Source organism: Oncorhynchus mykiss, chromosome 18, assembly GCF_057628025.1.
Source record: "Oncorhynchus mykiss isolate SJ-2025 chromosome 18, ASM5762802v1, whole genome shotgun sequence".
Taxonomy (NCBI): Eukaryota; Metazoa; Chordata; class Actinopteri; order Salmoniformes; family Salmonidae; genus Oncorhynchus; species Oncorhynchus mykiss.
In genome coordinates this window covers 41,637,758-41,926,115 of record NC_143039.1, presented here as the reverse complement: position 1 = coordinate 41,926,115, position 288,358 = coordinate 41,637,758, and the positions used below count along the sequence as shown (strand labels likewise).

General features: G+C 42.7%; 3 protein-coding genes across 3 annotated transcripts; all 3 read right to left on the bottom strand.

Moving 5' to 3' along the window:
* Positions 1 to 59,196: 59,196 nt before the first annotated feature.
* Positions 59,197 to 83,272, bottom strand: ints8 (integrator complex subunit 8). The gene is made up of 27 exons (XM_021571707.3): positions 83,106 to 83,272; positions 81,477 to 81,612; positions 81,142 to 81,316; positions 80,851 to 80,991; positions 80,657 to 80,728; positions 80,496 to 80,547; positions 80,216 to 80,398; positions 75,578 to 75,685; positions 75,241 to 75,393; positions 70,699 to 70,799; positions 70,335 to 70,476; positions 70,103 to 70,173; positions 69,731 to 69,906; positions 65,497 to 65,627; positions 65,263 to 65,373; positions 64,772 to 64,976; positions 63,354 to 63,475; positions 62,923 to 63,107; positions 62,644 to 62,737; positions 62,496 to 62,557; positions 62,240 to 62,358; positions 60,220 to 60,323; positions 60,022 to 60,072; positions 59,846 to 59,919; positions 59,684 to 59,748; positions 59,553 to 59,596; positions 59,197 to 59,387 (listed from the first exon to the last, which is right to left on the bottom strand). The coding sequence occupies exons 2-27, from the start codon at positions 81,604 to 81,606 to the stop codon at positions 59,271 to 59,273; spliced, it is 2,988 nt and encodes a 995-aa protein (XP_021427382.1). The 5' UTR covers positions 81,607 to 81,612; positions 83,106 to 83,272; the 3' UTR covers positions 59,197 to 59,270.
* A 4,506-nt stretch (positions 83,273 to 87,778) lies between these two features.
* On the bottom strand, positions 87,779 to 95,580 carry LOC110496056 (dpy-19 like 4). The gene is made up of 20 exons (XM_021571705.3): positions 95,087 to 95,580; positions 94,698 to 94,797; positions 94,420 to 94,587; positions 94,068 to 94,192; positions 93,651 to 93,741; positions 93,330 to 93,451; positions 92,990 to 93,135; positions 92,523 to 92,646; positions 92,167 to 92,301; positions 91,838 to 91,969; positions 91,476 to 91,577; positions 91,204 to 91,277; positions 90,853 to 91,011; positions 90,624 to 90,743; positions 90,410 to 90,530; positions 89,678 to 89,734; positions 89,504 to 89,586; positions 89,212 to 89,344; positions 88,846 to 89,004; positions 87,779 to 88,669 (listed from the first exon to the last, which is right to left on the bottom strand). Exons 1-20 carry the CDS (start codon positions 95,111 to 95,113, stop codon positions 88,505 to 88,507), a joined length of 2,343 nt encoding a protein of 780 aa, XP_021427380.1. The 5' UTR covers positions 95,114 to 95,580; the 3' UTR covers positions 87,779 to 88,504.
* A 20,466-nt stretch (positions 95,581 to 116,046) lies between these two features.
* LOC110496055 (zinc finger protein ZFPM2-like) lies at positions 116,047 to 227,786 on the bottom strand. The gene is made up of 8 exons (XM_036952532.2): positions 227,393 to 227,786; positions 206,316 to 206,453; positions 203,832 to 203,930; positions 184,807 to 184,931; positions 149,826 to 149,946; positions 127,448 to 127,654; positions 126,587 to 126,829; positions 116,047 to 119,257 (listed from the first exon to the last, which is right to left on the bottom strand). The coding sequence occupies exons 1-8, from the start codon at positions 227,430 to 227,432 to the stop codon at positions 116,838 to 116,840; spliced, it is 3,393 nt and encodes a 1,130-aa protein (XP_036808427.1). The 5' UTR covers positions 227,433 to 227,786; the 3' UTR covers positions 116,047 to 116,837.
* Between the last annotated feature and the right edge of the window lie 60,572 nt (positions 227,787 to 288,358).

Genomic DNA, 288,358 nt, shown 5'->3' with positions numbered 1-288,358 from the left:
ACCCTCTGTGGAAAGGGTCCTACATGGAACCTAAAAGGGTTCTCCTATGGGGACAGCCAAAGAACCCTTTTAGATTCTAGATAGCACCCATTTTCCTAAGAGTGTATCATACATTACATCATTACTAGTGTATAATTTCCTACACTTCCACTCTCCATTAACACATTTGACTGTGGCTTAAACTTACCTTGCTTCACTTGCTTCTCTTCACTTCATACAAATATTTGTATATAGCTCCTACAGAATTACGTAAGCGAATTGTCATTATCTACCAGTTTTGAACCCTTTCTCCACTCTTCTTAATACCAGTGAGAACTGTCCCAGGCGGCTGACCTTTGACCTTCAGGCTTGTCACTTTTACTTCACATAGGTACTGTATCGCCCATTGATGGATGCTTTAACACGCTGAGTCGCATTGACATGCAAAAGGAAGTCATTTTTACAACCCCCAAGCACCACTGACCAAGTTTAAAAGATAGCTTAATTCTTCTGTTGACCTTATTATGGCTAAATGAATGTGTCCTGTAAAGGCTGATCCTGTTAGCTCCAGCAAGGTGCAAGGGGTTAATGAGCTCAACGCTGCACTGGGAGACTAACTTTCAAGTTGGGCTTTATTTCTTCATACAGACTAATAAATGTGTCTTGTAAAAAAAGCAGCATGGCTAATTCTCTTGATCCTCTCTTTGACCACATCATCATCACATCAATTCATTTGTCACAAGAATCAGTTATTACAACCATCACACTCAATATTTCCTTCCAAGGCGAAGCATAAGAAACATTCTAAACTGTATACTTGCGCTTTATGTAGGAATCCATCTTAAAAATTCTCCTTAGTGTTTGGTACAGTAGTCAGAGGACATGAGGTAATGAGGTCTTCACTGTGAGTGCATAGTGTGTCTATAGATGCACTGACCCATGTCAACCCAGATAGGCCCAGTGAAGTTAAAAGGTGAATTGGATCATGGCCCTCAGTCGGCCACTTAACGAAGAACCTCCTGATGAGGGCTTGACAGCAGCAGTGAAAGCAACCTAATGAGTAATAAGTCATCAACACTATTCCCCCCAGCCTCGCTAATGCCGTCAAACAGCCACCACAGACAGAGAGCATGTGCTGCCGCCATTTACAATGTGCAGAGAAACTACAGTTGTATTTTGACTGTTGCTTTGTGCACAGAACAATACATGGAAAGCCACACAAAGTTAGACTATACTGTAATGCACCTAATTAGAGATAATGAAAGTAAATACATTTTGGTGAATTGACTTATAGCCTTAGTGTGTTAGGCTTTGATTTATAGGCCTTAGGCAGTATGTAATCCTTGCCATTGCCAGGCCACGAGAAAGCTTTGATTAATAACATGAAGTGGAAGTTGGTGCCTTACCATCTGGAGTTTTACCTAAACTAATGACTTCATAAGCACTCATTGGCTACGCTCCATTCCCACTTCATATTCCTGGAAAGGGATTCTGGGTGCCAATATTGAGGGCATCTGGGTAAGCGCCAGTCAGAGGACCATTGAAAACAACACGAATAATCTGGTTGTAGTATTACAGTTCACTAGTATTTTGGCCCTGTGTGGCTCAGTGAATAGAGCAAGGTGCTTATAATGCCAGGATCGTGACTTTGATTCCCGCTGTGGCCACCCATATGAAAAATGTGTGCATGCAAGACTGGAGTCACTTTGGATAAAGAACATTTGCTAAATGACATGGTATGTTATTACCTTTCCATTACATTGTAGCATTGAAACACAGAAAGCATACTGTTTTTCAAACTTCTACCATATCTGGTGTGCGATATGTATGACTTCTTTGCACTCTTGAAAATAGTCATTTGTTTTTATTGTGGTGTAGGCATGTTTTGTCTGAGAAACAGGGATCAAGGCAATGGATTATGGGAAAGGGAAAATAATAATCTTCATTGTTTTTGCCTTTGGGAAAAAAGTGTTGAGGTCAAAAAGATACTACTTTTAAGCAGACACTCTTAATTGCTTTGGTCAAGGGTACATCAACTGATTTTTCACCTAGTCGGCTCAGGGATTCAAACCAGCGACTTTTCAGTTACTGGCATAAAACTCTTAACCGATAGGCTAACCACAGGGGGTCTCCTTGGAGATGTTAAGCCCGGACCTGACACTGACCAGAAACGGCATTGCCACCATGGATCCAGAGGTTCTGGCGACTTCTTCCTTATAGGCTTCTCATTCGAGATCGGATCCGGAGGTACCTTTCTAGGGAGTTTTTCCTTTCTAGGGAGTTTTTCCTAGCCACTGTGCTTCTACACCTGCATTGCTTGCTGTTTGGGGTGTTAGGCTGGGTTTCTGTTCAGCACTTTGAGATATCAGCTGATGTACTATTTAAATACATTTGATTTGATTTGATTTTATTTGACCTGCGTCTTTGTCCTCTGTTCTGTCTACCTCAGGATCAGATCCTTAGCACTCCCACCTCATCAGACCATGTGGCTGCCTGAGAGACAGGCCCATTCAACATCACCAGGTGTCATCATAGGCAGCTCTATGGTGAGAAACGTCTCAGTCCCCAAATCAAAAACCTTATGCTACCCAGGAGCACGAGTACAGGACATAACAAGGCTGCTTCTGACTGTTCTAACACAGGAGCACGAGTACAGGACATAACAAGGCTGCTTCAGACTGTTCTACCACAGGAGCACGAGTACAGTACATAACAAGGCTGCTTCAGACTGTTCTACCACAGGAGCACGAGTACAGGACATAACAAGGCTGCTTCTGACTGTTCTACCACAGGAGCATGAGTACAGGACATAACAAGGCTGCTTCTGACTGTTGTACCACAGGAGCACAAGTACAGGACATAACAAGGCTGCTTCAGACTGTTCTACACAAGAACATGAGTACAGGACATAACAAGGCTGCTTCTGACTGTTCTACCACAGGAGCACGAGTACAGGACATGACAAGGCTGCTTCAGACTGTTCTACACAGGAACATGAGTACAGGACATAACAAGGCTGCTTCTGACTGTTCTACCACAGGAGCATGAGTACAGGACATAACAAGGCTGCTTCAGACTGTTCAACCACAGGAGCACGAGTACAGGACATAACAAGGCTGCTTCTGGCTGTTCTACCACCGGAGCACAAGTACAGGACATAACAAGGCTGCTTCAGCATGTTCTACCACAGGAGCACAAGTACAGGACATAACAAGGCTGCTTCAGACTGTTCTACCACAGGAGCACGAGTACAGGACATAACAAGGCTGCTTCAGACTGTTCTACCACAGGAGCACGAGTACAGGACATAACAAGGATGCTTCAGACTGTTCTACCCAGGAACACGAGTACAGGACATAACAAGGCTGCTTCAGACTGTTCTACCACAGGAGCACGAGTACAGGACATAACAAGGCTGCTTCTGACTGTTCTACCACAGGAGCATGAGTACAGGACATAACAAGGCTGCTTCTGACTGTTCTACACAGGAACATGAGTACAGGACATAACAAGGCTGCTTCAGACTGTTCTACCACAGGAGCACAAGTACAGGACATAACAAGGCTGCTTCAGACTGTTCTACCACAGGAGCACGAGTACAGGACATAACAAGGCTGCTTCAGACTGTTCTACCACAGGAGCACGAGTACAGGACATAACAAGGCTGCTTCTGACTGTTCTACCACAGGAGCATGAGTACAGGACATGACAAGGCTGCTTCTGACTGTTCTACCACAGGAGCACAAGTACAGGACATAACAAGGCTGCTTCAGACTGTTCTACCACAGGAGCACAAGTACAGGACATAACAAGGCTGCTTCAGACTGTTATACCACAGGAGCACGAGTACAGGACATAACAAGGCTGCTTCTGACTGTTCTACCACAGGAGCACAAGTACAGGACATGACAAGGCTGCTTCAGACTGTTCTACACAGGAACATGAGTACAGGACATAACAAGGCTGCTTCTGACTGTTCTACCACAGGAGCACGAGTACAGGACATAACAAGGCTGCTTCTGTTTGTTCTACCACAGGAGCACAAGTACAGGACATAACAAGGCTGCTTCAGACTGTTCTACACAGGAACACGAGTATAGGACATAACAAGGCTGCTTCAGACTGTTCTACACAGGAACACGAGTACAGGACATAACAAGGCTGCTTCAGCATGTTCTACCCAGGAGCACAAGTACAGGACATAACAAGGCTGCTTCTGACTGTTCTACACAGGAACACGAGTACAGGTCATAACAAGGCTGCTTCAGCATGTTCTACCCAGGAGCACAAGTACAGGACATAACAAGGCTGCGTCTGACTGTTCTACACAGGAACACGAGTACAGGACATAACAAGGCTGCTTCAGCATGTTCTACCCAGGAACACGAGTACAGGACATAACAAGGCTGCTTCTGACTGTTCTACACAGGAGCACGAGTACAGGACATAACAAGGCTGCTTCTGACTGTGTTACCCAGGAGCACAAGTACAGGACATAACAAGGCTGCTTCTGACTGTTCTACCCAGGAGCACGAGTATAGGACATAACAAGGCTGCTTCACACTGTTCTACACAGGAGCACGAGAACAGGACATAACAAGGCTGCTTCAGCATGTTCTACCCAGGAGCACAAGTACAGGACATAACAAGGCTGCTTCTGACTGTTCTACACAGGAACACGAGTACAGGACATAACAAGGCTGCTTCAGCATGTTCTACCCAGGAGCACAAGTACAGGACATAACAAGGCTGCTTCTGACTGTTCTACACAGGAACACGAGTACAGGACATAACAAGGCTGCTTCAGCATGTTCTACCCAGGAACACGAGTACAGGACATAACAAGGCTGCTTCTGACTGTTCTACACAGGAGCACGAGTACAGGACATAACAAGGCTGCTTCTGACTGTTCTACCACAGGAGCATGAGTACAGGACATAACAAGGCTGCTTCTGACTGTTCTACACAGGAACATGAGTACAGGACATAACAAGGCTGCTTCAGACTGTTCTACCACAGGAGCACAAGTACAGGACATAACAAGGCTGCTTCAGACTGTTCTACCACAGGAGCACGAGTACAGGACATAACAAGGCTGCTTCAGACTGTTCTACCACAGGAGCACGAGTACAGGACATAACAAGGCTGCTTCTGACTGTTCTACCACAGGAGCATGAGTACAGGACATGACAAGGCTGCTTCTGACTGTTCTACCACAGGAGCACAAGTACAGGACATAACAAGGCTGCTTCAGACTGTTCTACCACAGGAGCACAAGTACAGGACATAACAAGGCTGCTTCAGACTGTTATACCACAGGAGCACGAGTACAGGACATAACAAGGCTGCTTCTGACTGTTCTACCACAGGAGCACAAGTACAGGACATGACAAGGCTGCTTCAGACTGTTCTACACAGGAACATGAGTACAGGACATAACAAGGCTGCTTCTGACTGTTCTACCACAGGAGCACGAGTACAGGACATAACAAGGCTGCTTCTGTTTGTTCTACCACAGGAGCACAAGTACAGGACATAACAAGGCTGCTTCAGACTGTTCTACACAGGAACACGAGTATAGGACATAACAAGGCTGCTTCAGACTGTTCTACACAGGAACACGAGTACAGGACATAACAAGGCTGCTTCAGCATGTTCTACCCAGGAGCACAAGTACAGGACATAACAAGGCTGCTTCTGACTGTTCTACACAGGAACACGAGTACAGGTCATAACAAGGCTGCTTCAGCATGTTCTACCCAGGAGCACAAGTACAGGACATAACAAGGCTGCGTCTGACTGTTCTACACAGGAACACGAGTACAGGACATAACAAGGCTGCTTCAGCATGTTCTACCCAGGAACACGAGTACAGGACATAACAAGGCTGCTTCTGACTGTTCTACACAGGAGCACGAGTACAGGACATAACAAGGCTGCTTCTGACTGTGTTACCCAGGAGCACAAGTACAGGACATAACAAGGCTGCTTCTGACTGTTCTACCCAGGAGCACGAGTATAGGACATAACAAGGCTGCTTCACACTGTTCTACACAGGAGCACGAGAACAGGACATAACAAGGCTGCTTCAGCATGTTCTACCCAGGAGCACAAGTACAGGACATAACAAGGCTGCTTCTGACTGTTCTACACAGGAACACGAGTACAGGACATAACAAGGCTGCTTCAGCATGTTCTACCCAGGAGCACAAGTACAGGACATAACAAGGCTGCTTCTGACTGTTCTACACAGGAACACGAGTACAGGACATAACAAGGCTGCTTCAGCATGTTCTACCCAGGAACACGAGTACAGGACATAACAAGGCTGCTTCTGACTGTTCTACACAGGAGCACGAGTACAGGACATAACAAGGCTGCTTCTGACTGTTCTACACAGGAGCACGAGTACAGGACATAACAAGGTTGCTTCAGACTGTTCTACACAGGATTACGAGAACAGGACATAACAAGGCTGCTTCTGACTGTTCTACACAGGAGCACGAGTATAGGACATTACAAGGCTGCTTCAGACTGTTCTACACAGGAGCACGAGAACAGGACATAACAAGGCTGCTTCTGACTGTTCTACACAGGAGCACGAGTATAGGACATAACAAGGCTGCTTCTGACTGTGTTACCCAGGAGCACAAGTACAGGACATAACAAGGCTGCCCCTGACTGTTCTACCACAGGAGCACGAGTATAGGACATAACAACGCTGCTTCTGACTGTGTTACCCAGGAGCATGAGTACAGGACATAAGAAGGCTGCTTCTGACTGTTCTACCACAGGAGCACAAGTACAGGACATAACAAGGCTGCTTCAGACTGTTCTACACAGGAACACGAGTACAGGACATAACAAGGCTGCTTCTGACTGTTCTACCACAGGAGCACAAGTACAGGACATGACAAGGCTGCTTCAGACTGTTCTACACAGGAACATGAGTACAGGACATAACAAGGCTGCTTCTGACTGTTCTACCACAGGAGCATGAGTACAGGACATAACAAGGCTGCTTCTGGCTGTTCTACCACAGGAGCACAAGTACAGGACATAACAAGGCTGCTTCAGACTGTTCTACCACAGGAGCACGAGTACAGGACATAACAAGGCTGCTTCTGGCTGTTCTACCACAGGAGCACAAGTACAGGACATAACAAGGCTGCTTCAGCATGTTCTACCACAGGAGCACAAGTACAGGACATAACAAGGCTGCTTCAGACTGTTCTACCACAGGAGCACGAGTACAGGACATAACAAGGCTGCTTCAGACTGTTCAACCACAGGAGCACGAGTACAGGACATAACAAGGCTGCTTCTGGCTGTTCTACCACAGGAGCACAAGTACAGGACATAACAAGGCTGCTTCAGCATGTTCTACCACAGGAGCACAAGTACAGGACATAACAAGGCTGCTTCTGACTGTTCTACACAGGAACACGAGTACAGGACATAACAAGGCTGCTTCAGCATGTTCTACCCAGGAGCACAAGTACAGGACATAACAAGGCTGCTTCTGACTGTTCTACACAGGAACACGAGTACAGGACATAACAAGGCTGCTTCAGCATGTTCTACCCAGGAACACGAGTACAGGACATAACAAGGCTGCTTCTGACTGTTCTACACAGGAGCACGAGTACAGGACATAACAAGGCTGCTTCTGACTGTTCTACACAGGAGCACGAGTATAGGACATAACAAGGCTGCTTCAGACTGTTCTACACAGGAACACGAGTACAGGACATAACAAGGCTGCTTCAGCATGTTCTACCCAGGAGCACAAGTACAGGACATAACAAGGCTGCTTCTGACTGTTCTACACAGGAACACGAGTACAGGTCATAACAAGGCTGCTTCAGCATGTTCTACCCAGGAGCACAAGTACAGGACATAACAAGGCTGCTTCTGACTGTTCTACACAGGAACACGAGTACAGGACATAACAAGGCTGCTTCAGCATGTTCTACCCAGGAACACGAGTACAGGACATAACAAGGCTGCTTCTGACTGTTCTACACAGGAGCACGAGTACAGGACATAACAAGGCTGCTTCTGACTGTGTTACCCAGGAGCACAAGTACAGGACATAACAAGGCTGCTTCAGCATGTTCTACCCAGGAGCACAAGTACAGGACATAACAAGGCTGCTTCTGACTGTTCTACACAGGAACACGAGTACAGGACATAACAAGGCTGCTTCAGCATGTTCTACCCAGGAGCACAAGTACAGGACATAACAAGGCTGCTTCTGACTGTTCTACACAGGAACACGAGTACAGGACATAACAAGGCTGCTTCAGCATGTTCTACCCAGGAACACGAGTACAGGACATAACAAGGCTGCTTCTGACTGTTCTACACAGGAGCACGAGTACAGGACATAACAAGGCTGCTTCTGACTGTTCTACACAGGAGCACGAGTACAGGACATAACAAGGTTGCTTCAGACTGTTCTACACAGGATTACGAGAACAGGACATAACAAGGCTGCTTCTGACTGTTCTACACAGGAGCACGAGTATAGGACACAACAAGGCTGCTTCAGACTGTTCTACACAGGAGCACGAGAACAGGACATAACAAGGCTGCTTCTGACTGTTCTACACAGGAGCACGAGTATAGGACACAACAAGGCTGCTTCAGACTGTTCTACCACAGGAGCACAAGTATAGGACATAACAAGGCTGCTTCTGACTGTGTTACCCAGGAGCACAAGTACAGGACATAACAAGGCTGCCCCTGACTGTTCTACCACAGGAGCACGAGTATAGGACATAACAACGCTGCTTCTGACTGTGTTACCCAGGAGCATGAGTACAGGACATAAGAAGGCTGCTTCTGACTGTTCTACCACAGGAGCACGAGTACAGGACATAACAAGGCTGCTTCTGTTTGTTCTACCACAGGAGCACAAGTACAGGACATAACAAGGCTGCTTCAGACTGTTCTACACAGGAACACGAGTATAGGACATAACAAGGCTGCTTCAGACTGTTCTACACAGGAACACGAGTACAGGACATAACAAGGCTGCTTCAGCATGTTCTACCCAGGAGCACAAGTACAGGACATAACAAGGCTGCTTCTGACTGTTCTACACAGGAACACGAGTACAGGTCATAACAAGGCTGCTTCAGCATGTTCTACCCAGGAGCACAAGTACAGGACATAACAAGGCTGCGTCTGACTGTTCTACACAGGAACACGAGTACAGGACATAACAAGGCTGCTTCAGCATGTTCTACCCAGGAACACGAGTACAGGACATAACAAGGCTGCTTCTGACTGTTCTACACAGGAGCACGAGTACAGGACATAACAAGGCTGCTTCTGACTGTGTTACCCAGGAGCACAAGTACAGGACATAACAAGGCTGCTTCTGACTGTTCTACCCAGGAGCACGAGTATAGGACATAACAAGGCTGCTTCAGACTGTTCTACACAGGAGCACGAGAACAGGACATAACAAGGCTGCTTCAGCATGTTCTACCCAGGAGCACAAGTACAGGACATAACAAGGCTGCTTCTGACTGTTCTACACAGGAACACGAGTACAGGACATAACAAGGCTTCTTCAGCATGTTCTACCCAGGAGCACAAGTACAGGACATAACAAGGCTGCTTCTGACTGTTCTACACAGGAACACGAGTACAGGACATAACAAGGCTGCTTCAGCATGTTCTACCCAGGAACACGAGTACAGGACATAACAAGGCTGCTTCTGACTGTTCTACACAGGAGCACGAGTACAGGACATAACAAGGCTGCTTCTGACTGTTCTACACAGGAGCACGAATACAGGACATAACAAGGTTGCTTCAGACTGTTCTACACAGGATTACGAGAACAGGACATAACAAGGCTGCTTCTGACTGTTCTACACAGGAGCACGAGTATAGGACACAACAAGGCTGCTTCAGACTGTTCGACACAGGAGCACGAGAACAGGACATAACAAGGCTGCTTCTGACTGTTCTACACAGGAGCACGAGTATAGGACATAACAAGGCTGCTTCTGACTGTGTTACCCAGGAGCACAAGTACAGGACATAACAAGGCTGCCCCTGACTGTTCTACCACAGGAGCACGAGTATAGGACATAACAACGCTGCTTCTGACTGTGTTACCCAGGAGCATGAGTACAGGACATAAGAAGGCTGCTTCTGACTGTTCTACCACAGGAGCACAAGTACAGGACATAACAAGGCTGCTTCAGACTGTTCTACACAGGAACACGAGTACAGGACATAACAAGGCTGCTTCTGACTGTTCTACCACAGGAGCACAAGTACAGGACATGACAAGGCTGCTTCAGACTGTTCTACACAGGAACATGAGTACAGGACATAACAAGGCTGCTTCTGACTGTTCTACCACAGGAGCATGAGTACAGGACATAACAAGGCTGCTTCTGGCTGTTCTACCACAGGAGCACAAGTACAGGACATAACAAGGCTGCTTCAGACTGTTCTACCACAGGAGCACGAGTACAGGACATAACAAGGCTGCTTCTGGCTGTTCTACCACAGGAGCACAAGTACAGGACATAACAAGGCTGCTTCAGCATGTTCTACCACAGGAGCACAAGTACAGGACATAACAAGGCTGCTTCAGACTGTTCTACCACAGGAGCAGGAGTACAGGACATAACAAGGCTGCTTCAGACTGTTCAACCACAGGAGCACGAGTACAGGACATAACAAGGCTGCTTCTGGCTGTTCTACCACAGGAGCACAAGTACAGGACATAACAAGGCTGCTTCAGCATGTTCTACCACAGGAGCACAAGTACAGGACATAACAAGGCTGCTTCAGACTGTTCTACCACAGGAGCACGAGTACAGGACATAACAAGGCTGCTTCAGACTGTTCTACCACAGGAGCACGAGTACAGGACATAACAAGGATGCTTCAGACTGTTCTACACAGGAACACGAGTACAGGACATAACAAGGCTGCTTCAGACTGTTCTACCACAGGAGCACGAGTACAGGACATAACAAGGCTGCTTCTGACTGTTCTACCACAGGAGCATGAGTACAGGACATAACAAGGCTGCTTCTGACTGTTCTACACAGGAACATGAGTACAGGACATAACAAGGCTGCTTCAGACTGTTCTACCACAGGAGCACAAGTACAGGACATAACAAGGCTGCTTCAGACTGTTCTACCACAGGAGCACGAGTACAGGACATAACAAGGCTGCTTCAGACTGTTCTACCACAGGAGCACGAGTACAGGACATAACAAGGCTGCTTCTGACTGTTCTACCACAGGAGCAGGAGTACAGGACATGACAAGGCTGCTTCTGACTGTTCTACCACAGGAGCACAAGTACAGGACATAACAAGGCTGCTTCAGACTGTTCTACCACAGGAGCACAAGTACAGGACATAACAAGGCTGCTTCAGACTGTTATACCACAGGAGCACGAGTACAGGACATAACAAGGCTGCTTCTGACTGTTCTACCACAGGAGCACAAGTACAGGACATGACAAGGCTGCTTCAGACTGTTCTACACAGGAACATGAGTACAGGACATAACAAGGCTGCTTCTGGCTGTTCTACCACAGGAGCACGAGTACAGGACATAACAAGGCTGCTTCTGTTTGTTCTACCACAGGAGCACAAGTACAGGACATAACAAGGCTGCTTCAGACTGTTCTACACAGGAACACGAGTACAGGACATAACAAGGCTGCTTCAGACTGTTCTACACATGAGCACGAGTATAGTACATAACAAGGCTGCTTCAGACTGTTCTACACAGGAACACGAGTACAGGACATAACAAGGCTGCTTCAGCATGTTCTACCCAGGAGCACAAGTACAGGACATAACAAGGCTGCTTCTGACTGTTCTACACAGGAACACGAGTACAGGTCATAACAAGGCTGCTTCAGCATGTTCTACCCAGGAGCACAAGTACAGGACATAACAAGGCTGCTTCTGACTGTTCTACACAGGAACACGAGTACAGGACATAACAAGGCTGCTTCAGCATGTTCTACCCAGGAACACGAGTACAGGACATAACAAGGCTGCTTCTGACTGTTCTACACAGGAGCACGAGTACAGGACATAACAAGGCTGCTTCTGACTGTGTTACCCAGGAGCACAAGTACAGGACATAACAAGGCTGCTTCTGACTGTTCTACCCAGGAGCACGAGTATAGGACATAACAAGGCTGCTTCAGACTGTTCTACACAGGAGCACGAGAACAGGACATAACAAGGCTGCTTCAGCATGTTCTACCCAGGAGCACAAGTACAGGACATAACAAGGCTGCTTCTGACTGTTCTACACAGGAACACGAGTACAGGACATAACAAGGCTGCTTCAGCATGTTCTACCCAGGAGCACAAGTACAGGACATAACAAGGCTGCTTCTGACTGTTCTACACAGGAACACGAGTACAGGACATAACAAGGCTGCTTCAGCATGTTCTACCCAGGAACACGAGTACAGGACATAACAAGGCTGCTTCTGACTGTTCTACACAGGAGCACGAGTACAGGACATAACAAGGCTGCTTCTGACTGTTCTACACAGGAGCACGAGTACAGGACATAACAAGGTTGCTTCAGACTGTTCTACACAGGATTACGAGAACAGGACATAACAAGGCTGCTTCTGACTGTTCTACACAGGAGCACGAGTATAGGACACAACAAGGCTGCTTCAGACTGTTCTACCACAGGAGCACGAGTACAGGACATAACAAGGCTGCTTCTGGCTGTTCTACCACAGGAGCACAAGTACAGGACATAACAAGGCTGCTTCAGCATGTTCTACCACAGGAGCACAAGTACAGGACATAACAAGGCTGCTTCAGACTGTTCTACCACAGGAGCAGGAGTACAGGACATAACAAGGCTGCTTCAGACTGTTCAACCACAGGAGCACGAGTACAGGACATAACAAGGCTGCTTCTGGCTGTTCTACCACAGGAGCACAAGTACAGGACATAACAAGGCTGCTTCAGCATGTTCTACCACAGGAGCACAAGTACAGGACATAACAAGGCTGCTTCAGACTGTTCTACCACAGGAGCACGAGTACAGGACATAACAAGGCTGCTTCAGACTGTTCTACCACAGGAGCACGAGTACAGGACATAACAAGGATGCTTCAGACTGTTCTACACAGGAACACGAGTACAGGACATAACAAGGCTGCTTCAGACTGTTCTACCACAGGAGCACGAGTACAGGACATAACAAGGCTGCTTCTGACTGTTCTACCACAGGAGCATGAGTACAGGACATAACAAGGCTGCTTCTGACTGTTCTACACAGGAACATGAGTACAGGACATAACAAGGCTGCTTCAGACTGTTCTACCACAGGAGCACAAGTACAGGACATAACAAGGCTGCTTCAGACTGTTCTACCACAGGAGCACGAGTACAGGACATAACAAGGCTGCTTCAGACTGTTCTACCACAGGAGCACGAGTACAGGACATAACAAGGCTGCTTCTGACTGTTCTACCACAGGAGCATGAGTACAGGACATGACAAGGCTGCTTCTGACTGTTCTACCACAGGAGCACAAGTACAGGACATAACAAGGCTGCTTCAGACTGTTCTACCACAGGAGCACAAGTACAGGACATAACAAGGCTGCTTCAGACTGTTATACCACAGGAGCACGAGTACAGGACATAACAAGGCTGCTTCTGACTGTTCTACCACAGGAGCACAAGTACAGGACATGACAAGGCTGCTTCAGACTGTTCTACACAGGAACATGAGTACAGGACATAACAAGGCTGCTTCTGGCTGTTCTACCACAGGAGCACGAGTACAGGACATAACAAGGCTGCTTCTGTTTGTTCTACCACAGGAGCACAAGTACAGGACATAACAAGGCTGCTTCAGACTGTTCTACACAGGAACACGAGTACAGGACATAACAAGGCTGCTTCAGACTGTTCTACACATGAGCACGAGTATAGTACATAACAAGGCTGCTTCAGACTGTTCTACACAGGAACACGAGTACAGGACATAACAAGGCTGCTTCAGCATGTTCTACCCAGGAGCACAAGTACAGGACATAACAAGGCTGCTTCTGACTGTTCTACACAGGAACACGAGTACAGGTCATAACAAGGCTGCTTCAGCATGTTCTACCCAGGAGCACAAGTACAGGACATAACAAGGCTGCTTCTGACTGTTCTACACAGGAACACGAGTACAGGACATAACAAGGCTGCTTCAGCATGTTCTACCCAGGAACACGAGTACAGGACATAACAAGGCTGCTTCTGACTGTTCTACACAGGAGCACGAGTACAGGACATAACAAGGCTGCTTCTGACTGTGTTACCCAGGAGCACAAGTACAGGACATAACAAGGCTGCTTCTGACTGTTCTACCCAGGAGCACGAGTATAGGACATAACAAGGCTGCTTCAGACTGTTCTACACAGGAGCACGAGAACAGGACATAACAAGGCTGCTTCAGCATGTTCTACCCAGGAGCACAAGTACAGGACATAACAAGGCTGCTTCTGACTGTTCTACACAGGAACACGAGTACAGGACATAACAAGGCTGCTTCAGCATGTTCTACCCAGGAGCACAAGTACAGGACATAACAAGGCTGCTTCTGACTGTTCTACACAGGAACACGAGTACAGGACATAACAAGGCTGCTTCAGCATGTTCTACCCAGGAACACGAGTACAGGACATAACAAGGCTGCTTCTGACTGTTCTACACAGGAGCACGAGTACAGGACATAACAAGGCTGCTTCTGACTGTTCTACACAGGAGCACGAGTACAGGACATAACAAGGTTGCTTCAGACTGTTCTACACAGGATTACGAGAACAGGACATAACAAGGCTGCTTCTGACTGTTCTACACAGGAGCACGAGTATAGGACACAACAAGGCTGCTTCAGACTGTTCTACACAGGAGCACGAGAACAGGACATAACAAGGCTGCTTCTGACTGTTCTACACAGGAGCACGAGTATAGGACACAACAAGGCTGCTTCAGACTGTTCTACCACAGGAGCACAAGTATAGGACATAACAAGGCTGCTTCTGACTGTGTTACCCAGGAGCACAAGTACAGGACATAACAAGGCTGCCCCTGACTGTTCTACCACAGGAGCACGAGTATAGGACATAACAACGCTGCTTCTGACTGTGTTACCCAGGAGCATGAGTACAGGACATAAGAAGGCTGCTTCTGACTGTTCTACCACAGGAGCACAAGTACAGGACATAACAAGGCTGCTTCAGACTGTTCTACACAGGAACACGAGTACAGGACATAACAAGGCTGCTTCTGACTGTTCTACCACAGGAGCACAAGTACAGGACATGACAAGGCTGCTTCAGACTGTTCTACACAGGAACATGAGTACAGGACATAACAAGGCTGCTTCTGACTGTTCTACCACAGGAGCATGAGTACAGGACATAACAAGGCTGCTTCTGGCTGTTCTACCACAGGAGCACAAGTACAGGACATAACAAGGCTGCTTCAGACTGTTCTACCACAGAAGCACGAGTACAGGACATAACAAGGCTGCTTCTGGCTGTTCTACCACAGGAGCACAAGTACAGGACATAACAAGGCTGCTTCAGCATGTTCTACCACAGGAGCACAAGTACAGGACATAACAAGGCTGCTTCAGACTGTTCTACCACAGGAGCACGAGTACAGGACATAACAAGGCTGCTTCAGACTGTTCTACCACAGGAGCACGAGTACAGGACATAACAAGGCTGCTTCTGACTGTTCTACACAGGAACACGAGTACAGGACATAACAAGGCTGCTTCAGCATGTTCTACCCAGGAACACGAGTACAGGACATAACAAGGCTGCTTCTGACTGTTCTACACAGGAGCACGAGTACAGGACATAACAAGGCGGCTTCTGACTGTTCTACACAGGAGCACGAGTACAGGACATAACAAGGTTGCTTCAGACTGTTCTACACAGGAGCACGAGAACAGGACATAACAAGGCTGCTTCTGACTGTTCTACACAGGAGCACGAGTATAGGACACAACAAGGCTGCTTCAGACTGTTCTACACAGGAGCACGAGAACAGGACATAACAAGGCTGCTTCTGACTGTTCTACACAGGAGCACGAGTATAGGACACAACAAGGATGCTTCAGACTGTTCTACCACAGGAGCACAAGTATAGGACATAACAAGGCTGCTTCTGACTGTGTTACCCAGGAGCACAAGTACAGGACATAACAAGGCTGCTTCAGACTGTTCTACCCAGGAGCACGAGTATAGGACATAACAAGGCTGCTTCAGACTGTTCTACACAGGAGCACGAGAACAGGACATAACAAGGCTGCTTCTGACTGTTCTACACAGGAGCACGAGTATAGGACACAACAAGGCTGCTTCAGACTGTTCTACCACAGGAGCACAAGTATAGGACATAACAAGGCTGCTTCTGACTGTGTTACCCAGGAGCACAAGTACAGGACATAACAAGGCTGCCCCTGACTGTTCTACCACAGGAGCACGAGTATAGGACATAACAAGGCTGCTTCAGACTGTTCTACACAGGAACACGAGTACAGGACATAACAAGGCTGCTTCTGACTGTTCTACCACAGGAGCACAAGTACAGGACATGACAAGGCTGCTTCAGACTGTTCTACACAGGAACATGAGTACAGGACATAACAAGGCTGCTTCTGACTGTTCTACCACAGGAGCATGAGTACAGGACATAACAAGGCTGCTTCTGGCTGTTCTACCACAGGAGCACAAGTACAGGACATAACAAGGCTGCTTCAGACTGTTCTACCACAGGAGCACGAGTACAGGACATAACAAGGCTGCTTCTGGCTGTTCTACCACAGGAGCACAAGTACAGGACATAACAAGGCTGCTTCAGCATGTTCTACCACAGGAGCACAAGTACAGGACATAACAAGGCTGCTTCAGACTGTTCTACCACAGGAGCACGAGTACAGGACATAACAAGGCTGCTTCAGACTGTTCTACCACAGGAGCACGAGTACAGGACATAACAAGGATGCTTCAGACTGTTCTACACAGGAGCACGAGTCCAGGACATAACAAGGCTGCTTCTGACTGTTCTACCACAGGAGCATGAGTACAGGACATAACAAGGCTGCTTCTGACTGTTCTACACAGGAACATGAGTACAGGACATAACAAGGCTGCTTCAGACTGTTCTACCACAGGAGCACAAGTACAGGACATAACAAGGCTGCTTCAGACTGTTCTACCACAGGAGCACGAGTACAGGACATAACAAGGCTGCTTCAGACTGTTCTACCACAGGAGCACGAGTACAGGACATAACAAGGCTGCTTCTGACTGTTCTACCACAGGAGCATGAGTACAGGACATGACAAGGCTGCTTCTGACTGTTCTACCACAGGAGCACAAGTACAGGACATAACAAGGCTGCTTCAGACTGTTCTACCACAGGAGCACAAGTACAGGACATAACAAGGCTGCTTCAGACTGTTATACCACAGGAGCACGAGTACAGGACATAACAAGGCTGCTTCTGACTGTTCTACCACAGGAGCACAAGTACAGGACATGAAAAGGCTGCTTCAGACTGTTCTACACAGGAACATGAGTACAGGACATAACAAGGCTGCTTCTGACTGTTCTACCACAGGAGCACGAGTACAGGACATAACAAGGCTGCTTCTGTTTGTTCTACCACAGGAGCACAAGTACAGGACATAACAAGGCTGCTTCAGACTGTTCTACACAGGAACACAAGTACAGGACATAACAAGGCTGCTTCAGACTGTTCTACACATGAGCACGAGTATAGGACATAACAAGGCTGCTTCAGACTGTTCTACACAGGAACACGAGTACAGGACATAACAAGGCTGCTTCAGCATGTTCTACCCAGGAGCACAAGTACAGGACATAACAAGGCTGCTTCTGACTGTTCTACACAGGAACACGAGTACAGGTCATAACAAGGCTGCTTCAGCATGTTCTACCCAGGAGCACAAGTACAGGACATAACAAGGCTGCTTCTGACTGTTCTACACAGGAACACGAGTACAGGACATAACAAGGCTGCTTCAGCATGTTCTACCCAGGAACACGAGTACAGGACATAACAAGGCTGCTTCTGACTGTTCTACACAGGAGCACGAGTACAGGACATAACAAGGCTGCTTCTGACTGTGTTACCCAGGAGCACAAGTACAGGACATAACAAGGCTGCTTCTGACTGTTCTACCCAGGAGCACGAGTATAGGACATAACAAGGCTGCTTCAGACTGTTCTACACAGGAGCACGAGAACAGGACATAACAAGGCTGCTTCAGCATGTTCTACCCAGGAGCACAAGTACAGGACATAACAAGGCTGCTTCTGACTGTTCTACACAGGAACACGAGTACAGGACATAACAAGGCTGCTTCAGCATGTTCTACCCAGGAGCACAAGTACAGGACATAACAAGGCTGCTTCTGACTGTTCTACACAGGAACACGAGTACAGGACATAACAAGGCTGCTTCAGCATGTTCTACCCAGGAACACGAGTACAGGACATAACAAGGCTGCTTCTGACTGTTCTACACAGGAGCACGAGTACAGGACATAACAAGGCTGCTTCTGACTGTTCTACCACAGGAGCACGAGTACAGGACACAACAAGGTTGCTTCAGACTGTTCTACACAGGAGCACGAGAACAGGACATAAGAAGGCTGCTTCTGACTGTTCTACCACAGGAGCACAAGTACAGGACATAACAAGGCTGCTTCAGACTGTTCTACACAGGAACACGAGAACAGGACATAACAAGGCTGCTTCAGCATGTTCTACCCAGGAGCACAAAGTACAGGACACAACAAGGCTGCTTCTGACTGTTCTACTCAGGAGCACGAGTATAGGACATAACAAGGCTGCTTCAGACTGTTCTACACAGGAGCACGAGAACAGGACATAACAAGGCTGCTTCTGACTGTTCTACCACAGGAGCACGAGTATAGGACATAACAAGGCTGCTTCTGACTGTTCTACCACAGGAGCACGAGTATAGGACATAACAAGGCTGCTTCTGACTGTTCTACCACAGGAGCATGAGTACAGGACATAACAAGGCTGCTTCTGGCTGTTCTACCACAGGAGCACAAGTACAGGACATAACAAGGCTGCTTCAGACTGTTCTACCACAGGAGCACGAGTACAGGACATAACAAGGCTGCTTCTGGCTGTTCTACCACAGGAGCACAAGTACAGGACATAACAAGGCTGCTTCAGCATGTTCTACCACAGGAGCACAAGTACAGGACATAACAAGGCTGCTTCAGACTGTTCTACCACAGGAGCACGAGTACAGGACATAACAAGGCTGCTTCAGACTGTTCTACCACAGGAGCACGAGTACAGGACATAACAAGGATGCTTCAGACTGTTCTACACAGGAACACGAGTACAGGACATAACAAGGCTGCTTCTGACTGTTCTACCACAGGAGCATGAGTACAGGACATAACAAGGCTGCTTCTGACTGTTCTACACAGGAACATGAGTACAGGACATAACAAGGCTGCTTCAGACTGTTCTACCACAGGAGCACAAGTACAGGACATAACAAGGCTGCTTCAGACTGTTCTACCACAGGAGCACGAGTACAGGACATAACAAGGCTGCTTCAGACTGTTCTACCACAGGAGCACGAGTACAGGACATAACAAGGCTGCTTCTGACTGTTCTACCACAGGAGCATGAGTACAGGACATGACAAGGCTGCTTCTGACTGTTCTACCACAGGAGCACAAGTACAGGACATAACAAGGCTGCTTCAGACTGTTCTACCACAGGAGCACAAGTACAGGACATAAAAAGGCTGCTTCAGACTGTTATACCACAGGAGCACGAGTACAGGACATAACAAGGCTGCTTCTGACTGTTCTACCACAGGAGCACAAGTACAGGACATGACAAGGCTGCTTCAGACTGTTCTACACAGGAACATGAGTACAGGACATAACAAGGCTGCTTCTGACTGTTCTACCACAGGAGCACGAGTACAGGACATAACAAGGCTGCTTCTGTTTGTTCTACCACAGGAGCACAAGTACAGGACATAACAAGGCTGCTTCAGACTGTTCTACACAGGAACACAAGTACAGGACATAACAAGGCTGCTTCAGACTGTTCTACACATGAGCACGAGTATAGGACATAACAAGGCTGCTTCAGACTGTTCTACACAGGAACACGAGTACAGGACATAACAAGGCTGCTTCAGCATGTTCTAACCAGGAGCACAAGTACAGGACATAACAAGGCTGCTTCTGACTGTTCTACACAGGAACACGAGTACAGGTCATAACAAGGCTGCTTCAGCATGTTCTACCCAGGAGCACAAGTACAGGACATAACAAGGCTGCTTCTGACTGTTCTACACAGGAACACGAGTACAGGACATAACAAGGCTGCTTCAGCATGTTCTACCCAGGAACACGAGTACAGGACATAACAAGGCTGCTTCTGACTGTTCTACACAGGAGCACAAGTACAGGACATAACAAGGCTGCTTCAGACTGTTCTACACAGGAACACGAGTACAGGACATAACAAGGCTGCTTCAGCATGTTCTACCCAGGAGCACAAAGTACAGGACACAACAAGGCTGCTTCTGACTGTTCTACCACAGGAGCACGAGTATAGGACATAACAAGGCTGCTTCAGACTGTTCTACACAGGAGCACGAGAACAGGACATAACAAGGCTGCTTCTGACTGTTCTACCACAGGAGCACGAGTATAGGACATAACAAGGCTGCTTCTGACTGTTCTACCACAGGAGCACGAGTATAGGACATAACAAGGCTGCTTCTGACTGTTCTACCACAGGAGCATGAGTACAGGACATAACAAGGCTGATTCTGGCTGTTCTACCACAGGAGCACAAGTACAGGACATAACAAGGCTGCTTCAGACTGTTCTACCACAGGAGCACGAGTACAGGACATAACAAGGCTGCTTCTGGCTGTTCTACCACAGGAGCACAAGTACAGGACATAACAAGGCTGCTTCAGCATGTTCTACCACAGGAGCACAAGTACAGGACATAACAAGGCTGCTTCAGACTGTTCTACCACAGGAGCACGAGTACAGGACATAACAAGGCTGCTTCAGACTGTTCTAACACAGGAGCACGAGTACAGGACATAACAAGGATGCTTCAGACTGTTCTACACAGGAACACGAGTACAGGACATAACAAGGCTGCTTCTGACTGTTCTACCACAGGAGCATGAGTACAGGACATAACAAGGCTGCTTCTGACTGTTCTACACAGGAACATGAGTACAGGACATAACAAGGCTGCTTCAGACTGTTCTACCACAGGAGCACAAGTACAGGACATAACAAGGCTGCTTCAGACTGTTCTACCACAGGAGCACGAGTACAGGACATAACAAGGCTGCTTCAGACTGTTCTACCACAGGAGCACGAGTACAGGACATAACAAGGCTGCTTCTGACTGTTCTACCACAGGAGCATGAGTACAGGACATGACAAGGCTGCTTCTGACTGTTCTACCACAGGAGCACAAGTACAGGACATAACAAGGCTGCTTCAGACTGTTCTACCACAGGAGCACAAGTACAGGACATAAAAAGGCTGCTTCAGACTGTTATACCACAGGAGCACGAGTACAGGACATAACAAGGCTGCTTCTGACTGTTCTACCACAGGAGCACAAGTACAGGACATGACAAGGCTGCTTCAGACTGTTCTACACAGGAACATGAGTACAGGACATAACAAGGCTGCTTCTGACTGTTCTACCACAGGAGCACGAGTACAGGACATAACAAGGCTGCTTCTGTTTGTTCTACCACAGGAGCACAAGTACAGGACATAACAAGGCTGCTTCAGACTGTTCTACACAGGAACACAAGTACAGGACATAACAAGGCTGCTTCAGACTGTTCTACACATGAGCACGAGTATAGGACATAACAAGGCTGCTTCAGACTGTTCTACACAGGAACACGAGTACAGGACATAACAAGGCTGCTTCAGCATGTTCTACCCAGGAGCACAAGTACAGGACATAACAAGGCTGCTTCTGACTGTTCTACACAGGAACACGAGTACAGGTCATAACAAGGCTGCTTCAGCATGTTCTACCCAGGAGCACAAGTACAGGACATAACAAGGCTGCTTCTGACTGTTCTACACAGGAACACGAGTACAGGACATAACAAGGCTGCTTCAGCATGTTCTACCCAGGAACACGAGTACAGGACATAACAAGGCTGCTTCTGACTGTTCTACACAGGAGCACGAGTACAGGACATAACAAGGCTGCTTCTGACTGTGTTACCCAGGAGCACAAGTACAGGACATAACAAGGCTGCTTCTGACTGTTCTACCCAGGAGCACGAGTATAGGACATAACAAGGCTGCTTCAGACTGTTCTACACAGGAGCACGAGAACAGGACATAACAAGGCTGCTTCAGCATGTTCTACCCAGGAGCACAAGTACAGGACATAACAAGGCTGCTTCTGACTGTTCTACACAGGAACACGAGTACAGGACATAACAAGGCTGCTTCAGCATGTTCTACCCAGGAGCACAAGTACAGGACATAACAAGGCTGCTTCTGACTGTTCTACACAGGAACACGAGTACAGGACATAACAAGGCTGCTTCAGCATGTTCTACCCAGGAACACGAGTACAGGACATAACAAGGCTGCTTCTGACTGTTCTACACAGGAGCACGAGTACAGGACATAACAAGGCTGCTTCTGACTGTTCTACCACAGGAGCACGAGTACAGGACACAACAAGGTTGCTTCAGACTGTTCTACACAGGAGCACGAGAACAGGACATAAGAAGGCTGCTTCTGACTGTTCTACCACAGGAGCACAAGTACAGGACATAACAAGGCTGCTTCAGACTGTTCTACACAGGAACACGAGTACAGGACATAACAAGGCTGCTTCAGCATGTTCTACCCAGGAGCACAAAGTACAGGACACAACAAGGCTGCTTCTGACTGTTCTACTCAGGAGCACGAGTATAGGACATAACAAGGCTGCTTCAGACTGTTCTACACAGGAGCACGAGAACAGGACATAACAAGGCTGCTTCTGACTGTTCTACCACAGGAGCACGAGTATAGGACATAACAAGGCTGCTTCTGACTGTTCTACCACAGGAGCACGAGTATAGGACATAACAAGGCTGCTTCAGACTGTTCTACCACAGATGGCGGGAGCTGACGCTGTCACAGTCCATGTTGGCTCAAACGACATCAGGAGGGCTAGCTCGGAACATCTGAAAATTGATTTTAAAGAATTTATTTTGGCATTAAAGACTCAAAAAAAATGGAAATTATTTCAGGTCCAGTACCATCGCTGGGCTGTGGGTGTGGAAGATTCAGCAGGCTAATGGCTAAAAGATTACTGTTGCTCTGCTGTAATCCCTTTTATTGATAACTTTGACATCTTCTGGAAACAGAAGGTGCTCTACAGGAGTCCATCCAAATCATTGTGGATCCTGGACTCTGTCCACGCATTTCAAGGCTGCGTTGAAACAATGACTTGTCAATGATCCAAGACCAGCTCAGTTAATCCCTACCATTGTGACAATGAGTCGTGATAATGCTGCATCAAATGTACATTATCCTAGGGGTGTTGTAGTAGTTAAAGAAAGCAACAAAAAAAATGTCACCAGCTCCAATATAAATCAAATGAGCAAGCTTCCTGTAAAGCATTAAAAACAATCAAGCAACCCAGAAAAGTGCTAAATATAGCCCAGCCTGAGAAACAAGGTCCATGAAGTCAGTAACTTGCTTGTAAAAGATGACAATCATATTCTATCTCTGAAACTCACTTAAATAATACATTTGATCATACAGTGGGAGCAATACATGGTTATAACATCTACCGAAAATACAGAAATGCCAACGGGGGCGGTGTTGCGGTTTATATTCAGAACCACATTCCTGTAAAGCTTCAGGTTCAGGTTCATCTGCATCACCTTAAGCCCATTCTTGTGTGAAGCTGCTATAGACCACCAAGTGCTAACAGTCAGTATCTGGATAATATGTGTGAAATGCTTTATAAAGTATGTGATATCAACAGAGAAGTATATTTTCTGGGTGATTTAAATATTGACTGGATCTCATCAAGCTGCCCACTCAAGAAAAAACTTGTAAGCTGTGCCTGCATCCTGGTTCAGGCTGTCAGTCAATCTACCAGGGTAGTTACAAACAGCACAGGAATAAAACCATCCACATGTATTGATCACATCTTTACTAATGCTGCAGAAATGTGCTTGAAAGCAGTATCCAAATCCATAGGATGTAGTGATCACAATATAGTAGCCATATCTATGAAAACCACAGTTCCAAAGGCTGGGCCTAATATAGTGTAAGAGGCCATACAATAAATATTGTAGTGATTCATATGTTCTGCCTCAGCTTTAAGGCGTGCAGAGGACACTGAGGAAGCAGTCTTAGAATACTTTGTTTTACCGGTACTTGATGTTTTTGACACATTGGAAATGCTGTCGTGTGGGTCAATATGCTGAAATGGAGGACTGTGTTTTAAAGCATTAAAAGTCTAAAGGGGCATTATTGTGGGGGCTGTCTTGTTAGACTTAAGTGCAGCTTTTGACATTATTGATCATAGTTTGCTTTAGGAAAAACATATGTGTTATGGCTTTACACCCCCTGCTATACTGTGGATAAAGAGTTACTTGTCTAACAGAACACAGAGGGTGTTCTTTAATGGAAGCCTCTCAAACATAATTCAGGTAGAATCAGGAATTCCCCAGGGCAGCTGTTTAGGCCCCTTACTTTTTCAATCTTTACTAACGACATGCTTGTGTCTATGTATGCAGATGACTCAACACTTTACACGTCAGCTACTACAGCAACTGAAATGACTGCAACACTTAACAAAGAGCTGCAGTTAGTTTTGAAATGGGTAGCAAGGAAGAAGTTAGTCCTAAATATTTCCAGAACTAAAAGCATTGTATTTGGGACAAATCATTCATTAAACCCTAAACCTTAACTACATATCGTAATGAATCATGTGTAAATTGAGCAAGTTGAGATGGTCAAAACATATTGATACAACAGTAGCTAAGATGGGGAGAAGTCTGTCCATAATAATACGCTACTCTGCTTTCTTAACAACACTATCAACAAGGCAAGCCCTACAGGCCCTAGTTTTGTCACACCTACTGTAAACTACTGGTCAGTAGTGTGGTCAGGTGCCACAAAGAGGGACTTTTGCAGTTGGGTCAGAGCAGAGCAGCACGGCTGGCCATTAAAAGTACACGGAGAGCTAACAATAATGACATGTCAATGTCAATCTCTCATGGCTCAAAGAGGAAGAGAGATTGACTTCATCACTACTTGTTTTTTAAGAGGTGTTGACATGCTGAATGTACCGAGTTGTCTGTTTAAAATATTTGCACAAAGCTCAGACACCCATGCATACCCCACAAAACATACCACCAGAGTTCTCTTCACAGTCCCCAAGTCCAGAACAGACTATGGGAGGTGCACAGTACTACATAGCGCAACTGACTACACGGATCTCTATTCCACATCAGGTAACTGATGAAAGCAGTAGAATCAGATTTTTAAAAACAGGTAAAAGTAGACCTTATGTAATGAAGAGAAGAGACACACACAAAGGTACAGACACATGCATACGCGTTCATTGTGATTTTGTTGTGTGGTGGTATTAAACATTTTGTATTGCAGATATGTAGTGGTGTAATAATGTTAAAGTTACAGTATATGATGTACTGTCTTATCTTTTGTTTTATATAAAATGTAAGTGCTTTAATATGTTTGGACCCCAGGAAGAGTAGCTGCTGCCTAATGGGGATCCGTAATAAATACAAAATACTGCCTACTTTGACACACTTTTCCATTGGTTTAACTGAGAAAAATTAGACCCCATGAAAGATAATTTTGAAGTCGCCTTTTAGGATTTACTTTGACTCACTCTGCCACCCAGGTCAACTAATAACAGGTAACGAGTGTCGTCGGAAGGATGAGACCAAGGTGCAGCGTTCTTTGAGTTCCATATAATTTATTAATGAAGTGAAACTTTAGAAAAGACAGAACAATAAAGAATACAACGACCGAACAGCTTCGTTGTGCAAACTACCTGCACACAAACAAAGAACAAGATCACACACAGAAGGAGAGAAAGGGCTGCCTAAGTATGATCCCCAATCAGAGTCAACGATAGACAGCTGCCTCTGATTGGGAACCACACTCGGCCAGAAACAAAGAAATAAAGAACACCCAAATCACACCCTGACCAAACCAAATAGAGACATAAAAAGGCTCTCTAAGGTCAGGGTGTGACATAACACTCACAGGAATTCCACAAGGATCTGAACAGTGGGCCTGCCACTGGGGCAATACTGTATATGCCCACCATTGTTGGTATAGCCCTGTACATTAATGATAGTATATAAAATGGATAGACATTGGAGTGTAACTCTATATCTAATGCTATTCCTTTCATAAATCATATCATAACCTTTATTTCATTTTGTTTTATGACCACCAGTACCCTTTATTTATTTGTTTATGTTTTATTTGACCAAGTTATACATTATTTTACCTAATTTGATCAGGCATTCATATACTTATACTTAAACATATACTTTCCTTGTGGTCTGTAACACTTGCACAGAACTGAGTTCAAAAGTTCAAATTAGTGCTGGTGAATTCCTTCCCATAAACACAGACTAGGCTAGAGTGGAGATCAAATGTATGACAATGCCATGAGACAGACACTTTTTTACATCAGCACGGGCTGATTCTCCGATCAAATAGCTTAAGATTAACCTAAAATAAAAAAATGCGATACAACTACTTCTGTATTTCCCACTGTGTAAACACATTAATTCTCATTGCAAATAGGCTCAGGGTAACTCCTGATAGCTGATATTCAGAGCTTAAATAGCCAAAATGATTAGTCACAAGAATCAGGACTTAATAAAGCCTGTTTTACAAATGGTGGGCCTACCAACTAAATTGCAGCTGACACTGTAGGCTACACCCCAGTGAGCACGGGCCGACATCTTTTGGACATCTTTTTTTGGTCCTGTTCGGACATCTTTTTTGGTATGGTCAGGACCGGCCTTGATTTCAACATCCACGGACCGGAACAAATCTGAACCAATCACAGACATCTATGTTTGGTTCAGATTTGGGCCGGTCCGGGCTGGCCTTGACTTGGCCCAAACATTTGAGTGAACCAATTATAGACATGTTTCAGAAGTTTGGACAGCACAACACAGCAGAGTACAGTACATTACAGTGCAGTAAAGAAAAGTAGATTACAGTACAATACAATACAGTAGAGCACAGAAAGTAAAGTATAGTTCAGGACAGTACAATAATACAGTACAGTAGAGTATAGTACAGTATAATGTACTGTATTGTATCCTACTTTACTCTAATCTCGCTACCCAGCAGTAAAATTATTGCGAAAGTTGGGGGGAATGACATTAACAATTGTGATTTCCGTTGTGTGAAGGAAGGAAGCGAAGTCTCCTCCCTCGCAAAAGGAGACTCTCAGCCAAATCCCTGCCTTCCACTCATTTCACCCTTGTTTATGATCCGTGTGGACACGCACAAAGCAGTAAACACGGAAGATTTCAGTGAGGATGTTTTTAACAGTTATTTAGAATCTTAGCAGTGTCCATTCCATCCCGTCATTTAAGCCAATGCAACAGTTGGGCTTAAAAATGTTGACTGACGAAGGGGATATTTTAGCATGCTTGCCAACAGGCTATGGCAAAGTTTAATATATCAAGCGATGTATGGAGAAAAGTTACTCAAGCAACTGTGTTCAGTAAGCAGTTGAAAGAACTGGCAGTGGACTAAGTGCACACTGTTGTGTGAGTCTACATTTCAGGCAAACTCCTGGCTAGACATTGACATTCCAATTGCAGCTAGCTAGCTGTATCATTCATCCTACTTTACTACTTGTATTTATTTTATTTTATTTAACCTTTATTTAACTAGGCAAGTCAGTTAAGAACAAATTATTTTTTACAATGACAGCCTACCAAAAGACAGAAAGCCTCCTGCGGAGATGGTGGCTGGCATTAAAAATATATATATATATATATATAGGACACTACTACTATTATATATATAGGACAAAACACACATCACGACAAGAGAGACATCACAACACTACATAAAGAGAGACCTAACACAACAACAACACAGCATGGTAGCAACACAACATGACAACAACATGGTAGCAACACAAAATGGCAGCAGCACAACATGATAGCAGCACAAAGCATGGTACAAACATTATTGGGCACAGACAACAGCACAACGGACAAGAAGATAGAGATAACAATACGTCACGCAAAGCAGCCACAACCGTCAGTAAGAGTGTCCATGATTGAGTTGTTGAATGAAGAGATTGAGATATAACTGTCCAGTTTGAGTGTTTGTTGCAGCTTGTTCCAGTCTCTACCTGAAGCGAACTGAAAAGATGAGCGACCCAGGGATGTGTCCTATAAGGAGCATTGGGCAAATCTGATGGCCGATCTATAAAGAACATATAGCCGCCCGATCTATAAATTACGTCTCCGTAATCTAGCACAGATAGAATGTTCATCTGAATCAGGATTAATTTGGCAGCTGGGATGAAAGAGGAGCGATTACAATAGAGGAAACCAAGTCTAGATTTAACTTTAGCCTGCAGCTATCAACTGGCCAGCTGTATCAGTCCGCTTTAGATACGGGGGAAAACAAAGAGTATGCAATTGTATCTTACCCGTGGTCTGAAATCAGAGTAGATAGCCGGAGTGAATTTACCAGCTAGTACGTCTATCAACAGTTGCAGTGGCATTCTATGGAAATGGATACAGAGTGGAGCCTTTTGTTAAGATATGTAGCTAGCTAGCTAGCTAAACAATGGACCATAATCACAACTCATGACGTTATTACCCAGCATAAATCTGCAGGTAGCTAACCAACCTTGGTCTATGGCTATAACTAGTCAAGCAAATGTGTCTGAGATACAAAGAATAAGATCTTACACAACGTTAGCTAGCGACCCAGCCAGCTAACGTTAGCTGGCTAACAGTACACTTGAAATGAAACCACTTTCTGTCAAAATTAGAAATGTGTAATATCTGAAAATGTAGCTAGCAGGACTATCTTACCAGTATACATCATGGGTGGACACTGTCTGATGCCATTCATGGTTGCCCTTAGTAGTTTGAAGATGTAATCCAGACTGGTGTTTTCTCCATCTCCATAGCTATTATACTCGAATTCCACTGAACGTTAGCTATTGAGCCAGCCAGCTAACGTTAACTGCTAACAGTACACTTTAATTTTACATTAGGTTTATGCAATTTTACTACGCAATACATTATAAAAAAGCCACGTTTAACGCGATTAACTGGACCTACTGACCAGCTCCAATAGACAGACGCGTGCTATGTGGCAGACCAATACAAACTCGTCTCTCGGCATGTCCAGCCCACTCATTATCTCAGTCAATCATCACTAGCGGGAAGATTGCTCCCCTTTTCTTTGGCTAAACCAACTAGGCTCATCATTTAACTGTTGTATTCCTATTTACAGACGGCTTACAAGTTTGTTATTAAGGCACATGAAAGTTCACATGTTCGAGAAGGCATTTCTGCCAAAATAAACTGCATTTAGATTTTTTTTAAATAAGTTTACTTTCAAATGGCTGTCCTGTGAAGTAGTGACCTGCGACATACGCCTAGTTTCCTGAAACGGGTCACATTTGAGGAAAACAGCTATAACCCTTAAAGGACGTTTCTGTTTCTGTCTAGGTCCTGAAATCGAAATCGATATTCTATCAAGTTAGCCAGCTAATAAGGTAGCATCACTGATGAAAGGGGGGAAACTGAGCCTGTTGTTATTTAGCTTATGTTAGCTAAAGGTTTGCTTGCTACCTAGACAACCTTGCAAGTGTGTGTTTATAGGGTAAACAACTAGCTATTTTCAGGTTGTTTTGTGCTTCGCTATTGTTATATCATATTGTAGCTGGGGATTTTAGCAAAGTCAGTTTGAGGAAAACAAAGTTATATCAACACATTGACTGTACGACTCGCGCTGAAAAAACTCTCGACCACTGTTACTCCCCCTTCTGGGATGCCTACAACGACCTCCTCAGCCCTCCCTTCAGCAAATCAGATCACAACTCCATTTTGTTCCTTCCTTCATATACGCAGAAACTCAAACAGGAAGTACCCGTGCTAAGGTCTATTCAATGCTGGTCTGACCAATCGGAATCCATGCTTCAAGATTGTTTTGAGCACTGGTATATGTTCCGGGTAGCCTCTGAGAATAACATTAACGTATACACTGTAACTGAGTTCATCAGGAAGTGTATAGGGGATATTGTTCCCACTGTGACAATTAAAACCTACCCAAACCAGAAACTGTGGATAGATGTCAGCATTCGAGCACCATATTTAACCAAATAGTGTAGTTAATCCCTCTGTAAGGCAATCAAACAGGCAAAATGTCAATACAGAGACAAAGTGGAGTCATAATTCAACGGCTCAGATACGAGACGTATGTGGCAGGGTTGACAGGCAATCATGGGTTACAAAGGGAAAACCAGCCACGTCGCGGACACCAACGTCTTGCTCCCGGACAGCTAAACACCTTCGCCCACTTTGAGGATAACACAGTGCAACCGACACGGCCCGCTCCCAAGGACTGTGGGCTCTTGTTCTCTGTGGCTGAAGTGAGTAAGACATTTAAGCCTAGCAAGGCTGCCGGCCCAGACGGCAACCATAGACGCATCCGCAGAGCATGCGCTGACCAGCTGGCTGGAGTGTTTACAGACATATTCAATCTCTCCCTATCCCAATCTGCTGTCCCCACTTGCTTCAAGCTGCCCACCATTGTTCCTGTACCCAAAAAAGCTAAGGTAACTGAACTAAATTACTATCGCCCCGTAGCACTAATTTCTGTCATTATGAAGTATTTTGAGAGGCTCATATCACCTCTACCATACCTGACACCCTAGACCCACTTCAATTTGCATACCGCCCCAATAGATCCACAGACGATGCATTGCACACAGCCCTATCCCATCTGGACAAGAGGAATACCTATGTAAGAATGCTGTTCATTGATGATCAACTGTTCAGATGAAACTGCGTGAATCAGGCCTTCATGTTCGAATTGCTGCAAAGAAACGACTACTAAAGGACACCAATAAGAAGAAGAGACTTGCTTGGGCCAATGTGTCCTGTGGGGGTGCTTTGCTGGTGACACTGTCAGTGATTTATTTAGAATTCAAGGCGCACTTAACCAGCATGGCTAACACAGCATTCTGCATTGATACGCCATCCCATCTGGTTTTCGCTGAGTGGGACTACCATTTGTTTTTCAACAGGACAATGACCCAACACACCTACAGGCTGTGTAAGGACTATTTGACCAAGATGGAGAGTACTGGAGTGCTGCATCAGATGACCTGGCCTCCACAATCACCTGATCTCAAACCAATTGAGATGGTTTGGGATGAGTTGGACTGCAGAGTGAAGGAAAAGCAGCCAGCAAGTGCTCAGCACATGTGGGAACTCCTTCAAGAATGTTGGAAAAGCATTCCAGGTGAAGCTTAGGGCACCTGAGTGGAGCAACGGTCCAAGGCAATGCATCGCTGTGCTTGAAGCGTCACTACAGACACCCTGGTTCGATTCCAGGCTGTATCACAGCCGGCCGTGATTGGGAGTCCCATAGGGCGGCGCACAATTGGCCAGGCGTTGTCCAGGTTTGGCCGGTGTAAATAAGAATTTGTTCTTAACTCACTTGCCTAGTTAAATACAAAAAAAAAAAAAATGTAAAAACATAAATTAAATTGATAATATGATTTTTTTTTTAAATAAAAAGACGGTTGGTTGAGAGAATGCCAACAGTGTGCAAAGCTGTCATGAAGGCAAAACATGGCTATTTTGAAGAATCTCAAGTATTGTCACTTCTACTCCTGCTCCTCCCCTCCGACGTTCGACGTCGCCGGTATACTAACCACCGGTCCTGGCATCCATCATTACACACACCAGGCAACTACCATTACGCGCACCTCTACTTCATCATGAGGCACCTGGACTCCATTACCTCACTCATTATCTGGCACTCTCTTAGGTTCTTTCCCCAGTTTTCCCAGTCAGTATTATGTTATTATGTTGTCTCGTTCCATGTCTGTGTTGTTTTATTAAACGTACCACCTGCACCTGCATCTCGCCTCTCAGTGTCTTCATTATAGAATACTGACTCAAACAACGGAATCAGCAGGAAAATAGAATATATCCCAACGTCTCAAACATTCCCAGGAGGCGTTACCGTCAACTAGCAAAGGATACTCTACAACCAGTCGAGCCAGCACAACAGCCCATTCAGCAACCCGCTCAGGTCAGCGATGCCCGTTTGTCCCTCCCGGATAAATATGACGGCACCTCATTTAAATGCCGTGGCTTCCTACTTCAGTGTTCCCTCTACTTTTTGCACCAGAAGAGAGCCCCCACCACCAAGGTTGCAACGGTTATTTCTCTGCTGACTGGGCGGGTGTTGTAATGGGCCACGGCCATCTGGGAGAGAGGAGAGGAGGAGCCAGATTCATATGAGGGGTTCATGGTTCTGTTCAAATGTATCTTCGGTCATCCACCGGAGGGCAGAGAGGGGGGTGAGCGCCTACTCCAATTACGGCAGGGGGACCAGACGGCTGCCGGGTACGCGCTCACCTTCCGGACAGTAGCAGCATCCAGCGGATGGAATGAGTCGGCCCGGTTCTTTACCAAACTGGACCCGAGGAGTGCAAACAATCTCATCCGCATCCGGGAGGGGGATGAATTGAAGACGGCTTTTAGCACGATGTCTGGTCACTGCTAGTTCATGGTGATGCAATTTGGCATAGTTGCCTCTGCCCATAAAAATGACATCCTATCTGGGCAGCTTTAAAAACAATGTATGTCTTCTGTGCCAATATGAATAACCCCTACGATGTAACTGCAATGATGAGATAGATGTTCTTCTTCTTTGTTTTAGGTTTTATTATCTCAATGCCTTACTGTGTTTAACTTAATTCATTCTTGCCTAGCCATCTTGTCTCAAGAGGACCACAATGGAAATAAGTCCCACACTTTATTGTGTGTTATCCTCAATGATTTTACTCATGAGCATGTATGGCTTTTTCAAGATTTATGTGTGCTTGTTTTTTCAAATGGTCTAATTAATAAACTAAACTAAAAACTACAGAACTCATCCATTGTGTTTTGTATCAAAAGTGGGTTGGGCATCTCTTTGTATCTAAGGAGTGAGTTCATGCAGAAACTTCCTATGTATCTATCATTATTAACTCAACTTAGACATATAAATGACCAAACTCGGTCTCAGGCTTGGATAACTCTGGAGGCCCCTTCGGTCTCCACAGAGTTGGGTGAAGATGTTTTTAGTTTAATTGCGCCATTTATGTGTTACAACAGTTCTCTGAAATTAGATGTTCTGGTCCCCCTTTGTCAGTTCAGAATCCTGATCAGTGGCCTCTATGTTGATAAATGCATCTTATTTTCTTAATATGTTTTGTGATGTTGTACATGGTATATGTTTGACATATTTATTCAGGGCTCATCTGTAAAATATACCCTAGTTTCAATATGACTTCCATGTCAAATAGAAGGTTAAATAAAATACATGTAAGAGAATATAATAACCACATAGGAGTTAAATTGGTACTGCATTCTCACTCAGGGGTGCAACAAATATAGTTTCTTACAAGGCACAATATGTTAATGAGCAAGAAACAAGAATAACATGCACCCACTGGTGGTCAAAAGGTTTTTGGCACTCCAAGAATACAGTACAGTACTGTATTCTGTGGGGTGGAATCACAGTATCATTTGAAACACAGCAATTTTCCTACAATGCACCATCATTTACAGTATGCTGCAGTAGCATGTTTCAGAGTTTTTTTTACTGTTGATAATACCTAAAATTGCTGTATGAATTACAGATTCCCGTTTTCCACACGGTAGTGTGTTTCTGTTTCTACTGTGTGCATAAGGGCCCTAAGTGTTTGTATTCATACTGTGGATTAATTGTCATTTGTACACACACATTTTTTAGCGATGGCAGAGATTCTCTAAATATTTATTTGTATGGCTATGGACAGGTTGAAGTTATCGGGACAGTAGCCTATTATGCCAAGTCCTAATCGTTGGATAACAAAAGTGTTTTGTTTTCTGTCAATTTATACAACTTGTGTCATAAGGGGAGGTTAAAGCCAGCTTGGATAAGGGAGGGACCATTTAGGGAGAGACCAGGGAGTCTGGTCACAATACGGACACATTGGGCAGCTAGAGACATTTTATTACCATGTGTAGACGCAACAAATCTCGATCAGATAGTGACCGGATCATCATGTTGATCAGATGACGATAACCACATCTTAGTAATGCAAGGTGTAACCGCGGCTTCAGTGTAATGGCGGTTGGGCTGTTATACGTACCAGATTCTCTGACACGTGAAAGAGATTGGATTTCATATGGAGAAAGGGACAATAATGAATGTGTTTTCTGGATACAGAATGATTAAAGATGAGTGAAATTAATCAGGGGGGATAGATTTGATTTTAGACACATTCATACTGTAAATCTCAGGAAAGAATTATCTGACCTTCCCGCTTATTTTGACTCATGCACGCTAAAGTATTGGTAATCTACCATGGCACATATTCTCCTTGTAAGGAGATCTCTTTATCCTAATGCTACTTTTTTATACAGTACTTTATACTGTCATTGCATCATACCATTTGGTAGCCAACCAGACTATTGCTTGATACTTTGCAGCTGCTAGAGATGTAATGGACCAAACAAGAAAATGCCAGGTTCTGTTTCAAGCAACAGTGATTGTTTTTGTTGGCCTGGGACCAGATCTGAGCCACTGAACCACTGTTGATTTCCTGCTTGAAAGGTTTTCACAATGTTTCATTTGATTTCCCCCCTCGCAAACCAGCTATAAATAGATAGTTGTCACATGTCATTAGAGTTAGTGAAATGTGGTCCCATCCACTCTCTTTCTTTAACTCATGCCCTACATTTCAAGGACCAGGAAATTATGAGCTTGCAGTGGCACCATGTGGTTAAAATATATATTGATATTCAAATGTGTCTTCTTTGTTTTTCTCCCCTGTAAGTTATTCCTCTGTGGATCATTGCATGTTACAAACTGAACAAATATCATAACTGCATATTATGAAGTGCTGGGTCTTGAAAATATCAAACAAATATATAAAGAAATATGATTACAATCAAAAACACAAAATACATAACAACATACATAAAAAACGTACATGTGGATGATATATCACAACACATAATTTCAAACATTGACAGAAGACTGGACATCCAGCTCATTTAGTAGCCATGCTCTGGGTTTGAGTCCAGTTATTTAGCGATGTCATCATAGTCACTCTCTGAGGACTGTTTGGGGTCAGGAGTGAACAGGTGGTCCTCCTCCTCATAATCACCACTGTTCCCTTCAGCCACCCCTGGTGACAAACCATGATAAACAGAATATAGTGTGTCGGAAAATATAGTGACCATCCCAAATCCCTTATTGCCAAAAGAGGATAAGAGAGGAGAAGCTTGCTTATTCCGGTCATGTACCTGAGTTTGATCAGGGTTCCCTGAAGAAATCAGGTGGATATTTGCATTGTGGGTAACTGGCGATTGCCATGGATCTATTCCCTTTGGCAGAGAAAAATAAATGCACAGGTGAATAGAAATTGAACTTAGAGCTATTGCAACATTACAGCTACTATGAAAATCTTATGATTGTTGCCTGCATGTGATAATTTTCACAGTCCCGGTAGTCATGATGTTCAATGGGCGTCTGCAGGTTAGTATGTCTCTGCTGGACTATAAGCTAAATTATCAGGTTCTATCCAATCCAACAGTACCTATATTGGACCATACGGTGGGGCTGCAGGTTAAATGCAGAAGACACATTTTAGTTGAACGCATTCAGTTGTACAACTGACTAGGTATCCCTCTTTCCCATATGGCTGATTCTACAGAAGTGGTGCAAATTGCATTCTCCCCCAAAAATCTATTAAAAACACAGTTAAGCCAGCTGTGCCATCAGAGTCTCTGGGTTCGCGCCCAGGCTCTGTCGTAACCGGCCGCGACCGGGAGGTCCGTGGGGCGACGCACAATTGGCCTAGCGTCGCCCGGGTTAGGGAGGGCTTGGTCGGTAGGGGTGTCCTTGTCTCATCGCGCACCAGCGACTCCTGTGGCGGGCTGGGCGCAGTGTACGCTAACCAAGGTGGCCAGGTGCACGGTGTTTCCTCCGGCGCATTGGTGCGGCTGGCTTCCGGGTTGGATGTGCGCTGTGTTAAAGAAGCAGCGGCTTGGTTGGTTGTGTATCGGAGGACGCATGACTTTCAACCTTCGTCTCTCCCGAGCCCGTACGGGAGTTGTAGCGATGAGACAAGATAGTAGCTACTACAACAATTGGATACTACGAAATTGGGGAGAAAAAGGGGTAAAATTCAAAAAAAATAAAAAAATAAAATAAAAATAAAAAAAACACAGTTAAGTCTCCAAACTTAGGACATTTATTTACATCATGAAATTAATTCAATCCAAGGCAATAACAAACATATTGTTAAATTAATATAGTACAGTCATTGTTATACTCCGATTTCTATAGAGTTATGGCTGTCCTAAAGCCTGAATCCTAATCTTCATGTTTGAAAATAAAGCAATGAATGATTTAATTAACACTATTATTTCAACAGAACACCTTGAGTTGTTATATTATTACATTGAAAGATGTTGATCTAATTAGTAGTTTTATTTATTTTTAAACATATTTCTCTAAAAAATATGTCAAATGTTTGGACACACCTACTCATTCAAGGGTTTTTCTTAATTTTTACTATAATCTACATTGTAAAATAATAGTGAATCAAATCAAATCAAATTTTATTTGAAGACATCAAAGCTATGAAATAACACATATGGAATCATGTAGTAACCAAAAAAGTGTTAAACAAATTTGAGATTCTTTAAAGAAGCCACTATTTGCCTTGATGACAGCTATGCACACTCTTGGCATTCTCTCAACCTGCTTCATGAGGAATGCATTTCAATTAAAAGTTAATTTGTGAAATTAACTGCACCTCCGATTGCATCCCAAATGTATGCTTCACAGAAGTCAGGTAACAGACACAACACAAAATCAACTATACAGAGGAGACTGTGTGAATCAGGCCTTAAATGGTAGAATTTCTGCAAAGAAATGAAAGGACACTACTAAAGAACACCAATAATAAGAAGAGAATTGCTTGGGCCAAGAAACACGAGCAACGCACATTAGACCAGTGGAAATCTGTCCTTTGGTCTGACGAGTCCAAATTTTAGATTTTTGGTTCCAACTGGCAGAGTAGGTGAACGGATGACCTCTGCATGTGTGGTTCCCACCGTGAGCATGGAATAGGAGGAGGTGTGATGGTGTGGGGGTGCATTACCCATGATTTATTTATAATTCAAGGCACACTTAACCAGCATGTCTACCACATCATTCTGCAGCGATACGCCATCCCATCTGGTTTGCACTTAGTGGGACTGTCATTTGTTTTTCAACAGGACAATGAACCAAAACACACCTCCAGGCTGTGTAAGAGCTATTTAACCAAGAAGGAGAGTGATGGAGTGCTGCATCAGATGACCTGGCTTCTACAATCACCCGACCTCAACCCAATTGAGATGGTTTGGGATGAGTTGGACCGCAGAGTGAAGTAAAATCAGCCAACAAGTGCTCAGCACATGTGGGGATTTATTCAAGAACATTGGAAAAGTATTCCTCATGAAGCTGGTTTAGAGAATGCCAAGTGGCTACTTTGAAGAATCTCAAATATAAACTTTTCTGGTTACTACATGATTTCTTAGTTTTTCTACAATGTAGAACATTTTTAAAAAAGAAAGATAAACCCTTGAATGAGTAGGCGTGTCCAAACTTTTGACTGGTACTATATATACAGTGGGGCAAAAAAGTATTTAGTCATCCACCAATTGTGCAAGTTCTCCCACTTAAAAAGATGAGAGAGGCCTGTAATTTTCATCATAGGTACACTAATAATAATAATCACATCCGGGCTTGGGGAATCAGAGCCTTTTTTGCAGACGGAAAATAAATACGACCGTGGCGATTTGTTCTGTCGGTAGGTTTACAAGATAGCTCCTTCCTCACTGCAAACTGAGCGTTCTAGTTTTGAATTATGGTGTTACTGTTTACAAGTTAAGACTTCTGTTAATACATATATGAAGCAACTTTTTATAGAGAGGGTAGAGTTGAGATTGCATAGGATTTTTCTATTCTATAGATACAGACTTGAAGTTTATCTCAATCAATGCCAGGGGGATACGAAACCTGTTGTGGAGAAAAGCTTTTGTTTTTGTTTTGTGAGGACTGCAACGCAGCTCTTGTATTCGTTCAAGGAACACATTCATGCAAAGAGGACTATATTATTTGAAAAATCAGTGGGGTAAGGTCATTTTTTTGAAAATATCCATCCAGTCAGATTATAGTTGGTGGAGATTTTAATATGGTTTATTCTAATAAAACTGATATATTCCCCCATAGGCCTAAAATTGGTGTGAACAAGTTGGTGAATTTCTGCCAAAGCCTGGACTCAATTGACAAATGGAGAGTTAAAAACCTTGGAGAGAAACAATACACGTGGAGTAATAGAGATCATTCTTTACAATGAAGAATTGATTTGTGGGTGATAACCTCTATTCTTGAGTAGTATAAATACTGCCTGCAGTTCTGACAGATCAAAGTCATATGGTTGACTGTAAGATTGTGCAGTAATGATGGTAGCTACATCTAATGCAGAATATGGGAAATATTGGGAAGTGCTGAAATTTAAAATCCGCTCAGCCTGTATTAGTTATGGAAAACGGCTTGCTTTAAGGAGATGTCAGGTAGCTGAAATCTCTAAGACAATTGCGGATATCACAGAGATTGAGCATCTTGAGAAAGCTAAATTGAATGATTTACAGAATCAACTAGAAACATTGCGTGAGGAAAAGGCTAGAGGAGCTGTCATAAGATCCAGAAAACAATGGCCTGAAAATGCGAAAAGAACAGTAGATACTTTTTTAAATTTGGAAAATAGGAGAGGGGAACTCAACACACTTCGGAAATGTAAGATTCATTAATCATTAACCTCAGTTACCACTGAGGATAGAAAATTGTTATCAGACTTTACCACTAAGTTTTATGAGAATGTTTACTTCTTAGATAACAATTTGAGTGACTCTAAGGATCTCCTTGATTCTATAGAGAATGTTAATTCGGTTCATGAAGAATTCAATCGGTCTTGTTGTCAAGATTGATCCATTATGGACATCCAGTACGGGGTTGCTCAGTTAAAAAAAAAAAAAAATCTCCAGGTTGTGATGGATTAACCTCGGAATTTTACAAAACCTTCTCTGAAGAAATAGCACAATTTTTACTTGAAATGTTTAAGGAGGCTATAAAGAAGGGAGAACTACCTGCCTCTCTGAAGCAAGGGGTTATTACTCTTATACCTAAACCACGCAAGTATCTCTTAAATATGGATAATTGGCTTCCAATCACACTCCTAAATAACGACTACAAAATTATAGACTTAATCTTTGCAAAAAGGTTCAAGTCTTGCTTGAATGATCTCATTGACATTCATCAATCAGGGTTTATGAAAGGGCGCCATATATCTAATAATCTGAGGCTGGTGTTAGACTTGGTTGAGTATTGTGATCTATTGGATGACTTCCCTGTTATCCTATTTTTGGAAATTTCAGAAAGCATTTGATACAGTAAGTCACAATTTAATCTTTGATTGTCTTAAGCATTTGAAATTTGGTCGTTTTTTTGTTGATGCTATTAGAACTCTGTATAATGGTGGCAATTTCTGTATCAAACTCTGTCATGGAACATCCTCAAGGTTTAATTTACAAAGGAATACGACAAGGTTGTCCAATTTCACCTTTTTTAAAAAAAATGTTGTTAGTATGTCAAATTTTATGCTCATTAGTTCATAAAAGTCCATTTGAAGGCATTATACATTCCAGGCCAGAGAGATCAAGATATCCCAACTGGCGGATGACACCTCACCTTTTTTGAAAAATGTTTCACAAGCTAGATTAGCATTGGATATCATGAAGCAGTTCTCCAAAATCTCAGGTTCGGCAATACATCTTTCCAAATGTGAGATGTTTGTTTTGAAAGGAGCTGTCAATCCAGCAGATTGTAACATCTCTGAAAAAGATAGTGTAACCTACCTCGGTGTAAAGATCACCAAAAATCTTAAGGCTGTGAATGATTTTAATTTGAACCCTGTAACTGAATCTGTCAATAAAAAATATCCTCATGGTTAGGGTTGGATTTAAGTCTTCAACGAAGGGTGCTTTTATCCAAAGCTGAGGGGCTATATTATGCATCCTATATTTTTTCATCTATTGACATTCCCAAATCCACTTGCTGTACCTTAGATAGGCTTTTGAACAACTTCATATGGAAAAACAAGCTTGAGACCCTGGGTCTCGACCCGGCCCTGTGCAACTGGGTTCTGGTGGTGAGAGTAGGAAGCAACATATCCACCCTGCTAATCCTCACCACTGCCACAACGGTGCGTTCTCAGCCCTCTCCTGTACTCCCTGTTCACCCATGACTGGGTGGCCATGCACGCCTCCAACTTAATCATCAAGTTTGCAGACGACACTACAGTGGTAGGCTTGATTACCAACAACGTCGAGACGGCCTACAGGGAGGGAAACTAGTGGAGATGGTGGAAAGTTTTGTTCCTCGGCGTACACATCACGGACAAACTGAAATGGTCCACACAGACAGTGTGGTGAAGAAGGCACAACAGCGCCTCTTCAACCTCAGGAGGCTGAAAAAATTTGGCATGTCACCAAAAACACTCACAAACTTTTACAGATGCACAATCGAGAGCATCCTGTTGGGCTGTATCACCGCCTGGTACGGCAACTGCTCCGCACACAACTGTAATGCTCACCAGAGGGTAGTGAGGTCTGCTCAATGCATCACCAGGGGGCAAAATACCTGCCCTCCAGGACACCTACACCACCCGATGTCACAGGAAGGCCAAAAAGATCATCCAGAAGGTGAGGTCAGTACAGGTGCATCAAAGCTGGGACTGAGAGACAGAAGCTGTTTTTCAATCTCAAGGCCATCAGACTGTTAAGCAGCCATCACTAACATTGAGTGGCCGCTACCAACATATTGACTCAAATATCTAGCCACTTAAATAATAAAAAATTGGATGTAATAAATGTATTACTGGTCACTTTAAACAATGCCACTTTATATAATGTTTACATACCCTACATTACTCATCTCATATGTATATACTGTACTATACCATCTACTGCATCTTGCCAATGCCGCACGGCCATCGCTCATCCATATATTTACATGTACATATTCTTATTCATTCCTTTACACTTGTGTGTGTATAAGGTAGGTGTTTTGAAATTGTTAGATTACTTTTAAAATATTACTGCACGGTCGGAACAAGAAGCACAAGCATTTTGCTACACTCGCATTAACATCTGCTAACCATGTGTTTGTGACCCATAAAATGTGCTTTGATTTGATTTGACATGATGTAAAAAATGTGTTTGAGATTGACAGATAATGTTTAAATGCAAAATACTTTATTTTGTGTTTGGGATCCTCAGCTCAGTTTGGGACCCTTAATCCAGGCTGGACAGGAGAAAGTCAACCGGCATTTCTAGATTCTCCATCACCTGCCAAGAGAGCCTCTGTGGGCTTTCATAGATGGACTCATCGAGGTTGAAGATGGAGTCCAACCACGCCTTCATCTGATCCTGACGACAACAGACACATCATCAACAAATAGTTAATGACCAGCTACAAAGATAAGGATGACAAACCATCACACACAGTTCGAGAGAGAGAGAGAGGGAGGGAGAATAAATAAATAAATATGCACCTTAATGAGGAGGTAGAAGTTCCCAGCAGACTCTGTCCAGGCTCCTCCAGGAGGGCGAATCCTCATCATCACTTCCATGAGCAGATAAAAGAAGGTACCAGGCCTCTGGAGTAGGAACAGGGGACATGAGTGAGTGTCTACAGACCTGGTATGGCTACAGTGTGGATAGGGTAGATAAACAACAGGATGTTTACATTATTAGGGTCACTTACAGATGTTGGAAGAGATGTTTTTCCTTCAAGAAGGCTCAGTAGAATGAATTCATAAAATACATCTGTGAAATTGATGTGGTTGATCTGAAGTCAAACAAATAAGATAATTACATATTTTTCATTGACAAGCACTTTAGAAAGTCTCATTGAGGAGATGTTGGATGAGCAGACGGTGCCTGCAGCTAACGCTCAAGCTTGCATGTCAACCTACTCCTACAAGAGCCATCTCCAGCTCTAGTTGCTCCCTGTTTGCTGGCTCATTAATGAAGTTCACCAGGATGTCGTAGGCCTGCTGAAACTGCCTCACATCCTCGAAACAAAACAATCATAAAATTCCTTAGAACTTGGATCATAAACTCAAAGATTCAGGTCTGTAATTCAGAGGGCCTCTGATTGATTGTTTGGCTTGTAAGACATTGGAACTTTTCAACTAAACCTTATGAATCACTATTGCCTAAATGTAAGCCACTGGGCAAAGACTGGTTGAGTCAACGTTGTTTCCTTGTCATTTCAACAACAAAAATGTAATGTGATGACGTTGAATCAACATGGAAAACTGATTGGAATTGAAAAAAGTCATCAACGTATTTTTTTCACCAAACTTTTAACCTAAGTCCAATGACATGGTACATTTTTTTGATTGAATTCACATTAGTTGACAACTCAACCAAATGTAACTAAAAAGACACGCTGAAATGACGTCTGTGCCCAATGGGAACTATATATCTGGTCTGAGGAATGTTGTACAATTATTTGAATGGTTACCTGCTGGTTGAGCTCGGACAGTCCACTCAACACCATCCTCCCAGCGTGGGTGAGGTAATTAAGGGAGGTACTGTCTGAGGATGTCAGAGCCTGTGAGAACAAGACAGTACATTTAGAAATGGTACAGAAATGTACATCAAATGAAATTCAAAAGGTGGTAAATTCACATTTTCTCACCTCCATAGCACGTCGGATACCGGCCAGCCTCAGAGAGAAGTTGCTTGTCCCTTGGTTTCTAAAGTAACTCCTGTAAATAGAAATGTTTGGTAGCAAATGTGCAACATAAGAAGCTAAAGCATGCATTAATGCCATGAGATTACGATATCCTTTTATGTTAGCCTATGTTACAACTGCAGGATTTATAAAAACCATACCAATGTAGGATCTTAATTTGATCACTCGTTTGTTGCTGAGACACTTGTAGTGTATTTTAGTTTTAAAAAGGCTTTTAAAGTTTGTAATTACAGACTTGTTTTGCCCTAACGAAAAATCTATCAACCCCTACAAAAATGTAAATTATAATCCACATAATAACAAACATTTCCTATGCCAAGAGTATGCCAAAAGTGTGCAAAGCTGTTGTCAAGGCAAAGGGTGACTATTTGAAGAATCTCAAACCTAAAATATATTTTGATTCCATGTGTTCTATCATAGTGTTGATGTCTTCGCTATTATTCTACAACGTAGAAAAGAGTAAAAATAAAGAAAACCCTTGAATCAGTAGGTGTTTGAAAACTTTTGAACGGTAGTGTATATAAAGTGTTTCAACTCTATATCTGAAATGCTAATGGTGTCTTCTTTTTTAAGACTATATCCATGTGTGTGAGATGTACACTTTTGTTTCAAGGTAGATTTGTTTAAGACTACTAAGAAACACTGTGTGTGACTGTCACACCCTGACCATAGAGAGCCTTTTTATTCTCTTTTTTGGTTAGGTTGGGGTGTGACTAGGGTGGGTAATCTAGTTTTTTTTTTTTCTATTTTGGCCTGGTATGGTTCCCTATCAGAGGCAGCTGTTTATCATTGTCTCTGATTGGGAATCATATTTAGGCAGCCATTTCACCTCTGTGTTTTGTGGGATCTTGTTTTTGTGTTGTTGCCTTTGAGCACTCTAGATCGTCACGTTTCGTTTATTCTTTATTGTTTTTGTGCGGTTCACTTCAAATAAAAGATGTCGAACCGATTTCACGCTGCGCTTTGGTCCGAGTGTTCTTATGACGATCCTGATAGTGACCCTGATTTAGCCCACTGCAGTAAAAGGTTATTAAGGTCCTACATCTGTATAACTACAATATAGGGGCAGATTATTTAAAAGCAAATGTTTTTACTATAGATGAACACATGAAAGCAAACTCACCACAGCTGGGGCACATCTGCAACATTATGTTGCTCCTCCACAAACTCCTAAAACAGACATCACATTAACATCAACTCTGGGCTCCCAAGGTAAGTCAGTTAAGAATTTGTTCCTAGATAAGTAAATAAAATAAATACTAAACTGCATTTCACCTGCAACTGAAGAGGACAAAACATTAAGTGACATCATAACAATACTTTCATCCTGACCTAAAAACTTGACAAACCTGTTGAAACCAAAACACTGTGCTTGGAACACAATGACACTGAGACACACACCAGTACACACAAGTACAAATGTCAGGAAAACAAATAAAAAGGGTTATTGACTGTAGAAAGAGTTTTACCTGAGGAGTGCTGTCAGGGGTCTGGTCCTGGGTGAAGTGGTAAGGTGGAGGGGAAGGGAACGGGGGTGGCGGAGGGGGAGGTGGAGAATCCTGGGGGAACTGCTGAGAGGAGCCAGAGGACGGCTCGTGAGGGGTGGTGATAATGTCAGAGGTAGAGAACTGATACGTCATCATGTCATCCCCCCTCTCCTGGAACCCCTCCACTGTGGTGGAGATATCCACCTGCTGTTTAAAAAACAACACCGTCAGCCCAACCACAATGTTGAAAACCCCTCAACCAAACACTGAAATAAATCCTACCACAGAGAAACAACGAGGCATACCTGGGCGTCCTCATAATAGGTGAACTCTGACCTCCTCTTGACGAGGCAAGACCTGAGTCCATGGATCCTTCTACCAAGGTACTAAAAATGAGGATAGAAATTTAAATGTATCATTTGATTTTGTCAACATTTATTTAAAAAGGTAAATGGACATTTGCCACTTTCCATTTTCTTTTATGAGTGTTTGACTGTACCTTAATACCAGTCACCTCCTCGTTGGTGAGGACCACCTGGACATTACCCTTTCAAAGAGACACAGGGAAAAATTACATTTCATTCAGGAAATATAAGTAGCCCTATATTTGGTGCATCATTTGACACAAATCAGGTGCATTTGAGATGAAAGATCAGTTGAGAATCTCTCACCCATGGGTCCAGGATTTTTTCCTGAATGACTCTGCTCCACCACAGCTGTTTCTCCACTCCCCTCACAATGCACAGGTGATGCATGTCCTCTTCGTTTTGCTATAAGGAAAAACGGCTTCAGTCTGCACACCTCTCTGTATATTTTAGATGTAGATTTCTATATAATTTGGCAGGCGATTTCAGTTTGGACTATCATCACTGGCAGTGATATAGAGCCCACATGATGTTCGTACAACAACTTTCCTCTAGGTTTCAATTAGGACCAGACATACAAAAGAAACCCCAGAGACAAATGGGAGTTAAAACACACAGGTGTGTTCATAAATGTTAAGAATATGTCTGAAGTACCTGCACTCGTCCATAACGGATTATCCAGGTATGGAAATGAAACGAACCCCAGTTCCCAACCAGCTGCATCTTCTCAAAGGGAAAACCAGAGTCTTCACTATTTGGCTGCAAAACAAAGACATCCCCTAATTGTATTGCTTTCTCTGTGATTAATAATAAACAGGCCAAGGGATTAAATCCAGACAGGGCCGCTGCCCAACCTCCTCATCCACATACTAAGGAACAAGACAGGATCAATTTAAGAGTCAGTTTGAATGATAGACTGGTAGCCTATAGGAGTGACAGACTGGTATATGGAGGATCTCAAAAGGAGGCCACTGCATTATAGATACTAAAAGGGTTGGCAGTTGAACTACACTGGTCTGTGTTCAAATGTTAAGGAAACATCTGAAGTATCTGCATATGAATGGCTACCTGTTCAGTTTGAGAAGTCAGTTCCTCCCACACCAACCTCCCTACAGGAGTGAAACAGATGGAAATCGGCTGCCCCATCATGAAAATCTGTGAGAAAATAAAAAACAGCTTTAAAGACGTCAAAGTATGAATCTACCATAGTGGATACTGAAGGTAATTATCCCTATTAGATCACATGAGCATTGGTTAATTTTCCGCATGGTTACCTGTGTATTTAACACTGACAGCTCTCTCACCAGCGTGTTCCCAGCATGGGTAAGGTAATACGTTGGCTGCAGTTTGACAGGCTATAACAAAAGGGAATATGTTGACAGAAATGCATTTCCATACGTTTTTTTCTTCTTCAGAGAACGTTATGTTTATGTTAAAGCCCCCCCCAAAGACCAGAGAGTATCAGCATGGATGGACTCACGGCACTTGAAACCCACTGAGGTCCAGACCAAGAGATTAAAGTCAGATCGGGCTGCTGCTGAACCTCCTCATCCACATACTAAGGAACAAGACATGATCAATTTAAGAGTCCGTTTGAATGATAGACTGGTAGCCTAAAGGAGTGACAGACATATAGGGAGGATCGCAACTGGTGGCCACTGATTATAGATTCTAAAAGATTTGTCAGTTGAACTACACAGGTCTATGTTCTAAGGTTGAGGAAACATCTGAGGTACCTGCATATGAATGGCTACCTGTTCAGTTTGAGAAGACAGTTCCTCCCACACCAACCTCCCTACAGGAGTGAAACAGATGGAAATAGGCTGCTCCATCATGAAAATCTGTGAGAAAATGAGGGAACGGAAAACAAAGTATTTCACCACCATAGTGGATACTGAAGGTAATCATGAATATTAGAAAAGATGATCTTTGTCCAATAATCTGCATGGTTACCTGTGTGTTTAACACTGCCAGCTCTCTCACTATCATCCTCCCAGCAAGGGTAAGGTAATAAGTCAGCTGTAGTTGTAAACAATATGGAATATGTTTACAGAAATGTATTCCCATATTGTTCTTCAGAAAACGTCATGTTTGTGTTTAAGTTACATAAACCAGTCTATAGACCAGAGTGAAGACAAGACAGCATCAGTACTGTTGGACTTACAGAGCTGGGAACCCACAGAGGTCCAGACCAAGGGACTAAAGCCAGACAGGGACGCTGCCCAACCTCCCCATCCACAAACTAAGGAATAAATCAGGATCCATTTTCAAGTCAGTAAAATTACAGTTTGAATGTCAGATTGTTATTGAACCAGTCCTGATAATGAAGCAGTATTGTTATAGCCTGGGTGCCAGGCGGTTTCAGCTCTCTGACAACTCCTTATGGGATTGTCATGCAAATATCATTTTGCCACGATGGAATTGGCAAGAGAGCAGAAACCGACCGGTGCCCAGACTATTGATAGGCCTACAGTATTCTTACCTGAACAAGAACTGGGTCCTCCTGGTCCAGGGTGGGATCATGATCTTTATGAATAAACAATAAATAATTATTTTCTCTAAGTTGAAGAAATACTACAAGACACCAAGGTAGCCTAGTGGTTAGAGCGTTGGACTAGTAACCAAGTTCAAACCCCCGAGCTGACAAGGTACAAATATGTCGTTCTGCCCCTGAACAGGCAGTTAACCCACTGTTCCTAGGCCGTCATTGAAAATAAGAATCAGTTCTTAACTGACTTGCCTGGTTAAATAAAGGTAAAATATATATATTTTTTTTTACCAAAGAGCACCTTCTGTCTACCAAAAGCTACTATTGTGTACCTTAGCAGCGCTTCCCTTCCTCCTTTTTTCCTACACGTTTATACAGTCAGTATTGCTATTTAGACATTGTAAAATATGTAAATGTACCCTCTTCAACCGTGACAACACGGTCCACGTTCTCCACGGTGGCGTGTTCATCCTCACCGACGCCGTAATATCTGTTATAAAAGTAGACTGCCGAACCCGTCGCGATCACCAGGCCAGCTGCACACAGAAGCGGCCGCTCGCGGAGCAATCTCAGCGTGGTCGCTTTCAGAAAGCTCCTGAATGTAGGCCTACTCATTATCGCACATCATACTGCAGGGTTTTTGACCGAGTTCAAGACCATATGGCACTTTCTTAGAATTAAAGGGTTTTATAGGGAACCATTAATACGTCACATTATTCCATTCGTCGTGGTTGGCAATGTCACAATCGGAGGAACATGTTTACCAAACTGATTAAAAAACACTCAACAGTGACATCAATTAAATTGCATTTTGGGGATGATTTGGGAGTTTATAAAATTGTGAACCATGGTTTAGAGAGCGGTGGGAGTAGAGCAGTTTAGCAAATACATATGTCTCTAACACGGAGTAGAAAAAGGGGCTGCGCCACAATGCATAATGCGCTCTCCATGGTTCTGAAAATGAATGTTCTTTCCTGCATTCATCATCTCCCTGTTCTTGGTCGAGCCCACTCACTGAACCACTCTAACTTTCACATTCAATGTGTCAAAGCATTCTAAAACATAATTCAAATTCAAATTAAGATCCCAAATCTGTATCAAAACATCCTGTGGGTGGGGGATTGTGGCAGATTTCACAGGTAATCAGCCTTTGTAGGTCTGAATATGAAGAAGAGATAGTTCAAAGGGGATGAGCTGAAAATATGGACTTGTGGAATTGTCCATGAAAAAATGAGGTGCAAAAAAACTACGTTTAGAGGCTGAGTCATTGTGTAAAAGCCAAGTTTACTCATTTGAAGTTTATCCAAACATTGACAATGCAACTGGGTGTCCATAGGCATGATCTCACCCAATGTAATAGATACAGTATGCATAGTGAAAGAATAAGTTAGCATTGCTACTGCCTTCTTGAGACTTGAAGTGCGGTCTACCCATGTGCTATTGGCTAACCCTATGCCTAAACCTGTCACTTGATGTTGAAAATCATTAAGCTTCAGCCAATCCAAGCAGCCAAACATCTCCCATGTCCATGTCTAGCACAGTCCACGAATAATTGACTGCTTGTTGTTTTTAGCATTACTTCACATTTAATTGTCCAATATATTTTGTGTAAGATTTGATTTCTACTTTGAACACTTGGAAACACGTTTCTCCGGAAGGATGCCAACACACAAGGTTATGTTGCAAATTGAAATTGTCAGCCTTCGTGTTTGAGCTTCTCAGACAGCTAACTATTAGCTCTGTCAGCTTTAGCTTACATTGACCCACCAGGAAATTTGACCTTCACTGTTTGAAGGAATGTGTCATCTGAATGTTTGAGGCCAAGCCATTTTGAGCCATGGAAAGACAGTTACAGCATACAGGGCGCTGGTAGCCAACTTCTTCTATTTCATTTTAATGTCTCCTACTTATGGCTGTTTCACACAGGAAGTAAGACTCTTCCATAAAAAGGTGCCACACATTTTGAAGCAAAACAGCCAGACTTGTGATGCAGGTCAGGTTTCATGTCTTTCAAGGAATAACACACGAGAGAGCTGTGCAAATGCACTTCAACATTTTAACTGTGCAAATTCATAGCCATAATGTTACGATTGGCAAATGAGTGATCAAAATGTTAATCATGAGGTAAAAGACTCGTCTTACAGAGCTGCTTTTATACTGTGTGGTGTTTATTTGTATTTTTTATTTCACCTTTATTTAACCAGGTAGGCCAGTTGAGAACAAGTTCTCATTTACACCTGCGACTTGGCCAAGATAAAGCAAAGCAGTGTGAAAGCAGTGTGACACAGACAACAACACATAGTTACAGATGGAATAAATAATAAACAAGCCAATAACACAATAAACAAGTCAATGACACAGTAAAAAAAAAAAAGTCTATATACAGTGTGTGCAAAAGGCATGAGGAGGTAGGCAATAAATAGGCCATAGTAGTGAAGAATTACAATTTAGTAGATTACCACTGGAGTGATAAATGAGCAGATGATGATGTGCAAGTAGAGATACTGGTGTGCAAAAGAGCAGAAAAGTAAATAAAAACAGTATGGGGATGAGGTAGGTTGATTGGGTGGGCTATTTACAGATGGACTATGTACAGCTGCAGCGATCGGTTAGCTGCTCAGATAGCTTATGTTTAAAGTTGGTGAGGGAAATAAAAGTCTCCAGCTTCAGCAATTTTTGCAATTCGTTCCAGTCACTGGCAGCAGAGAACTGGAAGGAAAGGCAGCCAAATGAGGTGTTGGCTTTGGGGATGTGTCTGAACTAGATGAAGCCTTACACCTGAGATCCACATGACTTAATTTATCAGGGTCTATTCAAATCAAAATCAAATCAAATCAATTTTTTTGGTCACATACACATGGTTAGCAGATGTTAATGCGAGTGTAGCGAAATGCTTGTGCTTCTAGTTCCGACAACGCAGTAATAACCAATGAGTAATCTAACCTAACAATTCCAAAACTACTATCTTATACACACACGTGTAAAGGGATAACGAATATGTACATAAATATATATGAATGAGTGATGGTACAGAACGGCATAGGCAAGATGCAGTAGATGGCATCGAGTACCGTATGTATATACAGTGCCTTGCGAAAGTATTCGGCCCCCTTGAACTTTGCGACCTTTTCCCACATTTCAGGCTTCAAACATAAAGATATAAAACTGTATTTTTTTGTGCAGAATCAACAACAAGTGGGACACAATCATGAAGTGGAACGACATTTATTGGATATTTCAAACTTTTTTAACAAATCAAAAACTGAAAAATTGGGCGTGCAAAATTATTCAGCCCCTTTACTTTCAGTGCAGCAAACTCTCTCCAGAAGTTCAGTGAGGATCTCTGAATGATCCAATGTTGACCTAAATGACTAATGATGATAAATACAATCCACCTGTGTGTAATCAAGTCTCCGTATAAATGCACCTGCACTGTGATAGTCTCAGAGGTCTGTTAAAAGTGCAGAGAGCATCATGAAGAACAAGGAACACACCAGGCAGGTCCGAGATACTGTTGTGAAGAAGTTTAAAGCCGGATTTGGATACAAAAAGATTTCCCAAGCTTTAAACATCCCAAGGAGCACTGTGCAAGCGATAATATTGAAATGGAAGGAGTATCAGACCACTGCAAATCTACCAAGACCTGGCCGCCCCTCTAAACTTTCAGCTCATACAAGGAGAAGACTGATCAGAGATGCAGCCAAGAGGCCCATGATCACTCTGGATGAACTGCAGAGATCTACAGCTGAGGTGGGAGACTCTGTCCATAGGACAACAATCAGTCGTATATTGCACAAATCTGGCCTTTATGGAAGAGTGGCAAGAAGAAAGCCATTTCTTAAAGATATCCATAAAAAGTGTCGTTTAAAGTTTGCCACAAGCCACCTGGGAGACACACCAAACATGTGGAAGAAGGTGCTCTGGTCAGATGAAACCAAAATTGAACTTTTTGGCAACAATGCAAAACGTTATGTTTGGCGTAAAAGCAACACAGCTGAACACACCATCCCCACTGTCAAACATGGTGGTGGCAGCATCATGGTTTGGGCCTGCTTTTCTTCAGCAGGGACAGGGAAGATGGTTAAAATTGATGGGAAGATGGATGGAACCAAATACAGGACCATTCTGGAAGAAAACCTGATGGAGTCTGCAAAAGACCTGAGACTGGGACGGAGATTTGTCATACAAAACAAGACAATGATCCAAAACATAAAGCAAAATCTACAATGGAATGGTTCAAAAATAAACATATCCAGGTGTTAGAATGGCCAAGTCAAAGTCCAGACCTGAATCCAATCGAGAATCTGTGGATAGAACTGAAAACTGCTGTTCACAAATGCTCTCCATTCAACCTCACTGAGTTTGAGCTGTTTTGCAAGGAGGAATGGGAAAAAATTTCAGTCTCTCGATGTGCAAAACTGATAGAGACATACCCCAAGCGACTTACAGCTGTAATTGCAGCAAAAGGTGGCGCTACAAAGTATTAACTTAAGGGGGCTGAATAATTTTGCACGCCCAATTTTTCAGTTTTTGATTTGTTAAAAAAGTTTGAAATATCCAATAAATGTCGTTCCACTTCATGATTGTGTCCCACTTGTTGTTGATTCTTCACAAAAAAATACAGTTTTATTTCTTTATTTTTAAAGCCTGAAATGTGGCAAAAGGTCGCAAAGTTCAAGGGGGCCGAATACTTTCGCAAGGCACTGTACATATGAGATGAGTAATGTAGGGTATGTAAACAAAGTGGCATAGTTTAAAGTGGCTACTGATACATGTATTACATAAAGATGCAGTTGATGATATAGAGTACAGCATATACATATACATATGAGATGTGTAATGTAGGGTATGTAAACATTATATTAAGTAGCATTGTTTAATGTGGCTAGTGATATATTTTTACATCAATTTACATTATTAAAGTGGCTGGAGTTGAGTCAGTGTTTTGGCAGCAGCCACTCAATGTTAGTGGTGGCTGTTTAACAGTCTGATGGCCTTGAGATAGAAGCTGTTTTTCAGTCTCTCGGTCCCTGCTTTGACGCACCTGTACTGACCTCGCCTTCTGGATGATAACGGGGTGAACAGGCAGTGGCTCGGTGGTTGTTGTCCTTGATGATCTTTATGGCCTTCCTGTGACATCGGGTGGTGTAGGTGTCCTGGAGGGCAGGTAGTTTGCCCCCGGTGATGCGTTGTGCAGACCTCACTACCCTCTGGAGGTTGTGTGTGGAGCAGTTGCCGTACCAGCCGGTGATACAGCCCAACAGGATGCTCTCGATTGTGCATCTGTGAAAGTATGTGAGTGTTTTTGGTGACATGCCAAATTCCTTCAGGCTCCTGAGGTTGAAAAGGCGCTGTTGCGCCTTCTTCACCACACTGTCTGTGTGGACCATTTCAGTTTGTCCGTGATGTGTACGCCGAGGAACATAAAACTTTCCACCATCTCCACTAGTGTCCCATCGATGTGGATAGGGGGGTGCTCTCTCTGCTGTTTCCTGAAGTCCACGATCATCGCCGTTGTTTTGTTGATGTTGAGTGTGAGGTAATTTTCCTGACACCACTCTCCGAAGGCCCTCACCTCCTCCCTGTAGGCCGTCTCGACGTTGTTGGTACTCAAGCCTACCACTGTAGTGTCGTCTACAAACTTGATGATTGAGTTGGAGGCGTGCATGGCCACGCAGTCATGGGTGAACAGGGAGTACAGGAGAGGGCTGAGAATGCACCCTTGTGGCAGTGGTGAGGATTAGTGGGGTGAATATGTTGCTTCCTACCCTCAACACCTGGGGGTGGCCTGTCAGAAAGTCCAGGACCCAGTTGCACAAGGCGGGGTCGAGACCCAGGGTCTTAAGCTTAGTGACGAGTTTGGAGGGTACTATGGTGTAAATGCTGAGCTGTAATCGATGAACTGCGTTCTTGCATAGGTATTCCTCTTGTCCAGATGGGTTAGGGCAGTGTGATTGCGATTGCATCTTCTGTGGACCTATTGGGGCGGTAAGCAAATTGGAGTGGGTCTAAGGCGTCAGGTAGGGTGGAGGTGATATGATCCTTGACTAGTCTCTCCAAGCACTTCATGATGATGGAAGTGATGGTCATTTAGCTCAGTTACCTTAGCTTTCTTGGGAACAGGGACAGTGGTGGCCCTCTTGAAGCATGTGGGAACAGCAGACTGGGATAAGGATTGATTGAATATGTCCGTAAACACACCAGCCAGCTGGTCTGCACATGCTCTGAGGATGCGGCTGGGGATGCCGTCTGGGCCTGCAGCCTTTCGAGGGTTAGCACGTTTAAATATTTTACTCACGTTGGCTGCAGTGAAGGAGAGTCCGCAATCAGAAGAGGAGCAAATAAATTGATGCGGTATCTGTAACCTTTGCCATGCAAAACAGGCAGTTACTGATGGGTGCGGAAAATGACAATGATTTGCAAACCCAGAAGCGTAACCATTAGACATGCAAACTTGAAGGAATACGAAAGCGAGTTTCCAGAGTAATTTCCCACATACAGTCTTTGACCTAGTTAACAGTCTGATGGCCTTGAGATAGACTGAAAAACAGCTTCTATCTGTCCCAGCTTTGATGCACCTCTACTGACCTCGCCTTCTGGATGACAGCGGGGTGAACAGGCAGTGGCTCAGATGGTTGTTGTCCTTGATGATCTTTTTGGCCTTCCTGTGAAATCGGGTGATGTAGGTGTCTTGGAGGGCAGGTTTGCCCCCGGTGATGCGTTGTGCAGACCTCACGGTTGTATGCGGAGCAGTTACCGTACCAGGCGGTGATACATTAATAATGTATATTAATGATCTGCCTTCTGTCTGTACTGGGTCTGAAGTTCAAATGTATGCAGATGATACAGTGATATATGTGCATGCAAAGAGCAAACAACAAGCTGCACAAGAACTCACTACTGTAATGGTCCAGGTTACAAAGTGGCTCAGTGACTTGTGTTTGCATCTCAATGTGAAAAAAACTGTTTGCATGTTCTTCACAAAGAGGGCAACAGATGCTACTGAGCCAGATGTCTATGTGTCAGGGGAGAAGCTCCAGGTGGTATCCGATTTTAAGTACCTTGGCATCATACTTGATTCCAACCTCTCTTTTAAAAAGCATGTGAAAAAGGTAATTCAAATAACCAAATTCAACCTAGCTAATTTCCGATTTATACGAAATTGTTTGACTACAGAGGTAGCAAAACTGTACTTCAAATCTATGATACTCCCCCACTTAACATACTGCTTGACCAGCTGGGCCCAAGCTTGCTGTACAACATTAAAACCTATTCAGTCTGTCTACAAACAGGCTCTCAAAGTGCTTGATAGGAAGCCCAATAGCCATCATCATTGTCACATCCTTAGAAAGCATGAGCTCTTGAGTTGGGAAAATCTTGTGCAATACACCGACGCATGTCTTGTATTCAAGATCCTTAATGGCCTGGCTCCCCCTCCACTCAATATTTTTGTTAAACAGAAAACCCAGACATATGGCAGCAGATCCACAAGGTCTGCCATGAGAGGTGACTGTATAGTTCCCCTAAGGAAAAGCACCTTTAGTAAATCTGCATTCTCTGTGAGAGCTTCCCATGTCTGGAATACACTGCCATCAGACACACATAACTGCACCACATATCACACTTTCACAAAATGCTTGAAGACATGGCTAAAGGTCAATCAGATTTGTGAACATGGTCCCTAGCTGTGTGTTGCCGCTTTCCATGTTGTCTGTTGTCTGTAGCTTGTGAGGTGTGGAAACACTGTTGCTTTTATGAATTTTGTCTTGCTGCTTTTTGTTTTATGTTGCTCTGTCTGTATGCTACGTCTTGCTTGTCCTATGTTGCTCTGTCTGTATGCTATGTCTTGCTTGTCCTATGTTGCTATGTCTTGCTTGTTCTATGCTGCTATTGTCTATATTGTAATTGTTTTTAATAACCTGCCCAGGGACTGCGGTTGAAAATTAGCCGGCTGGCTAAAACCGTCACTTTTACTGAAACGTTGATTAATGTGCACTGTCCCTGTAAAAATAAAAAATAAACTAAACTAAACAACCGTGTAGGGGAGACGGGTGGAGATCTTAGAACTTAACAATGTCACTGACGGAGAGAGGGTAATGTATAACGTTTACATTATGTCAGGATATGTTACTGTTAGCCATCAGGGATCTTATGGGAGGGATCCTCTGGGAGGAGAAGACACACAGTCTGGTATCAATCACCATGACACCCATGAGTTGGGGAGGAGTAAGAACTATCGGGTAGAGGTCAGGTCAGATGAAGTGAGGAAGAACAGATATCACTAAGGTTCTGTCAAGCAACAGAGATGCATTGTCTGTTTAGGAGACTCCTCCTAGGAGTAAGGGTTAAGTATCAGTGCTTGTTTGAAATGTCGTTGTCTGAATGCAGCTGTATTGACCCTTTGGGAAGAATTAAACTTGGTTAAGCTTTTCTAGTGTCCGTTTAGTTATTTACTCTGAGAATGAGAACCTAACAAACCAGTCACAATCACTTTTTTGTGTATTTTAATAATTTTATGCATTTTCTAACACAGGTTTAACACCTTATTTTTTTTACCCCTTTTACTCCCCAATTTCATGATATCCAATATCCAGTCTTGTCCCATCGCTGCTACTCCCCTAAGGACTTGGGAGAGGTGAAGGTCGAGAGCCATGCATCCTCTGAAACACGAACCCGCCTAGCTTCTTGACACACTGCTCGCATAACCGGAAGCCAGCAGCACCTATGTTTTGGAGGAAACACCGTACAGCTGGCAACTGAAGCCTGCGTGCATGCGCCCGGCCTCCACTAGGAGTCGCTAGAGCGCGATGGGACAAGGACATGACAGCCGGCCAAACTCTCCCCTAACCCAGACGACGCTGGGCCAATTCTGCGCCACCTCATGGACCTCCCGGTCAACGCCGTCTGTGACACAGCCCGGGATCGAGCCCAGATCTGAAATTATTCATTTTGTGTATGGTTTCCTCAAAATACAGGTGGCTCAACTTACCCCTTTGGCTCAAATTACCCCACTCTCCCTGATGCAGATTTTGAATAAATATGGGGTTCAAATCATCATTGGTCATCTGAGTTTTGATACAAGCCTCTGCTCTGATTCAAACAAGAGGAATTAAGTTATCATTATATCTAATGGGTGTTGGAAGAACAATTCTGTCCTACCTGGTACAAGATGAGTAGGGGTCCCACCACACAAGAAGTAGATTATTTTAGGACTTTTATTGTAGCCTTCTATAATATTAATACAGTTGTCTATGTAATAATACTGATTGTATATTCATCAGATTTGAAAGAAGCAACATGAATTTCTGGTCAACTACAAGAGCCAGTAAGTAACCCTCCTCCAGGTGCAATAAGCCCTCTAGCCCATTAGAGGACAACATTGATTTATTTTTCACAGTTATTTCTACTAATAGGATAACCTGTTACATTAATGGCATATACTGTAACTGGATTGACAAGTTCATCAATGTCAAGAACAATGTCTGCATATCTAGTCTCACAATGCAAGCAGGTGATGCATGCTCGCATCCTTTCCTGCCTGAGAGAGCTGTCTTTCTGTCTTTATGATTCTATTTCTCATGTGGAAAGTGTTATTGTTCATGGCCAATTATTGCCTAATTCTTCTCCCATTGCACAACATCCACTAAGTGCTACTGCTGAAATACTATAATTTATTTTATAACATGTTGTTTACACATACTTGTTACGGATACAGGTATCCTGTGTGTGTGTGTGTGTATGTATCCTCTGTTTTTTTTCTCTCCTTCTCCCCTTACAGGTGAAAATCATCACTCCCCAATCAGTCACCAATCAGAAGACACACCTCCTCCTGTTTCCTACCCAATCACAGTTCCTTTCCCTTGGTTTAAAAACCCTGTCAGTTGTTTGCTCTAGAGCTCAATCGCTCTGTAAAATGCCATTTGTCTGTAGATCGCTCTGTTTCACCTTCTCCTACTATGTCTCTATCGCGCTTTAAGTATTGAGGTATCTTTTGTTTGAGCACCTCCATATCACTTTGTCCTAACCTGTTGTTTTTGGTTATGGTGTTTGTTTGCTGGTGGGAAAAGGGGGAAACAAGACAAGTCGCCCATGGGCATACACTACCCGTAGGTAAACTTTGTTAAAAACACTAGTTAGAACTGGGCAGACTTGTATTTTTGGTTAGTTAGCTGTTGTTACAATAGCTAGCTAGCTTAGGGGTGTTTTGGATGCTTATTGTTTATTTCCTTGGGTCCTTTTCCTGCCCCCCCCCCCCCCCATTACCGTGTGTTTATTAATGAACCCTGAGTTTGACGGTAGATTTCAGTTGTCGTGGTTATTTCGTTCTCACTTTTACTTTGTCACTATTATAAATTGCATGAGTTATGTTACGGGTCTCGTTACCATCTCTCCTAGACTGTCGGGCCAAAAGGGATTCGTAACAGCACTGATGAGACAAGGAGATCCCTACCGACCAATCCCTCCCTAACCCGGACGACGCTAACCCGGGAGGCCAAGGAAGGATTCTCAATGGGTGAATTGGGATTAAGTTTTGGCCAACCACTTCGTATCTTTTTCTTTTCAGGAGGATGCCAGAAGGAGGGAGTTGGAGCACCAATTCCTGACTCCCCCCAACAGCACAGAGAAGCCTGGAGAGACAATGGTCTGAAACTCTAAACTAACGCTTGGAAGATAACAGCAAAGAGCTGGCTCTGTCATTCTAATAGGCAAATACAGGACATGGTTCGTGGTTGATTATTAGGGACCAAAGGAATGACCAGTCTGCTTTGCACCAAGGGGTCCAGACCTGGCTGTTTTTGTCTGAGCTGGATGTCCAGCTCGTTTAATGAACATTTTTGCATAGGAGTCAGTATTTCATATGGTCAATTTGTATTTATTTTAATGTTATGGTTTGAATGAGGACCGTCATACGATTCAGTAATGGGGACAAGTTACCTCAACATATTATGGGTTTATTGGCCGGTGGTACTTGTGCTTAAATTGATCTTTAACTTTTTTGATTTTTAAATACACTGATTAATATACCAGAACATTAAAATGTGAAGTTATGAGTTTTCTGAATTGTATTTCTGGAAGATTCTATTCCTTTAAATCAATTGCAGAGTATGGCACTAACTACATGTACTCATTGGCCAGTTTATTAGGTACACCCATCTAGTGCCAAATCGACCTGACCTGTCATCGAGCACAGGACTGGCGCAAACTGGATTTTTTCGTTTGTCACACCGTTCTCTGTAAACCCTAGCCACTGTCGTGCGTGAAAAGCACATGAGGGTGGCTGTTTCTGAGATACTGGAACCAACGATCATACCATGCCCAGGTCACTTATTTTGCCCACTAATATTAAATTGAACAATAACTGAATGCCTGTGCCTGCCTGCCTTATAAAAAGCCACAGAGTGAACCATTTGTGTGAACGGGGTGGTGTACTTAACTGGCCCACTGAGTATTTTCTTGTATATGGGAGCAGAGGTAAAATCTGTGAACTTGGAATACTTCTGAAAGGCTAATGTAACTTATTAAAGTGGTGCTGTTTGTTAAGCCATGGGATTACCATCTCTGAACACAGGGAATAAAACTGCTTACAGGTAATTGAGTACAAATGAAGAACTGATACCTATTTATTTGAAAAAAAGTCTCCCACATGTTTGGTGGCCCGGTTTTATCTAAAAGTACAGTTTGGCCATAGCTTGCAGGAATTTCTTCTTTCTCTTCTGTGCAGCCAGCTGCAGAACTTCCTCGGGGTTACTGGCATTCAGCTCAGTCTGTCCAATCGCCTTGATCTGAGGAGAGAGCCTGTTTTAGTCCAGGAGTAAGCTTAATCTGTACGGGAAACCACCCCTAAGGTTTTGTCGATTGGGCTTCCAGGCTCTCCAAAAGACACATGGCTGTTGACGGAGACGAGCCATAGCGAATTAAGGTATTCAATGGAAATAGATTCTACTTACAGCAATTTGTCTCTTCTCGCTCTCACCCCTTTTATGGTGGATGTCTACACGCATGCACAGTCAAGGGGTAAACATTGTTTTAACTTGCCTGCTAATAATGCCTAAGTAAATAATTAAAGATTAAAGGATACGTGTGAGATATTCAAGGATGGTGACGTCCCAGATGTAGTCATAGAAGGAATCCATGGCATCGTGACTAAGATGGAACAAATAGGCCTATATTAGTCACAGGGCCATCCCTCCATCTCATCGCCTGGGTGTACATGGCCCTCCCTCCCAATAAATTGTCATACCTGTTCTGTTCTTGAAGAGCTTTGAATGCTGTCATGTAGTCCACCTCCCTTAGAAACTGGCACAGAACTGCAACCTAATCAGCAAGACAACATGATCATAGCCTTCAAACATGTAACATTTACAAAGTTCAAATCTCAATAAGAACCATTATACACTTTCTGGAAAGAAGTCGGACCTGTGTGTGACAGTTCAGCATCGAACAACACTTGATCATTCTCTTTAGGACCTGCAAAGAAAAACGATCAGCGTCACAAATAATCCAGTGCTCTTGGGTGTTTAAACAAGAAAACACCAAGTCTGCGTGCCAAATGGTGCACTACTTTTGACCAGAGCCCTATGAGTTCCACTTGAAAACACCAGATGGTTTCTCTACCTGGTCAGTGTAGACATCAGGAGCCACAGCCTTGGTAAAGAAGTCAGAGCACACTGCCCCAGCCTGGAGGTAGAAATGCAATGCTGCAGAATACTGGTTGGTCACTGGGGAGACAAAATAGAGGACATTACTTGACTGTGACAACTAGCTACCCACTAAACTTGTTCTAGGGTCTATACAGTGCATTCGGAAAGTATTTCAGACCCCTTGACTTTTTCCACATTTTGTTACGTTACAGCCTTATTCTAAAATTCCCCATAATGGCACAATAAAAAATGGTTTTAAGGTTTTGCTAATTTATAACACAGCTACTGAAATATTTCATAAGTATTCAGACCCTTTACTCAGTACTTTGTAGAAGCACCTTTGTCAGCGATTACAACCTTGAGTCCTCTTGGGTATGGCGCTACAATCTTGGCACAGCTGTATTTGGGGAGTTGATCCCATCTTTCTCTGCAGATCCTCTCAAGCACTGTCAGGTTGGATGGGGAGCATTGCTGCACAGCTATTTTCAGGTGTCTCTAGAGATGTTTGATTGGGTTAAAGTCTGGGCTCTGGCTGGGCCAATCAAGGACATTCAGAGACTTGTCCTGAAGCCACTCCTGCGTTGTCTTGGCTGTGTGCTTAGGGTCATTGTCCTGTCGGAAGGTGAACCTTCGCCCCAGTCTGAGGTCCTGAGTGCTCTGGAGCAGGTTTTCATCAAGGATCGCTCTGTACTTTACTCCGTTTATTTTTCCACTCGATCCTGACTTGTCTCCCTTCCGCTGAAAAACATCCCCACAGCATGATGCTGCCACCACAATGCTTCACCGTAGGGATGGTCCCAGGTTTTCTCCAGATGTAACACTTAGCATTCAGGCCCATCTTGGTTTCATCAGACCAGAGAATCTTGTTTCTCATCATCTGAGAGTCCTTTAGGTGCCTTTTGGCAAACTCCAAGGGAGCTGTCATGTGCCTTTCACTGAGGAGTTGCTTCCATCTGGCCACTCTACCATAAAAGGCCTGATTGGTGGAATGCTGCAGAGATGGTTGTCCTTCTGGAAGGTTCTCCCATCGCCACAGAGGAGCTCTGTCTGAGTGACCATCGGGTTCTTGGTCACCTCCCTGACCGAGGCCCTTCTCCCCAGATTACTCAGTTTGGCTGGGCGGCCAGCTCTAGGAAGAGTCTTGATGGCCACTGTGTTCTTGGGGACCTTCAATGCTGCAGAAATGCTTTGGTACCCTTCCCCAGATCTGTGACTCAACACAATCCTCCGGTCTTTTGCTCTGACTTGCACTGTCAACTGTGGGACCTTATATAGACAGGTGTGTGCCTTTCCAAACCATGTCTAATCAATTGAATTTACCACAGGTGGACTCCAATCAAGTTATAGACATTTCTCAAGTATGATCAATGGATGCACCTGAGCTCAATTTCGAGTCTCATAGCAGAGGGTCTCAATACTTATGTAAATAAAGTATTTATATTTGTCTAAATACCTGTTTTCGCTTTGTCATTATGGGGTATTGTGTGCAGATTGATTCGATTATTTTTCTCTCAATTTTAGATTATGGCTGTAACGTAGCAAAATGTGAAAAGTCAAGGTGTCTGAATATTTTCCAAATGCATTGTATATATATAGTGTACAAAACATTTACGTTTTCCTACTATTGAGTTGCACCCCGCTCCAACCTTTTTGCCCTCAGAACAGCCTCAATTCGTCTGGGCATTGACTCTACAAGGTGTCGAAAGCGTTCCACAGGGATGCTGGCCCATGACTCCAATGCTTCCCACAGGGTGGTGGACATTTGTGGATACACATGGGAAACTGTTGAGCGTGAAACCCAGCAGCGTTGCAGTTCTGGAACCTACTACCATACCCTGTTCAAAGGCAAATCTTTTGTCTGCCCATTCCCCCTCTGAATAGCACATACACAATCCATGAACAAAAGGGGATCCGATTCCAGATCAGCACTACTCAGACACTTGATACATACACCCCCTGGTAAGGTTCTCTACCACCATTTGAGTGCTGCTTACCAAAGTAGATGTCGGCCTGCGTGATGAGCCAGGACTGGTTGTTGGGGTTCAGTGTAAGGGCGTAGGTCACAAGCTCTTTAACCGTCACAGCCACCGCCTCCACATCCACAGCCTGCATGCTAGAAGACAAACATTATCCACCACAGTAAATATAAACTCATACAGTGACAAGACTATCTTTTAGAAACTCAAATGGAACTCAATGGAAAATAGGACCATATTCTGTAGCCATATAGAACCAAACAGGTGTTCATACTTTGCCAGGGTTGATGGCCAAATGGCAAGGTATTCTGCTGTCACTTCATTGACAATATCATCCTGTAGAGAGATGCAAATTTGTTCAACCATGAGAGAACATGTTTCGTTATAGCCTGCACCAGTGTGCGGAATGTGGCCAAACCTACCCGCACTATGCTATGAAACCTCACGAAAAGTGAGATAAGGGTGGTCAGCACCAGTGGTTCCCGAAGCTTCTTGATGAATGTGATGAATCGGCTCCTAAAAATAATATGGGAAACGTCAGCAAGAAGGTGACTTAGCACATTGATATCTGCCTCAATTTTTAGTATAAACTGATGAGGACTAAGCCAGGTGAAGAAACCTGTAGTTCTAAAACAGTAGTTAACCTGAGTGTAATCATGTTTATTTGGTCATTGACTAACTATCACTACCAGCCTGTTTACCTTTGCAGGATGCCCATACTGGACTCTCTCTGTTTGATGAGGCTAACACGTCCGTCGCTGTTTCTCTTGTGCTGGTTCGACACACTGCAGATCTGGACTACCACCTCCCACAACTCTTTGGCTGTACGCCGGCTCTCTTTAGGACCCGGGAGCTCCTTACAGGTGGAGGCCAGGAGCTGACCCAGCTATTGGGGTCAAAAGGTGTGCCACAGGTGTAGAGCAAAGGATTTGAGTCTATCAACAGACCACAATTGGCACACAAGTAACATTGAATACTTCTCAATATCACAAAGCAATAACCAGTGTGGTAGTTTTGTGTGTCACAAATGTATTTATGATACGGTTCAGTCACAGAACACTGATGATAAACACATCTTATATCCTCTTCAGATAGATAGTGAGGTGTCGTGCAGTCTTTGAGAGGACTGTACCTTGATGTAGGGGTTGTTCATGACCAGCTGCTGGGGAACCTGCAGTGTCAGGTATTCATTCTCCCTCCAGTTCAACATGAAGGCCACACACTCCTCCCCTACTATCTGGCGCAGAGGGAGATCTGAATGGCAAGAAACACACAGGACCATAGGACCATAGGCATACATAGAGTTGTGGCCAAATATATTGGCACCCTTTTCTTAATTACTTGAGAAAAATACAAATGTGTCAAATTTTCAACATTGCAGAAGCAATTTTGTTTCTGTAAACTTTAGTTTAGAATGGGCATGGGCAAAATCATTGGCACCCCAGAGATTGGTCACACAGCCTTTGGCCAAGGTAACTGCAGACAAACGCTTCTTGTAACCATCAATGAGATTGCTGCTCCTTTCTACTGGCAACTTGGCCCTCTTTTAGAAGCAAACTACTCTAATTCTTCAATGTTTGAGGGGTGCCCTACATCGACTGCTGTTTTGAGATAGCCATTTTATATTTAATTTCTTTAAATGTCCCTTTTCTCCCCAATTTCGTGATTACGATCTTGTCTCATCGCTGCAACTCCAATGGGCTCGGGAGAGGCGAAGGTCGAGTCATGCGTCCTCCGAAACATGACCCGCCAAACCGCGCTTCTTAAAACCCGCTCGCTTAACCCGGAAGCCAGCTGCACAGATGTGTTGGAGGAAACACCGTTCAACTGACGACCGAAGTCAGCCTGCAGGCGTGTGTTTGGGGGTCGTTGTCCTGCTTGAAGACTAGAATGTGTGCAAGACAACATGAAATCAGCAGATTATAACAAATGTTTTGGAGTGCAATGGTCAACCCAGGATCCCAAACCTGTGTCTCTGTTGAAGGTATTCCAGCAGGACAACAACCCAACACACATCAAATGCACCCTGGAATGGTTCAAGAACAAACATTGGACTGTCCTGGAGTGGCCAGCTAAGGATGAATCACATCCATAACCCATGGTGAGAGCTGAAAACAGCAATTGGTGGAGGGCACCTCCTCAAACATTGAAGAATTAGAGCAGTTTTCTGGAAAGAGCTCATTGATGGCTACAGGAAGCATTTGTGAACAGTCAAAAACTGTGTGCCCAAGAACTCTCTCTTTGGTGCCAAATATTCTACCAATGCCATTTGTCTTTATTTTTTAATTAAAATTCTAAACTGAAGTTTATTTTAAAAAATTGGTTCTACAATGTTGAAATTATTTCAATTTATTTCAGAAGAAATAGGGAATTATTTTTAAAAAGTGCAAGGGTGCCAATATATGTTGCCACAACTGTACATTATAGGACACTGATATGGCAAAATGCTGAGGGACCCGAGGCCTGAAATCAAACTTTCAATTCCATGTGCTTCCTTATTTATGCCTTGAACATTTCATGAGTAAAGTGATTGTTTCTCCATTCACCTACCATGTATCCTCATCTCCAGGTAGCCTCGCACCCTGCTGACCAGGTCGGGTGGGGGTCTGACATTGCTACCCTCAGCCACCCCAGTCTCATGGGCCCGCACCTCCAGAAGCAGCATCTCGTTTAGCATCACCTGCCTTAGCTTAGGAGAGAACTCAGTCACCAGCTCCAGACAGGCTGAGAAGAGCTGCCGCGTGTGGGCAAAGTCCTGGGATACCAACAACATTACAAATATGAGATCAACCCAAGTTCTTTATGGGCTGGCTTCCCCAGACAGATTAAGCCTATTCCTGGACTAAAAAGGAGAAAGCATTTCTTAGTCCAGGGTTAGGCCTAATCTTTGTCTGGGAAATGGGACCTACAAGTATTACAAAATCAAGGTTTGTTGACAAGGAATACATCCCATCTATCAACCAACAGTAACATTGTGTTGACCCATGAACTTCATATTCCATAATTCTCATGATTTTATGGAGAATTTGAAAGGGACAGACCTTTACAGTGATGCAGTGAAGCCCTTTGGCCATGAGGATGTACACCAGATCCTTGGTCAGGTTGTCTTTGATGTTGAGTATCACATTGATGTAATCTGGAGGAACTTCCCACTGTAGGGACAAGGAATAAAGTTTCAGGTAAGTATTATTCTAACAAAATCCCTGCTAACATTCAAAATAATAGGTGCTGTAGAAGCAGTCTGTGTCCAACTGTGGTGACCTTTGAACCCTGACCTTGTTGTTAACCCGCCAGAAGGGTCGTTCGGCCATGCTGTGCAGCTCAATTAGGATCTGCCGGATGCGGCGGGCGTCCAGGCAGAGGATGAGCTGCTGCTCCAGCTGTCCAATGTTGACACTGGCCGCAGCTGGGGAGTAACAGGGACAGAAGGACAGGCACAGGATCAGAGGGAAATGCACATCCATAACATAATACATGGGAAAGAAGACTGCATCACTCCTTGATGGGAGCTTTAGATTAACAAGAGGGCAAACTTTCAATGCAAGACAGACAAGAAGTATGATAAATATAATCTACTAAATCACTGAATAACCCACATACTGGCCCCTACTCCTCCAGAGCTCTGAATACTTGAAGAACCCACATACTGGCCCCTACTCCTCCACCCCTGCCATACAGAGCTCTGAATACTTGCCGAAGTGATGTGTGGAGCCTGTGTTTAGCCAAACAGCAGTGCTAATGTAAACGCCACAAAAAAAGAAACGTCCCTTCATCAGTACCCTGTCTTTCAAAGATACAGATGGAAGTTCAAACACTTAGGTTGGAGTCATTAAAACTGATTTTTCAACCACTCCACACATTTCTTGTTAAGAAACTATAGTTTGGCAAGTCGGTTAGAACATCTACTTTGTGCATTCACTTAAATCATAATTCCAGTGGGTCAGAAGTTATACACCAAGTTGACTGTGCCTTTAAACAGCTTTGAAAATTCCAGAACATTATGTCATGGCTTTAGAAGCTTCTGCTAGGCTAATTGACACCATGAGTCAATCAAGGCCTACCTTGCTTGATATCATGGGAAGATCAAAAGAAATCAGCCAAGACCTCAGATTTGTTTTTGTTTTTGTTTTAGATCTCCACAACTCTGGTTCATCTGTACAAACAATAGTACGCAAGTATAAACACCATGGGACCAAGCATCCGTCATACGGCATGTTGTCCGGTCCTCTGGCAGTCTTTATGGGGGTGCCACAGGGTTCAATTCTCGGGCCGACTCTTTTCTCTGTATATATATCAATGATGTTGCTCTTGCTGCGGGCGATTCCCTGATCCACCTCTACGCAGACGACACCATTCTGTATACTTCTGGCCCTTCCTTGGACACTGTGCTATCTAACCTCCAAACGAGCTTCAATGCCATACAACACTCCTTCCGTGGCCTCCAACTGCTCTTAAACGCCAGTAAAACCAAATGCATGCTTTTCAACCGTTCGATGCCTGCACCCGCACACCCGACTAGCATCACCACCCTGGATGGTTCCAACCTAGAATATGTGGACATCTATAAGTACCTAGATGTCTGGCTAGACTAAACTCTCCTTCCAGACTAATATCAAACATCTCCAATCCAAAATCAAATCTAGAATCAGCTTTCTATTTCGCAAGAAAGCCTCCTTCACTCACGCCGCCAAACTTATCCTAGTTAAAACTGACTATCCTACCGATCCTCGACTTCGGCGATGTCATCTACAAAATGGCTTCCAATACTCTACTCAGCAAACTGGATGCAGTTTATCACAGTGCCATCCGCTTTGTTACTAAAGCACCTTATACCACCCACCACTGCGACCTGTATGCTCTGACCTGGCTCCAGGTCATCTACAAGTCCATGCTAGGTAAAGCTCCGCCTTATCTCAGTTCACTGGTCACGTTGGCAACATCCACCCGTAGCACTCGCTCCAGCAGGTGTATCTCACTGATCATCCCTAAAGCCAACACCTCATTTGGCCGCCTTTCCTTCCAGTTCTCTGCTGCCTGTGACTGGAACGAATTGCAAAAATCGTTGAAGTTGTAGACTTATCTCCCTCACCAACTTTAAACATCTGCTATCTGAGCAGCTAACCGATCGCTGCAGCTGTACATAGTCCCATCGGTAAATAGCCCTCCCAATATACCTACCTCATCCCCATACTGTTTTTATTGATTTACTTTTCTGCTCTTTTGCACCAGTATACGCTACCTGCACATGACCATCTGATCATTTATCACTCGTGTTAATCTGCTAAATTGTAATTATTCGCCTACCTCCTCATGCCTTTCGCACACAATGTATATAGACTTAACTTTTTTTCTTCTTTTCTCTTCTGTGTTATTGACTTGTTTATTGTTTACTCCATGTGTAACTGTGTTGCTGTCGGTTCACACTGCTATGCTTAATCTTGGCCAGGTCGCAGTTGTAAATTAGAACTTGTTCTCAACTAGCCTACCTGGTTAAATAAAAGGTGAAATAAAAACCTCTCAGGAAGGAGATGCATTTTGTCTCCTAGAGATGAACGTACTTGTGTGAAAAGTGCAGATCAATCCCAGAACAACAGTAAAGGACCTTGTGAAGATGCTGGAGGAAACAGGTACAAAAGTATCTATATCCACAGTAAAACGAGTCCTATATCGACATAACCTGAAAGGCCGCTCAGCAAGGAAGAAGCCACCACTCCAAAACCACCATATAAAAAGCCTGACTACGTTTTGCAACTGCACAAGATGGTACTTTTGGGGGAAATGTCCTCTGGTCTGATGAAACAAAAATAGAACTGTTTGGCCATAATGACCATTGTTATGTTTGGAGGAATAAGGGGGAGGCTTGCAAGCCGAAGAACACCATCCCAACAATGAAGCACGGGGGTGGCAGCATCATGTGGTGGGGGTGCTTTGCTGTAGGAGGGACTGGTGCACTTCACAAAATAAATGGCATCATGAGGCAGGAAAATTACGTGGATATATTGAAGCAACATCTCAAGACATCAGTCAGGAAGTTAAAGCTTGGTCACAAATGGACAATGACCCCAAGCATACTTCCAAAGTTGTGGCAAAATGGCTTAAGAACAACAAAGTCAAGGTATTGGAGTGACCATCAATCCTGTAGACAATTTGTGGGCAGAACTGAAAAAGCATGTGCGAGCAAGGAGGCTTACAAACCTGACTCAGTTACACCAGCTCTGTCAGGAGGAATGGACCAAAATTCACCCAACCTTTTGCCGGAAGCTTGTGGAAGGCTACCCGAAACATTTGACCCAAGTTAAACCATTTAAAGGCAATGCTACCAAATATTAATTGTGTCTGTAAACTTCTGACCCACTGGGAATGTGATGAAAGAAATAAAAGCTGAAATAAAATCACTCTACTCTTATTCTGACATTTCACATTCTTAAATGCCTTTCTACTGACTGAAAAACACCAAAAGAAAGATGCCCAGGGTGCCTGCTCATCTGGTGACCGTGCCATAGGTATGCTGTAAGGAGGCATGAAGACTGCAAGATGTGGCCAGGGCAATAAATTGCAATGTCCGTAATGTGAGACGCTTAAGACAGGGCTACAGGAAGACAGGACGGACAGCTGATCCAGGGCTTGTAGGCCTGTTGTAAGGCAGGTCCTCACCAGATATCACCGGCAACAACGTCGCCTATGGGCACAAACCCACCGTCGCTGGACCAGACAGAACTGGCAAAAAGTGCTCTTCAGTGAAAAGTTGCGGTTTTGTCTCACCAGGGGTGACGGTCGGATTCGAGTTTATCGTCGAAGGAATGAGCACTACACCAAGGCCTGCACTTGGGAGCGGAATCGATTTGGAGGTGGAGGGTCTGTGAAGGGTCTGTGTCTGGGGCGGTGTGTCACAGCATCATCGGACTGAGCTTGTTGTCATTGCAGGCAATCTCAACGCTGTGCATTACAGGGAAGACATCCTCATGTGGTACCCTTCCTGCAGGCTCATCCTGACATGACCCTCCAGCATGACAATGCCACCAGCCATACTACTCATTCTGTGCGTGATTTCCTACAAGACAGGAATGTCAGTGTTCTGCCATGGCCAGCGAAGAGCCCGGATCTCAATCCCACTGAACATGTCTGGGACCTGTTGGATCGGAAGGTGAGGGCTAGGCCATTCCCCACAGAAATGTCTGGGAACTTGCAGGTGCCTTGGTGGAAGAGTGGGGTAACATCTCACAGCAAGAACTGGCAAATCTGGTGCAGTCCATGAGGAGATGCACTGCAGTAAATAATGCAGCTGGTGGCCACACCAGATACTGACTGTTACTTCTGATTTTGAACCCCCCCTTTTATTCAGGGACACATTCAATTTCATTTAGTCACGTCTGTGGAACTTGTTCAGTTTATGTCTCAGTTGTTGAATCCTGTTATTTTCATACAAATATTTACACATGTTAAGTTTGCTGAAAATAAACACAGTTGACAGTGAGAGGACATTTTTTTTTGCTGAGTTTAGCAGCATACCTGGGATATCATAGAAGGAGGGCAGAGGCTTGGCACAGAGGTTGACCGTGGCTGACCTCTTCCTCATCTGCTCCACCAGGATCTTCCTATCCTCCTCCTTCAGCAGCTCCGTGAACAGCTTGTGGGCGGTCACCACGAACACCAGGTGGGGCTCTGCCAAGCTCTCACACAGGGTTCTGTATGGGAGTGGCGGCAATGATGTATAAAGATATTAATACATGTCTATGATGTGGAAGCATCAAATGTCCGGACAGGTATCAGCATTCGGCATACTGCTCACCATCAACAAGCTACACCAACACATTAGATCTGCAGTTATTACAAGCTTACAAAATGCCTCAAATCTAAGTTAATCAACTCAATTCTACGCACTTTAGAAAAATAACCATCTTCCTCTTGGATGTCTCTGATGAACGGTCCTTGTCTAATGACCTTGTGCATACCTGTAAGAGGAAACACAGTTTGAATGTAGATTAGTGTTTATAGATAGGAATTAAGTTTTCATTGAGAAGAGTGAGTTTGTTAGCATGGTTAAACCAGACTGAAACAATGGTGAGCACAGCATTTATTGTGGTTTAATCCGGCTATGAGTTTATAGTTCTACCTCTAGCATAAAGTCCACCACATGTTTCCTTGGCTTGTGGAGCAGCTGGTGAAAACGCACACTGAGGACCTCCCCTTGCAGGGCGTCTCGAACAGCGTTGCACACGCAAAGCTTGTGACACACTTCGTCCAGGCCCCTCTCCCTGTGTACATCATGTAAACAGAGCATTAACATAACACCGGCAAGCATTTAAACGTCTTAAAGCTGGGATTGCTTGCATGCTAACAAGACTGATGTGCCTCATTTTAATACATTTGGTTCTCCGAAAAATATTTACGCCTAAGACAGTGAAGTTGTGTATAGTACATGTCAAAGATACCATTTTTATTCTGGGTTGAATGCTTTAGCCACCAAGTGTTCTCACCCTTGCTGGACTTTGTGCAAAAACTCCCTCAGGACAGACTGTCTGAGGTGGTTGGGCAAGCTGAGGGACACGTTGTCTTTGATGAAAGCCTCTACAAGAGCCTGAGGAAAAGAGCCTTCAATTACTTCCGGTTACTGAGCAAAATGGTGTCATAGGAGTTTTGCTCATGCTGGTGCAAACGTTTAAAATGCAATTTCTATCGTACTTTTGACCATCTCTTAACTAATCACGAACAAGGATGAACACTGAAACAAGAGAAAACACTATATGTTGGACCTGACTACCAAGTCTTCAAATCAAGAAGAGGATGTCGCTTGCAGAAGACGTTCCCCACTAAACACTTTCTGTATTTGGGGTTACAGACACACACCTTCCCGGCATGGATGAGCCAGTTTAACTCTTCCTTATTTCGGGACAGCGTGGTGATCTAAAATACGCACTGATATATTTACTAGTGTCACAGTCAATGCCATCTTCACAGACATGGAATTATTCCAGATGAAATTCATCCAACTTCAGACTGAAAAACACAAAGGTAAACTAGGCTGTCACAACAAAATCACCCCACACAGACAATACAATGTAAACACAACACTGATGAAATCAGAACCTACGCAGATAACGCCTATGGGATTACGAATCATTTAGCCGAGATGGAAGATTATTCATGCAGCTCATCCTTACGCCTGTGGCTCCCCAGACTGTCATCCCGTGGGGTGATTGCCCTGGAGCGTGCACATCGCATCGACGCTGAACTAAAACCAGGCAGTGACAACCAACCGAGAACATTGATCTTCAGGATGCTCCCCTATACCTACAAAAAGGCCTTCATGGATGCATACAAAGCAGCTGGGTCACTCATGCAAAGCCTGAGAAAGAGCTAAACCACACTGTCTACTGTATCCTGCTAAGCTTAAAGTGTCCCACAACAAATCGACAGCTCCTATTCGACACTCCTGATGAGGCTCAGAAAGTCCTGCATATAGCCTTCAGAAAGCATTGACTGTCCTCATTGCACATGAACGAGCAATAGAAAACAGGAAACTGTAATAATCACGAGTCCTGCTTATCACTCCCATGGTTCCCTTCTATAGATTAGATAGATATATACTACCGGTCAAAAGATTTAGAACACCTGCTCGTTCAAGGGTTTCTTTATTTTTACTATTTTCTACAATGTAGAATAATAGTGAAAACATCAAAACTATGAAATAACACATTGAATCATGTAGTAACCAAAAGTGCTAAAACAAATGACAATATATTTTATATTTGAGATTCTTCAAAATAGCCACCTTTTGCCTTGACAGCTTTGCATTCTCTCCCCTATTTGACCTAGATACTTTGTGTGTATGCATTGATATACTTGTGCCTTTATTTTTTTTTTATATAGTTCTGTCCATGAGCTGTTCTTGTGTATTGATGTTCTGTATTATGTTTCATGTTTTGTGTGGACCCCAGGAAGAGTAGCTGCTGCTTTTTCAACAGCTAATGGGGATCCTAATAAAATACTAAAACCAGCTGCACCTGGAATGCTTTCCCACAGTCTTGAAGGAATTCCCACATATGCTGAGCACTTGTTAGCTGCTTTTTATTCACTCTGCGGTCCGACTCATCCCAAACCATCTCAATTTGGTTGAGGTTGGAGGCCAGGTCATCTGATGTAGCACTCCGTCACGCTCCTTCTTGGTCTAATGTCCATTGCTCGTGTTTCTTGGCCCAACCAAGTCTCTTCTTCTTATTGGTGTTTTTTAGTGGTTTCTTTGCAGCAATTCGACCATGAAGTCCTAATTCACACAGTCTCCTCTGAACAGTTGATGTTTAGATGTGTCTGTTACTTGAACTCAGTGAAACATTTATTCGGGCTGCAATTTCTGAGACTGGTAACTCCTAATTAACTTATCCTCTGCAGCAGAGGTAACTCTGGGTCTTCCTTTCTTGTGGCGGCCCTCATGAGAGCCAGTTTCATCATAGCGCTTGATGGTTTTTGCAACTGCACTTGTAGAAACTTTCAAAGTTCTTCAAAATGTTCCATATTGACTGACCTTCATGTCTTAAAGTAATGGATTGTCGTTTCTCTTTTATTCTTTGAGCTGTTCTTGCCATAATATGGACTTGGTCTTTTAACAAATAGGGCTATCTTCTGTATACCACCCCCACCTTGTCACAACACAACTGATAGGCTCAAACGCATTAACCTGTTGCGACGAGCAATCCCGTATCCGGGAGCGTAACTATAGCCTCAAGCTCATTACCATAACGCAACGTTAACTATTCATGAAAATCGCAAACGCATTAAGGAAATAAATTCCACAAATTAACAAGGAACACCTGTTAATTTAAATGCCTTCCAGTTGACTACCTCATGAAGCTGGTTGAGAGAATGCCAAGATTGTGCAAAGCGGTCATCAAAAATATACATTTGATTTGTTTAACACTTTTTGGGTTACTACATGATTCCATGTATTATTTCATAGTTTTGATGTCTTCAATACTACTCTACAATGTAGAAAATAGTAAAAATAAAGAAAAACCCTTGAATGAGTAGGTGTTGTAAAACTTTTCACCGGTAGTGTATGAAAAACATTTTAAATTGTGACATACTTTAACTCCTAGTGTCTGAATAATTTCCAAATGCACTGTGTGTTTCTCTTGATACAGAAGAACACAATAAGCTTTTTATTTTAAATATAAGGCTTGCTTGGCGTCCCCATATTGTGTCAGTATCAAAGGGACTCCCAACTCAGGTCTACCAGCTGGCGATCTTTTCTATTTAGTTTTTTCTGTTGGTTATGTTTATTTTAAACACTATAGAGTATGTACACTACCGTTCAAAAGTTTGGGGTCACTTAGAAATGTCCTGTTTTTGAAAGAAAAGCACATTACACTGTATTTATGATCAATTTGATGTTGACATTGTTAATGTTGTAAATTACTATTGTATGTGGAAACAGATTATTTTTTATGGAATATCTACATAGGCGTACAGAGACCCATTATCAGCAACCATCACTCCTGTGTTCCAATGGCACGTTGTGTTAGCTAATCCAAGTTTATCATTTTAAAAGGCTAATTGATCATTAGAAAACCCTTTTGCAATTATGTTAGCACAGCTGAAAACTGTAGTCCTGATTAAAGAAGCAATAAAACTGGCCTTCTTTAGACTAGTTGAGTATCTGGAGCATCAGCATTTGTGGGTTCGATTAGAGGCTCAAATGGCCACAAACAAAGACCTTTCTTCTGAAACTCGTCAGTCTATTCTTGTTCTGAGAAATGAAGGCTATTCCATACGAGAAATTGCCAAGAAACTGAAGATCTCGTACAACGCTGTGTACAACTCCCTTCACAGAACAGCGCAAACTGGCCCTAACCAGAATAGAAAGAGGAGTGGGAGGCCCCAGTGCACAACTGAGCAAGAGGACAAGTACATTAGAGTGTCTAGTTTGAAAAACAGACACCTCACAAGTCCTCAACTGGCAGCTTCATTAAATAGTACCCGCAAAACACCAATCTCAACATCAACAGTGGAGAGTTGAGGAGTTGTGAGGCGTCTGTTTCTCAAACTAGACATTAGAATGTACTTGTCCTCTTGCTCAGTTGTGCACCAGGACCTCCTACTCTTTCTATTCTGGTTAGAGCCAGTTTGCTCTGTTCTGTGAAGGGTCTAAACAATATTCTGTGTAACGTTTTTTCAAACACCCCTATCAAGAGAATTAAGTGTTGAGTACTTACGACGTAAAAAAAAAAAAAAACTGATTTTTGCCTTCCTACTTCCCGCTGATATCAATAGATTTCAGAACAAATTTTGTGAGAACTTTAAAAAAATGTGTTCTTATTTGCGCCGAATACAACAGGTGTAGACATTACCGTGAAATGCTTACTTACAAGCCCTTAACCATCAATGCAGTTAAGAAAATATTTACTAAATAAACTAAAAGTAAATAAAATAACAATAACGAGGTTATGTACAGGGGACACAGTTACCGAGTCAATGTGCTGTGGTACAGGTTAGTCAATAATAGCCTACTCTTGTGCCCCATGGGAAAACAAAGTATGTTATAGTTAAGAGGAAACTTAATATGAAGGTGGGGGTATCTGGGGGAGACACTTAAGGTCCGTATTGTTATACCTCTTACTATTAATGACAATGCTATGCTATGTGGCTCTGGGTTGGTAGGCTTTGAGAATGACATTTTAACAGACCGTTTTAATTTGGAAATACTGAAAACTATTAGTCTTTAATCTATTTTGTTTTGTCTTTTTTAATTTGTATGGTGTTTAGTTTGTGACTGTTTCCCCCCAATGAACTGTACATATTAATATTGTGAAACTGAAATTGTTTCGGACATGCAAGAAAAACAAATAAGTAATTGTTCACAAAATTACTGATTGTGTTTGTGTGGCTTTCAGTTCCTTAAATAATGCCTAAACCGCAGGAGAACATTTTTATACCATCATCAGCTGGGCATAGTCTACATTGGTGCTAACTTGTTTTTTTTCCTGTTGCTTTTTTGTTGTTGTTATGTTCTCAGGCTGACTGACCTGGTAGTTGTGAGTTCTGATGAGGCTGTTGATCTGTCCGTAGGGGTTTAGCTGGGTGTCACTGGGGTCCAAGGCTCCAGTCAGGGCCCTGCAGGCGTTCCAGTACCCAGCAAGACGCTTCTCATCCAGGTGAACGTGAAGCGTCAAGTCGAACTGCAATACAAGAACAGCAGAGCTACAATGGTGAACATCATTAACACAAAAACTCATATCAAATTGAATCAAAGTCAGACCAAATGTATGATATGTTTGAATATATTTTAGTGCTAGAGACCATGAAACTACCAAAGCAAAATATATCAACGTCTGTGGCTACTTAATACTGGTAATACTGTACCTTCAACAGCAACTCTCGTGTTTGTTGAAAATGCTCTCTAGCCTTCTCATATGCCAGTTGGTCTGAGCAGCCTTGTTGAAAGAAAATACCTCCCAAATCATAATGCACCTGTAGAACACAATACGTTTTTTTACCAAGAGCTTGAGCTCTGTGAGCCGTTCTCTCTGGCCATACTGCATCCAATAGGATAATCTTCTATTTTTATTTTACTAGGCAAGTTAGTTAAGAACAAATTCTTATTTTCAATGACGGCCTAGGAACAGTGGGTTAACTGCCAGTTCAGGGGCAGGACAGATTTGTACCTTGTCAGCTCGGGGATTTGAACTTGCAACCTTCCGGTTACTAGTCCAACGGTCTAACCACTCGGCTACCCTGCCGCCCCATAAGTAGTCTACCCATATAGAACTTCAATAGGACATATATTAAACAATAATTATATACAGTACCAGTCAAAAGTTTGGACACCTACTCATTCCAGGGTTTTTCTTTATTTTTACTATTTTCTACATTGTAGAATAACAGTGAAGACATCGAAACTATGAAATAACATATGGAATCATGTAGTAACCAAAAAAGTATTAAAAATCAAAATATATTATACTTGAGATTCTTTAAAGTAGCCACACTTTGCCTTGATGACAGCTCTGCACACTCTTGGCATTCTCTCAACCAGCTTCATGAGGTAGTCACCTGGAATGCAATGGAGCTGGAGAAGGCTGACGTTGTACGTGTCCCCAACCAATTGTGTTTGTTTTGTTCGTTTGCATTGTTCGTAACTTATTTTGAACATAATGTTGCCGCTATCGTCTCTTATGACCGAAAATAACTTATAGAAATCATGACCGCGATTACTCATCACAGACTGGCAGAATCCTTTTTTTCCTTTAACGAGTCTGACATATCGCTTTCTTGGGAAACAGCACAGATTCGATTGATTTGGTTGAAGAGGAGGTGGAGAAAAAGGGGCCAGAGGGCGGACTGCCTTCTGAGAATTCGTAGGCGATCTAATAAACCTTCACTTACTTCCATTCTGCTAGCAAACGTGCAATCTTTGGAGAATAAAATCGATGACCTACGCGGAAGATTAAACTACCAACGGGACATTTAAAACTAATATCTTATGCTTCATGGAGTTGTGGCTGAACGACGACACTCAAAATACAGCTGGTTGGTTATACCCTGTACTGGCAGGATAGAACAGCGGCGTCTGGTAAGGGGCGGCAGACTACATATTCTTGTAAATAACAGCTGGTGCATGATATCTAAGGAAGTCTCGAGTTATTGCTCGCCTGAGGTTGAGTATATCATGATAAGCTGTATACCACACTATCTACCTAGAGAGTTTTCATCTGTATTTTTCAGAGCTGTTTACATACCACCACAGACTGAGGTTGGCACTAAGACAGCATTGAATGAGCTGTATTCTGCCATAAGCAAACAGGAAAACGCTCACCCAGAGGTGACGCTCCTACTGGACCACCTTTACTCCGCACACAGAGATGTGTCCGTATGTGAACTACAGTGACCGCATGTACATAACCCAACCAGAAGCCATGGATTACAGGCAACATCCGCACTGAGCTAAAGCTGCCGCTTTCAAGGAGCAGGACCCTAACCCGGAAGCTTAAAAGAAATCCCAATATGCCCTCCAACGAACCACCAAACAGGCAAAGCATCAACACAGGACTAAGATCGAATCGTAGCATACTGTCTCTGACGCTAGTCTGATGTGGCAGGGCTTGCAAACCATTAGACTACAAAAGGGAAGCACAGCTGACAGCTGCCCAGTAACACAAGCCTACCAGACGAGCTAAACAACTTCTATGCTCGCTTCGAGACAAATAACACTGAAACATGCATAAGAGCACAAGTTGTTCAGGTAGATTGTGATCACGCTCTCCGCAGCTGATGCGAGTAAGACCTTTAAACAGGTCAACATTCACAAGGCCGTTGGGCCAGACGGATTACCAGGACGTGAACTGCGAGCATGCGCTGACCAACTGGCAAATGTGTTCACTGACATTTTTAACTTGTCCGAGTCTGTAATACAAATATGTTTTAAGCAGACCACCATAGTGCCTGTGCCCAAGAACACTAAGGTAACCTGCCTACATGACTACCAACCTGTAGCACTCACGTCTGTAGCCATGAAGTGCTTAGAAAGGCTAGCCATGGCTCAAATCAACACCATTATCCCGGAAACCCTAGACCCACTCCAATTTGCATACCGCACCAACAGATCTGCAGATGATGCAATCTATATTGCACTCCACACTGCCCTTTCCCACCTGGACAAAAGGAACACCTATGTGAGAATGCTATTCATGAACTACAGCTCAGCGTTCAACACCATAGTGCCCTCAAAGCTAAGGACCTTGGGACTAAACATCTCCCTCTGCAACTGGATCCTGGACTTCCGGACCAGCCACCCCCAGGGTGGTAAGGTAACAACACATCCGCCATGCTGATCCTCAAAACAGGGGCACCTCAGGGGTGCATGCTCAGTCCCCTCCTGTACTCCCTGTTCACGCATGACTGCACGGCCAGGCACGACTCCAACACCATCATTAAGACAGCCTATAGGGAGGAGGTCAAAGACCTGGCCATGTGGTGCCAGAACAATAACCACCCCCTCAACGTGATCAAGACAAAGGAGATGACTGTGGAGAACAGAAAAAGAGGACCGAGCACACTCCCATTCTCATCGACGGGGCTGCAGTGGAGCAGGTTGAGAGCTTCAAGTTCCTTGGCGTCCACATCACAAAACTAACATGGTCCAAGCACATCAAGACAGTTGTGAAGAGGTCACAACAAAACCTATTCCAGGAGACTGAAAAGATTTGGCATGGGTCCTAAAAAGGTTCTACAGCTGCACCATTGAGAGAAACCTGGTTGCATCACTGCCTAGTATGGCAACTGCTCGGCCTCTGATCGCAAGGCACTACAGAGGGTAGTGCGAACAGCCCAGTACATCACTGGGGCCAAGCTTCCTGCCATCCAGGACCTCTATTCCAAGCGGTGTCAGAGGAAGGCCCTAAAAATGGTCAAACACTCCAGCCACCCTTGTCATGGACCTAGTATTTGAGGCTTCTAAACAACTTCTACCCCTTCTAAGCCATAAGACTCCTGAACATCTAATCAAATCGCTACCCAGACAATTTGCACCCCCCCTCCCCTAATTTTACAATGCTGCTACTCTGTTTTTACCATCTATGCATAGTCACTTTAATAACTCTACCTACATATACATAATACCTCAACTAACTGGTGCCTCTACACCGGTACCCCCCTGTAAATAGTCTCGCTATAGTTATTTTTACTGCTGGTCTTTAATTACTTGTTAATTTTATTTCTTATCCGTATTTTTTGTAACTGCATTGTTGGATAGGGGCTCGTAAATAAGAATCGCTCTGTTGTATTCGGCGCATGTGACTAATACAATTGCATTTCAATTAACAGGTGTGCCTTGTTAAAAGTTAATGTGTGGAATTTATTTCCTTCTTCATGCGTTTGAGCCAATTAGTTGTGTTGTGACAAGGTATACAGAAGATCCATTTTATGTACAGCTCAAATAAGCAAAGAGAAATGACAGTGAAAGACATGAAGGTCAGTCAATCAGGAAAATGTCAAGAAGTGTCCTCAAGTGCATTCGCAAAAACCATCAAGGGCTTTGATCAAACGGTCTCTCAATCAGGACCGCCACAGGAAAGGAAGACCCAGAGTTACCTCTGCTGCAGAGTTCATTAGAGTTACCAACCTCAGAGATTACAGCCCAAAAAAACAGACACATGTCAAGATCAACTGTTCAGAGGAGACTGCGTGAATCAGGCCTTCATGGTCAAATTGCTGCAAAGAAACCACTACTAAAGGACACCAATAACAAGAAGAGACTTGTTTGGGCCAAAAAAACAGGATAAATGGACATCAGACTGGTGGAAATCTGTCCATTGGTCTGATAAGTCCAAAGTTGAGATTTTGGTTCCAACTGCTGTGTATTTGTGCGACGCAGAGTAGGTGAATGGATGATCTCTGCATGTGTGGTTCCCACCGTGAAGCATGGAGGAGGAAGTGTGATGGTGCATTGCTGGTGACACTGTCTGTGATTTATTTAGAATTAAAAGGCACACTTAACCAGCATGGCTACCACAGCATTCTGTAGCGATACACTATCCCATCTAGTTTGCGACTATCATTTGTTTTTCAACAGGAAAATTACCCAACGCCTCCAGGCTATGTAAGGGCTATTCAACCAAAAGGGAGAGTGATGGAGAACTGACCCAAATGAGATGGTTTGGGATGAGTTGGACCGCAGGGTGGAGGAAAAGCAGCCAACAAGTGCTCAGCATATGTAGGAACTCCTTCAAGACTGTTGGAAAAGCATTCCAGGTGAAGCTGGTTGAGAGAATGCCAAGAGTGTGCAAAGCTGTCATCAAGGCCTTGAAGAATCTCAAATATAAAATCTATTTTGATTTGTTTAACACTTTTTTGGTTACTACATGATTCCATGTGTGTTTTTTCATAGTTCTGATGTCTTCACTATTATGCTACAATGTAGAAAATAGTAAAAATAAAGAAAAACCCTTTAGGCTGGTACTGTATATAATATGGTAATTTAATAGTCTCTGTGAGTCTACCTACCTGACAGTGCAGCTCATCAGCACTGATCCTAAGGCCTGCTGTGGAGGACTCCGTTTCTCCGTTAGCAGTACTGGGGTCGGCAGCCAGCAGGTCCAGAGTCCTCAGGGTGTGGATGTAGAAGTCCTTCTTCAGACCAAGAGATCCCTCCAACACCATGATAGAGTCCGCTGCCTGCTCTTTCAGCTGCAATAGGAGACAGTGACACAGCACCATGTAATCCCTCATGTTTTAAAATGGTGTTCCGTTGTCTAATATGTCCTGAGGAAAATACCAGACTCACCACGCTCAGGATATTTTCAGTCAACTCTTTCTCCTGCTGCACAACATTCAACCTATAGACAACATGGAAAAGGAATGTAATGCTGTACTGATAAAAATCCTGTCATACCTACAGCAATACCAATTTAGTTCTGAAAGCAGAAGGAGAACCAAATAACCTACATGTTCATCTGATGAGGCCCGGGTTTTGTCTGTTTTTCTGGAAAACTACTTAACACAATGGTTCGTATGGCCCTTTGAGAGACAAAATACGGATACAATTATTAGAACTGACAGAATTATGTCAACCTGGTGGTCTATTATACAGTACAATCAATCCTCCTCTGCAGAAAGTTCTCCCCAGTGCCCATTCTCACCAGCGGTTGTAGATGATGACAGCCATGGCAGTGGTGGGAGGCAAGGTGGACAGATCCAGGTCAACATGTTTCACTCCAGGTGGAACCTTACTCACACACAGTAGCTCATTCAGCAGCATGTTCAACACAGGAATAGTCAAGCTGGAGAGAAAAAGGATGTATCAATTCAATGAAACACGTACATAAAAACAAACAAAAACCACACTACTATTCTAGCTTTTCAGGGTAATGGAATAACAACAAATTCTCAAACAAAAAGAGTCACTGCAAACGTTTCTACATCACACTCACCCTTTCTCCAATACATCTAGATCCCACTTCAAGTGTGCTGCTACTTTAAGAGCCAACAGCTTCAGAGTGCGGTTCCTGCGGTTGTCTGCAGGAGGCTGGACTTGGTTCTGCTCATTCACAGAGGGCTTGGCCGCTTGTTCAAGGAACTGGATGACAAGCTGCACTGGAACAGGATCTGAAGGAAGGAAACATATATATACACGTTTTCAATCAAACAAACCAGTCGAGTTTGAGTTGAACTCATGTCTAAGTTCAATCACTGCTACCAATATGGTTATGCCAATCAGATCAGGACCAATATTCAGAGAGGATTCTCTGTCTTTCGCTCAGCAGACCTGGATGGGACTTCTGGAGGTGGTTCTCCAGCAGCATCTCATCCAGGAGAAACTCGAACCAGGAGGTCTGAGGAGGAGTGCTCGGCCGGCTGCCGCTCACAGCCACACGGTCTGCCGCCTCTGCACTCATCTCCACCTGTCAGTGTTACACAGTCTTGGTTACACTTAGGCTATTCATAGATGGCAATAATATTCACGAAGGCATCTTCCATCAAGGGGGGAGGATCTTTATTTTATTTTACCTTTATTTAACCAGGCAAGTCGGTTAAGAACAAATTCTTATTTTCAATGACGGCCTGGGAACAGTGGGTTAACTGCCTGTTCAGGGGCAGAACGACAGATTTGTACCTTGTCAGCTCGGGGGTTTGAACTCGCAACCTTCCGGTTACTAGTCCAGCGCTCTAACCACTAGGCTACCCTGCCGATTAGGTTAGGGTTCCCACACGGCCATATTTCCACGTTACAATGCTTGTTCACGGAAGACAGAGGCGATCGACCACCTGTACTCATTATCTAGCGGGCTCCGAAAACCTGTGTAATGGAAGGATGCCAGAAAAGTGTTGTAACTAAAAAAATATATACTGTCAGCTGCAACTGTTAAACCGGTTCCAACAGTGTACAGTAACTGCATGTTTCGCATTTGTGAAATTATTTTTACGTGATGTGAAAGTAGGGGATTTATGTTTTCAAAACCATATCGCAAGAGAGTCTAACATTTCTAAATGTTAAAACAGAGAGTGTCTGGATTGTAGTCCCCGTGGTCCCAGCGGTGGGCAATACTTACATCTGAGAACCCTAGGGATAAGATAGAATGCTTCCTTGGTTTCTGGAGAGCAAGGTTACATGATGCTAACATTTACATTTTTAAGAAGCTAACAATGCTTGTTAGAAATTTCACCACAAAGCACTGAAATAAATCTTCAATAAGCAACAAAAAAAATGCAATTTCATATTGAATTGAAATGACCTAATCTCCTAAATTATAATGGAATTCATCCCAATTTAAAATAAATTCACTGGTTTGCCAGAAATAGTAGTTCCCTTTTGATCCCAACCGGGACTTCGGAAGTGCAGGGAATTCGAAAGTTTTGCAACCTGAATCCTGTAGCTCTGACACGTTCGTTCATTACACCCTGGACCAGATACTTAACACAGCCACAGAGTCATAAACCCCGCCTATATCTACAATTTATCTTCTTAAAATCAGATTTTAAACCCAACGACAATATAACCTTACACCCAACCTCAAATTAAAAACAAATGTTTGTTTTCTGAAATATTTACGATATAGCCAAATTGATTGTGGCTGTGCTATCTAGTGGAAACACTGGACCCAGAGCTACCAACTCTGCAAGCTCACTTCTCCAAAACGCGAACTAGCAGCTAAGTAACCACATTTCCAATGGATATGAAACAGTACATCCAAAACCAGTCTAACTTAAGTAATACAAATATCAAAATCCTAAAGAAACTAAGCTAAAGAGAAAAACATCTGATGAGGTTCACAATCAAGCAAACAAAAGTTAGCTGGCTAGCTATCTAAACTAATGTTAGCAGCTAGCGGTTGATACTAGCTAGGTGGGTCTCCCTAATATTATCAAGCTGGCAAATGTAAATGCATGAGTTTACCTTTTTTGAGTTTGCAATTCTAAAAATATTCAGAAAGGTTTAATGTTTTGACAACTAACGTTAGCTAGCTTACTCCAAGATGTTTCTAATGATTTGATTTGCTCAATAAACATTTCTGACGTCATATCCGGATCCGCTCCAATCATGAACGTGGTTATCCTGCACCCTTTTTGCGCATCGTGCACTTGCATTTGTACTTTATCTGGCAGTCTTCACAAATTGTAGATGTTTGCCTAATCTTCCTGTTCATCTACCTATTTGTTAGTTTAAAAAAAGATGGAAATATATAACAAGCTATTACATAACTCCATGGACAGTTTGGATTAACTTTATTATGCCAGTAACATATTTTCTTCAATTCAAATTACTACAACCAAAAACAATTTCCAGGCAGACTGATGAATAGTCTGACATTTGTTTGACAAGTCTAGTCCAATACCTCCAGTGGTGGACCACTGATACAGATTTACATAATGCTGTGGTCCATATGACTGAAAATGTAATTCCTCCATCTGTGGGTTCATCATACACTACATTACCAAAAGTATGTGGACACCTACTCGTCAAACATCTCATTCCAAAATCATGAGCATTAATATGGAGTTGGTCCCCCCTTTCTGCTATAACAGCCTCCACTCTTCTTGGAGAGCTTCCCACTAGATGTTGGAACATTGTTGAGGGGATTTGTTTCTATTCAGCCACAAGCGCAATAGTGAGGTCGGGCACTTATGTTGGGCAATTATGTTCCAATTCATCCCAAAGATTTTCGATGAGGTTGCAGTCAGGGCTCTGTGCAGGCCAGTCAAGATCTTCCACACAGCTCTCTACAAACCATTTTTGTATGAACCTCGCTTAGTGCACGGGGGCATTGTCATGCTAAAATAGGAAAGGGCCTTCCCCAAACTGTTGCAACAAAGTTGGAAGCACAGAATTGTCCAGAATATCATTCTATGCGTTAAGATTTCTCTTCACTAGAACTAAGGGGCCTAGCCCTAACCATGAAATACAGCCCCAGACCATTATTCCTCTACACCAAACTTTACAGTTGGCACTATGCATTGGAGCAGGTAGAGTTGTCCTGGCATCCGCCAAACCCAGATTTGTCCGTCGAACTGTCAGATGGGGAAGCGAGATTCATCATTCCAGAGTTCAATGGCGGCGAGCTTTACGCCACTTCAGCCTACGCTTGGCATTGCGCATGGTAATCTTAAGCGTGTCGCTGCTCGGCCATGGAAACCCATTTCATGAAGCTCCAGATGACCAGTTATTGTGCTGACGTTGCTTCCAGAGGCAGTTTAGAACTTGGTAGTGAGTGTTGCTGGCTGAGCCGTTTAGACGCTTAGAACTTGGTTTAGAACTTGGTAGTGGCCTACCACTTTGCTGGCTGAGCCGTTGTTGCTCCAAGACTAATCCACTTCACAATAACAGCACTAACAGTTGACAGGGCAGCTCAGCAGGGCAGACATTTGACACGCTGACTTGTTGGAAAGGTGGCATCGAAATTGGGGTAAAATTGACTTTCAAAGTCACTGAGCTAAGGCCATTCTACTGCCAACGTTTCTCTATGGAGAATGCATGGCCGTGTGCTCGATTTTACACACCTGTCAACAATGGATGTGGCTGAAATAGCCACATTTACCCCAATTTCATGGTCTCCAATTGTTGTGGATATATATAGCTACTATCTTGTCTCATCGCTACAACTCCCGTACGGGCTCGGGAGAGACGTCCTCCGATACACACCCAACCAAGCCGCACTGCTTCTCAACACAGCGCCATCCAACCCGGAAGCCAGCCCCACCAATGTGTCGGAGGAAACACCGTGCAACCCAGGGTCTCCGGTGGCACAGCTGGCACTGCAGTACAGCGCCCTTAACCACTGCGCCACCTGGGAGGCCCCCAAATCCACTAATTTGAAGAGGTGTCCACATCCTTTTGTATATACAGTTTAAGTCGAAAGTTTACATACACCTTCGTCAAATACATTTAAACTCAGTTTTTCACACTTCCTGACATTTAATCCTATTAAAAATTCCCTGTCTTAGGTCAGTTAGGATCACAACTTTATTTTACGAATGTGAAATGTCAGAATAATAGAAGAGAGAATTTTTATTTCTTTCATTACACTCATTTAGTATTTGGTAGGATTGCCTTTAAATTGTTTAACTTGGGTCAAACGTTTACGGTAGCCTTCCCCAAGCTTCCAACAATAAGTTTGGTGAATTTTGGCCCATTCCTCCTGACACAGCTGGTGTAACTGAGTCAGGTTTGTAGGCCTCCTTGCTCGCAAACACTTTTTCAGTTCTGCCCATATACAGTATTTTCTATAGGATTGAGGTCAGGGCTTTGTGATGGCCACTCCAATACCTTGTCTTTGTTGTCCTTAAGCCATTTTGCCACAACTTTGGAAGTATGCTTGGGGTCATTGTCCATTTGGAAGACCCATTTTAGACTAAGCTTTAACTTCCTGACTGATGTCTTGAGATGTTGCTTCAATATATCCACATAATTTTCCTGCCTCATGATGCCATCTATTTTGTGAAGTGCACCAGTCCCTCCTGCAGCAAATCACCCCCACAACATGATGCTGCCACCCCTGTGCTTCACGGTTGGGATGGTGTTCTTTGGCTTGCAAGCCTCCCCCTATTTCCGCCAAACATAACGATGGTCATTATGGCCAAACAGTCCAATTTTTGTTTCATCAGACCAGAGGACATTTCTACAACAACGATCTCTGTCCCCATGTGCAGTTGCAAACCATATTCTGGCTTTTTTATGGCGGTTTAGGAGCAGTGGCTTCTTCCTTGCTGAGCGGCCTTTCAGGTTATGTCTATATAGCACTCGTTTTACTGTGGATATTGATACTTTTGTACCTGTTTCCTCCAGAATCTTCACAAGGTCCTTTGCTGCTGTTCTGGGAGTGATTTGCACTTTTCACAGTACTTTCATCTCTAGGAGATAGACCACATCTCCTTCCTGAGCGGAATGACGGCTGCGTGGTCCTATGGTGTTTATACTTGCGTACTATTGTTTGTACAGATGAATGTGGTACCTTCAGGCGTTTGGAAATTGCTCCCAAGGATGAACCAGACTACAATTTTTTTTCTGAGGTCTTGGCTGATTTCTTTAGATTTTCCCATGATGTGAAGCAAAGAGGCACTGAGTTTGAAGGTCGGCCTTGAAATACATCCACAGGTACACCTCCAATTGACTCAAATGATTAGTCTATCAGAAGCTTCTAAAGCCATGACATAATTTTCTGGAAATTTCCAAGCTGTTTAAAGGCACAGTCAACTTAGTGTATGTAAACTTCAGACCCACTGGAATTGTGATACAGTGAATGATAAGTGAAATAATCTGTCTGTAAACAATTGTTGGAAAAATTACTTGTGTCATGCATGAAGTAGACGTCCTCATTGTATCTACTAACAATGAGGACAAAAAGTAACTTCACCTCAATAATTGTACATGTTGAAACTAGTGGAAACTGGCAATTGGAGGACTAGGTACCAGCTGGTTACGAGCCAGTTGACTGTTTTTACATCATGAACATTAATTAGGATACATCACCTTCCAAAAAAACGCACAAAACATATATGACGCACAACATAAAATAGTATGTTTGCTAACTTCCTATTGAGTTATGTTCTGAATTTACCATGGTTAAAAAGGACCAGGTCAACCATCTGCCACCATAAAATGTGGCCTATCGGCTCCTGAAGGATCCAACAGTTTAGAATAGCAAGAACAATCTATACAAAGATGCATAGGCATAATTGTCTCTAAGGTAAAACATACAGGGAAGGGACACTGAGTGCACAGATTCTGGTAAACGAGACCGCTCCAAGAGCATATATTCTTTGCATTGACATTTCAGGAGAAAAACAGCAGATAGCAGCTACGCAAAAGTCATTGCAGTTCAGCACTAGCAAAACATTTGAGACAAATACAATTAAAACACATCGTAGATCGACTTCAGTTTCTTTGCATTTACAAATTCATCCACTTTCTTTACAATTTCCAGACAGAGCAAGTTAGACCGGCATACTGTGACAACCAGTAAAAGATCCAAGTTGACGGTAGCTCAATATAGCATGTGAAATGCCACTGCTTTAGCTATGTGGCCTATAATTGTTCATTTGAGTGAACATTTTATGTCAAGATTCAGGCTTCTGAGTGGCGCAGCGGTTTAAGGCACTACAGACCCTGGTTCGATCCTGGGCTGTATCACAACCGGCAGTGATTGGGAGTCCCATAGGGCAGCGCACAATTGGCCCAGCGCCGTCCGGGGTATGCCGTCATTGTAAATAATCATTTGTTCTTAAACTGACTTGCCTAGTTAAATAAAGGTTAAATAAATAAAAAAAGACTAAGGCATCCAGAAGAATAGGTTTTTAAAATGAAATGCAACCTAAATGGATAGCCTCAGAGCCTGCCTTCACTCCCCATAAGGCAGGGATCATCATCTAGATTAATCCGCTGGCCGATTATTTATTGAGCGGATGGTCAGTGGGCCAGAACATAATTACAAATAATTTCTACTTTCTAGTCTGCAAATTGACCGCAAGAAGCCCAGATATGTTTGACTAAAACAAAATCATTTCAAACCCTGCATCTACGATCACGTGGCTCTCTCTTTCATAAGTTAAAATCACTTGGAGCTGATTTCCTGGTGTTTTGACAGTCTTTTATGTCCAACAACAAACAAACAAACAAACACACACACACACACACACTCTCTCTCTCAGAAAACTTGGGGGGCCAAATACAACCACCCCCGGGCCAAATTGGAGAACCTTGCCAAAAGGCTTAAGAGTGAGCTCTGGTCAACCTTATCCGCCCCTTCCCTTTTACATCATACAGAAGAAACAGGGGTGTGCAGGCAAATACATCCTAAGACGCAAAGCAGCAAACTTCAACTGTTAAAACACATATGCACTGCATGTGCGTCAATATTAAGAGGTAAATAATGACAAGAGAATAGTGGACCTGTCTCCCTTACATGCACGTGTGCTTTACTTTCACTCAAGACATCACAGTAATTAGTGTTTTGGAAAACAAAATACAGTACTATGACTCACATGGCATTGTGAACTTCGCCCCTAACTATTCATTAAGAGTTTGACCACTTATCTGACATGCAATAATTGGGGGACCAACTGAATGTTCTCATCATGGATCTCACTCTGTTACATGTGTGATTTGTTACTGTGCAGAATATCAAGACAATTTACACTCCCAGTAGAATGTCAAGGGGACTGAATATTCAATCAACACGCTTCCACGGATTTTACGGGTACCAACTGCGAAGGGGTTGTATTGCATCCAACTATGGTAACAGACACTGCAGAGACAGAAGAAAGTCTTGTCTCAGTAGTTAGGCTGAAGCTGAGCTGTCTTCAGTACTGGAAGGAGATGACAGAGTTGACTTTGTAGACGTGATAGGACCTGTTCCAGAAAACCCTTGAGAAGTAGTTTGTGTAGGGCGAGTAGTTCATCTTTATCTCATGACAGAATCGCCCGTGTTTGGAGAAAGAGTACATCTCGCCTTTGTCATACACCACCTGGTGGAGAAAGGAGGGCAACAGTCAACGCAAGAAAGAACAGTCATGTGCAAGAACGCAATCATGTATATAGTCTATATTTCGCGTCATTATGTACTGTAACAATTGACTGCTTATCATCAAAGTGTGTGTGTGCCTGGTATAATGTTGCAGGGAGTGGTGTTCATAATACTCACATGGCTGTTGGCGATATCCAGCAGGTCCTTGATCCTGCAGCCCTTGGTATGACTCAATTCGTTGCACAGCGACTCTTCGATAATCACGTAGCTCGTCTTGTGCAAAGACAGAATCTTGTAGACATCTTCCGCAGACCTCATTGCATACACCTGGTATGTCTATTTGACGCAAAACACAAGATTTCAAATGGGGGGATTGACAGAAGGAAAAAACAAATGACTAGGGAAAACAGCTATCCCATGTTTCAGGGGGAGATATGTTTTAACCTGTAGGATTAATAATATTTGTCCTATCTCATAATGTTTTCTCCTGTTTGCGTCTACTCTACTAAGTGCACACCATATGATTCAGGTAGCCCTACTCACATCCTCACTCCTCCTCAGCAGGTCAATGTCTGAGTAGAGAGGCAGACTGGTCACAGTCCAACCTGAGCACAGCTTCACCGAACCCAACAGCTGTGGGCTGCCCGCAAACACTGCTGCCATCGGGGCATGGGTCCTGGAGAGGAAAGAGAGGAACAGAGGCGGGACGGAAAGAAAAAGAGGGAGGGAGGCAGAAATGGGTTGGTGGGTCAGAACCCTCAGCAAGAATGTACTGTGTAACCCTTAAATCCGTATTAAATTATCTGTGTGAGAGGCAATGAGGCAGATTACACACTTTATCCAGTTCATCAGCTCGACTGTGTCTGGGTCATAGAATTCCTGCAGCTCTGATAGTTCTGCTATGACACGGGGGAAGTACTGAAAGAAGGGCAGAGGGTTATGCCAATTTAACATGTTACAAATGTCACCTTAATTGTTAAAGTTCCAAAGCATATATTGCAAACCTCACCTCTCTCCATAAACTGAATCCAATGATGGTTGGAACTGCTGTGCTCAATATCAAGGCCTGTTTGGGTAAAACACGCAGCAAAAGATTAATGCTATACTTTTACATTATGAACAGATATGGTGCTTGTAGCCTAAAACAGACTGTGATAGCAAGGTATCACAGTCTGAAACAAAGCAATACAATTACTTGGAAAGCTTCCTCTTACAACCAGAATAAAATTACATATGAACTTACTCTACTGGTTGTCTCTGCAGTTGGCCCTTAAACCTCTGGAAATTTGAGAATAAATATCTATTATTAACCTGACTTTTCAAGACGCTGGTACTGCACAGAGATTTCCATCACCTGACACATGCACATAACCATGTAAACACCTGCACGCGATCGGCTAGTGTGCACGCAGCATGTATTTACATCGTGTGAGCGTGCCTCAGGTGATGAACAAACCGTGACAGCCACGCACAGCGGCACACATGCGTTTTCAAGTCGGTGAAGTAATACTTTCCTGGGAATATTTTGTCTCACATTTCCAACTGCATAAGGACGAAATCAGCTGACAACCAGTAGAGTAAGTTCAAATAAAATGTATACAACATTCTGACTTGTAAAGGGACTGTTTGGTGTTCTGGAATCGATTTGTTAGCTATGAATATGGAGACGGAGGCATGTCCACACTCAAAGCGTAGAGGTTATGGTGATTGGAGACAATTGAATGGAAAATGCCTCTCTCACCAGTACCACAGGGTGGATGGACTTCAGCCTCAGCCACCTGAACAAAGTCACCCAGAGCTCTGGAGAACACACGCCAAACGCTGTGAACATGCAGACGTATGGGGTCCACAAATACTTCATCCTGCGGGAGAACACCACATGTGAACAATGACAGCCATTTGTTTTCATGTCTGAAAGGTTATAGCAAGTAAACCTGAAACGTTTAGGAACATACCCCTCAAAGACCATAGCCAGAGCCCCGAACAGCATTGTGTGGAAAACGTGGTAGATGACCTCGGGTTGCTCTCCTATTCGTCCATCTTCGAGTCTGAGGTTCGTTTTCATTGGCTCACCACTATCACCATGGAGACACAAAAATGACTGAATGGCCATATGAAGGTTCTTGTATTTCAAATCGACCACATTATGAGAACACAAAACAACAGCTATGTGTAGTTTCTAACCTGAGCCTCCTGTAGATGGTCTGCAGTGTTGATATGAGACAGATAAGGAGGACCAGTAGGTAAAAAGGCAGGACTGATGCTTGGGTCAGCCGCAGGAAAAAGTCCTGACTGGGGGTCTGGAAGCATTCTTGACACAGGAGCCGGTTAGTCACAAAGTCTCTGAGGAAGAGAAACCATTCAATATTTTCATCAACATTTTAATATTTACTGTTGTTCATTGCTAGTTAACATCATGATTGAGCACTTAATATTACTACAATAAGACTTCACACTAGAATTATCTTATCGTTGTCTTATCGCTGAATGCCAAATATTTGGGTCAGTTGTATGTTAGAAAGTGTTACAACTCACGTTGTAGTGTTGAGTCCGAATTTCACTTCAAGAAATTTCAAAATGAAATCACTCTCTCTGACTGGCATTAGTCGCTGGAAATCAAATTAGATGCATATTACATGAAAATGTTGATTTTCCAACTCAAATCCCATCTACTACAACATGTTGTGTGATTGTTAAATCAGACATTGCAATTTCCTTTCCAATACACATCCAGAGGGGGAACACTCCCATATTTCCAACAATGTTACAATATTGATGAAACTGAACCAAAACTCAGAGACTCTCACCTTGGCCACATAGCTGAAGGTGATCCCGGTGGTGAAGCAAAGGTAGAAATGCAGAAAGAGCTTCATCAGTCTGGCCACTAGGGGGCCCATCTTCATGTTTTGCTGAAAACAAGACCACAGACAACATTTGAAAGCGATTGTGGCAACTGCCAAAGAAACCTCTGATTATCTAACATTAGCAGCTTCCATCATCTTATTAAGCCTAATTTACACCGTATGCTTCAATCAAACGTTCCCCCCATGTGCGAACGGTAGCGGATGTTCAATATTTCATCATTTTGTGTGCAAGGTGGAAGCTAACTTACAGCTCCAAAGCCTCACTGCCATTTGGTTTCACAGAGTAAGTCAGAAACTCTCTCTACCTGGAAGTACCTCGCTAGCACTGAGCTGATGAGGAGGCTGAGCAAAGGAGAGCTGAGCAGGGCTGGGTTCTGGAATTGGAGGACGTAGGCCAGGAAGAGAGAGCTCAGGTACACCTTGTGAATGTCAGCCATCTTGTCAATCACACAGAGAGACAGAAAAGAGAGGCACTGAGTCTATATCCAATTGACTGAATACTATGACATTTTATCCTACCAAAATTTCCTTCAGCAAATGTATCATCTATAACAACCATGAAGACGGAAGTCAGCATGTAGGTCTTCAAAATGAGATAATATCCCAATAACTTTGGAGGGCAGTAAGTAAGTACCTTGCGGGACGGCACCAGGTCAAAGGAGTCGAGCAGGAACAGGGCCAGGCCCTGGATGAAGAGCACGTAGTGGCTGTGCTCCCACACCAGGATGAAGGTGAAGGTGGTGGCACTCATCAGGAGGTAACAGAACATCTACAACACAGAGAGGAGAGCCATTGTGGGAAAAACCCACAGGTGGTATGATGAAACACAAACTTAAAATATCCATATTCCCTATATCCCACACATAACAATGAGCTCACAGCTTTTAAATCAATTTCATTGAAAGCAATACACATAATGTCTCACTCTATCCCTCTCCCTCACTCCAATGACCTAGGTGTTTTTTGAGGTAACATGCAAAGGTAGCTCACCTCTGAGGCTGAGTTAATGTTATTACTCAGGAATCCTGTTAAGGCTGCAACTTGGCAAGAGAAGTAAGGCAAGGCCCAGTTGTCCCGCAGTGGAATGGCATAGTCCACTTTGGTTGTGTCTGGTCTGGGGAGACAATGAATGAACAATGACAGAATTAAAACAAGTTACGTTGTAATGTCTGAAAGCCTAGGAAGACCATGATAATGGCTATGTCCTGATTCATCACACTTAAATACTTTCTCTCATGGATTTAACAACGGTGGAAACTACCCTCCAGCCAACACCCCTATGCTTTTAAATCCATGATAGGGAGGGTACAAGTGCACACCTCTGGAAAAAGCAGGACAATGTCCCCATTGCCTGTATCGAAAAGGCCCTGGTCAAAAGTAGTGCACACTATAAAGGGAATAGGGTGCCACTTGGGACACACACATTGTGTCTGATAGTGTGTCCATCTCCCACTCACCGGTTGATAACATACCAGGCCACAGCCAGTATGCCAGCCACGCACGTGCCACTCATCACCCAGCTGGACACGAAGAGGGCAGTGACGTAGACAGCCTGGAGGCCAAACACCACACCGATGTAGAAGTATACTGGCTCTATTACATCCTGCAGGGTGGAGGAAACCCTACCAGTCAGACACACACAGAGTACATCACTAGCATCTTTATGGCTGATAAGACTGCAGGATGTGGGTAGGCAGCACGTCAACTAACGCAAGTTTCCATGCAGCCAAAAACCACAAGTTCATGTCAGATCTTTTTGATCAAGGGAAAGAGATGATCTCTAGGTGGTGCACTGACCTGGCTTCCTGTGATTCTATAGAGCAGGCTAGTAATAAGCTCTGGGTACAGAGACAGGCGTTCCACTGCGTTGATGGTCTGACCAGACACAGTCCTGTTGTCTCTCATCAGCTCGTATATCCCTAAAGCAGAAAATCAACAAATACATAACACAGAGATAATAAGATGACTGAAAACCTTAGATGTAGTAACAGTATGGCAACATATGAAGGTGTTACAGTATAACCGTGACTGGGTGAGACAGGTTGTCTCAGGTTTGGATATCAAAACCACTGATTTGTATTGGATACTGGTTTGTTTGGGGAAAGATTAGGCTATTACCTCTTTCAAAGGAGGGTGCTGTCAACATGTGTTTGTAGTAGTAATAGTAGAGTCCACTGCCACCCTGGAAGGTGATTTCACGTTCCAGCTCCTGAAACAAAATAAACACAAAGGCAGGGTAAGCACTGTTCATATGTCTGTTAACACCTGGCCATTATCTAACGATGTATCACAGAGAGAGAGAGAAGAGAGAGAAGAGAGAAAGAGAGAAAGAGAGAAAGAGAGAAAGAGAGAGAGAGAGAGAGAGAGAGAGAGAGAAATGGATTGGGGAAGACCAAGCGCTACCCTAGCCTGGTTACTAGTCTGTAGGCTATCATTCCACTCCTTGCTACTCCTTGTCATGCAAGTGTGGCATGACAAGGAATGGTAAGGAGTGGAATGGTAACACAGACTAGTACCCAGGCAAGCGCTACCCACCTGTCTGCTAGAAAACCAGAACTTCCTCTCGTGGTAGGTGTAGAGATACACTGCATACATCATGCCACATGTAACTGCTGCCAGGCATCCGAAGAACAGCTTCACTAGACTCTGAAGCATAACCGCTGCGGAGTGGGGGTAGAGTACGTTTGAGCATCACGTTACTGTCAGACAAAAGTCACACACTACCCAACGCACGTCTTTTACTGTGTGATTGTGTCAGTCAGTGAGTAACCTTGTCCCCAGGCTATCTGCACATAAGCATTGGAGGAAGAATCTGGTGAAAGAGATTCATCAGTAAGAGGCTCCATCCCTACCCTTACTGCGAGAAAATAACAAGATATCCACTCACATCTGCAGGCGCTCCGGTTTCTTTTGACAGGAGAGGGCTTCTGACTGTCTGCCTCCTCCTTTTTATCTTCATCCTTCTCCTCTTCATCTTCCTTCTCTTTCTCCTGAACCCCACAGGTAGCTCCATCTGTGTCCTCTGAACACTTCTCCTTCAGACTAACCTTGTCCACTGGTAAAAGAAAAGGAATACATTACAACTTCACCCACATACATTTATTTCCTGGCTGTCACCAAACCATGCAGGCCTACAGTTGACACCTATTGAGTGTGGTTGGTTACTTGTAAAATTCTCTGAGCAAGGTTCAGATTCACATTGCTGGTGTTCCTCCTCTTCTCCCTCCTTTACCACTGTTTTCCGGCATCTCAACTCTGCCATATCCTGTTAAACCACAAGAGGCATATTCACATTATGGGTCAGACACCCTGGCCTAACATAATCCACACAGCTAACGTAACTGCAGCTAGTTCCTGGCTAACTAGCTACCATTCTAGCACCTAACGTTACTTCTGGCCTGCTAGGTAACGTTAATTAACAATGTTAAGGTTAGCTAGTCAGCTAGCTAGCTAACCAAAATTAGCATACCGACAAAGTCTTAGCAAATTATGACATATCTGTACAAACAGGTAGCTATCTAGCTGGCTAAGCTAACAAATACCTAGCTACCTACCAGAGATTCACAGCAATTCCATGACATTAACAGAGCTACTACTACTACTACTAGCCTGCTAATACTTAGCTAGCTAACGAGTTTGTCTTCGAACTTGACTCCACGAATGACTAACGAGCTAGCTAGCTGCTCCGAGTCCTCAAGCGATTTCTTTACCCAACCATTTCTTCCCTACTGTCATCAACCCTTCTCCTACACACTAGATGGCAGTGTGGAAACTAGCTACATGTTTCTGTTAGAACTCCCGGGGAAGAAGTCTTCAGCATAGCTAGGTCTAAACCAGGACAATAAACATCAGGAGATGAACCTAGAACTGTTCGGGACTCCGGGATCAATGTGAAGGGGAGCTAGAGGTCTATGGAGGCACAGAGGAGGCTGAAAATGACGTTTGAGGAGAACAACATCGTTTCATTGAAGTTGTCAATGCTAAATTGTTAAGAGATGGAGCTTGTTGTTGTGTAAGGACATTGTGCAGAGGGAAAAATCTCACAGAGTGAAACAAATAGGGAAGTGTGAAGTGGTGTCGAGCAGCTGGACTGATCAAGCAGGGAAGCAGTGAATTAAATGGGTGATAACAGGAGTGAGTGCCTGTGAGTGTTAGCACTAAAAGAGGAAAGCGACAACATTCTAGTGAATATTCAAAGATTTGCAAGCAACAAGGGGTGGAGTTAGGGTTAGATAGCCTGTCTATTCTGTTACACTTCAAGGATAGGGTACTGCCAAATAAAGTAACCATATGATATACGAGTTATTATGTGAGGGTTTCTGTACCCATATGGTGAGTGTCAGGCAATGTTGCAGTGTAGGTGCACCAAGTGAGAGTGGTGAGAAGGGTGTCATATGCTGAGGCAGTGAGGGTGGATGCAGGTCTAGGGAGATACAGGTTGAAGGGAGAGATGGGTAGGAGCATCTGGACCGGGGGTTACGTGGCTGGTGGGCGGCGATATGGTATGCATAGATAAGAGAAAGCTGGTGATGTTCATAGCAGGAGCTATCAATCACTGCTAAAGTAGAGCTAATAGTGAAAGTGGCTTATTTCCCTCATTAAAATTGAAATCAATTTATAACATTTTTGACATGTGTTTTTCTGGATTGTTTTGTTGTTACTCTCTCTCTCACTGTTCAAATAAACCTACCATTAAAATTACAGACTGATAATTTCTTTGTCAGTGGGCAAACGTACAAAATCAGCAGGAAATCAAATACCTTTTTCCCTCACTGTACATGTAAGGGGGGGGGGGGGGGGGCAATGCAAATAGTCTGGGTAGCCATTTGATTAGATGTTCAGGAGTCTTATGGCTTGGGGGTTGAATCTGTTTAGAAGCCTCTTGGACCTAGACTTGGCACTCCGGTACTGCTTGCAATGCGGTAGCAGAGAGAACAGTCAATGACTAGGGTGGCTGGAGTCTTTGAACATTTTTAGGGCCTTCCTCTGACACCGTCTGGTCCTGGATGGCAGGAAGCTTGGCCTCGGTGATGTACTGGGCCGTATGCATGACCCTCTGTAGTGCCTTGCTGTCGGAGGCCGAGCAGTTGCCATACCAGGCAGTGATGCAACCCGTCAGGATGCTCTCGATGGTGCAGCTGTAAAACCTTTTGAAGATCTGAGGACCCATGCCAAATCTTTTCAGTCTCTTGAGGGGGAATAGGTTTTGTCGTGCCCTCTTCACGACTGTCTTGGTGTGCTTGGACCATGTTAGTTTGTTGGTGATGTGGACACTAAGGAACTTGAAGCTCTCAACCTGCTCCACTGCAGCACCGTCGATGAGAATGGGGACGTGCTCAGTCCTCCTTTTCCTGTAGTCCACAATCATCTCCTTTGTCTTGATCACGTTGAGGGACAGGTTGTTGTCCTTTCATCACACGATCAGGTCTCTGACCTCCCTATAGTCTCAACGTTGTCGGTGATCATGCCTACCACTGTTGCGTCATCGGCAAACTTAACGATGGTGTTGGAGTCGTGCCTGGCCATGCAGTCATGAGTGAACAGGGAGTACAGGAGGGGACGGAACATGCACCCCTGAGGGGCCCCCGTGTTAAGGATCATTGTGGCGGATGTGTTGTTACCTACCCTTACCACCTGGGGTGACTCGTCGGGAAGTCCAGGATCCAGTTGCAGAGGGAAGTGTTTAGTCTTAAACTTAGGGATGAGCTTAGGGATGAGCTTTGAGGGCATTATGGTGTTGAACGCTGAGCTGTAGTCAATGAATAGCATTCTCACACAGGTGTTCCTTTTGTCCAGGTGTGAAAGGGCAATTTTTTTTACCTTTATTTAACTAGGCAAGTCAGTTAAGAACAAATTCTTATTTTCAATGACGGCCTAGGAACAGTGGGTTAACTGCCTGCTCAGGGGCAGAACGACATATTTGTACCTTGTCAGCTCGGGGATTTGAACTTGCAACCTTTCGGTTACTAGTCCAAATCTCTAACCACTAGGCAAAAAAGTATTTAGTCAGCCACCAATTGTGAAAGTTCTCCCATATAAAAATGTGAGAGAGGCCTGTAATTTTCATCAATGGTTACACTTCAACTATGACAGACAAAATGAGAAAATAAAATCCAGAAAATCACATTGTAGGATTTGTTATGAATTTATTTGCAAATTATGGTGGAAAATAAGTATTTGGTCACCTATAAACAAGCAAGATTTCTTTGGTGGCTGACTAAATACTTTTTTGCCCACTGTAGTTATTCTCAGATTTGCTAAATGGAGGGCGAGGGAGAGCTTTGTACGTGTCTCTGTGTGTGGACTGAAGGTGGTCTAGTTTTTCCGTCTAGTTGCACATTTAACATGTAGATAGAAATGAGGTAAAACTGATTTAAGTGTCCCTGCATTAAAGTCACCGGCCACTTGGCGCTACACCTCTGGATGAGCGTTTTCCTGTTTGCTTATGGCGGAATACAGCTCATTGAGTGCGGTTTTAGTGCCAGCCTCTGTCTGTGGTGGTATGTAAACAGCTACGAAAAATACAGATGAATACTCTAGGTATATAGTGTGGTCTACAGCTTATCATGAGATACTCTACCTCAGGTGAGCAAAACCTTGAGACTTCATTAAATATCACGCACCCTACTGTTGTTTACATAAATACATAGGCCCCCGCTCCGTGTCTTTACCAGAGGCTGCTGTTCTGTCCTGCTGATAGAGTATATAACCCGCCAGCTGTTTGTTATTAATGTCGTCGTTCAGCCACTACTTGGTGAAACATAAGATATTAGCATTTTTAATGTCCGGTTGGTAGGATATACGTGCTTTCATTTAGTCCCATTTATTTTGATCCTCGCAAGGCATCTTGATCTCTTTCCGTGAAGCCTACATTTCCTTATCCAGCGAATTACTGGGATCTGGGCCTGGTCAGGTGTCGGTAGTATATCCCTCGCGTCCGACTCATTGAAGAAGACCTCCTCGTCCAGTTTGAGGTGAGTAATCCCAGTTCTGGTATCGAGAAGCTCTTTTCGGTCATTAGAGACGGTAGCAGCAACATTATGTACAAAACAAGTTACGAACAACGCAAAAAGACAAACTAAATTGTTTAAGAGACGATAAAACGTCAGCCCTAACCTTCGGCACCATCTTTTCATCACCCCTTTTGAATTTCTTTGCCCATGGGAGAAATATATTTCGCCCACCCAGGCCTTTTTCCACACAACTTAATCTAAAATTGTTGAATAAGTTTCCTTTAAACAATAGTTAATATATTCCTTCTCTTTTAGCCAGGTAAATACTGATCGTCTTTTCTTATTTTCTGCTAAGCCATTACAATTATGGCTGGCTATACTTATTTCACCATTTACCATAATGAGATACAAGTTTCAAATCTATCATAATATATGTTTGTAAACTCACCATTAAAAAGTAACATAGGGATTGAGTGTCCATACCATGACAATTGTATCGCTACTAAGTAAACTTCCAAATTGTTCCCCACTATTCCACCCGCTAAAACCCCTTCCCATCCCAAATTGAGTTGTCATCCGAGTGACCGGCAGACCACCCCCGTACCCCCAGATCCCAGCACCCCCGAGAGACCGGGACCCATCCTTTGAAAAGAGCACACAGTGTCACCCACAGAACAGAAGCAGATCAACCGCCAAGGCAGCTGATCAAAAGCAGGTTCTTTGAAAATGAATGGCATTCTACATACAAGTAAGAGCTACAACAACACACACTACATGTTTGAAATGTGATTTATTGGTGTGGCTTATTCCTATGCATGAATAGCACAGCCTGCAGTTGAAACACTTGACCTACACAGTACAGCCGGAATGGAACAGTTCACAACCAGGGGGGAGCAGGTAGCCTAGTGGTTAGAGCGTTGGGCCAGTAACCCAAAGGTTGCTGGATATAATCCCTGAGCTGATAAGGTAAATATCTGTCGTTCTGCCCCTGAACAAGGCACTGTTCCTAGGCCGTCATTGTAAATAAGAATTTGTTCCTTAACTGACTTGTCTAGTTAAACAAAAAAAGAAACATCTGGAGCAAGTAGATTCTCTTGAGTTGTCAATCCCATCTGCATTTATTGTAGTGTCCCCTGCTGGTGAAAGTTTACGGTTTTCTGTTTGTGCATAATAGTGTACTTTTAGTTACGACAAGGCTGTGGTCTAAAAGATACATTATAAGAAAAAATATATGAAGACTGAAAAATCTAGCAAAGTACATAGACCTACTTAGGCCTGATGACAAAATAGGGTACACAAAGTATATTTTGACTGATGCCAATGATATTTTCAACTATGCTCCCATGTGGCTCAGTCTCAACATAGAGCATGGTACTTGCAACACCAGGGTTGTGGGTTTGATTCCCATGGGGGACCAATACGAATGAAAATGTATGCACTTAAGTCACTATGTCTGCTAAATTACTCAAATGTAACTATGGCTAGAGGTTTACTTCCAAATGTTAATAAGACCTCTGTGGTGATGTATCAAATAAAACAAGTGAGGTGGGCGATATGGACATTTATACAATGGGTGGGTCTAATCCTGAAATCTATTCCACAAGTTACCACCGGCTAAATCTATGACGTTAAAATGCCTATTTACTCTGTTCCATCTGACTGTGCAATCCACTGTCTCATCAGCCCAGCCAGGCAAGTTATAAACTTGATCTCCACTGTAAAAAGCATCTAGACATTATTAGAGGTCGACCGATTATGATTTTTTTCAATGCCGATACTGATACCGATTATTGGAGGACCAAAAAAGGCGATACCGATTAATCGACCGATTTTTATGTATATATTTGTAATTGTCACGCCCTGATCGTAGAGAGCGTTTTATGTCTCGATTTTGGTTTGGTCAGGGTGTGATTTGGGTGGGCAGTCTATGTTCTGTGTTCTATGATTTTCTATTTCTATGTGTTTGGCCGGGTGTGGTTCTCAATCAGAGGCAGCTGTCTATCGTTGTCTCTGATTGAGAACCATACTTAGGTACCCTTTTCCCCCACCTGTTTTGTGGGAAGTTAACTTTGTCTTTATTCAGGGCACATAGCCCAAAGCTTCACGGTGTGGTTTTGTTCTTCGTTTTGTCTGCGTCGTTTTGAATAAAATAAAAAATGTACGCTTACCATGCTGCACCTTGGTCCAGTCCTTCAGCCAACCATGACAGAACTTTCCACCACCAACGGACCAAGCAGCATGGTAAGGTGGATTCCTGGACATGGGAGGACGTTCTGGACGGCAAGGGAGTTTACACATGGGAGGAGATCCTGGCGGGAAGGGATCGCCTTTCCTGGGAACAGGTGGAGGTAGCTAGGAGAGCAGAGGCAGCCGGAGAAAGGAACCAGCGGTATGTGGGAACACGGCTGGCAAGGAAGCCTGAGTGGTAGCCCCAAAAAATGTTTTGGGGGGGGGGGGGCACATGGGGAGTGTGGCAGAGTCAGGAAGCAGACCTGAGCCAACTCCCCATGCTTACCGTGGCGAGCATGGGACTGGTCAGGTCCCGTGCTATGGGGTGATGCGCACAGTACCGAGGCGGAGTATTCACAGCCGGTAGGCTCAGTGCCAGCGTCCCGCATTTGCCGGGGGGAGGCTGGCATCCAGCCAGAACTGGTGGGGCCAGCTCTGCGCTCGAGACCACCAGTGCGCCTTCACGGCCCAGTGTATCCAGTGCCTCGGCCAAGGAAGAGGCCTCCTGGATGTCTCCCCAGCCCGGTGAGTCCTGTCCGGAGCTGCCAAGGTCTCCCTCCTGTCCGGAGCTGCCAAGGTCTCCCTCCTGTCCGGAGCTGCCAGGGTCTCCCTCCTGTCCGGAGCTGCCAGGGTCTCCCTCCTGTCCGGAGCTGCCAGGGTCTCCATCCTGTCCGGAGCTGCCAGGGTCTCCCTCCTGTCCGGAGCTGCCAGGGTCTCCCTCCTGTCCGGAGCTGCCAGAGTCTCCCTCCTGTCCGGAGCTGCCAGAGTCTCCCTCCTGTCCGGAGCTGCCAGAGTCTCCCTCCTGCCCGGGCCCGCTACGAGGGTCCCCAGTCTGGGGTCGGTGGCGAGGGTCCCCGCTCTAGAGGCGCCACCCTAAGTGGGCCGAGCCAGAGGTGGAGAGGGGTCTACGTCCCTCGCTAGAGCCGCCACTGCGGAGAAATGCCCACCCAGACCCTCCCCTATAGGTTCAGGATTTGCGGCCAGAGTCCGCACCTTTGGGGGGGGTACTGTCACGACCTGACCGTAGAGAGTGTTTTATGTCTCGATTTTGGTTTGGTCAGGGTGTGATTTGGGTGGGCAGTTTATGTTCTATGATTTTCTATTTGTATGTGTTTGGCCGGGTGTGGTTCTCAATCAGAGGCAACTGTCTATCGTTGTCTCTGATTGAGAACCATACTTAGGTACCCTTTTCCCCCACCTGTTTTGTGGGAAGTTAACTTTGTCTTTGTTCAGGGCACATAGCCCAAAGCTTCACGGTGTGGTTTTGTTCTTCGTTTTGTCGGCGTCGTTTTGAATAAAAAAAAAAAAATTATGCTTACCATGCTGCACCTTGGTCCAGTCCTTCAGCCAGCCGTGACAGTAATAATGACAATTACAACAATACTGAATGAACACTTTTATTTTAACTTAATATAATACGTAAATAAAAATCCATTTAGTGTCAAATAAATAATGAAACATGTTCAATTTGGTTTAAATAATGCAAAACAAAGTGTTGGAGAAGAAAGTAAAAGTGCAATATGTGCCATGTAAAAAAAGCTAACGTTTAAGTTCCTTGCTCAGAACATGAGGACATATGAAAGCTGGTGGTTCCTTTTAACATGAGTCTTCAATATTCCCAGGTAAGAAGTTTTAGGTTTTAGTTATTATAGGAATTTTAGGACTATTTCTCTCTGTACCATTTGTATTTTATATACCTTTGACTATTGTATGTTCTTATAGGCACTATAGTATTGCCAACCTAATCTCGGGAGTTGATAGGCTTGAAGTCATAAACAGCGCTGTGCTTCAAGCATTGCGAAGAGCTGCTGGCAAGCGCAGGAAAGTGCTGTTTGAATGAATGCTTATGAGCCTTCTGCTGCCTACCACCGCTCAGTCAGACTGCTCTATCAAATATCAAATCATAGACTTAATTATAATAAAATAAACACACAAAAATACGAGCCTTAGGTCATTAATATGGTCCAATCCGGAAACTATCATTTCGAAAACAAAACGTTTATTCTTTCAGTGAAATTTGGAACCGTTCCGTATTTTATCTACCGGGTGGCATCCATAAGTCTAAATATTGCTGTTACATTTTACAACCTTCAATGTTATGTCACAATTCTGGTAAATTAATTAGGGTCTTTGTTAGGAAGAAATGGTCTTCACACAGTTTGCAATGAGCCAGGCGGCCCAAACTGCTGTATATACCTTGACTCTGCTTGCACAGGATGCAAGAGAAGTGACAACATTTCTTGAGTTAATGTTGCCTGCTAACATTAATTTATTTTAAAACCTCTTGGAACACTAGGGGCAGTATTGTCATTTAAAAAAAAAAAAAGTTCCCGTTTTAAACGGGATATTTTGTCAGGAAAAGATGCTAGAATATGCATATAATTGACAGCTTTCGATGGAAAACACTAACGTTTCCAAAACTGTAAAGATATTGTCTGTGAGTATAACAGAACTGATGTTGCAGGCGAAAGCCTGAGAAAAATCCAATCCGGAAGTGCCCCAGGTTTTGAAAGCGCTGCGTTCCAATGAGTCCCTATATGGATGTGAATGTACCATCAACGAGCTTACGCTTTCTACGTATTCCCCAAGGTGTGTACAGCATTGTGACGTAGTTTATATTTCTGTTAAAGAATAGCCGTATGGGGGCACATTGCGTAAGTGGTCACATGGTGGCTCTGAGAGAGATTCTCGCGTAAAGTACAGAGGTAGCCATTACTCCAATCGGTCCTAGAGAAAAAGGAATTGTCCCGACGGATATATTATCGAATAGATATTAGAAAAACACCTTGAGGATGGATTCTAAACAACGTTTGCCATGTTTCTGTCGATATTATGGAGCTAAAAATTGGCTTGTGGTGACAGCAATTTCCGGGCTAATATTTTGGGAAAAAATTAACTTCGGCTATCTACCTGGGAGTCTCGTGAATGAAAACATCCAAAGTTCATCAAAGGTATACAATTTAATTTGATTGCTTTTCTGATTTCCGTGACAAGGTTGCTTGCTGCTAGCAAGGCATAATGCTATGCTAGGCTATTATAAACTTACACAAATGCTTGTCTAGCGTTGGCTGTAAAGCATATTTTGAAAATCTGAGATGACAGGGTGATTAACAAAAGGCTAAGCTCTGTCTCAATATATTTCATTTGTGATTTTCATGAATATTTTCCAGGGATATTTATGTCCGCTGCGTTATGCTAATTAGTTTCAGGCGATGATTACACTCCCGCATGCGGGATGGGTAGTATCAAGAGGTTTTAACTAAATATGCAGGTTTAAAAATATATACTTGTGTGCAACGACAGTGCTTTTTTTGCGAATGCACTTGTTAAATCATCACCCGTTTGGCGAAGTAGGCTGTGATTCGATGATAAATTAACAGGCTGATTATTTGCAACGCAAGACAAGGTAGTTAACCTAGTAATATCATCAACCATGTGTAGTTAACTAGTGACTATGTTAAGATTGATTGTTTTTAAAAGATAAGTTTAATGCTGGCTAGCAACTTACCTTGGCTCCTTGCTGCACTCACGTAACAGGTGGTCAGCCTGCCACGCAGTCTCCTCCTGGAGTGCAATGTAATTGGCCATGATCGGTGTCCAAAAATGCTGATTACCGATTGTTATGAAAACTTAAATCAGCTCTAATCAGCCCTAAATCAGTACATCGGTCAACCTCTAGACATTCTTACATTTCTTTTAGACTAACATTTAGTTTTCAACTGTTGAGATTTGTGTAAACCTTGTTTCTCGGACATTTGCAACATTGTTTCAATATTCAAATTCGATCTCCAGCTGTCCCATAGTAATGAACGAGTCGGGACGAGACAGACAGGCAGGCAGCGTTTCTCAGCCAGTCAAATCATGAATCAGCTGGCATTATTTTTATGGAAATACACATAGAAATGTCATTTGAAAAAAGGTACAACGAAACGAATTACAGCTACTGTAGTTTGCATTCTTCCCAGCTTCAATTTGAAGTGATTGTGCTAGCTGAACAAGTGTCCTGATGAGTGAGCAAATGTTCTATGCCAGACGAAATTGCGCCTCATTAGCTCATTGTTATGGATGTATCCAAATAAATGTCACTAGAAAACAGGTTACAGTTTTTGACAATTGCTTACACATGATTTCTGAAACTATGGCTCCTTTTCTCTAGACTTTACACACAAAACCCCAGAACACACACACAACATGCAAAACGTCACACCTCTTGCAAAACCAAACACTTAATTCAAAACTATTTGAACTCTTCTCAAAATGGTGAAGAGGCGACTCGGGGATGCTAGTCTTCTAGGCAGAGTTCCTCTGTCCAGTGTCTGTGTTCTTTTGCCCATCTTAATCTTTTATTTTTATTGGCCAGTCTGAGATATACAGTGGGGCAAAAAAAGTATTTAGTCAGCAACCAATTGTGCAAGTTCTCCCACTTAAAAAGATGAGAGAGGCCTGTAATTTTTATTGTAGTTACACTTCAACTATGACAGACAAAATGTGGAAAATCACATTGTAGGATTTTTAATGAATTTATTTGCAAATTATGGTGGAAAATAACTATTTGGTCACCTACAAACAAGCAAGATTTCTGGCTCTCACAGACCTGTAACTTCTTCTTTAAGAGGCTCCTCTGTCCTCCACTCGTTACCTGTATTAATGGCATCTGTTTGAACTTGTTATCAGTATAAAAGACACCTGTCCACAACTTCAAACAGTCACACTCCAAACTCTACTATGGCCAAGACCAAAGAGCTGTCAAAGGACACCAGAAACAAAATTGTAGACCTGCACCAGGCTGGGAAGACTGTAATAATCTGTAATAGGTAAGCAGCTTGGTTTGAAGAAATCAACTGTGGGAGCAATTATTAGGAAATGGAAGACATACAAGACCACTGATAATCTCCCTCGATCTGGGGCTCCACGCAAGATCTCACCCTGTGGGGTCAAAATTATCACAAGAATGGTGGGCAAAAATCCCAGAAAGACACGGGGGGACCTAGTGAATGACCTGCAGAGATCTGTGAAGCATGGGGGTGGAAACATCATGCTTTGGGGCTGATCCGTGTAAAGGAAAGAATGAATGGGGCCATGTATCGTGAAATTTTGAGTGAAAACCTCCTTCCATCAGCAAGGGCATTGAAGATGAAACGTGGCTGGGTCTTTCAGCATGACAATGATCCCAAACACACCGCCCGGGCAACGAAGGAGTGGCTTCGTAAGAAGCATTTCAAGGTCCTGGAGTGTCCTTGCCAGTCTCCAGATCTCAACCCCATAGAAAATCTTTGGAGGGAGTTGAAAGTCCGTGTTGCCCAGCAACAGCCCCAAAACATCACTGCTCTAGAGGAGATCTGCATGGAGGAATGGGCCAAAATACTAGCAACAGTGTGTGAAAACCTTGTGAAGACTTACAGAAAACGTTTGACCTCTGTCATTGCCCACAAATGGTATATAACAAAGTATTGAGATAAACTTTTGTTATTGACCAAATACTTATTGTCCACCATAATTTGCAAATAAATTCATTAAAAATCCTACAATGTGATTTTCTGGATTTTTTTCTCATTTTGTGTGTCATAGTTGAAGTGTACCTATGATGAAAATTACAGGCCTCTCTCATTTTTTTAAGTGTGAGAACTTTCACAATTGGTGGCTGACAAAATACTTTTTTGCCCCACTGTATATGGCTTTTTCTTTGCAATTCTCCTTAGTAGGCCAGCATCCCGGAGTCGCCCCTTCACTGTTGACATTGAGACTGGTGTTTTGCGGATACTATTTAATGAAGCTGCCAGTTGAGGACTTGTGAGGTGTCTGTTTCTCAACTTAAACACTAATGTACTTGTCCTCTTGCTCAGTTGTGCACCGGGGCCGCCCACTCCTCTTTCTATTCTGGTTAGAGCCAGTTTGCGCTGTTCTGTGAACGGAGTAGTACACAGCGTTGTACGAGATCTTCAGTTTCTTGGCAATTTCTCACATGGAATAGCCTTCATTTCTTAGAACAAGAAGAGACTGACTAGTTTCCGTCTTTGTTTGTGGCCATTTTGAGCCTGTAATCTAACCCACAAATGCTGATGCTCCAGATACTCAACTAGTCTAAAGAAGGCCAGTTTTATTGCTTCTTTAATCTGGACAACAGTTTTCAGCTGTGATAACATACTTGCAAAAGGGTTTTTTCTAATGATCAATTAGCCTTTTAAAATTATAAACTTGGATTAGCGAACACAGCGTGCCATTGGAACACAGGAGTGATGGTTGCTGATAATGGGCCTCTGTACGCTTATGGAGATAATCCATTAAAAATCAGCCATTTCCAGCTACAATAGTCATTTACAACATTAACAATGTCTACACTGTATTTCTGATCAATTTGATGTTATTTTAATGGACAATTCTTTTTTATTTTCTTTCAAAAACAAGGGCATTTTTAAGTGACAGCAAAGTTTTGATCGGTAGTATAAATGCATATTCAGTATACAGTTGAAGTTGGAAGTTTACATACACTTAGGTTAGAGTCATTAAAACTAGTTTTTCAACCACTCCAAAATATGTCTTGTTAACAAACTATAGTTTTTTGCAAGTCAGTTAGGACATCTACTTTGTGCATGACACAAGTAATTTTTCCAACAATTGTTTGCAGACAGATTATTTCACTTATAATTCACTGTATCACAATTTCAGTGGGTCAGAAGTTGACTGTGCCTTCAAACAGCTTGGAAAATTCCAGAAAATGATGTCATGACTTGAGAAGCTTCTGATTGACAACAGGCTAATTGACACCAGGAAGGAGATGCGTTCTGTCTCCTAGAGATGAACGTACTTTGGTGCAAAAAGTTCAAATCAATCCCAGAACAACAGCAAAGGACCTTGGGAAGATGCTGGAGGAAACAAAAAGTATCTGGAGGTATCCACAGTAAAACGAGTCCTAAATTGACAATCTGAAAGGCAGCTCAGCAAGGAAGAAGCCACTGCTCCAAAACCACCATAAAAAAGGCAGACTACGGTTTGCAACTGCACATGAGGACAAAGATCATAATTGTTGGAGAAATGTCCTCTGGTCTGATGAAACAAAAATAGAACTGTTTGGCCATAATGACCATTGTTATGTTTGGATGAAAAAGTGGGAGGCTTGCAAGCCGAAGAACACCATCCCAACCGTGAAGCATGGGGGTGGCAGCATCATGTTTTGGGGGTGCTTTGCTGCAGGAGAGACTGGTGCACTTCACAAAACAGATGGCGTCATGAGGTAGGACAATTATGTGGCTATATTGAAGCAACATCTCAGGACATCAGTCAGGAAGTTAAAGCTTGGTCGCAAATGGGTCTTCCAAATGGACAATGACCCCAAGCATACTTCCAAAGTTGTAGCAAAATGGCTTAAGGACAACAAAGTCAAGGTATCAAGCCCTGACCTCAATCCCATAGAAAATTTGTGGGCAGAACTGAAAAAGCGTGTGCGAGCAAGGAGGCCTACAAACCTGACTCAGTTACACCAGCTCTGTCAGGAGGAATGGGCCAAAATTCACCCAACTTATTGTGGGATGCTGGTGGGAGGCTACCCAAAATATGTGACCCAAGTTAACCAATTTAAAGGCAATGCTACCAAATACTAATTGAGTGTATGTAAACTTCTGACCTACTGGGAATGTGTTGAAAGAAATAAAAGCTGAAATAAATCATTTTCTCTGCTATTATTCTGACATTTCACATTCTTAAAATAAAGTGGTGATCCTAACTGACCTAAAACATGGACTTTTTGCTAGAATTAAATGTCAGGAATTGTGAAAAACTGAGTTTAAATGTAGTTGGCTAAGGTGTATGTAAACTTCCGACTTAAACTGTACGTCCTCAATTGGATCTGGGCAGAGGTCCCAATTTGTCCTTGTCTCGATTATTGGTTAAGGGATTTTGATAGGTTACCTTTGGGTCTGTTTTCTGGCACTCTTCATTCCGGGCCAGTAAAACCGAGCCAGGATCCGATAATAGTTTTTCTTCACTCCTAGGTGTGCTCCAAGCAAATGTGAGTATGCTAGGTATAGGAATTTGGAGATGTAACATTTGGGCACTAAGAACCACTCTAGCATTTCATCTCATCTCAATAGATTGTTTTTGACCGCAAAATGTGGAATGGAACGATCACTCACCCCCTCTACTGATTTTCGACTGACAACTCCCACACTCACCCCCTCTACTGGTTTTCGACTGACAACTCCCACACTCAGCCCCTCTACTGGTTTTCGACCGACAACTCCCACACTCACCCCCTCTACTGGTTTTCGACCGACAACTCCCACACTCACCCCCTCTACTGGTTTCGACCGACAACTCCCACACTCACCCCCTCTACTGGTTTTCGACCGACAACTCCCACACTCACCCCCTCTACTGGTTTTCGACTGACAATTCCCACACTCACCCCCTCTACTGGTTTTCGACCGACAACTCCCACACTCACCCCCTCCACTGGTTTTCGACCGACAACTCCCACACTCACCCCCTCTACTGGTTTTCGACCGACAACTCCCACACTCACCCCCTCTACTGGTTTTCGACTGACAACTCCCACACTCATCCATTCGCCAGCTCCAGGTTAAGATTGGTGATTTGGACAGTGCCGAACTGTCCCAGGGAGGTTCCCTTTCCCTCCTCCGCAAAGGAAAACTCTGAAAACTCTTCATCTCGGTCGGTGCTGGGGATAGCCAAGGGGGGGATTAGCTGTGGCCTGCACAGAGCCTGAGGAGGAGGGCAGGAAAGCGGCGGCACAGGCTGGTATGATGCTTCTTTGTCGGGGAACCATTTTCCTTTTCCATGAAGCTGTTCTCCTAGAGGCTGTGACCCCCCTGCTCCAGAATCTCTGGAAAACCAGGCAGTCCCGGCCCACTAAGACATCAACTGGCAATTTGTCTACTACCCCAGCTACAATCACAAAGCTAACTTGAGGAGTTTGCACTTTCACACGGCAGGTACGGTAACTTTTTGTATCTCCATGTATACAAGCCACTGTTATGGGCGGCCCTAAGGGGTCAGCGGAAAATTGAGGCTTGATGAGAGTCACCAAACTACCTGTGTCCAACGAGGAAGCCACATCCTGACTGCCTATTTTGACTGGGATCTGAGGGGCTGCAGTTGCTTCCTGGACCCAGCAGGTTGTGATGTAGCCGCACGTTCTGGTGGTCTTCTCTGCGGGACTGGCCATTTGCATGGACTCATTGTTTCAAAGGGCAGCTTCAGGCCGGGTGTCCCTCCTGGTCCCCGCTTCTGGGGTGATCTGGGTTCAGTAATAGGAAGCCATCTTGAAGTGGGGTTGAAATAGGTGTCTCCCTTTCTACCATGCGTCGGTTCGGCCTTGACTTCAGGCCTACTTGGCTCTGGCATACTGCTTCCCAACATCTCTACAGTAACCTGGTAATTTTCTAATATAGCGACCAGGGTGTCAACTGGGGGGTTGCACTGAGCAGCATGGCTCTTTGCATCGGTGGTGAGGCCCCGGATACATTTGTCCATTACTAGTCGATCTATTGCTAATAGCCGTCCCCCGTAGTAAGCCAACTTCTAGTTAGTCTAACCGGCTCGGCTATTTTTGACATTTTTACCTTTATTTAACTAGGCAAGTCAGTTAAGAACAAATTCTTATTTTCAATGACGGCCTAGGAACAGTGGGTTAACGGCCTTGTTCAAGGGCAGAACGACAGATTTTTACCTTGTCAGCTCGGGGATTTGATCTTGCAATCTTTCGGTTACTAGTCCAATGGTGTAACCACATTAGAGGTCTTACCGGGGGTGGCCATCATAGGCCCAGGAGTGGAACCATTGGGCCCGGGTTGGTATGTTGTGCCCATAATTGGCCAGATGACAGTTTTCAGAGCAACATAGTTGTCGACGTCCGCCAGTGCCAAGTCCCTACAGGCCCTTTTGACTTCTCCAGTCAGAAAGGGGGCCACCTTGCCTTGTTCCGCCATTTGGTCCAGCCGGAGCATGGCTTGGGTAAGCTTTGGGACTGCCTCCTGAAGCACAAGGAAGATGCTGTTACAGCATCTCCCATAATGACCACTGGCTTCTTATTTTATTGTGAGTTCAGAGCATGGGAGGGTTCTGCCAGCATTCTCCACCAAGTGTGGCAGCCCAGGGGAGTCAGAGGTGAAACTCACAATAAAATAAGACAGCGGGAGACAGTTTTACGGTGCTCAGACAAAAGTAGTTCTTTAATAAAGGATGGGGGGAACGGGAAGGGGAGAAATGCAACTGAAAGGCCTCTCCGATAACGAGTTGGTCGCTCTGTGTCTGGCGTTGCGGCTCCACGGACCGCCTATGTTAATGCACAAACAAAAGAGAGAGACAGAGATGAGTCTGGGGTTTTAACGTTTTCTCTAAACATGCGCTGGGTGGCCGGGAATGAGTCCTCTTCCTTTGGGGGCAAAGAAAAGGAAGAGAGAGAGACAGGTGAGTCAAACATTGCCTGGTATCTTCTTTGAGTGTCTAATCGCTATGCTTATCATACTCACTCTGGTTCTTCTGAGGTTTAGGCGTACCCTCTGCCTGTCTGCCCGAGTGACTGCACCACTACCTATACCCGTTGGGTTATCTAGGAACAGGTGGGACCAATTCCAGGTCCAATTGGTTGCAGCACCTGGACTGGGTAGTATTGGTGTTGAATCACCAGCCCCTGTTGGTGCCTGTAGAGCTGTCCATGGTGTTGAATCACCAGCCCCTGTTGGTGCCTGTAGAGCTGTCCATGGTGTTGAATCACCAGCCCCTGTTGGTGCCTGTAGAGCTGTCCATTGTGTTAAATCACCTTGGCCTGTCTATCCCTGTAGAGCTGTCCATGTTGTTGACTCACCTTGGCATCTCTATCCCTGTAGAGCTGTCCATGGTGTTGACTCACCTTGGCCTCTCTATCCCTGTAGAGCTGACCATGGTCCTGCTCCTTCCTTTGTAGCTCCGTGCTGGCCCCCGGGTTGCCACAACATGCATACGCACACAGACACTAGCACACGCACTCTACACACACATACATTGTAATATTGTTGTATGTTGGTATTAAACATTTTGTATTGTAGATATGTAGAGGTGTAATAATGTTATATGATGTACTGTTTTATATAATAAGTGCCTTATTGTGTTTGGACCCCAGGAAGAGTCAGCAGCTAACGTTAATGGGGATCCCTAACAAATAAGAATCATGTGGTTATTCTGTAAGGGTAGAATAAAACCATTTTTATTACCATTATTGTTCTTTATTTATTTATTCAGGGAAAACCCATTGAGACCATGTTGTCACTCCCAAGGATGCCCTGATTACAACAACCAATAAATACAATGTAAAACAAAAATGTATTATGTTAAATGATGGAGAATGAACAGCCTGGTGTCTCCAGGAGCGTTATGACAAGATGGACATGTGTTTCCTTAGCAGCCTGTGCTGCCACAGTTTTTCTTTGACATGGACCTAGTCGACTAGTCTGTGTGATGAGAAATATATTACAGAGAACAGTTTTGTATAAAGTCTCTCTGCTTAGCTTTGTGATGGGCAAGTCTAGTCCAACAGAGATCTGTGTGGCAGACCAGAGCCATGTTAATCTGATACAAGACAACATTAAGAAAAATCTATCAGGGAGAGTAAATATGTTCAGCATTACAAAAAGTCCATGTACATCAAATTCACCCCTCTGAAAGACCAAGCGCTATATATATGATAAACTGGATATGGTCAAAAACAAACTCTCTCGTAACACACAGAGCAGAACCAAGACCACCTATAGACCACCAAAACCAGAATTAGAGCTTGGCAAAATAGCTTTTAGTTTCAGGGCAGTGAAGTACTGGAACTCCTTGCCAGAAAGTTTCAAAAAGTTTTTTTAAAGAGATTAAATTGCAAAATGTCTTCAATGAATATAATGGGTCTAAGAGGTTATTGTAATATGTTGTATTATTTATTAATATGTGCACATGAGGTATGTGGGTGGGAGTAGGCTGGGGGGGGTGTACCTCATATGTATAAGTAATAGGAATGTGGATCTTGTTTTCTGTTTTTGTGATGTTTTTTTAATTACATTTCTTAAGGACTATTGAAAGACTAGCCCTTGGGCTAGAAACAATCCTAATAAAATCTAAATCAAAGTACTGTTGACAAATAACTCCATCTGTGATATTAGTGCTTCAGTGACACTTAGTGGTCAAAGTGGGCACTGCCCCTGTGATCATCAGCAACAGGAGCCTACATTTTACATTTTAGTCATTTGGCAGATGCTCTAATCCAGAGCGATTTACAGTTAGTGTATTCACCCATGCGTCAAACTGAGTAACATAATAAAAAAAAGTCCCCATCAATCTAACGCATTCACCTATGTTGGCCTTTTGCATCTGGAAGATGGCCGAGCTACAGCGGTGTTTGTCAGACCATTAGACATCCCCAAAATCGGTTTTCTCACAAAAACGACTGTAGCGCCTGAACTATTATGACCACTCTATGGAAAGGGGAGACTCTCACAAACACGACGGTGTTCACCGTTTTGCTCTAGGTCCCCCACAAGTGTCACGGGACTCGTCTGAAGATAACCTATACAAGCAAATGAAAGTACGGAGGTAATTTTGTGTAAAATATGTGTAAAAATATATATTTTTTCTGAGCTTTCTTATATTTTATATTTCCTAGTACTGTAGGACAGACACTTCTAAACCTTATTCCTTATGATATATTTTTCGACTGTCTTTTTTTCAATGTATTCAATGCGTTTCTATGGGCTATAGTTGTAAAGGCCAAAATTCTATATTTTATCAAATAAAGGGGTCCTAAAATTCTAAATCAAATAGCTAAATGATCCATGGCATGACCATCTTAAAACAATTACATATGTTAGATTAGTAGGTGCTTTCGGAAGATGGGCAGGGACTCGGGGACAGAGAAGAGTTTGGACTGGGCTGAGTGGGAGCTGCCCTCCCGTTGGGGTGGGTGGGCCAAGAGACCAGAGGTGGCAGAACAGAATGCTCGGGTTGGGGTGAAGTGTTTGAATATAGCCTGAAGATAGGGAGGGAAGTTCCTCTTGCTGCTCCGTAGGCAAGAACCATGGTCTTGGAGTAGATGGTCTGGGAGGGTGACAATGTGGAGTTGTCAACCATGATGGAGAGGTCTTTGAGCGGGCAGGCCTTCCCAGGGAGGAAGTGCAGCTCCGTCGAATTTGAGCTTTAGGTGGTGGGCCAACATGCAAGATGAGATATCTGCCAGGAACTCAGAGATGCGTGTCGCCACCTGGGTGTCAGAAGGGGGGAAGGAGAAAAGTAGTTGACTGTCATTCGCATAGCAATGATATGAGGATATGTGAGGATATGATGGAGCAGAGTGTCTTGGTTTATAGAGAGAAGAGGAGAGGGCCAAGAACCGAGCCCTGGAGGACACCAGTAGTGAGAGTACGTGGTGCAGACACAGATCCTCTCCACGTCACCTGGTAGGAGCGGCCTGCCAGGTAGGATGCAATCCAAGAGTGTGCAGAGCCTGAGACGCCCAGGCCTGAGAGGGTGGAGTGGAGGATCTGATGGTTCAAGCTGTTGAAGGCAGCAGAGAGATCTAGGAGGAGGAGAACAGAGGAGAGAGAGTCAGCTTTGGCAGAGAGGAGAGTCTGAAACCCCCAGCCCTGAGACAGTGGAGAGGAGAATCTGATGGTTCACAGTGTTGAAGGCAGCAGATAGATCTAGGAGGATGAGGACAGAGAAGAGAGAGAGTCAGCGTTGACAGTGCAGAGAGCCTCCGTGACACAGAGGAGAGCAGTCTGGGTTGAGTGACCCGTCTTGAAGCCTGACTGGTTAGGGGTCCAGAAGATCCTCCGTGACACAGAGAAGAGCAGTCTAGGTTGAATGACCCGTCTTGAAGCCTGACTGGTTAGGGGTCCAGAAGATCCTCCGTGACACAGAGAAGAGCAGTCTAGGTTGAATGACCCGTCTTGAAGCCTGACTGGTTAGGGGTCCAGAAGATCCTCCGTGACACAGAGAAGAGCAGTTTGGGTTGAGTGACCCGTCTTGAAGCCTGATTGGTTAGGGTCAAGAAGATTGTTCTGGGAGAGTTAAGTCCTCAGGTGATCAGAGAAAGTACTCTGAATTGTTTTGGAAAGAAAAGAAAGAAGGGATAAAGGTCTATAGTTGTTGACGTCCAGATACAGTAAGTTGTGTTGGTTTCTTGAGGGGGGAGCGACTCGAGCCATTTTAAAGTCAGAGAGGATGATGAGGGAAGTGAGGAATGGGAGAAGGCCTCCAGAGATGGTCTGGAGTAGGGAGGAGGAGATGGTGTTGAGTGGACAGGTTGTCGGGTCGCCAGACCTCACTAGTTGCAGGATTTCATCTGGAGAGAGGGGAGAAAGAGTTCCAGGCATAGGTTAGTTCTGTGAGAGTGGGACCAGTGGACCTAATAGGCTGAGTGAATGAGGAGCGGATGTCGTCAACCTGGGACCAATCGTCGAGAGAGAGAAGATTGTGACAGCGCATGACCGTCTGGGAAGAGGCTGAGTGGCTAGGGTTGGAGGAAAGGTAGACAGAAAAGGAAACAAAGTAGTGATCAGAGGGGGGTTGAAGTTAAATTAGTAGGCAAACAACCTCAAGTAAAGATCAAGCATATTGCCTGCCTTGTGAATTGGAGGGGATTGGGAAAGGGTGAGGCCAAAAAAGGCAAGGAGGGGAAAGAAATTAATTGAAGGCAAACGTTGGGCGGTTAAAGTCGCCTAGTAAGAAGAGCAGTGAGCCATCGTCAGGAAATTAGCTTATCAAGATGTCAGGTTCATTGAGGGATTCTCCAAGGGCACCTGGTGGGTGATAGATTACAATGTTAAGCTTGAGTGGACAAGTGACAGTGACAGCAAATGAGGAGATGGACAGGTGAAAGAAAGACAGTAATACATTTTGTACGACACCTTATAATGCTTCTGTAAATTACATGTTTGTAAAACTAAATTAGTGTTCTTGCTAGATATTTCAGGTCATATATATTGAATTCTGCACTGTAATGTAGGCTGAGGCTGTGAAATGCATCAAAGTATCAAATACCATGAGGACATTCAACCCTTACTAAGCCAAATGGAATGGTCAGACTGCAGAACATTGTTGAATTTATTTTTTATTTTCCTTCAACATAAATTACTCAGCATTTTGAAAAAGCCAAAAGCCCCCTGTAGATATTAGCATGCATAGAAGTGATGTCCAAGTCAGTCATGAGTATCCTTGGTATGCAGATAGAACTAGCATTATTTAAATAAAAAAAAATCTATTCAATATACACCCACTAGGTGGTGCTGTAATATCATGTGCGTATTGTGAGGATGCATATTTGAGGTAGGAGATACTATAGACAGACATCACAAAGCAAATTGCGCCTGAGATTTTTATTAATATTTCCACAACACATAAAGTAAAAATATCAAACATTGAGGAATTTCATTCCAAACACAGGCATGCATAGCAACACATTTGAACAATGTACTGTATTTTTTGACATTGGAAAGATCACATCACCCAGCCTTCATGGTCAATACTCAAACATGTTATCAACAATTCATCAAAGCAGACAAAATAAAAATATGAATTCTCTTTTTAATAGAGATATAAAAAGGAGAACAAAATCAGAGGTACATTTAAAAACAAGTTTTGCATCAGAGTAAAATCAGACATTTAAAATGAATATACAAGCTACAATTTACAGATTAAGTACGTGACAAAGTTCTACACTGAAATATAAGATTAACAAACATGTCCTATAATTTATCATTTCAAAAACAGTATTTTTGTATCACTTAATGACGGTAAACATACTAAAATAATCTGTACAGATAGACTAGGGTTTGAGGCTTTTCAGCCCCAAATAGTTTTTGTTGTACCTCTCTTCATAATCAATATATAAATAGGCATTCAAAAGTCAAATTCTCTATGCGTATGACACAAGGCTTTAAATATAACTTTTTTCAAATAAAATCTTAACAGTGGAAGTATTTTTCAAATTAAATAAATAAATCACATAGGAGGGAAAGGATGACATTTATTTTGTCCCACAAACATGTTTGCATTATTAAACTGAGCTGCTACTCTTGATTGTCCCCCAGCAGTGCTGCATTTACCCTGTGTGAGGCAGGTTTAGGAGGAGAGACTGGGCACCGAACCAAACTCATTTGACATGCTCGGCGGTGTGTGACGAGCAGTAGAACTTCTTGTGCGTTATGAAGTTGGACAGGTTGTTAAACTGGATGTCACAGGGGTGGCAGTATTTGACGTTACCCTGTGTTGCCTGGATGGAGCCATTTAGGCTTCTCACACAGGAGGGTAGGACCTCCTCTGTCTTAGATACTGCTGGGGAGGACGAGGATGAGGAAGGGCTGTTCTTGGGGTTGACACTGACAGGACTGTCTGAATCTGACAAGGATGATACTTGGCTGTCTGGGAGATAGGAATTAACAAGCTTGTTGTCCTGGAGTGTGTTCTCTGTGCTCTCAGGCTCCTGGCAGCCATTTTGGGGCAAAACACCTGGTGTTTCCTGGTAGCCATCAGGCATAGGCTGTTCTTTTTCCACCTCACTCCCTTCATTGGGACTCTGTCTCTGCTCGCTGAGCTCTCTCTGCATCACCACTGTACCTGTGGTGTAGTCGGCAGGCTTGATTCCATAAAAGGGTGAAATCTGTTCATCACGTCTAATTTTCTTAAATAATGGAGGGCTAAATTCTTGGGACAGACACTGGTCCCTGTTTTCCTCTTTGATGACAGCGAGCTGATCCCCCTTAGTGCTACCTGTTTGAAAAGACACCTTATTGGCTCCATTGGTGACACATTTCTCCAGGTTTGTATCGTTGTCATCTACTGGGTTGTTAAACCCTTCTCTTTTTACAACCGCAGATATTTTGTGATCTGGAGCAGTGATGGGGCAAGAGCTCAGTTTGTGCGCAAGGTAGTCTTCCACTTTGTTGAAGCTGATCTTGCACTCTGTGCACTCGTGATAGTCCGTGAGTCTTTTAGGAGCGGTAGATAATTTACCAGGGCTTGATGATGAACACTTTTTACTGAGATCAATAGGGCTGTCCTGATCATCTTGAGCTATGGTGTTGCACTTAGATATCAGAGCTGATTTAGTGACAGGGAGATTAGCCTCTGGATGCTTAGGAACCATGCCAAGAAACAAGTTGTAACTGGGGTGAAACTGGTTACCATATATCTTCCCTGGGTCTTGGTACATGCCTCGTCCTTCAATGGATGCTATCCCAAAGTAATGTGGGGGATGACTCATGGGAGGCCTCTGTTGTTCATGGTTGGGAACACTAATTTCTAAGTTCTTCCTCCGTTTCCGCGTACGAACCATTCTCTGGGTGGCGGGCAGTTTGTTTCCATGCACTCGTTTCATGGGCGGGTCATGACGCGTGGCGCAGTAATACTGCTTGTGAACCATGTAGGTCTCGGTACGACTAAAGGTAATCTTACAGGGCTCACACGTTGTCTTGTTAGGGTCTGTCTCGGGCGTTTGGGATGTTTTGGGACTTGTCAAATCTCCCTGTATAGAGGGGTTCTCATCTGACCTGGTGGGGGTGGAGGGGTTCTTCACGCTACCAGTGAGCTCAGCATGTACTTGTGCCTTCCCTTCCCCAACATCCAGTCCTGACAAGTTCAGGCGGGGGGACATGAGATGACTGTTGTGGTCAGATTGATGACCCTGACCCATGTTCATGCTGCCCAACCCACCCAAATCCCCACTTTTAGGGCTCCCTGTATCAGCCACTTTGTCCAGGACACCGGCGTAATCATGTGGCTTGGTCACATGCTGCCAACGGCTATTACAGTAGTCCTTTTTATGAACTAAGTAGTTGTCCAAGTTACCGAAAGTGATATTGCATTTGAAACAAGTGGCCCCTTTGGGGACAAGGGTGCTGTACATGACATGAGGGGGGTAGTTGTTAGTACCTCCATGCCTCAGTCTACGGTGGACCAGCTCGGACATCTTAGCCAGGATCTCCGAGGCCTGGGGGGCAGCTGTTATGTCCTGTGAGAAGGGGAAATGGGGTAAGAATGGCCCCATTGGGAAAGCAGCGGGGCCCATGTAGTTCTGGATGGGTGAGGATGCCTGGCGAGGGCTGGAGGGTTCCGATTTGACACTGGTGTAGGAGAAACTAGCCCTGCTTCCTGAGTTAGGGTCAGCTTTCACTGGGAAAGTCTCCATCTTCTCCAGCTCCACATTGGGACTAGTCCTGGTGTCAAGGATGCTACCCAGTACTGGGCTCTGAAGGAGCTCCTTTCCCTGTTTCACCATGGCCCGCTGGGGGCTCCTCTCCACGCTGCTGCCCTCCCTGGGAGAGTACTCTGTCTCAACCTGCCTGGGACCGTGCTGTCTGAGTGGGCTGTGGCTGTGTCCGTGATTCTCCCGGTGCTTGTCCAGTTCCCTGAGGGAGGTGAAGCTGAAGTGGCAGTGGGAGCACCGGTAGCTTGTCTGAGACAGGTGGGAGAGAATGTGCTGTTGGAGGCTGGTGAGGGAGTCCGCTGTGTGGTCACAGACTGTGCATGTCATACTACTGCTGCCAGTGGACACCACCTCCTCCATCTTAACACCTGAGGAGAAGAAGACATTTTAGATTGTTAGTGCCTTCAGAAAGTTCCACTCATGTACTTTTTTCACATTTTGTTGTGCTACAAGGTGGAATTAAAATGTATTTCATTTTTGTCAATAATATTCACAAAATTATTTTTTTATTTTTTCATATTCATTGTTGATCATTGCTAGACAGCGATTTTCAAATCTTGCCATAGATATTCAAGTCGGTTTGAGTCAAAACTGTATCTAGGCCACTCAGGAACATTCAATGTGGTCTTGGTAAGCAACTCCAGGGTATATTTGGCCTTGAGTTATAGGTTACTGTACTGCTGAAAGGTGAATTTGTCTCCCAGTGTCTGTTGGAAAGTAGACTGAAATCAGGTTTTCCTTTAGGATTTTGCCTGTGCTTAGCTCTATTCTGTTTCTTTTTATCCTAAAACAAAAAAAACCTAGTCCTTGCCGATGGCAAGCATACCCATAACATGATGCAGCCACAACCATGCTTGAAAATATGAAGAGTGGTGATCAGTGATGTATTGTCTTGGATTTACCCCTAACATAACACTTTGTATTCGGGCTCCCGAGTGGCGCACCGGTCTAAGGCACTGCATCTCAGTCCCCCAGGCTGTATCACATCTGGCCGTGATTGAGAGTCCCATAGGGCGGCGCACAATTTGCCCAGCGTCGTCCGGGTTTGGCTGGTGTAGGCCGTCATTGTAAATAATAATTTGTTCTCAACTGACTTGGCTAGATAAAAAAAAGGTTAAATATTTTAAACTAGAAGCGTGTCTATTACCAAGTAAATGCAATACGGACACAGGAGTATACCCAACAGCACATATTTGTTTGAGAGTGAATTGTTTGTTGAAGAAAGTTACGGTTAAACAGGCTAGAGGCTATTTTGTTGAATTACGTTTTTGATTTTGGGTGTATTTACCGACGGCTGGTATACAGTTGAAGTCAAAAGTTTACATACACTTAGGTTGGAGTCATTAAAACTTGTTTTTCAACCACTCCACAAATTTCTTGTTAACAAACTATAGGTTTGGCAAGTCGGTTAGGACATCTAATTTGTGCATGACACAAGTAATTTTTCCAACAATTGTTTACATACAGATTATTTCACTGTATCACAATTCCAGTGGGTCAGAAGTTTACATACACTAAGTTGACTGGGCCTTTAAACAGCTTGGAAAATTCCAGAAAATGATGTCATGGCTTTAGAAGCTTCTGATAGGCTAATTGACATCATTTGAGGTCATTTGGAGGTGTACCTGTGGATGTATTTCAAGACCTACCTTTCAAACTCAGTGCCTCTTTGCTTAACATCATGGGAAAATCTAAAGAAATCAGCCAAGACCATCAGAAAAAAATTGAAGACCTCCACAAGTCTGGTTCATCCTTGGGAGCAATTTCCAAACGCCTGAAGGTACCACGTTCATCTGTACAAACAAAAGTACTCAAGTATAAACACCATGAGACCACGCAGCCGTCATACCGCTCAGGAAGGAGACGCATTCTGTCTCCTAGAGATGAACGTACTTTGGTGCGAAAAGCAAATCAATCCCAGAACAACAGCAAAGGACCTTGTGAAGATGCTGGAGGAAACAGGTACAAAAGTATCTATATCCACAGTAAAACGAGTCCTATATCGACATAGCTTGAAAGGCCAATCAGCAAGGAAGGAGCCACTGCTCCATAAAAAAAGCCAGACTACGGTTTGCAAGTGCACATGGGGACAAAGATCGTACTTTTTGGAGAAATGTCCTCTGGTCTGATGAAACAAAAATAGAACTGTTTGGCCATAATGACCATCGATATATTTGGAGGAAAAAGAGGGAGGCTTGCAAGCAGAAGAATACCATTCCAACTGTGAAGCACGAGGGTGACAGCATCATGTTGCGGGGATGCTTTGCTGCAGGAGGGACTGGTGCACTTCACAAAATAGATGGCATCATGAGGCAGGAAAATTATGTGGATATATTGAAGCATCATCTCAAGACATCACTTAGTTAAAGCTTGGTCGTCCAAATGGACAATAACCCCAAGCATAATTCCAAAGTTGTGGCAAACTGGCTTAAGGACAACAAAGTCAAGTTATTGGAGTGGCCATCACAAAGCCCTGACCTCAATCCTGTAGAAAATATGTGGGCAGAACTGAAAAAGCGTTTGCGAGCAAGGAAGCCTACAAACCTGACTCAGTTCCACCAGCTCTGTCTGGAGGAATTGGCCACAATTCATCCAACTTATTGTGGGAAGCTTGTGGAAGGCTACCCAAAACGTTTGACCCAAGATAAACAATTTAAAGGCTATGCTACCAAATACTAATTGAGTGCATGTAAACTTCTGACCCACTGGGTATGTGATGAAAGAAATAAAAGCTGAAATAAATAATTCTTTCTACTATTATTCTGACATTTCACATTCTTAAAATTAAGTGATGATCCTAACTGACCTAAGACAGGGAATTTTATTAGGAATAAATGTCAGGAATTGTGAAAAACTGAGTTTAAATGGATTTGGCTAAGGTGTGTGTAAACTTTCAACTTCAATTTTATTTTACAAATGAGCCCTGCACAATACAAAAACAAGCATATTTCACCTTTATTTAACCAGGTAGGCTAGTTGAGAACAAGTTCTCATTTGCAACTGTGACCTGGCCAAGATAAAGCATAGCAATTCAACACATACAACAACACAGAGTTAAACATTGAATAAACAAAACAGTCAATAATACAATAGAACAAAATAAAACAAAAAGTATATATATAGTGAGTGCAAATGAGGTAAGTTAAGGCAATAAATAGGCCATGGTGGCGAAGTAATTACAATATAGCAATTAAACACTGGAATGGTAGATGTGCAGAAGATAAATGTGCAAGTACAGATGCTGGGGTGCAAAGGAGCAAGATAAATAAATATATACTGTATGGGGATGAGGTAGGTAGATGGAAGGGCTATGTACAGGTGCAGTGATCTGTGAGCTGCTCTGACAGCTGGTGCTAAAAGCTAGTGAGGGAGATATGACTCTCCAGCTTCAGAGATTTTTGCAGTTCGTTCCAGTCATTGGCAGCAGAGAACTGGAAGGAAAGACGACCAACGGGGGAATTGGCTTTGGGGATGACCAGTGAAATATACCTGCTAGAGAACGTGCTATGGGCGGGTGCTGCTATGGTGACCAATGAGCTGAGATAAGGCGGGGCTTTACCTAGCAGAGACTTATAGATGACCTGGAGCCAGTGGGTTTGGCGACGAGTATGAAGCGAGGGCCAACCAACGAGAGCGTACAGGTCACAATGGTGGGTGGTGTATGGGGCTTTGGTGACAAAACGGATGGCACTGTGATAGACTGCATCCAGTTTGTTGAGTAGAGTGTTGGAGGCTATCATGGCAGCATGATGATGCTTTGTAGGAAGCCAATTCTAGATTTAATTTTGGATTGGAGATGTGAGTCTGGAAGGAGATTACAGTCTAACCAGACACATAGGTATTTGTAGTTGTCCACGTATTCTAAGTCAGAGCCGTCCAGAGTAGTGATGCTGGACGGGCGAGCTTTTGCGGGCAGTGATCGGTTGAATAGCATGCATTTAGTTTTACTTCTGTTTAAGAGCAGTTGGAGGCCACGAAAGGAGAGTTGTATGGCATTGAAGCTCGTCTGGAGGTTAGTTAACACAGTGTCCAAAGAAGGGCCAGAAGTATACAGAATGGTGTTATCTGCGTAGAGGTGGATTAGAGAATCACCAGCAGCAAGAGCAACATCATTGATGTATACAGAGAAGAGAGTCGGTCCGAGCATTGAACCCTGTGGCACCCCCATAGAGACTGCCAGAGGTCCGGACAACAGGCCCTCCAATTTGACACACTGAACTCAGAGAAGTAGTTGGTAAACCAGGCGAGGCAATAATTTGAGAAACCCAGGCTATCGAGTCTGCCAATAAGAATGTGGTGTTTGACAGAGTCGAAGCCTTGGCCAGGTTGATGAATACGGCTGCACAGTAATGTCTCATATCAATGTCGTTTAGGACCTTGAGCGTGGCTGAGATGCACCCATGACCAGCTCTGAAGCCAGATTGCATAGCGGAGAAGGTACGGTGGGATTCGAAATAGTCGGTAATCTGTTTGTTAACTTGGCTTTCGAAGACCTTAGAAAGACAGGGTAGGATAGATATAGGTCTGTAGCAGTTTGGGTCTAGAGTGTCACCCCCTTTGAAGAGGGGGATGACCGCGGCAGCTTTCCAATCTTTGGGAATCTCAGACGATACGAAAGAAGAGGTTGAACAGGCTAGTAATAGGGGTTGCAACAATTTCGGCAGATAATTTTAGAAATAGAGGGTCTAGCCCGGCTGATTTGTAGGGGTTCAGATTTTGCAGCTCTTTCAGAACATCAGCTATCTGGATTTGGGTAAAGGAGAAATGGTGGGGGCTTTGGCGGGTTGATGTGGAGGGTGCCGGGCAGTTGAACGGGGAAGGGGCAGAAAGGTGGAAAGCATGGCCAGCCATAGAGAAATGCTTATTAAAATTCTCAATTATAGTGGATTTATCGGTGGTGACAGTGTTTCCTAGCCTCAGAGCAGTGGGCAGCTGGGAGGAGGTGCTCTTATTCTCCATGGACTTTGCAGTGTCCCAGAACTTTTTTAGTACTACAGGATGCAAATGTCTGTTTAAAAAAGCTAGCCTTAGCTTACCTAACTGCCTGTGTATATTTGTTCCTAACTTCCCTGAAAAGTTGCATATCACGGGGGCTATTCGATGCTAATGCAGAACGCCACAGGATGTTTTTGTGCTGGTCAAGGGCAAACAGGTCTGGAGTGAACCACGGACTTTATCTATTCCTAGTTGTACATTTTTTGAATGGGGCATGCTTATTTAAGATGGTGAGGAAGGCACTTTTAAAGAATAGCCAGGCATCATCTACTGACGGGATGAGGTCAATATCATTCCAGGATACCCCGGCCAGGTCAATTAGAAAGGCCTGCTCGCAGAAGTGTTTTAGGGAGCGTTTGACAGTGATGAGGGGTGGTCGTTTGGTAGCAGACCCATTATGGATGCAGGCAATGAGGCAGTGATGAAAACAGCAGAGGTGTATTTGGAGGGCGAGTTAGTTAGGATGACATCTATGAGGGTGCCCGTGTTTACGGATTTGGAGTTGTACCTGGTAGGTTCATTGATAATTTGTGTGAGATTGAGGGCATCAAGCTTGAATTGTAGGACGGTCAGGGTGTCAAGCATGTCCCAGTTTAGTTCACCTAGTAGCACAAGCTCAGAAGATAGATGGGGGGCAATCAATTCACATATAGTATCGAGGGCACAGCTGGGGGCAGAGGGAGGTCTATAGCAAGCGGCAACAGCGAGAGACTTGTTTCTGGAAAGGTGACTTTTTAGAAGTAGAAGCTCGAATTGTTTGGGTACAGACTTGGACAATATGACAGAACTCTGCAGGCTTTGCAGTAGATTACAACACCGCCCCCTTTGGCAGTTCTATTTTGGCGAAAATGTTGTAGTTAGTGATGGAGATTAAGGTTTTTGGTGGTTTTCCTAAACCAGGATTCAGACACGACTAAGACATCCGGGTTGGCAGAGTGTGCTAAAGCAGTGAGTAAAACAAACTTAGGGAGGCTTCTAATGTTAACATGCATGAAACCAAGGCTTTTACGTTCTTGCCTCTTCGTGCGGTGACGTCGATAGACCAGTTGTGGAGTTAGTAGGGTTCCAAGAAGCTCTAGGTAGCTAGCAGGCCTAGTAGGTTAGCAGAATGGGCATTCAGTGGGCGTTGCACCTGAGGGGCCTTTTGGAATCCTCGGGCAGATTATGTCGGTATTCCAGTCGTAGAGGATCGGTGGGGTTCCGTGCCCCGTACCGGCAGTAGAAGGGGTCCAGATATTGTCGCGCAGGAGTGGACTTCGGTAGTAGCACAGGAGCCCTGGCCGGGCTAGCTTCAGGCTAATTGGTGCTTGCTCCGGGATGGAAACGCTAGCCAGGAGTGGTCACCCGGGATTGCGGTTAGCTAGTTGCGAAGATCCATATGAAAATGTTCAGAGTTTGTGGTAGGAATTTGGGGATATGGAGAGAATAATAGGTCCGGTATGCTCTGATTTGAAACGCGTACGAGCTGGCGAGAGCTTTCGGAGCTAAAGGTTAGCTGATGACCGCTAGCAATGGTTTGCTAACTGATAGCTGGCTAGCTTCAGTTGAGGTATTCCAGTTCGGAGTTAAATAGAAATACTTTAGAAAAAAGCAGATCCACGCCACATTGGGTGAGGCGGGTTGCAGGAGAGTATTTAGAAGTTGAGGTTTAGGAAAATATTTAAAAAATATATGCGAAGAAAAAAAATGTAGAAAATATATACAAGGGACACGACAGGACAAAAGAGAAAGACGTCTGACTGCTACGCCATCTTGGAAGAACAACATATGCAACAGGCAAGTATAGATAAACAAAGATAGTTGGACTAGCAACCGAAAGGTTGCAAGTTCAAATCCCTGAGCTGACAAGGTACAAATCTGTCGTTCTGCCCCTGAACAGGCAGTTAACCCACTGTTCCTAGGCCGTCATTGAAAATAAGAACTTGTTCTTAACTGACTTGCCTAGTTAAATAAAGGTTAAAACATAAAAAAAAAAAAAAAATCCCCTGTCAGCTGTCTGAATTGCCCTAGGGACTTCCAATCAAAAAGTATTTGAGATTATTCCAAACATTGGGTGCAAAAGACATTAAAAGCCGATTTACCTAGCTCTGTAGACACAAAAGGAGTCTCCAAAGTTAACCAACTTGTAGTTTTAATCTTAACAGTGATGTTAGGTAAGTCGGAAGCTTTTGGAGCAAGACTTTGTTTAAAGGCCCAGTCAATTTAGTGTACGTAAACTTCTGACCCACTGGAATTGTGATACAGTGAATTCTAATTGAAATAATCTGTCAACAATTGTTGGAAAAATTACTTGTCATGCACATAGTAGATGTCCTAACCGACTTTCCAAAATCTATAGTTTGTTAACAAGATATTTGTGGAGTGGTTGAAAAGCAAGTTTCATGACTCCAATCTAAGTGTATGTAAACTTCCCACTTCACCTGTATGTGATCTCTGTTGAAATAAAGGTCAATAATAATAAATAGGAGGAACAGACACAGTTCTTGCACTGCAACAGAGATTGATTGTTGATCCTAGAAATACAAGGATGTGTCTCCACCTAATCGGAAGGTATAAATATATGATTCTGTGAATTGTATGAGTGCTTTTGCAGCTGCAACGCCCAGTGTGTTGAATAAATCTATTTTGACTTTTGGTATCCGACTAGATTTGTACCAGAACTTAGAATCTAACAATGTCAACATATTCTCCTCTCATCTTACCATTGTGGGTGTTCAAGTGCATCTCCAAGGCCTGCTGTACTGATCCAGTTAAATTGCAGTGTGGGTAGGGGCCGGGGCCTACGTTGGGCATGTGATGGGGACCAGTCTTCCTGTCTAACTGCTCTGCCATCATGTCTGAGACTGAGTCCCTCTGTCTCCCACTGCAATAGTACATCAGATGAGCCTGCAGGTTCCTCTCACTGCGGTACCATATCCCACACGCCTTACAAGGGAAGATGTCCTCTGCAGAAAGACAGAGATGAATACAGAGATGAGGAGAGGTTCACCCCATTAGGCCTACCATGTACAGTGCCTTGGGCACTGGAAAAGCATTATAAATCCAACCAATCATGATGAATACACACATATAGACATTAGAATCACATCTCACTGTACTTAATCGACTCTCTAAAAAGCCTCAGTGCGGTCTCTTGGGTGAGGAAAGCGTTTTAGCTTAAGTTAACTTACATTTTTCACCAGGGCTGGAATAGACTGTCAAACAGTGATGACCTGAACCCAATAAGACCTCAATCAGCGTAAATGGGCTGTTATTTGATGGGGGTGCTGTCTATGTGGAGGAAGAGTAAATACTTAATTTTAACACAAACTGAAGGTCAAGGAGAACCCGTAGGCTCTTACACCTGCCAAACAGACTAATCTAAGCTGAGATAGCTAACACACACTCATTCGCACGCACACACACAAAAATACACAAACTTACGTACACAGACAAACACACACAACTATGCATGGATGGACACATACCCACACGCACACACACACACATCAACACACATCCCCCTCAGGAGGCTGAAAAGATTTGGCATGGGCCCTAGTCTCCTAGGCTTAAGATGTACTTACTGTTGACAATAGCGTTGGGAAGTATGGATGCCATGTTGGCCTGTTGGGGCAATAGTTGGATGGAGTCCAGCAGTCTGGCCGGGTACATTCCCTCGGAGAGAGCTGCCTGGTTGACCGCCTGAAGACGGGAGTAGAAGTCCACAGCAAACGCAGCTAGCTCCTCTCCTTCGATGATGGGTTTGGTTGTAGTGCACCAAAGTTGTCCACCTGAGAAAAAAAATGTATTCTTCTTTGTAGTAATCAGGTAGAAACTGTGTACTTATAATGTCTGAATATCAGTTAAAAGATGTATTGTAGAAAAAAAGACTATGCCTGCAATAATACTCCAATGTTGTATCGTAAAGTATATGGTATGCTCTCTGCTTCAGTTCGTACACTGTACAATTGCTTAGGGCTTAGGCTACATGATTAATAGGTCATATTCAGATACACCAGCTTGAAAATGATATAAAGGAATTCTCTCTGTGCAAGTCAAACATGAGTAAAACCCATGTAGTCCACCGCATTCAATATAAACTCAGCAAATAATGAACATGCCCCTGTGGAACGGTCGTTAAGACACTAACAGCTTACAGACAGTAGGCAATTAAGGTCACAGTTATGAAAACTTAGGACACTAAAGAGGCCTTTCTACTGACTCTGGAAAACACCAAAATAAAGATGCCCAGGGTCCCTGCTCATCTGCGTGAACGTGGGTTAGGCATGCTGCAAGGAGTCATGAGGACTGCAGATGTGGCCAGGGCAATAAATTGCAATGTCCGTACTGTGAGACGCCTAAGACAGCGCTACAGGGAGACTGGATGGACAGCTGATAGTCCTCACAGTGGCAGACCACGTGTAACAACACCTGCACAGGATCGGTACATCCGAACATCACACCTGCGGGACAGGTACAGGATGGCAACAACAACTACCCAAGTTACACCAGGAACGAACAATCCCTCCATCAGTGCTCAGACTGTCCGCAATAGGCTGAGAGAGGCTGGACTGAGGGCTTGTAGGCCTGTTGTAAGGCAGGTCCTCACCAGACATCACCGGCAACAGCATTGCTTATGGGGACAAACCCACTGTCGCTGGACCAAACAGGACTGGCGAAAAGTGCTCTTCACTGACGAGTCGCAGTTTTGTCTCACCAGGGGTGACGGTCAGATTTGCGTTTATCATCGAAGGAATGAGCGTTACACCGAGACCTGTACTCTGGAGTGGGATCGATTTGGAGGTAGAGGGTCCCGTCATGGTCTGGGGCGGCGTGTCACAGCATCATTGGACTGAGCTTGTTGTCAGTGTAGGCAATCTCAACACTGTGCGTTACAGGGAAGACATCCTCCCTCATGTGGTAGCCTTCCTGCAGGCTCATCCTGACATGACCCTGGCATGACAATGCCACCAGCCATACTGCTCGTTCTGTGGTGATTTCCTACAAGACAGGAATGTCAGTGTACTGCCATGGCCAGCGAAGAGCCCGGATCTCAATCCCATTGAGCAAGTCTGGGACCTGTTGGATCGGAGGGTGAGGGCTAGGGCCATTCCCCTCAGAAATGTCTGGGAACTTGCAGGTGCCTTGGTGGAAGAGTGGGGTAACATCTCACAGCAAGAACTGGCAAATCTGGTGCAGTCCAGGAGGAGGAGATGCACTGCAGTACTTAATGCAGCTGGTGGCCACACCAGATACTGACTGTTACTTTTGATTTTGACCCCCCCTTTGTTCATGGACACATTATTCCATTTCTGTTAGTCACATGTCTATGGAACTTGTTCAGTTTGTCTCAGTTGGTGAATCTTGTTATGTTCATACAAATATTTACACATGTTAAGTTTGCTGAAAATAAACACAGTTGACAATGAGAGGACACTTCTTTTTATTCTGAGTTTACATCCTAGAACAAACACTTTTAACATGAAAGTCATGGAAAATCTAATTCTAGATGCCTTGGCATGGAACATTCCACAGGAGGCCAGAGAACAAACTAATTAGGCAGAAGAACAAGAAAGGAGGGCTTTGGAGCCATGATAACATTTATCTCTCTCCCAATGACAGCCTCTCCATCTTTTAATATGACTATTTACTATTTACTAAAGTCTGGCTGCCGAGATAACGAGCTAACCATGATACGTTGGAGCTAAACACTAGAAGAAAGACACAGGGTACTGACAGACCAGCTGGACAATGCTTCTGCTCTCCATTTAAAGATGTGCACGGCAAACACACAAAACAATCATACGCATGTGAATGGAACTAGTATGATTGATTTCAGCTAAAGCCAGAGCCTTATGTTGAGAATATAAGGCTCTGACAATTGCTATTTCAACATTACATGTAATGTGATGGATTCACATAACCTTCAAATTATAATTGCAGGTGATTTCTTAGCAAGGTACTGTATATAGTAACTGTTTATAGTAACAAGTAAGAATTCAAAGAAAATTCTGCCAATCACTTCTCAAAGCCAAGCAGCAACAGCAGCAACAAAGGTTTGTAAAGGATGAAATTGGCCTGTATCACAACCAACCGTGATTGGGAGTCCCATAGGGCGGTGCACAATTGGCCCCGCGTTGTCCTGGTTTAGCCGGTGTAGGCCGTCTTTGTTAATGAGAATTTGTTCTTAACTGACTTGCCTAGTTAAAAAAAAAAAAATGACATTCCTTTCTTTCCCTTGTAGCAGTTGATCAAGAGGTGACACCTCTTCTCCACAAGGTGGCGATCTCTCCGTGGATTACTGTTACCACACTGCACTTCGTCATAAACAAGTCATAAACAAGCAATGAGATGGCAATTAAGAGTATTTCAACATTTTATTAGAATCTGATTTGTCTCTAATTCTCATTTTTCTTGCTCATATACCAGAATCAATTGCATTCTCAGTCAGGGAATCCAGATTACACAGAGATTCACATGACATTAGACATACCATAGCATACAGAGGGGAGTAGCCTTTGACAGTTACGCTTTAACAGTCACTTTTTACAAATCACATTTTATTGCTCACAGACACATATTTAGCAGATGTTATTTTTTTATATTTTAACTAGGTAAGTCAGTGAAGAAAAAATATTTATTTACAATGACGGCCTACCCCGGCGACGCTGGGCCAATTGTGCACCACCCTATGGCACTCCCAATCACAGCAGGAAGTGATACAGCCTGGATTCGAACCAGGGACTGTAGATTGCACTGAGATTCAGTGCCATAGACCGCTGCGCCACTCGGGAGTTATTGCAGGTGTAATGAAATGCTTGTTTTGGACTATTAAAACAAGCGTTACATGGACACTACAGTGGTAATAGGCTGCCCTTGCTACTTTGTTATGATTAGCTCCCCAGGAGGCCTAAACCTTTTATGTCCAAAGATCTATTAAATTGGAACTCAGAACACTAAAACTATGTTTCGGAGTGCAGTTTCCCTTAGCTTGAACCACAAATCAAAAGCTTGCACTGAGAACAAAACAACAACAACCTCCATTAGTGAAGATGGGACTGCATGTTTCACAGGAGGGGGAGGGAAGGGGAGGGCCCCCGTCTCTGGTACCATTCTGTCATCCTGGCACGGTCTCTGAACCCCCCTCCACTCCCCCTCCATCCAACCCGCACCCCTCCTGGTATCAGCACGCTGCCATCTGCGCCCTGCACCTGTGTCCTCATTGATCGCAATGCCAGAGCACTAGATCAAACAGACAGCGGAGAGGACAGCAGCACGAAGCAACTGAACATCCGCTACAATCCCAGGGCCAGGATGCTTGTTTAGGGGTAATGCATATTTCATATTCATATTTATTTTCCATCCTAGATATGGGTGGGGCCGGGGGGTGGGGGTGCAGTGAGTTTTGAGGGTCTTTACACATATGTAAAAAAAAATCTGCCTGTGTCCAATTTTCAAATTATTTTTGGGAAGTGCGAGTTGAGTGAGTTTCTTGACGGACTGTTATTGGTGTGGGTAACCAGCTGCTGTCAGTCTGCTGCTGCTTTACTGGCTGGATGAGCTAAGCTCCTGCAAAGTGCCAGTCAGACAGACAGTACTCTCCTAGTCTCTATCTAACTCTTGTCTTCCTCGATTGCCTCACAGTACATGAGCCAACAAACTTCCACTCCCTTTGGTCTTTGTTTCCTCTCTTCCAACAGACTCAAAGATCCAGAGCCAGCAAATGTCCACTTCCCTCTAAATGATGGTCTTTGTTTATCCAAGTCTTAAAGTTACGGCATTGTAATGGGTTTGTGGGATTAATGTAACAGGGAGGCTCCTCCAGGGAGGAAGAGGAGGACAGTTCTCCTCATGATTTTAAAGGAACGTTCTGGACATTTTGTACCCCAAAATCATTTCCCAGATCACATTACAAACATGTAGGACTGTGAAAACAGCTTCCAAAGGAGTTCTGTAGAGCAAAAGTTATGTATGGTTATGTTCCAGATTTGACCCTCAGTGACCCTGAGCTTCTCTCGTTACTACTGTCAGAGAACCATGAGTAGAAGTCATGAGTAGAATGGCTGCTGCAAGCCATGACCCCCTTGCAGAGTTGGACGAGTACAACTTTTATCAAGTTTTGTTGAATAATCAGAATCAGAATCACCTTTATTCACCAAGTACATTTACACATAACCGGCATTTGACTGAGTGAGAAGGTGCTGCCAGCAGTAGACAATATACAAACAGAATACACAGAATACAATATCGGAACAGTAACATAAAATATAAAACTCTGGAGTCTAGGCTGATTAGTTCATCAGTTTTGATGGTGAGTGAATGCACGTTGGAGAGGAACAAGCCAGGAAGCGAAGCACAGAGGCCACGTCTCTGGCTAGTAGACCGACTCATAGTCGTGGACGGTGTCCTTTCTCAATATGTCGTGCATGAGGATAGAATATCGGGGCACAAACCAGTTGGCAATGTGTCCCTAGTAGCTCATCCAGAGTTAAAGTAGTCCCCAAATCAACGAGTTAACAAACAAAAACAACACAGATGCGAGCAGCTGCAAAGCTGTGGAAGCCCGTGAAACACTGACTATGTGGAATCCTCCATGACTGTAATCGCTACAGAGACAGAGGACTTGTGCCTACATGTTGACTGCATGAACTTTACAAAAATCATGTGATCAAAGGTCATAAAGTTTGGACTGCAATCGACTGCAAGTTTCTTCAGTTGCTCTTCACCAACTTCATCCTGCAACCATCACCTGCATTGTGGGAGACTCTATTAACAACCAATCGTTTTCCCCCCCCACAATTCATGTGTACGATGTACACACACATTTCCAGTTTGTGAGTGTGTGATATGGAGGTTGGAGACATGTTTATTTCCACATTATCAATAACAACTTTTATAAACAATGGCAACACTACCATGTTGCAGTGAGCCCTGCTGTTGAAAAACCACATCAGTGTCCGACTTTCGGCTGTCGCAGATTAACCTCCCCCGAAGTCACTCCTCGACTTTTGTCTACAGTTGGTTGCTTTCGCCTCATCACTCAAATGATCCCAGAGTAAGTGTTTTGCGACTGCTAGCTAATGCTTTTATATCGTCATCTTTTCATATAGTGTTGTGTGCATTGTGGTTGTGTATCGTTACTAGATCCACTTAGAGTTCTGCATGTTTTTAAACATGTATTATTCAGAGCTAGTGCCAATCTAACACCCAGCTTAGACACTCCTCCACGTACCTGCCTTCCAGACGCAAAGCATCATCGAAGCTGTAGTAATCTCATGATTCGAACAAATTACTTCCTGGTTGGATAAAATACCATTTTATTGTTTATTAGCGCGATTGTTTTGGTTTTTTTTGGCCAATTTGGATAACTAGGGCCATTAACAACTTGCGGTGAAGTCTTGGAGACATGCTGTGGAACGTTCCTTTAAAACCAGATGTAACTAAATGTAATCGAAAATGTAATCTACGTAATCACAAAAAGTAACAATTTATCATGAGAGGGCCATAAACAATAACTATACTGAACAAAAATATAAATGCAATATGTAAACTGTTGGTCCCATTTTTCATTAAATAAAATAAAAGATCCCAGAAATGTTCCATACACACAAAAAGCTTATTTCTCTAAAATGTCTGTTAACATCCCTGTTAGTGAGCATTTCTCATTTGCCAAGATAACCCATCCATCCGCCTGACAGGTGTGGCATATCAAGAAGCTGATTAAACATGATTAAACATGATCATTACACAGGTGCACCTTTTGCTATGGACAATAAAAGCCCACTCTAAAATGTGCAGTTTTGTCACACAACACAATGCCATAGATGTCTCAAGTTTTGAAGGAGTGGGCAATTGGCATGCTGATTGCAGGAATGTCCAACAGAGCTGTTGCCAAATAATTGAATGCTAATCTCTTTACCATAAGCATCCTCCATCTTCGTTTTAGAGAATTTGGCAGTACAACCAACGAGCCTCACAACCGCAGACCATGTGTAACCACGTCCAGGACCTCCACATCCGGCTTCTTCACCTATGGGATCGTCTGAGGAGGGGTGCTGAGGAGTATCTATGTCTGTAATAAAGCCCTTTTGTGGGGGAAAACTGATTCTAATTGGCTGGGCCTGGCTCCCCAATGGGTGGACCTGGCTCCCAAATGGGGAGGCCTGTGCCCTCTCAGGCCCACCCGTGGCTGTGTCCCTGCCGAGTTATATGAAATCCATAGATTAGGGCCTAATGAATTTATTTCAATTGAATGATTTCCTTCTATACTATGAACTGTGCTTTGAAATTGTTGCATGTTCTGTTTATATTAACTTTTCAGTATAGTAATGCCGCATACTCAAAGAAAGGTTCAAATCTCACCTTTCTGGTAAAAATAGTTATAAATTACTCTGAGGTTTAGTCACTTTTGAAGGCATAAGCTCAAGTCCTCAGTATAAATATGGTAGAAATATTCCAATATTATATTTTATATGATTTTGATTTCCTATTCAACAAAACTATGAATTAGGCTTGAAATGACTTACAGTATATGCTTTCCGAATCACATTATAAAACTACTAACTATAAGATTTCACTTTCCTTATAACTGTAAAATACATATTTGTATGTTTAGAGAAAATGTGCTTATTTTCTAAAGGTCTTTCTTGATCAAAAGGTCAGCCACCATCACTGTAAACGTTTTACAAAGCTCTAGCTTGGCTTCCTGAGCTCGTTCATCTTATAATAAACTTGTCCGTCTAAGAAATAGAAAGCGTTTTTTGATTAAAAAAAAAATCTATATAAATTATTTTAGATTAATGGCTATAAATTGATCTCTGAATGTGCTACCACGCTACGCTACGATGTAACAATTGCAGGCATGTGCTTTGTCTGTGGTCGGAACCGGTACCAGAATCACGAAGGTCCCTTACATCTAAGAGGATAAATTATTTAGGAAAACCTAAAAATGTGAACAGAGAAACATATTCACCAGATCCACATATCAGCTCAATAGGGGTGTAATTGATCATGGTAGAGAGTATCAAATAATGACAGAACAATGACCTATTCTTGTAGACCTTTGGATGGTCTTTTAAAAGTTGGTCAGAACACTCCACTGAGAAGTTCTTCATTCCTGCTTTTATTTTCGAAACTAGCTAAATAAATGACAATACATAGCTTTCTTGTGTTCTTCTGCTTAATTTACTACTGACGTATGGAATCCGTATAAAACCCTCACGAACAGCTAAATAAATATGAGCAGATTATACACCCCATTATTCTCCTCCAGTCCTCCCACCCTGAATCCCACAAGCATTCCGTAATGGAAAGCAATGTCTTCCACTTAACACACAGATCCAGACGCTCCCTATGATAGAGACTGCTCTGTTTATTAATGATGGATTTTGGAATGTTGACGCAATGCAGAACGTTATCAGCCCGCAAACAATCCCCACTGCCAATGGTTCCAACCCTGACAGGCTAGCCCTGTGCCTCATTAGCCCAGGCATATTTCATCCAGAAGTTTATTATCAAATGTGACACCTGCATCTCTGAATGACACTTCCGCCTTCATTGGCATGTATTTGGGTGAGCGGCCTCCAAGGTGCTTTGTGGAGATTAAGAGGGAGAAAGACAGGGAGCGAGAGAATGAGCGCTTATTTTATCATTTAGCAGGTCTGGACTGAATCCAAAGGAGTTTTTGTCTTGTTGTTGTAATTGGAAAGGCTTTTAAGTGATAACACAGCTGTTGAGGAATATGAATATGGAGAGAGTGCGGCAGAGCTGCCTGAACCCTTCCAACCTCACTATGCACTCACTCCATTTTTGGCAAATGCTTATTTTTCTGAACAACAGAGGCTGTTTCATGTTTCGGGACAAACCGGATCACTCAGAGTTCCAATGCGCCAATTGTTTGCTTGCCTAGGATTATAGGCTTGATCACGCAGGTCGCCAGCCTACGAAAGAAACTGTAGAAAACGAAGAGTGGAATGTTTCCATTTTCTACGCCGGTGGCTGGGCGAAATTTGCGCTTGTTAGATGCATCTCCACCTTGTCGTTTGTCGTTATCCAACTGGCCGGTGTTGCCCAGAGCTCCCCATTAAATAGCGGAGTCGAAGGATCAATCAACGATGGTCGCATGTCACGAGCCGTGGAAGACGAAGAAAGCGGCCTCCCGCAAAGCAGTCTACACTCCCAACGAGAAGCCCGGAGCTGATACAAACAACGAATAGTTTGGCCATCCTGGAGTCTGATCTTCCTGCACCTTCGTCGCTAGGGGTCTGCGGCCGCATGCCTAATCCTACAATTTCGAAGTCGACATCGGCAACCTTCCGTCAGTCACCCTGCTGCTCTAACATAAATAACATGATAATGTCTACTTCTGCTAAGCTTCCCAGTAAAGCAAGTAAGCATCCCAGACTAAAAGGGCTCAAAATAGCCCACGTTAACATATGTAGCTTAAGAAACAAGGTTCATGAAATCAATAATTCGCTAGGAACAGATGACATTCATATTCTGACTATGTCTGAAACTCACTTAGATAATACCTTTGATGATACAGTGGTAGCAATAAACATGGTGTGGGTGTTTCTGTTTAAATTCAGAACCTCATTCCTGTAAAGCTTAGAGAGGATCTCATGTTAAATACTGTTGAAGTAATATGGCTGCAGGTTCATCTGCCTCACCTAAAGCCCATTCTTGTAGGAGGGTGCTATAGACCACCAGGTGCTAACAATCAGCATCTGGATAAAATGAGTGAAATGCTTGATAATGTATTAGATATAAACAGAGAGGTATATTCTCTGGGTGATTTGAATATTGACTGGCTTTCATCAAGCTGCCCACTCAAGAAGAAGCTTCAAACTGTAACCAGTGCCTGAAACCTGGTTCAGGTTATCAGTCACCCTACTGAACAGGGGTAGTTACAAACAGCACAGGAATGAAATCATCAACATGTATTGATCACATACAGTTGAAGTCGTAAGTTTACATACACTTAGGTTGGAGTGATTAAAATTTGTTTTTCAATCACTCCACAAATTTCTTGTTAACAAACTACAGTTTTGGCAAGTCGGTTAGGATATCTACTTTGTGCATGACACAAGTGATTTTTCCAACAATTGTTTACAGACAAATTATTTCACTAATAATTCACTGTATCACAATTCAAAGGGGTTAGAAGTTTACACACACTAAGTTGACTGTGCCTTTAAACAGCTTGGAAAATTCCAGAAAATTATGTCATGGCTGTAGAAGCTTCTGATAGGCTAATTGACACCATTTGAGTCAATTGGAGGTGTACCTGTGGATGTATTTCAAGGCCGACCTTCAAACTCAGTGCCTCTTTGCTTGAAATAATTGAAAATCAAAAGAAATCAGCCAAGACAAAGAAATTGTAGACCTCCACAAGTCTGGTTCATCCTTGGGAGCAATTTCCAAACACCTGAAGGTACCATGTTCATCTGTACAAACAATAGTACGTAAGTATAAACACCAAGGGACCACACAGCCATCATACCGCTCAGAAAGGAGGCGCGTTCTGTCTCCTAGAGATGAACATACTTTGGTGAGAAAAGTGCAAATCAATCCCAGAACAACATCAAGGGACCTGTGAAGATGCTGGAGGAAACAGGTACATAAGTATCTATATCCACAGTAAAACAAATCCTATATCAACATAACCTGAAAGGGCGCTCAGCAAGGAAGAAGCCACTACTCCAAAACCGACATAAAAAAGCCAGACTACAATTTCAATCTGCACATGGGGACAAAGATCATACTTGTTGGAGAAATGTCCTCTGGTCTGAAGAAACAAAAATAGAACTGTTTGGTCATAATGACCATTGTTATGTTTGGAGGAAAAAGGGGGAGGCTTGCAAGCCGAAGAACACCATCCCAACCGTGAAGCAAGGGGGTGGAAGCATCATGTTGTGGTGGTGCTTTGCTGCAGGAGGGACTGGTGCACTTCACAAAATGGATGGCATCATGAGGCAGGAAAATTATGTGGATATATTGAAGCAACATCTCAAGACATCAGTTAAAGCTTAGTTGAAAATGGGTCTTCCAAATGGACAATGACCCCAAGCATACTTCCAAAGTTGTGGCAAAATGGCTTAACTTCTTGAGTGTAGGGGGCAGGATTTTCGTTTTTGGCTAAAAAAACGTACCCATTTGAAACGGCCTATTTCTCAGGCCCAGAAACTAGAACATGCATATAATTGTCAGATTAGGATAGAAAACACTCAAGTTTCCAAAACTGTCAAAATATTGTCTGAGTATAACAGAACTGATATTGCAGGAAAATCAAACCAGGAAGTGCTGTTTTTCCTGGAAGCTCTGTTCCATTGGATGCCTTGCTTCCATTTAAAGGGATATCAACCAGATTCCTTTTCCGATGGCTTCCTCAAGGTGTCAACAGTTTTTAGACATAGTTTCAGGCTTTTATTTTGAAAAATGAGCGAGAAAGATAACATTGCGTCAGTGGATAGCTGGGTGTTCGCAGAGTTTTGCTTGCGCAACAAGCAAATATGGGGCAGCCATTGTCTCTCCCTCTCCTATTGAAAAAGCGACAGTCCCGGTTGATATATTATAGATTATATATTATAAAAACAACCTGAGGATTGATTATAAAAAACACTTGACATGTTTCTGTGGACATTACGGATAATATTTGGAATTTTCATCTGCGATGTCGTGACCGCTCGAGCCTGTGGATTTCTGAACATAACGCGCCAAACAAATTGAGGTATTTTGGATATAAAAATAATCTTTATGGAACAACAGGAACATTTATTGTGTAACTGGGAGTCTCGTGAGTGAAAACATCCAAAGATCATCAAAGGTAAGCGATTTAATCTATTGCTTTTCTGACTTACTTGACCTATCTACTTGGCTGCTAGGTGTTTGTAATATTTTTTCTACTGAGAGAGATGTTCTTACATAAACACTTGTTATGCTTTCGCCGAAAAGATGTATTGAAATCTGTCATGCCAGGTGGATTAACAACAGGCTAAGCTGTGTTTTGCTATATTGCACTTGTGATTTCATGAAAATGTAATATTTTTAGTAATTTAATTTGAATTTGGCGCGCTGCAATTCAGTGGGTGTTGATGAAAATGATCCCGCGAACGGGATGGGTGCGTCAAGAAGTTAAGGACAACAAAGTCAAGGTATTGGAGTGGCCATCATAAAGCCCTGACCTCAATCCTATAGAAAATTTGTGGGCAGAACTGAAAAAGTGTGTGCGAACAAGGAGGCCTACAAACCTGACTCAGCTACACTAGCTCAGTCAGGAGGAATGGGCCAAAATTCACCCAACATATTCTGGGTAGTATATTCTGGGTAGCAACTTTCCTAATATTAAGTACATTTCTTCTAGTTACAACAGGAGTATAGCCTACCATTTGACCCAAGTTAAACAATTTAAAGGCAATGCTACCAAATACTAATTGAGTGTATGTAAACTTCTGACCAACTGGGAATGTGATAAAATAATTACAAGCTGAAATAAATAAAACTCTCTCTACTATTATTCTGACATTTCATGTTCTTAATATAAAGTGGTAATCCTAACTGACCTAAAACAGGGAATTCCTACTACGATTAAATGTCAGGATTTGTGAAAAACTTCCGACTTCAACTGTATTTACTAATGCTGCATACATTTTCTTGAAAGCACTATCCAGATCCATCGGATGTAGTGATCACAATATAGTAGCCATATCTAGGAAAACCAAAGTTCCAAAGGCTGGGCCTAATATAGTGTACAAGAGATCATACAAGAGGTTTTGTAGTGATTTCTAAGTTGATGATGTAAATAATATTTGTTGGTCTGTCTTGTGTAATGAGGTGCAACCAGATGCTGCCCATGACACATTTATGAAATTGCTTAATCCAGTTACTAATAAGCATGCACCCATTAAGAAAATTACAGTAAAAACAGTTAAATCCCAGTGGATTGATGAGGAATTAAAAATGGTATGGTTGAGCGGGATGAGGCAAAGCACAAACATTCAACAAGCAAAGCAATTACACAAATGACTGATGATTGGCTGAGAGAAATTGATGATAAAAAGATTATGGGGGCACTTTTGTTAGACTTCAGTGCGGCTTTTGACATTATCGATCATAGTCTGCTGCTGGAAAAACGTATGTGTTATGGCTAGGGCTGTTGCTGCTGATGGTCATTAGTAGCCTGCCAAACTTACTAACTGCCTGGTACTCAGCACTCTATTGCTCCTCTAATCCGTCTGACATCAATGAAAATGTATTCGAAAATCTAATAAAACACTTCATGAGTGCCCATGAGCTCATGTTGCGCAACATTTCTATAGGCTATGCAATTGAGGGAGAAAACAGAGTGATGGCCTCTAACAAAAAGATGTGGTGCCCATCGGCATTCTACAGGTTAGGCCTATTATATTTATTTCTCAACTTTCCTAATATTAAGTAAATTTCTTCTATTTACAACAGGAGTATAGCCTACCTGGCTGGTATGAAAATAAACCATGGGTATCACGCCCTGGCCATAGAGAGGCTTTTTATTCTCTATTTTGTTTAGGCCAGGGTGTGACTAGGGTGGGCATTCTATGTCCTTTTTTCTATGTTTTGTATTTCTATGTCTTGGCCTGGTATGGTTCTCAATCAGGGACAGCTGTCTATCGTTGTCTCTGATTGAGAACCATACTTAGGTACCCTTTTCCCCCACCTGTTTTGTGGGAAGTTCATTTTGACTTTGTTCAGGGCACATAGCCCAAAGCTTCACGGTTTTGTTCTTTGTTTTGTCGGCGTCATTTTTAAATAAAGAAAATGTACGCTTACCATGCTGCACCTTGGTCCAGTCCTTCAGCCAGCCATGACAACAGGGAAAAGCGTCCTCCATTCACTATTTAAGTCCATAGATTACATCAATTTTTTCCTGCTGCCCCTGTTTCGATACAGGTGCATGATAATGGTCCATTCTAAATAAAATAACATGTCACATTATTTAGCAAATGTAAAGACAAGATTAAATCAAGAACAGTCTGATGGGTGATAATATTAGCCTATCAGTTGTGATGTTATCACTTGTGACTGATGCCCAGCATAAGAAACAATGCCTTTTTTTGTGACTTGTTCGAATCAGTCACACACCTCATGTAGCCTAGCCCATATGATTTAATAAGGTTTGTATCACAACTAAAGTGGCCAAATGAAGCACATTCATCTGCTTTACAAGGGGTGTAGAGCCTAACTATAAGCAGTGTTTGCGTTTTCAAATTTGGGGAGATAATTTTCACTATAAATATGCACCTTTATAATAAAACCATTACATGCATATAAAAATATAAACATATAGAGCAACGTTTGTAGAACAACTAAAGTTACATTAATAACTCTAAATTAAGCATAGAGAAGTACCTATTTATATATTAACCGCTCAACACAGAACAGGCGCATGTGCGCACTCCTTCAAATTGTTTATATTTATATTTTATTCAGCTTTGTTCAATTGTATTCTTCATACTATAAAATAATATTAAATAATGCCACAGAATAAGCAAATCTTGTCTGCTAAATTAAATAGTGTAGCCCACAGCCATTTGGCATAGCCACACCAGGACCTAACATAAGAACAACTCAGAGTATGCTATTTTTTTATTCTAAAATAGACTACATTTTCTTCATATCAAGCTTCTTTAGACCTGTCTAAAATAAATAATGGATTTATTGTGAAGGTGTAGGCTTTATTACCTGGATTTATTAGACTTTTTAAAATGGCTTGTGGAATCAAGGAGATGCTAAATGTGTTTATGTTAATTAACATTCAATTAACGTGAGACCGACAGTTATTTGCTTGACAATCACCAGCTGACAAAGTTTTGGGACCACCACAGCCCTAGTTATGGCTTTACACCCCATACTATACTGTGGATAAATAGTTACCTGTCTAACAGAACACAGAGGGTGTTCTTTAATGGAAGCCTCTCCAACATAATCGAGGGAGATTCAGGAATTCCCCAGGGCAGCTGTCTAGGCCCCTTACTTTTATAAATCTTTACTAATGACATGCCACCGGCTTTAATCTAATGTGTCTATGTATGCTGGTGAATCAACACAATACACATCAGCTACTACAGCGACTGAAATGACTGCAACACTTAACAAAGAGCTCCAGTTAGTTTCAGAGTGAGTGGCAAGGAATAAGTTTGTCCTAAATATTTCTAAAACTAAAATAATTTTATTTGTGACAAATCTTTCACTAAACCCTAAACCTCAATTAAATCTTGTAATAAATCTATAAATCTCTCCTGGATCAAAGTGGAGGAGAGATTGACTTCATCACCACTTGTATTTATGAGATGTATTGACATGTTGAATGCACCAAGCTGTCTTTTTGAACTACTGGCGCACAGCTCAGACACCCATGCTTACCCCACAAGACATGCCACCAGAGGTCTGTTCACAGTCCCCAAGTCCAGAACAGACTATGGGAGGCGCATAGTACTTCATAGAGCCATGACTACATGGAACTCTATCCCACATCAAGTCACTGATGCAAGCAGTAAAATTTGATTTAAAAAATAGATAAAAATATACTTTATGGAACAGCGGGGACTGTGAACCAACACAGACATAGGCACAGACACATGCATACACACACGATAACATACGCACTATACACACTCGTACACATGGATTGTGTATTGTAGATAAGTGGTAGTGGTGGAGTAGGGGCCTGAGGGCACACAGTGTTGTGAAAACTGTGAATGTATTATAATGTTTTTAAAATTGTAACTGCCTTAATTTTGCAGGACCCCAGGAAGAGTAGCTTCTGCCTTGGCAACAGGTAATGGGGATCCATAATAAATACAAAAACAAATTGAAATAACTTAATTAGGCCCTAATGTATAGATTTCACGACCGGTAATACAGATATGCATCTGTTGGTCACAAATACCTTTAAAAAAAGAAGTAGGGGCGTGGTTCAGAAAACCCGTCTGTATCTGGTGAGATTTGCCTCATGCAGCGCGACACATTTCCTTCGCATAGAGTTGATCAGGTTGTTGATTGTGGCCTGTAGAATGTTGTCCCACTCTTCAATGGTTGTGCGACGTTGCTGGGTGTTGGCAGGAACTGGAATACGCTGTTGTACACACCGATCCAGAGCATCCCAAACATGCTCAATTTGTGACATGTCTGGTGAGTATGCAGGCCATGAAAGAACTGGGATATTTTCAGCTTCCAGGAATTATGTACAGATCATTGTGACATGGGGCCGTGCATTATCATGTTGAAATATGAGGTGATGGCGGTGGATGACTGGCACGACAATGGTCCTCGGGATCTTGTCATGGTATCTCGGTGCATTCAATTTGCCATTTGTAAAATGCAATTGTGTTCTTTGTCCGTAGCTTATGCCTGCCCTTACCATAACCCACCGCCACATTGGGGCACTCTGTTCACAACTTTGACATCTGCAAACCGCTCACCCACACGACACAATCAGCCCGGTACAGTTGAAACCGCAATTAATACGTGAAGAGCACATTTTGTCAGTGTGCCAGTGGCCATCGAAGGTGAGCATTTTAAGTCGATTACGACGCCAAACTGCAGTCAGGGCAAGCGACACTGGTTAAGACGATGAGCATGGAGATGAGCTTCCTTGACAGTTTGTGCAGAAATCCTTCGGTTCAGCAAACCCACAATTTCATCAGCTATCCGGGTGGCTGGTCTCAGACGATCCCGCAGGTGACCAAGCCAGATGTGTAGGTCCTGGGCTGAGGTGGTTACACGTGGTCTGCAGTTTTGAGTCCGATTGGACGTACTGACAAATTCTCTAAAATGATGTTGGAGGTGGATTATGGTTGAGAAATTAACTTTAAATTAACTGACAACAGCTCTGGTGGACATTCCTGTAGTCAGCATGCCAAATGCACGCTCCTTCAAAACTTGAGACATCTGTGGCATTGTGCTGTGTGACAAAACTGCACATTTTGGAGTGGCCTTTTATTGTCCCCACCTGTGTAATGACCATGCTGTTTAATCAGCTTCTTGATATGCCACACCTATTAGGTGGATGGATTATCTTGGCAAAGAAGAAATGCTCACTAACAGGGAGGTGATCAAATTTATGCAAATAAATTGAGAGAAATAAGCGTTGGAAAATTCCTGGGATCTTTTATTTCAGCTCATGAAACATGGGACCAACACTTTACATGTTGTGTTTATATTTCTGTTCAGTATAATTAAAACACATGACTTGATGCTCAGCCAGAACTCCGCATGGTGCCTGACAGGTTTATGATGCTAGCTTAGACTTCGTAAATGGAGTCCTAGCAGACATGGTTCCTTGTCACTGAAAAGCTATTATAAAAATGTACTGAGGATATAAGGGAAATTCTTTAAAGCGGGCTGCTGATAGTTACTACCACAGCTCACACACTCAGTGGTGCTAATCAGAGACTTTTCCTGGTTCATCCCCATGCCAGCCAAAGCTCATAAATAATGAGATGCAGAGCAGAGCAGACTGCAGGGATGATGATGCCACATGATTGACATTTAATGCAAATGCTGTTATTATCTGACAGGCAGGCAGGAAGCTACACTATATATACACTGCTCAAAAAAATAAAGGGAACACTTAAACAACACAATGTAACTACAAGTCAATCACACTTAGGAATTAGGAAGCAACACTGATTGACAATAAATTGCACATGCTGTTGTGCAAATGGAATACACAACAGGTGGAAATTATAGGCAATTAGCAAGACACCCCCAATAAAGGAGTGGTTCTGCAGGTGGTGACCACAGACCACTTCTCAGTTCCTATGCTTCCTGGCTGATGTTTTGGTCACTTTTGAATGCTGGCGGTGCTTTCACTCTAGTGGTAGCATGAGACGGAGTCTACAACCCACACAAGTGGCTCAGGTAGTGCAGCTCATCCAGGATGGAACATCAATGCGAGCTGTGGCAAGAAGGTTTGCTGTGTCTGTCAGCGTAGTGTCCAGAGCATGGAGGCGCTACCAGGAGACAGGCCAGTACATCAGGAGACGTGGAAGAGGGCAACAACCCAGCAGCAGGACCGCTACCTCGGCCTTTGTGCAAGGAGGAGCACTGCCAGAGCCCTGCAAAATGACCTCCAGCAGGCCACAAATGTGCATGTGTCTGCTCAAACGGTCAGAAACAGACTCCATGAGGGTGGTATGAGGGCCCGACGTCCACAGGTGGGGTTGTGCTTACAGCCCAACACCGTGCAGGACGTTTTTCATTTGCCAGAGAACACCAAGATTGGCAAATTCACCACTGGCGCCCTGTGCTCTTCACAGATGAAAGCAGGTCCACACTGAGCACATGTGACAGACGTGACACTCTGGAGACGCCGTGGAGAATGTTCTGCTGCCTGCAACATCCTCCAGCATGACCGGTTTGGCGGTGGGTCAGTCATGGTGTGGGGTGGCATTTCTTTGGGGGGCCGCACAGCCCTCCATGTGCTCGCCAGAGGTAGCCTGACTGCCATTAGGTACCGAGATGAGATCCTCAGACCCCTTGTGAGACCATATGCTGGTGCGGTTGGCCCTGGGTTCCTCCTAATGCAAGACAATGCTAGACCTCATGTGGCTGGAGTGTGTCAGCAGTTCCTGCAAGAGGAAGGCATTGATGCTATGGACTGGCCCGCCCGTTCCCCAGACCTGAATCCAATTGAGCACATCTGGGACATCATGTCTCGCGCCATCCACCAACGCCACATTGCAACACAGACTGTCCAGGAGTTGGCGGATGCTTTAGTCCAGGTCTGGGAGGAGATCCTTCAGGAGACCATCCGCCACCTCATCAGGAGCATGCCCAGGCGTTGTAGGGAGGTCATACAGGCACATGGAGGCCACACACACTATTGAGCCTCATTTTGACTTGTTTTAAGGACATGACATCAAAGTTGGATCAGCCTGTAGTGTGGTTTTCCACTTTAATTGAGTGTGACTCCAAATCCAGACCTCCATGGGTTGATAAATTTGATTTCCATTGATAATTGTTGTGTGATTTTGTTGTCAGCACATTCAACTATGTAAAGAAAAAAGTATTTAATGACAATATTTCATTCATTCAGATCTAGGATGTGTTATTTTAGTGTTCCCTTTATTTTTTTTACCCCTTCAACTTAGTGGATTTGGCTATTTCAGCTGCTGACAGGTGTACAGAATCAAGAACACCGCCATGCAATCTCCATAGACAAACATTGCCAGTAGAATTATTGGCCTTACTGAAGAGCTCAGTGACTTTTAACGTGGCACCATCATAGGATGCCACCTTTCCAACAAGTCATTGCCCCGGTCAAATGTAAGTGCTATTATTGTGAAGTAGAAACGTCTAGGAGCGACAACGGCTCAGCCGCGAAGTGGTAGGCCACCCGAGCTCACAGAACGGGACCGCCGAGTGCTGAAGCGCGTAGCACGTAAAAATCGCCTGTCCTCGGTTGCAACACTCACTACCAAGTTCCAAAATGCCTATGGAAGCAAAGGCAGCACAGGAACTGTTCGTCGGGAGCTTCTTGAAATGGAGCTCCCGACGAACAGCTGCAACCCCAACGAACACCTTTGGGATGAATTGGAACGCCGACTGCGAGCCAGGCCTAATCACCCAACATCAGTGCCCAACCTCACTAATGCTCTTGTGGCTGAATGGAAGCTAGTCCCTGCACCAATGTTCCAACATCTAGTAAAAAGCTTTCCCAGAAGAATGGAGGCTGTTATAGCAGCAAAGGGGGGGACCAACTCCACTTTTGGTCATGTAGTGTATCTCTGCTCTGATCAGTCAAACAGAGACTGGCCAGGTTTATTCTCAGGGTGTCGGTATACTACACTATACTTTTCTGTGGCCACGGTTGGTGCAGAAGGTTGTAAAGTTGGTTGTGGGTAGAGGATACATCATTTGATCTATGGCATCTAGTTACTGTGTAAGCCCTGGCTCTTGCTTGATTACAGCAAGGACGTAGCCCTAGTTAGTTGGGCCTTGGTTAGTGTAACTATGATCAAATTTAGGCACATTTAACACATCATTATGTTCCTGGAAATGTAATCCTAATGTTTTTGATTTTCATAATTTAAACTGAAGAGGTGGTACTGTAGCTTATTCATGCATACAGATATTTTAATTGCATTTAAAAATGAGCTATTTTGAGGTAAGTAGGTATGCTCTGGAACACTTACGAGGGATATGCATGATGTATAATAAAAGACAAAGCACATCATAATCTTTGTATGGTTAAAAAAAGAAAAGAGGGAAATACAAAGAGGCATCCTCTGTTCCTGAAAAGCTTAAGGGATCACTCCTCCTGTCCTGTCAGATACTTTCCTCCTTCTTTCTCTCTCTCCCTCCCTTCTTCCCTCCCTCTATCCAGGATGGTTGCCCATCTCTGTGCCAGGATTATTCCTGTTGGGCCTGTTACTTTTCACTCCCTCTGCCAGGATCTCTGGGGCTGTTACGTTTTACTCCCTGTGCCAGGATCTCTGGTGCTGTTACTTCTCACTTCCTCATCAAAGTGTGGGAGTGTGAAAGCAAAACATTGATATCAAACTTCTACAACATCCTAGATCCAATAAGACATTTGACTGCAAACCACAGCTGCGCCATAATGTATTACCTATATCTGTACGTAATATAGACCCACTACTGTAACTACTATTTAGACCCAGTTTTACAACATCTGAAAAATACATAGCTGCAGCATATTACTGTATACCTGCACCACTGTAAAGCACAGCGTCCATACGTAATACAGCTAGATGCTACAACAGCCTGCCATCGCCCAAAACAGGAACTGTACTGATAAGCCACTACCAATTTCTATCTCCCTGTTGCAACGCCAGACATTTTTCTGACATTGGCCTCAGTTTCACCCTGCTGCGTCCCGACCCCGCACTTCCATTATGTTTCCTCAGAGCAAGCAACTTCCATAAGGCTGTCACATATCAGTCAGGGAGAAGGGGGATGAAGGGAGGAGGAGCGAGACGGGGGAGAGATGATACATCTAAGTGCAGCGACTAGGGCCTAGCTACCATCTAATGAACAGTCTAAACCCCCTGCCTAGTCCTAACAACCGTCTACGAGCATCAGGGACTAGGGCACGATAAGGACTTAAGTCTTGTCACCTCGTCCAGCATTGATCAAACCAGGCTTTATGACGTGTCGTCAGACCTTCCGACAACATCCAGCAGAGTTTAATAATCTCATATATTTCCTTCCTTTCCTCTGACATCCCATGCAGGCCCTGACAGTCATTCAAGATAAGCCAAAAGCCTTCTGACAGTATAGAGAGCATATATAAAACACATAAATAATATGTGCTGCCATTTTGGCACCGGGAGTCAATGGAGCAAGAGATTCTGTTTCTCCATTTCTGCTTAAGTGAATTCTCACAATCAAATCTGGTAACAATCCAGACACGATTAAACGAAAAAATATTTTAAAGCAATGCACCTCATCGTAAAAGGCACTGAAAACCTCTACAGAAAGTCACATTTGAAGTCACCAGCAAAGATGAAATTATGTGAGGCACCCTTCTTTATTAATGTGTTTTGAAACAAACACCAAGAACAGTTGGCATATACAGTATTAATCTCAGAAACCCAAAACTAAAATCTTGAGTAAATGCATCAGAGCCAAACCATGGGCCAAATGTCCCCTCCAATTCCAAGATTCGAAAATATGCAAACACCTGCTAAATTGTAATTTGTCCAAATGATCAGTGAGAAATTCCTCATTAATCGTTGCATACCACAGTCTGTTGACATACCATCCTATGTCACGTGCGTCTGTCCACTAAATACGAATAAAGTACTAGCATGTTACAGTAGCTACAATAGATCAGATGAGTAAACTATCAATACTTAAAACATCTTCTAAAATCACCCATCCACAGCCAATGTTCTGTACAGTGGCATTATCTCAGTGACAGAACTACCCACTGCCCAGCTATAGATTATAGGCCTCTGTTTTCTGTCTGATCCTCTGCCACCCCATCCAGTCTCTATCCAGCCTGACTACTGTGGCTAAACCCAATCAATTACCGCTGTGTACAATTCATGACTAACTTCCCTCTGAGAAGCATGATTCAGTTCATCTCTGTTGTGTTTTAATTAAACACAATCGCAGCACACTGACTGGCTGCTGCTGTCGATGCTGTGTCTGTGGAGTCTCCCTCAGGATACAATTCTCTTTCAACAGACTGATAATAGAATATGACATTGGTGGAGATGTTCTGTTATTCTTCACTCTCAGTGTTGCTCTGTGTCCTAAGATAACTGATAGTGACCTGAAAAGCTTCTCGTTGCCTGAAGTCTTCATATTTTAAAAAGCATTTAGAGCTTTGATTTCGTCAAACAATGATAACTGAAGTGAATTATTAACATTATGCCTACACATTTTAGGGGTGTTAATTTCATGGAAATGTCATGTTTATGTTTGTTGTTAATATGGAATGATTTTATAGATTCAATGATGTTGCTTAATATACAGACAGCTTACAGTTGAATCAAGGACAACTCTTCTTTATGACAACGAATTGCAACTGTAAGCGGTATATTAAGCAACAACATTAAATATACAGAATCATTGAAAACTGTAAAGGAAGTAATATGTTGAATAAATGCACCACTTCTTACAATAAACGATAGTCGGTGTCTTGAAAACTTCATGCTCTTGAATTTAAAAAAATAGTCAACTGAGTACAAATAGACTCAAATGCAAAACTGAGTTTAAATGTATTTGGCTAAGGTGTATGTAAACTTCCTACTTCAACTATATGTAAAGACCTCCAAAGACACATCCCTGCTCTCACAGTCTCCAGGGAAGTTGATTACTACAGTTTGTGTTAAAGACAAGATTTTCTACTCTAGCTTTTACTAAACCTGGAAGTCCCCTCAGGTCGATAGACACCTTAACGAGGGAGACCTGTTCCCAATAGTACAGTGTTAGTGAAAGAACAAATAGGGTACGTACCTATGCTGTACACTACACAGTTGTTCTTGCCATCTTCTGCTGCCAGCCAGGTGATGTCCTGAAGCCACCTGGGACCACCAGTCAGAACCATTGGGACAGGCCGCTTTGGGGACAGGGCACTCTGAAGGACAGGAAAGACGTTGGTGGTACGTTAGCATTTTGCTGTCTAAAAACCTGTGATCACTCATTCATCAATCAGGCCTGTCGCTCTCATGGAAAGTTTTCATAGTCTTTTTCACAGTTGACCTGACAGTGAGATTGAAGGATGGCATGTGTGGTGTGTGTGTGGTGGGGAGTGTCTTATGGGGTACAGCCCAGGCCTAGGCCGTCACTTGAATTTGTCCTCAGTGACAATGGGGTTACGGGGCTCTTTTGAATTTTCTTGTCCTTCAGGGCGCTTTAGAATCCTGAAGAGAGTTCGGATGGAGAAGAAGAAGAAGGGAGGAGAGCTGCTTTAGAAGTGATCTTTAGACACATTGTACCTCCCTATCTGTATCATCGACGCTGCCTCCTGAAGACTGGCAGGGAAGGGAAAGAATCTAAAGAATTGGTGTGCGTTTCAAAAGAGTGACCCAGGTCTACAGATCACAATGCAGGGATAAATGATTGTGTCAATATCTTGGACTATATTTCACTTCCTGCCTAGTTCGGATATGGTATGTAATTTCTCATAAAGAGTGGTTTAATGTGCTTTCAAAGAGACATAGACATAATACCACTGCTTGACACATTACTCTCTGTCTAAATGTAAGTGTTCCTAATCTGTAACAAGTTGACCCTCTCCTCTGAGCTAAACAGCAATGCTGGGCATCCTTGAAGTGAAGTGAACTTATCTATGTCCAACTGTGTGTACTGTAGAGACTCTGAGTGCATCCGAAATGGCACTCTATTCCCTACATAGTGCACTTCTTTTGACAATGGAATATTGAATGTGCATAAGGAATAGTGCATGTAATTAAAAATAACACATTTAATGTATTTCTATGGAAGAGGGTGCCATTTCAGACACAGCCTCTGCCATGGTTTTAGGAACCTTGTCGTTAAATGAAAATCAATATAACAACAAGTTGACTCACATTACAAGATAACCATCATTGATTTTTAGTTTTTCTAGACTTTGGCCGACTGTTCAATCTAACGTGAACTTTCAACCGCTAGATTAGGATCACAGTGAGTGGATCAGGTCAGGACATAAGTTCCAATGTATCTCTGTGAGCTGATCTCTACCTCATGTTCAGCCATAGGCTGGTATACCATCAATGACTGCTTCTAGAAGAAGGAGTCTGTTCCCATACAACCCAGATCACACTGGTTTTAAAGCTACATTCTGGTATTCGAAAAATAACAAAATGGTAGTGACAGAGTATACTCTATATCAAGACTTGAAATGATCATTAAACACATTCCCAGATCCCGGGCTGTAGCTTTAAGTATCTAATTATTCTGCATACATACAAGCGAAAGGGGGACACCTAGTCAGTTGTACAATTGAATGCATTTAACTCATCCTGAGCCATTGTGACTGAATGTATCACACCCAGCAGATGCATAGATTTGTATGTCATTAGATGATGACATGGATCTGCAGGCAGCTGTCCACTTTAGACAATAAGATGAGCAAGATGTATCATATCGATAACAGCTATACGTAAAATCATGTGAATTATAGTGTCCCATAAGGAACATTTTTAGCAATTATTTTAACAAAAGATTTGGCTATATTCAACCATGGAAGAAAGAGCTCTCTAAATTTGCTCTCAGACATTTTATTTAATTATAGCATTAATCTTTCATTAGCCTAATAGGCCAGAAATCTGCATTTCTGCTGAATGCTGCCATTTTTCTTCTCCCTCATCTCTTCAGTCACCTGGTTGGCTAATTTGACAGGGTTTTGTCGTAGGGCCCTGGCACTGCACCGTGCGGGGGAGATGAGAGGCAGGGGTGAGGGACACTTATCAGGCCTCGGCAGCAGTAGGGGCTTGCCATCTCATGGTCAGACTGGGCTGTTTTTTTGCAGGGAGGTCGTCATCAACATAAGGAACATGCTGACTTCAATATGTCATTCTAGCTTCTCACTACTTATCCAGGGAAACAGCATCATGGTTCCATTTTTTTAACAGCAACTGGATACAGGTCTTCCATGTTTCTCCTTCTATTCACTGAGAGGCAACGCGGAACGAGGGAGAGCACAGTTTGTTGTTTTGAAAGTCACTGAAAAAGTGTTCTATTGAAAAAGTTTGATCAATCTGCCATCCTTAACACAATGGAAAAATCTAATCATGTTTTATTGAAATAGCATGGGAGACCAAGAAAAACAAATTGATACAATTTAAGGCCATGTGGCAAACAATAATGCAGGCACTAGGAATGAGGTTGTGAGCATGCAGGTCTGGGCAGAGGAGATTGTCGTTGTTTGTGTACGTCTGTAAGTTGTTGTTCGTATATACAGTATGTATGTTTGTATTTGGTGTAAAATATATATATATATATATATATATATATATATATATATATATATATATATATATATATATGTATATATACACACACACTGGGGCAAAAAAGTACTTAGTCAGCCACCAATTGTGCAAGTTCTCCCACTTAAAAAGATGAGAGGCCTGTCATTTTCATCATAGGTACACTTCAACTATGACAGACAAAATGAGAAAAAAAATCCAGAAAATCACATTGTAGGATTTTTCTTAATTTATTTGAAATTATGGTGGAAAATAAGTATTTGGTCAATAACAAAAGTTTATCTCAATACTTTGTTATATACCCTTTGTTGGCAATGGCAGAGGTCAAACGTTTTCTGTAAGTCTTCACAAGGTTTTCACACACTGTTGCTGGTATTTTGGCCCATTCCTCCATGCAGATCTCCTCTAGAGCAGTGCTGTTTTGGGGCTGTTGCTAGGAAACACGGACTTTCAACTCCCTCCAAAGATTTTCTATGGGGTTGAGATCTGGAGACTGGCAAGGACACTCCAAGACCTTGAAATGCTTCTTACGAAGCCACTCCTTCGTTGCCCGGGCGGTGTGTTTGGGATCATTGTCATGCTGAAAGACCCGGCCACATTTCATCTTCAATGCCCTTGCTGATGGAAGGAGGTTTTCACTCAAAATCTCACGATACATGGCCCCATTCATTCTTTCCTTTACACGGATCAGTCGTCCTGGTCCCTTTGCAGAAAAACAGCCCCAAAGCATGATGTTTCCACCTTCATGCTTCACAGTAGGTATGGTGTTCTTTGGATGCAACTCAGCATTCTTTGTCCTCCAAACACGACGAGTTGAGTTTTTACCAAAAAGTAATATTTTGGTTTCATCTGACCATATGACATTCTCCCAATCTTCTTCTAGATCATCCAAATGCTCTCTAGCAAACTTCAGACGGGCCTGGACATGTACTAGCTTAAGCAGGAGGACACGTCTGGCACTGCAGGATTTGAGTCCCTGGCGGCATAGTGTGTTACTGATGGTAGGCTTTGTTACTTTGGTCCCAGCTCTCTGCAGGTCATTCACTAGGTCCCCCCGTGTGGTTCTGGGATTTTTGTCCACCGTTCTTGTGATCATTTTGACCCCACGGGGTGAGATCTTGCGTGGAGCCCCAGACCGAGGGAGATTATCAGTGGTCTTGTATGTCTTCCATTTCCTAATAATTGCTCCCACAGTTGATTTCTTCAAACCAAGCTGCTTACCTATTGCAGATTCAGTCTTCCCAGCCTGATGCAGGTCTACAATTTTGTTTCTGGTGTCCTTTGACAGCTCTTTTGTCTTGGCCATAGTGGAGTTTGGAGTGTGACTGTTTGAGGTTGTGGCAGGTGTCTTTTATACTGATAACAAGTTCAAACAGGTGCCACCCACTATATATATATAAGTATTTAGTCAGCCACCCACTGGGGAGCCAGGCCCATCCAATCTGAATTAGTTTTTCCCCACAAAAGGGTTTTATTACAGACTTAAATACTCCTCAGCATCACACAGCCTGCGACACGGTTATCCCTTGTGGCTGGGGCCACAGATTGTCCCAGGCTTGTGGCTGTCAAATCCCTTCTGTGTCTTGCTGTTTCCATCTGCCCTGCAACCTGCCCTGTCTGGAACTGCATGGAGTACCAGCGTTAGCCTACGTTGCTACCATGACATACAAAACCAAAGCCGGTGGGAGTAACGGAGAGGACAGTGTTTCTCTATCACAGGTGATGGATCTTTTAAACAAGCAGTTCTTACAACAACAGGAAAATAACTTCAAGAGCTTTGTCCAAATACTGATGGACTCAACTAATAAAATAATGGATGATCTGACCAGAGAGGTCCAGGACATTAAGAACAATTTGCAGTTCTCCCAAGGAGAGGTGGATGTCCTGAAAGAGACTTGCAACAATATGACACCTAACTGTAAGTCCATGCGAGATGACATCAGCACTGTCTGTGAATCATTATTAACAATACCTGGGAAAACAGACTATCTACAGGGACAATCCAGGAGTCATAACATCATTGTGGATGGCATACCAGAGTCTTCACACGAGAACTAAGCTGAGTCTGAGGAGAAAGTATGAAAATTGATCACTGAAAAGCTCCAGATGGACCATAGGAAGATTGAGGTGGAAAACCTGTAACCAGCCCAGGTGAAAGACCCAGGCCGATACTGATCAAGTTCCTAGGGTTTAAGGACAAAATGTCCGTCCTGTAAAAAGCCAAGAACTTGAGAGGAACCAACATCATCCTTAACGAGGACTACAAAGAAACTAGGCACCAAAGGCGGAAATAACTTATCCCAGCCATGAAAGCTGCCAGAGAGCAGTGGGACATTGCAAACATCCGCTACGACAGGCTAATTATCCACCCAACCTCCCAAAAGACTGGGAGAAGTGAGAGAGCCTAGCTTCCGGGTCAGTAGCTTTAGCCCCACATCACAAACATACACCAACTGACACTCACATATGCCTGATTGACTGATTATATTAGTCAAACAATGTTCTTTCTAGGGAGTTTTTCCTAGCCACCATGCTTCTAGATCGGCATTGCTTGCTGTTTGGGGTTTTAGGCTGGGGTTCATTCATTATCTGGATAATTTGTGTGCAATGCTTGATAATGTGTGTGACGAACATCTTCAGGCTAAGGTCTATTTTTCTCCACTTCCTGTCTGACTGATTTGCTCATGTACCTGTTACTCAGGCCCAGAAGCCAGGATATGCATAGAATTGGTGCCATTGGATAGAAAACACTTAAGTTTGTAGAAATGTTAAAATAATGTATGAGACTATAACACAGTTGATATGGTAGGAGAAAAGCAAAGAAAAACCATCCTGAAAACCTTTTTTTTTGAGATCCCATGCTCTTACAATGAAAAGCTAGGCATATGCAATTCAAGCTCCCAGATTTCAATTCCTCTTGTTCCACTAGATGTCAACAATCTTTGTTCAAGGTTTCAGGCATGTTTCTTCCCAAACGAGGAAACATTTTGAGTTTTAGTACTAGGAGTCAGAGTTGGAAATCAGTCTGTGCGTGCGCGTGACGAAGAGGACGCGCACCTGCTAATTTTGCTTTCCTATTGACCATACTTCTAAATATTATAGTTTAATTACATTCAAATACATTTTAGGGTACTCGATGATTAACTAGAAATGCATTTTGACTTGTCTTAACAAAGTTTAGGGGTAGCTTTTAAGATTCCTTTCTCTGAATGTTGAACGAGTGGATTACTCAAATCGATGGCGCCAACTAAACTGACTTTTTGGGATATAAAGAAGGATTTTATCTAACAAGACAACCATGCATGTTGTAGCTGGGACCCTTTGGATTGTAAATCAGAGGAAGATTTTCAAAAAACAACTGAACATTTAATCGCTATTTCTGATTTAATGAAGCCTGTGCTGGTTGAAAAATATTTTGATATGGGATTCCATCTGTTGAGTGTAGGGGGCAGTATTTTGATGTTTGGATGAAAAACGTACCCAAATGAAACGGCCTATTTCTCAGGCCCAGAAGCTAGAATATGCATATAATTGTCAGATTAGGATAGAAAACACTCTAAAGTTTCCAAAACTGTCAATATTATCTGTGAGTATAACAGAACTGATATTGCAGGCGAAAACCTGAGGAAAATCCAACAAGGAAGTGCCTAAGAGAAACTAATCTCCCTGTTCCATTGCATGCCTTCCTTCCATTTAAAGGGATATCAACCAGATTCCTTTCCCTATGGCTTCCACGTGGTGTGAACAGTCTTTAGACATAGTTTCAGGCTTTTATTCTGAAAAATGAGTGAGAAGGATCACATCGCGTCAGTGGATGGCTGGGTGCCAGCAGATTTTTGCATGTGCAACAGCTTGGAGCAGACATTTTCTCTCTCTCTCCTATTGAAAAAGCTACTGATTATTGATTGACTATTGATTATTTATTGTAAAAACAACCTGAGGATTGATTCTAAAAACATTTGACATGTTTCTACGAACGTTACGGATACTATTTTCTACTACTATTTTCGTCTGCCCCGTCGTGACCGCTCGAGCCTGTGGATTTCTGAACAAAACTCGCCAACCAAATGGAGGTATTTTGGATATAAAAATATTTTAAAATAATCTTTATGGAACAAAAGGAACATTTATTTATTGTGTAACTGGGTCTCGTGAGTGCAAACATCCAAAGATCAAAGGTAAGCGATTAATTTTATTGCTTTTCTGACTTTCGTGACCAATCTACTATGCTGCTAGCTGTTTGTAACGTTTTGTCTGCTGAGAGAGATGTTCTAACATAAACGCTTGGATAGCTTTTGCTGTAAAGCTTTTTTTTAATCTGACACGCCAGGTGGATTAACAACAAGCTAAACTGTGTTTTGTTATATTGCACTTGTGATTTCTACTCAGAACCCTGATGGTCATAGGGGACGCGTGACAAAGGACGGAACCCCAGCAAGTCACATGGGGCCTGAGGCACTGGGCAAAGAGCCAGCGGATCACAGGTGAGCCACTCCCTCGCCCATCAATACTCCCCTTAGACAGTCAGGTGACTCAGATGCCATCTGATGGTAAATGTTAATTACTGCAACTCCAGTGTTTTACCGGTGTGCTTGAGATACCCGGATGTATTGCAATGTACTGAACAAGACTGGTTACTCGCATCAATGCCTCCGTATCGTCATTTAACATCCAAACATATATGTTTTAAAACATTAGCTGTCACATTGAGGCTTGATAGGGGGTCAAAAGAATCCCTGAAGGGAAGGCCATTTTGTTATTTGTTAGCTATTGTAGGCTACCATTTAGCTTTTCACCTTATCAAGCCTAGCTAACGTTAGCTAGCTAGCACGACTGGCTGCTGGCCAAATTAGATCATGTTCTTGATTCTAGTTACTAAGACAAATAAAACTTCACGAATTAGCTACTCACTTTAGCGTTAACTTCTTTCAGGTGTTTTCTGAACAGCTTCTCACTTCTTTTGTTTCTCCAGTTGTCAGCTCTACCACACACTGTTTACACACTCATTTGTGGCGCCCAAATAAAAAATGACAGTTGGAACACCACAGCAGAAAATACATGATTCTTGTTGCTAGGTTGCCAGTTACAGTGCCTTTAGCTTGAGGTTTGCGTGCGCCTTTATCCACAGGGAATACAACAATTATAGCAAATGTCTGAAAGAATTATATGGATTTAATATTTGTCAAATTATTGAGCATGTCCTTAAAACCTAAAATAAGTATCAGAAAATACATATCATTAGCATATGAAAATGCTATATTCTGATATGGACCTCATTCAAGAGCATATGCATTGTACGTGCTGAGAAAATGTACAATACCGTCAGTATTTGTCATCAAATAAAGTACATGAGATGTCCAAATAGGCCTATCTCAGGATATCTAATGAGTCAAAATTACATGCATGAAAGAAAAATATGAATCACATATTTGTGAAATGATTGAGCATGTGATGAAAACACAGAAATGCATTAGGAATTGTCCTTATCTTCAGCATATCAAAAAGATTTGGATATGGACCGCAGCCAAAATAAGCTTATCTGGAATCAATATACACTATATATACAAAAGTATGTGGACACCCCTTCATATTAGTGGATTTGGCTATTTCAGCCACACATGTTGCTGACAGGTGTATAAAATTGAGCACACAGCCATGCAATCTCCATAGTCAAATATTGGCAGTAGAATGGCCTTACTGAAGAGCTCGGTGGCTTTCAAAGTGGCATCGTCATAGAATGCCACCTTTCCAACAAGTCAGTTCCTTAAATTTCTGTCCTGCTAGAGCTGCCCCGGTCAACTGTAAGTGCTGTTTTTGTGAAGTGAAAACGTCTAGGAGCAACAACGGCTCAGCCGCAAAGTGGTAGGCCATGCAAGCTCACAGAATGGGACCGCTCACAGAATGGGTGAGTACTGAAGTGCGTAGCATGTAAAAATCATCTGTCTTCGGTTGAAACACTCACTACTGAGTTCCAAACTGCCTCTGGAAGCAACGGCAGCACAAGAACTGTTCGTCAGGAGTTTCATGAAAATTTCATGAAGCTCCCGACGAATGGGTTTGCATGGCCGAATGGGTTTCCATGGCCGAGTAGCCGCAAACAAGCCTAAAATCACTATGTGCAATACCAGCCGTCGGCTGGATGGGTGTGTCATGACGTTGGCCTGGGGGTTGGTTTATGACAGTCATACCCCCCTTTTCCGCTCTCTACCCCTACTAAGGTTACATTTGCAAAACCCCTTGGTTAACATAGAGATTCTGGGAACGTCAGAATGTGGGGGGAAATGAAATATATTCTGGTAATCCGAACAATTGAACATATGCAGTGGTACTTAATGAATATGATGTCAGTTCGGTTGTCATCTGAGACATTCTCATCAATGATAAGATGACAAACTCCACAGTGGAAAGTCTATACATCAGTTATCAGATTCACATGGAATTGTCTTTCAATTTAAATGTTTGAATATGAAATTATTTGTGATGGGATGAAATGGGATTTTAGCTTCTAAAATGTGAGATGTGGGTTTTCATAAGTTAGAGCTGCTCACTCAGTGGCCCGCCCACGTGAAGAGACAGAGGTTGTAAACTATGACACACACCCCTTTTCTCCCTTCCTATATAAGCTCTTGACGACAACATAACTTCCTGTTCCGCGGATGTGAGATGACGATCCCATGTCAGAATGGTTCAGACAAAAACTACAGAACGAAGCCAACATGAGCATGAGCTTTGGTTGCGAATGGTATGAACCTTGAACTCTTATTCACGACAGAAGTGATACCTCCTAGCCGTTGAGTTAGCGACCGCAGCTGCAAACACAGGTTAGGAAGGAACCGACAGAGTATCCCTTCTACCACACAACGACGTTACTACAACTTATCCAAGTGACCACCAGAGACATTTTTCAAAGGACAGAGGACTCGGTTTGGCAACACGGTCTCCCATCTACCACCAACCTACTGAAGCGCAGCTCAGAGTAAATATTTATTGCATTTTCCTTTTCCAAATGGGCGGTAATTTAGAATGCATAAGATACTGTATTTACGATAGCACAGCTTCTCCTCGGTTCCAGTGTCCCGCTCTTTCACTCAAACCCAGCCCCTTTTCCTTTGTGTAACAAGCTGTCATATCTGTTCAGCCCGCTAGGGACGTTTCCCATGACGTAAAGAATTATCCAGGTATAATAAATTATTTGTATATGTTATTCTGTGTGATAAGTTAGGTATTTAGTAAATAAATAATTAAACGCAATTTTGTATTGCTGATTCAACCTGTTAGCCAGGATTATTGCAGATAACCAAGAATTTACAACTTTCAGATGAGACTGAAGTAAAATGACGATTAACGTTGACTGCTATTGATGTAAAATATTGCTAAATCTTTAAGAGTTTATTTGGAAGATAACAGCTCTATAAATATTATTTTGTGGTGCCCGACTCTCTAGTTAATTAAATTTACCTGATTAGCTCAATCAGGTGATATTAATTACGGAGAAAGTATTTTATAGAATAGCATGGCATAGCAATTAATTCGGCATAGCCAAAGACACGACAGGTGTATAGCTCGCTGTCATTGGACTCTGGAGCAGTGAAGAATCACTCTTCACCATATGGCAGTCCGACGGACGCATGCAAGAAGAACGCTACCTGCACCAATGCATAGTACCTACCACTGTAGAGTTTGATGGAGGAGGAATAATGGTCTGGGACTGTTTTTCATGGTTTCGCTATGCCCCTTAGTTCCAGTGAAGGGAAATCTTAACGCGACAGCATACAATGACATTCTAGACGATTCTGTGCTTCCAACTTTGTGGCAACAGTTTGGGGAAGGCCCTTTCCTGGTTCAGCATGACAATGCCCCCGTGCACAAAGCGAGGTCCATACAGAAATGGTTTGTCGAGATCGGTGTCGAAGAACATGACTGGCCTGCACAGAGCCTTGACATCAACCCCATCGAACACCTTTGGGATGAATTGGAATGCCGACAGTGAGCCAGGCCTAATCGCCCAACATCAATGCCCGACCTCACTAATGCTTGTGGCTGAATGGAAGCAAGTCCCCACAGCAATGTTCCAACAAATAGTGGAAACCCTTCCCAGAAGAGTCTAGACTGGTATAGCAGCAAAGGGGGGACCAACTCCATATTAATGCCCATGATTTTGGAATTAGATGTTCAACGAGCAGGTGTCCACATACTTTGTCATGTAGTGTAGCTTCAAATCTTCACAAAACACAGATGTTTGATGTATACAGTCAGTATTTGTCAACGTTAAGAGAGAAATGATATTGAATGAGTCCTTAGGAAATGTCCATGTGTGATATTATTCCGACGAATCCTAATATCATCCTAATATATATCCTATATCCTAATATCATATTTGTCTAAAAGGCACATCTGGATTCAGAATTTGTCAGAATATGGTGCATATCCACAAAACTGAAAACAAGCATTGGAAATGGTCTGTAGTCTCTAGAACATTAAAACACTTGTCATGTAAAGATATATCCTGATATGGACCCTTTTCGCCCTGAGCCGTACCTGTAATCTGGTTCAGGTTATTAATAAACCTACCAGGGTGTTTATAAACAGTACAGGAACTATATCATATACATGTATTGATGACATTTTTACCAGTGCTACAGAACTCTGCTCAAAGCTGTATCCATACCCATTGGATGTACTGACCATAGTATAATGGCCCAGTGGTGATTTTAGCATGTGAATCTTGGTGGAGCAAAAAATATATATATAAAAAGTGGGATGCATACAAGCAAAGCCACAACACAACACAACACTAAACAATACAATAATTGGAGTATAACATTGACAAACGGGGCCTACATAAAGCTGTCCCAACAGCAGTCCCACCATCTTACCACTGCTACACCTGGCTATCAGCAGAGTTTTGTCTGGCAGCGAAACAGTTCATTTGGCTCATTTACTGCGTTTTAGAAAAACATACCTGATTTGGCTGACTTGCTAAAACAAATGTGGTTTTGTACTGACATTTGATATGTACAAACTATGGCATAATGGGACGACAAGCGGATGAGAGGCAATCCATAATTTCGATTAAGACATTAATGAGTGAGCTAGGACGGACGTAGTCAATATAACTATTTGTTTAGCGCTTTTGAAATGTACAACGACAGAATTCAGAACATGGGCCGTTCTTACAGTGTTCTCCCTGTACACCAAGTCAGAACCGTAGGATAAATAAAGGGGGCCTATAAGCAGACAATGAAAGCCCTTACAAAATTGGATGATTACAATTCTATAAAACAGGTTATAGGCTACATGTGCATCATCAAGTCAGAACAGTTGGCAAAATTAAGAGGGGTAAATAGACCAAATAATTAGGGTGTGGCACATGGGCTACTAAAAGCTTACTACACAAAATACACTTAGTATTACTTTCTTAGCTACAGTAAACATATCTCCCTGTCATACTACATCATTTATGCAGCAGCATACAAGACATTTTTGGACTCACCTTGTTGTGCTGTGCTCACTTGAACAGGAAGGTGGCATGGAGGTCCATCATGGGCAAATTTTGTCATCAAAGTCCGGAATTCTCTGGATTTATGGTGCTTTCAAGACAACTGGGAACTCAGAAAAAAACAACGTCGGATCATAATGACGTCATTGGTCTTCAGGTTGTAGCTCTAGAAAGAGGCCCGAGTTACCGATTTACAATTCTGAGTTGAATGACCGTTTAAAACCTGTTTCCTAGTCGGAGCTCGTTTTTACCAGAATTCCCAGTCTCTTGAACTCACTGAAGTCAAGTTTTCACAGTTCTGAGTTAACAGTTGTTTTGAGCACGGCACAAATCATTTTATATTTGGAAAAGGGACACTTAATCCCAGATTTGGGACCACACAGCCACTCCACTGAATAGCATGCTCACGATTGCTTTGCAATGCTTGCAGTTAGCCACTGTCACTGATTCCTTCCAATTGTCAACCACTCATTGTTGAATTTACGATTTCCAACTTGTTGTGCAATGTTTATGTCCAATGGCCGATGAGCACCCGATATGTTTTATCTATAATTTCTATTCATTATTTCTCTTCATAAAACAAGGATTAAAAATGATTTTCCAGGAGATTGTCGACTTGATTCATGATGATGACTGCTAGCTAAGATTCAACGTCAACAGTGAAGAGGTGACTCTGGGATGCTGGCCTTCTTGGCAGAGTCGCAAAGAAAAAGCCATATCTTAGATTAACTCAGACTGGCCAATAAAAATAAAAGATCAAGATGGGCAAAAGAACACAGACACTGGACAGAGGAACTCCGCCTAGAAGGCCAGCATCCCGGAGTCGCCTCTTCACTGTTGACGTTGAGACTGGTGTTTTGCGGGTACTATTTAATGAGCTGCCAGTTGAGGACTTTTGAGGTGTCCGTTTCTCAAACTAGACACTAATGTACACTAATGTCCTCTTGCTCAGTTGTGCACCGGGGCCTTCCACTCCTCTTTCTATTCTGGTTAGAGATAGTTTGTGCTGTTCTGTGAAGGGAGTAGTACACATTGTTGTACGAGATCCTCAGTTTCTTGGCAATTTCTCGCATAGAATAGCCTTCATTTCTCAGAACAAGAATAGACTGACGAGTTTCAGAAGAACGTTACTTGTTTCTGGCCATTATGAGCCTATAATCGAACCCACAAATGCTGATGCTCCAGATACTCAACTAGTCTAAAGAAGGACAGTTTTATTGCTTCTTTAATCAGGACAACAGTTGTCAGCTGTGCTAACATAATTGCAAAAGGGTTTTCTAATGATCAATTAGCCTTTTAAAATGATAAACTTGGATTAGCTAACACAACGTGCCATTGGAACACAAGAGTGATGGTTGCTGATAATGGGCCTCTGTATGCCTATGGAGATATTCCATTAAAAGAATCTGCCGTTTCCAGCTACAATACTCATTAACAACTTTAACAATGCCAATGGACCAAAAAAAAATTTTTCTTTCAAAAACAAGGACATTTCTAAGTGACCCCAAACTTTTGAAAGGTAGTGTATGTGTTCTGGCTTTACAACCTCTGCCATATCATGGTTCAGAGCTATCTAATAGAACACAGAGGGTTTTCTTCTCTAATGTTAAACATGTAAAGTGTGGTGTACCACAGGACTACTCTCTTGTGCCTCTACTATTTTCTATTTTCACTAATGACCTGCCACTTGCATTAAACAAAGCCTGTGTGTCTATGTACGTTGATGATTCAACCATATACATGTCAGCAACCACAGCTCCGTTTTAGAATGGTTGGCCACTATTAAACTATTCCTGAATATCTCTAAAACTAGGTGTCACGATCGTCGTAAGGAGCGGACCAAAATGCAGCGTGGTATGTGTTCATGATGATTTTTTAATTAAAGAAAGCACTGAACACTGAATACAAACTATACAAAACAATAAATTAATAACGACCGTGACGCTATAATGAGACCTGTGCTGACACAAGCAACTAACATAGACAGTCACCCACAACCCAAAATGACAAAACAGGCTACCTAAATATGACTAACACATGCCTCTGATTGAGAACCATATCAGGCCAAACACAGAAACAGACAAACTAGACATCCAACATAGAATGCCCACTCAGATCACACCCTGACCAAACTAGGAGCATTTTATTTGGTGCAAATCTTTCCCCAAGTTCTAGACCTCAGCTGAATCGGTTAATGAATAATGTGGCAGTTCAGCAAGTTAAGGAGACTAAATTACTTGGTGTTTGTTGTAAATTGTAAACTGTCATGGTCAAAGCATATTGATTCAATGGTTGTAAAGATGGTCTGTCCGTGATAAAGAGATGCTTTGCTTTTTATATACCACACTCCACAAAATAAGTATTACAGGCTTTAGTTTGATTGTATCTTGATTAGAAGGACCTAGAAAAACGTATTCACTGTAATCAGATGGACAATACCAATATTATGCATGCCAGCCTCTCTTGGCTAAAAGTAAAGGAGACTGACTGCATCCATTTTTTTATTATTTTATACAAAACAATAGGTTGAAAATTCCAAATTGTTTGCATAGTCAACTTACACACAGATCTGATGCACACACTTATCCCACTAGACATGTCACGAAGGGGTCTTTTCACAGTCCCCAAATCCAGAACAAATTCAAGAAAATGTACAGTATTAAAGAGCCATGATAGATGCCATGATTGCATAGAACTCCCTTCCATCTCAGCTCAAGTGGAAAGCAAACCTGGTTTGAAAAAAACAGATAAACCCTGACGGCACACCTCTCCCTACTGATATGTAGGTTATGTGTAATGTGTTAAATGTATGAACACTGAACAAAACTATAAACACATGTAAACTGTTGAGCTGAAATAAAATATCACAAAAATGTTCCATACACACAATAACTGTATTTCTCTCAAATGTGGTGCACAAATTTCTTTACTTCTCTGTTAGTGAGCATTTCTCCTTTGTCAAGATCAAATCAAATCAAATTTTATTTGTCACATACACATGGTTAGCAGTTAATGCGAGTGTAGCGAAATGCTTGTGCTTCTGGTTCCGACAATGCAGTAATAACCAACGAGTAATCTAACCTAACAATTCCACAACTACTACCTTATACACACACATGTAAAGGGATAAAGAATATGTACATAAAGATGTATGATAAATATGAATGAGTGATGGTACAGAACGGCATAGGCAGATGCAGTAGATGGTATCGAGAACAGTATATACATATGAGATGAGTAATGTAGGGTATGTAAACATTATATTAAGTGGCATTGTTTAAAGTGGCTAGTGATACATTTTTTTACATCAATTTCCATTATTAAAGTGGCTGGAGTTGAGTCAGTATCTTAGCAGCAGCCACTCAATGTTAGTGGTGGCTGTTTAACAGTCTAATGGCCTTGAGATAGAAGCTGTTTTTCAGTCTCTCGGTCCCTGCTTTGATGCACCTGTACTGACCTCTCCTTCTGGATGATAGCGGGGTGAACAGGCAGTGGCTCGGGTGGTTGTTGTCCTTGATGATCTTTATGGCCTTCCTGTGACATCGGGAAGTGTAGGTGTCCTGGAGGGCAGGTAGTTTGCCCCCGGTGATGCGTTGTGCAGACCTCACTACCCTCTGGAGAGCCTTACGGTTGTGGGGGGAGCAGTTGCTGTACCAGGCGATGATACATCCCGACAGGATGCTCTCGATTGTGCATCTGTAGAAGTTTGTGAGTGCTTTAAGTGACAAGCCAAATTTCTTCAGCCTCCTGAGGTTGAAGAGGCTGCTGCGCCTTCTTCACAACGCTGTCTGTGTGGATGGACCAATTCAGTTTGTTCGTGATGTGTACGCCGAGGAACTTAAAACTTACTACCCTCTCCACTACTGTCCCGTCGATGTGGATAAGGGGGTGCTCCCTCTGCTGTTTCCTGAAGTCCACAATCATGTGGGGCCCCAGTGTTGAGGATCTGCGGGGTGGAGATGTTGTTACCTACCCTCACCACCTGGGGGCGGCCCATCAGGATGTCCAGTACCCAGTTGTACAGGGCCGGGTCGAGACCCAGGGTGTCGAGCTTGATGACGAGTTTGGAGGGTACTATGGTGTTAAATGCTGAGCTGTAGTCGATGAACAGCATTCTCACATAGTGAGGAGAACAAGTATTTAAAAATTACAGACCTCTACACGCCCTGTAAGTAGGAAAACCTGCAAAATCGGCAGTGTATCAAATACTTGTTCTCCCCACTGGAGGTATTCCTCTTGTCCAGATGGGATAGGGCAGTGTGCAGTGTGCAGTGTGGTTGTGATTGCGACGTCTGTGGACCTATTGGGGCAGTAAGCAAATTGGAGTGGGTCTAGGGTGTCTGGTAGGGTGGAGGTGATATGGTCCTTGACTAGTCTCTCAAAGCACTCCATGATGACGGAAGTGAGTGCTACGGGCGGTAGTCGTTTAGCTCAGTTACCTTAGCTTTCTTGGGAACAGGAACAATGGTGGCCCTCTTGAAGCATGTGGGAACAGCAGACTGGGATAAGGATTGATTGAATTGTCAGTAAACACACCAGCCAGCTGGTCTGTGCATGCTCTGAGGACGCGGCTGAGGATGCCGTCTAGGTCTGCAGCCTTGCGAGGGTTAACACGTTTAAATGTTTTACTCACGTCGGCTGCCTTGAAGGCGAATCCGCAGGTTTTGGTAGCAGGCCGTGTCAGTGGCAAAAAAAGTTATTTAGTCTGTCTGGGAGCAAGACATTCTTGTCCGTGACGGGGCTGGTATTCTTTTTGTAATCCGTGATTGACTGTAGACCTTGCCTATTACCTCTTGTGTCTGAGCCGTTGAATTGCGACTCTACTTTGTCTCTATACTGACGCTTAGCTTGTTTTATTGCCTTGCGGAGGGAATAGCTACACTGTTTGTATTCGGTCATGTTTCCGGTCACCTTGCCCTGGTTAAAAGCAGTGGTTCGAGCTTTCAGTTTTGCTCGAATGCTGCCATCAATTCACGGTTTCTGGTTTGGGAAGGTTTTAATCGTTGCTGTGGGTATAACATCGCCGATGCACTTGTTGGACGCAATGCGGAACATATCCCAATCCACGTGATCGAAGCAGTCTTGAAGCGTGGAATCAGATTGGTCGGGCCAGTGTTGAACAGACCTGAGCGTGGGAGCTTCTTGTTTTAGTCTCTGTCTGTAGGCTGGAAGCAACAAAATGGAGTCGTGGTCAGCTTTTCCGAAAGGAGGGCGGGGGAGGGCCTTATATGCGTCACGGAAGTTAGAATAACAATGATCCAGGGTTTTACCAGCCCTGCTTGCGCAATCGATAGAGATAATCCATTCACCTGACAAGTGTGGCATGTCAAGAAGCTGATTAAACAGCATGATCATTACACAGGTGCACCTTGTGCTGGGGACAGTAAAAGACCACTCTAAAATGTGCCGTTTTGTCACACAACACAATGCCACAGATGTTTCGCATTTTAAGGGAGTGTGCAATTGGCATGATGACTGCCAGAGAATTTAATGTTCATATCTCTACCGTAAGCCGCCTTCAACATCGTTTTAGAGAATTTTTAATGTTGAAGTTGTGAACAGAATGCCCCATGGTGACAGTGGGTTTATTGTATGGGCAGGCATAATGACAATGAAAACAATTGCATTTTATCGATGGCAATTTGAAGGCACAGAGATACCGGGACGAGATCCTGAGGCCCATTGTCATGCCATTCATTCGCCGCCATCACTTCATGTTTCAGCATGATAATGCACAGCCCCATGTCTTAAGGATCTGTACACAATCCTGGAAGCTGAAAATGTCCCAGTTCTTCCATGACCTGCAGACTCACCAGACATGTCACCGATTGAGCGTGTTCCAGCCAATATCCAGCCACTTCACACAGCCATTGAAGAGGTGTGGGACAACATTCCACAAGCCACAATCAACAGCCTGATCAACTCTATGCAAAGGAGATGTGTCATGCTGCATGAAGAAAATGGTGGTCAAACGAGATACTCACTGGTTTTCTGATCCACGCCCCTACCTTTTTTTAAGGTATCTGTGGCCAGCAGATGCATATCTGCTTTCCCAGTGATATCCATAGATTAGGCCCTAATGCATTTATTTTAATTGACTGTTTGCCTTATATGAACTGTAAATCAGTCAAATCTTTGAAATTGTTGCATGTTGCGTTTATATTTTTGTTCAGTAATAGTTCTGTCCTTGAGCTGTTATTTTCTATTAATGTTCTGTGTTATGTCATGTTTTATGTCTTGTGTGGACCCCAGGAAGCGTAGCTGCTGCTTTCACAACCGCTAATGGGGATTCTAATAAAATACCAAATACCTCACCGGGCGGATTGTCAGCCTGTACCATGCTGCCTGCCTTTCTGGTGGAGGTGAGAGAAGCAAGGGAGTTGAGAGAGAAGAAGAAAAGCATCTATGACCAATGGAGACTGTTCAGGCGTTCATGATCTCTATCACAGAGGAGTCTAAAGAACTTTGCTTTAAGCTATGGGATACCGCAGCATCATCCTTACAGGATAGACCTTCAAAGCTGCTGGACTGCTGCTGTTCACATTTGTATTGATTATCCCTCAGTATCTATGGAACTTGATGCCTAATGCAGTATTGCACGATTTCACTGGTCAAATGATGTTGAATTAGGATAGTATAAACTTGAGAGTTGTATTATGTGTATTCAAAATGCAAACATTCCAATGGATTTCGAAGAATAAGATGGACTTTAAACAGGGGGTGCATTCCAATGTTGTCATCAAAGGAATCTTTCAAAGACATCTTGGACAGGACATGTAAGTCCAACGTTCCAGATTTGTGTCTACGTGAATATGACTGAGTGGGAATATGAGAGAGAGAGAGAGAGGGAGAGTGAGAACTCCAGTGTAGTCCACTCTCCTCAAGTCCCACTGATTCTGCTCTTCCCAGCCTGACTGAATCCTCTTTTCCTTATCAGGCCAGCACAGGCTGCATCGGCCTCTCCCTGCTCTGACAGCAGCGACAACAATGGGCCAGCGATACCACCGTGCTTCAGAGAGGGGAACCTGCCACAGGCGCAGATTACACACACACATGCTCACGTGGGTACACATACATGCACGCACGCACACACACACACACAAACACACACACATTCCAAACAAATACAAGCGAACATATTGTAACTTTGCAGAAACCCAAAAAATGTAAGTAAGTTGGTGGAATGATAGAGGTCACAACGATTGTCTCCTACACTGAACAAAAATATAAACGCAACATACAACAATTTCACAGATTTGACTGAGTTACAGTTCATATAAAGAAATCAGTCAATTGAAATAGATTCATGAGGCCCTCATCTATGGATTTCACATGACTGAGAATACAGATATGCATCTATTGGTCACAGATACCTTAAAATAAAAAGTAGGGGCGTGGATCAGAAAAGCAGTCAGTATCTGGTGTGACCACGGCCCACTGTTGATCTCGTCACGGTATCTCTGTGCATTCAAATTGCCATTGATAAAATGCAATTGTGTTCATTGTGCGTAGTTTATGTCTGCCCATACCATAACCCCACCGCCACCATGGGGCACTGTTCACAACGTTGACATCAGCAAACCACTCGCCCACACAACGCCATACACACCATATGTCTGACATCTGTTTGGTACAGTTGAAATGGTACAATTGAAATCTGGATTAATCCCTGAAGAGCACACTTCTCCAGCGTGCCGGTGGCCATCGAAGGTGAGCATTTGCCCATTGAAATCAGTTACAACGCAAAACTGCAGTCAGGTCAAGACCCTAGTGAGAACGATGAGCAGGCAGATGAGCTTCCCTGAAACAGTTTCTGACGGTTGTGCAGAAATGATTTAGTTGTGCAAACCCACAGTTTCATCAGCTGTCCGGGTGGCTGGTCTCAGACGATCCTGCAGGTGAAGAAGCTGGATGTGGAGGTCCTTGGCTGGCGTGGTTACACATGGTCTGCGGTTGTGAAGCCGGTTGGATGTACTGCCAAACTATCTAATACGACGTTGGAGGCAGCTTATGATAGAGAAATTAACATTACATTCTCTGGCAACAGCTTTGGTGGACAATCTTGCAGTCAGCGTGCCAATTGTAGTTATACATATTATATACATTTTACAGACAGAGTATATTTTACAATAGTTATCTTTTGTTTGTTTTTACTCCCATCCTTAAGCTACCCTCAAGCCCTCCTATCTCCTGAGACCATCCAGTTTTGATTTCTGTTTGCCATATATTTTTCAACTGTACTGTTACACAAAAGTTCCAAACCTACTGTATATACATTTTACGGACACAGTATATTATACATTAGTTATCTTGTTATTTTTAGTCCCACCCTTCATCTCCACTCAACCCCTCCCATCTATTTCCGAACAGCATCCAGTTTTGATTTCTATTTGCCATATTTTTAAACTGTGCTGTGAAGTTTTAGAAAAATTCTGAACATTTCTGTTCTTATAGTTTCTACAGATTTTAAATTAAAGATAACAGAGTGTTATTATATTATTGATCGATTGACTATGAATTTTTAAATCACCCAGCAGAGTTATTTGCAGAGTTAGCTCCAAGTAAATGGTGCAATTCTTCAGTCTGCAGCAGAGCTGGGATGGTTGTATCCCTCATATATATATATATATATATATATATATATATATATATATATATATATATATATATATATATATATATATATATATATTTATATATATATATGTATATTATATATATATATATATATATATATATATATATATAACATTATATTGGTTGCAAAAATGTTGAATAATCATTTAAATTTAAAAAGTCAAAGTTTTGAATCCAGCGTTGTTTTGTTCATCGGTAAATCAAAAATCTCTTCCCAACTATTTAGCATTCTATATGGCACAGCTATCCATTTTTTGGTCTTGAAATTAAACTGGTATACTTTCTTGTTTATCACAATTTTCTTTAACCAATGTTGGTCTTTAATGCAGGGCCGACAGACATGTTCCTTAGTTTCTCCCGCTTACTCTTGCCTCTTCCCATTTTATGCTGCAATTAGTTGGTTGAACTTTGGAGTATAGAGCAGACATTTCCATATATTTTTGTTAGCTGCATGTGTGACATAAGTCCACCAGTCCTATTTATAAAATCATTTACAAAGATGATAGTTTAAAAAAACTAAAACATAATGTTTTTTAAAAATCAATTAGTATATTTGAGTTTAACCGTAATATTTGTTCTGTCTTTTCTGGTGGATTAAACTGAAATTGCAACCAATTGTTTATGGCTTGTTTAAAAATAGCAACATTTTGGAGAGGATTTCACTTTCAAATAATTGAAAGTTAGAGTTAAAAGACCAAGTTAAAAGACCATTCTTTAACATGGGTTGTGACATTCTTAATAATCTGCTGGAGAAGCAGTTCGGATGGAAGTACAATATATGTTTTGTATGACTGAAGCCTTTAGTGCGAGGCCTAAGGGTTTAATATGTATAATTTCTGCCCTCTGAAATGAAATTTGATTATATACAGTTGTCAGAAGTTTACATACACTTAGGTTGGAGTCATTAAAACTCGTTTTTCATCCACTCCACAAATTTCTTGTTAATAACATACTATAGTTTTGGCAAGTCGGTTAGGAAATCTACTTTGTGCATGACACAAGTAATTTTTCCAACAATTGTTTACAGACAGATTATTTCACTGTATCACAGTTCCAGTGGGTCAGAAGTTTACATACACTAAATTGAATGTGCCTTTAAACATCTTGGAAAATTCCAGAAAATTATGTCATGGCTTTAGAAGCTTCTGATAGGCTAATTAACATAATTTGAGTCAATTGAAGGTGTACCTGTGGATGTATTTCAAGGCCTACCTTCAAACTCGGTGCCTCTTTGCTTGACATCATGGGAAAATCTAAAGATTTCAGCCAAGACCTCAGGAAAAAAAATTGTAGGCCTCCGCAAGTCTGGTTCATCCTTGAAGGTACCACGTTCATCTGTACAAACAATAGTACGCAAGTATAAGCACCATGGGACCACGCAGCCGTCATACCGCTCAGGAAGGAGATGCGTTCTGTCTCCTAGAGATGAACGTACTTTGATGTGAAAGTGCAAATCAATCCCAGAACAACAGCAAAGGATCTCGTGAAGATGCTGGAGGAAGCAAGTACAAAAGCATCTATATCCACAGTAATGCAAATCCTATAACGACATAACCTGAAAGGCCGCTCAGCAAGGAAGAAGACACTGCTCCTAAACCTCCATAAAAACCAGACTACGGTTTGCAACTGCACATGGGGACAAAGATCGTACTTTTTGGAAAAACGTCTTCTGGTCTGATGAAACAAAAATAGAACTGTTTTGGCCATAATGACCATCCTTATGGTTGGATGAAGAAGGGGGAGGCTTGCAAGCCGAAATTCACCATCCCAACCGTGAAGCACGGGGGTGGCAGCATCATGTTGTGGGGGTGCCTCGCTGCAGGAGGGACTGGCGCACTTCACAAAATGGATGGCATCATGAGGTAGGGGTATTATGTGGATATATTGAAGCAATATCTCAAGACATCAGTCAGGAAGTTAAAGCTTGGTTGCAAATGGATCTTCCAAATGGACAATGACCCCAAGCATAATTCCAAAGCTGTGGCAAAATGGCTTAAGGACAACAAAGTCAAGGTATTGGAGTGGCTATCACAAAGCCCTGACCTTAATCCTATAGAAAATTTGTGGGCAGAACTGAAATATTCTGTGCGAGTAAGGAGGCCTACAAACCTGACTCAGCTACACTAGCTCAGTCAGGAGGAATGGGCCAAAATTCACCCAATTTATTGTGGGAAGCTTGTGGAAGGCTACCCGAAATGTTTGACCCAAGTTAAACAGTTTAAAGGCAATGCTACCAAATACTAATTAAGTGTATGTAAACTTCTGACCCACGGGAATGTGATGAAAAAAATAAAAGCTGAAATAAATCATTCTCTCTACTATTATTCTGACATTTCACATTCTTAAAATAAAGTGGTGATCCTAACTGACCTAAAACAGGGAATTGTTACGTGAATTGTTAAAAACTGAGTTTAAATGTAGTTGGCTAAGGTGTATGTAAACTTCTGACTTCAACTGTAAATAGGCCCGTTTTAATTTAGCTCGGTGTAGGCAAGGCCATAAGCAAATAGGTAAGCTGGGATATGACTAAAGAGTTAATCGGGGTGATTTGTCCACAAATCATGGTATCAATATATTATCTATTTTTGATAACTTTGTAATAAAATGTGAGAATTTCTTTCTTTCAGGATATGAATACTTTACCATCAGACCATTTTATTGGTAAACTACCCCGCCCCCAAAAAATTGTAATCCAATACGTAATATAGTAAACTTTTCATAATTTGGTTATAATCCAGATTAGAAAAGGTATCTAGATCTAAATTATGGAGGGATTTAAATTGTGGATTTAAAAGAAAACATGAATCATCATCGTACAATGACACCTTTTTTTAAGCCCTAGATTTCTAGCCCTTTGATATTATTGTTGGATCTGATTTTAATAGCTAACATTTTGATGGCCATAGTAAATAGATATGCCGATAGTGGATAACCTTGGTTTGTTCCTTCTGACAGTTTAATACTTAATGATAAGTAGCCATTATTTACTATTTTACACCTAGGGTTATTATACATAACTATAAGAGATTCTCCAAAATTGAAATATTCCAGTCGTACTTCCCAGATTTTTCATAGTGTTCTATTGTTTCCAGTACTTGTCCTATATTATCTCCAATGTATCGTCCATGTAAAAAAAACTCTCTGATTAGTATGAATAATATCTGACAATCCCTTTTTAATTCTATGCACTATGCATTTTGCTCATTTTTTTTGCATCACAACACTGAATTGTAAGGGGCCTCCAACTGTTAAAATGGACTGGATCTTTATAATTACCACTTGGGTCCTGTTTCAGTAATAATGAAATCAGACCTTATTATTGAGTATCTGATTATCTACCATTTTTATAGGAGTGGTTAAAACATGCTAATTAAGGGTAGTCTGAGTACATAACAAATGTTTGGTGTCAAAACTGGTATGTCATACAGCCCTTTCCCAGACTTAAAGGCTTTAATTGTATATAGAAGTTCCTCCTCTGTATGTTGGCTTTCACATGAGTCTTTCTGTACAGCTGTTCATTTTACATTATTAATGGAAAAAAAATCCATACAATTAACTTTGATTAATGGAGATGGAGGAGACTGAAATGAAAACATATGCTTAAAGTACTTTGCTTCCTCTTCCAAAATCTATTTTGGTGAATCATGGGTGACTCCATCATTTGTAACAAGTTTCAGTAAATTATTTTTGGTAGCATTTTAAAGATGAAAAAAGATTTTGGTGCATTTTTCCCCATATTTCATCCAGTTTGCTTTATTTTTTATAATATATTACACTCAATCTTTCTTAAATAAGTTACTCCATTTCTTTTAGTTTTTCCTCTAACGCATTCTGTGCCTCTAAAACTGCATTGTTCGGTTAACGGCTTGTAATTAAGCATTTCATGGTGACAAATACAATTTGTTTTGATATTGGTACAGCTTTTATTGGTATCTGTTGATGTTGAGACTGGTGTTTTGCTGGTACTATTTAATGAAGCTGCCAGTTGAGGACTTGTGAGGCATCTGTGTCTCAAACTAGACCCTCTAATGTACTTGTCCTCTTGCACAGTTGTGCACCGGGGCCTCCCACTCCTCTTTCTATTCTGGTTAGAGATAGTTTGTGCTGTTCTGTGAAGGGAGTAGTACACAGCATTGTACCAGATCTTCAGTTTCTTGGAAATTTCTCAAATGGGATAGCCTTCATTTCTCAGAACAAGATTAGACTGACGCATTTCAGAAGAAAGTTATTTATTTCTGGCCATTTTGAGCCTGTAATCGAACACACAAATGCTGACGCTCCAGATATTCAACTAGTCTAAAGAAGGCCAGTTTTATTACTTTTTTAGTCAGGACAACAGTTTTCAGCTGTGCTAACATAATTCTAAAAGGGGTTTCTAATGATCAATTAGCCTTTTAAAATTATAAACTTGGATTAGCTAACACAACATGCCATTGGAACACAGGAGTGATGGTTGCTGATAATGGGCCTATGTATGCCTATGTAGATATTCTGTAAAAAATCTGCCGTTTCCAGCTACAATAGTCATTTACAACATTAACAATGTCTACACTATATTTCTTAGCAATTTGATGTTATTTAATGAACAAAAAAAATGTGCTTTTCTTTCAAAAACAAGGACATTTCTAAGTCACCCCAAACTTTTGCGTATATTTTGTCATAAAAAGTCTGTTATAAATTATTCTGTCCTGGTTAAAAAATATGTTGTCATCCAATGGGCTTTGATTAAATTTGCAATATCCTCACCCACATGGAAGTTCTGTAAGAGTAATGTATATGACAATTATTTGATGGTCTGACCGCATTCTGTCTCCTATCAACACTTTTTAAACTTTTGGTGCCAGCGAGAATGACATGTTTATCTCACTCGGTCAGGATATTTAAGCCTCCATATACCAGTAGTTCCAATATATCCATGATATTCATTCAGAATGACATGTTTATCTCACTCGGTCGGGATATTTAAGCCTCCATATTTCCAGTAGTTCCAATATATCCATGATATTCATTCAGAATGGCATGTTTATCTCACTCGGTCAGGATATTTAAGCCTCCATATACCAGTAGTTCCAATATATCCATTATATTCTTTCAGAATTACATGTTTATCTCACTCGGTCAGGATATTTAAGCCTCCATATGCCAGTAGTTCCAATATATCCATGATATTCGGGGTTTCCTTAAGTGCTTATATAAGGGTGATGGTTTGTAGTGTGATTTCCTTCAAGCTCCATTGAGGTATTTAAAACCATATTATAATCTCCCACCATAATAATATAGTTTTGTATTACTTGTTGTAGGCTTGATAAGTTACAGTATTATATATATTTTCAAAGAATAGTGGATCATCATTATTTGGACCGTATAGATTAATGAGAGAAATCTGTTTATGGGCCAATAACATATTTTAAAGAATCATCTACCTTGCAGATCTGTTTGAACAACTTGCACATTCGGATCAAAATTATTGCTACTTAATATCATCACCCTTTTTGGGCTTCTTTTCCCTTTTCCCATGGGAGAAGTATATTTAGACCCCCCCAGGCCTTGTTCCACACAACTTCATCTAAAATAGTGGAATGAGTGTCCTGTCGACAATAGGTACTATATTCCTTCTCTTTTAGCCAGGGAATTACGGATTTATCTTCTAAGCCAGTGGTTCCCAAACTTTTTATAGTCCCGTACCCCTTCAAACATTCAACCTTCAGCTGCGTACCTCTTCCAGAACCAGGGTCAGCGCACTCTCAAATGTTGTTTGTTGACATCATTGTAAGCCTGCCACACACAAATTATACCCGGCTCACGGGAAGTGACAAAGATCTCTTATAGGACCAGGGCACAAATAATAATATAATAATAACAATCAATCATTTGGCTCTTTATTTAATCATCTTACATATAAAACCTTATTTGTTCATCGAAAACTGTGAATAACTCACGACAGGTTAATGAGAAGGGTGTGCTTGAAAGGATGCACATAACTCTGCAATGTTGGGTTGTATTAGAGAGAGTCTCAGTCTTAAATCATTTCCCACACACAATCTGTGCCTGTATTTAGTTTTCATGCTAGTGAGGGCCGAGAATCCACTCTCACATAGGTATGTGGTTGCAAAGGGCATCAGTGTCTTAATAGCGCAATTTGCCAAGGCAGGATACTCTGAGCACAGCCCAATCCAGAAATCTTGCAGTGGCTTCTGATTAAATTCAATTTTCACAGACCCGCTTGTTGCAATTTAGATGAGGCTCTCTTGTTCAGTGGACTGTAAGTGGACTGGAGGCAGGGCATGATATCGGTAAGTGGACTGGAGGCAGGGCATGAAAGGGATAATGAATCCAGTTGTTTGTGTCGTCCGTTTCGGGAAAGTACTTGCATGATTGAGCACCCAACTCACTCAGGTGTTTGCTATTTCACATTTGACATTGTCCGTAAGCTTGAGTTTATTTGCACACAAAAAATCATACAATGATGGAAAGACCTGTGTGTTGTCCTTGTTAATGCAGACATTTTTTTCTCTCATTTTGTCTGTCATAGTTGAAGTGTACCTATGAGGAAAATTACAGGCCTCTCTCATCTTTTTAAGTGGGAGAACTTGCACAATTGGTGGCTGACTAAATACTTTTTTGCCCCACTGTACATCTTTTACAGTTAGGAGAGATGTCGTTTTCATTCTATGGAGTCTCAAAGGAGTGTATAAAATTTAATTTTTACATTAGTAGAGGAGGAGTATACCCTGTTGCAAACCTCCGTCCATAACTCATCACTGATAGTCAGACCAAGGTCCTTTTCCCAGATTATTTTCAAAGGAGTAAAGGAGGAGCCTCCTTTCTCAGAAAGGAGTCTATAGATATAAGATATTTTGCTATTAATGGATTGTGCTGTGACAAGAAGGGTTTAACTTCATTCAACTGAGTTCTACACCTCCTCTTGGTAGTAAATGAGGAAATGACATGTCTAATTTGAATTTAAATGGGATCATGCCAAATTGAATTCACTGCAGAGCTCTTGAAAGGATTTTAGTGTAGTGTTTTTCTGATGAAATAGGTCTGAAAAGGTCCTGATTCCTAGAGTATGCCAAAGATTAAAGTTGACATCCTTCAGGACTTTTGGCAAGTCTGGGTTGCCTACTACGGGCGAGTGGGAACATATTTGGGAGGAAATGCCCAGGTATTTCTTACAGTCCCTCCACGCTAGTAAGGTGCTGTAAATCACAAAGGTTTTGGCTATGTTGCCCACTTCACTAAAGTTATTAATGAATATAATTGAGCTTAGTGGCAATGAACCACAGGATTGGGCTTCTATCTGAATCCACGTTGACTCTTGTCTGTTTGTGATCCATGTTAGCATGTTGCGGATTTGGGCAGACCAGTAGTACAATTGAAGGGAGGGAAGGGCAAGACCACCCTTAGATTCAGGTTTCGATAGAGTGGAGAACTTGATCCTAGGTTTTTATTGCCCCATATAAATTTGGTGATGCTTTGGTTAGTTGTTTTGAAAAAGGAAACTGGGAGATAGCATGGGAGCATCTGAAATAAATAGTTCAGTCTAGGGAGGATGTTCATATGGATGACATTCATTCTTCCTACTAAGCTAATTGGGAGGAAGATCCAGGTTTGGAGATCGTTCTTGATTCGATCCAGGAGTGGAAGATAGTTTTCCTTGAAAAGGCTATTCAGATCTAGTGTTATGAAGATCCCAAGGTATTGAAACCCCTGTCTCTTCCATTGGAATGGACATAGTGTCTTCATAGAGCTGGTGAGTGTAAGATTGAGAGGGCAGACAGTGGATTTGTTAAAATATATCTTATAACCTGAAAACTTGCCATACTGAGCAATTGTGTCTAAAATGGGAGGGAGGGATTTCTCAGGGTTGGATATGTAGAGCAAGACATCATCCGTGTAAAGGGAAATCTTGTGCTGCAGGCTGCCTGCAGAAACACCCGTAATACTTGGATTGCTCCTTATCAACTCTGCCAGCGGCTCCGCCCCCAACAAGTAGAGCAGGGGGGACAGTGAGCACCCTTGTCTTGTGCTCCGTCCCAAAGGGAATCTGTCAGAATTCAGTCCGTTAGTAGTCACCATGGCATTTGGATGAGATTATAGTGATTTGATCCATTTAATACATTTTGGGCCCATATTGAACTTTTCTAAGACTGAGAACAGAAAGCTCCACTCCATTCTGTCAAACGCCTTCTCAGCATCCAGTGAAGCCAGCAGGACAGTGGTCTTCTGTGCGTTTACTTGATCAATAATATCAAAAAGACGGCGAATGTTATCAGAAGAGTTTCTGTCTCTAATAAATCCAGTTTGGTCTGATTTTATTATTTTGAGAAGAAGAGTGTTTAGTCTTTTGGTGAGCAATTTGGCAATTATTTTGTAGTCGAAATCCAACAAGCTTATGGGCCGGAAGGACGAGCAGGATAGAAGGTCCTTGTCTTTTTTGAGCAACATTGTAATGCGAGCTGTGTGCATTGAGTCTGGGAGAACTCCGTTTTTGTAAAAATCATCCAGCATTGGCATGAAAATAGGACTAAGCTGGGGCCAAAAAGGTTTGTAGAACTCTCTGGGGAATCCATCTGGGCCTGGGGACTTACTAGTTGGCATGGAGGTAATTGCGTCCATGATCTCCTCAGGAGTGAAGGGGGAGTTGAGATCTTCTTGGTCGGTCTCTGAGATTGAGTGAGATTGAGATTGAGTGAGATTCCCTCTAGGAAGGAGTGGAGTTCTGCCTCCGTGTGTTTTCTCTCAGAGGTATATAGTTTGCAGTAAAAATCATGAAAAGTTAAATGGATCTTTTTTGGGTCATATGTGACCTCGTCCTCTGCTGTTTGGATAGCCATGATTGTACGCTCTGACTGCTCTTTTTTAAATTGCTAAGCAAGCAATCTACTCGGCCTATTGCTATACTCATGGTATTTCTGTTTAGTAAAGAAAACATTTTTTTTTTTATCTCCCGAGTATAGTCCAAATTCAGTTTGGCTTTGGCTGCTTTAAGTTGACTCCAGGAGGTGCTGTCTGGGGATTGTTTATGTACTCTTTCACAGCATTCTAGCTCCCTCTCAAGATCTAGCCTGTGTGCTTCCATTGCTTTTTTCTTAGAGGAAGCATATGCAATTAGATTACCTCTTAGTGTGGCTTTGGCAGCGTCCCACATTGTGGCCTGAGAAACATGAGAAACTTTGTTGTCTTGTGTGTAGTTGTCTATACATGTAGTTACCAATGTATGGAACGCTTCATTTGATAACATGGAGGTGTTGAATGTCCAGCTCTTTGACCTTGGGATGTTTTTGCAGAGGTCAAAGCGGAGGTGGACAAAGGCGTGATCTGAAAGTGCTATGGGTCCGATTGTACACGTGGCTGAATTTATGAAACTCTTTGGGATAAAATGTAATCTATACGGGAGTAGGTGTTATGGACATTAGAGTAGTATGTATAGTCCATAGATTCGCCATTAGTCTCTCTCCAGATATCTATCAGTCCCATCTCTTTAGTAAGAGAGTTCAACATCTTTGCAGATCTAGGATTTGTGGTGGGGACTTGAGATGATTTGTCTAGTGTTGGGTTAAGGGTACAATTAAAATCTCCGGCCACCACTCCAAAGGAAGCACAATGCTCATTGAACAGGGTTATCATTTTTTACATGAAAGCAGGAGTATCTGTGTTAGGGGCGAATATGTTTAAGATAGTAATTGGTTGTCCATACAGTGACCCAGTTCCGGATCAGATATGTTTTTGTCAGTTATGAATGGAACATTCTTATGGATAAGTATGGCTGTACCTCTACTGTTTGATTTGAAAGATGAGAAATACACCTGTCCCACCCAAGCTCTGTGGAATTTGGCATGTTCGGCATCACAGAGGTGTGTCTCTTGTAATAGCGCAACGTCTGCTTTTTCCTTTTTTTAGAGCACATAGTATCTTTTTCCGTTTTATTGCATGACCTAGACCATGGCAGTTCCATGTCAATAGATTTAAGGTGCTAGTCATCGTCATCGAACAGTAATCGAACTTTAGTGCAAGTCATCTCTGGGTAAAGGTGGATAATAGTTACAGCTGCGTTCACATAAAAGGAAAATAAATGATGTACATAAAATAATAATCTCTGAACACCCCAGCCGAGTTCCCAAACAACTCAACATATCCCGTTGGATCTATTATCCCCCCGCTCAGCCTCATAACTGGAACAGCTAGCAACGCACAATGTCTCCCCCTCCCCACCAAAGAAATGCCTCATCCTCTCCGCCCCGCATTGAGTAAGTGACCACGTAGTCCCCGTCCAGACCACATTAAAAGAGGGAGAAAATCAAATCAATAGCCCAGCCTACATATACCTCCCCCAAGGGACATAGGGAACCACAAGTAATAATAGCAACACAAAAAAAGGGGAAATAAAAGAAGGCCGAAACGTTAGTAGGCCTAGGTTAGGCTGTTGAGCCTATCCCTCTCAGCTAAAGGAAAACAAATATAGATTAGACGGCTATAATGACATTTAGCGGGGCGGGTGGGTCTTTGGATATCGGCTATATGTTGTCTTACCCCCTTTAGTAATAGCATTAATCGCATTTAGTCATTGGTCCGTTTCTCATTGACCAGGATTGTCTTTCAAAAAACGTTTTGCCTCTTCGGGAGTTTTGAAGTGTCGCAGGGCCCCTTGGTGAAGAATCCTGAGCTCGTTTGGGTATTTGAATCCCCTAAAGATGCCTCGGTCAATGGAGTATTTCTTCACCTCGTCAAACTCTCGCCGCTTTCGGCGTATTCCAGCTGACAGGTCCTGGTGTAAAGTGAGCTTGACGTTTCCCACTGTAATGGTGATGATTTTCGCCGCCTGTAGGACTCGTTCCTTGTCGGTGAATCTCAGGAAACGTATGGTGATTGGGCGCGGTGGTTGTCTGGCTGCTGGTGGGGGCCTCAGTGCTCGGTGAGCTCTCTCGAGTTCTATGGGCCTGTCGGTGGACAGGTGGAGCCACTCGGGCAGTTTGTCTTGCAGGTATCAGTGGCATGTTTCCCTCTTCTTTTTCGCTGGGACATTTAAAAAATCACACAGTGCCACCACAGAACCGAAGCAGATTAACTGCCAAAAGCATTTCCAACGCCCTCACCTCAATTGCGTTGTATACAGCAATTAAGCAAATTAAAATAAAGTAATTGAAACAAATATATATATAAAGAAAATTGGATATCTTAATTTATTTCCACAATTAACAAATTATGTGCGTAATAATGTAGGCACTTCCTACAAAGGATTATTACCCATAACCAGGATTGTTACCCATAACCAGGATTGTTACCTCTAACCAGGATTGTTATCTATAACCAGGATTGTTACATATAACCAGGATTGTTACCTCTAACCAGGATTGTTATCTATAACCAGGATTGTTACCTCTAACCAGGATTGTTACCTCTAACCTGGATTGTTACATATAACCAGGATTGATACCCATAACCAGGGTTGTTACCCATAACCAGGATTGTTACCTATAACCAGGATTGTTACCCATAACCAGGATTGTTACTTGTAACCAGGATTGTTACCTATAACCAGGATTGTTACCCATAACCAGGATTGTTACCTATAATCAGGATTGTTACTTCTAACCAGGATTGTTATCTATAACCACAATTGTTACCCATAACCAGGATTGTTACCTATAACCAGGATTGGCATTGCAAAAATCACATTTTCGGCAAGCAAACAATTATTGTGATCCATCCTGTATTGTCCCTAACATCATCACCCCATAGCAACAGATGTACACACACACACACACACTCCCCACCCTTTCCCCACAAACAACCACAAGCTCAGTTGTTCCATCTCCGAGCCCAACTCAAGAGAAGACTTGAGGTGTGAATGCATATGTAGTTGTAGCTGTTTGAGCAGGCATGCAAAATTGAGAAAGAATGGGGAGATTTGATTAACCAATTTCAAATCCTAGCTGATGGAGTTCAAATACACCCCCCTACCCTGAAACACACACACGCTGGTCCCCAGTTGTGACCATTTTCCCAAACATCTCTGTGCAGTCAGACCTTTTGATTATTTTGTGCCACCAGGGTCACAATAAGTTTCCCCATCTCTGATTGTCGTAGTGTGACCCCCCTCTCCATGGGTTACAGCAGCTAGTGTTGCCAGCACTTCCATTACCTGGGTGGGGGCACATCACCGGAAGTTCATCAAGGTTCTCATTAGCAGCTTTGAGAAATTCCTTATACGTTATGCTCACCCATCTAGGGGCTTTGGCTTCGTTGGACCAACCCTGTCAGGCAGGCTCAGACTCTTGAGGGGGCAGTGCTGCTTTAGTGGGTTTCTGGTCTTTCTGTCTTGGCTGCGTATAGGCTACTTGCAGTAGGCCTATAAAACAGATAAGGAATTCTCCTGAGTGTGTGGGTCACTCAGGTGGGTGTATAGGGTGAGGGACTGTTCCATCATGATAGGACAATAAATACCTAAACTATATTTAGAATTTCCTTTAAAATGTTTATCCCATATCTGCACAAAATTGAATATTTCTCTCTGTCACAACTCCTGCTCGCAGACACACACACATGGGCTCTGGCATTTGCAACCATTTTCCTTTTTCACTCACTTAACTCCACACTTTTCCAAACACAAAAACACACACCCCACGTTCCATCACATATACACTCGCACATACCCACATACGGTGCCTTCTATGCCCTCTGTTTGCTGTGTTTTTATCCCTACCATGTTGATTCCTACCTAATTTCTGGCTTTTAGTACTTTTGTGTTTCAGTTCCTTATATATGAAGATGTATTATTTAATAATTATCCTTTCTTCTAATGCTGTTTTAAAAAAAAAAATCTATTTATAAATACTAAGAATAGAATGTTGAATAATTATTATTTTTACAACATTCCCTATCTTGAATGGTATAGTGTATTTGTAGTTTGTTTTTGTATCAATTGTTGTATATGACTGTTTTTCAGTTGTTGTTTTTTTTACAATCCCGACCATGGATAATATTGGGTGTTCCATTATTTGAATCCTCTATGGAAACTTTGCATTATTTAGAATAGCCATGGAGAAGTGATTGGTGTCTCGGAAAAGTTGATTATCAGTGTACAGTTTATTGACTACGAGAGCTACACGTTTCCCTTCAAGTCTATTCACCTTGAAGAATGGGTACAGAACTTTGCTTCATTCTGAAAGTTCCTCCAGAACTGATCATTCATTCTTATTTTCATGCCAGCGAGTCTTTTGCCCAGGCTTTTAACCATTATTTTATGTTTAAAGAATGCAAATTTGGCAACGATTGGGCACTCATATCGCTGTCCAAAACGGGGTACTTGTTCGAGTTTGATTTTGTCGACAGTATCGCCTGGGATCTGTAGGGCTTTAAAAAGGAATTATTTCAACACACTTTCAGGATCTTCACCCAATACCAGATATTCTTGCATGGATCGAGTCTGTATTCCAAGTAAGGCTTCTCTCAGAAACATGCTCTCCTCTTTATGTTCTTTAATGTCCGTTTCAATAGTATTGACCTTTATTAAGCTTGTTGGTTTCTTTCTACATTGTCACAGCTTTTTCATGACTCATTTCGAGGCTCGCCTTCGTCGCTTTCTGACAAGTTCAAGTACGCCCAACTTATAATTTATTGATTTTAGCAGGTTGGTTTCAACTCTTACCGTACCGGGTGGTGAAAAGCATAAATCATTGGTGTCTGTCGAGGAATCTCGTAGTTTTCTCTTGGAGTTTGATTCTCTGTTTTTTCCGTTTCCTCTCCAACATGCTTTGGCCTTGACTGTGTTCGTAATATGTATCAATAAACTTCTCTAGCCTTTTTGGTGAGTTATTATCCAGCTTGAATGCTATTGCCCACAAGTACATAGATCAGTATAGTACTACTATTTAGTCAGTTTTAGATATTGAATATTGCAATTTCTCATGAGGCTTTTTGCACCGCCATCTTCAGTCCGCCATCTCTGTTCCTCTAGTGTCACAGTATTACTTTAGTCACCTGTGTAATGATCATGCTGTTTAATCAGCTTCTTGATATGCCACCCCCTCCATCCCAGGTGGATTGATTATCTTGGCAAAGGAGAAATGCTCACTAACAGGGATGTAAACAAATTTGTGCACAACATTTTTGAGAAATAAGCTTTTTGTGCGTATGTAACATTTCTGGGATCTTTTATTTCAGCTCCTGAAACATGGGACCAACACTTTAGATTTTGCATTTATATTTCTGTTCAGTATAGTTTGTGAAAATATGGAAATGTTTCATGTCATTGGGAAGATCTTTACAATATGCATTGTATATTTGGACCCATCCAAATACAGTTATCATATCGCTCATATCACATCTCCAGAACATAAACGGTGTTCATTATTGAGTAGCCTACCATGTAACTTCCTGCTGTGGTCATTTCGATCTTCCCCTCGAAAGGACCCCATGTGATGCCCACAGGAAGTGCCTGGCGAGAACGTGTCTGCCACTCTGTACCGTCATAGAGAATCTCCAGCTCTCCTATAAAACAGAGCACAATCTGTATTTAGATTATTTATTAACATTCAATCATGGCTCAGCTTGAGTTCAAAATTCTTTAATAAAAAAGTTTTTTTTTACTCCATATTATCTTAATGAGGCACCACACCACTGCAGTAGCATTTTCAGTCAGAGAGTACTAGTGCATGATAGTCTTCGGTACACTCTTAGAACAAAAGGTACTATCTAGAACCTTAAAGGGTTCTTCAGCTGTCCCCATGAGAGAACCTTTTGAAGAACCCTTTTTGGTTCTAGGTAGTACCTTTTGGTTTCAATGTAGAAGCCTTTCTACAGTTATTCTACCGGGAACACAGGTAGAGAACATTTAGCTAGAGAACATTTATCACAAGGTCCCTTCAGTGTATTTCAGAATGACTTCCTTCCTCATCATACTGAACACCACCACCACTATCAACATCATCACTGAGCCCCTCTTCCCTCTGCAGTCAATTAACAGATCATAAACTTCACTAAAGCGACTCTCCCATAGCTTCGATCCTTGATGACCTAGTTGTCTCCTTGATTAGGCTTTAGCCCCAGCAGTGTGACAGCCAACAGATAGAGTGGATTAAGCCTCTTTGTCCATCCCGTTTTGATGTGAATAGTGGAGGAGAGTGTTGGGAGTTGAGAAGGAATTTCAAATACCTGAGGGCTATTGGCTACCGGCAAGCGGATTATCTTTTCTAGTCCTATTCTTAACCATGATCTTGGAGTTGATAGTTTCTCCCGTCTTTTTTCGTTGGACTCTTTGATGAAGTCTAAACTCTGACCCGAAAGAGCATTGGATATTATTGACAATTTCAATTTATTTTGGGAACATCCTCAGCTCTTAAAAGGGGACAGGTTGCACCCAAACAGGAGAGGAACTAGGATGCTGACTGCTAATATTGAAGAGGTACTACAAATGACGGGATATCATTCATTGCCCGCAACAGGTACAGTGCCTTGCGAAAGTATTCGGCCCCCTTGAACTTTGCGACCTTTTGCCACATTTCAGGCTTCAAACATAAAGATATAAAACTGTATTTTTTTGTGAAGAATCAACAACAAGTGGGACACAATCATGAAGTGGAACGACATTTTTTGGATATTTCAAACTTTTTTAGCAAATCAAAAACTGAAAAATTGGGTGTGCAAAATTATTCAGCCCCCTTAAGTTAATACTTTGTAGCGCCACCTTTTGCTGCGATTACAGCTGTAAGTCGCTTGGGGTATGTCTCTATCAGTTTTGCACATCGAGAGACTGACATTTTTTCCCATTCCTCCTTGCAAAACAGCTCGAGCTCAGTGAGGTTGGATGGAGAGCATTTGTGAACAGCAGTTTTCAGTTCTTTCCACAGATTCTCGATTAGATTCAGGTCTGGACTTTGACTTGGCCATTCTAACACCTGGATATGTTTATTTTTGAACCATTCCATTGTAGATTTTGCTTTATGTTTTGGATCATTGTCTTGTTGGAAGACAAATCTCCGTCCCAGTCTCAGGTCTTTTGCAGACTCCATCAGGTTTTCTTCCAGAATGGTCCTGTATTTGGCTCCATCCATCTTCCCATCAATTTTAACCATCTTCCCTGTCCCTGCTGAAGAAAAGCAGGCCCAAACCATGATGCTGCCACCAACATGTTTGACAGTGGGGATGGTGTGTTCAGCTGTGTTGCTTTTACGCCAAACATAACGTTTTGCATTGTTGCCAAAAAGTTCCATTTTGGTTTCATCTGACCAGAGAACCTTCTTCCACATGTTTGGTGTGTCTCCCAGGTGGCTTGCGGCAAACTTTAAACAACCCTTTTTATGGATATCTTTAAGAAATGGCTTTCTTCTTGCCACTCTTCCATAAAGGCCAGATTTGTGCAATATACGACTGATTGTTGTCCTATGGACAGAGTCTCCAACCTCAGCTGTAGATCTCTGCAGTTCATCCAGAGTGATCATGGGCCTCTTGGCTGCATCTCTGATCAGTCCTCTCCTTGTATGAGCTGAAAGTTTAGAGGGACGGCCAGGTCTTGGTAGATTTGCAGTGGTCTGATACTCCTTCCATTTCAATATTATCGCTTGCACAGTGCTCCTTGGGATGTTTAAAGCTTGGGAAATATTTTTGTATCCAAATCCGGCTTTAAACTTCTTCACAACAGTATCTCGGACCTGCCTGGTGTGTTCCTTGTTCTTCATGATGCTCTCTGCGCTTTTAACGGACCTCTGAGACTATCACAGTGCAGGTGCATTTATACGGAGACTTGATTACACACAGGTGGATTGTATTTATCATCATTAGTCATTTAGGTCAACATTGGATCATTCAGAGATCCTCACTGAACTTCTGGAGAGAGTTTGCTGCACTGAAAGTAAAGGGGCTGAATAATTTTGCACGCCCAATTTTTCAGTTTTTGATTTGTTAAAAAAGTTAGAAATTTCCAATAAATGTCGTTCCACTTCATGATTGTGTCCCACTTGTTGTTGATTCTTCACAAAAAAATACAGTTTTATATCTTTATGTTTGAAGCCTGAAATGTGGCAAAAGGTCGCAAAGTTCAAGGGGGCCGAATACTTTCGCAAGGCACTGTAACCCTCATTGACTCTTGTTTTAATCCACGTCCTAATTCTAAGGCATAGGCCTAATGGTTCAGTTCTAGGCCATATTGTACTGTATCTATTCCAATTCAAGCCTACCACATGAGATGTTCTAATATTTTCTAAATGTACTTGCTAAACATGGCATGTACATATTTGAAACTCCCTCTATCTGAAATCCCACACCTGCGGCATTGGACTAATTCACGTAAATGCCAGAAATTGTATTTGGAAAATCTATTTTATTGTAACTCTGGCTTCTCAAACGAAGGTGGACATGGTTATAACTGAACCTCGGCTAAAGAAGTCTACGCCAGACTCTGATTTGTCTCTGATTGATTATAATGTTTTTAGATCTGACAGAGTTGGCAGAGGAGGGGGTGTCGCCATATACATAAAGAGCAAATTAAATGTTTCTGTATCCATTACACCCTCTGTCCCTAAGTAATTTGAATGTCTTGTCTTAAATGTGGCCCTTGGTAATAATGCCCATCTGATGCTAACGGTAATTTATCACCCTCCTTTGGCCTCCTTATGTGCCATTAACAAATTGTCTGACCTGCTGTCTAACTATGCTAAATCCGATTAATTAACAGTGGGTGGTTTTATTCTGGATTGGTTGAGGCCAGTATCTGATCGGCTGAAAGATATTTGTATTGAGCTAAATCTAACTCAGCTGATAACTACTCGCCTCAACTATAAAGACTCTCTTAGATATTAACACAGATATTATTCTAACACCAGTCTCAACGTCAACAATGAAGAGGCGACTCCGGGATGCTGGCCTTCTAGGCAGAGTTGCAAAGAAAAAGCCATATCTCAGACTGGACAATAAAAAGAAAAGATTAAGATGGGGAAAATAACACAAACACTGGACAGAGGAACTCTGACCAGCATCCCGGAGTCGCCTCTTCACTGTTGACGTTGAGACTGGTGTTTTGCGGGTACTATTTAATGAAGCTGCCAGTTGAGGACTTGTGGGGTGTCTGTTTCTCAAACTAGACACTATTGTACTTGTCCTCTTGCTCAGTTGTGCACCGGGGCCTCCCACTCCTTTTTCTATTCTAGTTAGAGCCAGTTTGCGATGTCCTGTGAAGGGAGTAGTACATAGCGTTGTACAATGTTTCTTGGCAATTTCTCGCATGGAATAGCCTTCATGTCTCAGAACAAAAATAGACTGACACGTTTCAGAGGAACGTTCTTTGTTTCTGGCCATTTTGAGCCTGTAATCGAACCCACAAATGCTGATGCTCCAGATACTCAACTAGTCTAAAGAAGGCCAGTTTTATTACTTCTTTAATCAGGACAACAGTTTTCAGCTGTGCTAACATAATTGCAAAAGGGTTTTCTAATGATCAACTAGCCTTTCAAAATTATAAACTTGGATTAGCTAACACAACGTGCCATAGGAACACAGGAGTGATGGTTGCTGTTAATGGGCCTCTGTACGCCTATGTAGATATTTCATTAAAAATCAACCATTTCCAGCTACAATAGTCATTTGCAACATTAACAATGTCTACACTGTATTTCTGATCAATTTGATGTTATTTTAATGGACAAAAAATGTGCTTTCTTTCAAAAACAAGGACATTTCTAAGTGACCCCAAACTTTTGAACGGTAGTGTAATTATTCAGACCCAGGTGCATCCTGTTTCTATTGATCATCAGATGTTTCTACAACTTGACTGGAGTCCACCTAAATTCAATTGATTGGACATGATTTGGAAAGGCACACATATCTGTCTATAAAAGGTTCCACGGTGCATGTCAGAGCAAAAACCAAGCAATGAGGTCGAAGGTATTGTCCGTAGATCTCAGCGACAGGATTGTGTCGAGGCACAGATCTGGGAAGGGTATCAAAACATTTCTGCAGCATTGCTGGTCCCCAAGAATACAGTGGCCATCATTCTGAAATGGAAGACGTTTGGAACCACCAAGACCCTTCTTAGAGTTGGCCGCCTGGCCAAACTGAGAAAGCGGGAGAAAAGGGTCTTGGTCAGGGAGGTGACTAAGACTCGGTGGTCAAGGCCGATGGTCACTCTGACAGAGATCCAGAGTTCCTCTGTGAAGATGGGAGAACCTAGCAGAAGGACAACCATCTCTGCAGCACTCCACCAATCAGGCCTTTATGGTAGAGTGGCCAGACGGAAGCCACTCCTCAGTAAAACGCACATGAAAGCCCGCTTGAAGTTTGCCAAAAGGCACCTAAAGGACTCTCAGAACATGAGAACCAAGATTATCTGGTCTGATGAAACCAAGATTGAACTCTTTGGCCTGAATGCCAAGCATCACGTCTGAAGGAAACCTGGCAGCATCCCTACGGTGAAGCATGATGATGGCAGTATCATGCTGTGGGGATGTTGTTCAGCGGCAGGGACTGGGAGACTAGTTGGTATAGAGGGAAAGATAAATGTAGCAACGTACAGAGAGATCTCTGCTCCAGGACGCACAAGACTCTGCAGAGAAGAATGGGAGAAGCTCTGCAAGAACAGGTGTGCCAAGCTTGTAGCCTCATACCCAAGAAGATTCAAGGCTGTAATCGCTGCCAAAGGTGCTTCAATAAAGTACTCAGTGAAGGGTCTGAATAATTATTTAAATGTGATATTTCTTTTTTTTATATACATTTGCAACTGTTTCTATAAACCTGTTTGTGCTTTGTCATTATGGGGTATTGTGTGTAGATTGATGAGGAAAATAAAATAAAAAATAGAATGAGGCTGTAACGTAACAATGTGGAAAAAGTCAAGGGGTCTGAATACTTTTCGAATGCAGTGTACTTTATTTTCATTTCAACCATTTGATGTACAGTACTAGTCAAAAGTTTGGACACATCTACTCATTCAAGGGTTTTCTTTATTTTTAGTATTTTCTACATTGTAGAAAAATGGTGAAGAAATCAAAACTAGCACATATGGAATATCATGTGGTAACCAAAAAAGTTTTGAAACAAATCCAAATATTTTAGATTCTCAATGTCACCACTCTTTGCCTTGGTGACAGCTTTTGCACACTCTTGGCATTCTCTCAACCAGCCACACCTGGAATGCTTTTCCAAAAGCCTTGAAGGAGTGCCCACATATGTGACCCGTTTCAGGAAACTAGGCGTATGTCGCGGGTCACTACCTCTCAGGAGAGCCGTTTGAACGTAAACTTTTTTTTTAATCAAAATGCATTTTTGGGTAGAAATGCCTTTTAGAACATGTGAACTTTCATGTGCCTTAATAACAAATGTGTATGCCATCTGTAAAATATGAATAAAAGTGTTCAATTCTGAGCTTAGTTGGTGTAGCCAAAGAAAGAGTCAGCAACCTTCCCACTATGAAGATATGCCGAGAGATGAGTTTGGATTGGTCTGCCATATAGCACGCTTCTGTCAATTTGAGCTGGTCAGTATGTCTAGGTAATCCTGTCTAACACTGTTTTTTTAAATGTATCGTGTATTAAAACTGCATAAGTATTGCTCTCAACTTTCTGGAGGACTGGGTTTTGATAACAGTGGAAGTTTAGTATGATAGCTAAGGAGATGGACAAAACAACTGTCTCCAGATTACATCTCAAACTAAGGGCAACCATGGCATCCGACAGGAGACGCGTCCTACCATGAATGTGGATAAGAGAGTCAAGCTAGCTACATTTTCAGATATTACACCTTTCTAATTAGGACGGAAAGAGCCATTTGCTTGGCTAGCTATTGCCTAATGTTAGCTAGCTAACATTGAACCTGGATGGTTAGCTACCTGCAGATTCATGCAGGATAGTAAAGTCATGAGTTGTGATTATGGTTCATCGTTTACTTACCTAGCTAGCTAGCTAGCTAACATTAACTGGCTGGCTCACTAGATAACGTTACGTGTATAACCTTATTATTCGTATCTCAGAGCCATTTGCTTCGTTAACTATAGCCTAATGTTAGCTAGCTAAAATTGAACCTGGTTGGTTAGCTACCTGCAGATTCATAAAGGGTAGTAACATCATGAGTTGTGATTATGGTTCATTGTTTACGTACCTAGCTAGCTAGCTACATGTCCTAACAAAAGACTCCACTATGCAAGTAACCATTTCGGGTGCGTTCGTAAATTCAGTCTGGCCATCTACTCTGATTTCAGAGCACTCTCGTCTGAGTGTGCTAGAGGGCGGAGAATAACTGATGAATTTGCGAAAGCTCTATACCCACTGAATATGGCCGGTGTCAGTAAACATCAGTAAACATCGGCCAGAGGGTCTGGTGTGCGCTCTGAATGCGAAACGCTCTGAATTTACGAATTGACAATCTGACAGCACAGTTGCAGTCACCAACACTCTGGATAACATAACAGCCTGACCAGCTCTGATAGGGTGAGTAATGCTCAGTGAACTGTTCTCTCTCACTTAGATGTCTGGAAGTAGCTAGCAAGTTAGCTTGGGTACTTCACTGCTGTTAGTACATTTGGATCAACCCTTAAAGAGATGGGTGGGGCTAAAGCATAAAAGGGTGTGAATGGGTGTCGACAAAGGGCACTCCAATAGTACTACCAAAACAATCAAAGGCCATTTTCTCACAAGTGAGTTTCCAAGTTTATCAACTTTCAAAGCAAAATTACTTTCCCATTGTTCCTAAACTGTACTGTATGGTATAACATTTTGTAGCTCTGAGTTTCTACTTTTATCCAATGTAAAAAACACAATTTCAAATGTTGCTACATTTGAGCCGGTCAGTCACATATGCTGAGCACTTGTTGGCTGTTTTTCCTTCACTCTAACTCGTCCCAAACCATCTCAGTTGGGTTGAGATCAGGTGATTGTGGAGGCCAGGTCATCTGATGCAGCACTCCATCACTAGCACTTACACAGCCTGGATGTCATGTATTGTCATGTTGTGTCTTGTTTCTGTCCTTTCTCTTCACCCTGTCTCCCTCTGCTGGTCGTTTTAGGTTACCTTTTCTCCCCCTCTTTCCCCCAGCTGTTCCTTGTCTCCTCCTAACTACCTCGTCACCCCTTTTCCCACCTGTTCCCTTTTTCCCTCTGATTAGTCCTCTATATCTCTCTCTGTTTTTGTTTCTGTCTTTGTCGGATTCTTGTTTGTGTTATTCATGCCTGAACCAGACTATCGTCATGTTTGCTGCAACCTTGTCCTGTCCTGTCGGAATCTGCCGGTCCATCTGAGCCTACCTATGTTTTGTTATTAAAGAAGCTCTGTTTACGTTAATTCGCTTTTGGGTCCTCATTCACGCACCGTAACACTGGAGGTGTGTTGGGTCATTGTCCTGTTGAAAAACAAATTTTAGTCCCACTAAGAGCAAATCAGATGGAATGGGGTATCACTGCACAATGCTGTGGTAACCATGCTGGTTAAGTGTGCCTTGAATTCTAAATAAATCAACAACAGTGTCACCAGCACACCATTTACATTTTTTTTATTTAACTAGGCAAGTCAGTTAAGAACAAATTCTTATTTACAATGACGGCCTACCCCAGCCAAACCATACCCCAGACAACACTGGGCAAATTGTGCGCCGCCCTATGGGTTTCCCAATCATGGCCGGTTGTGATACAGCCTGGGATCTAACCAGGATCTGTAGTGACGCCTCTAGCACTAAGATGCAGTGCCTTAGGCCACTGTGCCACTCGGGAGCCCTAACCATCACACCTTCTCCTCCATGCTCACGGTGGAAACCACACATGCGGAGATCATCTGTTCACCTACTCTGCTTCTCACAAAGACAGAGCGGTTGTGAGCAAGAAATCTCAAATTTGGACTCATCAAACCAAAGGACAGATTTGCACCGGTCTAATGCTTATTGCTTTCTTGACCCAAGTAAGTCTCTTCTTCTTATTGGTGTCCTTTTAGTAGTAGTTCCTTTGCAGCAATTCAACCATGAAGGCCTGATTCACGTGGTCTCCTCTGAACAGTTGATGTTGAGATGTGTCTGTTACTTGAAGTCTGTGAAGCATTTATTTGGGCTGCAATTTCTGAGGCTGGTAACTCTAATGAACTTACCCTCTGCAGCAGAGGTAACTCTGGGTCATCCTTTCCTGTGGCAGTCCTCATGAGAGCCAGTTTCATCATAGCGCTCGATGGTTTTTGTGACTGCACTTGAAGAAAGGTTCAAAGTTCTTGACATTTTCTAGATTGACTGACCTTCATGTCAGTAATGGACTGCCGCTTCTCTTTGATTATCTGAGCTGTTAATATGGACTTGTTTTTTTTACCAATTAGGGCTATCTTCTGTAAACACCCCTACACCCCTACCTTGTCACAACACAACTGATTGGCTCAAATGTATTAGAAGGAAAGAAATTCCACAAATGAACTTTTAACAAGGCACACCTGTTAATTGAAGTGCATTCCAAGTGACTACCTCATGAAGCTGGTTGGGAGAATGCCAAGAGTGTGCAAAGCTGTCATCAAGGCAAAGGGTGGCTACTTTGAAGAATCTCACATATAGAATATATTTTGATTTGTTCAACACTTTTTTTGGGTTACTACATGATTCCATATGTGTTATTTCATAGTTATGATGTCTTCACTATTATTCTACAATGTAGAAAATAGTTTTTTAAAAATAAAGAAAAACCTTTGAATAAGTAGGCGTGTCCAAACGTTTGACTGGTATTGTAGATGATGTATTAAATACCTTGCTAATGATCAATGTAAAAAAAAATCCACAGGAGCTGATTCACATGATCTACTACAGCTTTCAGCCCCACTTATTGTTGAACCTATATTTTTAACTTAACAATTGATACTGGGTTTATCCCTTAGATTTGGAAGGTGGCACATGTCCTCCCCCTACATAAGCATGGAGATCCTTCTGACTTAGATAATTACTGCCCAATCTCCAAGTTATCTTGCCTAGCCAAGCTATTAGAATCCCTGACCAAATCCCAGCTAAGAACTTTTTAAACTTCTCACTCTATTCTAAACATGCACGGTTTCAGACACTACGCTTGTTTTAGATGGTGTTAAATTGCCTAGATCATAAAAAACATTGTGCTGCCTTATTTCTAGATCTTTCCGAGGCATTCGACACCATTGACCATTCCCTACACATTCAAATGCTGTCTGAAATGGGCCTGGATAAGGAGTCTTGCAAATATTTTTTTATTTCACCTTTATTTAACGAGGCAAGTCAGTTAAGAACAGATTCTTGTTTTCAATGACAGCCTAGGAACAGTGGGTTAACTGCCTGTTCAGGGGGAGAATGACAGATTTGTACCTTGTCAGCTCGGGGATATGAACTTTAACTTTGGGTTACTAGTCCAACGCTCTAACCACTAGGCTACCCTGCCGCCCCAAATGGCTTACCATGGTTTGCAAATGGTTTAAGACCTACACTGTATTCGACAAACAGGACACAATGTGTGCTTTCTGATGGTGTCAAGTCTAGTTTCCTTGATATTAGGAAAGGTGCACCACAGGGGTAGATTTTGGTCCTCTTCTCTTTACTATTCATATAAATAATATTGGTCTATGTATTAAATCCCTTCATATTAATCTGTATGCAGATGATATGGTTATGTATGCCATTGCACTGACTGTTGACCATGCTGATTTTGTTACATTACATGAAGGCAATGTTGATTTAAAACTTGTACTTAATGCAGGCCAAACAAAAAATATGTCAGATGGGCTACATATTCACTCATTGATTGTTTCTCAAATCGAGCGGGTTACCGCCAATAAAGATCTGGACGTTTAGATTAAGATCTAACACCTAAAAAACATACTGATGAGCTAGTTAAAAAGCAAAGATTTAAAGGTGCACTATGTAGAAAAATTCTAATTCGCCTAATTTCAGTTTGTGACGAAACAAGCAAGTATAGTGGAGAGAATGATTGTACCATCTAAACAGCTCCATATCCAAAAATATAGTAGTTTCAGCTGTTTTGAAACTGATGTAAAAGACGCTAAAACAAAAATTATGAATGTGAAGTATAGAAATAGTGCACATAGAACAGCTCTACCGTTTTACACTTGCTTTTAACGAGAATGACAGATCTATAACTCTATAACCAAAAAGTTACATATTGCAGCTTTAATTAAAGTTTCATTTTTGGAAATAGCTCTTGCCTCTCCATGAACAGCAGAAAGCAGATTGCACTGTACATGTTTCTGCCAGTTCTTGACTATGGTGATAGTTAAACCTTTGGATGCTGTCTACCATAGCGCCCTTGGCTTTATTACAGGTGACAGTTTTAATACTCATCACTGCATCCTGTATAAGAAGGTCAGCTGGACCTCACAAAAATCCTGCATACCAACTTCATTACTCCCTTCTTGTTTACAAAGCTTGGCTCCACAAGCTTCTAACATACCTCCTTTCTCTGTTGAAATATAACAACATTTTGATACCAAACCCGTTCGCAGGGTGGATTAACTCTTAAGGTCCCGCTTGTCTCCTCAAAGTTTAGTGAATCCATCTTTAGATTTAACGCACCACAGTTATGGAATACCTTACAAAACAAATGACACCTGGATTCCCTGGTGCCGATAGGGTAGTTTAAAACTCTAGTTAGTTTAAAACTGCTATTAAATGAGTTCACTGAATTGTGCATTTGTTTCAATTGATTATTGTAACTTGTTGCAATAACCGGATGTAATGTATTTTTAGCTGTCTTGTAGTTTTTATATCTTTTTGTTGTATTGATGGACTTTTTCGGAGCACCATTGTAAATGAGACATTGGTCTCAATTGGGTTCCCCTGGGTTCCCCTATAAAAGTTCATACAAAATAAAATACAAATCACCCAGTTTCAGGAGTATTTTTTGAAAATGCTCTAGGAGATCAACCAAATAGAAAGGCTGACGAACCTAAGTCTCTGGCTCAGTGTGATCAGGAGTAGTTTTTTTCTTCGTGACTAAGAACTTGGATTACAGAGAGGCAGGGAGTTCCTGGTTGAGCGGCCCACTGGTCTTGTTAAATTCAATGAGCACTGAGCATACCCGTAAAAACATCACGGAATACATAAATCCAATACTCCAATATCCATTAAAAATATCTTCAAGTCTGTCACGCAACGCACATTTCCCCCTCTCTCTCTGTCTCTCTCTTTCTCTCCCTCTCTCTCTCTCACTCTCAAGTCAAATTTCTCTCTCTCTGATGACTTTCTCTGTTAAAAAAAAAATACAATTAATTTAAGTTTGGTTTTGGGGGGAACATTGGGGACTCGGGAGATTTAAAGAACATTTTAAACTCTGTTTTCATTTTTCTGTCTCCCTCTCGTCTTACTGCACCGCTCCCCCACATCAGTAATCCAATACACAGGCTCCTATTGTGCTGAGATGAGAGGCTGGCCTCCTCCACTGCTGGGGACCTGATGCACCTCGCTCCCTCTCGCTCTCTCACACACCCCTCACTCCCTCTCTTGCTCTCTCTCTACAGCATAATCTGTGAGGGACTTAAAGGGACCTTATCTCCAGGCTCTACTGCTTCATTTCATGCTTGATTTACTTTAATTTGTCTGATAGGGCACAAGGATTTGGAGAAAGCCCATCTTTGGCTTAGGAGAGGAAGTGAGAGGAAAAAAACACATTTCTCAGGCACATTGTCACAGGTTTTTTACTTCTCTCTCACTCTCTCTCTCTCTCTCCCTCTCTCTCTCTCTGTCTAGATTTCACGGAGAAGGGAATGATCTTGCTGCTGTGGTGCAGTAGTCTGTTTGAGTGCGTTGGGGGTTTCAAGCTGTTGGAGAATAAAGAGGTTGTAGGGTGTGGAGTGATTTTATGATGTGCTGCAGCACAGTGATGGATGTGTTAAGTCCTCTCACAGTCGTACTGTGAGACCGTGTACAGCCCCTGCTGATGGTTCAGGGCTGACCAACCACAAGCTCAAGACTCAGATATACAGTATAGCACTGATATAATCACCCCAACATTAAAGAAAAGGTTGTGTTCTGTAGACGGAAATCCCAATCCCACAACCGGTCTAGAACCATCTAAATAGCCAATTCCACAAAACACTAATGCAATAATTAAAATATGCATCTTCATATTAAATAATTCTGTATATAATTGGGAGAATAATAAATAACAATATTAATGATACAATTTATTCCTTGATTGACTTCCATACTTCCTCAGTAACCTGTGTATGTTTCCTCTGGCCCAACAGGCTTTCTTTTCCTTCCACACACTTCCCATTTTATTTTACCATTATCAGAAAGCTTACATTTCACTCCCCTGGCCTTTCTGTCAAACCCCTGTGGGGTAGGGAGCATCGCTGCTCAGGTCAAGCCTTTCTAGTTCTATTCTTCCTTTAGATCTGCCACTCTCCCCCCATTTACAAACACTTAAGGCACTTTCCATGCCATTGACAGACTTGAATTCAAACATCCAAACGTAAGCAGTTGTCCTCTCCCTCAATCACTTGAGGAGAAATGGACTACTTCTAATCTTTTTAAGAAACATTTGTGTGTTGAAAATGCCTAACCACTTGTATAATCTATTTGCATACACTTAAAACAGACATACCCCACCAGACACGCCACTATGGGTTTCTTCATGGTACCCGAACCAAAAACAGATTTAATGCGTCACTCAGTTATGTATAGAGCCATGTCACCGTGGAATGCTCTGCCACCAGAGGTAACTCTCGAAAAAAGTTTAGCTTTAAAAAATAAATGAAATAACATTTCACTTGTATCACTGAGCATCTTGAATTTAACTGTACTGTATATATGAATATGTATATATGAATACTGTGTAAATAGTATTTTTGTTGCCTCTTGGTGTCTATATAACTCTTATTTTTAATTTAATGTAATATCTTATGTTGTTCTTCTCTGTTAGTGTTCTGTACTTTATCATGTGTTTGTTTGTTTGATCCAAATAAACTAAACTCACAAAAAATATAGGCTAACCTGACTGCGATAATTGAAATTCCCCTCAAGACACGAAATTTACTTAACAGCGGCTGTGTGAGCGTTGATAAACAGACTGATGATCCAGCAACAAGTCTTTATCCAGGCTGAGGCTTTAATTACTGCCGAGTTGTTTGTTGAGGAGATGATTAATATGCTGGAGAAAACCTCCTAATTGAATACCGCAACACTCCAACAATCAGGGAGGAACATGGCGTTTTGTTTTTGTGAAGATTAGAGGCCTTTATCATTATCGATATGAATATTATTATTAACAGCATTATTTGGTATCTTAGTTCATTCGGCTGACAACCAGGTCCCTCCTCCTCCTCCCTCCGTCGTTCATCCACATAGTGAGAGATCCATCATTTAGACACTGCCTTTATAAACGAGACAAAGTGAGGGTCAGGTGGACAAGTGTGTTGATAATATTCACCAAGGAGGAATTGGAAGTATAGCGAGATATATAATACTTGATTGGCTTATGTTATACGAATGACACTTTCCACACCTTTCAGATGTATACAGAAGCCTATTCAAATTCTGCATGTCAAAAGTCAATCTTCCTGTTCTTACACAGTAAATCAAGGATAGTTGAAATCACAGACTTTAAAAAAATGTGGGTTAAATTGAAGAGAGTGATACAATTCCTGGAGTTAGTATTGATATCTGGAGTTGATTGAGACGGAGTACTTTTAACTCCATTAAGAGTAACCAGAGCCAGGAAGTTACATCGATGGAGTGATCCACAGATTTGGGAGGGGCTTCATTGTCATATTTCCAAGCATGTCCTGTTACAGATAGATTTTGAAAATGATTTTTAATCTGTGTTTTGATTGTTTGCATTTGATTGTTAATTATCTTATGCCACCCAAAGATAAGAAACATTCAGATTGGATTAGTTTTGCAAAAATGTAAGTGGTTGGATTTAAAGCAACCGTTAGTGAGATAGTTATTCCAGTTTACGTAGTGTAGGTCGTCTTCATGGACTGGGATTTCTTCCCTACTCTGACAAGCATTCTAAACACAAGTTGTGAGTGATGTCTTCCTGCAAGTTGGCTTCCAACAGACATTGAATGTCACATTGCAAACCAACATAATGTGACACATTAAGACATTTTCAAATAAGGCTTCACACACTTAGAGCTCAAAGGAAGTTGATTGTTAATTCAAAGCAACACAGAAAAGTGTAAAATGGCAAGGGAGTTGATTAAAAACAACACTGACAATAGTAAAATGGCAATTGGAGTTAAATTTAAGTAACTCTCTGAGGGTTGGATATTCACTTAATTTAGTGATGCTTTAACTCCAAAAATATTAACACGATGACGAGAGTAGTTTTAACACAACCCGTGGGTGGGACCATATAAACTCCAAATAGTGTTACATTTGGAGTTGATTTATTTATTGCTATTTAACCGAGTTCGTTTCCAATGTGGCACTTTCAAAAATACCTTTCAGATGTACACGTATACTATACAGTAGATGTATCCTGTATCCCTGACTTCATCACTTCACATAACTATCTTCTTTCAATAACACCTTTCAGTTGTAGGACTATATACATACATATATATATATATATATATATATATATATATATATATATATATATATAGTATTTACATACATCCCTGGCTTCACCACATCACATACTGTAATATATCAGAAGTAAAGAGACTGTCTCCCGATGTATCTCCCTGCTCTTACATTTCCAATCCACTCTAGCCCAATGTGGCCGGCCTGGTCTCGCCACTGGTTTACACCCGCTTTGCTCTCCGCCAGTCCCCCTGTGAAAAGGCTTTAGGGACTCAATCATGGGGACTTTGATGTCGTCTGGAGCTGTAATGATTTAACATTGTTCCAGGGATTTCTCTAATCCAACACTGCCATTAAAATCCATTTTCCATCCCCATCCCTAGTCCGATCCTCCCAGGCCCTCGTTACTTGCTGCTGTATCCGTGTCGCTCCTCCGTCTCACTTTGTCTCCCTCTCTCTCTCTCTCTCTCTCTCTCTCTCGCTCTCTCTCGTTATTCATCTCTCTCTCGCTCTACTCTCTCCCGAAACGTATTATTGGACTTATTATTGGACAGGATCAAATGTACATTTCTTGGCCGTTGGAAAAAGTTATATCCAAGTCAGAGTGGTTGGCGGTGATAATGAATGTTGAAAGTCAATTGAAACTGTATGCCTACAGGCTTATTATTATAGATTGATTATAGAATAGGTTTGTGATTATATAACACATTTATATTTCACTGTTAGGAAGATGTAACGTTGACAGGACACCACAATTGACATAAAAGCTTCCATCACGTGGACTGGGAGATGTTTCGTATTGCGTCAGATAACAACATTGACGAATACGCTGATTCGGTGTGCGAGTTCATTAGAACGTGCGTTGAAGATGTCGTTCCCATAGCAACGATTAAAACATTCCCTAACCAGAAACCGTGGATTGATGGCAGCATTCGTGTGAAACTGAAAGCGCGAACCACTGCTTTTAATCAGGGCAAGGTGTCTGGTAACATGACCGAATACAAACAGTGCAGCTATTCCCTCCGCAAGGCTATCAAATAAGCTAAGCGCCAGTACAGAGACAAAGTAGAATCTCAATTCAACGGCTCAGACACAAGAGGCATGTGGCAGGGTCTACAGTCAATCACGGACTACAGGAAGAAACCCAGCCCAGTCACGGACCAGGATGTCTTGCTCCCAGGCAGACTAAATAACTTTTTTGCCCGCTTTGAGGACAATACAGTGCCACTGACACGGCCTGCAACGAAAACATGCGGTCTCTCCTTCACTGCAGCCGAGGTGAGTAAGACATTTAAACGTGTTAACCCTCGCAAGGCTGCAGGCCCAGATGGCATCCCCAGCCGCGCCCTCAGAGCATGCGCAGACCAGCTGGCCGGTGTGTTTACGGACATATTCAATCAATCCCTATACCAGTCTGCTGTTCCCACATGCTTCAAGAGGGCCACCATTGTTCCTGTTCCCAAGAAAGCTAAGGTAACTGAGCTAAATGACTACCGCCCCGTAGCACTCACATCCGTCATCATGAAGTGCTTTGAGAGACTAGTCAAGGACCATATCACCTCCACCCTACCTGACACCCTAGACCCACTCCAATTTGCTTACCGCCCAAATAGGTCCACAGACGATGCAATCTCAACCACACTGCACACTGCCCTAACCCATCTGGACAAGAGGAATACCTATGTGAGAATGCTGTTCATCGACTACAGCTCGGCATTCAACACCATAGTACCCTCCAAGCTCGTCATCAAGCTCGAGACCCTGGGTCTCGACCCCGCCCTGTGCAACTGGGTACTGGACTTCCTGACGGGCCGCCCCCAGGTGGTGAGGGTAGGCAACAACATCTCCTCCCCGCTGATCCTCAACACTGGGGCCCCACAAGGTTGCGTTCTGAGCCCTCTCCTGTACTCCCTGTTCACCCACGACTGCGTGGCCACGCACGCCTCCAACTCAATCATCAAGTTTGCGGACGACACAACAGTGGTAGGCTTGATTACCAACAACGATGAGACGGCCTACAGGGAGGAGGTGAGGGCCCTCGGAGTGTGGTGTCAGGAAAACAACCTCACACTCAACGTCAACAAAACTAAGGAGATGATTGTGGACTTCAGGAAACAGCAGAGGGAACACCCCCCTATCCACATCGATGGAACAGTAGTGGAGAAGGTAGCAAGTTTTAAGTTCCTCGGCATACACATCACAGACAAACTGAATTGGTCCACTCACACAGACAGCATCGTGAAGAAGGCGCAGCAGCGCCTCTTCAACCTCAGGAGGCTGAAGAAATTCGGCTTGTCACCAAAAGCACTCACAAACTTCTACAGATTGACAATCGAGAGCATCCTGGCGGGCTGTATCACCGCCTGGTATGGCAACTGCACCGCCCTCAACCGTAAGGCTCTCCAGAGGGTAGTGAGGTCTGCACAACGCATCACCGGGGGCAAACTACCTGCCCTCCAGGACACCTACACCACCCGATGTCACAGGAAGGCCATAAAGATCATCAAGGACATCAACCACCCGAGCCACTGCCTGTTCACCCCGCTATCATCCAGAAGGCGAGGTCAGTACAGGTGCATCAAAGCTGGGACCGAGAGACTGAAAAACAGCTTCTATCTCAAGGCCATCAGACTGTTAAACAGCCACCACTAACACTGAGTGGCTGCTGCCAACACACTGACACTGACTCAACTCCAGCCACTTTAATAATGGGAATTGATGGGAAATGATGTAAATATATCACTAGCCACTTTAAACAATGCTACCTTATATAAATGTTACTTACCCTACATTATTCATCTCATATGCATACGTATATACTGTACTCTATATCATCGACGGTATCCTTATGTAATACATGTATCACTAGCCACTTTATACTATACTATGCCACTTTGTTTACATACTCATCTCATTTGTACATACTGTACCCGATACCATCTACTGTATCTTGCCTATGCTGCTCTGTACCATCACTCATTCATATATCCTTATGTACATATTCTTTATCCCCTTACACTGTGTACAAGACAGTAGTTTTGGAATTGTTAGTTAGATTACTTGTTATTACTGCATTGTCGGAACTAGAAGCACAAGCATTTCGCTACACTCGCATTAACATCTGCTAACCATGTGTATGTGACAAATAAAATTTGATTTGATTTGATTTGATTTGAAAAGTAAAAAATCTACATAAAAAAAATCATATTTGTTTAAATTTCAAGATTCATATATAAAATATGTTGTATCCCATCAGAGGAAAGTGTGTATAACCACCCTTCCATATAGTGTCATTATTCCCTAAGCCAGTGATTCTCAAACCTCTCCTTGGGGACAATAAGACATTTAACAATTTTGTTATAGCCCAGAACTAACTCACCTGATTCACCTAGTCAAGTGTTTCATGATTAGTTGACCATTTGAATCAGGTCTGCTAGCTGTGGAATAGTTAAAATACTTGGAACGACTGGGGGTCCCACAGGAGAGGTTTGGAAAACCCTTCCCTAAGCAACCTCACCAAAGAGCAGCAAAATCTTGAAGAAAAATACATATTTCTAAACGATCAGATAAAAGGCAGTGTAGCTCATTACTGACATGGACATGATTCTTTATCTCCTTTTAATCATGTTCTGCCCTGAAGGAGAGCAGAGAGAGAGAGACGATACCACACTGACTGTAGTAATCTGGGACAAAGACTGAATGTCTGTCTGTGCTAGTAATATCACACTAGACAATGGCTACAAAACCATGAAAAGATATGAACCAGATATGCCAGATCCTTTACGTGTATGACTTGTGTTTGTTCCGGTTAATTAACCAACTCATAAGTCCACCACACCTCCAGCAAATTTTGATGAAGTTGTGGTGGATTTATGAGTTGGTTAAATAATCGGGGATAGTGTAGTGTGTGTGCGTGCATGTCTGTGTTGTCTTACTTGGTCCGTTCCACTCTTCCTTGTTCTGTGGCCTTACTCCCGACTTCCCACTGTGTCCATCATCAACCTGTGATTTTGATTGTCCACACTCTTCTTCCCCTGAGGAAGGATAGTTCAGAGGTCAGCCTCACTCGGCAGCAAAGGGGCCATCTAATGGTAACATCGACTTGGTTATTCTACAGTCAACTTGCTATTCATTTAGACATGAAATGGTTATTACGCAAATTCATTTTTAAACAACTGTTGAAATGTGACTGCAAACTAAAGCATTAGCTGAGTCTATGCTATCTAACTGACGCCGTTCATACTGGGAATGAATGCAGCAAAAGAGAGAGAGAATGTGGTAAAGACTTCACGAGTAGGCAGCCTCAGGACAGTGACATTAAGCTGTGCTCCTTGAGCAACCTAAACTGGAGTAAATGTCTGATGTGTGTTTATTACAATGCAGTAATGTAACAGTGATGTTCTGTGAAACTAACAGGAAAAGTTCAACATCAGTTGAATGAAGGACATGAGGAATTACAGAGAGATTTGCAAAGCTACTGTACACAGCTGCTAGCCTGGTATTAATCTATTATTGGTTTAACTGTACTGATGTCTGCTAGAAGGAATTTGTATTGTAAGGGAGGATGAAATGGAGTTAGCTTGGCTGGGCCTAGAAAAAAAAGAACTTTCTGTTTAGAATGGATGATAACCCTGATATTACAGCCGTAACTGTATGTGCCTGACTGCTCGACGTCTACATAAAGTACGAGACTGACTCCTCTGCTGATGTTAGGTATGTCAGAAGCTTATGAAGCAGGGCTTTGTAAACAAAAAAAAGAGCGTAATGATGTGATCTACATGACTTTAAAGACGGCCAGACAATGTTTTGGTAAAGAATGCAGTGATGAGTAATAAAACCTGTGATAAAACAAAGGGTGCTATGACAAACAGTATCCAGGGGTATAAGAGTAGTGGCAGCTGCACTTTCAGAAATAGTATCACCATAATCAAGAACAGATAGAAAGGTTGACTGCACAATCTGCTTCCTGCTGACTAGAGAGGGGCAACATCTGTTTCTATTAAAAAAAAGGCCACTTTAAATCTTAGCTTCTTAACGAGCTCATTCGTATGCTTTTTTAACATTAAATCATTGTCAATTCAAATGCCAAGGTATTTGAATGCCGGGACTTGTTCGATTATAGAACCATCTGAGGAGTGAAGCTGCAAAACCGGACTGTGGCCATGACACAGCCAGGTCAGAAGTCAGAGCCTTTGCATACATAGTAGTACACTATACAGTATATTCAAAAGTATGCTATTTCAGCCACACCCTATGCTGCCAGGTGTATAAAATTGAGCACACGGCCACACAATCTCCATAGACAAACATTGGCAGTAGAATTGCCTTACTGAAGAGCTCAGTGACTTTCAACGTGGCACCGTCATAGGAGGCCACCTTTCCAACAAGTCAGTTCGTCAAATTTCTGCCCTGCTCCAGCTGCCCCGGTCAATTGTAAGTGCTGTTATTGTGAAGTGGAAATGTCTACGAGCAATAATGGCTCTGCCACAAAGTGGTAGGCCACACAAGCTCACAGAACGGGACCACTGAGTGTTGAAGCGCGTAGTGCATAAAATCGTCTGTCCTCGGTTGCAACACTCACTACCGCTTTCCAAACTGCTTCTGGAAGCAATGTCAGCACTGTTCGTTGGGAGCTTCATGAAATTGTTTTTCATAGCCGAGCAGCCGCACGCACACAAGCCTAAGATCACCACGCACAATGCCAACCGTCGGCTGGAGTGGTGTAAAGCTCGCCGACATTGGACTCTGGAGCAGTGGAAACGCGTTCTCTGGAGTGATGAATCACGCTTCACCATCTGGCAGTCCGACGGACAAATCTAGGTTTGGCGGTTGTCAGGAGAACGCAACCTGCCCCAATGCATAGTACCAACTGTAAAGTTTGGTGGAGGAGGAATAATGGTCTGGGGCTGTTTTTCATGGTTCGGGCTGTGCCCCTTAGTTTCAGTGAGGGGAAATCTTAAGGCTACAGCATACAATGCTGTAGATTATTCTATGCTTCCAACTTTGTGGGAACAGTTTGGGTGAGGCCTTTCCTGTTTAAGCATGACAATTCCCTATGCACAAAGCGAGGTCCATACAGAAACGGTTTGTCGAGATCATGTGGAAGAACTCGATTGACCTGCAAAGAGACCTGACCTCAACCCCATCAAAAACCTTTGGGATGAATTGACACACCAACTGCGAGCCAGGCCTAATCGCTCAACACAAGTCCCTGCAGTAATGTTCCAACATCTAGTGGAAAGCATTCCCAGCAGAGTGGAGTTATAGCAGGAAAGGGGGGACCAACTCCATATTAATGCCGATGATTTTGGAATGAGATGTTCGACGAGGTGGGGGATCTCAACAGTTATCAAGTGTTACAGTATATAAAGAAACAAACATATATACTATGGCTAGCATATATCAAGTAGAAGCATCACCTTTGCTGCTGGAGTCATCTGCATCTTTCACACTTTTGCGGCCGGCATCATCAGAGAGGTTCTCATCCATAGAGTCTTCATAAGACAGCGCCACGTTCTCCTCTAATTCACAAAGCGTCTGGCCCCCTTCCACACCAACTTCCGAAAAGGGGGAGAGAGAACAAAATAGAGAGAGATTGAGAGAATGAGAAAATTCAACATACCAATTAGGATCTGGTGAAAAATACTTGAATCAGTTATAGGACCCATTGCGAGGTATGGGGTCCGCTCACCAACCAATAATTCACAAAACGGTACAAACACCCAATTGGGACTCTGCATGGAGGATTCTGCATAAATATCCTTAGTGTACAACGTAAAACACTATATTGTCACGGATCCCTCCGGAACTGTGTCATTACGCACACTAATTGTATAAATGTGCCCTTTGGTTTCCATTGGGCTGTCAATTATTGTTCCAATGTCCGTTGGTCATGTGAGTACCTGTGCTGTGTTTTGGCTTTCGTGCCGCTTGTGTTGCGCAGATGATTAAGGGTCTCGCCCCGGTGTATTTATTCAAGGTACTCATCGCTCTATTTTTGTGGTTTCAACCCTGTGTTTTGCATACGCGTTTGTTTGGTCTTCGTCCCCGTGCCTTTACATGGCACGCTGTAATTTGGGTGAAATTTAACATTTAAAAAAAGATTACGCATTCCTGTGCCTGTCTCCCGATCCCTTTAGACCTAACCAAATCATGAGAAAACAAAAAGATAATTACTTGACACATTGGAAAGAATTAACAAAAAAACAGCAAACGAGAATGATATTTGGCCCTAAACAGAGAGTACGCAGTGGCAGAATACCTGACGACTGTGACTGACCCAAACTTAAGGAAAGCTTTGACTATGTACAGACTCAGTGAGCATAGCCGTGCTATGGAGAGAGGCCGCCGTCGGCAGACCTGGCTCTCAAGAGAAGACAGGCTATGTGCACACTGCCCACAAAATGAGGTGGAAACTAAGCTGCACTTCCATACCTCCTGCCAAATGTATGACCATATTAGAGACACATATTTCCCTCAGATTACACAGATCCACAAAGAATTTGAAAACAAATCCAATTTTGATTAACTCCCATATCTATTGGGAGAAATACCCCAGTGTGTCATCACAGCAGCAAGATTTGTGACCTGTTGCCACAAGAAAAGGGCAACCAGTGAAGAACAAACATCATTGTAAATACAACCCATATTTATGTTTATTTATTTTCCTCTTGTGCTTTAACTATTTGCACATAATATGACATTTGAAATGTCTTTATTCTTTTGGAACTTTTGTGAGTGTAATGTTCACTGTTTTTTTTATTGTTTATTACACTTTTGTTTATTATCTATTTCACATATTTTGGCAATGTAAACATATGTTTCCCATACCATTAAAGCTCCTTAAATTGAAGAGAGAGAGAGAGAGAGAGAGAGAGAGAGAGAGAGAGAGAGAGAGAGAGAGAGAGAGAGAGAGAGAGAGAGAGAGAGAGAGAGAGAGAGAGAGAGAGAGAGAGAGAGAGAGAGAGAGAGAGAGAGAGAGAGAGAGAGAGAGAAGTCAGTTCAAGCATTCCCGAAATAAGATGTCCACATCAATGATCAATACAATCTGCCTTCACAGAGGTCTTTCCTCTTCTCAGGCAGAGATTAGACTAGAATAATAGAAAACATTTTTGTCAAGGGAGAAATAGGTTGATACAATCAATGGGTTCTACTCCACTCTGCTTTTAAATTCTGAATAAAAGCATATTCTACACAACAAAGTGGTTATTCCACAGTGAGCAAAACGGGAACTGATCCAAAAGCCTAAGGTTGCACTGCAGGGCTAAATATTCACAAAAGCAAAAGTAAGCCACTGAAGGTAGTCAGAACATAACACACTTTTTTATCTGCCAGTACAATGTTGATTTTTTTCATTTACTCCTGATGCCTCTGGGAAGTTCATATTTGATTAATTTTCCTCCCCTCCACACAATTGTACTCATTTAAATCCCAATGATTCATTGCTGCTCCGAGCTACGCAAATTCTTTGATATTTGTATATTCCTGTTTTTGCTTTAATCAGGGGCGGTGACGGAATTGCGGCTACCTACCTGCCTGAAGGAATTAGTTCAGGACATTTTCACCTTTGAAATACTGTACGACATTTTTTCAAGTCATTTGAAACTTTGCATATTTACATTAGAATTTATGCTTGGAGTCTGACTGAGGATACATGAGGTGTAAAGAGAATATTGGTTTTGCACCACAAACGTATTGTTTGTGGTGGGTGTGTGTGTGTGTGCGTGCGTGCGTGTGGGTGTGTTCTTCTAGTTTTGTCGCACCTGGACTACTTTTCAGTCGTGTAGAGCCATGACATAGAGCCATGACTACATGGACATCTATTCCACATCTATTCCAAGCTGTAGAATCAGATTTAAAAAAACAGGTAAAAATTCACCTTATGGAACAGCGGGGACTGTGAAGAGACACACAAAGGCACAGGCACACACACACGTGATAAGATACGAACTCTACACACACGTACACATGGATGTTTTTATTGTAAATACTGTATGTGATCGTGGAGTAGTGGCCTGTGGGAACACACTAAATGTGCTGTGTAAAGTGTTATGAAATGTAATGTCATGTCAAATTTGAAACTGTATATAACTGTTAATGTTGCTGGACCACAGGATGGGGATCATTAATAAATAAACACAAATACAAATATCCTTGTGGGGGGGATCTTCAATCCCCAAAAGTCGCCACAAGGATAGTAACATAAGGAAAAGTATCCCTCGTGTGGACATTTCCCACGTCCGCATAAGGGCAAAGGCTATTTTAAGCTTAGAGGTTAGGGTTCAAATTAGAGTCATGTAAGAGGTTAGTAGTGGTTAGGTTTAGGGTTACGGGTTAGGGTAAGGGTTAAGCTTAGGGTTAGGGGTTAGGGAAAATAGGATTTTGAATGGAAATACATTTTAGGTCCCCACACGGAGAGAAGAATATAACGTGTGTATGTGCGTCTGTGTGTGCACTTACACATGTGAGTATGTTTGTGCATGCATGTGTGTGCTCTTAAGCCTTGTTCACACTGCAGGCCTTAATGCTCAAATCATTGCTTAGAATGTTCAAAGTGATAGTGTAAGAACTCTTTCTGGCTAGCCACAGTAGTACAGTATATCGTATAATACAGTATATACAGTAGCTAGGTAGCTGCTTAGCTTTCTAACACATTCACTCATTTATTTTTAATCAATTAACAAGCTAGTTAGCTACCACATGTTCTTGTCAAACTGTCAACAAGCAACAGTCTAAAAAGCACTTGAGGGCAAATAAATCAGATTTGACCATTCATACACAAGTCGCATGGCCAGGAATCAGGAATCAGATTTGTATCTGACTTCAAACTACCTACGAAGGTGTTTGAAATGTGGCTTGAAATATCCGACTCAATGTGCTTTTTGGCTGTTCGATTTGAGTCCCTTAAAACTGACAATGTCAACAGACTTTACTCTCTCTTATTCTTACACACAGCGTGAGAGCATCTTGACTGGCTGCCTCACCGCTTGGTATGGCAACTGCTCTCCATCTGACTGTAAGGTGCTACAGAGGGTAGTGCGTACGACCGAGTACTTCACTGGGGCAAACCAATATCTACACGGACTCTCTGTATTGCAGTGTGTTGTGAAATCGGTGAATGTATTGTAATGATTTTAAAATTGTATAACTGCCTTAATTTTGCTGGACCCCAGGAAGAGTAGCTGCTGCCTTGTCAGCAGCTAATGGGGATCCATAATAAATACAACATACAAATGGACCCTTTTTGCACTAACTCTTTTGACTCATCACACACTGCTGCTACTGTTTATCTAGCCTATTGCCTAGTCACTTTATCCCTACCTACAGTGCCTTCAGAAAGTATTCACACCCCTTGATTTTTCCACATTTTGTTGTGTTACAGCCTGAAATTAAAATGGACTACATTTACTTTTCATTGTCACTGGCCTACACACAGTACCTCATAATGTCAAAGTGGAATTGTTTAACGTTTTTACAAATGAATTCAAAATGAAAAGCTGAAATGTGTTGAGTCAATAAGTATTCAATCCCTTTGTTATGGCAAGCCTAAATACGTTTAGGAATAAAAATGTGCTTAACAAGTCACATAAGTTGCATGGACTCCCTCTGTGTGCAATAAGTGTTCAACCTGATTTGAATGACTACCTCATCTCTGTACCCAACACATAAAATGATATGTAAGGTCCCTCAGTCAAGCAATGAATTTCAAAAACAGATTCAACCACAAAGACCAAGGAGGTTTTCCAGTGTCTCACAAAGAAGGTCACCTATTGGTAGATGGGGCAGGGGGGGAAAGCAGACAGTGAATATCCCTTTGAGCATGGTGAAGTTATTAATGACACTTTGGATGGTGTATCAATACACCCAGTAACTGAAGACACAGGCGTGCTTACTAACTCAGTTGCCAGAGAGGAAGGAAACCGCTCAGGGGTTTCACCATGGGGCCAATGGTTACTTTAAAACGATTACATAGTTTAATCGCTGTGATAAGAGAACTGAGGATGGATCAACAACATTGTAGCTACTCCACTAACGCAATTGACAGAGTGAAAAGGAAGACCGTACAGAATAAAAATATTCCAAAACATGCATCCTGTTTGCAACAAGGCACTAAAGTAGTACTGCAAAAAATGTGGCAAAGCAATTCACTGATTGTCCTGAATACAAAGTGTTATGTTTGGGGCAAATCCAATACAACACATTACTGAGTACCACTCTCCATATTTTCAACCATAGTGGTGGCTGCATCATGTTATTGGTCTGCTTGTATTTATTATGGATCCCCATTATTTGCTGCCAAGGGAGCAGCTACTCTTCCTGGGGTCCAGCAACATTAAGGCAGTTACATATATTTCATTTCATAATACTTTTCACAACACATTAAGTGTGTGCCCTCGTGCCACTACCCTACTAGCACATACGTATATACACACAATACAAAATCAGTTAACTGATGTGGAATAGAGTTCCATGTAGCCATGGCTGTTGTAATCATTAAGGAGTTATTCAGGATAAGAAGAAACAGAATGGAGCTAAGCACAGACATAGAGGAAAACCTGGTTCAGTCTGCTTTACACCAGACAGAGTACATGTGTACGTGTGTGTAGAGTGCGTGTGTTATCATGTGTATGCGTGTGTCGGTCTCTTCACAGTCCCCACTGTTCCATAAGTTATATTTATATCTGTAACGATGACGCTGTGAGTCGAGAAGCAGGTGCAGGTGAAACGTTTAATGAAAACAACAAACATGAAACAAGACAGCGTAACAGAAGCGAGGTAACATGAACGCAGGTGCAATACCAACTGAGGATTGAACAAAAGGAAGGGACCTAAAAAGAGGAGGTTATGAGGTCCAGGTGTGAGTCATAACAATGAGTGCCAGGTGTGCGTAATGATGAGTGCCAGGTGTTAGCAATGATGATTCCCAGGTCCGGTGGATAGTATTCCGGCGACATCGCACACCGGAGAGGAGGAGCAGGAGTAGACGTGACAGTATCTGTTTTTTTTTATTGGATTCTACTGCTAGCATCAGTTAACTGATGTGGAATAAACATGGTGTGGTGCTAAACACAGACAAGAGGAAAACCTGGTTCAGTCTGAGCAATTGGGGGAGAAGGACCTTGATGGTCACTTTGACAGAACCCCTAGAGTTCCTCTGTGGAGATGAGAGAACCTTCCGGGAAAAAATCTATAGAATTTGTTTCTCCAATCAAGTTGTAGAAATATCTTAAGGATGATCAATAGAAACAGGATGCACCTGAACTCAATTTCATGTCTCATAGCAAAGGGTCTGAATACTTATGTAAATAAAGTACTTCTGTTTAAATTTTTCATAAATGTGCAAACATAAAACATAAAACTGTTTTGCTTTGTCATTATGTGGTATTGTGTGTAGATTTATGGGGAAATGAATTTAATCCAGTTTAGAATAAGGCTGTAACGTAATAAAATGATGAAATTGGGAAAGGCTCTGAATACTTTCTGAATGCACTGTACTGTACATATCTACCTCAATTACCTCGTACCCTGCACATCAACTCGGTACTGGTACCGTGTATATAGCCAAATTATCATTACTCATTGTGTATTTATTCCTTCTTTTATTGTTTTTCTATTATTTAGCTTTTTTTCTGTCTTCATTGTTGGGAAGGGCCTGTATGAATTTCACTGTTAGTCTACACCTGTTGTTTACGAAGCATGTGACAAATACCATTTTATTGATTGATTGGATTGTGTTGTAATTCACTTGTTGATAAAGCTCACAATTTTTTTTTTTATAAACTCTGGTAGACTGACTGTGATACGAACAATACAAATGTACAGAAATGGATGAGGGAGAAGCCTTCCTTCTCTCAAACACTGACTGAATCAGAAGAGCTAGAGAAACCACAACACATAGAGACACACACACACACACTAACCTACAAAATAAAATATGCAGGTATGATCTGAGTGACTGTAAATTACATAGTTATGTTTGTCTCCCTCCTGCGATGTAATAGGAGTGTGTTTGCAAGGTGATAGCGCCAGTGCACACTATCAGCTGGCTCCACAGTACAGTATGGGGCCTGTATCACAGAGCTGGCGCCCTCCACAGGTCCCCTAATTAGAGGTGAGGTAATTGAATGTGGAAATCATTCCTGAGCCTCAGCCACTACACTGCCTCTATACCATGCACACTCACGGACAGACGCACGCACGCACGCAAGCACACACACACACACATACGCACACATACACACAAACACACACATACACACAATGCTGGCTGATGCCTGGCTCCTGGTTTTCGAACCTGGTGACCGTAGCTTGCTTGGCCCAGGGACACAGCACTGCAGCAGCACCTGAGACTTCAATAGAAGTCAATGTAATCTGAAGTGTTTGTCAACCTTACGGTCCCTGGACCTGAACTCGTCCTCGGCCTTAGTGCTATGGTTAGCATCTCCATAGACGTGCATCTTACCAGTGTTCATAATAACACTAAGGCGTGAAACCTAAGAAGCATTTTCAAATCAATCAGCCCATTGTCACTTCATTAGGAACAGATGTCTCATGTTTTGAGGAAGCATGCAACTGGCATGCTGACTGCAGGAATGTCCACCAGAGCTGTTGCCGGAGAACTAAATGTTAATCTCTCTACCATAGGACTGTCATTTTAGAGAATTTGGCAGTTCGTCCAACCAGCCTCACAATCGCAGACCACGTGTAACTACGCCAGCCCAGGACCTCCACATCAAGCTTCTTCACCTGTGGTATCGTCTAAGACCAGCCAGCTGGACAACTGATGAAACTGTGGGTTTGTACAACTTAAGAATTTCTGCACAAACGGTCAAAAACGGTCTCAGGGAAGCTCATCTGGGGGCTCCTCTTCCTCACCAGGGTCTTGACCTGACTTCAGTTTGGCGTCGTAACCGCTTTCAGAAGGTAAATGCTCACCTTTGATGGCCACTGGCATGCTGGAGAAGTGTACTCTTCACGGATGAATCATGGTTTCAACTGTACCGGGCAGTATGGTGTCGTGTGGGAGAGCGGTCTGCTCATGTCAATGTTGTGAACAGAGTGCCCCATGGAGGCGGTGGGGTTATGGTATAGGCAGACAACAAAAACAATTGCATTTTATCGATTGCAATTTGTATGTACAGAGATACCGTGACGAGATTCTGAGGCCCGTTGTCGTACCATTCATCCGCCGCCATCAACTCGTGTTTCTGCATGATAATGCACTGCTCCATGTCACAAGGACCTGTACACAATTCCTGGAAGCTGAAAATGTCCCAGTTCTTCCTGCATATTCACCAGACATGTCACCCCATTGAGCATGTTTGAGATGCTCTGGGTCGACAATATTCCACAGGCCACAATCAACAGCCTGATCAACTCTTTGGCAAATGGTGGTCACACCGCTACCTTTTTTATTTTTTTATTTTATTTTTAATTATACCCCTTTTTCTCCCCAATTTCGTGGTATCCAATTGTTAGTTAGTAGCTACTATCTTGTGCGTCCTCCGATACCCAACCAAGCCGCACTGCTTCTTAACACAGCGCGCATCCAACTCGGAAGCCAGCTGCAGGAAACACTGTGCACCTGGCAACCTTGGTTAGCGCGCACCGCGCCCGGCCCACAGGAGTCTCTGGTGCGCGATGAGACAAGGATATCCCTACCAGCCAAACCCTCCCTAACCCGGACGACGCTAGGCCAATTGTGCGTCGCTGCACGGACCTCCCGGTCGCGGCCGGTTACGACAGAGCCTGGGCGCGAACCCAGAGTCTCTGGTGGCACAGCTGGCGCTGCAGTACAGCGCCCTTAACCACTGTGCCACCCGGGAGGCTCGCTACCTTTTTTTTAAAGAATCTGTGACCAACAGATGCATATCTGCATTCCCAGTCATGTGAAATCCATGGATTAGAACCTAATTAATTAATTAATTTCAATTGAGTGATTTCCTTATATGAACCGTAACTCAGATTGTTGCATGTTGCATTTATATTTTAGTTGCATTTTAGTTATTGAATTATCCAGGGCTTGTAACTCCTCTACCTTAGGTCTTAAGACCACAAACTCTAAAAGTCCTTCGGGCTATAGGGAAATTCTACTTCAATCATTAAAACATAAAAACATAAAACAGGGCAGGGACTTGGGAGGATTGATCATATGATATAAACGGGACCCTTCACTGAGAAAAATAAAAAAGGGTAACACCCAGGGTTGGTTAAACTCAGAAAAGGGCACAATCCTTAGTGACAATGATTTATACATAGGTGTGGTTTATGCTTCTCCCTCAGATTCATCTTACAATGATGATCAGTTTTCTGATCATCTCCAAAAAGAGACCAACCAGTTTCAAGATGAAGGGAATGTCATTTTGTGTAGGGATTTTTATGCTAGAACAGCTTCCGAACCTCAAAGCCTGAGGGTAGTAGACATACAGTACATTTGGACGTCCCTCCATATACCCCACTAGTAATAGAACTAGCCCTGACCAGGTAGTAAACTCAAATGGAAAGGAGAGTGCATCTCTTCTTTGGGAAGATTCACCTACTGCTCAGCTCTTGTGACCAATGTTGTTGACTATGCAATCTCAGACTTGAACCCCTCCACCATTAGTGCATTCACTGTCAGACCACAGACACCATTACGGGCGGGAGTTTGTGTACACTGATTCATCGAAATAAAATATACAGATGGGCCCCTGACATCGCAGCACACTTAAACACAGCATTGCTTTGCCCAGAAATTACAATCTGTATCACTGATTTCCTTTCAAGTACATTCAGCCCAAACCTCCCTGACATAAATTTGGCTGTGAATAAATGAAATGAGATGTGTCATAAAGTAGCCACAAAAGTAAATTTATGCAAACGGGGGAAAAAAAATACAATTGGAAACCTCAAAAAGGGAAATTGTTTGATGCTGAACGTAATCTCATAAGAAAATGTTTTAGAGCTTTATCAAGTAGAAAACATCACCAACCACAGGATAGAGATGTTCGGCAACAATATTGTGACACATTGAAAGAATACAAACAAAATCTAAGATGGAAGAAATGGAAGCATTTTGGAAATACTCTGAAAGAGATTGAAGATTGTTCTGGGAGAAATGGAATGGTTTAAATGGAAAACAAAGGAATGACCTAGCCATTCAAAATGGCAACATTTTGATATATTTTTTTAGAAAACCTCTATGAAATAATACCATCAGAAGACCTTACTTTAAATCCCCAAAATATTCAAGAAAAACGCAGCTCCTTACAACATTAAAAACAACCAGAACCCAATAGACAACCAACTTACACAGGCTGAACTTTCAAAGAAAATACAACGCCTTAAACCTGGAAAGGCATGTGGCCCTGGCAGAATCAAGAATAAAATGCTTAAACACAGAACTCCTGAGCTGCAGAGCTATCAGAGATACAAAACATAGACAGATCCTGACCAAATACAGGCTCAGTGATCACTAATTGGCTATCGAAAAAGGGAGACACAAAAAGACATGGCTATCCAAAGAGGAGTGTCTATGTGGTCACTGCACGACAGGGGAGGTAGAGACAGAGATGCACTTTTTCCTCTACTGTGAGAAATACTCCCAAATATTTTTCAAGAAAATATCTCAATCAATTCCCAACTTCTATGCATTTACTAATGACATAAAGCTGTGAATTTGGATGAGGGAGAAACCTCAAATATTACTGCCAGATACAGTATGTACGTATATGATTTTCATAGTCTTAGGGACATCCCATGGCCATTAACTACTTGAAGTATTTACATTGTATATAACTTACAAGTAATAGTGTGACCATCATCCATGTACATTTTGTTTTTTATTTAATTGTCAATATATATATTTTTTTATAATCTTATTTTTATTTTTTATAAAATGTATCAACCGAAGATTACACAATACAACAGCAGTATTGTTGTACCTGTATACATGATTATATGTACTATTATTATTATTACCTCTGAAATGAACTGTATTTCATTATCCTCATTGCATTGTACTGTATTTACTGAAATGCTATACCACTATACTGCTTTGGAAAAATCTACAAATTGTATTTCATGCCAATAATGCGATCAGAATTTTTATTTCAGAGAGAGAGAGAGCATAGCACTCTCCACATGCCCCTCCTGCCCGGCTGCCACACATCAAACACGCAGCTGTGGCACCTTGGCTGGGGACAAGGGAATCCGATCCACCACGTTACGCTGTGCGGTGCCATGCTGCATTGTGTGTCCAATCTCCTCAGTGCCGTGACTAACGGCTCTCTCTATCTCTGGCCTCTCTCTATATCACTCACTCTTTCTCACTCTTACTCTCTCTCCCTCTCTCTATTTCTCCCTAGGTCTGTGCTGCTATCACCTCAGGGCTGTTTTCAGTGGGCCAGGAATCGAGAGAGAGAGAGAGAGAGAGAGAGCGAGAGAGAGAGAGAGAGAGAGAGAGAGAGAGAGAGAGAGAGAGAGAAAGCACAACCTGAGACCTAAATTAACTGTTGTTTACCTCCAGGACTTGAGGGAAGATAAAAATGTCTCCCTCAACATTGCATCAGTTTAGCCTTTTAGATCATAATGAATAAGGTCATATGGACATGGAAGATCTGATCCTAGCTCAGAAATCCTACCCTGAGATTTATTGTGGCCTTTTTCTGACTTGTTCTCTGAACATTTGCCATCTGTAACAAATAGTCCCAGATTAATGTTGAAAAATCTGCATGCAAATTTTAGGTTTTCGGTTCAAAGAAACAATGTGATTGAGATTCGTCCTCCCCCATTTTTGTTGGAACCATCTTCTTCTCGCATGCATAAAGAGTTATTAGTGCAGTGTATTAAAGACGCTTGTTTCATTCCCACATTACCATAATCCTACCCACGTGCATCTCTGGGCTTTCTTCCTCACCATGAAGACTGATTGTTTATTTCCATCTTTAAATGAGATTAGGAAGACTGATTGTTTATTTCCATCTTTAAATGAGATTAGGAAGACTGATTGTTTATTTCCATCTTTAAATGAGATTAGGAAGACCGATTGTTTATTTCCATCTTTAAATGAGATTAGGAAGACTGATTGTTTATTTCCATCTTTAAATGAGATTAGGAAGACTGATTGTTTATTTCCATCTTTAAATGAGATTAGGAAGACTGATTGTTTATTTCCATCTTGAAATGAGATTAGGAAGACTGATTGTTTATTTCCATCTTTAAATGAGATTAGGAAGACTGATTGTTTATTTCCATCTTTAAATGAGATTAGGAAGACTGATTGTTTATTTCCATCTTTAAATGAGATTAGGAAGACTGATTGTTTATTTCCATCTTTAAATGAGATTAGGAAGACTGATTGTTTATTTCCATCTTTAAATGAGATTAGGAAGACTGATTGCACAGCCCTTAACCACCAAAGGTTCAAATCCCCCAGAATAATGAATGCCCCCCCCCCCCCCCCTTTTAACTGGGAGAGAGGAGAGGAGCACCAAAACTTCCTTAAGTGTTGCCGCTTGTATTTAGTGTCAACAATATAAGGCCTAAACTTTACAATAGAGGGACACTGGTAGTGTTAACACTCAGAAAGGAAAGGAGACGGAAGGACAGTTGACCTGGGTTTGTCCTTGACTTGCTTACTGTTCCCCCTGTTTGAAGAGATCTAGAGATTTTGATCTAGTTGCAACAGTCAAACTGTTGATTCCTTGGTGGCTGGTCTGGCTGCCTCACATCAACCAATCTGTGTTTATCAGACCTGTCTGTCTTCCCTTCCAATTTATCACCTTCACTCTCCTCTTCAGACCCAGACCCTCTCCCTCTCCCTCTCCCTCTCCCTCTCCCTCTCTCTGTCTCTCTGTCTCTCTGTCTCTCTGTCTCTCTCACTCACTCACTCACAGTTCAATTTCAATTACAGTTTTTCTCAATTGCTAAAACACAATTTCTGAAACCTTGCTCCATTTCCTGAAAACATTAAACACAAAACCTAATCTTCAAGCACTATTTACATAACCTCTGACTCCTCTTGCAAAATGAAACATTCGCCTCAAAAAGTTATACCTGTGTTCAAAATCAAACACTGCTCTCAAATCATAAACAAAGTGATCAAAATTATATATACTCTCAAGCAGTCAGTAAACAATACACCGAAAAATAGAAAACACATCATTCAAAACATACAATTCTCAGGGAGAAGTACATTTTTAATCTAAAAAAATATTCATATTTTTACGTCATTGTCTTTTGATCAGAAATACTACTCTGCTTTGCACTTTGCAATTTTGATTTTTGTTCTTCCTCCTCCTTGTACCCCTGTTTTTACAGTACTGTACCCTGCATCTCACAAACTTGTCCTTTGTCTCTGTGATACTGTAATTCTTGTTCTTTGCTGATATGAACCTGCAACCAGTCAAAATCTATTGAGCAGTCAGTACTAAATGTAAAGCACAATGTTCAGGGCCATACAATTTGTCCATTGTACAGTATACAGCCTACAATGCACTGTACTACAGTATCCATTCTCAGACGTTCTCCTTCCCACCTTCAACAACCTGTTTGCTCTCTGAACTGGTTTATATTGGTTGTGTCGCATCATTTGAAACAGGTTAAATCAATTTTGAGTGGTTGTGTTCAATCAATGACATGGGTTCTCTATTTGTATTTGATTGTTGCCACTTGGTTTACCAGTATGGATGACATGTGCATTAGAGTGCAGAATGTGTTTTGTGTATGAGAATGTGTTTAGAGTTTTGCTGAAAAGTCTAAGTGAGATCTGCATGGGTCTGTGTAATCTGAGGGAAATATGTGTCTCTAATATGGTCAAAGATTTGGCAGAACGTTAGGAAGTGCAGCTCAGTTTCCACCTCATTTTGTGGGCAGTGTGCACATAGCCTGTCTTATCTTGAGAGCCAGGTCTGCCGACGGCGGCCTCTCTCCATAGCACGGCTATGCTCACTGAGTCTGTAAATAGTCAAAGCTTTCCTTAAATCAAATCAAATGTATTTATATAGCTCTTCTTACATCAGCTGATTTATCAAAGTACTGTACAGAAACCCAGCCTAAAACCCCAAACTGCAAACAATGAAGGTGTAGAAGCACGGTGGCTAGGAAAAACTCCCTAGAAAGGCCAAAATCTAGGAAGAAACCTAGAGAGAAACCAGGCTATGAGGGGTGGCCAGTCCTCTTCTGGCTGTGCCGGGTGGAGATTATAACAGAACATGGCCAAGATGTTCAAATGTTCATAAATGACCAGCAGGGTAAAATAATAATAATCACAGTAGTTGTTGAAGGTGCAACAAGTCAGCACCTCAGGAGTAAATGTCAGTTGGCTTTTCATAGCCGATCATTCAGAGTATCTCTACCGCTCCTGCTGTCTCTAGATAGCTGAAAACAGCAGGTCTGGGACAGGTAGCACGTCCGGTGAACAGGTCAGGAGGGTTCCATAGCCGCAGGCAGAACAGTTGAAACTGGAGCAGCAACTTTGGTCAGTCATACATACTGGTCAGGTATTCTGTCACTGTGCACTCTCTGTATAGGGCCAAACAGCGTTCTAGTTTTCTCATTTTTTTTGTTAACTTTTTCCACTGTGTCAAGCAATTATCTCTTTGTTTTCTCATGATTTGTTTGGGTCTAACTGAGTTGCTGTCCTGGGGATCTCTGGGGTCTGTTTGTGAACAGAGCCCCAGGACCAATTTGCTTAGGTTCATCTCTCTGTAGGTGGTGGCTTTGTTATCGAAGGTTTGGGAATCGCGGTGTCCAGGTGGAATTTGTATTTGTTGTCCTTGCAACTGGACCTTCTTTGGAACACCATCATTTTGGTCTTACTGAGATTTACTGTCAGGGCCCCTTGTCTGACAGAATCTGTGCAGAAGATCTAGGTGTTGCTGTAGACCCTCCTTGGTTAGGGACAGGATCACCAGATCATCAGAAAACAGGAGACATTGGACTTCTAGTAGGGTTAGGCCTCTCTCTCTATCTCTCTCTCTCTCTCTCTCTCTCTCTCTCTCTCTGTCTCTGTCTCTCTCTCTCTACAGTCAAATCCTTTCTGAACTTCACTGATTATTCAAATTACAACAAGGAATTAAATTAAGCGAATTACAGAACAAAATCAACTTCCTTCCTCTCTGAATCAAATCCTTTACATTTAAAATACATTAGAACACGCTGATTATCCTGCCATACTTTGAGGAAAATCCACCTCCCTCTGTGCAGAAAAACGAATCAATGAATGAATTCAAGCCTGCAATGTTTTTTTTCTTCACAACTCGCATTCCGTGTTCTACCATGAGCAGACTAGATATTGGTATCGATGTTGTTCAACAACAACAAACAGAAGGGAGATCGTGTAACTGATAATGGTGGTTGACTAACACAAGCATTGATCCCTGCAAGCTAACTGAAGGTTAACCTGAAAATAAAAGGGATTTTGTTGCCGCAGGCTTGCTGGACATCACTAATAGCAAATCTACAAACACTGGAACATAAGTGATAAAGATTTGTCAAATAAACATCTTGCTTGTCTTGCTTTTTTACATTGATTATATCAGAAAAGAACAAGGCCAATTTCAATGGATTGCGATGATTGTGTCAATTCTGGAATTAAGCCGTTCACACCAGTTTGTACCTCATTCTTCCATCACAAAACAAACTTTAAAAGTTTTTCCAGTGTAGTTGATTGAAGACAGATTCTATTCTTTAATGCACATTTTCTCTGCATATTGAGGCACAACAGAAAGTTGCCCAAACAGTCCATACAGTCCATTCACTCTCATCAACTCCAACACTTTCTAACCAGCCTCTCAACACAATAGCCCCAAATGTACACCCCAGTAAATCTACCCCAAAAGGGAAACACTGTAACAAATCAACACCTTTCATTCATCCGAGGAAGTAGTTATCAACCCCCCTCATTTAACAAAGAAAGCAGTCATCAACACCTTTCATAACCTCCCACAGGGTCTGCCTTGGCCAGACCGCTCAGTGCTCCGCTTGCTAACAGAGAGGATCACCTGACAACACTCCTTTCATCCCTGTGCCATCTTGGTCGCAGTGATATCCATCATCAACGTGAAACGATGCAGAGTATTGTTTTATAATATTGTAGAGGGGGAGAGAAAGGAACATGAACTCCTCTTAGTCAGGTCCCAACTACTGTACATGTGTCAATCGCTCTTACCCAATTAGAGTTAAGTGCCTTGCTCAAAGGCACATTGACAGATTTTCACCTAGTACGATCTGGAATTCAAAACGGAAAACTTTTGGATACTGGCCGAACGCTCTTAACCGTTAGGCTACCTGCCGCCTCTTTGTAGACCAATGGACCACAACACAGTCTACCTAATTAGCAGAGTGCACAGATGCTGGGGATGGAGAGAGAGACGCTGGCATGCAGTCACCCCTCTTCATGTCGCATTGATCTGGGAATTATTAATTCTTCACTGACTGAGAGCCACACTATCAAATTGGCATATAATAACAATAGAAGACAGACTTTTATCATTAATAAGGGAAAATTAGAATATTTAGAACATACATTTCATGTTTATTCAAATTCTGATCACCTGGAACTACTATACACTGTAAAGGGGTTGCCGTTGTCACGTTCTGACCTTAGTTCCTTTATTATGTCTTTGTGTTAGTTTGGTCAGGGCGTGAGTTGGGGTGGGTAGTCTATGTTCTTTTTTCTATGTTGTATTTCTGTGCTTGGCCTGGTATGGTTCTCAATCAGAGGCAGCTGTCGATCATTGTCTCTGATTGAGAATCATACTTAGGTATTCTGTTTTCCCCATTTTGGTTGTGGGTGATTATTTTCCGTGTCAGCGTTTGCTCCATACGGGACTGTGTCGGTTTCCATTTATTCTCTTATTCTTTTGTTTTCTGTGTACAGTTATATTTCATTAAAATTATATTATGGACACTTACCACGCTGCGCATTGGTCCGATCCTTCCTACTCCTCCCCAGAAGAGGAGGACGAAAACCATTAGAGCCGTGAATTTGACATTAACTTACAGACAACTCAGTGGCTAGCAAAATTCTGTATTTCATTTTACAGTACACCTACTGTAAAGTAGCTTAGTGATGAGCTTTGAGGGCACTATGGTAATGAACGATGAGCTGTAGTCAATGAATAGCATTCTCACATAGGTGTACCTTGTGTTGAGTGCAATAGAGATTGCATCATCTGTGGATCTTTACATTTTATTTAACCTTTATTTAACTAGGCAAGTCAGTTAAGAACAAATTCCTATTTACAACGACGGCCTACCAAAAGGCAAAAGGCCTCCTACGGGGGGGGACCGGGGCTGGGGACGGGGGCTGTGATAAAAAACAAAAATATATATATATAGGACAAAACACACATCACGACAAGAATGTCTGTTGTGGCGGTATGCCAATTGGAGTGGGTCTAGGGTTTCTGGGATAATGGTGTTGATGTGAGCCATGACCAGCTTTTCAAAGCACTTCATGGCTACAGACATGCGTGCTACGGGTCGGTAGTCATTGAGGCATGTTACCTTCTTGGGCACAGGGACTATGGCGGTCTGCTTGAAACATGTTGCAATTACAGACTCCGTCAGGGACAGGTTGAACATGTCAGTGAAGACACTTGCCAGTTGGTCAGCGCATGCTCTGAGTACACATCCTGGCAACCCGTCTGGCCCTGTGAATGTTGACCTGTTTAGAGGGCTTACTCACATCGGCTACGGAGAGCGTGATCACACAGTCGTCTGGAACAGCTGATGCTCTTGTGCATGTTTCAGTGTTACTTGCTTCGAAGCGAGCATAGAAGTTATTTAGCTCGTCCAGTAGGCTTGTGTCACTGGGCAGCTCTCGGCTGTCCTTCCCTTTGTAGTCTGTAATAGTTTGCAGGCCCTGCCAAATCCTACGAGCGTCGGAGCCGGTGTAGTACGATTCAAGCTTAGTCTTGTATTGATGCTTTGCCTGTCTGATGGTTCGTCGGAGGGCATAGAGGGATTTCTCATAAGCTTCCGGGTTAGAGTCCTGCTCCTTGAAAGCAGCAGCTCTAGCCTTTAGCTCAGTGCAGATGTTGCCTGTAATCTATGGCTTCTGGTTGGGGTATGTACGTACGGTCACTAAGGGGATGACATCATCAATGCACTTATTGATGAAGCCAGTGACTGATGTGGTGTACTCCTCAATGCCATCGGAAGAATCCCGGAACATAATCCAGTTTGTACTAGCAAAGCATTCCTGTAGTTTAGTATTTGCTTCATCTGATCACTTTCCTATTGACCAATAAAATAAGAAAGTGACCTGCCTTACTCAAGAAAACAAAAAAGAGACCATGTTTGTATGCGGCTTTATTAACTCAATGATATATATTATTTTTTACATTGTTTGCAAACTGATATACTGTATGACACGTTATAATACCAAAATAACATGCAAAACAGGCAAAACAAGTGGGTCACTATAACCACATAGGAGTTAAATTGGTACAGCGTTCTTACTCACAGGTGCAACAAATATAGCCTCTGACAAGGCAAACCGCAAAATACGTTAATGAGCCTGAAACAACAACACTGTGCACGCATTAGTGGTCAAAAAGTTTTTAGCGCTCCAAAGATACGTTATGGTACTGTATTCTGTGGGATGGAATTACAGTATCATTCGAAATACAGCAATTCTTTCACTGCCCACAAAATGCTTCACAGTATTTTACTGTTGATTAATGTAAAAATGGACCGTATAAATCACTGTTTTTATTACAGTGTAATGTTTGGTGTAATTCGTTTAGGTAAATCCTATGCAGTAAACGTTTTACACACCATGTTTGGTTCACTTCAGACCTTGATGTCTCTCAGTCCTATCAATCCTAATTGTTTGAAAAGGTTGCAAGTTGCCAATCCCACAGTGCTGTACAGTAACAGTAATGTACTGTTAAACCAAGATTTCTTTGGAATTTACGGTATAATTGACTGTTTACGCTTCAAATCACCCAGAGTGCATTGCCATGCAATTTTATGTAAATAATTAATACGGTACTTCTTAAAGTTGTACAGTGTGGGAATAACGTGGCTAAGGGTATTGGAGAAAGACGTTTTTCATAGTATTTCACTGTTGATAATACCTCAAATTAAATTGGCTACAACTGGGGTTGAAATGAAAACTTACAGGAGGGTAGGTCTCCAGGAATAGGGTTGGAGAGCCGTGCATTACAGTGTGCACACTAGCAGAAAGAGTCAGGACAGGTGCCCAATTGAAACATGGATATTTACAGTACACTACCTCTGAAGGAGCAGATAGGCTGTGTGTAGAAGAGACATGGTGGTGTGTGGACACTGTGAAGGTTTCAAAGCACGACCCCATATCACACATACCCAGCCTAGCCCAATCTGCAATGCACTGGACATTATTTTAATCTCCCTGTCATAACTTTGGCCAGCCCAATCTGAACAATATTTATTGGCATATTGGCTTGGAGGTGATAAGGCAAAGAACAACAGCTGCCACCAACTTGGGCTGGTTAGATTTGGCTGATACCATTGATATATGTTTTCCCATACAACACCACCTTGTCATCTATCTGGTTTTGGGATCTAACTCTTATTACAATAAAAGCTCTGTATTTTTTTGGGGGGGGGAGGCAAGATGAAAGAAGGTGGAAAAGCCAACGTGAAAGATTCCCAGAAAGAAATGCCTTTGTTATATCTCTGTGTGATGGAGAAAATAGAGAAATAATTATACTAATATGGGCACAAAAGTTGAGGCGGGGGAAAAAAGACATAATATATATATATCACCATATCATCAGAATATCCTGGAGGTGGGATAACAAAGGGCCTCGGGAGTGTGGACAGAGTGACTATTTTTTGTGTTATCATCCAGTGGTGGTGGGGGATTATCAGGAAACTGCAGACTGCCAGGCTGGAATTCTAATGGTAATAATGGGGTGTCTGATGGTATATCTTCTACAGCTTATCTTCTCCATTATCTCCCCTTATCACCTCAGTCATCGGGGCAAATTAATGGAGCTCTTTCAGACCTCCTCTTTTTTATCTGCTCTGCAGAGGGCACCCCAGAGAATGGAATAAGCTAAATATTAAAATACTCTGCTCACTGTGAATCGCATGGCCAGATAACAGGCAGGGGCAATGCGTTCCATTGAAGGGGGAGCAGAAAAATCCTCCTCACCCTTTAACAACCTTTTTGTCCTCTGCTATAACTGTCTGTGCTGATGGGCTGGCTCTCAGGCTCACCACATTCCCCCAACTATACTTGAGTTTTTACTTTGACGTATAACCCAATAATAGGGGGTGAGCCGTACACACTGCGTTACAGTACACACTGTATTAAAGTACATACAGGTCACGTGCGTTGACCTAATGTAAGTTTGAAGGGTTGAAATAGTTAAATGATTTAAACACACTAGAGTTTTTACTCTGATAACACCAAGGCAGTCCAATGACATAAGGTGAGCAGAACAGACTGCATTATATACAAGGTAAACACTTCACTTGAACCCTCTGTAATAAGGGTTGCATAACACTGTCATAACAATAACATAACATATATCATAAACAGCCACGGGCATAGTCATGATGAAATATATATATATATATATATATATATATATATATATATATATATATATATATATATATTTAGAAACATGTAAACATTGTGTAAACAAATGCCATATGAGGGCAGTGGTTTGTATGAGGTTAAAGGTTTAGGACAGGTCATCAGAATGTGTTGGGTGATTTTACCCCGAATCAATGATAAATGACAATACAAATCTTCCCACAAGCACACAGAAAAATTATATTTAATGCAGTGACTTTTAGTAGTTAAAAATACACTGAACAAAAATATAAATGCAACAAGATTTTACTGAGTTACAGTTCATATAAGGAAATCAGTCAATTTAAATAAATTCAGTTGGCCCTAATCTAAGGATTTCACATGGCTGCTGATGGAACACATGGATACATTGTATTAAATCACACACTTCTAAGAAATAGTATGAAAAGAGCAACAACAACAAAAGTAGGCTGCACTAGCTCAAGAATAACAGTTGCAAAAATTACCACATTTCACAAAACTCCAGAACATTTTGTATACAACTATTTACAAATGATTGTGACCATTCATTATATAGTATATAGTCCTACTGTTATAATGATGATGATTTCTTCCAAATACGCTTGCATATTTCCACACATGCTGTATTTTTTCAACATGTAGAATGTATTTCACAATAGAGAGTGGGAGACATCATTACAATCAACTTTTAATTCGTAAATATTTCAGTAACCCGTGTTTTCTGTGTTTTAATAAAGCAACACAGAAGTCATTTACGTTTAAATTGCCTTGGATTGCTTTGCTTCCTTCGGGACATGCCTAGGCTGCTGAAATATTCACAAATCAAAAGTTGATAGTAATGATGTCTCTCACTTTCTATTGTGAAATACTTTCTATATGTTGAAGATAATACAGCATGTGTTTAAATATGTTTTTTAATAAAGCAACACACAAGGTAGAGAAATATAAACTTACATTTAAATTGCCTTGGATTGCTCTGCTTCCTTCGGGACATGCCTGCTCAGTGCTCAGAGCTGAGAGCTGCTCACTTGATTCCTTCTGTTATTTTCTCAAGTATGCCTTTTGATTCATCCAAACGCCAACCACTATATAGGTATTGAACAGTAGGCTACATGTGACTGACATAAAACGAGTCAAGCACCCATGGTGTATTTAGCTTCTCTCTTCTCTCGCGCTCGTACCTAGTCCTTTGAGAGAGCTGTAGTTCTCTGATGTGCGCGTGAACTGAAGCGAGACGTTGACAGAGGATCGCGTTTTTGTTTCAGAAAGAGGTGTGTGCCTCCCGGTGTTCCATTGCTGTAGGCGCAATACTAGCAGGACCAGCGGGCCCCCTTCTTTCACGGCAGGTGAGCCCCACCTGTTTTGAGTCCCACATTATTAGCAAAAAACGGGGGGGGGGGGAATATATATATATCATTGAGTTAATAAAGCTGGGCTTGCCTGTTTTTTGGGGGGCTTGACTGTTTTGCATGTTATTTTTGCATTATTATGTGTCACATATCAGTTGGCAAACAATAAAAAAATATATATATAATTGAGTTAATATTCCCGCATACAAATATCGTCTGTCACGTTCTGATCTTAGTTCCTTTGTTATGTCTTTGTCTTAGTTTGGTCAGGGCGTGAGTTGGGGTGGGTAGTCTATATTCTTTTTTCTATGTTGTGTTTATGTGTTTGGCCTGGTATGGTTCTCAATCAGAGGCAGGTGTCGTTTGTTGTCTCTGATTGAGAATCATACTTAGGTAGCCTGTTTTCCCCATTTTAGTTGTGGGTAATTATTTTCTGTCTAGTGTTTTCTGCACCTTTCAGGACTGTTTTAGTTTATTTCACGTTGTTATTTTGTATTTTCAGTGTTCAGTCAATAAACATCATGAACACATACCACGCTGCGCATTGGTCCGACATTTCTTACTCCTTGTCAGAGGAGGAGGAAGAATATCTTTACATCGTCTCTTTTTCTGTTTTCTTGAGTAAGGCAGCACCCGGGAATGAACCAGTCGGAAACGTACCGACCTAACAATAAACAATCACGCACAAAGTAAAGGTCGACCGATTATGATTTTTCAACGCAGATATCGGCCGGGTTTTTTTACATTTTTTTTTGTAATAATGGCAATTACAACAATACTGAATGAACACTTATTTTAACTTATAATAAGTATATAATACAATAAAATATAATACAATATAATACATCAATAAAATCAATTTAGCCTCAAGTAAATAATGAAACATGTTCAATTTGGTTTAAATAATGCAAAAACAAAGTGTAATATGTACAAAAGTAAAACAAAGTAAAAGTGCAATATGTGCTATGTAAGAAAGCTAACGTTTCAGTTCCTTGCTCAGAACATGAGAACATATGAAAGCTGGTGGTTCCTTTTAACATGAGTCTTCAATATTCCCAGGTAAGATGTTTTAGGTTGAGGTTATTATAGGAATTATAGGACTATTTCCCTCTATATCATTTGAATTTCATTAACCTTTGACTATTGGATGTTCTTATAGGCACTTTAGTATTGCCAGTGTAACAGTATAGCTTCCGTCCCTCTCCTCGCTCTTCCCTGGGCTTGAACCAGCAACACAACGACAACAGCCACCATCGAAGCAGCGTTACCCATGCAAAGCAAGGGGAACAACTACTAGAAGGCTCAGCGTGAGTGACGTTTGAAACGCTATTAGCGCGCGCTAACTTGCTAGCCATTTCACTTCAGTTACACCAGCCTCATCTCGGGAGTTGATAGGCTTGAAGTCATAAACAGCGCAATGCTTGACGCACAACGAAGAGCTGCTGGCAAAACGCACGGAAGTGCTGTTTGAATGAATTTTTACGCGCCTGCTTCTGCCTACCACCGCTCAGTCAGATACTTAGATACTTGTATGCTTGCATGCTCAGTCAGATTATATGCAACGCAGGACACGCTAGATAATATCTAGTAATATCATCAACCATGTGTAGTTAACTAGTGATTATGATTGATTGTTTTTTATAAGATAAGTTTAATGCTAGCTAGCAACTTACCTTGGTTTACTGCATTCGCGTAACAGGCAGTCTCCTTGTGGAGTGCAACGAGAGAGAGGCAGGTCGTTATTGCGTTGGACTAGTTATCTGTAAGGTTGCAAGATTGGATCCCCCGAGGTGACAAGGTGAAAATCTGTCGTTCTGCACCTGAACAAAGCAGTTAACCCACCGTTCCTATGGCCGTCGTTGAAAATAAGAATGTGTTCTTAACTGACTTGCCTAGTTAAATAAACGTATAAAAAAATAAAAAATAAAAAATTAAAAAAAATTATCGGCGCCCCAAAATAATTAGGGCCGATTTCAAGTTTTCCTAACAAACGGAATACAGCCCTAATTAATCGGCCACTCTGATTAATCGGACGACACAACACATAATGAGGGAAATGAAACCAGGTGTATTGGAAAACAAGACAACACACATGGAAAATGAAAAATAGATCAGCGATGGCTAGAAGATTGGCGACATCGACCGCCGAACACCGCCCGAACAAGGTGAGGCAGCGACTTCGGCAGAAGTTGTGACAGTGACCCTCCCCCCAACCCCCTTCCTTGACACTGACACCGGCCTCGGGGGATGACCGGAGGGCGAGGCGCAGGGCGATCCGGACGGAAACGGTGGAACTCGTGCAGCATTGAAGGGTCCAACACGTCGTCCACCAGAACACAGCATCTCTCCTCCGGACCATACCCCTCCCAGTCCACGAGGTACTGAAGGCCCCTCGCCGACGTCTCGAATCCAGTATGGAACGAACGGAGTACGCTGGGCCCCCCTCGATGTCCAGAGGGGCCGGAGGAACCTCCCGCAACTCAGACTCCTGGAGCGGGCCAGCCACCACCAGCCTGAGGAGAGACACGTGGAACGAGGGGTTAATGAGGTAATCGGGGGGAAGCTGTAACCTATAACATACCTCGTTCACTCTCCTCAGGACTTTAAATGGCCCCACAAACTGCAGACCTAGCTTCCGGCAGGGCAGGTGGAGGGGCAGGTTTAGGGTCGAGAGCCAGACCCGGTCTCCCAGTGCGAACACCGGGGCCTCTGCGGTGACGGTCTGCACCAACTTTCTGGCGAAGCATGGCGTGCTGAAGGTGAACATAGGCGGCCTCCCATGTTTCCTCCGCGCGCCTGAACCAGTTGTCCACCGCATGAGCCCCGATTTGACTCTGATACCAAGGAGCCAGGCTGATACGCCAATACACACTGGAAGGGGGAGAGGTTAGTGGAGGAGTGGCAGAGCGAGTTCTGGGCCATCTCTGCCCAGGGCACGAACGCCGCCCACTCCCCTGGCCGGTCCTGGCAATAAGACCTCAGAAACCTACCCACATCCTGGATCACTGTCTCCACCTCTACTCTCAGGGTGAAAACCCGAGGTAAGGCTGACCGAGACCCCCAGACGTTCCATGAACTCCTTCCAGACCCTTGACGTGAACTGGGGAACCCGATCAGACACTATATCCTCAGGCACCCCGTAGTGCCGGAAGAAGTGCGTAAACAAGGCCTCTGCAGTTTGTAGGGCCGTAGGGAGACCGGGCAAAGGCAGGAGACAACTTAGAAAAATGATCCACAATTACCAGGATCGTGGTGTTACCCTGTGAAGGTGGAAGATCGGTTAGGAAATCCACGACAGGTGTGATTTAAGGGTTGTAACTTACCTATGGGCAGGTGTCTAGGAGCCTAATATGCATAACCTAGCTTCTGGGCTTGAGTAGCAGGCAGTTTACTGTGAGCACACTTTTCATCCGGACGTGAAAATAGTGTCCATTAGCCTTAAGAAGTTTAAAGCATTCATCAACTGAAGCTTTCAAATCCGAACCTGTATTAAAATGTACAATATTGTGCTTCTTCATGAGTTTCTGCCGTCAATTTTCCGCCGTCAGTCTGCACTTTCTTGGGTGCTCCTCCTTCCTTCAAGATATAGTCAAAGGCCCGGGTCACCTCTGCCCCGCTCTTATTTTTTAAGACCCTTACAAATGCTATTTTAGCGAAAATATCTATAACCGTTAGCATGTAGCGATTTCCATCATTTTTATCTGCAAGCGCCTAACCTGCTACCTGTTTCTTCGGCTATAGCTCTCTGGAACCGCTCCTTCCCCCCCCCATAAGACCCTGGGTTAGAAGGGGTATAATAAATGTTTTTCAACATCTGCTCCACCATCCTTCTTGCCTCTCTGATGTACAATAACGTTAACGAGAACATTTCATTTGAATTTATAACTTTTATTTTTGCAAACATTAAGTATTAAGTATACAGACAATTCAGGATACGTAGCAGGATATTAATCCCCGTTTTCTCAACGATCCATGCGTGCAACACCTTGAAAAAAGTATTTGATTCCCTGGTGATTTTGCACGTTTGCCCACTGACAAAGAAATTATCCGTCTATAGTTTTAATGGTAGGTTTATTTGAACAGTGAGAGACAGAATAACAACATAAAATCCAGGAAAACACATGTCAAAAATGTTAGAAATTGATTTGCATTTTAATGAGGGAAATAAGTATTTGACCCCTCTGCAAAACATGACTTAGTACTTGGTGGCAAAACCCTTGTTGGCAATCACAGAGGTCAGACGTTTCTTGTAGTTGGCCACCAGGTTTGCACACATCTCAGGAGGGATTTTCTCACACTCCTCTTTGCAGATCTTCTCCAAGTCATTAAGGTTTCGAGGCTGACGTTTGGCAACTCAAACCTTCAGCTCCTTCCACAGATTTTCTATGGGATTAAGGTCTGGCGACAGGCTAGGCCACTCCAGGATCTTAATGTGCTTCTTCTTGAGCCACTCATTTGTTGCCTTGGCCGTGTGTTTTGGGTAATTGTCATCATGGAATACCCATCCACGACCCATGTTCAATACCCTGGCTGAGGGAAGGAGGTTCTCACCCAAGATTTGACGGTACATGGCCCCGTCCATCGTTCCTTTGATGTAGTGAAGTTGTCCTGTCCCCTTAGCAGAAAAATACCCCCAAAGCATAATGTTTCCACCTCCATGTTTGACAGTGGGGATGGTGTTCTTGGGGTCATAGGCAGCATTCCTCCTCCTCCAAACACGGCGAGTTGATGCCACAGAGCTCCATTTTGGTCTCATCTGACCACAACACTTTCACCCAGTTGTCCTCTAAATCATTCAGATGTTCATTGGCAAACTTCAGACCGGCATGTATATGTATGTGCTTTCTTGAGCAGGGGGACCTTGCGGGCGCTGCAGGATTTCAGTCCTTCATGGCGTGGTGTGTTACCAATTGTTTTCTTGGTGACTATGATCCCAGCTGCCTTGAGGTCATTGACAAGATCCTCCCGTGTAGCTCTGGGCTGATTTCTCACCGTTCTCATGATCATTGCAACTCCACGAGGTGAGATCTTGCATGGAGCCCCAGGCCGATTGAGATTGACAGTTATTTTGTGTTTCTTCCATTTGTGAATAATCGCACCAACTGTTGTCACCTTCTCACCAAGCTGCTTGGCGATGGTCTTGTAGCCCATTCCAGCCTTGTGTAGGTCTACAATCTTGTCCCTGCTCTTTGATCTTGATCTTGGCCATGGTGGAGAGTTTGGAATCTGATTGATTGATTGCTTATGTGGACAGGTGTCTTTTATACAGGTAACAAACTGAGATTAGGGGCACTCCCTTTAAGAGTGTAGTCCTAATCTCAGCTTGTTACCTGTATAAAAGACACCTGGGAGCCAGAAATCTTTCTAATTGAGAGCGTGTCAAATACTTATTTCCCTCATTAAAATGCAAATAAATGTATAACATTTTTGACATGCGTTTTTATGGATTTGTGTTGTTGTTATTCTATCTCTCACTGTTCAAATAAACCTACCATTAAAATTATATAATGATAATTTCTTTGACAGTGGGCAAACGTACAAAATCAGAAGGGGATCAAATAGTTTTTACAGGCTTGTATCGCTGAATTTTTAAAACACACACATCCGTTATATAAGTATATAAACAACAAAACATTTGTTTTATTTTATTTCACCTTTATTTAACCAGGTAGGCAAGTTGAGAACAAGTTCTCATTTACAATTGCGACCTGGCCAAGATAAAGCAAAGCAGTTCGACAGATACAACGACACAGAGTTACACATGGAGTAAAACAAACATAGTCAATAATACAGTATAAACAAGTCTATAGACGATGTGAGCAAATGAGGTGAGAAGGGAGGTAAAGGCAAAAAAAGGCCATGGTGGCAAAGTAAATACAATATAGCAAGTAAAACACTGGAATGGTAGATTTGCAATGGAAGAATGTGCAAAGTAGAAATAAAAATAATGGGGTGCAAAGGAGCAAAATAAATAAATTAATTAAATACAGTAGGGAAAGAGGTAGTTGTTTGGGCTAAATTATAGGTGGGCTATGTACAGGTGCAGTAATCTGTGAGCTGCTCTGACAGTTGGTGCTTAAAGCTAGTGAGGGAGATAAGTGTTTCCAGTTTCAGAGATTTTTGTAGTTCGTTCCAGTCATTGGCAGCAGAGAACTGGAAGGAGAGGCGGCCAAAGAAATAATTGGTTTTGGGGGTGACTAGAGAGATATACCTGCTGGAGTGTGTGCTACAGGTGGGAGATGCTATGGTGACCAGCGAGCTGAGATAAGGGGGGACTTTACCTAGCAGGGTCTTGTAGATGACATGGAGCCAGTGGGTTTGGCGACGAGTATAAAGCGAGGGCCAGCCAACGAGAGCGTACAGGTCGCAATGGTGGGTAGTATATGGGGCTTTGGTGACAAAACGGATTGCACTGTGATAGACTGCATCCAATTTGTTGAGTAGGGTATTGGAGGCTATTTTGTAAATGACATCGCCAAAGTCGAGGATTGGTAGGATGGTCAGTTTTACAAGGGTATGTTTGGCAGCATGAGTGAAGGATGCTTTGTTGCGAAATAGGAAGCCAATTCTAGATTTAACTTTGGATTGGAGATGTTTGATATGGGTCTGGAAGGAGAGTTTACAGTCTAACCAGACACCTAAGTATTTGTAGTTGTTCACGTATTCTAAGTCAGAGCCGTCCAGAGTAGTGATGTTGGACAGGCGGGTAGGTGCAGGTAGCGATCGGTTGAAGAGCATGCATTTAGTTTTACTTGTATTTAAGAGCAATTGGAGGCCACGGAAGGAGAGTTGTATGGCATTGAAGCTTGCCTGGAGGGTTGTTAACACAGTGTCCAAAGAAGGGCCAGAAGTATACAGAATGGTGTCGTCTGCGTAGAGGTGGATCAGAGACTCACCAGCAGCAAGAGCGACCTCATTGATGTATACAGAGAAGAGAGTCGGTCCAAGAATTGAACCCTGTGGCACCCCCATAGAGACTGTCAGAGGTCCGGACAGCAGACCCTCCGATTTGACACACTGAACTCTATCAGAGAAGTAGTTGGTGAACAAGGCGAGGCAATCATTTGAGAAACCAAGGCTGTCGAGTCTGCCGATGAGGATGTGGTGATTGACAGAGTCGAAGGCCTTGGCCAGATCAATGAATACGGCTGCACAGTAATGTTTCTTATCGATGGCGGTTAAGATATCGTTTAGGACCTTGAGCGTGGCTGAGGTGCACCCATGACCAGCTCTGAAACCAGATTGCATAGCAGAGAAGGTATGGTGAGATTCGAAATGGTCGGTAATCTGTTTGTTGACTTGGCTTTCGAAGACCTTAGGAAGGCATGGTAGGATAGATATAGGTCTGTAGCAGTTTGGGTCAAGAGTGTCCCCCCCTTTGAAGAGGGGGATGACCGCAGCTGCTTTCCAATCTTTGGGAATCTCAGACGACACGAAAGAGAGGTTGAACAGGCTAGTAATAGTGGTGGCAACAATTTCGGCAGATAATTTTAGAAAGAAAGGGTCCAGATTGTCTAGCCCAGCTGATTTGTAGGGGTCCAGATTTTGTAGCTCTTTCGGAACATCAGCTGAACGGATGTGGGAGAAGGAGAAATGGGGAAGGCTTGGGCGAGTTGCTGTTGGGGGTGCAGTGCTGTTGACCGGGGTAGGAGTAGCCAGGTGTAAAGCATGGCCAGTCGTAGAAAAATGCTTATTGGAATTCTCAATTATGGTGGATTTATCAGTGGTGACAGTGTTTCCTATCTTCAGTGCAGTGGGCAGCTGGGAGGAGGTGTTCTTATTCTCCATGGACTTTACAGTGTCTCAGAACTTTTTTGAGTTAGTGTTGCAGGAAGCAAATTTCTGCTTGAAAAAGCTAGCCTTGGCTTTTCTAACTGCCTGTGTAGAATGGTTTCTAGCTTCCCTGAACAGCTGCATATCACGGGGGCTGTTCGATGCTAATGCAGAACGCCATAGGATGTTTTTGTGTTGGTAAGGGCAGTCAGGTCTGGGGAGAACCAAGGGCTATATGTGTTCCTGGTTATAAATTTCTTGAATGGGGCATGTTTATTTAAGATGGTTAGGAAGGCATTTAAAAAAAAATTCCAGGCATCCTCTACTGACGGGATGAGATCAATATCCTTCCAGGATACCCCGGCCAGGTCGATTAGAAAGGCCTGCTCGCTGAATTGTTTCAGGGAGCGTTTTACAGTGATGAGTGGAGGTCGTTTGACCGCTGACCCGTTACGGATGCAGGCAATGAGGCAGTGATCGCTGAGATCTTGGTTGAAGACAGCAGAGGTATATTTAGAGGGCAAGTTGGTTAGGATGATATCTATGAGGGTGCCCGTGTTTAAGGCTTTGGGGAGGTACCTGGTAGGTTCATTGATAATTTGTGTGAGATTGAGGGCATCAAGTTTAGATTGTAGGATGGCTGTGGTGTTGAGCATGTTCCAGTTTAGGTCACCTAGCAGCACGAGCTCTGAAGATAGATGGGGGGCAATCAGTTCACATATGGTGTCCAGAGCACAGCTGGGGGCTTTGAACTTTGCGACCTTTTGCCACATTTCAGGCTTCAAACATATAGATATAAAACTGTATTTTTTTTGTGAATAATCAACAACAAGTGGGACACAATCATGAAGTGGAACGACATTTATTGGATATTTCAAACTTTTTTAACAAATCAAAAACTGAAAAATTGGGCGTGCAAAATTATTCAGCCCCCTTAAGTTAATACTTTGTAGTGCCACCTTTTGCTGTGATTACAGCTGTAAGTCGCTTGGGGTATGATGGGCATTCAGGTAACGTCGCGACGGAGGAGCCAGCCGGATAACTCCTTCGGGTAGATAACGTCGGCAGTTCAGTTGTGAAGGCCCGGTGGGGCTCCGCGTAGGCAGTAAAACGGGTCCGGATAGGTGACTGCAGCCCGGGAGTGATTGATGGAACTCAGGAGTGATTGACGGAGCTGGCTAGCTCCGGAATAATTGATGTTTGCTCCGGAATCGACGAAAGCCGATAGTCACACGGATAGCAGCTAGCTAGCTGTGAGATCCAGGTATGAATGTCCAGAGTTAGCGGTTGAAATCCAGGGACATGGAGAGAAAAATTGGTCCGGTATGTTCCGTTCCGAACCGCGCTGCGCCGTACAAAACTGTCGATAGATTTTCGAGCTAAAGGATAGCTGATGACCACAAACCGTGGTTAGCTGAATACTAACGATTTGCCAGTAAAGAAGCTAACTAGCTTCTGAACTAGCTTCTGATTGGCTTCTGGGCTAGCTTCTGGCTAGCTCCTGGCTAGCTTCTGGCTAGCTCCTGGCTAGCTTCTGGCTAGTTTCTGACTAGCTTCTTGGAGTTTCTGGCTAGCTTCTTGGAGGATTACAGATTTGAGGTAAATAATGCTTTTTTATAAATATAAATTGGTGAGGCGGGTTGCAGGAGAGTGTTTTGAAGATGAGTTGATGGAAAATAAAAAAAATGTATGTGAAAAAAAGTTGTAAATATATATATATGCGGGACACGACAAGACGAGGACAAAAGACGTCTGAACTGCTATGCCATCTTGGAATACCAAGATGATACGTGTTACAATTAAACAGTGTTTCAAACAAAGTAAAATCTTAGACAAGGATGTTTCTAGTTCTTCAGAATCATCCACAAGACGGAATACCAGTTGTTTCCATTGTAGACTCTTGCCCGTATGTCTTACATGATTCATGATTTGCTCCATTTTTAGCACATGCTCTGCATTAGCCAATGTATTGTGGGTTGTGTAGAACGATACATTGTTCACTTTATTTTCAATAATTTGCTGCATCACATTTGTAAGTTCTCTCAAAAGAAAAATGTTATTTATTCTCTCTAACATCATATGCATATAGTTACCCATTGCTTTACATCTAAATTACAAATATGTATTGTTACTCGCTCTCTTGGGGTTTATTGAGCCAGGAAGTCACCACATCAGCCACCAAAGCTTCCTTGTATTTGTTGTCGTCCACCAGTGTGTGCCGGATTTCTTATAGTTTCTCGTGGATGTAGATCACCTCCTTCAGTTCATGTAGGAAAGCCTTGGTTACCCTGTGAACTCTGGGAATAGACGGCACAAGACCCATAGACTCCAGGGCTCTGACCATCGAAGGTATAAAGCGGCTGGACCACAGTCTGTTCACCTAGCTCCTCAAAATGGTTGAAGAAGTAGTACCGTGGGGGATCGTATAAACGTGAATGTTGTCGTTGGCTGGGGTGATTGATCTCAAAACCGATGCATTGTTCTCTTATATACTCTCCAATCACCACGTATAAAAGTGTGGCTACAGAGGCCTTGATGGTGTCCACAAAAATAGAATAGTACTGACCATCAATCCAAACTCATCTTTCGGCATGTCCTGAATCGAGTCACAGTTATTCAAATCCATCATTTCTGGAGGAATCATGTTGTCTGAATCAATAGCCATATTGGTATGCCCAAACTGGTATGCCTCTCATCTGAATTGCTATACAAGATGCAGTGGCAGAGATTGGCAGAGTACAGTAGCAGTCTTAAAGTGAAAATAATACTGCTACTGTACCATTTTCACAATAACATTTACGACAACCAAAAATAAAGGAACACTGCATTTAAAATACTGTATGATTATGCTGATAAGCATCAATGAAATGCATGGTAATATTGATTCATTATATAATCATGCACAGCAATTTAACATTACACTGATTGGTTTGCTCTTTAATTATCTCAAAGTATACCTTTTTCTGCCCCCCTCCTATCCCACCATCTCTCTCTGTGCCTCCCGCCCCAGTCTGAGGTTGGGATGCTGCTCCATCTCCAGCAACTAATGATAATTGCCCCACACACACAAACTAAACCAGTCTCAGTAAGAGAGTGGGGGAACACAGTCATACAGTTATGACATAGGGCTGTGTGCAGTTGGGATAGAGTCTTTATGCTAAAACGTTTCCTTCCTGGGAGCAGGTCATCAGCTAGGCAGCTGGAATAATCCGAGGCCCCCTTATCTCTATTCTTGAGCTCATTTGAAACCTTCCCCTCTGCTCTCTCTTCATCACACGCTGTCCACTGGGGCCCCTCGTCTGGCACCCAGTTTCATTACGACACATATGCTCCTATCTAACACAGCCATCCTCGCTGTCACCTCACTGTATGGCAGGGATTGGGAGATTAGCTGCATCCAGTATACTCCTTAAGCCTTTATCATAATGAAGGCACCCCACACAGATGGAGTGATGGGTGAAGGCCAGACTAGTTATAGGGAACTGAATATACATAACTAGTTGGTTGGAGCAAAGTATGAGAATATACCTATGAGGATTACACTAAGGGAACATCTGGTGCGTAAGGGGATGTTTTGATTATATGCATTGTGGAGTGTGGTTTGTGCTATATGAAGCAAATTGTTAGTACAATTGAAACATTTCAAAAGTAGTACTTTGGATGGCATACGACCTGCTTTTCTAGACAGGGCAAGACGAGTTGAACTCATTTACACTCTGACAGACACACAAAAACACACGGCCACTATGGCAATGAGAGTACAGCCAGAGATGAGGTATGACCTTACGTTTCCAATCAAATCAAACGTTATTTGTCACATGCGCAGAATACAACAAGGGTAGACTTTACCATGAAATGCTTACTTACAAGCCCTTAACCAACAGTACAGTTCAAGAAAAGTTAAGAGTTAAGTTACCAATAGCTTCGTTCAAACAATTACTACATCTTTCCAATTCCCTGGCTGACACATTTTCTTACCTGTGACATTTTAATGCACAGAACCATTTTGATGGGCAGGTCTGACATGTGAGATCTGTCTGCCCGAAGCAGTGAAATGAATTCCTGCAATAACTATGGGTGAAAAATAATTATATGGGTGAAAAATCCAGCTCCTTGGTGGTTCTCAAGAACCCATGTTGAAGAATATCTGGTCGCTTAGTAATTTTCCAATGCCCATACTATTATTGGCTGATGTAGGATAAAATAAGCTAAACAAGGACCAGACTGTTTGGAGCCACATAGAATATAATTAGGGCTAAGTGGTGTAATGTAAACAGGTCATAAGGATAATGGTGGCGCAAAGCCAAGGGGAGATATTCATATAAATGGGAGGGAATGACTATATGTGTGATGTAAAGAAGGAAAACTATAAAGACAGAGCTCTGTGATAAGAAAGTCAGTGGTTCCATGGAATTTCTCAGCTCTGTTGCTTTGTAATAAAGTCTAACTGAATCTACATGTTCCGGTATCGGTGCAAATATTTGACTCAATATTTCCACAACATAAATGGCGAGCTTGCCAGGAGTTGAGAAAAGGGACCAGAAGAAGGTGACACTTCTGTAGCTGACGACGGATCTTCTGGGCGAATCTCACAAACGGGTGGCCGCACAACTATTATCAGGTAGGTTTTGTTCTTACATATAGTTGAATGTTTGTGTGATTTGCTTCAGAAATCCTGTCTCAGCAATAGAAGCACCAAGTAGGTCTCTCCAAATTCTAAATGAACTGAATGATACTAGGAACTTTTAAATTCAGTAACTGCACGCTTGCATGCTGAGTAAAAAGCTTTGTGGGGTTAAAATAGTTATTTATACAGTGGGGAGAACAAGTATTTGATACACTGCCGATTTTGCAGGTTTTCCTACTTACAGAGCATGTAGAGGTCTGTCATTTTTTATCATAGGTACACTTCAACTGTGAGAGACGGAATCTAAAACAAAAATTCAGAAAATCACATTGTATGATTTTTAAATAATTAATTTGCATTTTATTGCATGACATAAGTATTTGATCACCTACCAACCAGTAAAAATTCCGGCTCTCACAGACCTGTTAGTTTTTCTTTAAGAAGCTATAGTATGCGTTTGAAGTAATCCTATACTGATGAAAGAAATAACGTCCGTAGACACATAAATAGCAGTGCAGCAGTAGATTCCATGGCGACAGCTGCTAGGGGTATTTAGTAACGTGAGTAGACAGTGAGAGGAAATAGAGAGTGGTTAAGCACTCTTAAGCACGCTTAACCTTTCTAGCAAATTGCAGAGCGCGAAATTCAAATGACAGAAATATACATTTTTAACATTCATGAAAATAGTGTCATGCATTAAAATAAAGCTTAACTTATTGTTAATCCAGTCATTGTGTCAGATTTCAAAAGGCTTTACGGCGAAAGCACACCATGCGATTATCTGAGGACAGCGCCCCGCATGCAAAAGCATTACATACATTTTCCAACCAAGCAGAAGCGTCACGACATTCAGTAATAACCCCCAAAACTCAGTTTAGCTGACATGCTTCATTCAATAATCCACCGGTTTCCCTCCTTCAAAATGCATACAAATTGAATCCCAAATGTTACCAATAAACTTCTCCAAACAAGTCAAACAACATTTATAATCAAACATCAGGTACCCTAATACATAAAAAAACGAGACAATTTAAGACGGAGAATCGTTAATGTCTTTACCGGAGATAAACAACAAAGAACGTGTTCTCATCCACGCACATGAAAACGCTACATCCAAAATGGGATCCACTTAGAAAAATGACAAATTCTCTAATTTTTCCCAAAACAAGCCTGAAACTCTTTCTAAAGACTGTTGAAATCTAGTGGAAGCCCTGGGAATTGCAATCTGGGAGGATTTCGTCTCAAAATAAACATGACAGCCATTGGAAACAGTAGTAGGCTGAATTGTTTTGTTTTGGGATGGTTTGTCCTCGTGTTTTCGCCTGCCATATCAGTTCTGTTATACTCACAGACATAATTGTAACTGTTTTAGAAACTTTAGAGTGGTGACTTTAATAGGAACCTATTTTCAGTTCCTACCGCTTCCACACGATGTCGCCAGTCTTTGGAATATGGATTGATTCTCTACTTAGTTTGACCAGTTTATTCAACCTGGAATATATATTTTGGAAGTTTTCGTGCAAGTTATCTTGGACCAGCTGTCAGTTTTTGGGCACGTGAGCTGAAAGTGATAGCAAATGCAACTACTTGGACAATAGTATTGGACATTATGGAACAAAACAACAATTTATTGTGGAACTAGGACTCCTTGCACTACATTCTGATGAAAGATCATCAAAGGTAAGGGAATATTTATGTTGTAATTTCGTATTTCTGTTGACTCCAACATGGCGGTTACGTCTGAGCGCCGTCTCAGATTATTGCAATGGTACAAAACCACAATATTGATGTTCAGAAATGTTTCTAATTTGACTATGTCAGAGAAATCCACAGCATCCTGTATACCTAGACCCACAGCATTTGGAGCTCCCTAGCCTTTTGTAAAGCCTCTGGATCAGTACATCCAGGGTTGAGTAAATGTGCTAGGCCTATTGCAAAGCATAACTGATTACCAGGATTGTGAACGTTCATGAGATTTGCCCTTTTATTGTTTATGATTTCTGATTACATGAGACTATCAAGTTTCCTTCACTGACCCCCTCCACCTAGGGGTTGACGTACGATTTGTACTATGAGCTCGAGGGTCCTATCAGCTATGATGGATAAATTACACTGAACAAGTCGTTCCAGCAGGGCTATCAATTATTCAAGATCTACTGTGCCATTGGGTAAAACAAGAGAGACAGTGTTTTGCATGTTATCTCCACAAATTTCAAGCTGTAAGACATCCCGAGGTTCGGCAAAATCTGCCGTCTCTAAAAGTTAGTTCAGAGTATCCAAGATCATCACATAAAAAACTGCATAATCAAGGTTCTGATTCAGCCATGTGAAATTAAAAAACTGTTGAATCTCTGTATTGCGGAATTTATTTCGGTACGCAACCCAAACACTTCTATCAATACCATCGCCACTCTGATTTAATACAGAATTTTCCAATTCCTCAAAAACATCGTATTGTTGCTCAGACTCCTCGGACATGGGAGTTAAAGGAGGTGTGTGTGTGTGGGTTGGTGTTGAAGATCTTGTGCTCTCATTCATTTGGTTAATTAAGGATATGAGTTCGGCTGGGATCTGTGATAACAGGATTTAATCTGCCGGCCCTGTGTTATTTATTTGATTAATTAAGGATATGAGTCCTGCGGGGATCTGCGATAACAGGTTTTCATCTGTCGGAATTATGGGTGGAGATGTCGCCCCTGTCTCATTCATTTGGTTAATTAAGGATATGAGTTCTGCTGGGATCTGCGATAACAGGTTTTCAAGTGTCTGAATTATGGGTGGAGATGTCGCCCATGTCTCATTCATTTGGTTAATTAAGGATGTGTGTTCTTGTGGTATTCTGGAAGGATCCATGTTACATACAGGTTTTTAGTGCTTGTTTTTGTGTTTTTTAATCAGATTGTTGTTTAACCTTTTAGGGATATTTTCACTTTGGATGAATTGCGTGCCCATAGTGAACTGCCTCCTACTCTGTCCCAGATGCTAATATATGCATATTATTATTACTATTGTAGAAAATACTCTGAAGTTTCTAAAACTGTTTGAATTATGTCTGTGAGTATAACAGAACTCATAGGGCAGGCAAACTTCCAAACAGGAAGTGGAAATTCTGGGGCTGGTTGATTTTCAACTCATCGCCTATTCACATCCAAATAAGATATGGATCTGTTCGCACTTCCTACGCCTTCCACAAGATGTCAACAGTCAGTAGAACGTGGAATGAAGCCTCTAGTGTGATGTGGGACCGGATGGCAGCTATTTGAGTCACTGGTCTGGCAGAATGCCAGTTCCTGGTTACGCTCAGTAGTCATTATATCGCCTTGCGTTCCATTACTCTGTAGACAAAAACGAATGCTCTGGTTGGAACGTTATTGGATATATATGATAATAACATCCTGAAGATTGATTCTCTACTTAGTTTGACCAGTTTATTCGACCTGGAATATAACTTTTTGAAGTTTTCGTCCGAGTTCGCCTGGACCAGTGTCAGCTTTTGGACATGTGAACTAAACGTGCTAGCAAAAGTAACTAATTGGACATTAGTAATGGACATTATGGAACAAAACAACGATTTATTGAGGAACTAGGATTCCTTGCACTGCATTCTGATGAAAGATCATCAAAGGTAAGGGAATATTTATGATGTAATTTCATATTTCTGTTGACTCCAACATGGCGGAGAAATATATTTACTTCTGAGCGCCGTCTCAGATTATTGCATGGTATGCTTTTTTCGTAATGTTTTTTTTTAAAATCTGACACAGTGGTTGCATTAAGAACCAGTGTATCTTTAATTATATGTAAAACATGTCTCTTTTGTCAAAGTTTACGATGAGTATTTCTGTTATATGATGTGGCTCTCTGTAATTACTCCGGATATTTTGGAGGCATTTCTGAACATGGCGCCAATGTAAACCGAGATTTGTGGATAAAAATATGCATATTATCGAACAAAACATAAATGTATTGTGTAACATGTCATATGAGTGTCATCTGATGAAGATTATCAAAGGTTAGTGATGAATTTTATCTCTAATTCTGCTTTTGTGACTATCTTTGGCTGGGAAAAATGGCTGTGTGTTTTTGGGGATTTGGTGGTGATCTAACATTAATATATGTTGTGTTTTAAAAATCGGACATGATGGGTAGATTAACAAGATGTTTATCTTTAATTTGCTGTATTGGACTTGTTAATGTGTGAAAGTTAAATATTTCTAAGAAATATTTTTGAATTTCCCGCGCTGCCTTTTCAGTGGAATGCGGAACCTAGACAGGTTAACAAACGGGGCATTGTTCTATGCCTGAAGGATAGATCTTGACTGTATTGCCGCTTGAGTAAAGCAAAAATACGTTTGTGTAGCTGGACCTCTCTGGATTTTAGAGCCCTGTAAAAGGCTGTGAGAAACCTCTCTGGATTTTAGAGCCCTGTAAAAGGCTGTGAGAAACCTCTCTGGATTTTAGAGCCCTGTAAAAGTCAGTGAGAAACCTCCCTGGATTTTAGAGCCCTGTAAAAGCCAGTGAGAAACCTCTCTGGATTTTAGAGCCCTGTAAAAAGGCCGTGAGAAACCTCTCTGGATTTTAGAGCCCTGTAAAAGGCAGTGAGAAACCTCTCTGGATTTTAGAGCGTGAGAAACCTATCTTGTTCTATTTCAGGATCTGTTGTTTCTACCTCAGAAATGGATGTATCAAGATGGCTGGCCGCTTCATACATCAGCAAATCGTCTAGCTCAGAATTGTCATTTAAAGTGTTGAAATTATCAGATTTCAATGTTTTACTCGGTATGTCCTGGGCGCCGAATTCCTCCTCGAACACGTTCTCTCGAAGTGTTGGGTCTTTTTGGACTTATGTTGAAAATAGCGTGATGGGGACGGGCTTCGTAAAGAAGACGAAGTCTTGGTTTGAACCTCAGATTTCTCCTCTAATGTTGGATGATCCAAATCAATTATTCCAGGTAGCAACTGGGTAAATGTCGGGTATCCTATAGACGTTAGATAATATTAACATATACTTATACGAAATATATACATTTGAACTTATAAAAATATGTGCAATTGACATATACATACCTGAAAAAAATCAATGACCATCCCTTTAAGAATATCTGTAAAAACATATATAACACCGGTTTAATATTAGAGAGAGAGAGATAGTTCCCAACAGTGCATTAATTTCGTAATATCAAACAATTCCCAGAAAATACCTAACGCATCCAAAATCATATATATTATTTTCACAACCTCACCTTCAAAATTCTCCATGTGTATAGGCTTGCAGAAAAGTATAGAGTTCAGATGGGCCGCTGTGTCCAAACAGCAAAAATGTATGGAATGATTTTACAGACTGAGGGGGTTGTTTAGTGATTTTTTTGGAGACATCCTGTATGCAAAAATTAACCGATAGTACCGGTACTGATTAGAAAAAAACATTGTTTTTAAACCTTAGGGGGTTGTCTAGACCTATTCTATTCTGGTTGTGGGGTTTGACTTTTGAGCCCCCACATCCTCGGGCGGGAAATAAATTCTGATTTTGCTTATGTGCTAATGACACGCTAGTGCCAACATTGTTTCAAACACCCCTGCAGAGACACACACCCACGAAAAAAATATTGTTTTTGAAACACGCACGCGCACACGCACACACACACGCACACACGCACACACACACACACACACACACACACACACACACAAACACACACACACACACACACACACACACACACACACACATCTTTCCTGAAAGCCTTTTACTGAGACACGCTGGGAGAGAGAGAGCATGATATTCCAGGCGTTAAAGGTGAGATACAATTTTAAAACCCTTAATTTAATTCTAAATATTTAGTACAGATCTTTTAAAACATGCTATAATTAGTACAAACAATTGTACTATTCCTTTATTACAGATAAAGGGGCCGGCTATAGGGTTAGCCCAGACAACCATCCGTTTCCAATTCACCATCGTCAAGACAGGCTCTCTTGAAGAGATTCTTATGGCTTTCAAATATTGGCGCCCACACACCTCTTACAACGCGTAGCCGGGCAGTGATGTACCACTCAGGGCGTGTTCGATCTGACATAGTGCTAGCCGTATCTTAAGCCATTCTCTCATACGCAGCGCAGGAGAAAAACTCCCGGGTTTTGTTTGATAAAGGGGGCTGTGGCAGCTGTCTGTGAAAATCTTCACAGTTGAATCCTCCGGTTGGAATATGTAAGCCATATATCCATCACTCATATCCAAAACTCCTTTAAAACATTCAGGGGCCTCACACAAAATGTCCTCGATGCTTTTGTCATTGTGTTCTTGACACAAGGCACAAAGTACACCTACAATTGGCCTAGGAGACATGTTTAATTTTCTGTTTAATGTTCTGGGTATATTTTTAATTTCTTGTTTAGTGTTCTGGGGTTTATCGTGGTCGCTTGTGGTGTTCTGGGGTATATTTACAATGCGTCTTCCCCCCTATACCCCCGGACATTCCTGTTTCATAGACAACAGCCCTAAGGTCACTACAACAGGGTGGGGGCCATACTCTTTGAAATGTTCAAACACATCCCCCAGTTCAACGAGGTCCCTACACATCAATCATCATGACAGCTTCAAAGGAACAGATGCACTATATGCATAAATTAACACTCACTCTAAAGCGTGAGAAATGAACGACAAGATGCCCATATATGGGCACTCCCTAGAGCACGTGAGAACTTCCTGTCAGGATGTCCTGACAGGATGTCCTGACAGGATGCCCATATATGGGCATACACACGTGACCCATGACATAGGGTCATAAATCACACGTTTGACGTGTACCGTCTACTGTATTCTCTCTGCTAGCGCCTGTGTGCGTGTGTGTGTATTTGTATTTATTATGGATCCCCATTAGCTGCTGCCATAGCAGCATCTACTCTTCCTGGGGTCCGGCAAAATTAAGGCAGTTATACAATATTTAAAAACATTACAATACATTCATTTCAGAATTCACAACACACCAAGTGTTAACTTGATAGTTATTTCCAGATACAATTGAGAGAACAGCTCACCATTACTCGCCCGAGCAGAGGTGATGAGGCTGTTTTTACGTTGTTTATGTTGGTGACTGCAACTGTGCTGTCAGATTGTCTATTCGTAAATTCAGAGTGTTTCACTCTCGGAACGTTCAGAGCAGACACTGGATGCTCTGGTCGATGAGTAGGTTTGATCCGAGCGTTCTGACCTTACAGCGGCAGTCAAGCACCCAAGCTAACTGGCAAACATTGGCTAGCTTGTTAGCTACTTCCAGACACAAATGAGAGAACATCCCACTCTGACCATTATACTCACCCTAGCAGAGTTGGTTAGGCTGTTTTCATGTTATCCAGAGCATTGGTGACTGTAACTGTGATGCTGGCAACAATTTAATTACGCTTTGTGCCGATGTTTACTGACACTGGCCATATTCAACGGGTGTTGAATGTTCGTAAATTAATCCGTTATTCTGCGCTCTGGCAGAATCAGACAAGAGTGCTCTGAAATCGGAATAGATGGCCAGACTGAATTAATGAAATCACCCGAAATGGTTGCATGGTGAAGTCTTTTTAACTATAATCCCAACTCATGATGTTACTACCCTGCATAAATATGCAGGTAGCTAACCAACCAGGTACAATGTTAGCTAGCTACCATTAGGCTATAACTAGCAAAGCAAATGGCTCTGAGATACATATTATAAGATCATACACGTAACATTAGCTAGTGAGTAAAATTTGACTTGAGCCAGCCGACTAATGTTAGCTAGCTAACAGTACACTTAAAATGAAACCTCTTTCTGTCAAAATTAGAAATGTGTAATATCTGAAAATGTAACTAGCTAGACTATCTTACCCGTTGTCAGAATGTGAATGTAGCTGGTGCATGAAGTCAGGCGCAGGAGAGCAGAATGAGTGAGCAACGTACTTTACTCAACAAGGCACAAGGTAACAATACACTTGACCAAAACAAGACGGTAAAGATAACGCACGCGTGAACACAGCACCCGTCAAAATACCAGCCATCAAAATAAGCCTAACTGAACATGTAATAATACCGCACAACACCATGGGGGAAACAGAGGGTTTAAATACAGGAACAAATAATTGTGAAATGTGAAACAGGTGTTTGAAAACAAAGACAAATCAAAAGGAAAAAGAAAAGTGGATTGGCGATGGCTAGTAGAACGGTGACGCCGAGCGCTGCCCAAACTTCTGCGAAAGTCGTGACACCCGTATACATCATGGATGGATGCGTCTCCCTGTCACGGATGCCATGGTTGCACTTAGTTTGAAGATGTAATCCGAAGACAGGTGTTTTCTCCATCTCCTTAGCTATCATACATCAATTCCACTGATTTCAAAACTCGGTCCTCCAGAAAGTGGAGAGCAACAATTATGGAGATTTACTACGGAATATACATATTTTTTTTAAAGCTGCGTTAGACAGGATTACCTACACATACTGACCAGCTCAAATAGACAGAAGCGTGCTATATGGCAGACTAATCCGAACTCATCTCTCAGCATTTCCAGCTCACTCATTATCTCAGCCAATCATTGCTAGCGGGAAGGTTGCTCACTTTTTCTGTGGCTAAACCAACTAGGCTCATAATTTAACAATTTTACTTGTATTTACAGATGGCATACAAGTTTTTTTATTAAGGCAGATGAAAGTTCAGATGTTCCAGAAGGCATTTCTGGCATCAAAAAAACGCATTTAGATAAAAAAAAAATGTTTACATTCAAATGGCTCTCTGTGAAGTAGTGACACAGGACATACCTCTGGTGGCATGTCTTGTGGGCTATGCATGGGTGACTGAGCGGGTGTTAGTCGTTCAAACAGACAGCTCAGTGCTTTCAACATGTTAATACCTCTCACAAATACAGGTAGTGATGATGTCAACGTCTCCTCTACTTTGAGCCAGGAGAGTTTGACGATCTGTGATCGTTTTGTTTGTCTTGTGTAGTTTCTTAATCATTGTACCTAAACTGTATGTGTAAACATGTATACGCAGGGCTCAGTCTGTGTTCCTTGTTGAAATAAAGTAAGTAAAGTAAATAAAATATTATTGGCCAGCCGTGCTGCCTTTTTCTGAGCCATTGCAATTTTCCTAAGTCCCTCTTTGTAGCACCTGACCACACGACTGAACAGTAGTCTAGGTGCGAAAACTCAAGCCTCTAGGACAAGGAGGGGCAAAGAATGGGCAATTCAATCCGGCCCGCGAGACATAAAAAATATATATATACACTACCGTTGAAAAGTTTGGAGTCACTTCAAAATGTCCTTGTTTTTGAAAGAAAATCAAAAAAATTTGTCCATTAAAATAACATAAACTCAATCAGAAATACAGTGCAGACAATGGTTAATGTTGTAAATGACTATTGTAGCTGGAAAGAACACATTTTCAATGGAATATCTACATAGGCGTACAGAGGCCCATTATCAGCAACCATCACTCCTGTGTTCCAATGGTGCGTTGTGTTAGCTAATCCAAGTTTTATAACTTTAAAAGGCTAGTTGATCATTAGAAAACCATTTTGCAATTATGTTAGCACAGCTGAAAACTGTTGTCCTGATTAAAGAAGCAATACAACTGGCCTTCTTTGGACTAGTTGAGTATCTGGAGCATCAGAATTTGTGGGTTCTTGTACAGGCTCAAAATGTCCAGAAACAAATAACTTTCTTCTGAAACTCGTCAGTCTATTCTTGTTCAGAGAATTGAAGGCTATTCCATGCAATAAATTTCCAAGACACAGAAGATCTCATAAAACACTGTGTACTACTCCCTTCACAGAACAGCGCAAACTGGCTCTAACCAGAATAGAAAGAGTGGGAGTCCCCAGTGCACAACTGAACAAGATTAAAAGTACGTTAGAGTGTCTAGTTTGAGAAACAGATGCCTCACATGTCCTCAACTGGCAGATTCATTAAATAGTACCCGCAAAACACCAGTCTCAACGTCAACATTGAAGAGTCGACTCTGGGATGCTGGCCTTCTAGGCAGAGTTCCTCTGTTCATTGTATGTGTTCTTTAGCCCATCTTAATATTTTCTTCTTATTGGCCAGTCTGAGATATCCTTTCTGGGAAAAGGGTTCCACTAGCGGAACACCTGGCCTACAGCCAGTGAAAATGCAGGGCGCCAAATTCAAACAACAGAAATCTCATAATTAAAATTCCTCAAACATACAAGTATCATACACCATTTTAAGGATAAACGTCTTGTTAATCCAACCACAGTGTCCAATTTCAAAAAGGCTTTACGGCAAAAGCACACCAGGCAATTATGTTAGGACAGCGCCTAGCCACAAAAAACAGACATTTTCCAGCCGAGAGGTGTAACAAAAGTTACAATTAATCACTAACCTTTGATGATCTTCAACTGGTGGCACTCCCAGGACTCCATGTTACACATAAATGTGTGTTTTGTTCGATAAAGTTAATATTTATGTCCAAAAACCTAATTTGAAATTGGCTCGTTATGTCCAGAAATGCATTATCTCAAACAAACATCCAGTGAAATTGCAGAGAGCCACATCAAATACATAAATACTTATCGTAAACACTGATGAAAGACACAAGTGTTACACATAGGATTAAAGATAAACTTCTTGTTAATCCAGCCGCTGTGTCCGATTTCAAAAAGGCTTTACGGCGAAAGCACACCATGCGGTTATGTTAGGATAGCACCTAGCCACAGAAAACCATACAGCCATTTTCCAGCCAAGGAGAGGTGTCACAAAAGTCAGAAATAGCGTTAAAATGAATCACTTACCTTTGATGATTTTCATCTGATGGCACTCCCAGGTCTCCATGTTAGACAATAAATGCTAGTTTTGTTCGGTAAAGTCCATCTTTATGTCCAAATACCTCCTTTTTGTTCGCACGTTTAGTCCAGTAATCCAAATGCATAAAGTCCAGGCGAAAAGTCAAAAAAGTTCCATTAAAGTTCGTAGAAACATGTCAAACGATGTTTCTAATCAATCCTTAGGGTGTTTTTATCTTAAATATTCAATAATGTTTCAACCGGACAATACTGTTTTCATTAGAAAGGAAAGGGGCTCGGAGCTCGCGCTCACGGCCACACGTGATAAAAACAACTCATGGCTTTCAGCTGAGCCACTTACTCTGAGTGGTCTTATTCTCTCCCCTTTCACAATCGAAGCCTGAAACAACTTCTAAAGACTGTTGACATCTACTGGAAGCCTTAGGAAATGCAATCTGACCCCACAGACACTGGATATACGATAGGCATTCACTTGAAAACTACAAACCTCAGAATTCTCACTTCCTGGTTGGATTTTTCTCAGGTTTTCGCATGCCATATCAGTTCTGTTATACTCGCAGACATTATTTTAACAGTCTTGTAAACTTTAGAGTGTTTTCTATCCAAATTATATGCATATTATATGCATATAATTATATACTAATTATATGCATATTCTAGCTTCTGGGCCTGATGAACAGGCAGTTCACTCTGGGCACGCTTTTCATCCAAACTTCCCAATGCTGCCCCCTATCCCAAAGAGGATATGGCTTTTTCTTTGAAACTCTGCCTATTATCACCAATAATGTCAAAAGCCACACTGAAGTCTAACAGAACAGCCTCCACAATCATTTTATCATCAATTTCCCTCAGCCAATCGTCAGTCATTTGTGTTAGTGCTGTGCTTGTTGAATGTTCTTCCCTATAAGCGTACTGAAAGTCTGTTGTCAATTTGTTTACTATAAAATAGCATTGTATCTGGTCAAAAAAAAAAATTATCCAAACGTTTGCTAAGGGTTGGTAGCAGGCTGATTGATAGGCTATTTGAGCCAGTTAAAAGGGCTTTGCTATTCTTTGGTAGCAGAATTACTTTTGCTTCCCTCCAGGCTTGAGGGCACACATTTTCTAGTAGATATGGCAAATATGACATATTACAGCATATCAATGAATGCATATCAAAATGTTGGTCTTTGATATCACTTCCACTTCTATAGGCCTTAACAAAGGCTTCCAAACTAGCAGTGACTACAGGGCAAACAGACCAAAGGACATGGCAAATACTCACTCATTAAAAGTTTGAGACTTGCTGCCACTTCAATATGTCCCCTATAAACATTTTGCCAGAGATGGCACAGACAGAAATGGCAGGTCTGCTTCTAGGTCCTAAGCAAGATTGCAGTATATATTTTTTTTGTGTTATTCCTTACATTATTAGCTATTAACATTTTTTGTGTTATTACAAACAGATGGAAATAACTTTTGGATATCAGAGCGGCGGTAACTCACCAGCATTACGACCAGGAATATGACTTTCCCAAATTGGATCCTTTGTTCGTACCCCCAAGGGTAATTTAATTTATCCCAGAGGCTGCTCCAAGACGCCGAGGCGGAGAACAGGTATTCAGAATGGACTTCTAGTCGAACTCCGGATGCGTGCACACCATCCACCACTTACGAGTATATTACTCGCTAATGTTCAGACTCTGGATATTAAAGTAGACCAGCTCAGGGTGAGGATCTCCTTCCAGAGAGACATCAGGGACCGTAACATACTCTGTTTCATGGAATCATGGCTCTCTCCAGACATACTGTCCTCGTCCATACAGCCAGCTGGGTTCTCAGTACATCACGCAGACAGGAATAAATAAATCTAGTTCAGGATCATATCATCTCTATCTTACCTGCCACCCTAGACCCACTTCAATTTGATTAGCGCCCCAATAGATCCACAGACGATGCAATCGCCATCGCACTGCACAAGGTCTGATTTCATTTTAAATAGGAGTGGCAATATCGTCCACTAGTATCCTCATGAGCCGTCTGAGTCAATGAATGATGGAGCTGAGTTTTACTTTTTGCCCAAAATTTTATTTAAGGAGCCCCAAAGTTGTTTTTTTTACTATCAATCTTTAGATTTATCTTTGTTTCATAGTATAGTTTCTTCTTTTTATTCAGTTTAGTCACATAATTTCTCAATTTGCAGTACGTTTGCCAATCGGTTGTGCTGCCAGACTTATTTGCTGTACCTTTTGTCTCATCCCTCTCAACCATACTATTTTTCAGTTCCTCATCAATCCAAGGGGATTTAACATGTTTCACAGTATTTTCTTAATGGGTGCATGCTTATTAGTAACTGGAATAAAGAATTTCATAAATGTGTCAAGGGCAGCATCTGGTTGCTCTTCATTACACACCACAGACCTGCAAATATTCTTTACATCATCAACATAATAATCATTACAAAATGTATTGTATGACCTCTGATACACTATATTAGGCCCAGTCTTTGGAACTTCGGTTTTCATAGATATGTTAATCACCCAGAAAATATACCTCTTTGTTGATATCACATATTATCAAGCATTTCAAACATATTATCCAGATACTGACTGTTAGCACTTGGTGTTATATAGCAGCTTTAGGTGAGGTAGATTAACCTGTAACCATATTACTTCAACATGTGCTCTGTATTGACAATTATTTATTCAATACTATCATCAAGGTATGCTATTTAAGATACTGAATACATCATGTTAATAATAATCTTCTGAAAACATCTGAAACCCTACTTCAAACAGTATCTTAAATAATCCTCCTCCTCATCTCAACCCCCCCTCCCTCTTTCTAGCTATGACTCTACTGTCTGCTAAATGACAACGTAAAACTAAAAAGTGTGATAATAATAATCTATCTCTGCCTTATTTTCCAGTTCTCACTACAGTATTGAACATGGGTTTCGAACAGAACTAAACATGGGTTTCTCACTTGAGAGAGAATGTCAATATCATCGACAGTGCAAGAACAACACGCAACATCACATCAGTTAACCTTAACAACAGCCATATTGATCTGTCCTGTGCTTATCTGTCATCAGACCAAAGCTTAGAGCTGTTTGGGTTAATTGAACACCCAGACAGATAGAAGACAAAAGGATCCAATCCACTCCAGATAATTGTGTTGTATTTTACATGATTTCATACTGCACTGAGGCATATGCAGATTTTTTTTAATGAAATACATATTTTGTCTTATTATTATTAATGATAATTTCTACAATGAGTTTCAGAAAAAGATACCAGTATTATGATTTATGAATACATGCAGTCCAACAATAAGTTGGCATTCAACTGGCACAATCGTAGTCTTGAATTTTATCAGAAATCATTAGAATATTTGAAAAGCAATCTTATTGTTTGCTTGTGCATGATGCGCAAGAAGATCAATTAAAGGGGACTTTTTAACGGAAGATCTTGAGACAAAATTGGACACACATTTTAATACATTTTCTGGAGCAAATAACAACAGACCGTCATAAATCATTTTTGTAGCACCTATTTATCCTTCCCTATGTGACAAACACAGTGGAAAGGCCTTTCCAGGTCCTGATAAGTGTAAATAAATTACCTGAATTTCCCAGTTAATGGCTGTCAGCCTGCTAGAATGAGATACCATTGTGTGTCATGAATATTTTGATGCCGTGATTAGATAAAAATGCAGTGAATTCCTAAACAGCAATGCCAAAGCACTACTGATCATAAAAGTCATATTTGTTGCATATCTACTGATGTGAAATAATTAGAATGGTACTGCACTGTTAAAATTAAGTACTTTGTAACACCAAAACTAGGGTTAACTGAGCTGCCACCAACTTGAAGAAGACTAAACCTTAACTTTGCTGGAGTATTGAAACACATCATCCTGAGATGTTTTGAAACATAACATGATGTGTTGTAACACTACTTAATCAAGTGTTGTGCAATACCTTGCCAGGAACTGGGAACACTAACAGAAAAGATTGAAAACACTATTTTGGTGTTTCGATTCCTGTTTAGTGCAGAATTAGAACAGAATTAGAACATTTTTATTGAGACAGTTATGCAATGACAGCGGGGATACAGATAGGTGGGAGAAACAGATTGAATGGTTGGAATTTAACCCTGTTCTTCGGTGGGGAGAGGGATGAGGAGTCTAAGCCGGGTCCGTTACCGCTAGACCATGGGCTCTGCATGACTTGCATTCATTTTTATTAAGTATGTGATGTTTGTTATTTTTTTGTCAATTTCAATTCACCACTGAATAATTTCTTACAGTGTGGCTGTGTGGTTGAGTGGGTAAACTTCCTACAAAATGTACCATCTTACTGCCCCTCCAGTTTCTAATATGTCTAAATAAGGTATTGAGAAAATAAAGGTGGAATTCCACAAAAAAAATTATCCACAGGACCTTATCATCAATCAATATTTAGGCTATAAAGGATTTGCATTTCTAAACCACTAATTTTATGAGAAACATAGTTTTGTGTTTTCATGCTGCATTTTACATGTACTTATACCCTCAGTGTCACGACTTCCGCCGAAGTTGGCTCTCCTGCCTGTTCGGGCGGTGCTCGGCGGTCGTCGTCACCGTCCTACTAGCCACCATCGATCCCTTTTTCGTTTGTCTGTTGGTTTTGTCTTATTAGTTTCACCTGTGTGTATTTTAGTTTATTGACGTCCTTATTTATAGTAGGTTGTCCCGCCCTTGTTTCGTGCGGGATTGTTTTGGTTTCATGTATTTTAGTGAATACGTATTGTGTTATTTGCTCCGATATATCTTAATCCTGTGTTGGATTATTTCACCTTGTTTTCGGGTTTTCAGTGTTTGTTCCGGAGAATAAACTATCGACTCACTGCACCTGCTCTCTGCGCTTGATTCCACCTACCTTGTTAATACGTGACAGAATCCCGCACCACCCATGGAATCAGCAGGAGCAGCCGCGTCTCCTCTCCCATCGATGGAGGAGAGAGTCCTCCACCACACCAGCGTGCTCCATCGGATTGGTTCTGCCATGGACCAAATGATGGAGAGGATGGATCGATGGGAGAGGAGTGGTCTTCCCACATCATCGCTAGCACCCCCTTCTCCAGCACCTCCTGTTCCTACGACCACATCTGGCTCCGGGGCTCTGCGGTTGACACTCCCACGGGAGTATGACGGAACGGCGGCTGGGTGCCAGGGTTTCCTCCTTCAACTGGAGCTATACCTGGCTACCGTGCGTCCTGCTCCCTCTGGAGAGGAGAGCGTGAGCGCCCTCGTCTCCTGCTTGACTGGGCGAGCCCTCGAGTGGGCCAACGCAGTATGGAATGGCCCGGACTCGGCGAGGGATAATTACCCAGAGTTCACCCGCCGATTCCGAGCTGTTTTTGACCATCCACCAGAGGGTCGGGCGGCGGGTGAACGGCTGTTCCACCTGCGGCAGGAGACGAGGAGCGCTCAGGACTTTGCTCTGGAGTTCAGGACCTTGGCCGCAGGAGCAGGATGGAACGACAGGGCCTTGGTCGACCATTTCAGATGCAGTCTCAGGGAGGACGTCCGCAGGGAGCTGGCATGTCGGGACACCACCTGCACACTGGATGAGCTCATTGACTTGGCTATCCGTCTCGATAATCTGCTGGCTGCTCGCGGGCGTTCGGATCAGGCCCTGTCGTTTCCACTTCCCAGCCCTCCTGCCCCTATCCCTATGGAATTAGGAGGGGCAGCTTCGAGGGAGACCGGAGGAGGAGTGTCCTCCTGCACCAGTTGTGGTCGACGAGGGCACACGTCAGACCGGTGCTGGAGGAACTCGTCTGGGAGTCGGGAGGGCAGGCGGAGCACTGCTCGATCACCCCAGGTGAGTAAGCACCAGACTCACCCAGAGCCTCCTGTCGGTCATGTGTATGTTTTGATTTCTTTCCCTGGGTTTTTTCCCTCTCTACAGCATAAGGCGCTAGTCGATTCAGGCGCAGCTGGGAATTTCATGGATCGTGGGCTTGCGTTAAGGCTAGGGATTCCCCTGGTGTCGGTAGATCAACCTTTCCCCGTGCACTCATTAGATAGCCGACCATTAGGGTCAGGAGTGATTAGGGAGGCTACGGTGCCACTGGACATGGTAACGCAGGGGGATCATAAGGAGCAGATTAGTCTGTTCCTTATAGATTCACCTGCGTTTCCGGTGGTGTTGGGGGTTCCCTGGTTAGCTCAACACAACCCGGTGATTTCCTGGCGACAGGGGGCTCTTAAGGGGTGGTCAGAGGAGTGTTCAGGTAGGTGTAGAGGAGTTGCCGTTGGTGCGACTACGGTGGAGAGTCCAGACCAAGTTTCCACCGTGCGCATTCCCTCTGAATATGCCGATTTGGCTATCGCCTTCAGTAAAAAGAAGGCGACCCAATTACCACCTCATCGTCGAGAGGACTGCGTGATAAACCTTCTGGAGAACGCTGCACTTCCTAGGAGTCACGTGTATCCATTGTCCCAGGAGGAGACGGTAGCGATGGAAACATACGTTACTGAATCACTGAGACAGGGGTACATTCGGCCCTCCGCATCACCCGTCTCCTCGAGCTTCTTTTTTGTGAAGAAGAAGGATGGAGGTCTGCGTCCGTGCATTGATTATAGAGGTCTAAATTCCATCACAGTGGGGTTTAGTTACCCACTACCTCTCATCGCCACGGCGGTGGAATCATTTCACGGGGCGCGCTTCTTCACAAAACTGGACCTGAGGAGCGCGTATAATCTGGTGCGTATCCGGGGAGGGGATGAGTGGAAAACTGCATTCAGTACTACATCTGGTCATTATGAGTACCGCGTCATGCCATACGGGTTGAAGAATGCTCCAGCCGTTTTCCAATCCTTCGTAGACGAGATTCTCCGAGACCTGCTCGGGCAGGGAGTGGTAGTGTACATCGATGACATCTTGATCTATTCTGCCACACGCGCGGCGCATGTGTCTCTGGTGCGTAAGGTACTTGGGCGACTGCTGGAGCATGATCTGTATTGCAAGGCGGAGAAATGTGAGTTTTTCAAACAGTCCGTTTCCTTCCTGGGATATCGTATTTCCACCTCTGGGGTGGTGATGGAGGATGACCGCGTTACAGCCGTGCGTAATTGGCCGACTCCGACCACGGTGAAAGAGGTGCAGCGGTTTTTAGGGTTTGCCAATTACTACCGGAGGTTTATCCGGGGTTTTGGTCAGGTAGCTGCTCCCATCACCTCGCTGCTGAAGGGAGGACCGGTGCGCTTGCGCTGGTCAGCAGAGGCGGGCAGAGCATTCACTCGTTTGAAGGAGCTGTTCACCAATGCACCCGTGTTGGCGCATCCGGACCCCTCTTTAGCGTTCATAGTGGAGGTGGATGCGTCCGAGGCTGGGGTCGGAGCCGTGCTGTCCCAACGCTCGGGCGTGCCACCCAAACTTCGCCCTTGTGCTTTCTTTTCGAGCAAGCTCAGCCCAGCGGAGCGAAACTATGATGTGGGGGACCGGGAGTTGTTAGCTGTAGTCAAGGCTCTGAAGGTGTGGAGACATTGGCTTGAGGGGGCTAAACACCCCTTTCTCATCTGGACTGACCATCGTAATCTCGAGTATATCCGGGCAGCGAAGAGAATGAATCCACGTCAGGCTAGATGGGCCATGTTTTTTACCAGATTCCGGTTTACCCTCTCATACCGGCCCGGCTCCCAAAACACCAAGGCCGACGCGCTGTCCCGCCTCTATGATACCGAGGAGCGGCCCGTTGAGCCAACTCCCATCATTTCACCGTCATGTCTCGTGGCACCGGTGGTATGGGAGGTGGACGCAGAGATAGAGGGGGCCTCACGGTCAGAGCCGGCCCCTCCCAACTGTCCAGTAGGAACCCAGTACGTACCGAGGGGGGTCCGGGACAAGCTGATTCGGTGGGCTCATACTCTCCCCTCCTCGGGTCATCCTGGCATCGAGAGGACAGTGCGGAGTCTGAGAGGGAGATACTGGTGGCCCACGCTAGCTAAAGACGTGAGATTTTATGTCTCCTCCTGCTCCGTGTGTGCTCAGAGCAAGGCTCCTCGGCACTTGCCTAGAGGGAAATTACAACCCCTCCCCGTTCCACAACGGCCGTGGACACACTTATCGGTGGACTTTCTTACCGACCTTCCCCCGTCCCAGGGAAGTACTACAATCCTGGTCGTTGTGGATCGGTTTTCTAAGTCCTGTCGTCTCATCCCGTTGCCCGGTCTCCCTACGGCCCTGCAGACTGCTGAGGCCTTGTTTACCCATGTCTTCCGGCACTATGGGGTGCCTGAGGACATCGTTTCTGATCGGGGTCCCCAATTCACGTCCAGAGTATGGAGGGCGTTTATGGAGAGACTGGGGGTCTCGGTCAGCTTAACCTCAGGTTTTCACCCCGAGAGTAATGGGCAGGTGGAGCGCGTAAATCAAGAGGTGGGCAGGTTTCTGCGGTCCTATTGCCGGGACCGGCCTGGTGAGTGGGCAAGGTATGTTCCCTGGGCTGAACTAGCTCAGAACTCCCTACGCCACTCCTCAACTAACTTGTCTCCTTTTGAGTGTGTGTTAGGTTACCAGCCGGTCCTGGCTCCATGGCATCAGAGCCAGACCGAGGCTCCTGCGGTGGAGGAATGGGTACAGCGCTCCAAGGACACATGGAAAGCCGTTCAGGACTCACTACGGGTAGCGGGCGAACGGCAGAAGAGGAGCGCTGACCAACACCGCAGTGAGGCCCCCGTGTTTGCACCGGGGGACAGGGTCTGGCTCTCGACCCGGAACCTGCCCCTCCGCCTGCCCTGTCGGAAGCTGGGGCCGCAGTGTGTGGGGCCGTTTAAAGTCCTGAGGAGAATAAACGAGGTGTGTTACAGGTTACAACTTCCTAGGTATTACCGTATTAACCCCTCGTTTCATGTGTCTCTCCTCAGGCCGGTGGTGGCTGGTCCCCTGCAAGAAGGTGAGGTGCCTGAGGTCCCTCCGCCCCCCCTGGACATCGAGGGGTCCCCGGCGTACACAGTTCGGGGCATTCTGGATTCGAGACGCCGGGTGGGGGGCCTACAGTACCTCGTGGACTGGGAGGGGTACGGTCCGGAGGAGAGATGCTGGGTTCCGGTGAGGGACATTTTGGACCCTTCTCTCCTGAGTGATTTCCACCGCCTCCACCCGGATCGCCCAGCACCTCGTCCTCCGGGTCGTCCTCGAGGACGGTGGCGGCGCGCTGCGGGGGCCGCGCGTCAGGGGGGGGGGTACTGTCACGACTTCCGCCGAAGTTGGCTCTCCTGCCTGTTCGGGCGGTGCTCGGCGGTCGTCGTCACCGTCCTACTAGCCACCATCGATCCCTTTTTCGTTTGTCTGTTGGTTTTGTCTTATTAGTTTCACCTGTGTGTATTTTAGTTTATTGACGTCCTTATTTATAGTAGGTTGTCCCGCCCTTGTTTCGTGCGGGATTGTTTTGGTTTCATGTATTTTAGTGAATACGTATTGTGTTATTTGCTCCGATATATCTTAATCCTGTGTTGGATTATTTCACCCTGTTTTCGGGTTTTCAGTGTTTGTTCCGGAGAATAAACTATCGACTCACTGCACCTGCTCTCTGCGCTTGATTCCACCTACCTTGTTAATACGTGACACTCAGAGTGTTTTCACAACACTCTCAAAAACACCAATATTCAGGTTGATGAACCACTTTGGGTGTTTCAGAGTACTTAATTTCTGCTTTAAAACACTTACATTGGGTTTACATTCAAACAGCCTCCAAACACCAGATCTCAGCTAAGATGCACTACTTTTCATGATTTCATTACACAATCATGGTGTTTTTGAAACTTGGTATTTTGAAAGTGTGTCAGTTTGCGACAAGATCTGCACCCACCAGAAAACTGTAGTCTTCTGATCTGGAAGCTTAAGGAAAATGCATGTATTTTGGAACTTTTCTTGGTGATATCATGGTTTTTATTGTGATGTTAAAGCAGTTTGTATTTGGGTAGGAAATTAATAATAAGAAGAAGAAATGCCAGTTATTGTCCTTGTGAGACATTGATTGGAGACTGTCATTCTCTCTCTCTCTCTCTCTGCTTCTCCATTCCCTCTACCCTATTATTTGTCTGTGATAGGAATCACATACATGTATGAAATGCTCATATAATCTAATTTACAGTTTTGACTAGGACAAAAGTCTGACAGATAAATATTAGACAAGCAAAATTAAAGAATTGCTAGGTGAGTTAATTTGATCTCTCTCTCTCCTCCCACCCTTTCTCTCCTCTCTCTCTCTTTCACTCCCTCTTTCAATTCAAAGGGCTTTATTGGAATGGGAAACATATGTTTACTCTCTCTCTCTTTTTCATAATTTCCACATGCATACTTGAATTGTGTCTTTGAAATTCCATAGTGCCATATGTGCAAGGTTCAGGTCTTCTAATCTGCATAAATCTGAATCCACTACCAATATTTCTATGCAGGAGATATATGCTCGCAGCGCCTGCCATGAAACAGCCATGGTACAGCAGAATTAAGTGGGACTACTTTTAATTGCTAATTTGTTGAATGAGAAAAGGCATCTGCACAGATGGCTGTCAAAATATGCAACTGGTCCGTAAAGATTGGCATCTCTGTGTTCATTTGCATGGTACTCTTCTCTGTGATGTTTCTCGATCCCCCCTCGAAACTGTCTGGGTAAAAGCTAAAAGACATCTGGAAATATGCATTCCCAAATAGCTGTTCCAACCAGCGGAGTCGACACCTGTCACTCAACCACTTAAATTTTACAGTAGAGGTGATGTTTATATCTCTCTCACATGGGAATCTATGGGGCTATGTTCAGCTGAGTAACACTAAATTAGTAAAACTAAATAACCATGTCATAATATGTCAACAGCAGATATAACTTGTCATAACCTGTCATAACACGGTCAAAACACTGTCGTGACACATATATTTAGACCTGTTGTGAAATATATTGCATTTTTTTATGAGTGGTTATGACACCTACATAAGAGTGTCATAACCCACAAAACCTACCACGGTAGTTATTTTATGGCTGGTTATGAGATCAACATAAGAGTGTCAAAACCCACAAAACCTATCACACCAGGCAAAACATTCCATAACGCGATAATCTACTTGTCAAACATATTTTGTTATATTGTATAAGGATCTGCCCATTCAATTTTCGCCTAAAATGGCATACCGAAATCTAACTGCCTGTAGCTCAGGCCCTGAAGCAAGGCTATGCATATTCTTGGTACCATTTGAAAGGAAACAATTTGAATGTTGTGGAAATGTGAAAGGAATGTAGGAGAATTTAACACAATAGGTCAAGAACAATCGTTATTTTGTATTTTTTTGTACCATCATCTTTGAAATGCAAGAGAAAGGCCATAATGTATTATTCCAGCCCAGGTGAAATGTATACTTTGGCCACTGGATGGCAGCAGTGTATGTGCAAATGTTATACTGATCCAGTGAACCATTGCATTTCTGTTCAAAATTTTGTGCCACATTTGTTTATTAGTAACTTTTCATGTTCAAAATTGTGCACTCTCCTCAAACAATAGCATGGTATACTTTCATTGTAATAGCTACTGTAAATTGGACAATGCAGTTAGATTAACAAGAATGTAAGCTTTCTGTCAATATCAGATATGTCTATGTCCTGGGAAATTTTCTTGTTACTTACAACCTCATGATAATCGCATTAGCCTACGTTAGCTCAACCGTCCCATGGAAGGGACACCGATCCCGAAGAAGCTGTCATTTTCTGAAATGGACCATATTGAATTATCATTGTAATTGCTCACACATTGATGTCAGACATGTACCTACCCCATTTCTCTGTTGCTGATGACTGGGATGAATGCGGGAGCAGATTTCAGGAGTAGGACAAGACCCTCTCTTTTTGACTGATGACTGACATAATGTCATGTACTGTACGTGATAGGCCTATCTGGCTTAAATAACGCTGATGATCATAACACTTCATTACAGTGCTTCTACACCTGCATTGCTTGCTGTTTGGGGTTTTAGGCTGGGTTTCTGTACAGCACTTTGAGATATCAGCTGATGTACGAAGGGCTATATAAATACATTTGATTTGATTTGATTTAATTTCATTTGATTTGATAAAGTGTATTTTCTTAGTCCATGTAAAGTGACACAGGATGGTCATAGTGTTTCTTGACAGTGTCATAATGTGGAAAAATATGACTTTAAAGAATTCATTACAACAACAACGAAGGCTTTAAGAAACATATTTCAAACGAAAGAAAACTTATTGGAAAGGAAAACATACATTTGAATAAATGTGGGTTTTGACACTTATGTAGGTGTCATAATCAACCATAAAATAACATGTCACAACAGGTGTAAATATTTAGGTTGTGACAGGTTATGTCAGCTGTTATGACATTTATGACATGGTTATGACCATATCATAATGTGATATGACGCTAGGCGAGGTGTCAAGTAAAGTGTTACCACATTAATATTACTGCAGTGTTGTTTTTCCACAATGGTTTGTATCACTTTTTCCGTCATTGTCAGGTGTATAAAACACCATATGAAAATGACCATGTTATCTCTTTTTTTTGCATTCGCTATTACCTTACTAAGATAGATTGATAGTATAGTATACCCCTGTCAATATATCTATCTAACTAACCTGATTCACACTATATTTTCCCGTCATTTGAGAACAACAACCCCCTTCTGCATTATGTTCACTTAGGGCTCATCCAAGTCAATTTTCCATCCAAATCTGAGGGCAAATTGCAATCCTTTCACGCAGAACTCTCCACCAAAGCTCTGAGGTATGAATATGACTATATGTTGACATTTTAAAATGTCAGTGGTAAGGGTGCTTTGTAAAAAGCGGGAGAAGTACCACATTTCTTATAAGCAGTCCTGTATGAGTTGATGTTTAATGGGGCTTATTACACAATGATTTGTGCTGAAGTATGAGAGACTGCACATGTTGGGTGTGATGTGTGTTTTAAATTCAGCGAAATTGTATCAGGACTAGCCTCGGCCACCCAGGCTTCGCTCAATGTGAGGTGAAAGCCTTTGACAGAAGCTATATCAGGCAGACATGATAAACTGTACTCTTGGAGGGAGTCTCATTCACTTGCCATGTTGCAAGTAAGGAGATTGTAGCTATCTACTTCAATCAGATTCCTCTTCTTTCTGAAGATCGTAGAATGACCAACGAGTTTACCAAAGATACATGAACAGGAGACAGTAAGCTATTCTTTCACAAAACCACTGCTATGTAATGTATAGATTTCTCCATTTTGACTTGATCTTTTTCCATTCTCCTCTTAGATACAAGAGCATGTTGACATTTGAGAACCGGTGATTGTGATGGTTGTCTTGTGAAAGTCTGTTTTCAACATTATCTGGAAACTTTGAGCACTGTAAATGTCCTCGCTGATGAGAGGGAGATAAGAACAAATAGTATTCTGCCTGTCTCTGTCAGGTGACTATTGTGACTCTTGAGATCTGTCAAGGATCTACAGATATACCCTTTATAAATCTCATCCTCTTATCTCTCAATTAATAAAAGGTCTCATTTGAAGGGGGAGACTGATAGTTTGCTAATGATGGTAGAACAGAGGCAAGAAACTTGACATTTTAGTCAATGCTGCCATCTAGTGTAATGGTAGCTACATTATTGTCATTCCGTTTCTCTAGGGGTCTCTGCATGACACAATAAAGCACCATTGAATGAGCAAAGTAAACCATCGAAAAGCTTCCAATCCGGACTGGAAATTCCTGTATAAACCTGGTGATAAATCATATGATGAAATTGTAGCTACCTTAAAAGGACATTATTCTCCCAAACCACTGATAATCGCAGAGAGATTCAGGTTTCATAAGAGAAATCAAGAGGAGGGGGAATCAATCTCACAGTTTGTGGCTGTATTGAAACGGTTATCTGAACGCTGTGAATTTGGGCAATCAATGAGTGACACTATACGTGATAGGTTAGTGTGTGGCATGCGCAGCGATGCAATTCAGAAATGCCTTTTGACTGAGAGTAACTTAACATTGCAGAGAGCAATAGAAGTGAGTACGTCAATGGAAATGGCAAATAAAGACGCACAACAGCTAAGTGCATCGACACAAGTGCATAAGGTGTCTACGGAGTTTTAAAAAAAACAGGTAGGACGTGGCAAGCCATACTATCGCTGTGGAAAGCCAGGTCACCAAGCAAAGGAGTGTTGGTGCAATTACTTAGACTGCTGAAAAAAGGGTCACATCGAACGTGCATGTAAAAACAAAAAGAGACAATCAAACAAAGTACTGAACAAAGGAAAAAAGACTTTGGGGAGTACAAAAAGAAAGTGCATAAAATGGAGCACACAGAGGATGAACAAAGTGATACCCTGTCTGAAGGGGAAGAATCTTTGCATGTTTTGTCCATTTCAGGCAATGGATACGGGTGACGCCGCTACAGGATGGAAACGCAGTACGGATGCAAGTGGACACTGGAGCAGCCATATCTTTGCTGTCTGAGGCTGTATACAAGGAGAAACTACATCACCTCACCCTAAAGCCCACAAAGATGACACTGAAAACATACACCTGTGAGATTGTTCCAGTGAGAGGAAGCGTGATCGTTACAGAAGGTAAAGCTACCACTCTACATTGTGAAAGGCAACCATCCAGCATTGCTAGGACGCACATGGCTGGAAAAAAACAAACTAAACTGTCAGGAAGTTCACATGGTTGCAAAAGAGGACACAAACCTACAAAGGATATTGAGGAAAGACGCGGATGTGTTCAAAGGAGAACTTGGCAGTATGAAGGACATAACAGTTAAACTGACCGTGAAACCAGACAGCAAGCCAAAATGTTTCAAAGCTAAACCTGTCCCATACGCCATAAAACCAAAAGTTGAAATTGAGCTAAAGAGACTAGTGGAGAGTGGAGTATTGGATCCAGTGAATATTAGCTAAACAGACTAGTGGAGAGGGGAGTATTGGATCCAGTGAATGTTAGTGAAACAGACTAGTGGAGAGTGGAGTATTGGATCCAGTGAATGTTAGTGAAGCAGACTAGTGGAGAGTGGAGTATTGGATCCAGTGAATATTAGTGAAGCAGACTAGTGGAGAGTAGAGTGTTGGATCCAATGAATGTTAGTGAAACAGACTTGTCGAGAGTGGAGTATTGGATCCAGTGAATGTTAGCGAAGCATACTAGTGGAGAGTGGAGTATTGGATCCAGCTAATGTTAGTGAAGCAGACTAGTGGAGAGTGGAGTATTGGATCCAGTGAATGTTAGTGACACAGACTAGTGGAGAGTGGAGTATTGGATCCAGTGAATGTTAGTGAACACACTAGTGGAGAGTGGAGTATTGGATCCAGTGAATATTAGTGAAACAGACTAGTGGAGAGTGGAGTATTGGATCCAGTGAATGTTAGTGAAGCAGACTAGTGGAGAGTGGAGTATTGGATCCAGTGAATATTAGTGAAACAGACTAGTGGAGAGTGGAGTATTGGATCCAGTGAATGTTAGTGAAACAGACTAGTCGAGAGTGAAGTGTTGGATCCAGTGAATGTTAGTGAAGCAGACGAGTGGAGTATTGGATCCAGCTAATGTTAGTGAAGCAGACTAGTGGAGAGTGGAGTATTGGATCCAGTGAATGTTAGTGACACAGACTAGTGGAGAGTGGAGTATTGGATCCAGTGAATGTTAGTGAAACACACTAGTGGAGAGTGGAGTATTGGATCCAGTGAATATTAGTGAAACAGACTAGTGGAGAGTGGAGTATTGGATCCAGTGAATGTTAGTGAAACAGAATAGTGGAGAGTGGAGTATTGGATCCAGTGAATGTTAGTGAAGCAGACTAGTGGAGAGTGGAGTATTGGATCCAGTGAATGTTAGTGAAACAGACTAGTGGGGAGTGGAGTATTCAATCCAGTGAATGTTACTGAAACAGACTAGTGGAGAGTGGAGTATTGGATCCAGTGAATGTTAGTGAAACAGACTAGTGGAGAGTGGAGTATTGGATCCAGTGAATGTTAGTGAAACAGACTAGTGGAGAGTGGAGTATTGGATCCAGTGAATGTCAGTGAAACAGACTAGTGGGGAGTGGAGTATTCAATCCAGTGAATGTTACTGAAACAGACTAGTGGAGAGTGGAGTATTGGATCCAGTGAATGTTAGTGAAGCAGACTAGTGGAGAGTGGAGTATTGGATCCAGTGAATGTTAGTGAAACAGACTAGTGGAGAGTGGAGTATTGGATCCAGTGAATGTTAGTGAAGCAGACTAGTGGAGAGTGGAGTATTGGATCCAGTGAATGTTAGTGAAACAGACTAGTGGGGAGTGGAGTATTCAATCCAGTGAATGTTACTGAAACAGACTAGTGGAGAGTGGAGTATTGGATCCAGTGAATGTTAGTGAAACAGACTAGTGGAGAGTGGAGTATTGGATCCAGTGAATATTAGTGAAACAGACTAGTGGAGAGTGGAGTATTGGATCCAGTGAATATTAGTGAAACAGACTAGTGGAGAGTGGAGTATTGGATCCAGTGAATGTTAGTGAAGCAGACTAGTGGAGAGTGGAGTATTGGATCCAGTGAATATTAGTGAAACAGACTAGTGGAGTATTGGATCCAGTGAATATTAGTGAAACAGACTAGTGGAGAGTGGAGTATTGGATCCAGTGAATGTTAGTGAAACAGACTAGTGGAGAGTGGAGTATTGGATCCAGTGAATGTTAGTGAAGCAGACTAGTGGAGAGTGGAGTATTGGATCCAGTGAATGTTAGTGAAACAGACTAGTGGAGAGTGGAGTATTGGATCCAGTGAATGTTAGTGAAGCAGACTAGTGGAGAGTGCAGTATTGGATCCAGTGAATGTTAGTGAAGCAGACTAGTGGAGAGTGGAGTTTTGGATCCAGTGAATGTTAGTGAAACAGACTAGTGGAGAGTGGAGTATTGGATCCAGGGAATGTTAGTTAAGCAGACTAGTGGAGAGTGGAATATTGGATCCAGTGAATGGGCTACATTCAGTCATAAAAAAGATGGATCACTCAAGACTCTGTGGTGATTTCAAAGTCACCATTAACCCAGTCTTGACTGCTGAAAAATATCCACTACCCCTCATTGACGACCTCTTTTCTGGTTTAGCTGGAGGACAAAAATTCAGTAAGATAGACTTATATCAGGCCTATCTACAGATGCATGTGGACCAAGAGTCACAAGAAATGTTGACCATAGTGACTCACAAAGGACTGTACAGGTACCGGAGGCTTCCTTTTGGAATCACCTCAGCTCCGACCTTGTTTCAGAGAGCTATGGACCAGATACTGAGCGGGCTCACTGGGGTCCAATGTTACCTCGATGATCTACTCATCACCGGCAAAGACGAGCAGGAGCACCTGAGAATCCTGAACACTACAGTACAGAGATTGGAGGAGTACGGTCTGAAGGTCCGGAATGACAAATGCAAGTTTTTCCCGGCCCTCTGTTGAGTACCTGGGCCACGTCATCGACAGTTCGGGGCTCCACAAGGCGCCATCGAAGGTGAAGGCCGTTGCGGAAGCTCCATCCCCACAGAACGTGAGTCCGCTGAGTTCATTCTTAGGACTACTCACATACTACGCAAAGTTTGTGCCAAACCTAGCTAACATGTTAAAGCCCCTGCATGAACTTTTGAACAAAACCAAATACTGGATGTGGATAGACAGATGTGAGGAGGCCTTCAAGAAAGTGAAAACAGCCTTAGCTCAGTCAGTCAACCCCAACTTGCCATTACAGTTGGCATGTGATGCATCGCCTTATGCCGTTGGTGTGGTTGTCTTACACATCATGCCATCAGGTGAAGAAAGGCCAATTGTTTCCGCATCACAGACCTTAAGTAAAGCCGAGAGCAATTATGCACAGTGTGAAGCACTCACCATTGTGTTTGGAGTTAAGACATTTCATCAGTTTCTGTTTGGCCGACGATTCACACTGCTGACGGACCATAGACCCCTCACCTCCATCTTTGGTCCCCACACCGGCATTCCGTCGCTTGCAGCCAGCCGCATGCAGCGATGGGCGTTATTGTTGTCTGCTCACCAGTACGATATCAGGTGCAGAAGGTCTGAGCAGCACTGCAATGCAGACAGTCTTTCAAGGCTTCCCTTACCTGTCACACACACTGAGCACTTCCAGGCTGAAATCTTATACTTCAAGGAAGTGACGAACGCCCCAGTTACATCTGTCTAAGTGAAAAAGTTCACCCACACTGATCCAGTGATGTCTGAGGTCGTTGATATTGTCACTCGTGGAGAAGAAGGAGAGATGTTGGACAGCCTACAACCTTACCTAGTGAGGAGAAACGAGCTCACAGTTCAGTTTGGATGCTTGCTATGGGGTTTTCGAGTCATCATACCGCCGCCACTGAGAAAGCAGGTGCTTGAAGAACTCCATTCAGGGCACTGTGGCATGGTGTGAATGAAGGAGATTGCACGCAGCTACTTTTGGTGGCCAGGTCTGGACGTAGCTATTGAAGACAAGGTCAAGTCATGTTCTGCATGCCAAAAGATGAGGAACATGCCTCAGCTAGCGCCACTACACCCATGGGACTTCCCAGAGGAACCTTGGCAGCGAGTCCACATAGACTATGCAGGCCCACTGGAGGATCGTATGTTCTTAGTCGTAGTTGACGCACACAGCAAATGGCAGGAGGTCACAATGAAGAACAGCACCTCATTGGAGAGAACCATCGAAGAGCTACGGTCAATCTTCAGTCGCTTCGGCTTGCCAATGCAACTCGTTAGTTATAATTGCCCCCAACTGGTGTCTGAAGAGTTGCAGTCATTCGTGGAAGCAAATTGAATTGAACACATAAAGTCAGCGCCAGAGTGCCTACTCAGGGTACTGTTGCACCCCAGTCTGGGCATACACCATCACCACTCAGACTCAAAGACAATGTGACTGTAAACTCACCTGAACATCGTCATTACCCTGCAAGAGAAAGACGACCCCCTGACAGGTTGACTATTTAGTTCAGACTAACCTCCGACATTGGGGCAGAATACACCCCAGTTAAGTCTGGGAACTGAGGCAGTCTACCCTCTTTCCCTAGTTTAGAAAATGAATATTCTGAAAACAATGGGCAAAACAGTGAATATTTACTTTTTCCTTATGAGTCATCAAAGGTAAAGGGGGAGGAATATGTTGTGTATTGATATTCTAGTTGTGTCCCTTTAGGGCACCTGTAACTCCCCCCCCCCCCCCCCCTTGCTTACTTACGTTAAAATGCTTGGAGTGTTCTTCCTGTGAAACGCATTACACAATGCCCACGTTAATTTCTACTCCCGTCTCATGTCCTGTCCTTATATTAGTTGTATAAGTAATACAGTGTGCTATACAACAGTAGGTATATGGAATTATGTTCTATCAGGGTGGCTTCTCAACTAAGGTGAACGTGTCCCAGTTTAAACAAAGATGGTTGCTGTTCTCTTTTGCGTTCTGTATCTGGACATGGTGTACTCAATCCCTCTCACCCCAGTACTTTCAGCGGTCTCCAAGACAACCAGCTATTTATTCCTGCTGTGGTGCTTGGTGAGAGATAGACCCTTAGAATATCACACATTTGGATGCAGGCTCATGACAAAGATATACTGTTATTATTGCAACATCTGCATCTGCTTTTTCAAAGCTGGAAGTTGCAGGGGCCCCAGAGAGGACTGCATTTGAGACTATATTGTATGTGACATTTATATACTATATTTATTGTAAAATGTTATTGATCTCTTAATGTGCCAAATATTCCAATATTCTTCTAAAATATACATGTGTGTCTTCAACTAGAAATACACACAAATTACATATAAATGACTTCAGAACAAAATATAGAATACAGCTTACTGATTTTTTTTTAGAGAAGATTCGAATTTCAGTTCTCAAGCCTTAAAATGCAGTAGGATCACTATGGGAATCTTATTTCATGTCCATTGTAATTCATCCTACAGTTGTCCCATTCCAAAGGATTAAAAGGGAAAAACAATCAAACCCCTCCCCATATTTGTACAATAACTATTCTTCAGTAAGCATCATCTATATGTTAAATCAAACAGGCAAGTGGCATAACAAAAATTGATTAATTTTGGAAGAGTTGCTAAATCAAAAGACATCAAATCTATTAATTTCTACATAACACAACCATGAATTATTTATCCTACTACCAATGATCAAATAATGTAACTATACTGAAACAAATGCTTGATTATTTTCTTTGCTTGCATCATTTAATAGGTATTATTCAGCTTTCAAACCATTTTAGAAAACATTGCAATAAAAACAAGTCAAAGAAGGATAAGGTATGTTGGTGTTGTTGAAGTTGTTGTTCTTTTTTTAGGCCACTGAATCTGCTTCTAATCTGTTGTATGTTCTTAAACAGTGGCTTTGATACAAGCTCCCCGCATTACATAAGGAAAACAAAGTCCCTTGCATTAGAATCATTATCTGCCACCAAATCAAATCCCAAATTAGATGGATATCCCAAAGTCGAGAGAGGACGTTTGACTTTAGCATCACTGGTAAACTGAATACAATCCCTTGTGTTCATTCCCCTCCCTGATATTCAGCACTGGATTTAGAGAGAGCATCATCTTATGCAGAGGCGGACTTACCATTAGGCAGAAGAAGCAATTGCCTAAGGCCTCACATCCTCACCTCATGAGGTTGGCATAATTCATATTTTTTTTAAATATAATTTCTCAGCACTACAAACGACCCGCTATCGTGGTCATCGCTCTCATTCTGTCTTGGTTCAGCAGCAGCAAAATCTGCAGTAAGAGTCAAAGTTTCAAAGGAAATGGGTAGGGAGGGGGGGTTTGCCTTTTCTCATAATAGTATAAACAGATGTCATTAACTAATAATGGACTTTCACCCTGACAGTTCCTGTGCATTGTTTCACACAATATGATCACAAACATGACTTTCATTGGAATTAAGTTCCAGCAATGACCTGCTTTCAGAGCGGGGTAGAGAAAAGAAAAATAATGGAAGAAGATTTAATTTTAACAGAAAAATTACCAAAGTTATCGCATTTCTTTAGGAAAAACACAGGTGCTGTTGATAATTCTGCCATCATCGAGGCACCTTCCTCCAGCCATCATCATTGGTAGCTCCATGGTGAGGCACATCTCGGTTCCTCGAGCAAAAACCCTGTGCTACCCAGGGGCTATGGTGAAGGGTAAATCAGAGCTAATAAAACAGGATTTTATTGAGGTGATCAATACCCTGAAAGGCTCTGAAAAGCACCCGACTATCTTTGGTCCAGTGCCATCGCTGGGTCAAGGCAAATAACGGTTCAACAGGCTCTTAGCTCTTCATATCTGGCTTAAAGATTTCTGCCACTGTTGGCATGACTTTTATGGACAACTTCAACACTTTTTGGAAACAAAATATGCTCTATAGAGATTATGGACTCCACCTAAACTATCTAGGAGCCTGCACCCTCTCTTCACACTTCAAGGCCGCGTTAAGATATTGACTCAGAGACATAACAAGACCCGCTCAGGTAATACCTTCAATCTTTTCTAAGGATTATCTTTGTACTGTTGACTGTACTGCCAGGTGTGTTGTCAGTTGTAATCGTGTACCCATTCATTTGAACTCGACTCTTAGACCTGCTATTGTTAGCTCAAAAGAGAAGCCCACTGTGAGGAAAATGCAAATTGGAACTTTCTCGTTCTCAACTCCTATGGCTGGACACCACTCGGGCCTGATGGATGTTTTCCCACCTTGTCATCTGCCCCTATCCGAATTACCTGTGCTTCCTGGAACTTGCCTGCCAAGGAAGTCGTCTCCATCTGCTTCTCGTCCTCCATCCTGTATTGAAGTAGACGGAGAACAGCAAGAAGAAAGTTCCAATCAGCGCTGATCCCATGTCACAAGTCATGGAGACCGAAGGCAGCGGCATGCTGCTAAATTAATGGGAGTGACTGCGAGAGTTTCTTAGCAGATTGACATGAGGAATAGCTTCGCTGCACTGGTGCCTGATCTACCTGTGCCTTCATCACTGGGATTGAATGTGTCTGCGACAGCAGTGCTGACATAAACTACGTTGACTCCAGCAGCAGCTTTGTCGTCGAGTTCAGCTCCAATCCCTCTCTCTGGATCTGACGTGCTGTGGGAAGTCTGGACCTATCGCCGGGAGCAGCGGGAGTATGCTATCCTGCTTCTCATGTGCCCTTGAAAGAATCAACTAATTGTGTGAGGGGTAGGATTTGGCAGATATTCCCATTTCCTTCTCCAGCCGTTGAGGAGTTCAATGGTGAGAAATGTCTTAGACCCTAGACCAAAAACGTTGTGCTATGCAGGAGCACGAGTACATGACATCAATAAGCTGCTGACAAACTATTTAGTCTATATTAGTTCATGTGTGATTCAATGACATTATGAAGGCCAGCTCAGAACAGCTGAAGAAGGACTACTTGACACCAACATTCACCCCATAATATCTGGCCCTCCCTAAATGGTGGCATTGAACGGTTCAGCAGACTTTGAGCCCTCCATAACCAGCTACATGACTATTGCAGCTCTGTGGGTGGATGGGATCCACCCAAATCATTGGATTCCTGGATCCTTTCACAGAATTATAAGGCTACGTAGGGACAATGACCTATCAATGACCCAAGCCCAGCTCAGTTTATGCCAAACGTTATGTTGCTGAGTTTTCATAATGCTTCAGCAAATGTATATTATCCCAGGGCCATTGGAATATACAATGTAAGTAACATATTGTATGTCCCTCTTACTGCCCTGAATGCCTCTGCTGATCTCACAGCTATTGTGGAGGTGGAGGTGTTGCCATTTATATTCATAACCACATTCCTGTAAAGCTAAGAGAGGATCTCATGTTAAATAAGTAATAAGGCTACAGGTTCATCTGCCTCTCCTAAAGCCCATTCTGGTGCGAATCTGCTATAGACTCCCAAGTGCGAACAGTCAGTATCTAGATAACATATGTGAAATGCTTGATAATGTATGTGATATCAACAGAGAGGTAAATTTTCTGGGTGATTTAAATATTGAATCTGCCCACTCAAGAGAAAGCTTCGAACTGTGACCAGTGCCTGCAACCGTGTTTAGGTTGTCAGTCAAGCTACCGGGGTAGTTACAAACAGCATTGAAAATTTGAATTCCTTAAAGTGTGTTTGGAAGAGGTGAAAAAAATATTGTTGTCTATGAACAATAACAAGCTATCGGAGTCTAACAACTTCAAATGAAAATTACTGAGGATAATAGTTGTAACGATTCTCATCCTCCTCTTCTGAGGAGGAGTAGTAAGAAGGATCGGAGGACCAATGCGCAGCGTGGTAAGTGTCAATATTGTATATATTATATGAACAAAAAACAAAAACAACGAGAACGAAACGAAACAGTCCTGAATGGTGAAATACAAAACATAGAACAGAAAATAATCACCCATGAAACACAGGTGAAAAAAGGCTACCTAAGTATGATTCTCAATCAGAGACAACGACACCTGCCTCTGATTGAGAACCATACCAGGCCAAACGCAAAATACAACATAGAAAAACAAACATAGACTGCCCATCCCAACTTACGCCCTGACCATACTAAAACAAAGACAAACAAAGGTACTAAGGTCAGAACGTGACAATAGTGGACGATATTGCCACACCTATTTGCTATATCTTCAATTTAGGCCCATTAGAAAGTGTTCCCTCAGACCTGGAGTGAAGCAAAAGTCATTCCGCTACCTAAGAATAGTAAAGCCCCCTTTACTGGCTCAAATAGCCGACCAATCAGCCTATTACCAACCCTTAGTAAACTTTAAGAACAAATTGTGTTTGACCAGATACAATGCTATTTTACAGTAAACAAATTGAACACAGACGTTCAGTACGCTTATAGGGATGGACATTCAACAAGCACAGCACTTACAGAAATTATTTTGAGGGGCTGTTTTGTTAGACTAGTGCGGCGATTGACATTATTGATCTGATGCTGGAAAAACATGTGTTATGGCTTTACAACCCCTGCTATATTGTGGATAAAGAGTTTCCTGTCTAACAGAACACAGAGGGTGATCTTTAATGGAAGCCTCTCCAACATAATCCAGGTAGAATCAGGAATTCCCCAGGGCAACTGTCTAGGCCCTTTTACTAAGGACATGCCACTGGCTTTGACTAAAGCGGATGACTCAACACTATACACGTCAGATACTATAGCGACTGAAATAACTGAAACACTTAACAAAGAGCTGCAGTTAGTTTCAAAATGGGTGGCAAGGAATATGTTAGTCCTAAATATTTCAAAAGCTAAAATCATTGTACTTGGGACAAATCATTCACTAAACCCTAAACCTCAACTAAATTTTGTATTGAATAATGTAGAAATTGAGAAAGTAGCGGTGACTAAACTACTTGGAGTAAATTGTCATGGTCAAAACATATTGATACAACTGTAGCTAAGATGGGGAGAAGTCTGTCCGTAATAAAGCGCTGCTCTTCCTTCTTAGCAAAACTATCAACATGACAGGTCCTACAGGCCCTGGTTTTGTCACACCTGGACTACTGTTCAGTCGTGTGGTCAGGTGCCACAAAGAGGGACTTTGGAAAATTACAATTAGCAAGGAGCAGGGCAACACGGCTGGCCCTTGGGAGTACACAGAGATCTATTATTAATAATATGCATGTCAATCTCTCCTGGATCAACATGGAGGAGAGATTGACTTCATCACTACTTGTATTTGTGAGAGTTATCGACATGTTGAATGCACCAACCTGTCTGTTTGAACTACTGGTGCACAGCTTGGACACCCATGCATACCCCACAAGACATGCCACCAGAGGTCTCATCACAGTTCCCAAGTCCAGAACAGACTATGGGAGGCGCACAGTACTACAGTACATAGAGCCATGACTACATGGAACTCTATTCCACATCAAGTAACTGATGCATGCAGTAAAATTTGATTTAGTAAACAAATAAAAATCTACCTTATGGAACAGCGGGGACTGTGAAGAGACACAAACACAGGCATAGAAACATGCATACACACACATGATAACATGTGCTCTATACACAAAGATACACATGTATTTTGTGTTGTTAATATGTGGTAATAGAGTAGTGGCCTGAGAGTACACACGTAATGTATTGAGAAATCTGTTGTGAATGTTTTGTAATGTTTAACATTTTTTATAACTGCCTTCATTTTGCTTGGCCCCAGGAAGAGTAGCTCCTGCCTTGGCAGCAGCTAATGGGGATTGTTAAACCAAATAGAGTAAAACTCATGGACAACTAGCCAAAGCTCAAACCAGGTTTATTCACCCACTAGGTCAAACAGCTCCAGAAGACAAAGACATGTTTACACAAGCGCCTATATTTATACCCTCCTTCTAGGCGGAGTCTCCTCATTGCACCTCTAGACAGCCAATACATCTCTGTTGCTAGGCAGGAACTTAAGTGATGACTGTTCCTTCTCATTTCATCTGACCTGACCTCGGCCCACATTTCTCACTCCTCCATAATCCACCGGCAATCCAACCTAATCAGTGACTGAAGCAAGACTGTTACTCTTTGCCTCTCTCCATAGGATACATGATATTTGACAATAACATGTTCTAACAGAAAGTCAACTTTCTGCACTCTCCCTTATCCACCCTCCATTGACCCCAATATATATATATATATTAATTGTACATGTAAAGCAGTGAACATGAATAACTATATTCCAAGCTAGAATCCAACAGTCCACCCTTTTTAACAGTAACTCCATACTGGTCAAAATTACATAAACTTGGAAATGACTTAGAAATTCATAAAAACCTGATTAACATTCACAGTTGATTTGTATATTTACATCTCCGAGACATAAGGCCTCTGATTTATAATCACACTATGCACACTCTTATTCCCCCCTCTCGTCATATAACTAACTGATAATGACACTTCAACTGGAGCTTTTGACTTTCTCCATTTCCTCCTTCGGGTTCCTAAGAGAGTGATAGCACTTGAAAAGCAAAAAGAAACACAAAACATAATTATATATGCAAAGAAAAACCAAAGTTTGAAAACATGAGGATTCTCACTCTCTCTTAGCCTGACTATGCCTTCTGGATGCTGTTATGCTGGGGTCCACAGAAATGAAGGCCCTAAAAAAAACCTCCTCATGCTTTCACCTACTCTTCCCTCGTTCGGCCACAGGTTACAAAAGGTGTTCCCACGCCACATAATCACTTCAGCCCCTATCTCCTTCATCCTCCTTGGCCTCCTTACACGTGCGGTGGCCTTAATCAATTTTACCTCATCTTGAGGTAAATCATCATTGTACATACGTTTCAACATCAATGCCCTCAGCAATGCTACGAAGGTAACCCTGCTACCACTAACATTGCCCATGATGCATACTTCAAGATACCCCTCATTTGCGCCGTAGTCCAGTTCCATGCTGTTACTATAGCATCCTTCCCCACTACTACTGCTCCTTCAGTTGCTGTCCCTACAGCGACTGCAGTGAGAATAGCTTTTGCATTGAGTCTGTCTCCTCCTCCTGACCTCCTATTGCCTTTGTGGTTCACTGATAGATCTAGGACGGAATCTTTCAGATACTCCCTACCTGTCTCCCAAATCCTACCCGATTTTCTAGCCACCAACATCTCCAATGACATCTTATGTTCTGCTACTGTCAGTATCTGTGCATAATGCTTCCCTATGCTCTAGTTAGGTACACATCTCTCATCCCAAGTCCAATCTACACCCCACCCCTTTGTGAACACGCTCGTTACAGTGTAAACATTGGGTCCCAACGGTTGATAAGCAGCAACCTTCTGACACTTTCCTGTTACCATCACTCGGGTCCACTGCTGGCGTAGGAATGAGGGCGAGATTAGTGGTGTTGGAAGAGTATCCAACCTTACAAAACTCTGAGTCACATGGTTCTTAATCACACTTTGCAGGAGATGTGCTGCTATTATTACATCAAACAACCCCTCACTGAACATTGACAATAGTGTCTCAAATGACAACACTATCTCTTCTACTCCCACCATGATCCAGGTATGCGTGTCGTTCAATTTATCCTCATAGTAGTCTCTATATTGTGCACGGTTAGCTGTCCTTCCTCTACTTCAAGCTATCCCCTTTATCATTATACACTGAGGAGTGATATCATTCCCCAGGGACTCTATTATTACCCACTTCCTTAATTTATGAACCACACAGATCTCTGCCCCAGTCACATTCCATTCTGCTTTCCCTATTCCCTGTAAAGTTAACGCCTTAGTTTTTGGGACTGTCTCAAACATAGGCCTCCTATGTACTTTGCCTCCGGCCTCAAATACATTTGCACATACACTACCTTTCAAAAGTTTCGGCTCACTTAGAAATGTCCTCCTTTTTTTGTCCATTACAATAACATCAAATTGATCAGAAATACAGTTTAGACATTGTTTATGTTTATGATATAGCTTTTTCTTTGAAACGGTCTTTTTCCTCTTCACCGTTGACGTGAGACAGGTGTTTTGCGGGTACTATTTAATGAAGCTGCCAGTTGAAGCTGCCAGTGAGGCATCTGTTTCTCAAACTAGACACTCTAATGTACTTGTCCTCTTGCTCAGTTGTGCACCGGGGCCTCCCACTCTTTCTATTCTGGTTAGAGCCAATTTGTGCTGTTCTGTGAAGGGAGTGGTAAACAGCGTTGTATGAGATCTTCCGTTTCTTGCAATTTCTCACATGGAATAGCCTTAATTTCTAAGAACAAGAATAGACTGACGAGTTTTATACGAAAGTTATTTGTTTCTTGCCATTCTGAGCCTATAATCGAACCTACAAATGCTGATGCTCCAGAGACTCAACTAGTCTAAAGAAGGCCAGTTGTATTGCTTCTTTAATCAGCTCAACAGTTTTCAGCTGTGCTAACATAATGGCAAAGGGTTTTCTAATGATCAATTAGCCTTTAAAGATGATAAACTTGGATTAGCTAACACAACATGCCATTGGAACACAGGAGTGATGGTTGCTGATAATGGGGCTCTGTACGCCTATGGAGATATTCCATTTAAAAAAGCAGCCGTTTCCCGCTACAATAGTCATTTACAACATTAACAATGTCTACACTGTATTTCTGATCAATTTGATATTCTTTTAATGGACACCATTTTTTGCTTTTCTTTCAAAAACAAGGACATTTCGAAGTGACCCCAAACATTTGAACAGTAGTGTACATCGAGGACTCCCTAACTGCAGGGTGTATATGTCCTTCTTCCTCCCCCACCGGTGCAGGGTTCCTCTTTGCAAAAACCCTGCGCCCATGCATCGACTACCGGGGCCTCAATGGCATTACGGTGAAGAACCACTACCACTCATCACCTCAGCCTTCGAGCCGCTCCAGGGGCCACAATGTTCTCCAAGTTGGAACTGCCGGATACGGGAGGAGACGAGTGGAAGACTGCCTTCAACATGGCCAGCGGTCATTACAAATATCTGGTCATGCCATTTGGCCTCACCAACACCCCAGAAGTTTTCTAGGCCCTGGTCAATGACGTTCTCCACGACATGTTGAACCAGTTTGTCTTTGTCTACCTCAACGATATCCTCTTGCTCTCACTCAGCCCAAGAATACGTGCTCCACGTCCGACAGGTCCTCCAGCGCCTCCTGTAGAACCCACCTTTTGTGAAAGTGGAGAAATACGAATTCCATCGCTCCACCATCCCCTTCCTTGGTTACATCATTGCTGCAGGGAATGTACAGATGGATCCCGGGAAGGTGAGAGAGGTGGTGGATTGGCCTATGTCAAAAGTGCACCTGTAATGTTTCCTGGGATTTTCCAACTTTTATCTCTGCTTTATCCGGGGCTATGGCACCCTGGCTTCCCCCTGTCTGCACTCAACACTCCCAAGGTTCTGTTCACATGGTCCACAGCAGTTGACCGGCCATTCCGGGACCTCCGGCACCGCTTCACCACAGCTCCCATATTGGTTCATCCTGACCCGTCTCGTAAGTTCGTGGTGGAGGACGATGCTTCGGATGTCGGAGTGGGGGCTTTCCAGTCCCAGCGCCAAGGAGTGGAGACACTGGTTGGAGGGGGCGGAACATCCGTTCATTGTGTGGATTGATCACAAGAACCTGGAATATCTCCGCACCACCAAGCGTCTCAATTCCAGGCAAGCTAGGTGGGCCCTGCTTTTCACCCGGTTTAACTTCTCCCTCTCCTAACGACCGGGATCCAAGAATATCAAGCCGGATGCGCTTTCACGCCGCTATAGCCCCACAGCTACACCCTCGGACCCCGAGACCACCCTTCCCACCTCGTGCCTGCCGATGGCACTCAGCTGGGGAATATGAAAGCAGGTCCATAAGGTGCAGCCAAATAACCGGATGTTAACCGGATGTTTGTTCCTGACACTGTCCGCTCTTCAGTCCTGGAGTGGACCCACTCCTCCAGGCTTGCCTGCCAACCGGACTCCCGTCGGACCCTGGCCTTTGTGCTGCACCGCTTTTGTTTGCCTACCATGGTCCTGGACGTCTCCGCATTCATCGCCGCCTGCAAGGCCTGTGCGCAGAACACGGCTCCTCGGCAAGCTAAGGCTGATCTCCTTCAACCACTGCCTTGTCTCACATATACCTGGACTTTGTCACAGGTCTTCCCCTGTCTTCCCCTGACAGTAGTTTTCCTGGTTCTGGAAGGCACTCTGCACGCTCATTGGGTCGTCGGCCAGCTTGTCCTCTGGGTTCCACCCTCAGTCCAATGGTCAGTCGGAGTGAGCCAATCAAGACCTGGAAACGACTCTTCGCTGCCTTGTCTCCACCAACCCCACCACCTGGAGCCAGCAACTCGTGTGGGTTGAATACACCAGCAACACACTCCCCTGCTCTGCCACTGGGCTCTCGCCTTTCGAGTGTTCTCTGGGTTATCAGCACCCGTTCTTCCCGGAGCAAGAGGAAGAGGTCAGCATACCCTCAGCCCAGATGTTTGTCTGCCGCTGTCGCTGTACTTGGAAGAGAGCCCGGTCGACTCTTCTCAAGACCACCTGCAGGTATCGACCCTAAGCGGACCACCACCAGAACCTGGCAACCCGATATAGTCTCGGGCAGAGGGTATGGCTGTTCACTCGAGACCTGCCCCTCCAGTTGGAGTCTTGCAAACTTTCCCCCCGTTTTATAGGCCCTCGTCTTCTGTTGCCCCGTACCCTCCATATACATCCTGCTTTCCATGTGTCTAGGATTAAACCTATGTCTCACAGCCCTTTGCCTCCTGTTTCTAGGCCCACCTCTCTTCCTTGTCTCATCAATGGCCAACCGGCGTACACTTTGAGGCGCCTCCTGAAGTTTCGACCGTTGGGCAGGTGATTCCAGTACCTGGTTGACTGGGAGGGTTATGGCCCAGAGGAGAGGTGCTGGGTCCCCGCTAGGGACATCCTGGACCCAGGCCTTATCGCTGAGTTCCAATGCCGGCACCCCAGTCAACCAGGTATGCACCCAGGTAGGATGACAGGAGGGGCGTACTGGCTCACCCTGATCTGTTCCACCTGTCTTTGTGCTTGTCTCCACCCCCCCCCCCCTCCCCCGGTGTCACCCATCCCCCTCATTATCCCCAGTGTTTCTATACCTGTGTTCTCTGTTTGTCTGTTGCCAGTTTGTTTTGTTTCGTCAAGCCTTCTAGCATTTTTTTCCCTTGTTCCTTTTGTCTCTAGTTCCTGTTTTCTAGCTTTCCCGTTTTTGACGCAAGCCTTTTCCTTTTGGACAAAAATGGCAAGAATATGGAGAGTTATGAAATTATGGATGTTTTGCAAATGTTGAACTTACAATATGGCTACAAATACTGGAAAGGTAAATCAAAGTCCAAGTATATAGATTTGACGATATTCTTGCAGAAAAATGGAATGTCAATGTAAATGCATCCTTCACGAATTGCCCAAATGTACCTGGGTGACTTCACACTAAATGTTATGTAGCTTGCTCATACTTCAAGTTATGTCTGAAACTTTGCACATATGCTGCTGCCCTCTTGTGGACACCATCGGAATTACAACCAGAGTGATGGCTTTCTGTTGCATTGCAAAGATGGTGGTAGAGAATTTGTTTTTTAAAACAGTTGTTTTTTTCTTTGTATTTTCTTCTACCAGATCTATTGTGTTATATTATCCTACATTCTATTCACATTTACACAAACGTCAAAGTGTTTCCTTTCAAATGGTACCAAGGATATTCATATCCTTGCTTCAGGGCCTGAGCTACAGGCAGTTAGATTTGGGTATGTCATTTCAGGAAAACATTTTTTAAAAATATAAAAAAATATCCCTAAGAAGTACCAGGTTTCCATCCAACCTTTTTACGAGTAATGTAGCCTACATGTCTGATAAATATGACACCACATCATGGGAAAGCATTTAGTTTATTAGGTTACAGATTAAATAAATTATGATGAACTTCACAGGGTCGTGAAAGTGCATGGTGATGAGGTTGATGCTCCTTTCGATAAATATCGAGGGTCTTATACTGGTGACATGATGATCGATGCTTGAATGCCATTTGACAAATAAAAGTAATCTTGCACTTTTGTCCATAATATTCTCATCATGTAGTAGGCTCTACCTGCACTGTATCTGCAAGCCAATGCGCACATTCACTATACAACCACAACATTTTTTGTGACAAAACCATCAGTGAGTCTAGAGTTGAAAATGTGATTGAAACCCATTTAATTTGTATTTTTTATTCGGTACATAGGAATTTAACCTCTTATGTACACGTACACTACCACAGACTTTTATCTGCAACAAGTCAATTTGATAAAAACACAACTCTGATGGGGAAATGTTCCAGGGTTTCCCTTAACTGGTAATTGCTGTAATTTAGCCGATAAAAATTTTAAAGCATAGAAATAAAATTGTAGCTGCCCAAATTGTCCAGGAGAGGCTGTCTCTCGTAGCCTGCACCCGGGATTTGCGCTTCAGCACCATTATTATAATTATTATTATTGTATATCATTGTTAAGCTTATTTATTAATTCTGTTGACATTTTCAATGGCTATATTAAATTTGATCTGTCTTTTTAATTGTGTGCTCAGTATTTAATTTAAGATAGGTTACTTTTTTCCCAAAAAGTTTACGGTACAGCCTTATTGTAAAAAAAAAAATAATAATTCCCCTCATCAAGCTTCAAGCTACACAAGCTACGCCCATAATGACAAAGCAAAAATCAAATCAAATAATTTTTTTTTATTTATATAGCCCTTCGTACATCAGCTGATATCTCAAAGTGCTGTACAGAAACCCAGCCTAAAACCCCAAACAGCAAGCAATGCAGGTGTAGAAGCACGGCTTTTTAGAAATGATGAAATTTCCCGGACATTTGATTCGTTAGGTGGACAATTACTGTTTTAGGAAAGTGGCCTAAAAAACTATTTTAAAAATGGTCTATACGGTTTTGCAAATTCTACACGATGAAACACAAGGAATAGTGTTTTTGTAATTTGTTAAAAGCTGTTTCTAATCCTTAAGAGTCTATTTACCTACCCGTGCTTCAATCTAAGTAACATAATACAAAAATCTCCATCAAAATCCTTGTTTAAGCTCGAGATTTCTGTTTTTTGCATGGGCTGTGTCTCAATCCACCACATCCAACAGGCCTTCCACATCTGCAGTGGAAGGTGGCCAAGCTACAGCAGTGTTTGTCAGATCATGAGACATCCCAAAAATCGGTCTTCTCACGAAAATGTCTGTAACATCCCAACGGTTTGGCCTACAAAAATAACATGACCACTCTATGGAAAGGGGAGACTTTCACAGAACTCGTTTGAAGGTAACCCATTCAAATAAATGGAAGTATGGGGGTAGTTTTGTGACAACAAAAATAAGGGGTTAAAAACACTGCTCAAAAAAATAAAGGGAACACTTAAACAACACAATGTAACTCCAAGTCAATCACACTTCTGTGAAATCAAACTGTCCACTTAGGAAGCAACACTGATTGACAATACATTTCACATGCTGTTGTGCAAATGAAATAGATAACAGGTAGAAATTATAGGCAATTAGCAAGACACCCCCAATAAAGGAGTGGTTCTGCAGGTGGTAACCACAGACCACTTCTCAGTTCCTATGCTTCCTGGCTGATGTTTTGGTCACTTTTGAATGCTGGCGGTGCTTTCACTCTAGTGGTAGCATGAGACAGAGTCTACAACCCACACAAGTGGCTCAGGTAGTGCAGCTCATCCAGGATGGCACATCAATGCGAGCTGTGGCAAGAAGGTTTGCTGTGTCTGTCAGCGTAGTGTCCAGAGCATGGAGGCGCTACCAGGAGACAGGCCAGTGCATCAGGAGACGTGGAGGAGGCCGTAGGAGGGCAACAACCCAGCAGTAGGACCGCTACCTCCGCCTTTGTGCAAGGAGGAGCACTGCCAGAGCCCTGCAAAATGACCTCCAGCAGGCCACAAATGTGCATGTGTCTGCTCAAACGGTCAGAAACAGACTCCATGAGGGTGGTAATGAGAGCCCGACGTCCACAGGTGGGGGTTGTGCTTACAGCCCAACACCGTGCAGGACGTTTGGCATTTGCCAGAGAACACCAAGATTGGCAAATTTGCCACTGGCGCCCTGTGCTCTTCACAGATGAAAGCAGGTTCACACTGAGCACATGTGACAGACGTGACAGAGTCTGGAGACGCCGTGGAGAACGTTCTGCTGCCTGCAACATCCTCCAGCATGACCGGTTTGGCGGTGGGTCAGTCATGGTGTGGGGTGGCATTTCCTCCATGTGCTCGCCAGAGGTAGCCTGACTGGGATTAGGTACTGAGATGAGATCCTCAGGCCCTTTGTGAGACCATATGCTGGTGCGGTTGGCCCTGGGTTCCTCCTAATGGACTGGCCCGCCCGTTCCCCAGACCTGAATCCAATTGAGCACATCTGGGACATCATGTCTCACTCCATCCACCAACGCCACATTGCACCACAGACTGTCCAGGAGTTGGCGGATGCTTTAGTCCAGGTCTGGGAGGAGATCCCTCAGGAGACCATCCGCCACCTCATCAGGAGCATGCCCAGGCATTGTAGGGAGGTCGTGGAGGCCACACACACTACTGAGCTTCATTTTGACTTGTTTTAAGGACATTACATCAAAGTTGGATCAGCCTGTAGTGTGGTTTTCCACTTTAATTTTGAGTGTGACTCCATATCCAGACCTCCATGGGTTGATAAATTTGATTTCCATTGATAATTTTTGTGTGATTTTGTTGTCAGCACATTCAACTATGTAAAGAAAAAAGTAGTTAATAAGAATATTTCATTCATTCAGATCTAGGATGTGTTATTTTAGTGTATGTCTTGAGCAGTGTATGTCTAAATATAGACACATTTAAAAAATATTTCTTGAGCTTTCTTATATCTCCTAGATATAGGACAGACACTTCAAAACCTTATTCCTGAAAAAGGAATAAGGTTATTCCTTATTTATGAATGTTCTACTCAATGAGTTTCTATGGGCTATAGTAATAAAGGTCAAATTGTTATATACTTTAAGGGGTCCGAAACCTCTAAATCAAATGGCTAAATGATCCATGGTATGACCATCTTAAAGCAATTCCATATAATAGCTTAGAACACCCCCACCCCAAACATCTAAAGAATAAGGTACAGACTATGGTTGAATATCTTCCTGGTATTTGACAAATGTTCCATCCTGAGGACAATCACTTTCCTTCCGGTTTCCTTCCCACCCACCCGGAAGTGTCCTTCTAAACTATATAAAGCATATAAATGTGTCTGGATTTGATTAGAGCTTTGATCATCATGAAAATTCAAGTATGATGCTACCTGAGTCTGATGAGCCATACATTAAATACCCTAGGCTAGCAAACATTACCTATGACAGAAAAACATAAAAGCCCATAGATGTAGCTATATTAAAAAATAATGTGACCACCAAAAGCCAGATGGAGATGTGTAAATTAGACTTGCATTCAGTCCTTATATTACTGTAGCATTTGCTGAAGCAAATGTAGGCACCACAATGGAAATGAGGCGACTAGTGAGTCGGTTAACCCTGAGCCTATGCAACTAGGCAGAGCTGGACTATCGCCTAAGGAACATTCCCGCAGGCTGAGAGCCAACTGTGGTCTGTACAGTGGGGCTGCCCGTTCAGCCACCTGCCCCTTCAGGTGGAATCCCGCAAACTTTCCCCCTGTTTCATTGGCCCTTTTCCCATCTCTAGAGTCCTTAGTTCCGCTGCTGTTCGTCTTTTGTTACCCCGTACCCTCCGTATTCACCCTAGATTCCATGTGTCTTGGATTAAGCCCGTGTCTAACAGCCCTTTGTCTTCTGTTTCCAGGCCCAATTCTCCTCCCCGTGTCATCGATGGCTATCCGGCGTACACGGTGAGCCGCCTTCTGAGTATTCGACCGCGGGGCAGTGGATTCCAGTACCTGGTTGACAGGGAGAACACCCCCACCCCAGAGGAGAGGTGCTGGGTTCCCGCTAGAGACATCCTGGACCCAGCCCTCATCGCCGACTTCCACCGGCACCCCGGTCAACCAGGTATGCACCCATCCTCCTGGTTTTGACCCTTGCCTGTCCTGACTCTGAGCCCACCTGCCTGACCACTCTGCCTGCCCCTGACCTTGAGCCTGCCTGCCACCCTGTACCGTTTTGGACTCTGCCCTGGCTATGAACGCTTGCCTATCCCTGACCTGTCTTTTGGCTGTCCATTGGATTATAATAAATATCAGAGCTCAAACCATCTGCCTCCTGTGTCTGCATCTGGGTCTCACCTTGTGTCGTGATAGTAATATGTCATGTTTCGTGTTTTGTGTGGACCACAGGAAGAGTAACTGCTGCTTTTGCATCAGCTAATGGTGATCCTAATAAAATACCAAAATACCAAAACATTTATTAAGGAACATGATAACGCCTTGATTTTAAGGGACGTTACCAGCAGCCTGGAAACATGCCATGGTGGTGCCAGTTGTGAATACAGACCCATAGTGTTGACCTATGTACTGTGTAAAGTAATGGAAGGAATGGTCACAGACTGATTAGTACATACTGTATGTTTGCGAGTAAACGTCTCTTTTCCCTGTACCAGAGCAGATTTAGGTTATGACGGTGTACCATGGACTCAGTGCTAGCACTGGACTGTGATATAAAGAAGGTGCTGGCCAACAAGGAGGGAGTGATGGCGGTGTTTCTGGACGTTGAAAAGGCATATGCTCTGGAAAGGGGCACTGCTGCTGAACTTGTATGCTGCTGGGGTGCGGGGTCGCCTGTTTAATTGGATCCAGGAATTCTTGAAGAACCGTGCGATCCAGGTCTGAGTTGGTGGGGCCTATTTTGAGTCAGTGGGGACAGAGAATGGGACATGGCAGGGAAGTGTAGTTAGTCCCATTTTGTTTAATATAATGATGAATGACATGTTCCAGGATGTCGGGCCTGGTTTTGGCCTCTCCCTGTTTGCCGATGATGGGGTGCTCTGGAAAAGAGGAAGGAATATTCCGTTTGTGGTCCAGAAGGTGCAGGAGGCATTGGGAAAGCTGTTCGACTGAAAATATAGGTGGGGGTTTAGACCAATATTAAAAAAAAGAATAATTTTATAGTCCCGTACGCCTTCAAACATTCAACCTCCAGCTGTGTACCCCGTCTAGCACCGGGTTCAGCGCACTCTCAAATGTTGTTTTTTGCCATAATTGTAAGCCTGCCACACACACACTATACGATACATTTATTAAACTTAAGAATGAGTGTGAGTTTTTGTCACAACCCGGCTTGTGGGAAGTGACAAAGAGCACTTATAGGACCAGGGCACAAATAATAAAATAATAATAATCAATAACTGTGCTCTTTATTTAGCCATCTTACATATAAAACCTTATTTGTTCATCAATAATTGTGAATAACTCACCACAAAAATCAGACAATGATGGAAAAACCTGTGTGTTGTCCTTGTTAATGCAGACAGAGAAGAGCTAATCATAGCCTCAATTTTGTCCCGCACGTTGAATATAGTTGCGGAGAGTCCCTGCAATCCTAGATTCAGATCATTCAGGAGAGAAAAACAGACAAGTGTAAATTATGGTCAGTAAAGAAAACGTTAACCTCGTCTCAGCTGTAACACATAAAATTCACTGGCTTTTATGTGAAGCAGTAATTGTTTCAAAATATATCCTGCCATGTCACTGATGTGTTGTGAAACAGTGCTGGTGTAGTATTTCTGGTTGTAGCAGTACTCTACCAGTAGAGCTGGTATGTGTCTCTATGGACACGGACCTTACTTTTTTTTATTTTTTTTAATTTTTTTTACAATTTATCAATATTATAGCAAACGGAATGAGCAGCAGCTAGTTTTGGCTACATATGACACCATTAGTGGAATTCTTGCGAAAGAGTAACAGTTAACGTGATTGGTTGTTCACGATTTGACTAGGCTACCTGTATTTGACATTGGGTTGT

What these genes read in the sequence shown, in the direction of transcription:
- ints8 (XM_021571707.3), bottom strand. Translation starts at nt 81,606, where the DNA reads ATGAGTGCAGAGGCGGCAGACCGTGTGGCTGTGAGCGGCAGCCGGCCG. An exon ending in CCTCCAGAAGTCCCATCCAG is followed by an intron (nt 81,317 to 81,476) that starts GTCTGCTGAGCG and finishes TCCTTCCTTCAG; the next exon opens with ATCCTGTTCCAGTGCAGCTT. An exon ending in CTGAAAATATCCTGAGCGTG is followed by an intron (nt 80,399 to 80,495) that starts GTGAGTCTGGTA and finishes CTCCTATTGCAG; the next exon opens with CTGAAAGAGCAGGCAGCGGA.
- LOC110496056 (XM_021571705.3), bottom strand. Translation starts at nt 95,113, where the DNA reads ATGTCATGGAATTGCTGTGAATCTCTG. An exon ending in TTGCTCAGAGAATTTTACAA is followed by an intron (nt 94,588 to 94,697) that starts GTAACCAACCAC and finishes TTCTTTTACCAG; the next exon opens with TGGACAAGGTTAGTCTGAAG. An exon ending in ACATTAACTCAGCCTCAGAG is followed by an intron (nt 92,302 to 92,522) that starts GTGAGCTACCTT and finishes TCTGTGTTGTAG; the next exon opens with ATGTTCTGTTACCTCCTGAT.
- LOC110496055 (XM_036952532.2), bottom strand. Translation starts at nt 227,432, where the DNA reads ATGTCCCGAAGGAAGCAGAGCAATCCAAGGCAATTTAAAT. An exon ending in AGATGACTCCAGCAGCAAAG is followed by an intron (nt 203,931 to 206,315) that starts GTGATGCTTCTA and finishes ATCCTTCCTCAG; the next exon opens with GGGAAGAAGAGTGTGGACAA. An exon ending in TCCCAACGCTATTGTCAACA is followed by an intron (nt 126,830 to 127,447) that starts GTAAGTACATCT and finishes GTCTTTCTGCAG; the next exon opens with AGGACATCTTCCCTTGTAAG.